We start from the raw sequence: 244,658 nt of genomic DNA, 5'->3' as shown, positions 1-244,658 counted from the left end.
ACAACCCCCTCCCAACCAATACACAAATCCATCCTCTTTAAACATGAACATAACACAGTGAGCATAACATATAATAATACAAACAACCAAATAAAAGACTTCCTTTATCCTGTATCTGGCCTCCTTATTTACTTATAAACTCTTTCCTTTATGAATAATTACTAAGATTTTTCTAATTATAAGCTAAATATCCACAAAGTCTCTTGCAGAAACAAGTCCAGGTATAGGGCACTGTTTTGTGAAGTATTCTCTGCATTTTCCCCATGCTTTTTAAAAACTCTTGTCTAGTGTGATCTCTGTCTCTGTTAATCTAGCCAGTTCAAAATACTCTTCTTTTTTTTTGAAAATTCTTTTTATTGCTTCATTCCGTACAAGAAACAGTTCAAAATACTCTTAACAGTTTATCTTGCCATTCCTTTTTTGTTGGCAGTTTCTTTTTTCCAGTTTTTAGCAATTAGGATCCTTGCCGCTCCTGTGGCATAGAGGAATATTTTCTGATCTTCTCTTGCTATACCTGTGTCCGTTATCCCTAGTAGAAAAGCTTCTGTATTTTTCATAAAGTTACACTTAAACATTTTCTTAAGCTCATCATACACTGTGTTCCAGAAGCTTTGGATTTTTTCACAGGTCCACCAAACATGTATAAGTGTCCCCTCTGTTTTACCACACCTCCAGCACAGATTTGTTTTTGTCTTAGCTATTTTGGTAGGTGTTAAGTACCATCTATAAAACATCTTGATTAGGTTTTCCCTCAATACTTCACAGGCTGTAAATTTCCAGTTCTTTCTCCATATTCCCATGCTGATAAGTTAATGGTTTTTCCAATATGTAAAGCCCACTTGATCATTACTTGCTTGACCTGTTCGTCTTTTGATAGTACCTTATTTGTTTTGTAATAACACTTTTTCTAATCATGAAGGTTCATTTGAGAAACCTTTTTTTAATATGTCCTGAACACTTCATGTAATTGATGGTACTGGATCCAACCCATAAGGTCACAGAATCATAGAATCATAGAGTTGGAAGAGACCACAAGGGCCCTCGAGTCCAACCCCCTGCCAAGCAGGAAACACCATCAGAGCACTCCTGACATATGGTTGTCAAGCCTCTGCTTAAAGACCTCCAAAGAAGGAGACTCCACCACACTCCTTGGCAGCAAATTCCACTGTCAAACAGCTCTTACTGTCAGGAAGTTCTTCCTAATGTTTAGGTGGAATCTTCTTTCTTGTAGTTTGGATCCATTGCTCCGTGTCCGCTTCTCTGGAGCAGCAGAAAACAACCCTTCTCCCTCCTCTATGTGACATCCTTTTATATATTTGAACATGGCTATCATATCACCCCTTAGCCTCCTCTTCTCCAGGCTAAACATGCCCAGCTCCCTTAGCCGTTCCTCATAAGGCATCGTTTCCAGGCCTTTGACCATTTTGGTTGCCCTCCTCTGGACACGTTCCAGTTTGTCAGTGTCCTTCTTGAACTGTGGTGCCCAGAACTGGACACAGTACTCCAGGTGAGGTCCGACCAGAGCAGAATACAGTGGCACTATTACTTCCCTTGATCTATATGCTATACTCCTATTGATGCAGCCCAGAATTGCATTGGCTTTTTTAGCTGCCCCGTCACACTGTTGGCTCATGTCAAGTTTGTGGTCAACCAGGACTCCTAGATCCTTTTCACATGTACTGCTCTCAAGCCAGGTGTCACCCATCTTGTATTTGTGCCTCTCATTTTTTCCCCCCCCCCAAGTGCAATACTTTACATTTCTCCCTGTTAAAATTCATCTTGTTTGTTTTGGCCCAGTTCTCTAATCTGTCAAGGCCATTTTGAAGTGTGATCCTGTCCTCTGGGGTGTTAGCCACCCCTCCCAGTTTGGTGTCATCTGCAAATTTGATCAGGATGCCCTTGAGTCCATCATCCAAGTCGTTGATAAAGATGTTGAATAAGACCGGGCCCAAGACAGAACCCTGTGGCACCCCACTAGTCACTCTTCTCCAGGATGAAGAGGAACCATTGGTGAGCACCCTTTGGGTTCGGTCAGTCAGCCAGTTACAAATCCACTGAGTGGTAGCATAGTCAAGACCGCATTTTACCAGCTTCTTTACAAGAATATCATGGGGCACCTTGTCAAATGCCTTGCTGAAATCAAGGTAGGCTACATCCACTGCGTTCCCTTCATCTACCAGGGTTGTAATTCTGTCAAAAAACGAGATCAGGTTAGTCTGACATGACGTATTTTTCAGAAATCCATGCTGACTATTGGTGATCACAGCATTCCTTTCTAGGTGCTCACAGACTGTTTGCTTAATGATCTGCTCCAGAATCCTCCCTGGTATTGATGTCAGACTGACTGGGCGGCAATTATTTGGGTCCTCTCTTTTCCCCTTTTTGAAAATAGGGACAACATTTGCCCTCCTCCAGTCTGCCGGGACTTCGCCTGTTCTCCAGGAATTCTCAAAGATGACTGCCAGTGGTTCTGAGATCACATCTGCCAGTTCTTTTAATACTCTTGGATGCAGTTCATCTGGCCCTGGAGACTTGAATACATCTAGACTAGCCAAGTATTCTTGTACTATCTCCTTAGTTATTCTGGGCTGTGTTTCCTCTGCTGAATCATTTGCTCCAAATTCTTCAGGTTGGGCATTGTTTTCTTTATCGGAGAAGACTGAGGCAAAGAAGGCATTGAGGAGTTCAGCCCTTTCTGTGTCCCCTGTTTGCATTTCACCATCTTCTCCTCTGAGTGACCCCACGGTTTCTTTGTTCTTCCTTTTGCTACGAAATACATACCCATAAAAGCCTTTTTTGTTGCTTTTATCTAGCAAGCCTGAGTTCATTCTGTGCTTTAGCTTTTCTGACTTTGTGTCTACACGTGCTGGCTATTTGTTTGAATTCCTCTTTGGTGGTTTCCCCCCTTTTCCATTTTTTGTACACATCCTTTTTTAATCTTAACTCAGTTAAAAGTTCTTTAGATAGCCACCCTGGCTTCTTTAGGCACCTTCCATGTTTCCATCTCATTGGTATTGCCTGAAGTTGTGCTTTTACTATCTCCCTCTTAACAAACTCCCAGCCATCATGAACTCCCTTTCCTTTTAGTATTACTGTCCATGGGATCTCACCCAGCACTTCCCTAAGTTTTATGAAGTCGGCTTTCTTAAAGTCAAGAAATTGAGTCCTAGTATGCTTGGCTGCTCCCTTCCGCTGTATAGTAAACTCCAGAAGAGCATGATCACTCGCACCTAATGATCCTTCCACTTCTACCCCACTAACCAGGTCATCAACATTGGTTAGGACCAGATCTAAGGTGTTGTTTAATTTCCTCATAATCTTTAATTGCCAATTTATTGTCTTTTCCCCTAATCAGATCTTTATATGTGGCTCATTCTAATTCCATATTTTTCTTTTTTATTGTAATTGCTTCTAGAGGTGATGCCCACCATGGTGTTTTCGGTTCTAGGAGATCCTTATGTTTTTTCCATGTTTTATATTACAATTTCCTTATGACATGATTCGTAAATTCCGTGTACTTTCCCTGGTTGTGGTTTTTTTAAGGAACCAAACGCGTTGCAAATATGGATTCCCCAAATAAATGGGAATAATAATAATAATAATAATAATAATAAATTTATTTATACCCTGGCTGAGACCGGGCTCAGGGCAGCTAACATCAAATATATAATCCATTGAAAACAGAAAATCAAACGATTAAGTTTAAAATATAATTCAAGCCACATTGAAAATCAAAATAAAATCAAGTAGGAAACTACAAACCGTAGTTTCGTAAGTGTAAGGAATCAAAAGTTCACCAGGTTTATGCTGTACATTTCCATGACTGCTTTGCTTTGAATGGCAGGACAACCGGCTGCAGAGAGCTGGCAGTTCCTGTGCCTCCCAGGATTATTAAAAGGATTATTCAAACCGTTTGCCTCTCTTGCCAGGCTCTGGGTTGCAAAAGAAAGATGGGTGTGAAGTCAGAATCCATCTGTAAATGCAACACCTGCCATGGAGGAGGCGGAAGCGGAAAGGGGGGGAGCACAAACGAAAACACCAACAAGACTGGGGAAAATACAGAGAATACATTCCAAAGCAGTGCCCTCTGTTCGATACTTGGGACTTATTTCACTGAGCTTCTGCCAAATTAATGAAGGCATGCATAGGCAAACTCAGCCCACCAGATGTTTTGGGACTACAACTCCTATCATCCCTAGTTTACGGGACCAGTAGCCAGGTATCATGGGAATTGTAGTCCCAAACATCTGGAGGGCTGAGTTTGCCTATGCCTGGTTTACCCAAAACGAAAAAAAGGAAGCCAACTGGAAAGAAGAAATGAAATATGGTATATATCAGGGGGCCCCAAAGAATTTAAAGGGGGGAAAAACTGGATGTACATTTCCCAAATATAAGATAAAAAACAAAATAAAACCAACATACAGCAACTGTGTTTTGTGATGTGTCGGCTCCTATTTGTGATGTGCAAGTGGCTTTAGATACCTATCAGATCCACCAGTTACCAAATATAGCATATATTCAACAAAAATCCAGTGACAATTTGTTGTTGACAAACGACAGCTGGACATATCAAGGGCCCCATTACCTTCAGGAGCTGAGGGCCTCATCAAACCTAAATCTGGCCCTCTATCTATCGTATGTATCTATCTATCTATCTATCTATCTATCTATCTATCTATCTCTATCGTATCTATCTATCAATCAATCAATCAATCTACCTATGTATCTAATCTATCATCTATATGTACCTAATGTATCATCTATCTATCTCATCTATCTATCATCTATCTATCAATTACCATCTATTTATTTAATCTATCAATCCTCTATCAATCAGATCTATCTAATTGTTAAATAGTGGGTAGACATAGCAGACGACACAGCGATTTCTCCAAAGCAGCTCTTGTTTATTCACAGGCCAGAACAGAACAGCAAACAGCTCAGCCGGCCTGCTTTTATAGGCATTGCATTGTACAAGTTATAACACTTCATTTCATATTAATAAAGCTATTCATAATTATTAGTACTTTGCATCCTATCTTGACATCTTTTATTATTTCATGTTATAGCAAGTTTCTAGAGACTAGATGATGAGTTTGTAAACGGGATTTCTAAAGGATCTTTTGTGATTGCCCAAATGAATAAAAATAATTATTAATAATGATTTCATTATGAATATACTTCTTCTGAATTGTATTTCAGTTCAACCATTGCTTTGATAAAATACATCTTTTGTGATGGGCAAATGGCTTGAGATACCTATGAGGTCCATCAATGACCATATAGCATATATTCAACAAAAAAACGGCGACAATTTGTTGTGAACGAAGGACATCTGGCCATATAAAGGGCCCCATTACCTTCAGTATCTTAGGTAAAGGTAAAGGGACCTTCTTTTTCTTTTATTGGTATGTTCTTTTCTATTCCTTTTATTTCCATTTCCCCCCTTAAATTCATTGTTTTATTTTTGGTATACATGGGTGTAAGGATTAATTCATTTTAACTTTTTTTAATTGTTTCTAAAGGTAAAGGGACCCCTGACCATTAGGTCCAGTCGTGACTGACTCTGGGGCTGCGGTGCTCATCTTGCTTTATTGGCCGTGGGAGCCGGCATACAGCTTCCGGGTCATGTGGCCAGCATGACTAAGCCGCTTCTGGCGAACCAGAGCAGCGCATGAAAACTCCGTTTACCTTCCCGCCGGAGCGGTACCTATTTATCTACTTGCACTTTGACGTGCTTTCGAACTGCTAGGTGGGCAGGAGCTGGGACCGAGCAACGGGAGCTCACCCCATTGCGGGGATTCAAACTGCCGACCTTCTGATTGGCAAGCTCTAGGCTCTGTGGTTTAACCCACAGCACCACCTGTGTCCTGTATCTTAGAGCCTCATCAAACCTAAATCCAGCCCTGAGTGCGGAAGAAATTATTATTATTATTATTATTATTATTATTATTATTATTATTATTATTAGCTGAGGGACGCATCAAACCCTAATCCGGCCCAGGGACCAGCAGCCAAAATAAGGGACCTGCAGCCTCACCTGTTCCAGGCACTCCAGTTTTCCTGTCCTCCTGCAGTCTGGTCAAACTCATGCTGGGTAGCTTCGAGAACACTGTCCAACCAACTTTGTAACCAGAGGTTCAACTGAATAGAATCTGAATCACATGCACCACAAGGCCTATGCAGCCTCAATGTAAGATGGCTCCCCGGCCTGGCTTTGCACTGCAAAGTTTGCAGCAGCACGTGCAACAAAATGGCGTCCAGCATTCAAAAAACCCCTCAGTTTGCATTAACTAGCCACACACAAGGCATGCAAGCTCCACCCTCTAGTCATTCTTAGACTTCTTATTGGGTGAGCAACACAGCCAAGCAACACAGTTGGAGCCTCCCTGGCCGGCAGGGAGGGGGGAGAGAAGCTGCTTCCTTTGAAATTTAAGGGACATCATTTAAGGGTCATCCATCAATAAGGGACAGCAGCGGGACATGGAGCTGGAATAAGGGACTGTCCCTTCAAATAAGGGACTCTTGACAGCTATGCCCTAAGAAGTCTCAAAGCAGCTAACATTCTCCTTTCCCTTCCTCCCCCACAACAAACACTCTGTGAGGTGAGTGGGGCTGAGAGACTTCAGAGAAGTGTGACTGGCCCAAGGTCACCCAGCAGCTGCAGGTGGAGGAGCGGAGACACGAACCCGGTTCCCCAGATTACGAGACTATCACTCTTAACCACTACACCACACTGGCTCTCAGTGGTATGAATATATTATTATTATTATTATTATTATTAGCTGAGGGCCTCATCAAACCTAAATCCAGCCCTGGGTGGGGTGTGTGTGTGCCGCACCGCCGAAAGCGCCTGGCTTTCCACGACCAATCCTGGGATGTGCAGTGGGCGCCAGGCGGCTGGGAACCGTAGCGCACCAAGGAGGAAACTACAGTTCCCGGGAGTCCCGGAGACAAAGCCACGGGCTTTCTACGTGAGGATGACCCGACACGTGTACACTCACGGGTCCTCCTCCAGGGGAAAAGAAGCGACGCGCAACGCCGCCTCCTAACGGGTCGCGCCTTTTTTTCGGTTTTCAGTTTCACGGATCTGAGGTAAATTTTGGTGGGAAAAGGGAGGATTCAAATCCGCCGCTCCAGAGGGGGTCAGGAGAGATAGAGAAAGCGCGCGCTGAGGGGGAACGCGCGCTCCCGCTCTCTCCCTCCATTGAGGAGCCGCTCGAAGGCGGCAAGTGGGAGCGCGTGCGCGCCGCTCCCTCCCTCCCTCCCCTCAGGCACCGCCTGGGACGGAATTAGGCGCGCGCCACCCTCCAGACGCACGGGGGACGATCAAGGGCGGGCGCGAGGCCCGGCCTCCCTCCCTACCCGGCGCATGCGCCTCCAGTCAGTCCTCCGAAGTCGGGTCTGAGACTTTTGGCGGGAAAGGGGGCCTAGCGCCGCTCCAAGGGGCGGGGGGGGGGGGCGAAGTGTGGGGCTCGAGCGTCCGCCGCTCCCTCCCTTGAGGTGCCGCCGGGGGCTGTGTCAGGCGCGCGATCGAGTGGTGGAGGGAGCGCGCGTGCGCGACCCGCCTGACGGACGGGGACGCTCAAGGCCGCATGCGCAGCGCCGTCGCGCCTCAAGTCAGCTTGACGAAGTCGGCCCGCCCGAGTGGGAGTCCGGGAGGAGCGGAGCGCGCGCCTGCGAGTGGGGCTCGCGCCCCCCACACCGCCTCAGTGGTCCGAAAATGGCGGAGGGCAACGGCGCCGCCACGGGCCCCGAGACCCTCGCCGCCTCGCCTCCGCCTCTGCCGCCCCTGAGGGGGCTCCGAGAGAAGATGGGTGAGGGGGCGCAGGGAGAGGGAGGGGAAGGGGTAGGGCAGGCTCCTCCTATTCTCACCCCCTCGCAAGACACCTCGTAACCCCCCCTTCCCGTGATATGCAACAAAATTCAGATACAGCTATATAATCCCTAGTGTAGTAAGATAAAACCTTTGGAGCAGGCATTTTCATTAAAAAGTTTTTAATGAACCGCCCTATTGCCCCTTAAGATCATCATCATCACTTGTATACCGTCTTTCTATCTTACATTACTCAAGGCGCTTTACAAGCTGAAGAAACAAAGATGACTTTTAAAGCCCTGTTTTCTGATACTTCTCCAACCTGGCTCCTCCGTTTTGTCTTGGTCCTCTCCCTCCTCAGTTGGGTCATTCTCTTCTAACCTTTTTCTGATTTCCCTCCATCCTAGACAGATGTTCACTGGTTCTGCCTCTTTTTAGCATGTGTGTGTGCTTGTGAAATTTATTGATTTAAATATCTCCTTTTTATTAGTTTTCAGCAGCTTCAGAGTCAGTTCACAAGAAGTTAGCTGAGCAAACTGCAAGCATGTTAGTATCTAAGGCGCTACAAGATCCTTAGTTGTCATTTTAATGTACATCATGTATTATTTTTGGTTTGTGGGTGATTCTGGTACCAGTCGCTGTCTACTCCTATTCCCCCCCCCCCCGCCGAATAGGCAGCACAATGAAACTGGCAGATCCACAGCTGAGACACTGAAATCTGCGAGCAACAATGAAATTGACAGTTTTCTCTGTCTTTAGCAGACCAACTGATCGGTTTGCTGGAAAGGAAAAAAAGGCTTTTGGAGTTTTCCAAACAAATTACCGTATTTTTCCATGTACAAGATGCCCCCATGTCTAAGATGACCCCTATCTTTTGAGCCCCAAATTCAGAAATAATTAATTGCAACATTCCGTGTATAAGACGACCGCCAATTTAAAACTTAATTGGTGGGGGGATATAGTCTTATGCATGGTAAAATACAGTATATCTGCTACTGAATCAAGGGTATCTTTTGTCTCAGTCTTAGCACAAAACTTACTATTGCAGCATTTTTTCCACAAACGCCCTCCCTTGTACCTATGATATATCGAGGCATACTGATACCCTGGAATTTAAAAAGAAGTGGATATTTAAAACAGCTTCCTGGCCTTATCTCCTGACAGCCAAGCCCCCCTCTTCATTGATCACACAGAAAGCAAATTGTTTAGTTGTGGAGGTGGGTGGGTGGCTAGCCTCTCACAACCCCAAAATAAGGATAGGTCTATATCTCATACAGGAGGTCACATTATGAATTGTGCCATTTTGGACAGGAAGACAGCCCTTTTGTGGGCTTCCCTGCATTAAAAATTATCTGAAAATGGAAGCCTTACGTCGTTGCCTTCTTCTTTGGCAATCCCTCATAGCTGAGTCAGACTGTCTTCCATCAACACGGATTTTAGCAGTGAGCCCATAAGTGACAGTGGAGGCCAATTCCGGATCCACACGTCCTTCCACAGTGGGGTTTCTGGGGGGAGTTGATCTCGGTGAAGGTTCTTCCTCTTCACCCGTCTCTCCCTCGCGTCCCAAGTTTGAGTGTCTTCAAAGCCCAGGACGCCTTTGGTCAAGGCTGTTCTCCAACTGGAGCTCTCGCAGGCCAGTGTTTCCCAGTTGTCGGTGTTTCTACTACATTTTTAAAATTTGCCTTGAGATCTTTCAACCTCTCCACCAGCGTTACACTTTCTATTTTTAAGTTTGAAAGAGAGTCGTTTCTTTGGAAGGCAACGTGACCGGTTCAAAGTTGATTGTCGCTTCGACACTGACAGTCTTTGCTTATTTCAGTACACTGGCATTAGTTATAGCAGGCATGTCCAAAGTCCTAAAAAAAGCTCAACAGCTTTGGTTGGCCCTTTGGTTGGCCCTCACAGTCCTTCACTTCATCAAATCCGGCCGTCTTTGAAAAAGGTTTGGACACCACTGAGTTATAGTGAGCATAGGAACTGCCTTATTCTGAGTCAGACCTATTGGTCAATCCAATGCAGTATTGCCGATGAAAATCTCCAGGGTTTCAGGTGTGGAGATATTGGATGTTTGAGCCTGGGACTTTCTGCAGCCTTTCCGTATTAGTGATGACATATTTGTTAACTATCTGAACCTTACAGACTTGGCAGTGCTGTAGAGTCGAGCGAAGTGGTACCACGAACATGAATGCATGGGCAGAGGAAGAATGCAAACTCTTATGAAGGAAGAAGCTCGGGGAGTCTAAATACAATAGCAATGCTTTTTTCCACTTGCATGATAGAGACATCATTGTGTCTTTCGGAGACGCAAGTTATTTCAAAGTTGGACTGGGAACCCGTTGTGATTTGCAGCGCTAGGATCTATTGTCTCGGGAAGTTTCGAACGGATGTTTTCATGCATTTTTAATCTTACTAAAATTAAAACCATTTGAGATGGGGGGAGGAATTAAGGGGGTGTCTTTCAACTGTAAGGGAAGGGAGTACACCAAGTTTCGTTCAAATCTGATATGGCAGGTGATGAAACCCTTGGGGTTTTTTGCGTCAATTTGATGTGGAATGATCCTACTTGGAATTACTGTTTAATTTAGTCAAAACAAAAAAAAAAATTCCTTCCAGTAGCACCTTAAAGACCAACTAAGTTAGTTCTTGGTATGAGCTTTCGTGTGCATTCACACTTCTTCAGATACGTCCTTCCACAGGTATCTGAAGAAGTATCTGAAGAAGTATCTGAAGAAGTATCTTCAGGTATCTGAAGAAGTGTGCATACACACGAAAGCTCATACCAAGAGCTAACTTAGTTGGTCTTTAAGGTGCTACTGGAAGGAATTTTTTTTGTTTTGACTATGGCAGACCAACACGGCTACCTATCTGTTTAATTTAGGTTGGCAAATCTGAAATTATAAAGATTTTCTCTACTCCACATGTTATACTAAAATGGAACAGTTCTACTGTCACATCTTCTGAATGAAACAGCCTCAGACTTCTTACATATGAACTGACATTTTACCAGTAATTTCAAATACAGACAGAACTGAGACCCAAAAACTAGACCTGAAACAGGACATCTGTTAATGGATCTCCCGGGGTCTTTTTCTTTTATTCCAAGAAGCTGGGGGAGTCTCCCATTTGGACTGCAGTCATGACACTAGGAGACAGTCCAAATGTTTAGGGAAGCTTTTAATATTTATTATTATTATTAATATTATTGTATTTTAATCTTTTGTTGGAAGCCGCCCAGAGCGGCTGGAGAACCCCAGCCAGATGGGTGGGGTATAAATAACAACTTCTTCTTCTTCCTCTTCTTCCTTTCTTCTTAATTGGGGTGTATTAATGGGGTGTATTGATAATGCCTGTGAACTTGACAAACAACACATACAGGGGGGAAAGTTCCCACTGAGAGGGAAGGCAATTTCCTCACATAAAGGGGCGGGGAAGAGGGGAAGAGGAAACTAGTCTACTTCCCTGCGTTGAGAGCAAGCAAGGAAAAACAAAGAAAAATGAAAAAAGAAGCATAATTTCTCAATGCAGTGAGGTGGGGGAGCATGAAAACAGGAAGAGATCAACATCTGTTTTAGTATACTAGTCTATATGCAGGGCACAGAGAATATTAGATCTATATTTGGCCTCTGTGTTCTTGAATTAATTTCCATTAATTTTAATGTCTGTCTTCTTACTCCAGGTCAGTGAGACAAATTGAGTGTCGAGAGGGTCTGATTTCTTATCAGTGATGTTTTAATGTATTTTTAATCTCTTGTTGGAAGCCGCCTAGAGCGCCTGGGGAAACCCAGCCAGATGGGCAGGGTAGAAATTATTATTATTATTATTATTATTATTATTATTATTATTATTAACTCCGTCCTCCTTGAAGCAAGTGTTGTGACAATGGCATTTGTTCAAGGGGAGAGGGATGCAGCCAGGATAATGCCATGCGCCACACTTAGATAATGATGAGTTAAGATCCTTATGCTGGGGGAGGAATTAGTTCAGAGGGGTCTTTTTTATCATTGTGTTGTCAATTTAAAGCCTGTTGCAGTTATTTGGTATCTTGCACAAGGAGATTGGCTGTTCGGCGCTTGTTATTCTATAAAGCATGATGTAAATATCCATAGCAGGGTGGATTTGATTTCAATCACAAGTCTGTAAGACTTGATTTAAATCATTTTTTATTAAAGTACTTGGAGGTGATTGTTTTTGGTGCAGCCTGGGGAGGATTATTGCCATGACAGAACAGTTGTCATGGAGAGGGGAAATGCTTTTCCTTCTTCCTCCTTCCCTCCCTTCCACAGTGCTGAGTTCGAGTGAGGACCGAAATCGGGGACAAGGAAGCCAGCCGCCTTGTTTTGCTTGCAGAATCCTTAGTGTCAATTGTAGAAATGTAATTTCTTTTGATCAGCTGCTAAGAAGTATCTTTCCCTATGAAATCAGGAGATGATGATGATGATGATGATGATGATGATGATTATCATCATGTATTATTTTTACCCTGCCCATCTGGCTGGGTTTCCCCTGCCACTTTGGGCAGCTTCCAGCAAAAGATTAAAAATGCATTAAAACACCAGTCATTAAAAACTTCCCGAAAGAGGGCTGTTTAAAGATGTTGCATTGTGCCTGAACTTTGACATTCCTGATTTGCTGTGTTGTGTATGTTTTGCATTCCCAGCATCTATTCCTTTGTGTCGATTGTAGAAACCAACTGCATTTTCCCATGCGTAAGACTCTTATTTCGCCCCCAATTTTTGAAGTTTAAAATTGGGGGTCATCTTAGACTCGGAATGTTGCCATTCTTGATTTCTTCAATTAGGGCTCAAAAAACAGGGGGCGTCTTAGACATGGGGGCGTCTTAGACACGGAAAAATACGGTAATTTCTTATGATCAGCTGCTGAAGAAACATTCAGGTAGGTAACTGTGTTGATCTGACGCAGTCGAAATAAATTTAAAAATTGTCCAGTAGCACCTTAGAGACCAACTCATCTTGTTTTTAGTAGAAGCTTTCCAAGTGGGTTTGAACCTCAATGCTTAAAAATCCTGTTGCTCCCATATTTGTATTGTTTATTGTTATATTTGATTGTTAATCCAAACTTAATTCTATTGTGCTTTATGCTCTTTTAGTATGGTATGTAAAACTGGTCTGGACCCTGATATACAGTGGTACCTCGGGTTAGGTACTTAATTTGTTCCGGAGGTCCGTTCTTAACCTGAAACTGTTCTTACCCTGAAGCACCACTTTAGCTAATGGGGCCTCCTACTGCTGCTGCGCCGCTGGAGCATGATTTCTGTTCTCATCCTGAAGCAAAGTTCTTAACCTGAAGCACTATTTCTGGGTTAGCAGAGTCTGTAACCTAAAGCGTATGTAACCTGAAGCGTATGTAACCCGAGATACCACTGTATAGTGGGAGGGTGGGTTGGGGATTTTCTCCAAAGGGTAGTAGGATTCAGTGGGTATGGTCAACCAGCTGGTGACTGTTAACAACTGAAAAAGCAAGGGATGGTATGCAGATGACCCAAAATAGCTTTAGCATGTATAAAGACACAGGAATCCAATATCTCTATTCAGACCAGGTCTCTCCATAGTTTTCAGTTGAGTAATAAGTTGCAATTCAGCAACTTCTCTTTCAAGTCTATTTCTGAAATTCTTTTGTCATAAGACAGCTGCTTGGAGATTCTGCGTTGAATGTCCTGGGAGATGGAAGTGTTCTCCTACTGCAGTGATTGGGCAAACTCGGCCCCCCAGCTGTTTTGGGACTACAATTCCCATCATCCCTAGCTCACGGGACCAGGGGTCAGGGATAATGGGAATTGTAGTCCCCAAACAGCTGGAGGGGCAAGTTGGGCCACCACTGCTCTAGATCAGGCATGGCCCAACTTGGCCCTCCAGCTGATTGGGCACTACAACTCCCATCATAACTAGCTCACAGGACTGGCGGTCAGGGAGGATGGGAGTTGTAGTCCCCAAACAGCTGGAGGGCCAACTGGCTTCTCTGCCATGTGATTCCTGATTTCAGATTGATGCCCATTTATCCTTTGGCATAGAGTCTGGCCTGTTTGCCCAACATAGGGAGCCGAAGGGCACTGCTGGCATTTGATGGCATACACAGTGTTAGAAGATGAGCAATGAAATAGGCCTGAGATGGGATCACATTCTGATACCCGTGTCCATGTTAAGTCTGCTTTCTGTATTATTGTGGGTGAGGAGTTTTAGAACTATGAGCTTTTTATTTTTAGAGACGTATCTGCACAAGAAGCAGGTTTGAATACTGTCGTACCAGCAAGTTTCTCCCCTCCTTTTTTTATTTAGCCAAAAAAACATTACATATATAATACAGTGGTGCCCCGCAAGACGAATGCCTCGCAAGACGGAAAACCCGCTAGATGAAAGGGTGGTGCTTCGCAAAACGAATTTCCTATGGGCTTGCTTCCCCAAGCCGCTTATCAGCTGATCCGCTAAGCCGCTTAACAGCTGATGCCCTAAGCCACTTAACAGCTGTTCCGCTAAGCCGCTTATCAGCTGATCCGCTAAGCCGCTTATCAGCTGATCCGCTAAGCCGCTAATAGTGTTAAGCCGCTAATGGGCTTGCTTCGCAAGTCGAAAAAACCGAAAGACGAAGAGACTCGCGGAACGGATTCTTTTCGTCTTGCGAGGCACCACTGTATGTATATATTACATATCCACAGTGGCGTAGCATGGGTTGTCAGCACCCGGGGCAAGGCAAGTAATTTGCACCCCCTAACCCGTGGATTTGCGCCCCCTAACCCCCAGATGTTGCACCCGGTGCGGCCGGGCCCCCCTGCACCCCCCAAGCTACGCCACTGCATATCCAACAAAAGAAGGAAAGATAGGAAAAAAGAAAAATGAAAGAAAAAGAAACTAGAAATGAAACAGTATCCAATAAACTTCTTTGTAAGGAATACAAGCCATCCTTTCTCCTATTAGTTATTTCTTACAGGTTTTTATAATTATAACATTTCCTCTTATGACTTCAGGCTTGACTCCCTACTTCGTATCTTGACTTCCTTCCCCACCCACCAGCGGTTCCTAATAAATCATATTTTGTTTGTCTGTTTTCTCTTAGTAAGTCTATGGATTGCCTGTGGTATTTTAGGCTACCCCAAGCCAAGAGAAGTACTGAGAACCACCTTTTTTCATGTAGTTTATAAAAACAACCCATTCTCTCTTTATTCTCACATTTGAGTGATTTCTTATTGATTCTGTAAGTTGAGATAGTTCTAGATACTCGCTAAGTTTTAAGAGCCATTCTTCTTTTGTCGGCAATATGTTGTTTTTCCAGGGTTTTGTAATCATGATCCTGGCGGCCCCAGTCGCATATAGAAAGACTCTTTTTATTGTCCTTTGGAATGTCCATTGTGAAAATTCCTCATAAAAATAATGCTGGTTTTTTTGACATGATATACGAAGAAATTTTAAAAAATGATGAGACAAACCAGCAAGTCTTGCATGAAGCCTGCCGCCAGAAATACATTGTGGATTTTCGCTGTAATAACTGTGATTGTGGTCTGTTTTACAGTCGCTGCAGCCCAGGTGTTAGCAGAAGAAAGAAGAAGCCAAAGTGGTGCTAGTCCTGTTCCACTCCAATCTCCAGCTGGTATGAAATCTTCAACCAGGCCAGGTAAAATTCTTGCTTTAATAATAATAAAAAAAACCATTCCTGTGGCTACCTTGGTTGTGGCTCTTCGCATCCTTCCGCTTTTTAGTTCACGAATCTGTGCTGCTACTTTTTAAGTTGCATATTCTCCTTCTCAGAAGAGTCCCATTTTGACATATTTCAAAAGCTCGGTAGGAATTGGTCTACTTGGGCCAGTGAAGATGCTGTTTTTGTTTTGCAAAGCAGGAAATGACCACATGGGTAAGCAACCTAAGGCCTGGGGGCCGGATCCAGCCCAGTGGCCTTCTCAATCCAGCCCGCAGATGGTCCAGGAATCAGCGTGTTTTTACATGAGTAGAATGTGTGCTTTTATTTAAAATGCACCTCTGGGTTATTGGTGGGGCCTGCCTGGTGTTTTTACATGAGTAGAATGTGTGCTTTGATTTAAAATGCATCTCTTTTTTTGTGGGGCATAGGAATTCGTTCAATTTTTTCCTCCAAAATCTAGTCCGGCCCCCACAAGGTCTGAGAGACAGTGGACCGGCCCCCTGCTGAAAAGGTTTGCTGACCCCTGCATTTACTTTTCTCTTAAAATAATCTTTATTATACATCAGTTTACATAGTGCTTAACAAATATGATACAATACATTACATACATTACATATAATACATACCCAACATACCTACAAATCCTATGTGAACACCACAAATATTCGACTTCCAACGCTTCTCTTTATACTTTGTTGCCAGTCTTACCTCTACCAGACATGGCCCAACTTGCCCCTCCAGCTGTTTGGGGACATCATCCCTAGCTAACAGGACCAGTGCTCAGGGATAATGGGAATTGTAGTCCCCAAACAGCTGGAGGGCCACATTTGGCCATGCCTGAGTTAATATCTTGACCCTGCTCCACAGAAAAGCATTGGGTGTTCAGTAGGATGGTTTATTAAAAAACTCTATTTTTAAAATGCCTGCTCCAAAGGTCTTATCTTACTACACTAGGAATTATATGGCTATATCTGACGCAGGTGGCGCTGTGGATAAAACCTCAGTGCCTAGGACTTGCTGATCGTAAGGTCGGCGGTGCAAATCCCCGCGGCGGGGTGAGCTCCTGTTGTTCGGTCCCAGCTCCTGCCCACCTAGCAGTTCAAAAGCATGTCAAAGTGCAAGTAGATAAATAGGTACTGCTCCGGCGGGAAGGTAAACGGCGTTTCCGTGTGCTGGTGCTGGCTCGCCAGAGGCAGCTTCGTCACGCTGGCCACGTGTCAGGACTGGTCGTTGTCCTCTTCAGATCACAACACAAACGCTTCTTGTTCTTTTATAACTTTTTATTGATTATTAACAAAACAATCTTATAAACGGTTCTTAAATATTATTCCTCAGAGTCACTTCTTTCAGATACCTTCTGAGCTCTGCTTCTCCGTGACCAGCCACTCTCAAAATGGCGAAGGCGCCCTTCCCTTTGCTTTTCTGCTCTTTTTCCTACCCTCCTGGCTAGAGCTGGCCTGTATCTCCCCTCCTCCCAATCTGAGCTAGAACTGAACCCTTTCCTTTCCTGGGAACAGCCGGTCCCTCCCTCTTGTTCCTCTTGCTCCCAGTGTGGTGTAGTGGTTAAGAGCGGTAGTCTCGTAATCTGGGGAACCGGGTTCGCGTCTCCGCTCCTCCACATGCAGCTGCTGGGTGACCTTGGGCCAGTCACACTTCCTTGAAGTCTCTCAGCCCCACTCACCTCACAGAGTGTTTGTTGTGGGGGAGGAAGGGAAAGGAGAATGTTAGCCGCTTTGAGACTCCTTAAAGGGAGTGAAAGGCGGGATATCAAATCCAACCTCTTCTTCTTCTTCTTCCTCTTCTATTAGCTTCACTGCTCTCCTTCCCCCCTTGGGGAATGCTTTCTCCCTCTGATAAACTGGAAACTTCTAACTCTTCCCTGACATCACCCCCTCCCCTAAGCCCCCCTTCCTCCTCCTCGCTCTCCTCTGTTTCTGAAGGACCGAACCCTATGAACTCTTGTTCCTCACTATCTGTCTCTTCAAAAATTTCTTGAAGATGCCAGTTATGGGGTTTTGGCTTGTGGGGATATTTTCTATGAAATTCTCTCTGCAATTCTGGAATGTTAATTTTTTCTGCTGGTTCCCATGAGTTTTCAGCTTTTTATGAACCACCCTAATTCTGATCAGGCTGGAGTTGCACTCCTGGGAAAAGAAAATTGCGCCCATTGGTCACTTGTTCCTCCAGAAATCTCAGCCCTGTAACCAGTTCAACTTTGCCGTCCTTTCCAGTGATCGATGGTTCCACTTTGAGAACAGAAGAGAGGCAAAGGCTGGCCAGGGAACGGAGAGAGGAGCGCGAGAAGCAGCAAGGTAGGCATATATTTAAAAGTATGGATAAAAAATGCAGCCTGTTGCATTTGTGTGGCAGACAGGGTGGATCTGATTTCAATCAAATCAATTTAAATCACTAGTCAGTCAGACCTGATTTAAATCACTAGTCAGTAAGACTTGATTCAAATCAATTTATTTTGCAGAAAGGTTCAGCCTTGCTGGCATCCTCTTAATCTGGACAAGCAGAGAAAGGTTTCATTTTTGGAAGAATAAATTTTCAGAGTGGTTTTGACAGTTCTATCAAACATGACTGATTTGGTTCTAATCTTAGAAATACATTGACAGATAATGATGAAATGATGGTGAAGTTTAATAAATTAACTGCTTCTATTTGGACAGCTTTTCTGCTATACTCGATTGGAAGGAGAAAAAGATGCATTCCCTTCATAACCATTTAAACAATTTATTTACCTAAAACAATAGTATCATGGCATCTATGTTTGTTAACTGATGTGTTTAAACCATTTTTTAAAAAAAGTCTTAGTTTTAGCACACATGAAAAACTTAAAAGAAATCCTTATTTCCTGATGAATAATTGCCTTTGGACTAGAATGTCACTTAAATAGAAAATCTTTAGAAAAAATTTTCCTCCAGAAGCATTTTATTTTAAAAATCTGATTTACATTTTTTAAAAAATCTGATTTACCGTATTTTTCGTCCCATAGGACGCTTCGTCCCATAGGACGCACCTAGTTTTTTGGGGGGGAAATAAAGGAAAATTTTTTTCCCTTTATTTCCCCCCCAAAAGCAGGTCGGGGAAACCAAACCAGGTCGAGGAAGGGCGCTGCACCTCCCTGAGCTTGTGGGGCTGGCCGATGTCTGCCTCAGGCGGCAGGCTGCTATCCGCAGCGTGGGGAGCCCTGCGGGGAACCCCTGCAGGGCTCCCCACACTGCGGATGTCTGTCCGGCGCGCGGGGCGCTCTGCTTCAGGGTGCCCCACCCGCCGGGAGGCAGGCTGCTATCTGCAGCGTGGGGAGCCCTGCGGGGAACCCCTGCAGGGCTCCCCACGCTGCGGATGTCTGTCCGGCGCGCGGGGCGCTCTGCTTCAGGGCGCTCCGCCCGCCCGGCGGCAGGCTGCTATCCGCAGCGTGGGGAGCCCTGCGGGGAACCCCTGCAGGGCTCCCCACGCTGCGGATGTCTGTCCGGCGCGCGGGACGCTCTGCTTCAGGGCGCCCCACCCGCCGGGAGGCAGGCTGCTATCTGCAGCGTGGGGAGCCCTGCGGGGAACCCCTGCAGGGCTCCCCACGCTGCGGATGTCTGTCCGGCGGGCGGGTGCTCTGCTTCAGGGCGCCCCGCCCGCCGGGTGGCAGTCTGCTATCCGCAGCCTAGACATCCCTGCCGGACCTCCTGCAGGGCTGCCCGGGCTGCGGATGTGCTCCCGAAGCGCCGGGCGCTCTGCTTTCAGGGCGCCCGACGCTCCAGGAAGCAGGCTGCTATCCGCAGCCTAGACATCCCTGCCGGACCTCCTGCAGGGCTGCCCGGGCTGCGGATGTGCTCCCAAAGCGCCGGGCGCTCTGCTTTCAGGGCGCCCGACGCTCCAGGAAGCAGGCTGCTATCCGCAGCCTAGACAGCCCTGCCGGACCTCCTGCAGGGCTGCCCAGGCTGCGGATGTGCTCCCGAAGCGCCGGGCGCTCTGCTTTCAGGGCGCCCGACGCTCCAGGAAGCAGGCTGCTATCCGCAGCCTAGACATCCCTGCCGGACCTCCTGCAGGGCTGCCCGGGCTGCGGATGTGCTCCCGAAGCGCCGGGCGCTCTGCTTTCAGGGCGCCCGACGCTCCAGGAAGCAGGCTGCTATCCGCAGCCTAGACAGCCCTGCCGGACCTCCTGCAGGGCTGCCCAGGCTGCGGATGCGCTCCCGAAGCGCCGGGCGCTCTGCTTTCAGGGCGCCCGACGCTCCAGGAAGCAGGCTGCTATCCGCAGCCTAGACAGCCCTGCTGGACCTCCTGCAGGGCTGCCCAGCTGCGGATGTGCTCCCGAAGCGCCGGGCGCTCTGCTTTCAGGGCGCCCGACGCTCCAGGAAGCAGGCTGCTATCCGCAGCCTAGACATCCCTGCCTGACCTCCTGCAGGGCTGCCCAGGCTGCAGAGGTCTTCCTGAAGCCTGGAGAGCGAGAGGGGTCGGTGCGCACCCACCCCTCTCGCTCTCCAAGCTTCAGCGAAAGCCTGCATTCGCCCATAGGACGCACCCAGATTTCCCCTTCATTTTTGGAGGGGAAAAAGTGTGTCTTATGGGGCGAAAAATACGGTACATTTTTAAAAAATCTGATTTAAACCAAAAAATCTGATTTAAATTTTAAAAAATTGATTTAAATCTTTTAAATCCGATTTTTAAAAAAAATATTTTTTTAAAATCATTGATTTTTATCCACCCTGGTTGAAATTTGCAGCTGCCAAAGAAACTCAGATATTGGAAAAGGAGAAGAAGGCCAAGCTCCAGTATGAGAAGCAAATGGAGGAGAGGCAGAGACGACTGAAGGAACAGAAGTTGAAGGAGCAACAAAGGAGAGTAGCAGTAGAGGAAAAGCGGAAACAGAAGCTGGAGGAGGACAAGGTATTGTAGAGCTGGCCAAACTTGGCCCTCCAGTTGTAGTCTCAAAACAGTTGGAGGGCCAAGTTGGGCTATGCCTGCATTAGAGAGACACTATGATAGTGGCACTAGTTATAGCTGTCTAAATCATCTTTTAGAGTATAAGTCAGGGGTGTCCAACTGGCTGCCCGCAATTTTTTGCAATTTCTCACACTTTCCGTTTTATTTTTGTTTTAATTTTTAAAAATCTTTATTAAACATTCAAACATTACATACATAAAAATAAACAATGTAACCTGTATACAAACTCCATGTACAAACTCCATATACAAACTTTGCTAAGAAAGGAAAAAAAGGAAAAGGAAAAAATAGAATAATAATAGTAATAATAATAATATATCATTTCTCCCCCACCCATCTGGCTGGGTTTTCCCAGCTACTCTGGGCGGCTCCCAACAGAATTATTATTATTATTATTATTATTATTATTATTATTATTATTATTTAAAATTTATACCCCGCCCATCTGGCTGGGTTCCCCCAACCACTCTGGGTGACTTCCAACAGAATATTAAAATACGGATCAAGGATGAAATCAGTAAAACAAACTTCTGCTTATTCTCATTATACCATATTTCAATTTGTAATTTTACACATAGTGTCTTTTTGCGATTTCTTAGTTCTTATCAAAAGGTCCTTTTATTTGTCACCTTTCAGTTACAAGAGTTAATCTATGTCTGTCAGAAGTTTTTTGTTATCCCCATCAGTATTCAAATAATCTTTCAATACTACCCATTCTTTATTCACCTTCTATGTCGAGTATCCTCGAAGTCTCCCTGTCATTTTTGCCAGTTGTATATATTCTACCATTTGGGCCTGCCAATTGGTTTTTGTGGGAATATTTTCACTTTTCCAATTCCTCACCACTCAAATTCTGGCTGCTGTCGGTGCATACATGAAGACTGGTCTAACCTTTTTCTTAATTTCTGTTGGCATGATTCCTAATAGGAGGGCCTCCGGTTTTTTTGTAAATGGGAATTTGAGTATCTTTTTCAGTTTATTATATATATATTGTGACTATTTCCTCCTTGCACTAAACTGGGATTCCCAGAAGCAACTGGCTGCCCAGTGCCCAGAACAAGATGACTAGATGGGCCATTGGTCTGATCGAGCAAGTCTGCTCTCCATTTTTTTTGTAAATGGGAACGTGAGTATTAAAAAAAAAATCATTATATATACCGTATTTTTTTTCGTCTATAAGACATCCCATGTATAAGATGCCCCTTATTTGGGGGGGGGCTCAGATTTAAGAAAATGGGGGGAGATGGCCCCGTATATAAGATGCCCCCTAATTTTTGACATTATTTTTTAGGGGAAAAACCTAGTCTTATACACGGGGAAATACGGTAATGTCCCAAAATTCTCTTATTTTCTTGCATTCCCATCACATACTTAAAAAGCTTTCTTTGACCTGCCCCCTTAAGAAAAGTTCAACAACCTTGACCTGCCCCCCTAAAAAAACTCAACAACTTTGGTCTGCCCCCCTAAATAAACGCTTGTCAACTCTGAACACCGCCCTAAAAAATGGGTAAATCACTGCCAGTCTCCCCACCCCCCACCCCCGGAAGTAGATCACAGTCTCCTGGGAGTCGAATGTCCCTGGCATAAGGGACAACTTGGAAGGGGTCACAATGCCCACAATCATCCCTTCATTGCATCTCGTGTGTGTGTGTGTGTGTGTGTGTGTGTGTGTGTGTATAAAATTAATCAAGAAAAAAAAAACAAGAAAGAAATACGAAAAACAAAATCCATATACTCAAAAATAAAAAACTATCATTTACACCCTTGTGGCTTCCCTCCACCGCAACCCGACATCCGGTATGTTATAAATGCTTTAACATTGTGTCTTGTAGAAATCAATGTAAAGCCATTACAGTGGTACCTCGGGTTAAGTACTTAATTCGTTCCGGAGGTCTGTTCTTCACCTGAAACTGTTCTTAACCTGAAGCACCACTTTAGCTAATAGGGCCTCCTGCTGCTGCCGCACCGCCAGAGCACGATTTCTGTTCTCATCCTGAAGCACTATTTCTGGGTTAGCGGAGTCTGTAACCTGAAGCGTATGTAACCTGAAGCGTATGTAACCCGAGGTACCACTGTATTAATTTTGCCTTAGTTTCGAACATCTTGACATTCTTATTCTATGCATATCAATATGTTATCCTTAGAACAGTGTTTTTTCATATTAACAGGTTGGTCATTGCATCCCTTAAAAATATCTAGAAGTGGTTGCAGTTACAACGCTCCGTTAATCATTCCATTCAGACTGATTCAGTTCACAACTAGTGAATTTGGAAGATGTTTTGCTTTTGTGTGTGTGTATTGGGTTTGACAATTCAATCAACATAACATAAGTCACGGAAAGAAACAAACATATTTCCCTTTCTGCCAGCCCAACTTCCCCTTCTGATTCTTTCTAATCTTTTATCCTTCTGCCTATTTTAAACAAGATTAGTTTAAAATATGCAGAAAGAGAAAATATTAGAAAGAATATTTCTAATTTCTAAGAATAATATCATTCCCCTTTACCCAAATCCTCTATTTTTTTCAAAAAAATTATACCAAGCCATTAAAATCCTATATTATGCTTGTTTCATTAAACATTCAACACGTATTTACACAACAATTTACCATATTACAATTTATGCATGTACACTACACAGAAAAAAAAGAAAATAAAGAATAAAGATAAGAAAGATAAAATAAACTTCCGATTGTTCTCAAAAAACTGAATCTCATTTGTTATTTTTTACACAGTATCATGTTCTTTTACTTTGTTTCCTTAATTTTCTTCAGAGAAAAATTATTTAGTTTATTATATATACATTACAAGAATCATTCAAGGTCTGCCAGGAGATTTTTGCTATCATAGTAGTTTTTCAAATATTCTTTATTTGAGCGTGGAAACAAACAAGCTTAAAGAATATTTAAGCTTGTCTGTTTAAGCTTAATATTTTAAATTTTAAAAAATGTGATTTAATTTTTTTAAAATTCAATTTTTTATTTTTTAAATCATTGATTTTTATCCACCCTGTTAAAACTCCTCTGGAGAGGGATTCTTACCCTGTTTAGGGAATTTTTAAACGTTTAATGTTGTATTGTGTTTTTGATATTCGATTGGGAGCCACCCAGAGTGGCTGGGGGAACCTGGCCATATGGGTGGAGTATAAATAAATTATTATTATTATTATTATTATTATTATTATTATTGCATATATTTTATATCTATAGCAATATCTTATCTATCATCTATATCTATCATCTATCTATCTATCTATCTATCTATCTATCATCTAATGACTTCATTAAATAAATTTTAACATAATCAAACATTCAAATTACATTTTACAATTTCAGTGAACCACCCCCTGCCATGACTTCCCCCAACTTCCCTTTCTGATTTATAACATCTCTGTTTCATCTGCTTAAATTTTTGTATTCCTTATCTGTTAAAATTAAGGTTGGAACTTTTGTCTCTTCTCATTTTTAACCTCATAATTGTATTTTCTGTTTATATTTGTCATATATTATATATGCATTCATCATAATAATTTTCCAGAGAGTGACGCGCTCACAGTTTCCGCTGCCTAACTCCAGAGATTTTTTGATCAATAGGAGCGCTATGAGGCGGTGCTGCATCGCACCCTGGAGCGGAGCCAGCGGCTGGAAACTCGACAGAAGAGATGGTCCTGGGGCGGCTCTGTGACTGATTCGGATGGCAAGCCAGGTAGGTGTCTGGGGCTACCTTTCTGTTGGCCTGGAGAGATGCTGCCAGCCAGAGGATTCTTCTTCTTCCTCTCCTCCTTCTTCTCTCCGCCTCCTCTTCTTCTTCCTCCTTTCCTCCTCCTTCGCCTCTCCTCCTCCTCTTCTTCCTCTTTTTCCTCCTTCTCTGCCTCCTCTTCTTCTCCTCCTCCTTCTCTTCTTCTCTCCGTCTCCTCCTCCTCCTCTTCTTCCTCCTCCTTCTCCTCCATCTCTCCTCCTCCTTTTCCCCTTCCTCTTTTCTCCTCCTCCTCCTCCTCTTTTCTTCTTCTTCTTCTTCTTCTTCTTCTTCTTCTTCTCCTAATCCTCCACCTCCTTCGTCTCTTCTCTTCTCTTCTTCTTTTCGCCTCCTCCTGCTCCTCCACCTGCTCCTCCTTTTTCCTTTTCTTCCCCCTCTTTTTCTTTGGCAATCCCTTTTGTGGGATTGCAGAGGTCAATTCTGGACTAACATGTCCTTCAGCAGCAGGGACATTGGATTCCAGGCAGGAGTTAATCCCAGTGTGGATTTGCCCAGCGTGCCTTCCTCTTCGCCTGTTTCTCCCTCGCATCCTGAGTTTGAGTGTCTCCAAAGCCCAGGGGACACATTTGGTCAAGGAGCACTCGCAGGCCGGTGTTTCACAGTTGTCGGTGTTTATACTACTTTTTTTTAGATTTGCCTTGAATCTTTCAACCTCTTTTGTTGACCACCAGCACTACGCTTTCCATTTTTAAATTTAAATTTGCTTTGAGACAGTCTTTTAAATGCTGCCAGCCAGAGTAGTCAGTGCTGGGCCAGTTTAGACCACAAGTCTGGCTCCCTGTAAGGCAGCTTTGGATGTATGAAAAACTGAGCATGGGAATGAAGTGTGGTTTGATTTAAAAGTAAAGGTGTCCAGTTCTGGGCACCACAGTTCAAGAAGGACAGTGACAAACGAACGTGTCCAGAGGAGGGCAACCAAAATGGTCAAAGGCCTGGAAACGATGCCTTATGAGGAACGGCTAAGGGAGCTGGGCATGTTTAGCCTGGAGAAGAGGAGGTTAAGGGGTGATATGATAGCCATGTTCAAATATATAAAAGGATGTCACATAGAGGAGGGAGAAAGGTTGTTTTCCTCTGCTCCAGAGAAGCAGACACGGAGCAATGGATCCAAACTACAAGAAAGAAGATTCCACCTAAACATTAGGAAGAACTTCCTGAAAGTAAGAGCTGTTTGACAGTGGAATTTGCTGCCAAGGAGTGTGGTGGAGTCTCCTTCTTTGGAGGTCTTTAAGCAGAGGCTTGACAACCATATGTCAGGAGTGCTCTGATGGTGGTTCCTGCTTGGCAGGGGGTTGGACTCGATGGCCCTTGTGGTCTCTTCCAACTCTATGATTCTATGAAGGGTTCAGTAAATGTGGCCTGTTTAAACTGGCTCTTTCCACAGAAAGCACGGTAGCTTTCCTATGTCAGTTATCTTGCAGATACTTGTTAGACCAGGAGTCAGCAAACTTTTCCAGCAGGGGGCCAGTCCACCATCCCTCCAGAGATGCATTTTAAATAAACAAAAGGGCACATTCTACTCATGTCAAAACGTGCTGATTCCCAGACCGTCCATGGGCCGGATTGAGATGGCGATTGGGCCGAAGGGCCACCAGGTGGCGCGTTGGAAGATGGCTGACAATAACATCTCTCTGACCCATACGAGGTAATTAAGGGGCTGCTATAGGAAGTATGCAGTCTTCCTACCCCCCCAGGAGACGGGAGGGTGCTGCCTTGCCAGCGGTGTTCACAATGCACCCCCTGATCCGAGAGATGGGGGTGCCGAACACTTGGCACGAGCCCTCGGTGAAGTCAGATCTTCCCGACGCCGATTCCAATCGGCGCGTGCTGGTTGCTTCAGCTCGGAATTATAATTGGAAACATATGATTGGAAATGTAGCTGAAGCACATACATCAAGTAATGTTCGAGAGATAAGACTGCTGATTAATGGATCTCTGTGACCGGAAGTGACGGATGGATAAGTAAATCTTCTGATGAATCACCACTAGGAGACTGTATGTTTGGAATGAAGGGAGGGTGAAGGAAAAAACTTTTTTTCCTTTGCATGATGTGGTATTAATAACCCTTCATCCCAGATAGAAATAAGATCGTTGCATTTTTATTAATCACAAGCAGGAATTCAAGAACTGTGTGGGATGGATTATAACAGGAGAGAGGATTGGTGAACGGTAAGAAAGAGGAAATTTTTTATGACGCAGTTAAAAAATGGCGTCTCGCCAGAGAAAGAAGGACAGGGGGAGGAGAATCAGGACCGTTCGAAAGAGAAGGAATGTTGGAACGCAAGCTTGACCTGACAGAGCCTCCTGATTCATTTGATTTATTTGGCAAGCCTGAGAAAAGTAAAGGACAGACCGAAGATTTTTTTTTTAATGAAAGCGTTGAACAGAGGCTGTCCCTGAGCGATATGATCTTTGAAGAGTACAAAACCCACACAGGGGATGCCTATTTTCAATCTGCTTGTGAAAATTATCAGAGATTGCAAAGAAAGGAATATACGATAACAACAAGAAGAGAAAGAAAGTAATAAAGGACTATCTGGATTGAACTGGATAGAACTGTCTAATTAAAGCAGTAATATAAGTGATGTTTGGACTCATTCAGAGTTTTGGACTCGTGCGGAGCTTGATGTATGGGTACCCCCAACAAAATTTAAAATTTGGCTGTATGTGATTTGGATAATGTGATTTGGATAATGTGATGTGATTGGCCTGTTAATATATATATATATTTTTTAAAAAGAGAAGGCGATTGGGCCGGATCCGGCCCCCGGCTTTAATCTGCCTACCCATGTGTTAGACATTTGGTTTTCGAAGTTGGCCTGCAGGAGAGAATGAGTACAGAGTCAGATCTAGTTATTTTGATTAGTGATAATGGTTCTTTGATTCTAAATACGGCTGATTCTCAGTCATAAGAATAGAAGAACAGACTTGCTGGATCAGACCAATGATGGTGGTGGTGATGATGATGATGATGATGATGATGATGATGATATATTATTTATACCCCACCCATCTTTATTAAAATACAATAAAATACAATAAATCTAGTCATCTTGTTTTTGGCATTGGCCTGCCAGTTGCTTCCAGGAATCCCAGTTTAGTGCATGGAGGAAATAGCCACCCATTGCTGTTTACCACCCCCACAACGGCTACTCGGAGGAACTTTCTGTTTGAGCCTGGACATTCACTTAGCTATCATGGCTAATTCCCTTTCCTGACAACAACAACAACAACAACAACAACAATTTATTATTTATACCCCGCCCATCTGGCTGGGTTTCCCCAGCCACTCTGAGCGGCTTCCAGCAGAATATTAAAGTACAATGATTCATCCAATATTCAAAGCTTCCCTAAACAGGGCTGCCTTCAGATGACTAAAAATGATTGAGCAGAGGGGGAACTTTTTAAATAGACAAGCTTTCCATTTCCCTTGTGGGTGCCTCCTCCTAGAGACATTTCTACCTTAAAAATTGTTAATCGGGTCGGGTGGCACACTGTTAAAACCTGTCCCGTTTGGAGCAAGGCGTTCCTGTCAGCTTCTGCTTGTCATAGGAGTGTAACAATGACGCGAAGTGTAGGCAAGTTTCTGTGAGGCTTCCCGGTGCTTGATAACACCTGAGTCTTTTGCATTCATATTGAATGTTAATATCAAAAGGGGCATAAACTCCCTTAATCTACATTTTGATGTCCTTCTGGGCTGAAACAGTATCTTTGTAAGGGTGGCAGGCCCTTGGGGTGACAGAGCACATGCTTTGCATTTGCACAGCCCGAGACCACATAACACCAGTCCTGAAAGACCCACATTGGCTCCCAGGACCTTTCCAGGCACAATTCAAAGTGTTGGTGCTGACCTTGATAGCCCTAAAAGGCCTCAGCCCAGTAGACATGAAGGAGCACCTCCACCCCGGACACTGGGGTCCCTCTCCCGAGGACCTTCTGGCAGTTCCCTCCCTGAGAAATCGAAGTTACAGGGAACCAGGCAGAGGGCCTTCTCGGTTGTGGCACCAGCCCTGTGGAACGCCTGCCCGTCAGATGTCAAGGAAATAAACAACCATCTGACTTTTAGAAGACATCTGAAGGCAGCCTGTTTAGGGAAGCTTTTGATATTGGATGAATTATTGCATTTTGATATTTTGTTGGAAGCCGCCCAGAGTGGCTGGGAAAACCCAGCCAGATGGGCAGGGTAGAAATGTTATTATTATTAGTTGTAGCAGTATTATTATTATTATTATTATTATTATTATTATTATTATTATTTGGAAGAGCCCAGGTTCAATACATCACATCTCAAGTAGAGCTGGGAATGTTCCCTGCCTGAATCCCTGAACATCTTCTGCCAGCCAGTGTTGGCAGTACTGAACTAGGTGAACCCAATGCTCTGACCCAGTATAAGACAGCTTCCTATATTGTTAGGTACTGGCAGATTGGGGATTTAACTAATGTTACATCTTGTAATGGGATTGTTTAATAAGAGTGCCAGTTATTTAAGATTAAGAACCTTAATCCTGCCTTGCCCCTTATTTCTGAATGTTTTCCTTGTGAATTCTCTCATGCTTGTTTCATCGTTGTGATTTTCGTTTACAAACTTTATTTCACAGAGTCGCCAATTCCAGATGAAGGTGGGTCTAGTATCTATTTGCCTGCTTGCTATTATTTGAACTAACCCCATTAGCCTTGGCATTCCCCTTCAATAGCTGGATTTAAGCAACGGTAACTTCCTGTCTAGAACGGTTTTGCTTAGAGGCCTTCCGTAACCCATGCAGAGCTGCGTTCCTCTTAACCAGGCAATTGCTTGCATGCAACTGACTTGCTACTTCCTCTTTGAGAGCGAAAGAATTCATATGACCTGCTTGCTCATAAGATTATTGTATACACTGCATGAAAACCTTAGGCATGGCCCCTTGGAATATTCTCTGGTGTCTGGTGTAATATAGCCTAGATGCTGCCTCCACCATAGGAACTCCTTACCTGCCTACCTGTTCACCCACCCAGTCTGCTACCTTGCTATTTCTATGAACTGAATCAGAGACCCCAGAGTTGCATGTCCCAGGGAGACATCCTTTTAGGAGTTGTGCCTGTGTCTCAAGAGTTGGAATGAATGAATGAATCTTTATTTGTGTCAGCCATCAGCCATAGCAACAAAACAGGAATGCAATATACAAAGAACAGAAATCAAAAGTCGATGGTATAAAAGACACCTTAGGGTCCTCAATCAGCAGCCAAATAGTGGATCTTCTGATGGCCCCAGCTCAAAACCTGGCAGCCTTTGCTGTCCTCTGCTCCTCTTGACCTGCCAAGAGGAAGGAGACTGGCAGTGGTTGGGTGACCCAGAATGGACAATAAAAGAGGGGTGAGAATCTCATTCCTCAAGTCTTTATAAAGAGTGCAGACCAGATAGCAAAATTCATGTGAAATGGCTGTTTTAGGGGTTGTTTTTCAAAGTCTCCAATGGAGTAATATATTTTGCATTCCTTTCTATGGGAAAGCACACCTTGGTTTTGGAATGCTTTGGTTTCTGGAACAGATTCAGTTTGAGAACTTAAATCTACCCTGTGCTAAAGTAATAATTCCTTTTTTCAGGCAGCAAGCGCTCTACCTCCTCAGCAAACCTTAAGCAAGCGGAAACTGTCATCAATAAGCGCCTTTCATCCTCAGCAGCACGTCTGAATTCTCCCAGCAAGGGTGAGTGTATGTTTGCAAAACAGCAACAACATAGTCTGCTTTTACACCTCTTCGTGATATTTTGGCCTTAAATTTCCCTTTTTGACTTAGTTTGTTAACCCAGCGGACAGTGCATATCTCCACCCATTGGTTGCTGGATGTGACAAGGTCCCTTAGAACAGAAGAGTCATGGTAGACACTTTGCAGACCCCCTCAGTTCTGGAATTCAGAAAGCCAAATTATTACCCCTGATTTCTCTGGTTTGCCAGAAGCGGCTTAGTCATGCTGGCCACATGACCTGGAAGCTGTACGCCGGCTCCCTCGGCCAATAAAGCGAGATGAGCACCGCAACCCCAGAGTCAGTCACGACTGGACCTAATGGTCAGGGGTCCCTTTACCTTTACCTTTATTTACAACATAGTCCACAACAACTCATACATACATACAAACCCACCACTACTGACAATTTAATTATCAAAATTAAACTCCTATCCTCTTACACAAATATAACATAAAAATAAAAGACTTCCTTTATCCTGTAAATGGCCTCCTTATTTACTTCTTGTATACTATTTCTTTTGTATGGGATTATTACAATTTTTCCTAATTATGACTTAAAAAACCACAAAGTCTCCTGTAGAAATTAATCGAAACAAGTCCAGGTGTATATTTTGGGGCACTTTTGGGGAAAGTATTCTCTGCATTTTCCCCATTCTTTTTGGAATTCTTATCTGGATTGTCCCCTAATCGTCTCTGTTAATCTGGCCAATTCAGCATAATCTAATAATTTATCCTGCCATTCCTTTTTTGTTGCCACCTACTCTTCCATACTAACCCATCAGGATTTGCATGCTGTCAATCACAAGTACTTCCATTTGACCCAAGACTTAAGTACTGTGTTTTTCCGTGTATAAGACTATATTTTCCCCCAAATTTTTGAAGTTTAAAATTGGGGGTAGTCTTGTACACAGAATGTTGCCATTCATTATTTCTTCATTTTGGGCTCAAAAAAGAGTGGTCATCTTATACATGGGGGTGTCTTCTACACGGAAAAGGACAGTAGTCAGGTGTCTGAAAATTGGTGGCGGTTTTCCCCCCCTTTCCTTTTTTTCCCTTTTCCTTTTTTAAAAAAAAATAATTTAAATAATACAGCAAAAATAGAACAACAGAAAAAAATGAAATGAAATTGAGAGAAGAAAAAACACAGTTCAAAAACATTGAAAACAAAATATTTTTCACTCCATAAGTCGCACCTAGTTTTTAGAGGAGGAAAACAAGAAAAAAATATTCTGAACGAAACAGTGGACGTATGATTTTTGTGGTGAATGCTGTGGCCACAGACATTTGATTTGACAGTGAGTTTGGGGTAGCCCAATGCAAAAATCCTGAGAATCCTTGTGGATCTGTTCTTTGTAATCATGTTTCTGTGCCATTGCGGCCCCAGGCAACAGTGGGTGCGTGATTTTTTTGGTTCAGGCTGTAGCCATGGATATGCTATGTGATCTGATGGTGAATTTGGGGTGGCCCAATACAAAAATCCTGAGGATTCATGTGGATCTGTGCTTTGTAACCACATTTTTGCACCATTGCGGCCCCACAAAACAGTGGGTGCGTGATTTTTTTGGTGTAGGCTGTAGCCATGGACATGTTAGGTGATCTGACGGTGAATTTGGGGTGGCCCAATACAAAAATCCTGAGGATTCATGTGGATCTGTGCTTTGTAACCACGTTTTTGCACCATTGCGGCCCCACAAAACAGTGGATGTGTGATTTTTTTGGTGCAGGCTATAGCCATGGACATGTTATGTGATCTGATGGTGAATTTGAGGCTATCCAATATAAAAATCCTGAGGATCCCCCCTCCCAGGCAGCCTCCTTTATCATGTCCCTTATCTCTTTCCCTTATCGCTTACCAATCAGCTGCTTCCTTTCAACACCCCCTTCTCTTTTGTTTGCCTTAGTGTCTTTTCCTCAGCTGGAGCAGTTTTTTGCTCCTCCTTTTCTTCTGATTTCTCTCTTCATTGCTTTAGTCTTCCTGTCTCCTCTCCTTGCAAGTTTGCTGTCTTTACCTCCCCCTCACAGTCAGCCTCCTTTATCGCTAGTGTCCCTTATCTCGCTTCCCGATCACTTGCCAATCAGCGGCTTTGTTTCAACACCCACTTCCCTCTTTCAAAAAAAAGAGCATGATCTGCTTTTTGACCCTGGGTAATTCAGCTCCAGGGACCACGCATTCGCTCCATAAGACGCTCAGACATTTCCCCTTACATTTTAGTAAGAAAAAAGTGTGTCCTATGGAGCAAAAAATACGGTACATGTTGTATAGTACTCCACCCACCCACCCGCAGCTTCCCTCCGCTACAATTCGACTTCTTTAAATCACTGTCTGCACATTTATCCTTGCAATCTCTGATCCTGCTGCTAGCATCCCCAGCCGGCCATTGCACAAAGTCTAAAGTAGCACGGCAAAGAGAGCAGCCATATCATGCATACGGTTTGCAACGTACTTCTGTCCGTACGCCCAATTATTCTCTGCTGTATTGTGTGAGGCTTTTCTCACATAGAGTCACATACCCTCAACCGTTTACTATTAAAAGTGATTTATGTACATCTCCTGTCCTGAGACTTTCTAGATTTCACAGACAGCAGGCAAGGTTGTGCATGGGCTGCACAAGTTCATACTTCATGACCACATATGGTCATGTTAACCTCCACCTGCAGAGGAGAATTACAGAGTCAGATCTAGTTATCTTGATTTGTGATAATGGTTCTTTGATTCTAAATATAGCTGATTCTCAGTCATAAGAATAGAAGAACAGACTTGCTGGATCAGACCAATGACCCATCTATTAACAACAACAACAACAACAACAACAACAACAACAGTATAACAACAACAATAGTATAATAATAATTTATTATTTATACCCTGGCCATCTGACTGGGTTTCCCCAGCCACTCTGGGCGGCTCCCAGTTGAATATTAAAAACACAATACAGCATGAAACATGAAAAACTTGCCTAAACAGGGCTGCCTTCAGAAGTCTTTTGAAAGTAAGATAGTTGCTTAACACCTTGACATCTGGTGGGAGGGTGTTCCACAGGGTGGGCACCACCACTGAGAAGGCCCCTGCCTGGTTGCCTGTAACCTCGCTTCTCGCAGGAGAGGGACCCCGGCATCCAGGGTGGAGACACTCCTTCACGTCTACCGGGCCAAGGCCATTGATGGCTTTCAAGGTCAGCACCAACACTTTGAATTGTGCTTGGAAATGTACTGGGAGCCAATGCAGGTCTCTCAGGACTGGTGTTTTATGGTCTCAGTAAGACTTTAATTTACAGAAAGGTTCAACCTCACTGGCATCCTCTTCAGATTGACCCACAGAGGAAAGTTTCCTTTTGGGAAGAATGAAATCCTTGTTTACAGAAAGGTTCAGTCTGCCTCGCCAGCATCCTCTTAATACACTTTGAATTGGGCTCGGAAACATACGGGGAGCCAGTGCAGGTCTCTCAAGACTGGTGTTATATGGTCTCAGCGGTCCCAGTTCCCAGTCTGGCTGCCGCATTCTGAATTAGTTGCAGTTTTTGGGTCACCTTCCAAGGCAGACCCATGTAGAGTGCATGACAGTAGTCCAAGCGGGAGATAACCAGAGCATCCGCCACTCTGGGCAGGTAGGGTCTCATCCTGCGTCCGAGATGGAGCTGCACTGGACACAGAATGGACCTGTGCCTCCTTGGGTCCAAGATCACCCCCAGGCTGCGCAGCTGGTCCTTCAGGGGCACAGTTGCCCCATTCAGGACCAGGGAGTCAAACAAACCCCAGTTTCCTGAGTTGGATTTAACAGCAGACTGGTTTCCTTAAAATTTGAAGTGAAATCTTCAGGTCTCGTGGCCATGACAGAGAGGAAGGGGTGTGTGCCTGTCAGCCTCGAATGGGAAGTCATTGACTTCTGAACTGTTTAGGGAAATTTTTAATTATTGATGTTTTAATGTATTTTTACTCTTTTGTTGGAAGCCGCCAGGAGTGGCTGGGGAAACCCAGCCAGACAGTTGGGATAGAAATAATAAATTATTATTATTATTAATGAACTGGGCCTGAGTCTGTGCTGGGGAAACCCAGCCAGATGGGCGGGGTATAAATAAAAACTGATGATGATGATGATGAACTTGCCCTAAGTCTGGGCAGATGGTTCATTCTCTACGTGCAGTAATTGCACTGAGCCCCCCTGTTACTGTTATTTTGTGGGATTAGGACCTAGGAAGTTGCCTTCCCCACAATCAGACCATTGGCCCGTCTAAGTCAATACTGTTCATACTAACTAGCGGTAGTTCCTTGCGATTTCAGATAGCGGTCTTTCCAGCCCTACCTGGAGACCCCCAGGGGTTGACCCTGGGGTGTTCTCTACATGCGAAGTATCGTATTTTTCTGTGTATAAGATGACCCCTCTTTTTTGAGACCAAAATGAAGAAATCATGGATGGTAACATTCCGTGTATAAGACGACCCCCAATTTTAAACCGTAAAAAAATTGGGGGAAATACAGTAGATTTTCAACCATTGGTATACTGACCTCTTCCGCACAAGACTGTATTTGTGAAATAGAGCATTTACAAAGCTAATTAGGATTGTAGCCAATTAGAAAAGGTAGTTCACAGGCCCTGTCAATTAAAAAAAAGTGGTTGAGAAATTTCCACCTAGCAATAATTGCTTTCTGAATTAATCGAGAATGTGCTTCCTCTTTCCATCTACGTGGAGTTTTATACACATTGCAATTCAGATTGAAGAGCGTAATCATCTTCTGTCAATCTTTGTAATTGGCTTGATTGATATACATGCTACTATATGCAAAGCTAATCGTGGCACGATTTTATCCTTGCAGGCTCAACTAAAAGAAGTTCTTCGTTAAACAGACTGAATAACAAAGTTCCTCCGAATTCTGAGCAGCCAGAATCCAAAGGTTTGCAAGCAGAGCAGAAAGGTGCAAAAAACAGATTTCTGCCCAGCCCGTAAAACAGGAGAAGTGGGAAAATTGGTTGCTAATGAAAGCCGTTTTTTAAATAAACTCTGGTCTTATTGCTAAGAATACAGTGGTACCTCTCGGGTTAAGAAGGTCTGTTCTTAACCTGAAACTGTTCTTAACCTGAAGCACCACTTTAGCTAATGAGGCCTCCCGCTGCCGCTGCGCAATTTCTGTTCTTATCCTGAAGCAAAGTTCTTAACTCGAGGTTAGCGGAGTCTGTAACCTGAAGTGTCTGTAACCTGAGGTACCACTGTGTTTAATATTCAAATATAATAGTAATCCACTGTTAATGTAAAGCGTGCCAATCCACCAGGATCTTTGCCTACATTAACTACATTAAGACAAAAAAGAAATGTGCAGGCATACTTAACATCAGTGGGGTTTCCCATTTGTGCACTAGCAGTGCAGGATGGCTGAAAAACAGATTTTAAAAACATGTATTTCTATCTGTTTCTTGCTTTGATATAAATTGGGCTTTAAAATTTTAAAATTATTGAGCTTCCCTTAAGAATAACGTGTTTTAAATCATATGTGAGTGTAGGCCATGGGTAGGCAAACTAAGGCCCGGGGGCCGGATCCAGCCCATTCGCCTTCTTAATCCGGTCCGTGGGCGGTCCAGGAATCAGCGTGTTTTTCCATGAGTAGAATGTGTCCTTTAATTTAAAATGCATCTCTGGGTGATTTGTGGGGCATAAGAATTTGTTCATTCTCCCCCCCCCCACCAAAAATAAATCTAATCCGGCCTCCCACAAGCTCTGAGGGACAGTGGACCGGCCCCCTTCTGAAAAAGTTTGCTGACCCCTGGTGTAGGCTCTCACTGTCTCTCCATGATGTTCTTTCTTTCTAAATGCACTTTGACTTGCGATAGTCTCCCATACTTTGCTTCATTAGGCTGCTTGCTTTGCTTTTGGGTTTTCTGTTGCAATCCTCTTTGGTTTCTTCCCGCCCTCCAGCTCGCCGTTCCCAGGTCAGTCCTCTGGAGAGCAACGTGCTCAGCCGCCTGCTTACCCCCACCCAGGCCTCCCTAGCTAGGAGTAAAAGTGCCGCCACTTTATCAGCTGATGGCCAAGATCCCTCAGGTAACAGGGCACCAGGGTGGATAAAAATCAATTATTTTTAACACATATGATGTGTTAGGAGTGGTGTATCTGGCCAATGCGCTTATTAAACCTCTCCTTCCAACTCAGTGAAAGATATAGCAAGGACAGACAAAAGGGGTTCACCATAGAAACATCAAAATGAGAGGAAAAGCTAATCCAGGCACCCCAAACTCTGCCCTCCAGCTGTTTTGGGACTACAACTCCCATCATTCCTAGCTCACAGGACCAGTGGTCAGGGATGATGGAAATTGTAGTCCCAAAACAGCTGGAAGGCCAAGTTTGGGGTGCCTGGTCTAAAAAAACCTCAAACGTTTGTCGGAGATGTTAAAAACAGGGAGGGTACTTTCAAGCCTATGTGGTAGGACTGTGTGAGGACATGAGAATTTGGGGGTATAATCTATAACGAGGAAGGACATGCTGTGGAAGTCCAGGTTTGACAGCTGTTCCTCTTCAGGGCAGAACGGAAGGGCAGACTTTCTCCGCTTACGCAGGATAGCACACTGGGAGTCTTAGCCTGGGTAGACAAAATTCATCCCTGTGTCTTTGGATGCACTCACATCCAGCCCACTTTGCAGAACATGGGACATACTGTGGTACCTTGGTTCTCAAACACCTTGTTCCCCAACGCTGAAAACCCATAAGGAAGTGTTCTGGTTTTCGAACATTTTTCGGAAGCTGAACATCAAATTCGACTGTCGGCTACTCTGGGGCGCCTGCGCCAATTGGAAGCCGCGCCTCAGTTTTTGAACATTTTGGAAAGTCAAACGGACTTTCGGAACGGATGAAGTTTGGCACTTTTTTTTTTTTTGCTCTTTATTTGGCTTTGATGCTTTTTCGGTTGATTTGTTTTTGTGACCGTGTGGAGCCCAGTTCAGCTACTGATGGATTGATTGTGTGACTGCGGAAATAGATAGAAGCCCCCCATCCAAACAGTGACTTTAGCTATGGATGGATGGATGGATGGATGGATTGTGTGACTGCAGAAATGGATCAAAGCCCCCCATCCAAACAATGACTATCATCAGTGCAGGTCAGAAAAAAATTACTTTATTTTTCTGTGTATAAGACACCCCCTATTTTGGGGGACTCCAAATTAAGAAAACGGGGGGAGATTGTATCCGTGTATAGGACAACCCCCCATTTTTGCATGAATTTTCAAATAAATAAACCCTAGTCTTACACACAGAAAAGTACAGTAATTTTATCACCTACCATGCTGTTTTATTTCTTTTATAGTACAGTACATTGCTTACTGCTTTCATTTGATGAGTCAGTGGTCCTGTTAGATAGCAAAATTCATGTGAAATGGCTGTTTTTAGGGGTTGTTTTTCAAAGCCTGGAACGTGTTAATTTGTTTTTCATTCCTCTCTATGGGAAAGAGCGCCTTGGTTTTCGAACACTTTTGTTTTGGAACAGATTTCCGGAACAGATTCAGTTTGAAAACCAAGGGACCACTGTATTAGCACAGCAACCCCTCCAGGCCCAGTGTGACACATGCTACTGCAATGGCGAGTGGGATTTGCCCATGCGCCTGGCATCATGGAACCGGGCTGTCACAAGCCACGTTGAGTACAGTGGTACCTATTTATTTATTTATTTATTTATTTATTTATTTATTTATTTATTTATACCCCGCCCATCTGGCTGGGTTTCCCCAGCCACCCTGGGTTCCTCCCAGCCAAGTATTAAAAACACATTAAACAGCATTAAACATTAAAAACTTCCCTAAATCTTGGTTCTCAAACTTAAAGCGTTCTGGAAGTCTGTTCCAAAACAATCCATCCATCCGTAGCTAAAGTCATTGTTTGGATGGGGGGCTTTTATCCATTTCTGCAGTCACACAATCAGTCCATCAGGAGCTGAACTGGGTTCACACAGTCACAAAAACAAATCAACTGAAAAAGCCTTTTAAAAAAACAAAAATGCCAAAAGAAGTGCAAAAACAATATGCTAAACTTCACCCAGTCCAGAAGTCCAAATGTTCAAAAACCAAGGCGTGGCTTCTCATTGGCGCAAGCGCCCCAGAAATAATTGCTGACAGCCATGTCGGACCTTCAGCTTCCGAAAAACGTCCGGAAACCAGAACGCTTCCTACCGGGTTTTGGCATTTGAGAACCGAGGCATTTGAGAATCAAAGGACCACTGTTCTGCAGCTAGACCTGCTGCTGGAAATTTGAAAATCTGTGTTCTTTCTGGGACACTGGTGAAAATCCCTTGTGGGAACCATATTGGACCTGTGTGCCAGGGAGGTACAAATTACATGCCTGCATGGCAGCAGATTTTGCCCGAATTCCTTTTGATTCCATAAGAAGCTGGAATGCCTTCCCTTATACCCCTTTCCCCCCACCACATTGCATTTCAAACACAGCTGCTATGTTGTTTTCTTAACCAGGGTGGATAAAAATCAATGATTTTTTAAAATAAATAAATAAATAAAATCATTTTTTTTATTTGAATCGGATTATTTTGATTTAAATCAGATTTTTTAAATGAAAGGCTTTTGGAGGATATAACCTTACTTAAAGATTTTCTATTTGAGTTACATTATAGTCCAAAGGCTGTTCATCAGGAAAGAAGGATTTGTTTTTAAGATTTTCATGTGTGCTAAAACTCAGTCTTTAAAACAACAAAACAAGTTTAGCCACATCAGTTAACAAACATGGATACCTATGCTATCATGTTATTGCTTTAGTGAAATAAATTGTTTAAATTGTTATGATGGAAATGATTATTTTTCTCCTTCCAATCAAGTACAGCAGAAAAGTTGTCCAAATAGAAAGCGTTAAACTTATTAACTCTCACCATCATTTCATCATTATCTGTCAATGTATTTCTAAGAGTAGAACCAAATCAGTCATTTTTCATATAACTGTAAATACTACTCTGAAAATTTATTCTTCCAAAAATGAAACCTTCATCTGGTTGTAAATATTAAGATTGTACCAGCAATAAGGTAAAAGGTAAAGGTACCCCTGCCCGTACGGGCCAGTCTTGACAGACCATCTCACTCAAGAGGCCAGGGGCCAGCGCTGTTCGGAGACACTTCCGGGTCACGTGGCCAGCGTGACATCGCTGCTCTGGCGAGCCAGAGCCGCACACGGAAACGCCATTTACCTTCCCGCTGGTAAGCGGTCCCTATTTATCTACTTGCACTCAGAGGTGCTTTCGAACTGCTAGGTTGGCAGGTGCTGGGACCGAGCAGCGGGAGCGCACCCCGCCGCAGGGATTCGAACTGCCGACCTTTCGATCGGCAAGTCCTAGGCGCTGAGGCTTTAACCCACAGCGCCACTTAGTCTTATACACGGAAAGGTACGGTAGCTTCTCATAAAAGATATATGAAAGAATCCTAATTTAACAGTCGTGATGAATTACGATGGCTGCCTTCCTCATGGACAAGTAACCTAGAACAAAAAACATTTTTCGCTGTTGCTTGTGTGGGGAAAGCATTTCATTTTAATGGCCTGTTCCTTCTGTTTTCTTTTCCCTCTTCTTTTCCCTCTTGCGGTTTGTGTGCTTCAAATGGTGGCGGTCTGTCTACCGGATCTCTTGAATGAATGAATGAATGAATGAATGAAATCTTTATTTGCGTCAGCCATAAGACGTAGCACCGAAGGAACATGACAATATACATAGAGCAAAATAAAGTCAATGATATAAAACACAGTTTAGAGCAGGCATAAGCAAACTCTGGCCCTCCAGATGTTTGGGACTACAATTCCCATCATCCCTGACCACTCATCCTGTTAGCAAGGGATGATGGGAATTGTAGTCCCAAGCATCTGGAGGGCCAAGTTTGGCCATGCCTGCTCTTAACTAAGTGGTGGCCAGACTTGGCCCCCTCCAGCTGTTTGGGGACTACAACTCACATCATCCCTAGCTAACAGGACCAGTGGTCAGGGATGATGGGCATTTTAGTTCCAAGCATCTGGAGGGCCGGAGTTGAGAGTCTCTCCTTCTCTCTCTGTCCTCTTTCCCCACCTGCTTTTCCCCTCAGCGATCTGTTTGCCCTGCCAAATTCCCAACTTTATAGAGTATCTCCTCTGTCCCCGTTCAGCTCCCGGCAGTGCTGTCAGTTCCCCGGCCCACGCACCCAAAGTGCCCATGCGCAGCCGCAGCACAGACCGACTGAAGGCGGCCGGCTCTCCGTCGGGAAACGTTTCACCAGAAATGGCGCAGGTGGGTCGGCGGCATTTGGGTCGATGACCGCAGGCGGGTCGTTGGTTCAATAAAAATACCAATGGCTTCCTCAAAGCTGATGGATCTCTTGATAGTTTTGATAGGGCAATAACAGTGCTTCTCTCACCGCAGTTTTAAGGATGATGTACTTTTAATAGTACAGTCCTGTTTCTGAATCTTCTTTTCTATCTTTGTAAAAAAAATAACAAAATTGTCCAGCAGCACCTTAGAGACCTACTCAGTTTGGTATGGGTTGAAGCTTTTGTGTGCAGGCAAATTTCTTCAGATACACGGAAACATAAGCCCCCAGACCCTTATATATACTGGGAGGGTGGGGCGGGGTTTTCTCTTGGAAGGGTAGTAGGAGATGGGTGATTTTATGGTTCCAAAATGGAAACCTTCCTCTGTTTGTCTATATTAAAAGAATGCCAGCAAGGTCGAACCTTTCTGGGGAAAAAAGGGATTTTATGGTTCCAAAACAGAAACCTTCCTCTGCTTATCCATATTGAGAGGATGCCAGAAAGGCTGAACCTTTCCATAAAAAAGGATTACAGACCTGCACCTCCATGATTAATACTTGTAGTCAATATGGACAAGCAGAGGAAGGTTTCCATTTTGGAACCATAAAATCACCCATCTCATACTATCCTTCTGAGAAATACCCTACCCCACCCTCCCACTACATATCATGGTCTGGTGACTTCTGTTTCAGTGTATCTGAAGAAGTGTGCATGCACACAAAAGCTTATACTATGCATTCCCAATCTGTGGCTTATACCCAGAACAAACTTCGTTGGTCTCTAAGGTCATACTGGACCATTTTTTTATTTATTTTCGGCTATTTTTGGTCATCTGCATACTCTCCCTTGCTTTTTCCTTTCGGACTAATTGCAGTCGTTCACAGTCGCCCACAGGTTGACCATACCCACTGAGTCCTACTACCCTTTGGAGAGAAACCTCGCCCCACCCTCCCACTATCTATCAGGGTCTGGTTAATAATAATAAAAAATAATAAACTTTTATTTGTATCCCGCCCTCCCTGTCCGAAACTGGGCTCAGGAAGGCTAACACCAAATAGATAACACTGGTATAAAATCAAGCAATAATGAAATTACCGTATTTTTTGCTCTATAAGACTCACTTTTTCCTTCCTAAGGGGAAATGTGTGTGCATCTTATGGAGCGAATGCAGGCTGTGTAGCTATCCCAGAAGCCAGAACAGCTTTCGCTGCGCAGCGATCCCTCTTAGAATCATAGAGTTGGAAGAGACCACAAGGGCCATCGAGTCCAACTCCCTGCCAAGCAGGAAACACCATCAGAGTACTCCTGACATATGGATGTCAAGCCTCTGCTTAAAGACCTCCAAAGAAGGAGACTCCACCACACTCCTTGGCAGCAAATTCCACTGTCAAACAGCTCTTACTGTCAGGAAGTTCTTCCTAATGTTTAGGAGGAATCTTCTTTCTTGTAGTTTGGATCCATTGCTCCATGTCCGCTTCTCTGGAGCAGCAGAAAACAACCTTTCTCCCTCCTCTATGTGACATCCTTTTATATATTTGAACATGGCTATCATATCACCCCTTAACCTCCTCTTCTCCAGGCTAAACATGCCCAGCTCCCTTAGCCGTTCCTCATAAGGCATCGTTTCCAGGCCTTTGACCATTTTGGTTGCCCTCCTCTGGACACGTTCCAGTTTGTCACTGTCCTTCTTGAACTGTGGTGCCCAGAACTGGACACAGTACTCCAGGTGAGGTCTGACCAGAGCAGAATACAGTGGCACTATTATTTCCCTTGATCTAGATGCTATACTCCTATTGATGCAGCCCTTTCACATGTACTGCTCTCAAGCCAGGAGTCACCCATCTTGTATTTGTGCCTCTCATTCCCCCCCCCCCCAGTGGAATACTTTACATTTCTCCCTGTTAAAATTCATCTTGTTTGTTTTGGCCCAGTTCTCTAATCTGTCAAGGTCGTTTTGAAGTGTGATCCTGTCCTCTGGGGTGTTAGCCACCCCTCCCAGTTTGGTGTCATCTGCAAATTTGATCAGGATGCCCTTGAGTCCATCATCCAAGTCGTTGATAAAGATGTTGAATAAGACCGGGCCCAAGACAGAACCCTGTGGCACCCCACTAGTCACTCTTCTCCAGGATGAAGAGGAACCATTGGTGAGCACCCTTTGGTCAGCCACCCAGTTACAAATCCACTGAGTGGTAGCATAGTCAAGACCGCATTTTACCAGCTTCTTTACAAGAATATCATGGGGCACCTTGTCAAATGCCTTGCTGAAATCAAGGTAGGCTACATCCACTGCGTTCCCTTCATCTACCAGGCTTGTAATTCTGTCAAAAAACGAGATCAGGTTAGTCTGACATGACTTATTTTTCAGAAATCCATGCTGACTATTGGTGATCACAGCATTCCTTTCTAGGTGCTCACAGACTGTTTGCTTAATGATCTGCTCCAGAATCTTCCCTGGTATTGATGTTAGACTGACTGGGCGGTAATTATTTGGGTCCTCTCTTTTCCCCTTTTTGAAAATAGGGACAACATTTGCCCTCCTCCAGTCTGCCGGGACTTCGCCTGTTCTTCAGGAATTCTCAAAGATGACTGCCAGTGGTTCTGAGATCACATCTGCCAGTTCTTTTAATACTCTTGGATGCAGTTCATCTGGCCCTGGAGACTTGAATACATCTAGACTAGCCAAGTATTCTTGTACTATCTCCTTAGTTATTCTGGGCTGTGTTTCCTCTGCTGAATCATTTGCTCCAAATTCTTCAGGTCGGGCATTGTTTTCTTTATCGGAGAAGACTGAGGCAAAGATGGCATCGAGGAGTTCATCCCTTTCTGTGTCCCCTGTTTGCATTTCACCATCTTCTCTGAGTGACCCCACTGTTTCTTTGTTCTTCCTTTTGCTACGAACATACCCATAAAAGCCTTTTTTGTTGCTTTTAACCTCTCTAGCAAGTCTGAGTTCATTCTGTGCTTTAGCTTTTCTGACTTTGTGTCTACACGTGCTGGCTATTTGTTTGAATTCCTCTTTGGTGGTTTCCCCCCTTTTCCATTTTTTGTATACATCCTTTTTTAATCTTAACTCAGTTAAAAGTTCTTTAGATAGCCACCCTGGCTTCTTTAGGCACCTTCCATGTTTCCATCTCATTGGTATTGCCTGAAGTTGTGCTTTTACTATCTCCCTCTTAACAAACTCCCAGCCATCATGAACTCCCTTTCCTTTTAGTATTACTGGCCATGGGATCTCACCCAGCACTTCCCTAAGTTTTATGAAGTCGGTTTCTTAAATTCAAGAAATTGAGTCCTAGTATGCTTGGCTGCTCCCTTCCGCTGTATAGTAAATTTCAGAAGAGCATGATCACTCGCACCTAATGATCCTTCCACTTCTACCCCACTAACCAGGTCATCAACATTGGTTAGGACCAGATCTAAAACGGCTGTTCCTCTTGTTGCTTCTCCCACTTTCTGGACAATGAAGTTGTCTGCAAGGCCAGTGAGGAATCTGTTTGACCTTATGCTCTTGGCTGAGTTTGACATCCAACAAATATCCGGGTGCTTGGCCATCTGTTCCAGGAAGGCATCATCTATGTCCTCCGTTTGGCTTGGGGATCTATAGTAAACTCCCACAATGAGGTCCCTGTTATTCTTCTCTCCCTTAATTTTGACCCAAATGCTCTCACTTTGGCTTTGAGGTTCTAAATCTTGGATCTCTTCACAGGTATACACATCCCTGACATATAACGCCACTCCTCCTCCTTTCTTGTCTGATCTGTTTCTCTGAAATAGATGGTATCCCTCCGTTATTACATTCCAATCGTGGGTCTTATCCCAGCAGGTTTCAGTGATGCCTATTATGTCATATTTAGTTTGCTGTACCAAGAGCTCAAGCTCATCTTGTTTATTTCCCATGCTTTGCGCATTAGTGTACAGACATTGAAGTCCATTAATCATTCCCCCGTGTCTCTTATTTAAGGATTTTTTCCTCCCACCACTAGGTCTGCGTGCTGTTTGCTCCATTTGGTCTATGACATTTGGATGATCATCTTCATCAATTGATAGACTCCTACCTTCAGGAGCACTGTCTCCCTCCCCCACATTAGTCAGTTTAAAGCCCTCCTGATGAGGTTTCTGAGATTTTTGGCAAAAACATTCCTCCCAACCGTTGTGAGGTGCAGCCCATCACTTGCCAGAAGTCCATCTTCAAGAAACTGCAGTCCGTGATCTAAGAATCCAAACCGTTCCTATTTACACCATTTGCGAAGCCAGCTGTTCACTTCCACTATTTTTCCCTCTCTCCCCGGGCCACGTCGTTCAACTGGGAGGACAGATGAGATGACAATTTGTGCATTTAATTGCTTCAATTTCCTGCCCAGAGCCTCATAATCTCTTTTGATCTTCTGGAGGCTATTGCTTGCAGTGTCATTGGTTCCCACATGAACCAAGAGGAAGGGGTATTTGTCAGTGGGTTTTATGATTCCTTGCAGTCGTTCAGTTACAAGTTGGATCTTAGCCCCGGGGAGACAGCACACTTCCCGAGACATCTTGTCAGGCCCACAGATCACTGCTTCTGTTCCCCTCAGTAGGGAATCCCCTATCACCACTACACGCCTCCTCTTAGGTCTGGTCGGGGTTCTTCCGTGAGCTGTCCGTTCCAGGGTCGCCTGCACATTCCCTGAGGACTGACTTTGCTGCTCGTCTTCATATACCTGATCGACTGTAATGAGGCAGAGATCCTCAAATTGAGTCTGCTTTTCGTCTTCCATGCTAGGGGAGAGGACCTCAAAGCGATTGTGTATTTCTAAATAATCAGAGCAAACCCTGGGCCTCCTACTTCTTTGAGTCACGTTTCTCCATATATCTGGCTCCTGTGTTGGTGAACTCTCCTTCTCAGGGGAGTCCCGTCTCCTCCTTGGTGGAGACGGTGTGCTCTGCTGCTTCCAAGAAGTGCTCCAGCTCTCTAATTCTTTGGAGCGTAGCTACACGTTCCTCCAGTTGCTGGACTTTGTCTTTTAAGAGGGAAATCAACATGCAATTGCTGCAGGTAAAGCTGCCTGCAACCTTTGGCAAGATGGCAAACATTGTGCAGGAACCGCAGGCGACTGCAGCTGTTCCCTCACCCTCCATTTTGAGAACGTGTCGTTGGGGGTGACTACAGCGGTCCTCCATCATAAAAAGCATGAAGACAGGACAAATAACTCCCCCCCCAAAAAAACCGAGGTCTCCCCCAACAAACGTTTGAGACTAGCTCCCCTAAATCTAAAAGATGGATCAAACTGTGCGTGCCGCTGCCCTGCAAGCTCTGATAAGCTCCCCCCACAGCTAATCACCTGCCTCAACAGAAACCCTACCCCCTCTGACCTTTGCACAGGGAGAGCAGCTAATCAGCCACAAAGAAACACACACACAAGAAAACCCTTTTTGCTCCTTCTTCAGCTGCTGCCCTGCAAGCTCTTGTTGTTCTGGCTTCTGAAATTCTGAATCTTTTTTTTCTTGTTTTCCTCCTCCAAAAACTAGGTGCGTCTTATGGTCTCGTGCATCTTATAGAGCGAAAAATACAGTACCTCCTGAAAACAAGTCAGGATCAAATTCAAATCCAATTAGATGGCTTTCCGCAGAATTAGGGTTGGGAACAGTAAACGCTCATCAAGCCCAACTGTTTGCGCTGCTCTTATATGGGCCTGTGAGAACGCTGGGAGGCCTCTTTCATGCTAGTTCTTATACAGACTTCGGTTTCTGTGTATCGGAAGAAGGGCACATGCCCACGTAAATCTTAGACCCAGAACAAACTGAGTTGGTCTCTAAGGTGCCACTGGACAATTTTTTTTTTTATTATTATTTTGACTGCGTCAGGCCAACACAGCTACCTACCTGAATCTTACATTTTTGTGTTGGTTTTTTCGGTCTTTTTCAGTTACTAATATCTGTTCAAACTGAAGACCTAATATACTTAACAAGAAAGTTCTTACAGGGCTGGAGGGAGAGCCTTATATTATAACACCACCACAGTGGTACCTCCGGTTGCGGATGGGATGTGTTCTGGAGCTCCAGTCGGATCCCGAGGTTTCCACAACCAGAGGTGCTTGTTCTGTGCAGGCGTGTGGCGTGGTAGAGCGCTTCTGGTAGGCATGCGCGGCGAAACGCAGAAAAATACTTCCGGGTTTGCTGCATCCATATCCCAAAGAATACGTAACCAGAGGTGCATGTAAGTAGAGGTATCACAATAATAATAATAATAATAATAATAATAATAATAATAATAATAATGTACCTGTGTTGGTCTGACACAGTAGAAATTAATAAAACAATTAAAAAATTGTCCTGTAGCACCTTGGAGACCAGAACAAACTAAGGTGCTACAGGACAATTTTTTAAAATAATGATGATGATGATGATGATTTATCCCCCCACCCACCTGTCTGGGTTTCCCCAGCCACTTTGGGAGGCTCCTAAGGGCAGTGTGTCTTTCAGGTAGCATATTTGAAGTCCAATACTGTCATCATCTATGAATTTAACATAGAAATCCTTCTGTGCCATGTCTTTGGGAGATCAGGTAAGTCCTTTGGCCGGAGCTCAGAACACCTAAAGCAGCTTCACATATCCTGTATTCAGCTGTATTCAGCTGCGGAATTGTCATTGTATTTTAATATTCTGCTGGAAGTGGCCCAGGATGGCTGGGGACGCCCAGCTAGATGGGCAGGGTATAAATAATATGTTGTTGTTGTTGTTGTTGTTGTTAATAATAATAAGATGAAAGATATTTTTATTTTTACTAAAAGATGATCCAAAAAGAACTCCCTTAAGAGAATTAAGTCTTTTGTCTTCAGACAGTCTTTAAAAGAATCTTTCCCCATTTTTTTAAAAAAATAATTCCAGTAGCACTTTAAAGACCAGCTAAGTATAAGCTTTCTAGGTTGTTTTTATTTTTATTATTATTATTATTATTGGATAATTTTACAATACAAATTGCTTGTTGCTTTTCTCATTTCCTTATGTCCTGATTGCCTTTTAGAAAGTGGCAGCTTACCAGTATGTGTCTGTTATTCCCGCAGAAATCGGAGCCCACAAAGCAGCCCTCGTCTACCGGTAGACGCGCTCCGTCGCCATCTTTGCCCGGTCTCAGGCGGTCTCCCTCTCCTGCCAACGTGGGTAGACGCGCTCCGTCTCCAGCCACAATCAGGTTTCTATTCATCTCCTCTTCATGAATCTTACTCTAGAGTAAAACCAGCTTGGTCCTCCCTGCCCCCCTTGGTTGTTCTCCTCTTCATCAACAAAGGGACAATTGCGTTGGTGCTGACCTTGAAAGCCCTCAACTGCCTCAGCCCAGTAGACCTGAAGGAGCGCCTCCATCCCGGACGCCAGGGTTCCTCTCCCAAGGGCCTTCTGGTGGTTTCCTCCCTGTAAGAAGCCAAGTTACAGGGAAGCAGCAGAGGGCCTTCTCAGTGGCGGTGCCCACCCTGCGAAATGCCCTCCCGTCAGATGTCAAGGAAATAAACAACTATATGACATTCAGAAGACATCTGAAGGCAGCCCTGTTTAGGGAAGCTTTTGATACTGGATGAATCATTGTATTTTAATATTTTGTTGGAAGCCACTGGCCACATGACCTGGGAAAAATGTCTGTAGACAAATGTTTGCTCCCTCGGCGAGTAAAGCGAGATGAGCTCTGCAACCCCAGAGTCATCTGCAACTGGACTTAACTGTCAGGGGTCCTTTACCTTTACCTTTACGTGAGCAGAAATGCTATATTGTTATGGACGGGAGCTGGCAGAACTGAGGAAGTGGGGGTGGGTTGACACCTTGGTTTGTAAGCCTTCCTGTCAAACTCAGTGGGGTCAGATTCAGCCCATAATCTTCCTTTAGCTTCTTGCATGTGCTAGTATGAAATCCAAATGAAAATTTAATAATAATAATAATAATGTATGTATGTATGTATGTATGTATGTATTTATTTATTTATTTATTTATACCCCGCCCATCTGACTGGGTTTCCCCAGCCACTCTGGGCAGCTTCCAGCAAAAGATTAAAATACATTAATTAATCAAATTTTAAAAGCTTCACTATACAGAGCTTCCTTCAGATGTCTTCTAAATGTCTGATAGTTGTTTAATTTTTTTTCATCTGATGGGAGGGCATTCCACAGGGCGGGTGCCACCGCTGAGAAGGCCCTCTGCCTGCATCCCTGTAACCTCGCTTCTCGCAGGAAGGAAACCGCCAGAAGGCTCTCGGAAGAGGGATCCCGGTGTCCGGGGTGGAGGCGTTCCTTCAGGTCTACTGGGCCGAGGCAGTTGAGGGGTTTCAAGGGGTTTCAGCACCAGTACTTTGAATTGTGCTCAGAAATGTACTGGGAGCCAATGCAGGTCTTTCAGGACCAGTGTTATGTGGTCTCAGCAGCCCCTCCCAGTTCCCAGTCTGGCTGCCGCATTCTGGATTAATTGCAGTTTCCGGGTCACCTTCAAAGGTAGCCCCACGTAAAACACATGGCAGGATTCCAAGCGAGAGATAACCAGAGCATGCTGCACTGTGGCAAGACAGTCTGCGGGCAAGTAGGGTCTTATCCTGCGTACCAGATGGAGCTGCCCTGGAAACAGAATGGACCTGCACCTCCATGGGTCCAAGATCACCCCCAGGCTGCGCAGCTGGTCCCCTTTCCCCCCAATACAGTACTTCTGTCTTGCCAGGATTCAACTTCAATCTGTTAGCCGCCATCCATCCTCCAACCGTCTCGGACACTCACACAGGACCTTCACTGCCTTCACTGGTTCTGATTTAAAAAAGAGGTAGAGCTGGGTATCATCTGCATACTGATGAACCCCCAGCCCAGCCCAACCCCCCTGATGATCTCTCCCAGAAGCTTCATATAGATGTTTAAAAGCATGGGGAAAGAGGCACCCCACAAGTGACAGCCCAGGGGTCCCCCCCCCCACTTTCTGGACACGGCCCAGGAGGAAGCAGCCGAACCACTGTATTACAGGGCCCCCAGCTCCCAGTTTAGGTATGATTTCCCTTGCTAAGTTGTTCTTAAGGCTATTGAAATATACAGTAATTTTCTAAGCTCTGTTGATTCTTATAATTTCGGTGAGTAAAGATTTCTGAGCAAATTTCCCTCTTCTATTTCACTGTTGTAAAAAAGTGCTGTAAGGGGTAGTAGACCTGGATCTATTTAAATGCAGCCTTAACGCCCGAGTCAGAACTTCCTATCTGGACTAAAGAATTAGGAGCTAAGGAGTTGCCTGCCCCAGAATACACTGTAGTTTTCCATGTATAAGACTGTATCCCCCCCCCCATTTTGTAAGTTTAAAATTGGGGTTCGCCTTATACATGGAATGTTGCCATTATTTATTTCTTCATTTTGGGCTCAAAAAATAGGGGTCGTCTTATGCACGGGAAAATACGATAGCTGTACATGTTTCTGTGCCGTGCAGTTCTCTGATCGATCCCTTTTTCTTATCAGACAAAAGTCTCATCCAAGTTCACCCAAAAGACAGTGGCCACCATCTCCTGTTTTGGTCTCCAAACCAGCACCAATTCAGCGCCCGTCCATCACCCCGAACGTCCTTAACGTTGCCAAAAAGCAAAGTGACCCAGTGTGCCGACCAAAGGAGAGGTTGGAGGATCCCGAGGGTCAGGATCCTGGCCCGGCGGCCATGCTGCACCCCTCCTCAGAGAGAGAACTGGCGGCAGCTGCTCCAAAGACCAAAGAAGGTAAGAGAACCTGCGCGAAAGGTGATCCGCTCGCCTGTTGATCCACCCTTCTCCCCTTCCTGGGTCTAGCTCAAGGGTTTTCCTCACTGGAAAGAGTAATAATAATAATAATAAACAACTTTTATTTGTATCCCTCCCTCCCCGGGCGAGACTGGGCTCAGGGCGGCTAACATCAAATATAAACTCTTGATATAAAAATCAAACAATATTTAAATCTCCTCTTAAAAACAAGTCAGTATAAAATGGAAATAATGGTTGCCAGAGCCTTTGGAGGATGATGCATTTATCTGCTGTTACAGATGAGCTTTCAGGAATGTCCCATGTCTAAATGTGGTCAAACATGTATAATGCCGTTGATTTATGCATTATGTTGACATTTATTTTCTCAGCAATTCTAGTCAGTGAACAAAATCAGCGCAGTTTCTTAATAGTTTTCACATAGGAAGCATAAGATGAAGGAACAGGACCCCTGTGCTGTTCAGTCCAGTCCAAAGTGACTAGGGTTGCGGTGCTCATAGGGGTTAGGGACAGGGACTAAAGATAGGGATAGGGGTTAGGAATAGGTAAAAATGTCAAGGACCCCTGGAGAGTTAACTCCAGTCCAAGGCAACTATGGGGTTGCGGCACTCATAGGACCCTCATACCTACGGGATCGTCTCTCCTGGTATGCCCTACGGAGAACCTTAAGGTCCATAAATAGCAATACTCTAGAGAACCTTAAGGTCCATAAATAGCAATACTCTAGAGGTCCCGGGCCCTAGGTGTCAGGACTGGTCGTTGTCCTCTTCAGATCACCACACAAACACTTCTTGTTCTTTTTTTAGCTTTTTATTGCGTATTAACAAACTTATAAATGGTTCTTATCTTTAACTACTATTCCTCAGAGTCACTTATTTCAGATACCTTCTGAGCTCTGCTTCTCTGTGACCAGGCACCCTCAAAATGGCGAAGGCGCCCTTCCCTTCCCTTTCCCGCTCTTTTTTCTAACCTCCTGGCTCGAGGTGGCTTGTATCTCCTCTCCTCCGAATCTGAACTAGAACTTAACCCTTGCCTTTTCTGGGAACAGCCAGTCCCTCCCTGTTGTTCCTGTTGCTCTCTTCTGTTAGATGCACTGCTCTCCTCCCCCCCTTGGGGAAAACATTCTCCCTCTGGGAAACTGGAAACTCCTAACTCTAACTCTTCCCTGACACTAAGGAAGTTAGATTAGCCTCAACCAGAGCCAGGGCCTTTTCAACTCTGGCTCCAGCCTGGTGGAACGCTCTGCCTCATGAGACCAGGGCCCTGCGGGATCTGATTTCTTTCCACTGGGCCTGTAAGACAGAGTTGTTCCACCTGGCCTTTGGCTTGGAATCAGCCTGATCCACTTCCCCTCTTTCCTTTTCCTTATGTGATGGAACCCCTATTTGGGACTTCCCTGGCTTTTTTCTGGCCCACGTAGGACCAGTCTGGATAGTTGGCCTTGATGAAGATTTGACGTTTTCTCTCCCCAAACAGTTTTTGATCTGGGCTTCCACTGAAATGAGGCTGCATTTTAAGTTGTATTTTAATCCTGTTTTTAAGTTGTATTTTAATGAATTGTTTTTATACTTGACGTTAGCCACCGGGGAAGGCGGGGTATAAATAAAATAAAAAATAAATAGGGATAGGGGCTAGAGATAGGACTTAGAGGTATGTAAAAAGGTCAACGACCCCTGGACAGTTAAGTCCAGTCCAAGGCAACTCTGGGGTTGCAGCGCTCCTCGCTTTCTGGCCGAAGGAGCCGGCGTTGGTCCACAGGCAGTTTTCTGGGTCATGTGGCCAGCAAGACTAAACTGCTTCCGGCGCATGGTGGAAACCAGAGTGCACGGAAACGCTGTTTACCCTCCCACCGCAGCGGTGCCTATTATCTACTTGCACTGGCGTACTTTCGAACTGCTAGATTGGCAGGACCTGGGGCAGAGCGACAGGAGCTCAGCCCGTTGCGGGGATTCGAACCGCCGACCTTCCAATCGGCAAGACCAAGAGGCTCAGGTGTTTAGACCACAGCGCCACTGTGGCAGCATAGCAGGTGATGTATGAATGGTTTTTGTTTCATCAGAATGAGTAATTAAACACAAAGACAGTTTGACTTCTTATTGACTTGTCTCTGCATATCTTTCTGCCGGCAGCCAATAGTCTCAGGGCTTTAGATACAATATTCTCAGCCTTTACTATATTCCATCCTTCAAGGGCTCTACTTTCCACTAATCATTTAAAATAGGAATCAGAGAGAAGACGATCCCTGCTTCTTAAATGCTCCTTGGTCTTGAACATTAAACTTGGTCATGCAAAAATAGCACACCTACCCCTTTGATTTTTTTTAAAATTAGTAATTGGTAATTTGGTGTTGTTTTTATCACATGGCATTCTGTAGGCTTGTCTTCGCATCAACACCCTAAAGCAACTTGCTGTATTTTTCCGTGTATAAGACTATATTTCCCCCCAAAATAGTTCAAAATTGGGGGTTGTCTTGTACACAGAATGTTGCCATTATTTATTTCTGAATTTGGGGCTCAAACAAATAGGGGTCATCTTATACATGGGGGCATCTTATACACGTGAAAATACGGTATTCTGTACTTTTACAGATTTATACTGATTTGCCCAATAGGCCCAGGTTCTGTTATGCCCTTGTTGACTTCCCAAGCATAAACACATCTTACCTCGTACTCATCCATACCAGTTTTTTCAGCACAGTAGTCTTTCTGTCCACATACTTTGTGCAGTACAAAATGTACTATTTATGTGAATGAAATTTAGCTCTTTGAATCAAGTAGTCTCTTGCCTCAAAAACAAACTGTATTGTGCCCTTGAAGGTTAATGTTGTTTACACTTTCATCAACTCAATAAGTTTATCAGATTTTCATCAGGTGCACCATCAGATTTTCAAAAGGACAATTTGTCAGTTTTAAACTTTGACATACCAATGTTGAAAACCAATGTTCTGACTCTATTGCAAAATTTTGGAACGAGGCTCAATTTGAAAATCAATTAACAAATATATATTAGTTAAGTCTTTATTTCCCATGTCTGATGCCTCTTTAACACTGCTAAGTTGGCACTTCTGAAGTTTGTGGTTCTACTAATATGAAGGGGGAAAATGGATTTCTCAGGTCTCAGGTGTTGTGACCTCTGACTTAGGAAGAGAGTGGTGTAAGTTCCCCTGAAAAGCTGGTTTCATTGTATGCGCAGTTGCTTAGGGGACGAAGAGTCACTTTTGGTCCCCCCTAGGGAAACTTAAAACAATGCGGAATGAATGCCTCAATCATCTCCCCTCCTTGCCCCGGTGCGCAAGAAGCACATCCTCTACCCTTCTGAGCAGGATGGACACACCCTCTGTCACCTCTCAAAAAAGAGACATTTCGGATGAGATGTCCTGGGCATTTGTCTCCCTGGAGAAGGACTTAGGGGCTACCTTAGCAGAAAAAGGAGTTTGACCCAGGCACCTGGTGGAGGCATCTCTCTCTACAAACAGCCACAGGTGAGTGGGTTGCTTGGCTGCTACATTCGATGTCAAATGCACGTGATTGGAAACATGATTCTCCTGGAGGGCTTCCCTCCAGGTTAATGCTGTAGGCTGATTGTCGTACGACTAATCCCTTTCGTGCAAATCTTAATCGTTTGTCTCCCCCGCCCCTTAGCTATTACGTAGAGCACACTCAGTGTTACGTCAGGCACGTCCAACAGGTAGATCATGATCTACTGGTAGATCGCAGGGTGTTCCTGGCTGGTATCTGGTCTCCTTGTCCCCAATTTTTTTAAAAAAAGCTGGACAACTGCTTCCTTCCTAATAAAAAGCTTGACCACTGTGAGTTCCTAAGAAAAGCTTCCAAAGAAAAGCCTAACAACATTGGCTTCCTAAAAAAAGCTCAATAATGTTGCTTTTCCCAAAAAGCTCGGCAACTTTTGCCTCCTAGCAACAAAAAGTGGACCATCCAATTAAGTTCTACTATCGGACTGCAGATTCAGGGCCCTAAGCTGTGTTTTATATAATCAACTTTTGATTATATTCTGTGCATATTGCAATGCTCCTTCAGTTTCATTCATTCATATATTCCGTTTCATTCATGTTTTATTCATTCATATATTCCATTCTATTCATTTATTTGCTTCTGAAACAACAGGTCGATCCCTGCCAGTTTTTTTACACTGAGAGTAGATCACAATCTACTGAGAGTTGGACGTCCCTGCTAGTCTAGTACAAGTCTGAATGGTTTGTCTTCCCCTCCCCATCGCTATTACGTAGAGCACACTAAATGTTACGTGTCGACTAGCTCTGTTTGACAATATTTCACCTTCTGCGCAAATACGCCCCTGGCTTCAGACACGCATGTTTTCCTTTGCAGAGCCTCCGGCCTCCTACACCTTCCTACCTGAGTTGCCACCCTCCATCTTCGGCCCCTCGTCTCCCGCTGCCTCGCCTTTCTGCCCTCAGGATTTCCAGCCCGCCTCCTCCGTCGCAAGGAAGATCCTTTTCGGATACGATCCGATGTCCCGGATTCGCGCTCCCTCTCGCTCCTCGGGCAACTCTCCTACTACCCCTTTCCACACCGATTTAATGGATGGCACCTGCTCCCCAAGCATGCTTCCTCCGCCTCGGGATCTCGGGGAAGACCAGGGAGCTAAGGGTAGTTTCCTGCGCAACTTTGCTCTGGAAGCTTCACGGCAGGGAGATGGGGCAGCTGTCAGCCCTCTCCGGTGCTTTAATTTCCCATCCCCTCAGAGGATCGGCCCAGGTTATATTTATACCTCCCGTTCCACTATCAGTCGGAGGTTGCCAAATAACCAGCCGGTGACTATGGCGACAGACCCCTATGTTCTGGAGAAATTGCTCCACACCTTCCAAACCATGCGGTGCAGTGTTGACAACATCAGCCAGGAGCTCAGGGTGCTGAACACCCACCTAGCCGATCTCTCACACCACTTTAGCACACTGCCTCTTCCTAGCCACTCTTCTCACAATGGCCCCGAATACTATGGCTGAAGAGACCGAGATCTCCCAACCTTTCTAGATCAGGCCTTGTGTGCTTGGACCCCTGTCAGGCTTTGACTGGGAGGCACAATTTCTTGATAGGGAACAGCTCTTCCCCTTCATGCACCCATAGCTTTGAACAGCCAGGGAAGAGACCATGGCGGCCTTGTGCATTTATAATCCCTAGGTACTAGGCTCCGTCACATGACTTGGGGGAATGCTTGGCACCATCACATTAATATGTCTACTTTCCTCAGTTTGATGCTTCTATTGCCATACCACTTTAAATCAAAAGCAATGCTAGAAATTGTCTCCAGTGGTGTACGTGTGTGACCTTTGGCAATTAAAAATGTCTCTTCAAATGCACAGAGCAGTCTTCTTTTATTTTAGCCGTGTCTCAGTAAGTGCCATGCATATTAAAACACTGGTGGTCCTTCCAAACAAGTAGCACTGTCCATGATAATAGTCCAACATTTACCATTTTTTTCCTTGTCTAAGACTAGGGTTTTGTTTTTTTTAAACCAAAAAAATAGGTTTTAAAATTGAGAGCTCGTCTTATACACAGGTATTTCTGAGGGGTATTTTCTTAATTTGGAGTCCCCAAAAATAGGGGGCGTCTTATACATGGGTTATAGTCTTATAGTCGGAAAAATACGCAATATTGTGTTACATTTTCTATAGGATAAGGGTCGGTGGGTTGATCTGCTTAGGTTCTGCATTATTCAGACTGGAGAGCAAGAAACTTTTGAACCCAGGAGCAACTAGAAGCTCTACAAGTCTCTTAGTTGCTTTACCGTCTTAAATTCAGAAAGAATGCAGGGAAAGTTAAACTAGGGATTGGGAACTAAATTTGTTCTTGGACACCAGAAGGAGTTGGGGTGGCATGGAGGACATAGGGAATAAAATAAAGATTTTGCTGCAGGGGGTGTGGGGTTCTGGAATGAGTTTTCCTTCTCACTTCCATTCCCTGCAGAAAATGGACCTTGACGGTCGGTCCAATGTAACAGTCTACATACCCTATAGTTATAATCGTTCTGAAGCCATGGAGACAAGCTCCTAAAAGCAAGGGGAGGCAAACTAAGGTCCGCGGACTGTCTGGGAATCAGCATGTTTTTACATGAGTAGAATGTGTCCTTTTTTAAAAAATGTACCTCTGGGTTATTTGTGGGGCCTGCCTGGTGTTTTGACATGAGTAGAATGTGTGCTTTGATTTAAAATGCATCTCTGGGTTATTTGGGGGGCATAGGAATTTGTTCTTTTTTCTTTTCTTTTCTTCAAAATATAGTCAGGCCCCCCACAAGCTCTGAGGGACAGTGGACTTAGCCCCCTGCTGAAAAAGTTTGCTGACCCCTGGTGTAGACACTTCTGAGCTAGATAGTTCCAATGGTCTGACTTGGTAGAAGGCAGCTTCCTAGGTCCCTAGATGAACTTGTGTTACACTGAGTTAGACAACTGGTCATGTTGGCTAGCATGGTTTGACTGATGGCGGTACGCCAAGGTCTCAGCAGGAAGCACCCGCTCACTACCCAATGTCTTTTAAAATGCTTCGGGAGGAAAAATCTTTCCAAAGATTTTCAATTCATTATTATTATTATTGGTTTTTATAAACAGGAATGATGGTCTACAAATAAGTTGGCCCAGTTTTCTCCTGTCCTTTATCTATTACAAAAATAGCATAGATTCAGGTAGGTAGCCATTTTGGTCTGACACAGTCGAAATATATATAAAAATTAAATAATTGTCCAGTAGCACCTTAGAGACCAACTAAGTTTGTTATAAATAGCATAATAAATGTGGATAGTTTTCTTTTTCAGTGACATTATAGTCCAAAGGTTATTCATGTGTGCTAAAACTCAGTCTTAAGTTTTTTCTTTTTTTAAAAAAAATTAACCACATCAGTTAACCAAAATGGATACATTTGCTATTATGTTATTGTTTTAGTGCAATGAATTGTTTAAATTGTTATGAAGGAAATGATTATTTTCCCCCTTCTAATCAAGTACAGCAGAAAAGTTGTCCAAATAGAAAATTAACTTATTAAAATTCACCATCATTTCATCATTATCTGTCTATGTATTTCTACGAGTAGAACCAAATCAGTCATTTTTTATATAACTGTAAAAACCACTCAGAAAATTTATTCTTCCAAAAAAGAAACCTTCCTCTGGTTGTCTATATGAAGATGATACCAGCAATAATGAGTCTTTCTGTAAAAAAGGGTGGGGGGGAGAAAAAAGATTTAAATCAAGTCATACTGACTAGTGATTGAAATCAAGACTTACGGACGAGTGATTGAAATTGTGATTTAAACATGATTTAAATTGATTTGATTTAAATCAGATCCACCCTGGTTTAGCCTTCTGTCTGTTTGTCTGCCTGAAGCTTAAGTAGCAATTTGAGAACCAAATGATTCATTTTTGATAGATCTGTAAAAATTTATTCTTCCCAAATGGAAACCTTCCTCTGGTTGTCAATGTGAAGAGGATGCAAGCATCCTTTCTGTAAAAAAGGAAAAAAGATTTAAACCTTTTCTCCTCTTCCTCCTCCTTTTTCTTCTTCTCTTTCTTTTTCTCCTCCTCCTTTTTCTCCTTCTCCTTTTTCTTTTTCTTTTTCTCCTCCTCCTCCTTTTTCTCTTTCTCCTCCTCTTCCTCTACCTTTTCCTCCTCTTCCATCTTCTTCCTTTTTCTCCTCCTCCTTTTCCTCCCTCCTCCTCCTCCTCCTCCTCCTTTTTCTCCTTCTCCTCCTCCTTTTTCTTTTTCTCCTTTTCCTCCTTTCTTTCACAATCCCTCGTAGCTGAGTAAGATTGTCTTCCATAAACATGGTTTTAACAGTAAGTTTGTAAGGGGCTGTGGGGACCAATTCTGGATCCACAAATCCTTCCACAGCATCCCGGTGATGCTTCCTTCCTCTTTGCCCGTTTCTCCCTTGTGTCCCGAGTTTGAGTGTCTTCAAAGCCCAGGACACCTTTGGTCAAGGCTGTTCTCAACTGGAGTGCTCACAAACCAGTGCTTCCCAGTTGTCGGTGTTTATGCTACATTTTTTAAAAAATTGCCTAGAGAACTTTAAATCTCTTTTGTGGACCACCAGCATGATGCTTTCCATTCTTAAATTTGGAATAGAGTAGTTGCTTTGGAAGATGAGAATCAGGCATCTGAACAACATGACCAGTCCAATGAAGTTGATGTTGAAGAAACATTGCTTCCACACTGGTGATCTTTGCTTCTTTCAGTACATTGGCATTAGTTCGCCTGTCTTCCCAAGTGATGTTTAAAAATTCCCAGAGACACCTTTGATCAGGGGTGCCCACCAAACTTTTTGGATGAACATGTGTGAGGACTGACCAAAGTTGTTGAACTTTTTTGGGGGGGATTGAAGTTGTTGAACTTTTTTTAGGATTTAACCCCTAAGGTTGTTGAGCTTTTTTAAGGACTGAAGTTCCTGAGCTTTTTTTAGGATTTTACCACAGGGCATAAACTGCCACACTAGCCGGATTAAATCGACCGGCGGGCCGGATTGGGCCCCCGAAACCTTGGACATGCCTGCCTCTGATGGAATCATTGGAGGAGTTGGAGAGGGCGTTGATAAGTGGTCCATGTTTCACAAGCGGAAAGTAAGGTTTGTAATACAATAGCTTGAAAACGAGCATCTTGGCTTCCCTGCGAATGTATTGACCCTAAATTACTGGCACGACGGGGGTCCGATCTCATGGGAGGCAGCCGTTTCCCACAGCAGGAAACAGGACATATACATGCACACACACATATACACATACCGTATTTTTCGCTGTATAACACGCACATAGTTTTTAAGGAGGAAAATCCGTAGGCATGCCACCCGTAGGCATTCCCTCCATAACACGCACAGACATTTCCCCTTATTTTCTAGGAGGAAAAAAGTGAGTGTTATGGTGCAAAAAATACGGTACGTGTGTGTGTGTGTGTGAGAGAGAGAGAGAGAAAAAATTGGTTTTTGCACATGGTTTCCAAACATAACATCCCATCTGATACATCATAACAAACCTTTGGCTATCACAGCCTAGACAGGAAGCAGGACTTAATACAGGGCACGCTTTTCAGCAGATAAGACGGTTGCGCCGACAACTGTTTCCATTCATTCGGACCCCTTCTTTTTCCAGATGCAAGTAGCAAAACCACTCTGGCAACCACAACGGCCGAAGAGGCGGCGAGGATCTTGGCCGAGAAGCGCCGTCTTGCAAGGGAGCAGAGGGAGCGCAAAGACCAGGAGAGAGCTCAAAGAGAAGAGGAAGAAAGGTACTGTATATATAAAAATAATTTTTATTAGTTTTTCCAAATATTTTCCATCCAAACATCAGTCTTGTATACAAAATGTAAAACCATTTGGCTGTTTCAGCCTAGGACTTCCCTCCTCCTCGACTAATGGTTTTCCAAATTAATCTCTAATTTATATTTTTTATAATAGTAATTTTTATTGGTATTTCAAATTTTTTCATCATAACAGCTTTCCTATAAATTACATATAGAAACATTTGGCTGATAATCCTGGAACTTCCCTCCTCCTCAACTAATGGTTTTCCAACTCAATCTCTGGTATGCATTTTGTTCTTATTAATATTACTATTAAATCATAATCTTAAAAAACAGTTTGTGAATTGCATTAAGTATAGAATCATAGAGTTGGAAGAGACCACAAGGGCCATCGAGTCCAACCCCCTGCCAAGCAGGAACCACCATCAGAGCACTCCTGACATATGGTTGTCAAGCCTCTGCTTAAAGACCTCCAAAGAAGGAGACTCCACCACACTCCTTGGCAGCAAATTCCACTGTCAAACAGCTCTTACTGTCAGGAAGTTCTTCCTAATGTTTAGGTGGAATCTTCTTTCTTGTAGTTTGGATCCATTGCTCCATGTCCGCTTCTTGTAATAAATGATAATCTAACCTACAAAGCTTCTTGTAACCCTACTAGCAATGTCATTTGTTTACAGTTGTCTTTTAAATACAACTTAGATTTATTCCAGTGTTTCAAGAAATTCTGGTCCTGCTGGTTCCAAATTTTCCAAGTTTCGCCAATTTGGCATAATCCATTACTTTCATTTGCCACTCTTCTTTCGTTGGGATCTCTTCTTGCTTCCATCATTGGGCTAGTAATATTCTTGCTACGGTTGTAGCATCTAAAAACAATGTTTTATCTTGTCTGGGTATGAAAGGTACTGTAATTTTCCGTGTATAAGACTATATTTCCCCCCAAGTTTAAAATGGGGGGTTGTCTTATACACAGAATGTTTCCTTCCTTCCTTCCTTCCTTCCTTCCTTCCTTCCTTCCTTTCTTTCTTTCTTTCTTTCTTTCTTTCTTTTTCTTTCTTTCTTCATTTTGAGCTCCAAAAAGAGCCCCAAGTCTTATACATTGGGGCGTCTTATACATGGGAAAATGCGGTAAATCAATAAGGGGCAGCCATTCACACCCTCCTTCATATTAATGATTCTGCTTTCATATTGCCATTCCGTTGCTGTTAAGTTGTGAATGGCGTGTCTGAAAATGTCAATGCCTCTGGTCACCTGTGCTTTAGGTGACTAAGGTGAGATGCCATGGTAAGTCAGAATGACACCCAGTGCCGGATTTACGTATAAGTTCAGCAAGCTCCAGCTTAGGGCCTCCCTCTCTTGGAGCCCCCCAAAAAATTAAAGGGAAAAAACCTGGATGTACCTTTGCAAAATATAAGATAAAAAACAAATAAAAGCAACATACAGCTACCATGTTTTGTGTTGTGTTGTGTTGTGTTGTGTCGGCTCCTATTTGTGACGTGCAAATGGCTTTAGAGATCTAAATTACCATATAGCAGGGGTCAGCAAACGTTTTCAGCAGGGGGGCGGTCCACTGTCCCTCAGAACTTGTGGGGGGGCGGACTATATTTTGGCGGAAAGAAAAAAAAATTCCTATGCCCCACAAATAACCCAGAGATGCATTTTAAATAAAAGCACACATTCTACTCATGTAAAAACATGCTGGTTCCCAGACCGTCCATGGGCCAGATTTAGAAGGCGATTGGGCCAGTTTCAGTCCCCAGGCCTTAGTTTGCCTACCCATGCCATATAGCATATATTCAACACAAAAGCAGCGACAATTGGTTGTTGTCTAGAATGTAACTTAAAGGGAAAATCTTTGTTGTTGTTTTTTATAAGAATTTATTAAAGATTTTATTAGTACAATAAAAAAGATAACAGAAAAAACAGAAAACAAAACGAGAAAAGAAAAAATAGAATTAACATCTTATAATAGCCATATTTTCTTCGCTTTTTGGACTTCCTCACATCTCTCGCTCCTGCGTTCCAAATTTATACAACTTTAACCAGCAATTTATCACCTTGTTTCAATTCTTGTTCTGTAAATTTCCAATATTGTGTCCCTAACTTTGAATACTTTTATCTAAGTCTTAAGTCCCTAATTTAGGCATGATATTTATTCAAAATTTATCTTTCTCTTAAAATTCACTCATTCTCATATTCTTTTCAACTAACTTAATGGTGTCGTGTTATTTTCAATCTCGCATCCTTCTTAGCACTCATACAGTTTGCAATGTTTTTGTAAATAGTCCTTAAATTTCTTCCAATCCTCTTCCACTGCTTCCTCTCCCAGGTCTTGGATTCTGCCAGTCATTTCTGCTAGTTCCATATAGTCCATCAGTTGCATCTGCCATTCTTCCAGCGTAGGCAAATCTTGGGTTTTCCAGTATTTGGCGACAAGTATCCTTGCTGCTGTTGTTGCATACATTAAAAATGTTCGGTCCTTCTTTAACACCCTCTGGCCAACAATGCCCAAAAGAAAGGCCTCTGGTTTCTTAGGGAAGGTATACTTAAATACCTTTTTCAGCTCATTGTATATCATTTCCCAGAAAGCCTTAACCCTAGGGCAGGGGTCTGCAACCTTTAAGACAAAAAGAGCCACTTGGACCCGTTTCCGGAAAAAAAAAACTGGGAGCCACAAAACAAGCCAAATGTAAATAACCACACATTCTTCCCCTTCCCCCATTCTCTCTCTTTTCCCTGAGTCTATTTCAGATAGCAAAGAGGGGTATTGTACCTCTCATATTCATTTTTTCGCAAAGCACCATGTGCATAGAGGGCATTATACAAATTAATACATAGAAAAGTGTCTGTCCCTCCCTGCAGTTCAACTCCCTCTCTTTTTACCAGCAGCACATATCCATTCCTTCTGCTGGTGCAACTTTCTCATCATTTCTACATAGCAGCATTTATAAACCAGTGCCAGAGAAACTGGGTGAAAGGAAGGTGAGAGGGAAGAGATATGAATATTTATGTGTGTATATGTATACACACACACACCTACACAATTACAGGTTTGAAGCCAACTTAAAATAAAAAGAGCTGGTAAGCAAAGGAATCTGTGGTGCTTTCCATGGGATCCGGGGACATGTCAGCTAATACTCTTCCCTTTCTTCTTCATTTGCTTGTCTCTGCAGCAAATCTCGAGGGGGAAGGGAGAAGGGCAGGAATTGCATAGGCACGAGAGAATGGGGGAAATCCCACAGGCAGGATTTTGGTGCCTAACAGCCCCCCCTCCCTCTGCAATTGCTCTCGTGCTCCCCCGCCTCTCCTGCTGGCTACCTCTGGACCCCCTCCTCGTCACTGAGTAATTCACCCCTTCCTCCCTGACAGGGAGGGCGGGCCCATTTTGTGGTTCACCTCAGGTGCTCTCCCTCAACTCGGCGGCCACTCAGAAGCAAGGCACGGAAAAGGATCCAGAAGCACCACCGCCACCCCCCCCACAAACACACACAAAAACCCCACCCCGCCATTTCCCTCAAGTGCACGCTCTCTCCCTCGCCTCAGGTGCCTCGCACGCGGGGCTGAGGAGAGCGTGGCCTGGGTGGGCGGCTCTCGATGTCACACGGCGCGCGGGGCCTAAGGGCGGGCGGGCTGCCGCGACGGCGAAAGCAAGCGCGCCTGCGTGTGGCAGGTGCCGGCGGTGGCAGTGGCAGCCGCGTCCACCTGAGGGGAGAACCGTCGCTGCGCCCTACCACACCTTCCTGCCACCGCCCTCCTCCTCTTCCTCCTCGCTCCCTGCACCATGAGGGAAGAGGCGCCGCCGTGAGCTGCTCAGCCGCTTCCTCACCGTCCTCCAGACGAGGCATCCCCCTCGCCGCCCGTCCTACCCCGGGGGAAGCTATGAGCTATGAAGCCGCCTGGCAGAACTTCCCTCCGGCGGCAGAAGCAGCAGCAGCCCTTCTCCGGCCGCCGCTGCCTTCTCCTCCATCCCAGCAGCCGCCACCTCTCGAGCTCCGCTGCCGCCACCGCCTTGCTTTGCCCGGCTCGGCTGCCCAGCTCCATCCCCCTCCTCTTTCTGGCGCTTCTGCTTTTCTGCTCAGGGTCCCCGAGGATCTGCGGAGCCGCGGCAAAGGTGTAAAAGAGCCGCATGCGGCTCCGGAGCCGCGGGTTGCCGACCCCTGCCCTAGGGCAAGTCCACCAGAGGTGAAAGAACGTTCCTTCAGTTTCCTTACATTTCCAACACTTATTATCAGGCAGGTGATATATTTTTGCAAGCTTGACTGGGGTCATGTACCACCTATATATCATTTTCATAATATTCTCTTTCAAGGCATTACATGCCGTGAACCTTTCCCATACATAACCTTTCCCAGTCAGCAAACATGATATTATACCCAATATCCTGTGCCCATTTTATCATAGCTGATTTAACCGTTTCATCCTGTGTATTCCATTTTAACAGCAAGTTGTACATTCTTGAAAGTACCTTAGTCTTAGGTTCTAACAGTTCTGTTTCCAACTTCGATTTTTCCACCTGGAATCCTATCTTTTTATCCAATTTAAAAACCTCTTTAATCTGAGCATAATGTAGCCAATCTCGCACTTTATCTTTTAGTTTCTCCAAACTCTACAGCCTCCAATTGTCTCCATCTTTTTCTAATATTTCCCAATACTTCGGCCATTTGGCCTCCATATTGGGTCTTTTCAGAGCCTTAGCTTCCATAGGTGATAACCACCTTGGGGTCTTGTTTTCTAATAAGTCTTTATATTTTGTCCAGACATTAAACACTGCTTTCCTAACAATATGGTTCTTGAAGGTCTTATGAATTTTAACCTTGTCATACCACAAATATGCATGCCATCCGAAGGCGTTGTTAAATCCTTCCAAATCTAAAACATCAGTTGTTTTCAAGAAGCAGCCAATCTTTCAACCAGCAGAAAGCTGCTGATTCATAATACAACCTTAAGTCTTGCAGGGCAAACCCCCCTCTTTCTTTGTTGTTGTTTAGTCGTTTAGTCGTGTCCGACTCTTCGTGACCCCATGGACCAGAGAACGCCAGGCACCTCTGTCCTCCACTGCCTCCCGCAGTTTGGTCAAACTCATGCTGGTAACCTCGAAAACACTATCCAACCATCTCGTCCTCTGCCGTCCCCTTCTCCTTGTGCCCTCCATCTTTCCCAACATCAGGGTCTTCTCCAGGGAGTCTTCTCTTCTCATGAGGTGGCCAAAGTACTGGAGCCTCAGCTTCACAATCTGTCTCCAGTGAGCACTCAGGGTTGATTTCCTTCAGTATGGAGAGGTTTGATCTTCTTGCAGTCCATGGGACTCTCAAGAGTCTCCTCCAGCACCATAATTCAAAAGCATCAATTCTTCGGCGATCAGTCTTCTTTATGGTCCAGCTCTCACTTCCATACATCACTACTGGGAAAACCATAGCTTTAACTATACGAACCTTTGTTGGCAAGGTGATGTCTCTACTTCTCAAGATGCTGTCTAGGCCTGTCATTGCCCTTCTCCCAAGAAGCAGGCGTCTTTTAATTTCGTGGCTGCTGTCACCATCTGCAGTTATCATGGAGCCCAAAAAAGTAAAATCTCTCACTGCCTCCATTTCTTCCCCTTCTATTTGCCAGGAGGTGATGGGACCAGTGGCCATTATCTTTGTTTTTTTGATGTTGAGCTTCAGACCATATTTTGCGCTCTCCTCTTTCACCCTCATTAAAAGATTCTTTAATTCCTCCTCACTTTCTGCCATCAAGGTTGTGTCATCTGCATATCTGAGGTTGTTGATATTTCTTCCGGCAGTCTTAATTCCGGCTAGGGATTCATCCAGCCCAGCCTTTCGCATGATGAATTCTGCATATAAGTTAAATAAGCAGGGAGACAAAATACAGCCTTGTCGTACTCCTTTCCCAATTTTGAACCAATCAGTTGTTCCATATCCAGTTCTAACTGTAGCTTCTTGTCCCACATAGAGATTTCTCAGGAGACAGATGAGGTGATCTGGCACTCCCATTTCTTTAAGAACTTGCCATAGTTTGCCGTGGTCGACACAGTCAAAGGCTTTTGCATAGTCAATGAAGCAGAAGTAGATGTCTTTCTGGAACTCTCTAGCTTTCTCCATAATCCAGCGCATGTTTGCAATTTGGTCTCTGGTTCCTCTGCCTCTTCTAAATCCAGCTTGCACTTCTGGGAGTTCTCGGTCCACATACTGCTTGAGCCTTCCTTGTAGAATTTGAAGCATAACCTTGCTAGCGTGTGAAATGAGTGCAATTGTGCGGTAGTTGGAGCATTCTTTGGCACTGCCCTTCTTTGGGATTGGGATGTAGACTGATCTTCTCCAATCTTCTGGCCACTGCTGAGTTTTCCAAACTTGCTGGCATATTGAGTGTAGCACCTTAACAGCATCATCTTTTAAAATTTTAAATAGTTCAGCTGGAATACCATCACTTCCACTGGCCTTGTTATTTGCAGTGCTTTCTAAGGCCCATTTGACTTCACTTTCCAGGATGTCTAGCTCAAGGTCAGCAACCACACTACCTGGGATGTACGAGACATCCATTTCTTTCTGGTATAATTCCTCTGTGTATTCTTGCCACCTCTTCTTGATGTCTTCTGCTTCTGTTAGGTCCTTTCCACTTTTGTCCTTTATTATGGAAATCTTTGTACGAAATGTTCCTTTCATATCTCCAATTTTCTTGAACAGATCTCTGGTTCTTCCCATTCTATTGCTTTCCTCTATTTCTTTGCATTGCTTGTTTAAGAAGGCCTTCTTGTCTCTCCTTGCTATTCTTTGGAAATCTGCATTCAATTTCCTGTATCTTTCACCATCTCCCTCGCATTTTGCTTGCCTTCTCTCCCCCACTATTTGTAAGGCCTCATTGGACAGCCACTTTGCTTTCTTGCATTTCCTTTTCATTGGGATGGTTTTCGTTGCTGCCTCCTGTATAATGTTACGAGCCTCCATCCATAGTTCTTCAGGCATTCTGTCCACCAAATCTAAATCCTTAAACCTGTTCCTCACTTCCACTGTGTATTCATAAGGGATTTGACTTAGATTGTATCTTACCGGCCCAGTGGTTTTTCCTACTTTCTTCAGTTTAAGCTTGAATTTTGCTATAAGAAGCTGATGATGTGAGCCACAGTCAGCTCCAGGTCTTGTTTTTGCTGACTGTATAGAGCTTCTCCATCTTTGGCTGCAGAGAATATAATCAATCTGATTTCGATGCTGCCCATCTGGTGATGTCCATGTGTAGAGTCGTCTCTTGTGTTGTTGGAAAAGCGTGTTTGTGATGACCAGCTTGTTCTCTTGACAGAACTCTATTAGCCTTTGCCCTGCTTCGTTTTGATCTCCAAGGCCAAACTTGCCAGTTGTCCCTTTTATCTCTTGACTCCCTACTTTAGCATTCCAATCCCCTATAATGAGAAGAACATCCTTCTTTGGTGTCACTTCTATAAGGTCTTGTAAGTCTTCATAGAATTGGTCAATTTCAGTTTCTTCAGCACAAGTAGTTGGTGCATAAACTTGGATTACTGTGATGTTAAAAGGTCTGCCTTGGATTCGTATCGAGATCATTCTATCATTTTTGAGATTGCATCCCAGTACAGCTTTCGCCACTCTTTTGTTGACTATGAGGGCCACTCCATTTCTTTTACGGGTTTCTTGCCCACAGTAGTAGATATGATGGTCATCCGAACTGAATTCACCCATTCCCGTCCATTTTAGTTCACTGATGCCCAGGATGTCAATATTTATTCTTGCCATCTCCTTTTTGACCACCTCCAACTTACCCAGGTTCATGGTTCTTACATTCCAGGTTCCTATGCAATATTTTTCTTTACAGCATTGGACTTTCCTTTCGCTTCCAGGCATATCCGCAACTGAGCGTCCTTTCGGCTTTGGCCCAGCCGCTTCATCAGCTCTGGATCTACTTGTACTTGCCCTCCGCTCTTCCCCAGTAGCATGTTGGACGCCTTCCGACCTGAGGGGCTCATCTTCCAGCGTCATATCTTTTATATGCCTGTTGTCTTTGTCCATGGAGTTTTCTTGGCAGGGATACTGGAGTGGCTTGCGGGTTCCTCCTCCAGGTGGATCACGTTTGGTCAAAACTCTCCACTATGACCTGTTCATCTTGGGTGCCCCGCTCGGCATAGTTCATAGCTTCTCTGAGTTCTTCAAGCCCCTTCGCCACGGCAAGGCAGTGATCCATGAAGGGGCCCTCTTTCTTTAGCATCAGTTAATATTTTAAACTTAATTCTGGGCTTTTTGCCCTGCCAGACAAATTTGGAGATATTTCTTTGCCACCTCCCGAAACACTCCATTTTATCCACAATCTGTAAAGTCTGAAACAAAAACAGCATCTTTGGCAATACATTCATCTTTATAACAGCAATTCGGCCCAACAAGGAAAGTTTCAATCTTGACCAACTTTCTAAATCCCTTTTAATTCCTGACCAACACTTTTCATAATTATCCTTAAATAAACTCAGATTCTTGGCTGTTAGGTTTACCCCTAGGTATTTTACTTTTTTAACCACATTTAACTCTGTCTCTTTCTGAAACCTTTCTGATTCTGAAGATGTCAAGTTTTTCCCCAATACCTTAGTTTTTTGTTAGTTTAGTTTAAATCCCGCCACCCGACCAAACTCATGAATCAATTGTAATGCCCTTTTCGTACTAGATTCTGGCTCTTGTAAGGTCAAAACTAGGTCATCTGCAAAAGCTTTAAGTTTATACTGTTTCGCTCCGACCTGAACTCCTTCAACCAACCGGTCCCCTCTAATCATATTCAAGAGCACCTCCAGGACTGAAATGAATTAAAGGGAAAATCTTTGGAAATATTTTTTTCCTCCAAAAGCATTGTATTTTAAAAATCCGATTTACATTTAAAAAAAAATTGATTCAAATTTTTTTAAAGTCTGATTTAAATTTTAAAAATCTGATTTTTTTTGTATTCTTTTTTTAAAAAGCATTGATTTTTATCCTACCTGTGCAAAAGCAAGGATCTGACATGTTGTCGATTTATTTGGAACAGGATCAGAAAGGAAGAAGTCGCCAAGCGAGCCCTTGAGAAGCAGGCCCAGCTGGAAGAGGCCCTCCAGGAACTGGAAGACGAGAGGAGGGCAGGGGAGGAGGAGCCGCAAAGGCAGGAGCAGGAGCAGCAGGAGACGATGGCCGAGCTCCAGCTTCAGGTTTGGACTCGAGGCAGAGTGGAAAGAGGCTAGATACTGGAAAATATTTTATGTTCTGGGATGCTCAGCAGTCTGCAAAAAGCACCCTTTGGGGGATTGAGGGCAGCAGTCCCGGGATCCAATAGATCTTAATTTTCATTTCAGGTTTCTTAAGTGCATGCCAAGCTCCATTTTTAAATCTACACCAGTCAAGTGTGTTGGGACCTCTTACTGCAATAATCCCCATTGGTGGGCGAAAACTTCCATGTCTTTTGTTGTTTTGGTGATTCCTGCCCCTACTTGATGATGATTATTATTTCTACCCCGCCCATCTGGCTGGGTTTCCCCAGCCACTCTGTGCAGTTTCTGACAGGAGATATTATTATTATTATTATTATTATTATTATTATTATTATTATTATATTTGTATCCCTCCCTCCCCTGCAGCGGGAAGGTAAACGGCGTTTCCGTGTGCGGCTCTGGCTCGCCAGAGCAGCGATGTCACGCTGGCCACGTGACCCGGAAGTGTCTCCGGACAGCGCTGGCCCCTGGCCTCTTGAGTGAGATGGGCGCACAACCCCAGAGTCTGGCAAGACTGGCCCTTACGGGCAGGGGTACCTTTACCTTTACCTTTTACCTCCCCTGCCAGAGTTGGGCTTACATCATATTAATAACACAATATACATAAAAACAAACAATCAATGGATTAAAATTCAAATAAATTAAAATTAAACTAAAGAAATGGCAATCCTCAGGTTAATACATCAGTCATAAAAAACTTCCCTAAACAGGGCTGCAAAGTAAGTGTTGAGTGGTTCCACCATCTCTTGGTCACCCAATAGCTTCTCTCTACTACTCAATGATTCCATAAACTGCTTAATCTAGTTGTGCTGAGTCTTCTTTTGACATTAGAGTTTCAATTTCAGAAAATGTTTAACAGATAAAGTATAAGCAATCTATTAATTTTTTAAAAACTGGGTAAAGATACAGTCTTATATATGGAAAAATACAGTATTCTGGCCACCTCCCTCTTGCAGTCTTTTGATACTTCAGCTGTCAGCTTTAATTATTATTATTATTATTATTATTATTATTATTATTATTATTATTATTATTATTTTATGTCTACCCCGCCCATCTAGCTGTGTTTCTCGAGCTACTTTGGGTGGCCTCCGACAGGAGATTAAAAATACATTAAAACATCAGTCGTTAAAAACTTCCCTAAACAGGGCTGCCTTCAGATGTCTTCTAAAAGTCAGGTGGTTTTTTATTTCCTTTACATCTGACGGGAGGGCGTTCCACAGGGCGGGTGTCACCACCAAGAAGGCCCTCTGTCTGGTTCTCTGTCACTTGGCTTCTCGCGGGGGGGGGGGGGACTGCCAAAAGGCCCTCGGGATAGGGATCCTGGCGTCCGGGGTGGAGATGCTGCATCAGGTCTACTGGGGCAAGGCCGTTGAGAGCTTTCAAGGTAAGCACTGAGACTGAATTGTGCCCGGAAATGTCCTGGGAGCCAACGCACGTCTTTCAGGACCAGTGTTGTGTGGTCTCAGTCAGACTTGATTTAAATCCTTTATTTTACAGAAAGGTTCAGCTTTGCTGGCTTCCTCTTAATATTGACAACCAGAGGAAAGTTTCCTCTACTGGGCTGTTTAGAGCTTTCAAGGTCTGCAACAACCCTTTGAATTAATAATAATAATAATAATAATAATAATAATAATAATAATAATAAATTTTTATATCCCGCCCTCCCCAGCCAAAGCTGGGCTCAGGGCGGCTAACAACAATAAAATAGTGCAACATTCTAAAAACATTTCATTATAAAAATTAATTAAAATCAAATTGATGGCAACCATAAGCTTAAGTTCTGTAAAGATTGCCAAAGGAGGGAGTCAGGCTGCGCCCTGACCAAAGGCCTGGTGGAACAGCTCTGTCTTGCAGGCCCTGCAGGGCCCTAGTCTCTTGTGACAGAGCGTTCCACCAGATTGGAGCCACAGCCGAAAAAGCCCTGGCTCTAGTTGAGGCCAGCCTAACCTCTCTGTGGCCTGGGACCTTCAGGATGTTTTTATTTGAAGACCGTAAGTTCCTCTGTGGGACATACCAGGAGAGGCGGTCCCATAGGTACGAGGGTCCTAAGCCGTATAGGGCTTTAAAGGTTAAAACCAGCACCTTAAACCTGATCCTGTACTCCACCGGGAGCCAGTGTGTCTGGTATAGCACCGGGTGAATGTGATCTTGCAGCAAAGACCCCGTAAGGAGTCTCGCCGTGGCATTCTGCACCCGCTGGAGTTTCTGGGTCTCAAGGGCAGCCCCACGTAGAGCGAGTTATAATAATCCAGTCTGGAGGTGACCGTCGCGTGGATCACAGTGGCTAGGTCAGGGCGAGAGAGGCAAGGAGCCAACTGCTTAGCTTGGCAGAGATGAAAAAATGCCGCCTTTGTTATAGCTGTAATCTGCGCCTCCATGGAGAGGGAGCTATCGAATATTACATCCAAACTCTTAACGGACGGTGCTGGCACTAATTGCAGCCCCGCAAGAGATGGGAGTTGCCCCCTCAATTCCATATCGTCCCGTCCCAGCCAGAGGACCTCTGTCTTCGAAGGATTTAACTTCAACCGGCTCCCACGTAACCTCATAGAATAGAATAGAATCATAGAGTTGGAAGAGACCACAAGGGCCATGGAGTCCAACTCCCTGCCAAGCAGGAAACACCATCAGAGCACTCCTGACATATGGTTGTCAAGCCTCTGCTTAAAGACCTCCAAAGAAGGAGACTCCACCACACTCCTTAGCAGCAAATTCCACTGTCAAACAGCTCTTACTGTCAGGAAGTTCTTCCTAATGTTTAAGGTGGAATCTTCTTTCTTGTAGTTTGGAACCATTGCTCCGTGTTCGCTTCTCTGGAGCAGCAGAAAACAACCTTACTACCTCCACTATGTGACATCCTTTTATATATTTGAACATGGCTATCATATCACCCCTTAGCCTCCTCTTCTCCAGGCTAAACATGCCCAGCTCCCTTAGCCATTCCTCATAAGGCATCGTTTCCAGGCCTTTGACCATTTTGGTTGCCCTCCTCTGGACACGTTCCAGTTTGTCAGTGTCCTTCTGGAACTGTGGTGCCCAGAACTGGACACAGTACTCCAGGTGAGGTCTGACCAGAGCAGAATACAGTGGCACTATTACTTCCCTTGATCTAGATGCTATACTCCTATTGATGCAGCCCAGAATTGCATTGGCTTTTTTAGCTGCCGCGTCACACTGTTGGCTCATGTCAAGTTTGTGGTCAACCAAGACTCCTAGATCCTTTTCACATGTACTGCTCTCAAGCCAGGTGTCACCCATCTTGTATTTGTGCCTCTCATTTTTTTTGCCCAAGTGCAATACTTTACATTTCTCCCTGTTAAAATTCATCTTGTTTGTTTTGGCCCAGTTCTCTAATCTGTCAAGGTCGTTTTGAAGTGTGATCCTGTCCTCTGGGGTGTTAGCCACCCCTCCCAGTTTGGTGTCATCTGCAAATTTGATCAGGATGCCCTTGAGTCCACCAAGACCACTCCAGTGATATCAGGATAGTATACGTGGATTAGGGTTATTCCCACTTCCCCAAGGAAACAGATTAGGCTGATAAATAGATTGGGTCAAGACCATGCTATTATTATTAATTATTATTATTATTATTATAACATAAAGTTGGGTCAAACACAGCCAGAATCCCAATATAGGGCCATAGGGAATTAGCCAGTCACGCCTCAAAGGAAGTGTACTCCCCACCTTTGAAGGCGACCCGGAAACTCCCAACTAATTCAGATTGCAGCAGCCAGACTGTGGACTGGGAGTGGCCGCCAAGACCACATAACCGTTCCTGATAGACCTGCATTGGCTCCCAGGACGTTTCCAGGCTAGAGCGAGTATGGCAGGGTGCCCGTGACGGAGCCTCAAGAACATCTTATAGGGTTTTTATGAAAACCTATGAGATGGCAGTGAAGGCCGCTAAGAGGTCTTACTTCTCGGCCTCCATTGCATCCGCTAGCTCTCACCCAGTGCAATTATTTAGTATCTTCGCAAGAAGAAAGCCCATAGGGAAATCCCTGGGGACCTCTTTTAAATGCTGGCGGTGGGGAGCAAAGCCTTTTCCCCCCCTCCGGCATTCAGAAGAGGTCCAGGAAGGCCTGCGGGGGCCGAAAGTCTTTGCTCCCCCCTGCCTGCCTTCCCGGGGGCTTTAAAATCGCCCCGGGACAGCCCGGGGCGATTTTAAAATGCTGGCGCTGCCGCCCGCCAGCATTTTAAGATCGCCCGGGATAGCGGAGAAGTCTCCGCTGTCCCGGGAAGGCAGGCGGGGTGGAAGCAAAGACTTTCGCACCCCCCTCCGGCCTTCAGAAGAGGTCGGGGGACAGACTGTCCCCGGACCTGGTCTGAAGGCGGTTTCCATAGGAACGCATTGATTGATTTTCAATGCATTCCTATGGGAAACCGTGCTTCGCAAGACGAAAAACTCACAAGACGAAAAGACTTGCGGAACGAATTAATTTCGTCTTGCGAGGCACCACTGTAATTAGGTCTTTAAAGTTCCTAGAGGGACAGCCAAATTTAAATAACAATTTGACACACAGCTGTGAGGCATTTGCGAGCTTTTTTGCGGAGAAGGTTCTGTTGCTCCGCCATGAGCTCCCTGCCAATTTGGATACAATAAAGGAACTGGAGGCCCCTCGACTGTCCTCGGGACCAGTATTGGACCACTTTGACCGGATATCCCCAGCCGATGTGGACAGACTCCTCCGAGCTGGAAAGCCCACCACCTGTCCTCTCGACCCGTGCCCGTCTTGGCTGATTAGAGCGTGTCCAGACGAGGTGCGGGCCCCCCTGGGGGATATCATCAATTTGTCCCTTGGCACCAGGACATTCCCAGGGGAACTGAAGGAGGCAGTGGTGCGCCCGCTCTTAAAGAAAACATCATTAGATTAAGGTCCACTATTTGACTGCAGATTCAGGACCCTTAACTGTGTTTTATATAATCAACTTTTTACTATGTTCTGTGTATATCACAGTGCTCATTCAGTTCCATTCATTCATAGATCAAGGGAAGTAATAGTGCCACTGTATTCTGCTCTGGTCAGACCTCACCTGGAGTACTGTGTCCAGTTCTGGGCACCACAGTTCAAGAAGGACACTGACAAACTGGAACGTGTCCAGAGGAGGGCATCCAAAATGGTCAAAGGCCTGGAAACGATGCCTTATGAGGAATGGCTAAGGGAGCTGGGCATGTTTAGCCTGGAGAAGAGGAGGCTAAGGGGTGATATGATAGCCATGTTCAAATATATAAAAGGATGTCACATAGAGGAGGTAGAAAGGTTGTTTTCTGCTGCTCCAGAGAAGCAGACACGGAGCAATGGATCCAAACTACAAGAAAGAAGATTCCACCTAAACATTAGGAAGAACTTCCTGACAGTAAGAGCTGTTTGACAGTGGAATTTGCTGCCCAGGAGTGTGGTGGAGTCTCCTTCTCTGGAGGTCTTTAAGCAGAGGCTTGACAACCATATGTCAGGAGTGCTCTGATGGTGTTTCCTGCTTGGCAGGGGGTTGGACTCGATGGCCCTTGTGGTCTCTTCCCACTCTATGATTCTATGGTGGTGGGCTTGTATACATATACAGTGGTGCCCCGCAAGACGAACGCCTTGCAAGACGGAAAACCCTCTAGATGAAAGGGTTTTCCGTTTTGGTGGCACTTCGCAAAACGAATTTCCCTATGGGGTTGCTTCGCAAGACAAAAAAATCTTGCGAGTCCCCGCGGGTTTTTTCCGTTTCCCCCCTTTTCCTAAGCTGCTAAGCCGCTTAACAGCTGATCCGCTGATAAGCTGCTTAACAGCTGATCCGCTGATAAGCCGCTTAACAGCTGATTGCTAGAAGCCGCTAGACCGCTGTAGCGCTAATCCGCTAAGCTGTCAATGGGCTTGCTTCGCAAGACGAAAAAACCGCTAGACGAAGAGAATCGCGGAACGGATTCTTTTCGTCTTGCGAGGCACCACTGTACCAGGCTTCCTCAACCTCCGCCCTCCAGATGTTTTAAGACTACAACTCCCAACATCCCTGACCATTGGTCGTGCTAGCTAGGGATCATGGGAGTTGTCGGCCAAAAACATCTGGAGGGCCGAGGTTGCGGAAGCCTGAAGTAAGGTAAAAGGGATGAATCCGTTCCAGACTTTTAAAAACAAGCTAAAATAGCCATCAAACTTGAATTTTCTCTCTGACAAGACCATGGATCTGTGAAACGAAAGCAATCAACAATGTACTACAGTCACACAATCTATCCATCAGTAACTGAAGTGGGTTGCGCACAATCACACAAAAAAGAGAGCCGCAAAAATGCAAAATAAATCACAAAAACAGACAGACCTCAGCAAAACACTCAAATCAGAAAGATTGCACTCAAAACAGAACACTTTTGGCTTCCGAAAAAACATTCCCCAACCAGAAAACTTCCTTCCAGGTTTTCAGTGTTTGGGTTCTGAGTTGTTTGAGTCCCAAGGCGTTTGAAGACCAAGGTACCACTATGCAACGTGGGAATAATAATTGTACAGGGGAACCCCAGAGTTTGCAGAGGTACACACACACACAAATTATACCAAACAGTATAATATATTTTGGGACACGGGTGGCGCTGTGGGTTAAACCACAGAGCCTAGGACTTGCTGATCAGAAGATCGGCAGTTCGAATCCCCACGATGGGGTGAGCTCCCGTTGCTTAGTCCTGCTCCTGCCAACCTAGCAGTTCAAAAGCACGTCAAAGTGCAAGTAGATAAATAGGGACCACTCCAGCGGGAAGGTAAATGGCGTTTCCATGCGCTGCTCTGGTTCGCCAGAAGCAGCTTAGTTATGCCGGCCTCATGACCCGGAAGCTGTACGCCGGCTCCCTCGGCCAGTAAAGCAAGATGAGCGCCGCAACCCCAGAGTCGGCCACGACTGGACCTAATGGTCAGGGGCCCCTTTACCTTTTATAATATATTTTATATTTTGATTTTGTTCTGCAGACCGCCCTGAGACCTCCAGTTATAGGGAAGTATATAAATTCAATAAATGATAATAAATAATGCCCCAAAGCCCCACTAAAGAGCCCAGAGGACTTTTCCAGTTGATTCTCAACGTAACCTGGTGACTGAATAGGCCAGGCATCGCCAAACCTGGCCCTCCAGATGTTTTGAGACTACATCTCCCATCATCCCTAGCTAACAGGACCAGTGGTCAGGGATGATGGGAATTGTGGTCCCAAAACAGCTGGAGGGCTGAGTTTGCCTATGCCTCCTCTAATACTGGGGGGGGGGGGGTTGAACCCCTGCAGCCCATGGGATATCTGCTTGCCAAGACCTACAATATCTGTCATGGGGTGTGGGTGGAGAACGCCACATCTGCTACATGATGCAGGATCAATGATGATGATGATGATAATTAATTTACTGTTTTTACCCTGTCCATCTGGCTGAGCCTCAGCCCCCAAAAGATTAGCCTCCCCCCTGGCTCTTAGCTGCTTAATAGCAGTTATGGGGTGCCTGTGGTGGCACTCCAGATTTTGTAGGGCTCCAGCTCCCTTCAGCCCCAGACGGCGTGGCCATTGGCTGGGAATGGCAAGTTGGCATTTTAGCAACTACGGAAGGGCCACAGTCCCCCGCCTCCCTTGCCATTGTTATTCCTATTGTCTTCTTCTTTTGCAATCCCTCGTAGCTGAATCATATTGTCTTCCATCAACATGGATTTTAGCAGTGAGCCCGTAAGTGAGGGTGGAGGCCAATTCCGGATCCGCACATTCTTCCACAGTGGGGTTTCTGGGCAGGGGTTGATCCTGGTTTCTTCTTCCTCGCCCATTTCTCCCTCGTGTCCCAAATTCGAGTGTCTTCAAAGCCCAGGAAGCCTTTGGTCGAGGCTGCAGATAGGTAGCCGTGTTGGTCTGCCATAGTCAAAACTATGACCAAAACTTTTTGTTTTGGTCGAGGCTCCAACTGGAGTGCTCACAGGCCAGTGTTTCCCTGTTGTCAGTGTTTATACTACATTTTTGTCTTGAGATCCTTCAACCTCTTTTGTGGTCCACCAGCGTTACACTTTCCAGTGTAAGGCAATACACAACATGACCGGTCCAAAGTTGATGTTGAAGGATCATCGCTTCGACACTGGCAATATTTGCTTCTTGCAGTACACTTGCAGTACACTGGCATTAGTTCACCTGTCTTCCTGAGCGACATGTCAGATTTTCTGGAGACTCCATTGACAGAATCTCTTGCAGTTTGGAGAGTTGTTCCCGGTTTCCATTCGGGTGGGGTTTTGGGAACAAAAGGGTTTTCCGGCGGTGATTCCTCTTCCCCCCAATTTTAGCGCGCAGAGGCCGAGGCAAAAGCTCTGGAGGAAGCCGAGAAGCAGCGTCAGGAACGGGAGCAGATTGTGCAGCGGAACAAGCAAGAGCGGCTGGAGAGGAAAAAGGTGAGACGCCTTCCTTTTCTGCTCTCAGTCCTCTGTTTCAAAAGAATGAATGAATTTATTTCCGTCAGCCATTGCAATAAAAGAGCATTGCAGTGTGCATATACCAGGCATGTCCAACATGTAGATCGCAACCTACAGGTAGATTGTGGGGTGTTCCTGGTCAATATCTAGTCTCTCAGGGATCTCCTCCCACCACCTCAAAAAAGAAAAAGTAAAAAAAAGAAGAATGAAATAGCTCAACAACTACTGTTTCTACTGTTTCCTAAAGTAAGCTCAACCACTCTAGCTTCCTAAGAAAAGAGCTGAGCAACTTTGCCTTTCCAAAAAAAGCTCAGCAACTTTTGTTTTCTAGCCAAAAAGTTGACCATCAGATTAAGGTCCACTATTTGCAGATTCATGAATCCTCAACTGTGTTCATTTCATTCATTCATATCTTCAGTTCCAGTCATTCATTTGCTTCCTTAGAAAAAGCTCAGAAACTTTACCTTTCCAAAAAAAGCTCTGCAACTTTTGACTCCTAGCCAAAAAGTTGACCATCAGATTAAGGTCCACTATTTGACTGCAGATTCAGGACCCTTAACTGTGTTTTATATAATCGACTTTTTACTATGTTCTGTGTATATCACAGTGCTCATTCAGTTCCATTCATTCATAGATCAAGGGAAGTAATAGTGCCACTGTATTCTGCTCTGGTCAGACCTCACCTGGAGTACTGTGTCCAGTTCTGGGCACCACAGTTCAAGAAGGACACTGACAAACTGGAACGTGTCCAGAGGAGGGCAACCAAAATGGTCAAAGGCCTGGAAACGATGCCTTATGAGGAATGGCTAAGGGAGCTGGGCATGTTTAGCCTGGAGAAGAGGAGGTTAAGGGGTGATATGATCGCCATGTTCAAATATATAAAAGGATGCCACATAGAGGAGGGAGAAAGGTTGTTTTCTGCTGCTCCAGAGAAGCGGACACGGAGCAATGGATCCAAACTACAAGAAAGAAGATTCCACCTAAACATTAGGAAGAACTTCCTGACAGTAAGAGCTGTTTGACAGTGGAATTTGCTGCCAAGGAGTGTGGTGGAGTCTCCTTCTTTGGAGGTCTTTAAGCAGAGGCTTGACAACCATATGTCAGGAGTGCTCTGATGGTGTTTCCTGCTTGGCAGGGGGTTGGACTCGATGGCCCTTGTGGTCTCTTCCAACTCTATGATTCTATGATATATTCAGTTTCATTCATTCATATATTCCATTTCCTTCATTCATTTGCCCCTAAAAAAAGCCGAACCACTTTGGTTTCCCAGAAAAAGCTCCACAACTTTGATCTGTCCAACAACAACAGGTAGATCACTCCCCGATTTTTTACACTGTGAATATTTCGCAGCCTCTTGGGAGTTGGACATCCCTGCCATATCCTTCAAAAGAGACATATAATGTTTCATGAAAAAGCAGCTGGATAAGCCCTTGGGTGGATGCAGACCATAGCAGTAAATACAAGTTGAAGGCCGGGACTTCCCTTGTACGCTGGCGGGGGTTTGTGGGTGGGACATTGTGTATGCTTTATAGCAGGGGTCAGCAAACTTTTTGAGCAGGGGGCCAGTCCACTGTCCCTCGGACCTTGTGGGGGGCCGGACTATATTTTGGAAATAAAAAAAGAAAAAAAATCCTATGCCCCAAAAAATAATCCTGAGATGCATTTTAAATAAAAGGACACATTCTACTTGTGTCAAAGCACGCTGATTCCCGGACCGTCCGCAGGCCGGATTTAGTAGGCGATGGGGCCGGAGCCAGCCCCAGGGCCTTAGTTTGCCTACTCTATGGCCTAACAGTGATATTTGGCATTTGGGGTCCCTTTCATTTAATTGTCTCATGCAGTGGTGGCCCAACCTGACCCCCTCCAGCTGTTTTGGGACTACAACTCCATCATCCCTTGCTAACAGGACCAACGGTCAGGGATGGTGGGAGTTGTTGTCCCCAAAATCAGCCCTGGGCTGCTTTTACAGTGGAGCTCAACAAAGTATGCTTGACTTCCTCCCCAGCCCCATTTATTTCTTTGAACCTCTCTGAGGGATTTTAGGAGGGAGATACCATGACAGGCCCATGATGCACCAATGTGTCTTTTATAGCTGAGAGAGGATTTTGAGCCAGGTCTCTCTCTAACCTAATGGTGGCCAAACGTGGACCTCTAGCTGTTTTGGGACTACAATGCCTACTATCCCTGACCACTGCTCCTGTTAGCTAGGAATGATGGGAGTTGTAGTCCCCAAAGAGCTGGATGGCCAAGTTTGACCACCACCGCAGTCAAAGTCTAATCATTACTCCCTGCTGGCATTCAAGGGTCTCCAAGCAGGAAAAGGAAAGGGCCAGATGGGCGGGATCAAAATAATACATTATTATTATTATTATTATTATTATTATTATTATTATTATTACTACTACTACTACTACTACTACTACTATTAACTGAGTCTTGGCATTAACTAAGTGGTGTGACTGTTCTTTGACAGAGAATAGAAGAAATAATGAGGAGGACCCGGAAGGCAGAGCAGAACGACGCCAAGGTAAATGTCTTCCAACTTTGGCTAAGGCCTCTGGTTACCTCTGATTTCTGTTGCTAGTATTCAAGGGGAACGTTGTTCATTTCATTAGAATTTTTACTGGTTTTTACACATATTTTCATACATAACATCACAGTATGCAAAAAGAAATGAAACATTTGGCTCCGTTTTTGGACAAATACTTGCCTTGTATTGCAGGCATAGGCAAATTCCACCACTCCAGATGTCAAAAGCACGTCAGAGTGCAAGGAGATAAGTAGGTCCTGCTCCGGCAGGAAGGTAAACGGCGTTTCCGTTCGCTGCTCTGGGTTCACCAGAAGCAGCTTAGTCATGCTGGCCACATAACCTGGAAAAACTGTCTGCGGACAAACGCTGGCTCCCTCGGCCAGCAAGGTGAGATGAGCGCTGCAACCCCAGAGTCGTCCGCAACTGGACTTAACGGTCCAGGGTCCCTTTACCTTGCTTATTACTATTAAATCGTTGTCTTATATATAAACTAAAATAATGAAGATAAGTAACGAGCAGTCATTTTAACAGGACAAAACTTCCTGTGACCCTACTAGCGATGTACGTTTTTTACAATTGTCTTTCAGATATAACATATATTTGTCCCCGCCTTTCAGAAAAGTCCGATCCTACTGGTTCTGGATTTTCCCCATCAGTTTGGCCAATTAGGCATAGTCCAATAATTTCATCTGCCAATCTTCTTTCGTTGGCAGCTTTTAAGGCAGAATACTCTTCCTAGAGGCAAATACGGATTGCCTGGGCCGTGAATGAAAATGATTGCATATTAGGGAAACGTATTTGGCAACCTCCCTCTTGCAGTCTTTTGAGACTACAACTGACAGCTTTCATCATCATCATCATCATCATCATATTTATTTCTACCCTGCCCATCTTGCTGATTTTCGCCAGACACTCTAAGCAGCTTCCAGTAACAACAACAACAACAACAACAACAACAACAACAACAACAACAACAACAACAATTTATTATTTGTACCCTGCCCATCTGGCTCGGTTTACCCAGCCACTCTGGGCGGCTTCTAGCAAAAGATTAGAAATACATTAAAACATCCATCATTCAAAACTTCCCTAAACAGGGCTGCCTTCAGATGTCTTCTAAAAGTCCAATAGTTGTTTATTTCCTTGACATCTGACGGGAGGGCGTTCCACAGGGCAGGCGCCACCACTGAGAAGGCCCTCTGCCTGATTTCCTGTAACTTGGCTTCTCGCAGGTAGGGAACCACCAGAAGGTCCTCGGGAGAGGGACCCTGGTGTCTACTGGGCCGAGGCCGTTTTGGGCTTTCAAGGTCAGCACTGACACTTTGAATTGTGCCCGGAAACGTCCTGGGAGCCAATGTAGGTCTTTCAGGACCAGTGCTATATGGCCTCGATCAGACTTGATTTAAATCCTTTATTTTACAGAAAGGTTTGACTTTGCAGGCATCCTTTCATTTTTTTTAAAAAAAATAATATTTATTACTTTTAAACCTTACGAAAAATAAAAAAAGAAAAGAAAAAGAAAGAGAAAAAACAAAAGAAAGAGAATACAATACAATATATAAACAATGCACAACACAACATTAACACATTAAACTAAACATAAGAAAACAAAAACAATTTAAAAACATACATCATACCGTTTCAATGCCCTATCTTTCATTCCCTCATTTCATCGACCTCCTCTCACCTCCCTTTTTGTATTCCACTTCTATTAATTATTTCAGCAATTCCTTTCCATCTTTCTCTATTTTCTGTCATATCTTATTTTAACCTTATCTTCCATTAATACCGTAATACTTATTTGTACTTAACTCCTTATAACATTTCTACTAAAGCCATGTAATTTCATTCCAACATTTTTCTAACATTCATTAATTTTACAATATTTCTATAAATAAACTTTTTCCAATCTTCTTCCACCGTTTCTTCTCCCTGGTCTCGGATTCTGCCAGTCCTTTCCGTCAATTCCATATGGTCCATCAACCTGGTGATCTTTTGTCTGAGGCTCTTAACTCTTTTCCAAGTCCCTTCTGCAGATCTTCTTCATATTTATACATGCACTTTACTTTGTCTTCTGCTGATCTTGTTCTTAATTTCCTTCCTTTGATGCTAAGGGGTAGATCTCGGGGAAGCTCCAACCTACCAATGTTTTTATTCCTTCTCGACAGGTCAGCCAAATCTCCGTAGTTAAAACTAAAGTCCAAAAGATATTTCAGGACGTGTTTCAAAATCCCTCCAAAACTAAAGGTCCCCACAACTCCAATCTCCTCCTGACCCAAGTCCAGGTCCCAAAGGTCAGTACATCCCTGCATGAGGGGATCTATCCAACTTTCCTTCTCCAGTCCAAGCAGGGCTCCAATCCTCAAAATCTGACTTTCTCTGAATTCAGTCATAGAAGGCAACAGCTTTTATTCATCAAATTGCCTCTGTAAGGCTGGGGCTCTCTCCACTTGTATTACTTGAGGTTCAACAACAACTTTCTCCCTCGCCTTCTCCACAATTTGCCATGTCAATGTAGATTCCTGAATCGATTCCTGAATAGTTTCTGTATAGATGTTCACTTTTTGTCCCAACTTATCAATTTTGATAGTCATCACATCCATCTTCTTATGAAGCTGTTCCAATGAATCACTTATCTTGCATAATGCAATCACTAAGGCTTCTTCTGTCGACATTCTTACCAGACCAAGGTCAATTCCTGGTTCTCACGGTTTTTTATCTCTGCAGCTGGAAATTCCCCCAGCTCCACTCTTGTAACAGTTTCAAAGGCTCACTCTAGGGGGAAACAATTTCTATTTGTATCAATCCTTTTAAACACAGATCAAGCAACAAAATTAGTTTCAATTTTCAGTTACTTTTACTCCTTTTTAAACTCAGAAGGAAACAATGGAAGCAATATATTTCTCTTATTTAACTATCTGCCAACATACGTTTTATTCACAGTCAATGAACTTTCCCAAAACGTCAGTCTTACTAGCAGCCCGTTTCCAGGTTCAAAGCGGTGGTAATTTATCTTTCTTCGCTCTCTCTCCTGCAGGCTTACGCGATCCAAAATTTCCCCCCTCTTCTCCTGCTTCCAAGGGGGGTTTAATGATTTTAGCCGGTGGAGGTTTAGTCCTTTACTGTAGGCTTTCCAAGACTTTAGCTTGCAGCCTCTTTGCTTCAGTCTATTTACAAAAGGGGAAAGCGGACTTCCTGTTTGAAACCTCCCCGTTTTGGTACCAAATTAAGACGTTTAAAAATCCAATTTTCCGTTCTACTCACGGGTAGTTGTTTTAAGATCAATTTGTCCACAGGAAAAAGTCAGCGCTCTCTGGCAACAGCAATGCGGCTTCACTCTGTGAAAGAAGCAGTCAATTTGAAGCACCGCGCCACTCACCCCATGTCGCTCCGGATCCCCGAAACCGGGTTTCCCCGCGAGTAGAGGAGGCGCAAAAGGTGCCAGCCGAATCCCACGTTCACAGGCTTCTCCCGCCTGATTTTTAGTGGGTCCCCGCCTTCACCGTGGTGGCCAGGCCCTGATTTCCACGAAGCAAGTCCCTCCTGATCAGAGGAATTCAGCCATTGCCGGAAGCGCCAACCCGGAAGTTGCAGGCATCCTTTCAATATTGACAACCAGAAGAAGGTTTCCTATGGCTTGTAATGTCCTTCAGATGCCAGCTGGGCACAGGGCCATCTTATAACCAGCAGCTCATCTTGCAACTGAATCTTTCTGCTTCCTCTAACACAGAACGACGACAAGTCCAATGAGGAGGATGAAGGCGTCGAAGAAGACGAAGAGCTGGGCCTCGAAAAGCAAGATCAGCCTGGTAAGGGGCAGCCCTGCGACTGTTTGTCTTCCTTGCCAGGTGGATTTGATTTAAATTAAATCAATTTAAATCCCGTTTTAAATCCCTAGTCAGGAAGACTTGATTTAAATTTTTTTTTTTTTACAGAAAGGTTAAACCCTGCTGGCATCCTCTTAATCTTGAGAAGCAGAGGAAGGTTTCCTTTTTGGAATGATAAATTTCCAGAGTAGTTTCTACTGTTATATCAAAAGTGACTGATTTGGTCACTTTTGTCTTAGAAAGACATAGACAGATAATGATGAAATGATGGTGAGGTTTAATAAGTTAACGGTTTCTATTTGGACAACTTTTCCACTGTACTTGATTGGAAGGAGACAAACAATCATTTCCTTCATCACAATTTAAACAATTTATTTAACTAAAGCAGTAACATGATAGCAGATGTATACATGTTTGTTAACTGATGGGGTTAAACTTTTTTTTTTTTAAACGACTTAGACTGAGTTTTAGCAGACATGAAAAACTTAAAACAAATCCTTCTTTCCAGATGAATAGCCTTTGGACTCTAATGTAATTTAAAGAGGAAATCTGTAGAAAGGTTCTTCCTCCAAAAGCATTTTGTTTTAAAAATCCAATTTAAATTTTAAAAAATCAATAATAATTTTTAAAAATCCAATTTAAATCAAGAAAATACGATTTTATTTATTTATTTATAAATCATTGGTTTTTATCTACCCTGCTTTCTTAGCTAGCTTGGAGGTATTCCCTGATTTTCTCGGAAGGGGCTTCTGGCGCAGAGGGCTTTCGTTCCCTCTTGTGGAAAGAATAGCATGGGGTTAGTTAAGCCTGCCATCTGCCTGCCTGCCTTGCATCTTCAGTGGCAGTTTGAAAATAGTTTCCTTTTACCACCATCCGCAGTCCAAATTTCAGGTGGTGACTCTTAATTATTAATGGCGGCACCCGCCCTGTGGAACGCCCTCCCATCAGATGTCAAAGAGATAAGCAACTATCTGATGTAAGACATCTGAAGGCAGCAGTGGCGTAGCGTGGGGGGTGCCAGGGGTGCCGGCCGCACCGGGCGCAACATGGGCGGGGGGCGCACTCGCACTAGCAGCTCTCTGCCCCTACTAAAATCCACGCGTTAGGGAGCCCGCGCTCGCTCGGCTTGGCAAGGAGGTCGCGGAAGGGGGAGAGCGAAGCCTTCTGTTGCGGGCAAAAAAAGGAGAGGAAGCCAGGCGGGCTGGTGGGGGTCTGGCTGCGCCTGCTGCTGCCGTTGCCGCTGCTGCCGGGCTTTGACAGCTTGGCGAAGCGGAGGGAGAGGAGCTTTATGGTAATTTGAGCCAAGCCGAGCAGGGAGTCTGGCGAGGGGGAGGGAAGAGACTTTTCCCCCTTTTTCCCACCTGGCCTGGTCAAAAAGGAGAGCGGAGTCTCCTCAGGGCGCCCTCAGGCAGGGCAGGGCAAGGCAAGCAGAGCGAGGAGGAGAGAGAGGGGAAGGGGGGGGGAAGCAGCCAGGAAACGCCGAGGTGTGGAGGGGGAATCAATTAAGGTGAGAAAGCGAAAAGCCTTGGAGAAAGGGAAAAAAGGAAAGAAAAAGGCAGCTCCGGCAGAGCGCGGGGGAAAGAGAAGCCTCGCTGCTGCTGCTTGGGAGAGTAAATTACTGTACTTGCCTTGCCCCGGGTTAGGGGGCGCAAATTACTTGCCTTGCCCCGGGTGCTGATAACCCACGCTACGCCGCTGGAAGGCAGCCCTCTTTAGGGAGGTTTTGAATGACTGATGTTTTAATGCATTTCTAATCTTTTGCTGGAAGCTGCCCAGAGTGGCTGGGGAAACCCAGCCAGATAATAATATTTATTTTTGTTGTTGTTGTTGTTGTTTTAGAAAAGGCAAAATATGACTCCTCCCTCGAAGACGGTCCAGAGGTTGTGTGCGATTTGGCCGCGTCAAAAGACAGATCAAAAATGGAACCGGACAGTGTCTTTGTAAATGGGGATGAGGAGGAGGAGGTTGACCCGAGGAATGACCATGGTGGTGGGAATTTGAAGTATTTGACTCAGGTGAAAGAAGCTAGGTAAGCTTGGTGCAGCTGTGGCCCACTCCTGCCCCTCCCCCAAACAGCCCCGTACAGTGGTCCCTTGGTTCCCAAACTTAATCTGTTCCAGAAGTCCGTTCCAAAGCCAAAGCATTCCAAAACCAAGGCACTTATTTCCCATAGAATATCCTGCTAAAGGGATTAATACGTTTCAGGTTTTAAAAGCAGCAATTTAACATGAATTTTATACTCTAACGAGACCATCAAGACATAAAATGAAAGCAATCATCAATATGCCGTACCATTAAAGAAATAAGATATTGTAGATGATAAAAATAGAAATTAATTTTTTATTTTCTGACCTGCACTGATGATAGTCATTGTTTGGATGGGGGGCTTTTATCCATTTCCGCAATCACACAATCAATCAATCAATCAATAAAATATCCCCCCTTTTTACAGAAAGGTTCGACCTTGCTGGCATCCTCTTAATATTGACAACCAGAGGAAGGTTTCATTTTTGGAATCATACATTTTCAGAGGAGTTTTTACAGTTATATCAAAAAATACTGATTTGGTTCTACTCTAAGAAATACATTGAAAGATAATGATGAAATGATGGTGAAGTTTCATAAGTGAACTGTTTCTATTTGGTCAACTTTTCTGCTGTACTTGATTAGAAGGAGACAAACAATCATTTCCTTCATCACAATTTAACAATTTATTTCACTAAAACAATAACATGATAGCATATGTATCCCTGTTTGTTAACTGATATGGTTAAACGTTGTTTTTTTAAAGACTGAGTTTTAGCACACATGAAAAACTTAAAACAAATCCTTTCCAGATGAATAGCCTTTGGACTGTCATAAAACTGAAATAAAAAAATCTTTAGAAAGATTTTCCCTCCAAAAGCATTTTATTTTAAAAATCCATTTTTATTTTTAAAATCATTGATTTTTATCCACCCTGTTCTCTTCCCAGTCCTCCAGCAAAGGAAATGGTTGTTGAGAACTCTGAAATCTCGTGCGTTAACGAAGAGGATCGCTCAACTGGATTTCTATCTAACCTGAATGGGAAATCTACGACGTGGAATTTTGAAGAAATCATTGAACTCGGCGTCCATCCCAAGACAACCATGGCTGCAGATAAAGCCACCCAGAGCTTGAAAGATGTCGCTGTTGTACCTGCGAGTCCCAGGCTGGCTTTTGAAGAAGAAAGTCCCGTGAATTCCTTGACCAAACCGATAGAGACCGCATCAGGTATAATAATAATAATAATAATAATAATAATAATAATAATAATAATTTATTTCTACCCTGCCCATCTGGCTGGATTTCCCCAGCCACTCTGGGCTGCTTTCAACAGGAGATTTAAAAAATATTAAATATACAGTCACAAGGGTCTGCCCAGTGCACCAAACCACCTCTTCATTGAAATGTGGCAAATTCACATTTGAGTTCGGCGTTCAAGGTTCTCAAAATGTTTGAAACCTGGGGGTGGGGTGGGGAGAGCTGGCTGACCTGAAGTGGAGGGAAATAAATGTAGTAGTAGTAGTAGTAGTAGTAGTAGTAGTAATAGATTATTCTGGCAACCTCCCTCTTGCAGTCTTTTGAGACTTCAACTGACAGCTTTAATTATTATTTATTCATTTATTCTACTCTGCCCACCTGGCTGGGTTTCCCCAGCCACTCTGGGTGGCTTCCAACGACAGATTAAAATACAACAATTCGTCAAATATCAAAAGCTTCCCTAAATAGAGCTGCTTTCAGATGTCTTCTAAAAGTCTGGTAGTTGTTTATTTCCTTGATATCTGACGGGAGGGCGTTCCACAGGGTGGGCACCACCACTGAGAAGGCCCTCTGCCTGCTTTCCTGTAACTTGGCTTCTCGCAGGGAGGGAACCGCCAGAAGGTCCTCGGGAGACAGACCCCGGCGTCCAGTGTGAAGGCACTCATTGAGGTCTACTGGGCCAAGGCCACTGGGGGCTTTCAAGGTCAGCAGCAACACTTTGAATTGTGCCTGGAAACGTCCTGCGAGGCAATGTAGGTCTTTCAAGACCAGTGTTATATGGTCTCAGTCAGACTTTGTTTTACAGAAAGGTTCAACCTCGCTGGCATCCTCTTCATATTGACCCGCAGAGGAAGGTTTCCTTTTGGGAAGAATGAAATCCTCTTCATATACTTTGAATTGGGTCCGGAAACGTCCGGGGATCCAATGCAGGTCTTTCAAGACCAGTGTTATATGGTCTGGGCGGTCCCAGTCCCCAGTCTTGTTGCTGCATTCTGCAATTTCCAGGTCACCTTCCAAGGCAGCCCCATGTAGAGCGCCTTGCAGTAGTCCAAGTGGGAGATAACCAGAGCATGTGCCACTCTGGCAAGGCAGTCTGCAGGCTAGTGGGGTCTCATCCTGCATCCCAGATGGAGCTGTCCAGGACACAGAATGGACCTGCGCCTCCATGGGTCCAAAATGACCCCCAGGCGGCACAGTTGCCCCATTCAGGACCACCTGCCCACCCATAACCAAGACTTCTGTCTTGTCCGGATTCAACCTCAACCCATTAGCCACTATCCGTCCTCCAACCACCTCCAGACACTGAGGTCTGCCCAGTGCACCAAACCACCTCTCCATTGAAAGGTGGCAAATTCGCATTTGAGTTCGGCATTCAGGGTTCTCAAAATACTTGAAATCTGGGCTGCAGGGCTGGAAAGAAGGATGCTAACTGACCTGAAGTTGGAGGGAAATAAAAGGAGAGGTTTTGGGTGGGTTAATGAAGCCGTTCCGCTTCCTCCTAAAATGGGTGTCCCCAGGGCCCCCTTTCTGCGAACTCTGGCACTTGTGAACCAGCTCCCTATACTAGATTCAGGGAGGGAGCCACGTTGGTCTGACGCAGTCAAAATATATCTTAAAAAATGAAAAAATGGTCCAGTAGGAACCTAGAGACCAACAATGTTTATTCTGGATCAAAGTTTTTGTGTGCAGGCGGACTTCTTCAAATACACTGAAGCAGAAGTCCCCACACCATGATATATAGTGGGAGGGGAGTCCCCAGACCCTGATATATAGAGGGAGGGGAGTCCCCAGACCCTGATATATAGAGGGAGAGGAGTCCCTTGACCCTGATATATAGAGGGAGGGGAGACCCCAGACCTTGATATATAGAGGGAGGGGAGTCCCCAGACCCTGATATATAGAGGGAGGGGAATCACCGGACCCTAATATAGAGAGGGAGGGGAGACCCCAGACCCTGATATATAGAGGGAGCGGAGTCCCCAGACCCTGATATATAGAGGGAGGGGAGTCCCCTGACCCTGATATATAGAGGGAGGGGAGTCCCTGGACCCTGATATATAGAGGGAGGGGAGACCCCAGACCTTGATATACAGAGGGAGAGGAGTCTCCTGACCCTGATATATAGAGGGAGGGGAGTCCCCTGACCCCAATATATAGAGGGAGGGGAGTCCCTTGACCCTGATATATAGAGGGAGGGGAGTCCCCGAACCCTGATATATAGAGGGAGGGGAGTCCCCGAACCCTGATATATAGAGGGAGGGGAGTGCCTGGACCCTGATATATAGAGGGAGGGGAGTCCCTGGACCCTGATATATAGAGGGAGGGGAGTCCCCGAACCCTGATATATAGAGGGAGGAGAAATGAAGGCTGATATGTCAATTCAGCAGAGCAGGGTCAAGATTTTAACTGATATGCATGAAATTTCAGAGATAACTATATAACCCCTAGTGAGTAAGATAAGACCTTTGGAACAGGCATTTTAAGAAAAAGGTTTTTTATGAACTGCCCATATTTCTAACAGATTCAAGTAGGTATGTTGGTCTGCCATTGTCAAAATATACCAAAACCATTCTTTAAAAAGATAGTTCAAAAGACTTTTCTTAAAAATCTAAAAACTTCCTTAAAAGAATCAAGTCTTCCAAAAAGTGATAGGATCTAAGAAAGTCTTTCAATGAATTCTTCCAAAAGAATAAAAAGCAGCACCTTAGAGACTACTGAGTAGTTTGAGGTATAAGCTTTTGCATGTATGCACACTTTTTCAGATACACACACAATGACAAGTTCAAAATGTATTAGAATCATAGAATCATAGAGTTGGAAGAGACCACAAGGGCCATCGAGTCCAACCCCCTGCCAAGCAGGAAACACCATCAGAGCACTCCTGACATATGGTTGTCAAGCCTCTGCTTAAAGACCTCCAAAGAAGGAGACTCCACCACACTCCTTGGCAGCAAATTCCACTGTCAAACAGCTCTTACTGTCAGGAAGTTCTTCCTAATGTTTAGGTGGAATCTTCTTTCTTGTAGTTTGGATCCATTGCTCCGTGTCCGCTTCTCTGGAGCAGCAGAAAACAACCTTTCTCCCTCCTCTATGTGACATCCTTTTATATATTTGAACATGGCTATCATATCACCCCTTAGCCTCCTCTTCTCCAGGCTAAACATGCCCAGCTCCCTTAGCCGCTCCTCATAAGGCATCGTTTCCAGGCCTTTGACCATTTTGGTTGCCCTCCTCTGGACACGTTCCAGTTTGTCAGTGTCCTTCTTGAACTGTGGTGCCCAGAACTGGACACAGTACTCCAGGTGAGGTCTGACCAGAGCAGAAGACAGTGGCACTATTACTTCCCTTGATCTAGATGCTATACTCCTATTGATGCAGCCCAGAATTGCATTGGCTTTTTTAGCTGCCGCATCACACTGTTGGCTCATGTCAAGTTTGTGGTCAACCAAGACTCCTCGATCCTTTTCACATGTACTGCTCTCAAGCCAGGTGTCACCCATTTTGTATTTGTGCCTCTCATTTTTTTTGCCCAAGTGCAATACTTTACATTTCTCCCTGTTAAAATTCATCTTGTTTGTTTTGGCCCAGTTCTCTAATCTGTCAAGGTCGTTTTGAAGTGTGATCCTGTCCTCTGGGGTGTTAGCCACCCCTCCCAGTTTGGTGTCATCTGCAAATTTGATCAGGATGCCCTTGAGTCCATCATCCAAGTCGTTGATAAAGATGTTGAATAAGACCGGGCACAAGACAGAACCCTGTGGCACCCCACTAGTCACTCTTCTCCAGGATGAAGAGGAACCATTGATGAGCACCCTTTGGGATGTTTTGTTGTCAGAGTATCAGACGGAGTGTGTATTACACACAAAACCTCATACCTTGAAAGCTTATATTTAGTTGATCTTTAAGGTGCCACTGGAATTATTAAAGATTTTTTCATCTTGTTATTTATTATGACACACACACACACACACAATGACAAGTTCAAAATGTATGAAAGGCTGCCATGTGGCAGGATGAATAGGAACCATTGATGAGCACCCTTTGGGTTCGGTCAGTCAGCCAGTTACAAATCCACTGAGTGGTAGCATAGTCAAGACCTCATTTTACCAGCAACATACCCATAAAAGCCTTTTTGTTGCTTTTAACCTCTCTAGCAAGCCTGAGTTCATTCTGTTGAGGGCATCATCTATGTCCTCATTCATTCTGATGAAGGCATCATCTACCGTATTTTTCGCACCATAGGGCGCACCGGACCATAGTTTTTAGGGGGGGGAATCAAGGGGAAAAAATTTTTTCCCCAGCCCCAAAGAGCAGCGTACAGGCTGCGCACAACCTCTCCCTGCCGGAGGGGTTGCGCGCAACTATGGAGCAAGCCAAAGCAGCGACCGGGATGGATAGATTGTATCCCTCCGTTATTACATTCCAATCGTGGGACTTATCCCACCAGGTTTCAGTGATGCCTATTATGTCATATTTAGTTTGCTGTACCAAGAGCTCAAGCTCATCTTGTTTATTTTGATTGTGTATTTCTAAACAATCAGAGCGAACCCTGGGCCTCCTACTTCTTTGAGTCACGTTTCTCCATATATCTGGCTCCTGTGTTGGTGAACTCTCCTTCTCGGGGGAGTCCCGTCTCCTCCTTGGTGGAGACGGTGTGCTCTGCTGCTTCCAAGAAGTGCTCCAGCTCTCTAATTCTTTGGAGCGTAGCTACATGTTCCTCCAGTTGCTGGACTTTGTCTTTTAAGAGGGAAATCAACATGCAATTGCTGCAGGAAAAGCTGCCTGCAACCTTTGGCAAGATGGCAAACATTGCGCAGGAACCGCAGGCGACTGCAGCTATTCCCTCACCCTCCATCTCGAGAACGGTCGTTGGGGGTGACTACAGCGGTCCTCCATCATAAAAAGCTTGAAGACAGGACAAATAACTTCCCCCCCAAAAAAACCGAGGTTTCCCCCAACGAACATTTGAGACTAGCTCCCCTAAATCTAAAAGATGGATCAAACTGCGCGCGCCGCTGCCCTGCAAGCTCTGATAAGCTCCTCCCACAGCTAATCACCTGCCTCAACAGAAACCCTGCCCTTCTGATCTTTGCACAGTGAGAGCAGCTAATCAGCCACAAAGAAACACACACACAAGAAAACCCTTTTTGCTCCTTCTTCAGCTGCTGCCCTGCAATCATTCATTTGCTTCCCAAGAGAAGCTCCACAACTTTGATCCGTCCAATAACAACAGGTAGATCACTGCCAGTTTTTTTGTACTGGGAGTAGATCACAGTCTCTTGAAAGTTGGACATCCCTGTCTTACAGGAAAAAGCAAGGGATAGTAGGCAGTGACGCAAAACAGCTTTGATACGTGTAACGAGACAAGAATCCAATATCTCTATTGCACAGCCAAATACTGTATTTTTGCATCTGTAAGATGCCCCCTATTTTGAGGGACTCCAATTTAAGAAAATGGGGAAGATGGCCCCCGTGTATAAGACGCCCCCAAATTTTGGACATTATTCTTTAGGGGGGAAACCTAGTCTTACACACGGGAAAAATGTGGTAACTAATTGCAATTAAAACTCCACCTGTCTTCCATTTCTTATTAGTTCTTTCTTTCTCTCTTGCTTTTGAACAGAATTGTGAACACTAGGACCCTGAAAAGACTCCAGACTCTCCGCTTCAGGAATTTGGGGTTCCCCCCAAGTCATATGAAGGCCTTGTTTTTGGAAAAGCTGCTTGTTGAACCCCCCGAGTTTGGCGCCGGAAAAGAAGTAAATTCTACCCTGCCTAACTTTGCACCTTGGAAACCTTTCAGGTAGACTGTTGCTTTAATGAGTTTTTGTTAGAGGGACTGTTTGAACGCAGGTTTCTCGAAGGGACGGGAAGAAAACGTTTTCCCTTCCATGAATTGTTCATTATTCTGTTAGTAGCTTGTATTGGAGATTTACCAAATATTGTTGCACAGAGCTCAGCCAGCCTAATAAAATGAAACCTAACCTTTATTAAACCACCTTGTCCTTGTCTTAACTGGCTTCACATGCATGCTCCATTATTGAAGGAGAGCTTCGTCGTTAAGAGCGAGCCATCTTCCTTGGCGACAGGTTGGACTGTTTCTGCCATAAAAAAATCTAGCTTAGGGCTAAGATCTCTTCCGGCGCTTGGCAACAAATGTCTTGCTCATGGCAAGTGGCAAGCTACGTATTTTTCCGTCTATAAGAGGCCCCTATTTTGGGGGACTTAGATTTAAGAAAATGGGGGGAGATGTATCCGTGTATAAGATGCCCCCTTCTTTTCGACATTATATTTTAGGGGGGGAACCTAGTCTTACACAGGGGAAAATACGGTATTTTGGTGAGCTTGCCAACAATGATCGAGTGCCATCATTGTAATGTAGCGCTGTCGGGGCTGCAAACTGCTGTTAGCCACTGGTGGACGGAGGTGGCCCATGCCTGGGGTGGGGGTTGACAAAATCCCCCCGGGCTGATTGGCGTCGTGGCGGGTGAATTTTCGTGACAGGCACAATTGCTGCTGCGGAAATCCGCCCGCTGATCGTGCAAATACGCCAGGCGGGCAGCACTCCCATCCCCAGCAGGCGGCACCACATGCTGGGCGTGTATGCGCAGGTGGCGGCACTCTCGGGAGGATCGGTGCGCCTCTGGATACGCGTCATATTTGCCGCCCGGGTGCCCCAGTGGCTTCCCCTGCAACTGGATCCCCACCGACAACGGTCAAGTGTCATTATGGCAACATGGTGTGCAGTGCTCTACGGGGCCTAGAAATTGCTGTCAGCCCCCACTTGTTGAAGGCGACGACTCGCCGTGAGACACTCGGCAAGGACCCGCAAAGTGCGTGGAAGGGAGGCCAGAATGGCCGAGACCAATGCCCAAATAACCTGCCAGGAGCCCCACCCCAACACCAAATGTTTGGAGGGGGCCCGGGAAGCCCACTGCATGGAGCGTCTTCCCTGATTTACCTTTAAAGCAGGCATAGGCAAACTCCGGCCCTCTAGATTTTGGGACTACAATTCCCATCCTCCCTCACCACTGGTCCTGTTAGATAGGGAATTGTAGTCCCAAACATCTGGAGGGCTGGAGTTTGCTTATGCCTGCTTTAAACCCATCTTTATTTACCTTATTTACATTGAAAACCATCTAAATGTCATGTACCACCCGGAATACGTTTCCACAGGGGAAGCCTCTTCACTGTTGTGAAGCCAGCGCACATCTGAGCATGTCGAGAAAGCGAGAGGCGCGGCATCAGCAACATGCCCAATCCGTCAAGCTGGGTCTCTGCGCATTTTGTTTTTTCCGGGCTTGCGCAGGTTTGGGGCCAAGCCCCATTGAAGTGAGCGCCAGCCCCACAGCAATGCCACCCCTGTCCAATGCTCCCCATTGTGTGCTTGCCATTGCTTGCGCTTTGAACAGGTTTAAAAACAACAGCAACATGTATTTAAGTCAGGCATTCTGAAACTCAGCCCTCTGGATGTTTGGGGACTACAATTCCCATCATCCCTGACCACTGGTCGTGTGAGCTAGGGATGATGGGAGTTGTAGTCCCCAAACATCCAGAGTGCCGAGTCTGGGGTGCCTGATTTAAGTTGATATTCACACGTCAGTTTTGTGCATATTGGTGTACATAAAAGCAGTATCGAACCCCTGAGGTTGTGTGTGTTGTGGTTTTGTTTGTTTGTTTGTTTGTTTGTTTTTGTCTTCATTAATTATTCTGTCCTTCTCTTCGTTTGACCTCGCTGCTTGCCTCTGCTGTTTGTGTCAAGCAGTGGTGGCCAAACTTGGCCCTCCAGCTGTTTGGGGGCTACAATTCCCCTGACCACTGGTCCTGTTAGCTAGGGATGATGGCAGTTGTAGTCCCCAAACAGCTGGAGTGCCACGTTTGGCCATGACTGGCATAAAGCAACCTATTTAGCCTCCAGCCCTTGGACAGTGTTCTGCATAAAGCAGTGATGGCCAATCTGGGCCTTTATGCCACCACTGGCATAAAGGGATGAAGTCTGTGGCTAAGAGAGAATGGCAGCTGTGTCCTTGTCCTCCAGTCCTGAATCGCTAGGTGTCCCTTGTCAAAAGATTAATAATAATAATTTATTCTATAAAGAGCAGCTTCCCAGATCAGTGACCCCTCGGCTTTCAGGGCAGATGTTCATACTGGCACGATGCCCCATTTCTTGGGATTGCAGTTGGGAACTAGAGATCCAGCCCCCTTTCCATCTCATCCTCTGCCCTCTCCCAAACCTTTTTGCCATTCCCAAATATTTTAGAGCGGTGCCTTAGGTTGAAACAAAATGTATTTTTGTATGATCACTCTTTTCATTCTGGCAGAGACAATCATTTGGACAAACATGATGACTCCAGTATTTTCCCCTGTGCAAACTGATGCCTGTTGAATGCTGTATGTAAACGCGTATTCACTGTTAAATAAATTTTCCCATTGTAAGCAGCCTGCAGTTGGTTATTAACAGATGATCCAAAACGGTTGCTGTCGGCACGGAGAAATGCAGAGCTTCTGAAACTGACTTTGTATTGACCTATCGTTGGTTTAATAATAATAATAATAATCAGAATAGATTCAGGTAGGTAGCCGTATTGGTCTGACACAGTCAAAATAAAAAAATTAAAAATTGTCGCACCTTAGAGACCAACTGTTTGTTCTTGGTATAAGCTTTCATGTGCATGCACAGTTCTTCAGATACACTGAAACAGAAGTCACCAGACCCTTACATATAAAGGGAGGGTGGGGCAGGGGTTTTCTTCATAATTACTTTTCTATGTATTTCTAATATAACTGTAAAAAACGTCTCTGAAAATGTATTAGTCCAAAAACGAAACCTTCCTCCCAGTTGTCAATATGAAGAGGATACCAGCAAGGTTGAACCTTTCTGTAAAATTTTTTAAAATTAAATCAAGTCTTTATTTAGATTCGTGATTTACCATATTTTTCGCTCCATAGGGCGCACCTAGTTTTTAGAGGGGGAAATCAAGAAAAAAAATATTATTCCCCCCCCCCCCCGGCCCCAAAGAGCAGCATACAGGCTGTGCGCGACCTCTCCCTGCCGGAGGGGTTGCGCGTGGCTAAAGAGGAAGCCAAATCTGCGAGCGGGATCCATCCAGAACTGTCCTTTTGCTGAGGAACCTGAAGCCTCCAGAGTGCAGTGGGAACTTGCGCTGAGCTCCAAAGACCTTCACGTGGCTATCCCTGAAGCCTGGAGAGCGAGAGGGGTCGTTGCGCACCAACGCCTCTCGCTCTCCAGACTTTAGCGAAAGCAACGCGAAGCCTCCGGAGCGCGGAGGGAGCGCTACCTCCGCACTTCGGAGGCTTAGCGTTGCTAATCACTGAAGCCAAGGAGCCTGCATTTGCTCCATAGGATGCACACACATTTCCCCTCAATTTTTGGAGGGGAAAAAGTGCATCCTATAGAGCGGAAAATACGGTAAATTGTGATTTATATCCTGATTAAAATTGATTTGATTTAAGTCAAATCCACCCTGGTTCTCAACAAGCCTGAATTTGAGAGAGAAGCCTCTTGAAATGGGGGGCAGATGTACAGCAATCCAACTCTAAAAGCTGAATAGTAGAGATACTCTCTTTAGGGAGCAGTCATTGTTCTACATCAGGGACGTCTCCAACTCCCAATAAATTGTGATCTACTCTCAATGTAAAAAAAAACTGGTTGTGATCTACCCATTGTCGTTGGACAGATCGAAGTTGTTTTTTTTTAGTGAATGGAACTGAATTTATGAATGAATGGAACTATGAGAATTGCGAGATAAACAAAACATAATTTAATCTGATGGTCCACATTTTTTGCTTCGAAGCAAAAGTTGCTGAGCTTTTTTTTGAAAGGCAAATTGTGGAGCTTTTCTTAGGGAACCAAAGTCGTTGTTGAGCTTTTTTTTTTTAGGAATCAATGAATAAATGAAACTGAAGAAATGAAATGAATGAAACCAAATGAAGCCAAAGTTGCTGCGTTTTTTTTGGAAAGGCAAAGCTGTCTGGCTTTTTTCCGGAAGCCAACATTGACAAGCTTTTTCTAAGGAAGCAAATGAAGGAAAGAAACGGAAGATATGAATGAATGGAACAGGAAATATGAATGAATGAAACCGAATGAGCCTTGCGATATACCATATTTTTCACCATATAGGACGCACTTTTCCCCCTCCAAAAATGAAGGGGAAATGTGTGTGCATCCTATGGGGTGAATGCAGGCTTTCGCTGAAGCCTGAAGAGTGAGAGGGGTCGGTGCGCACTGACCCCTCTTACTCTCCAGGCTTCAGGAATCTATCTGCAAGCCTTGCGAGCCCGGCAGGAGTGCCCGCTGGGCTCGCAAGGCTTGCGGGCAGAAGCCTGCAGCCCGAAGCACGGTGCGCCCTCCGGAGGGCGCCCCATGCTTCGCGCAGATGTCCGCAAGCATTGCGAGCCCGGTGGGAGTTGCCACCGGGCTCGCAAGGCTTGTGGATAGCAGCCTGTTCTGGGGGCGGGGGAAGCTCGGGCTTCCCCTGCCCTAGCCCCGCGGCTGGGGGGGGGGGGGAATAATTCTTTTTTATTCATTTCCTTCCAAAAAAACCTGAGGTGCATCCTATGGGCCAGTGCGCCCTATAGGGCGAAAAATACGGTACACAGAACATAACAGGAAGCAGTAGTTGTTGAGTTTTTTTAATTCCTTTTGTTCTTTTTTTATTCTGGGGGGGAAGGAGATCCCTGAGGGGCCAGAGATCGACCAGGAAAGCCCCACGATCTACCAGTAGATTGTGATCTACCTGTTGGACGTGCCTGTTCTATATGACTGTTCCATAGACATGGTACAGCCTCGTCTGCGGAACAGGAATGTTTGGAAATCAGGCACAAAATCAATTGGGCCTTTCTCTGAAAAGAAGTGGCTTTTGTCCCAAATTTCTCAGTGTCTTTCGGTGTTGTGAACATCCGCCTTTCCCCCTCAAAGAAGAATGAGGTGCCCTCTGGGAATTCCCACCTGTGTACTATCGGGTTTCCTTTTAGGGCTTCTACTAGAGGTTTAGATTTCTCTCTTTTCTCCTGTCGCCTGGTTGGGGTTATGGATAATGATCTCATTTTCTTTTTCTTTTAATAATATTTCTTTTTCTTTTTCCCTTTATAACAGGGGTGGCCAACTCCCAAGAGACTGCGATCTAAACTGGCAGTGATCTGCCCCCTTTTCTGGGATTCAGATCAAAGGGGGTGAGCTTTTTTTAGGAAGGATAGCCCTTTTTTTAAAAAAGGGATTCAGGTCTAAGTGGGTGACTTTTTTTTTAGGGAGGTTCAGGTCTAAGTTGTTGACCTTTTCTAGGGAGGAGGAAGGCAACATTTTAAATGTTGAGCTTTTTTAGGGGAGCCAAAGTTGTTGAGCTTCTCTACAGACATCCAGTCATAATCTACCTGTTGGACATGCCTGCTTTATAACAACCAAATAACATTTCTTCATCACATAAATCTTTGCTCAAATTGAACTTTGACTTCCTCCCATCCCCCTCCCTGACTTCCAGATGTAATCACTTTTATCTGAGCATTTCTGAATTGCCCTGTTTACCATATATCCATACTTATGATCTCATTTTCATCCATTCTGAGTTTTTTCTTGTCATACTTTGTCTCTGGTGTCCATCTATGGTTTGATGTTCCCACACGAGGCTTCCAGGAATGGTGAAAAATAAGGGACTCCTGTCATATGGGACCTGTGAAGGTTCCCGCGGCCGGCATGCAAAAACGGAATACAAACGCAGGCAAGTTGAAGCAAAGCAGCGAAGATGCTGGACCTTTATTTGAGATTTCTGTGGCAGCAGGGTCAAAGCCAGTCTCGCCAAGGAGGAAAGGAAAAGACTCCAAACGGGAGACGTTTCTTACTTCTTATGCAGTTTTGAACCAAGCACACGTAGATTTCTATAATCCCCCCTCCCCTTAATTCCCCATGAGACACTTCATTGGACGCAACCTTGGGTGTGATAACAGATAAAAGTATCAGCTAAGAATGGGTGGAGGAAATTGTGTGTTGCAAACGTTTGCGTTTTATTCCTTCGTGCGCATCAAGGGTTTCATTGTGTTAATCTGCAAAGGCCAGGTTTTCTGGAGACGTTTCTGGGCTGGACCATGTAATGCTGATCAGATCTGCATATTGACATACTATCACCCAGGGCACGGGTGTCAAACACAAGGCCCGTGGGCCGAATCTGGCCCGCCAGACCTCATCATGTGGGCCCGTGTAGCCACCGGCGGCCGCCACCCTTCACCTTTTATTCTCAGTTTTTTTGGGTTCTTTTGACACAAGAAAGCCGCCTCTTCAGCGCATGCACAGCAGCCTACAAGCCAGAGAACGTCTGCCCTCTAGCGGTGCCAGCCGTTCTACACAGGAAACCTCCACTTTACGTGCATTCAGGAAACCTCCACTTGTTTTTATATTGAGCGCATGAGGGTAACCAAACTGCTGATGCGGCCCCTGATGAATTTGAGTTTGACACCCTGACCTAGGGCAGGGATGTCCAGCTCCCAAGAGACTGTGATCTACTCACAGTGTAAAAAAAACCTGGCAGTGATCCTGGCAGTGTTGTTGGATGGATCAAAGTTGTGGAGCTTTTTTGGGGAAGCCAAGGTGGTTGAGCTTTTTTTTTAGGGAGCAAATGAATGAATGGAACTGAATATATATTGTGAATGAATGTTGTGAGATACACAGAACATAATCAAAAGTTGATTATATAAAACACAGTTAAGGGTCCTGAATCCCCAGTCCTATATAGTGGAACTTAATCTGATGGCCCACTTTTTGGCTAGGAAACAAAAGTGGCTGAGCTTTTTGGGAGAAGCCAAAGTGATCTACCTGTTCGACGTGCCTGACCTAGGGCATTGCTAGGCAAACTAAAGCCCGGGGGCCGGATCCGGCCCAATCGCCTTCTCAATCCGGCTGGCAGATGGTCTGGGAATCAGCATGTTTTGACATGAGTAGAATGTGTCCTTTTATTTAAAATGCATCTCTGGGTTAATTGTGGGGCATAGGAATTTGTTCATTTCCCCCCAAAAAATATGGTCCAGCCCCCACAAGATCCGAGGCACAGTGGACCGGTCCCCTGCTGAAAAAGGTTGCTGACCCCTGCTTTTCATTGTCAAACAAATATGAAGGCATCATTGCTTGTGGAAACTGACATTACAAAGGGCTCAGGCCGGCCATTTCCTGGCTTTCATGGGATTTTTGATATGGAAGAGCACACAAGCATTTTGCCTCCCACCCCACCCCAGGATTCAGTTTAATACAGGCAGAGGGCCTTCTTGGTGGTGGCACCCTCTCCCATCAGATCTCAAGGAAATCAGCAAGACGTCTGAAGGCAGTCCTGTTTAGACTTTTAAAGGGTGAGTGAGTGACCCTTTAAAACGGCCTCAAACTCTCTCCCGATCTTTTGCTCCCCAGGAAGGAAAAGCAAAAAAATTCCATTTCAAAAGCAGCCATGTGATTTCAGCCCTCATCTTACTGCTCACTTAGAAGTTAGTAACCTACCATACTTTTCCTTGTATAAGACTAGGATATTTTTTTTACTAAAAAATAATGCAAAAAAGGGAGGGCTAATCTTATACCTGGGGGCAATCTCCCTCCATTTTCTTAATTTTTGAGTCCCCCAAAATAAAGGTAAAGGACCCCTGACATTTAAGTCCAATCCAAAATAGGGGCATCTTATACAGTGGTACCTCTGGATGCAAACGGGATCCGTTCCGGAGCCCCGTTCACATACTGAAGCAAACGCAACCTGCGTCTGCGTGTGCGTGGGTCGCAATTAGCCACGTGCCCATGACATCATTTTGAGCGTCTGTGGAAGTGGCGAAACCCGAAAGTAACGCACTCCATTACTTCCGGGTCGCCACAGAGCGCAACCTGAAAATGTTTAACCTGAAGCTACTTCAACCTGAGGTATGAATACATGGGGGCATGTTATACAAGGAAAAAGACTAATTAGCTGTATGTGCTCAGTTATCAGCAAGTACCGTACTTTTCCGTGTAGAAGACGAGGTTCTATATAAGACTCAAAGCGCAGGCTGCAAAGACCCCTCGGTGACCACAGCGGGTAGGCAATTTGTGGCAACGCCCCCTAAGAAAAGCTCAACAATCCCCCCCCCCCAATTTTTTGAAATTTTTAGTCTCTCAAAATAGGGGGCATCTTACAGAAGGGGGAGTCTTCTAGACGGGAAAGTGCGGTATATTTGATTGTGTGAAGCTTGAGCCGAAACATCAGCTGGCACCCACGAAGCATGGCAAGAAGGCAAGAGGATCCCAGCGAGGTTGAACCTTTCTGTTTTTTAAAAAGTGATTTAAATCAAGTCTTCCTGACTAGTGATTGAAATCCAGTCTTACTGAATATATGATTTAAATCAAATCCACCCTGGTTATCAGTAAGTACATTTGGATGTGCAAAGCTTGAGCCTAAACTTCGGCCAGCACCTGCGAAGCATGGCAAGAAAATAAGAGGACCTTTCCTTTTAAAAGGGGGGATTTTAAGCAAGGTTAGCAGCAGGTAGGATGCTAAGGCAGAGCTTTTATTGAATGCCACCTGTCAGATGGGGAGGGGGGAGATGCCGGGCACCTCTTAAGGATGGGGATGGGGAAGCCTAAAATGTGGGCAGGAGAGTGGGCAGGTTTTCTCCAAGCACACGGATCAAGCCCCTCCAGGGAAGAGGCGAGGCCGTGCCCCCCCTTTGCCCCTGGCTCCGCCCCTTACAGCTTCTTGGCGCAGGTGGGGCAGTAGACTTGCTCGCTGTGGAAGACAAAGGGCTTGTTGGCCAGCGGGATGGAGCACTTCTTGCAGTTGAAGCAGTAGTCGTGCCAGGAGTGGCCTTCATGGCTGACCACGTTGGTTCCTTTCCCGAAACCTGCCGGTTCAGAGGAGGAGCAGGGAGGGAAGGGTTAGAAAGGAAGGAGAAGGAAGCACACAGGTCACTTATTCAGGCATAGGCAAACTTGGCCCTCCAGCTGTCTTGGGACTACAATTCCCATCATCCCTAGCTCACAGGACCAGTGGTCGGGGATGATGGGAATTATAGCCCCAACACAGCTGGAGGGCTGAGTTTGCCTATGCCTGGAAGAAGGAGTGGGGGAGTTCGGGGACAGGTAGGTGGGCTTCCCTCCAATGAGCCCTGCCCCCAGGTCTCCCAAGACTTGTGGGCTTCCTCAAACCTGGCCTACAACTCTAGCTAGCAGAACCAGCGGTCAGGGATGATGGGTGTTTTAGTCCTCAAGTAGCTGGAGGGTCAAGTTTGGCCACCACTACTCTAGATCAGGCATGGCCCAACGTGGCCCTCCAACTGTTTTCAGACTACAACCCCCATCATACCTAGCTCCCAGTACCAGTGGTCAGAGATGATGGGTATTGTAATCCCAAAAGAGCTGGAGGGCCGAGTTTGGGGATGCTTGACTTAATTGCTTATGAGCTAGGCCAGGGATGTCCAACTCTCAAGAGACTGCGATCTACTCCCAGTAGAAAAAAACTGGCAGTGATCTACCTGTTGTTATTGGACGGATCAAAGTTGTCGAGCTTCTTTTGGGAAGCAAATGAACGAATGGAACTGAATATATATCCTGTGTATCCTATAGCAGAATAATCTGATATATCCTATATCCCAGTGATAGCTGAACTTGGCCCTCCAGCTGTTTGGGCCCACCCACAACAGGACTGCTGCCTTGCCAGGATCCAACCTCAACCTGTTAGGCGCCACCCATCCTCCAACCACCTCCAGGCACCTGTCCCGGACCCATCACTGACCCACCTGTGATGGGGTTCTTGCAACCGCTGCATTTCTTGGCCACAAAGGACTTGTAGCAATCAACGCAGTAGAATTGATCCTCCACAGCTGTGAAGCGCTGCCCTCCCAGTTTCTTGGAGCAGGTGGCACACACAAAGCACTCAGAGTGGTACGGTTGCTCCTGGTAGGCGACCCCTCCGCAGGTGATGGCCTGGCGTGGGGAAGGAAGTCAGAGGTCAAGCACTGCTTCGACTCCTGGGGAACCATTCGTCCCAGCCTCCCCGAACCCTGTGTCACCTGTGGAAGCTTTCTCTCTTCTGTTCTCTCTTCTGTTTAAAGCAGGGTGGACAATGATTTTTTAAATGATTTTTAAATATATATATATATTTGGAGGGGGGTTTCATTTGAATTAATTTGACGACCATTTGTATTAAAAATTTTCATTTAATTTAAAATTTATTTACGGTGGTACCTTGGTTTGCAGACGTTCTGGATTACAAACATATCAAACCCGGAAGTACTTACCCTGGATTGCAACCTTTTTTTGGATTACAGCCCTTCCCCCCTTTTTGGGGGGGGATAACAAACAATTTTGGGGGGGAGGCACCATTGGCAAAAGCGTGCCTCAAGTTCCAACCTGTTTTGGTTTACAGACGGACCTCTGGAACGGATTATGGTTGTAAACCAAGGTACCACTGTACATTGTACAACATAAATCCACCACAACTCAACTCAACAAATCAACCACCATTAGACATGAACATAACATAAAATAAACATAACATAAAACGTCAGAATAAAAGACTTATTTTATCCTGTACATGGCCTTCTTGTTTACTTCTTATAAACTGTTTTCTTTATCAATTATTATTCTGATTTTTTCAATTATGACTTTAAAAAACCCACAAACTCTTTATTTTGATTTAAATTGGATTTTTATTATTATTCAAATCAGGATTTTTAAAATGAAATGCTTTGGGAAGAAAAATCTTTCTAAAGGTTTTCTATTGAAATTACATTATAGTCCAAAGGCTATTCGTCAGGAAATAAGGATTTGTTTTTAAGTGCTAAAAAAAGAAAAAAGAAAAAAGAAAAAAAGTTTAAGCACATCAGTTAACAAACGTGGATCCATATGCTATCACGTAACTGCTTTAGTGAAATAAATGGTTTAAATTGTTATGAAGGAAATGTTTTTTCTCCTTCCAATCAAATACAGCAGAAAAGTTGTCCAAATAGAAGCAGTTAACTTATGAAACTTCACTATAAATCTCATTATCATTATCTGTCAATGTATTTCTCATAGCAGAACCAAATCAGTCATATTTTATTTAACTGTAAAAACTCTGAGAATTTATGATTCCAAAAATGAAACCTTCCTCTGGTTGTCAATATTAGGATGTCAGCAAGGTTGAACCTTTCTGAAAAAAGGTTTTTAATCAAGCCTTAATGATGAGTGATTTAAATCAAAAGGGCCAGAGGCCCAACCAGAGTTGTTAAGCTTTTTTTAGGATTTTACCCCAGGACCTATACTGCCACGGGGGCCAGATTAAATCCACTGGTGAGCCAGATTAGGCCCCCAAAACGGACTTTGGACATCCCTAACCCCTATACCTAGGGTGGCCAACTCCCAAGAGGCTGCAACCCACTCACAGTTAAAAACTGGCAGTGATCTACCCCTTTTTAGGGGTGCAGGGCAAAGATGTTGACCTTGTTGAGCTTCTTTAGGGAGAGCCAGTGATCTACCACAGATGTCCAGTGATCTACTGGTAGATCATGATTTACCTGTTGGACATGCCTGCTATCCCTATCCCTATCTTTAACCCCTATGAGTGCTGCAACCCCATCGCCACCTTGGACTGGACTGAACCTTCCAGGAGTCCCTTGACCCTGCCCTTATCTCCACCATATGTCCTCCGTTAAGAACTGCACCAAGAGGCCGTGGTGAAAGAAGAGTGGGTGCATTGGTCGGCATGAGTGCCTTTTGGCGCACCTTCCGCACTGGCGGAGGAAACTCTGATAATGAGCGCAGCTCTGAGCCCTTTGGGGGAAAGCCGGGATCCAAATGGGATCCAGGTAAGCTGGGGGAGGGTGGGTCGGCACAACTTACCTGCTTGCACTTCACACAGGTCTTGGCAAATTTCTGCTCATGGCAGGAGGTGCAATAAATCTCGTCGTCCTTGGGGAAGAAGCTGGCGGTGCCAATCACCTGCTTGCACTGGCTGCAGGTGAAGCACTCCTTGTGCCAGACAGTCTTCTTGTATTCCACATTCTGGTCGCCTGCAAAGAGGGAGGGAAAGAGATGGTGCTCACTGCCAGATTGATGCAATTTGTGGCACTGAGAAAATTGTGATTCACGAATGGCAAGCTGAAAGCTATAATAATAATAATAATAATAATAATAATAATAATAATAATAATAATTTATTATTTATAGCCCACCCATCTGGATGGGTTTCCCCAGCCACTCTGGGTGGCTCCCAATCAATTATTAAAAATGCAAGATTAGGGATAGGGGTTAGGGATAGGAACAACTTTGAACTAAACCCCCCCCCCAAAAAGGGGGTAGATCACTGCCAGTTTTTTTATACTTGAGAGTTGGACGTCCCTGCAATACAGCATCAAACATTAAAAATTTTCCCTCAACAGGGCTGCCTTCAGATGTCTTTTAAAAGTAGGATAGTTGATTATTTCCTTGACATCTGAAGGGTGGGCGCCACCACCAAGAAGGCTCTCTGCCTGATTCCCTGTAACCTCACCTCTCCCAGTGATGAAAAACAGTGGTCTAAATCTCTTGGACTCTAAAATTGGAAAGGGGACAACATCCCCTCAGTAGAAGATTGGTTAAACAAATTGTGTGAACTCATGAAGTTGGCTAAACAAATTATGTGAATTCATAGAGTTGGCTAAAATGACTGTAACCATGAGATTTCCATTGGAACCGAAACTTCAGAAGGAACGGAACTAGTTTGGAAGAATGACCAAACATTGATCCAAAACAAATGGATTGATATGCGTGGGCTAACTTCGTAAAGAAGTGGGGAAATTATTGTCAGATTGTCCTGGGGGCCAAAGTAACTAATATATATTAGGGTGATTCATAAAAAAGTCTGGTCTTACTACACTAGGAATTATATAGATATATCTGAAATTTTATGCATATCAGTTAATATCTTGACCCTGCTCCACTGAAAAGCATTGGGTGTTCAGTAGGACGGTTTATAAAAAAACTCTATTTTGAAAATGCCTGCTCCCAAGTTCTTATCTTACTACACTAGGGATTATATAGCTATAGCTGAAATTTCATGCATATCAGTTAATATCTTGACCCTGCTCCAGGAAAATAGCTGTTTACTTGGCCATTTTCCTATGTTGTGAAGGCTGAAATGTCAATTCAGCAGAGCAGGGTCAAGATATTAACTGATATGCATGAAATTTCAGAGATAACTATATAACCCCTAGTGTAGTAAGATAAGACCTTTGGAACAGGCATTTTAAGAAAAAAGTTTTTTATGAACTGCCCATATTTCTAACAGATTCAAGTAGGTATGTTGGTCTGCCATTGTCAAAATATACCAAAACCATTCTTTAAAAAGATAGTTCAAAAGACTTTTCTTAAAAATCTAAAAACTTCCTTAAAAGAATCAAGTCTTCCAAAAAGTGATAGGATCTAAGAAAGTCTTTCAATGAATTCTTCCAAAAGAATAAAAAGCAGCACCTTAGAGACTACTGAGTAGTTTGAGGTATAAGCTTTTGCATGTATGCACACTTTTTCAGATACACACACAATGACAAGTTCAAAATGTATTAGAATCATAGAATCATAGAGTTGGAAGAGACCACAAGGGCCATCGAGTCCAACCCCCTGCCAAGCAGGAAACACCATCAGAGCACTCCTGACATATGGTTGTCAAGCCTCTGCTTAAAGACCTCCAAAGAAGGAGACTCCACCACACTCCTTGGCAGCAAATTCCACTGTCAAACAGCTCTTACTGTCAGGAAGTTCTTCCTAATGTTTAGGTGGAATCTTCTTTCTTGTAGTTTGGATCCATTGCTCCGTGTCTGCTTCTCTGGAGCAGCAGAAAACAACCTTTCTCCCTCCTCTATGTGACATCCTTTTATATATTTGAACATGGCTATCATATCACCCCTTAGCCTCCTCTTCTCCAGGCTAAACATGCCCAGCTCCCTTAGCCGCTCCTCATAAGGCATCGTTTCCAGGCCTTTGACCATTTTGGATGCCCTCCTCTGGACACGTTCCAGTTTGTCAGTGTCCTTCTTGAACTGTGGTGCCCAGAACTGGACACAGTACTCCAGGTGAGGTCTGACCAGAGCAGAATACAGTGGCACTATTACTTCCCTTGATCTAGATGCTATACTCCTATTGATGCAGCCCAGAATTGCATTGGCTTTTTTAGCTGCCGCATCACACTGTTGGCTCATGTCAAGTTTGTGGTCAACCAAGACTCCTCGATCCTTTTCACATGTACTGCTCTCAAGCCAGGTGTCACCCATCTTGTATTTGTGCCTCTCATTTTTTTTGCCCAAGTGCAATACTTTACATTTCTCCCTGTTAAAATTCATCTTGTTTGTTTTGGCCCAGTTCTCTAATCTGTCAAGGTCGTTTTGAAGTGTGATCCTGTCCTCTGGGGTGTTAGCCACCCCTCCCAGTTTGGTGTCATCTGCAAATTTGATCAGGATGCCCTTGAGTCCATCATCCAAGTCGTTGATAAAGATGTTGAATAAGACCGGGCCCAAGACAGAACCCTGTGGCACCCCACTAGTCACTCTTCTCCAGGATGAAGAGGAACCATTGATGAGCACCCTTTGGGATGTTTTGTTGTCAGAGTATCAGACGGAGTGTGTATTACACACAAAACCTCATACCTTGAAAGCTTATATTTAGTTGATCTTTAAGGTGCCACTGGAATTATTAAAGATTTTTTCATCTTGTTATTTATTATGACACACACACACACACACAATGACAAGTTCAAAATGTATGAAAGGCTGCCATGTGGCAGAGGGAAATCACAGAAACAGAATGAGAGAGGAAACGGGGATTCTTATCAATGTCATAATTGACACTAGATTCTGCAATACAATGAAATGAAATAAAGATGAAAATAAAAAATAAGAATAATGAATCTCTTGGACTATAGTACATGGATTATAGTGGAGTGGGGCTGGCAAAAAGCATGCGTGCTCTTCCAGGTCAAAAATCCCATGTCAACCAGAAAGCCGAGAAACAGTTTGCAACTCCACTTTCAACAAGCAATGATGCCTGAATGTTTGTTTGACAATGAAAAGGAAAGCGAACCATTATTGCAGAATATTCTGCTACCAGAGATTCAGTGGGAACCCTCTGTTTCCACTTTTAAATACTGGCTAAAAACTCCTCTATTCCAACAGACAATGAAGAATACCTATTTCCACAATAGCTACCTGATTTCTGGTTTTGATTATTTATATGGTTCTTGCAGTTTGTATTAAGAGCTGCCTCTACCTGTTATGAAAGAATAAGTACCATATTTCCCCATCTATAAGACGGCCCCATGCATAAGATGTCCCCTATTTGGGGGGGACTCAGATTGAAGAAAACGGGGTAGGGTGGGGTAGATGGATCCTAGTATAAGACCCCATCTCATTTTTGACATTATTTTTAAGGGGGGGACCTAGTCTTATACACGGGGAAATGTGGTAATTTTGAGATGGGAGTTGTACTCCCCAAACATCTGGTGGGCCGAGTTTGCCTATGAACAGAGCTAGGAAAAAATAGACATCTATACCTAGGTATTCTCAAAATGTAGACCCACTGTTTCACTCAAAGACTTTCAATTTTTTGCGCTCATTTCCCAAAGATGTGGTGCGCCCGCAGCGGTGCTTCTCATTCACAATATCGGCGCCTGTCCAACTCAACAGTGGCACTTGTCATTCTTTGTGGCGCCATGCATGCAAAATTAACTAAATTTGGGGGGCACTGGGCTGGTCTTTGCACCCGGGCGGCGCATATGTGAAGGGCTAAAGTATATTTTGTCCAGAACGTGGTGGTGGATGAGTGTTCAGACCTCTGGGCTCTCACTTGTGGGGTGCCTCAGGGTTCCGTCCTCTCCCCCATGCTTTTCAATATCTACATGCAGCCGCTGGGAGAGATCATCAGGGGATTTGGGCTGGGTGTTCATCAGTATGCAGAGATACAACCTTTCTTTCAAATATGAACCAGTGAAGGCAGTGAAGGTCCTGTGTGAGTGTCTTGAGGAGGTTGGAGGATGGATGGTGGCTAACAGATTGAGGTTGAATCCTGACAAGACAGAAGTATGTTTTGGGGGGACAGGGGGCGGGTGGGTGTGGAGGACTCCCTGGTCCTGAATGGGGTAACTGTGCCCCTGAAGGACCAGATGCACAGCCTGGGAGTCATTTTGGACTCACAGCTGTCCATGGAGGCGCAGGTCAATTCTGTGTCCAGGGCAGCTGTTTATCAGCTCCATCTGGTACGCAGGCTGAGACCCTCCCTGCCCACAGGCCGTTTTGCAAGAGTGGTGCATGCTCTAGTTATCTCCCTACTGCAATGCACTCTACATGGGGCTACCTTTGAAGGTGACTACAACTAATCCAAAATGTGGCAGCCAGACTGGGGACTGGGAGCGGCTGCCAAGACCACATAACTCCAGTCCTGAAAGACCTACATTCCTCCTGGGACATTTCCAGGCACAATTCAAAGGGTAGATGCTGACCTTGAAAGCCCTAAATGGCCTTGGCCCAGTATCCCTGAAGGAGCACCTCCACCCCGGACACTGGGGTCCCTCTCCCAAGATCCTTTTGGCGGTTCCCTCCCTGCGAGAAGTGAGGTTACAAGGATCCAGGCAGAGGGCCGCCTTGGTGGTGGTGCCCACCCTGTGGAACACCCTCCCAGCAGATGTCAAGGCAATAAGCAGCTATCTGACTTTTAGAAGACATCTGAAGGAAGCCCTGTTTAGAGAAGTTTTTAATATTTAATGCTGTATTGTTTTTAACACTCAATTGGGAGCCGCCCGGAGTGGCTGGGGAAACTCAGCCAGATGGGTGGGGTATAAATAAATTATTACTATTATTATTATTATTATTATTATTATTATTATTATTATTATGGCACTGGACGGGTTTTTGCACCCTGGCAACGTGTATGCGCAAGACAGCTCTGGTTTTGTGCGCAACATTAAAAATGAATTCGTGTTACGTAAGTATTTTGGTAAAAGAAATGTTCCATAAACCTGCTGGCCACCCCATGACAAGGCTCCATAGTCAAGTGGGGCAAGAAACAAAGGGGTGCAAGGCAGCTGAGGGGAGTCCTACCTGCCACAATGGGCTTCTGGCAGCCCTTGCAGTGGGGGGCCTGATCCATAGTGCACTTGTTGCACCACACTTTGTTGTGCTCCTTCAGCATGAAGGGCTCGTTGACCAGAGACGTGGAGCACTTGAAGCAGCGGAAGCAGTTCTCGTGCCAGTAGCGGTTCTTGAAATGCAGCTCCTGGAGGGAGGGAGGAGGGGAAGGCAGCAGAACTGAGGTTGATGCACCAAGTCTCTGTTACACAGACCAGGTCAAGTCCTCCATCCATGATCAAGTCATGGATGGCAGTGGTCTTATGGATCATTGACCTGGCATTGCACAGCAGCACCTTCAGGTCGTGTGGTTATCCCTTGCTGATTCCAGTATCTGTCCGAACAAGACCAGACCTGGAGGCAGGGATAATCCTCAAACAACGACTAAGCCTGCCTCCTCAGTAATGACATGGTCTAGTCTTAGCGTAACTCCTCCTCCTACCCGTGATCACCGAGATCGGTTGTCCCAGTGCATACCCACCCTGTGGAACCTGCCCCAGCCAATTTGTTGGCTGGGACCCACACTCCCCGGCAGCCCTTAAGTACAAAATAAAACCTTTAAAACAAAACACAATAAAACAATACAAACAAAAAACTGTAAAAATTACAAACACATCAAAATCAAAACAAATTCCCAAACCCAACCAAACATCCATCCCACCCCCACCCCCCACAAAAAAAAAAAATCAAAAGGGAAATAATAGAATTTTAAAACATTTTAAAAAGAACACTGCACTGCTCCGAGTCTTTCTGGCCAGCAGCAGCAGCAGCAGCAGCAGCAGCAGCAGCAGCAGCAACAACTGTCCTTATGAGGCCTGTCAGGCCCTGCCCTGGGCCAGGTGATGAGTGGCAGGACTGGGGCCCTCAGGCACTCACACAGGGGAGTCCTAGCTAAGGATCATGGGAGTTGTAGTCCCAAAACAGCTGGAGGGCCAAGTTTGCCTATGCCTCTATTAAACAATGGGTCCTCTCCTGCCTCCCTGAACATCCCCACATTTCTTGGGGCAGGGAGCGTGGGATGGAAATATCCATTCAGTAAACAAGCAAACTGTTAAAATAACCACCTTGGAATCGGCCCCGATGGGCTTCTTGCACTCAGCACAGGTGTTTGCGCAGAACTTCTCGAAGCACTTGATGCAGCAGTGGCGGCCTTCCTTCTGCACATACTTCTTCCCGTGCAAGTTGTCCCGGCAATAGTGGCAGTCAAAGCGCTCCGACATAGTGCCCACCGTGTAGCTGGTAGGCCCTGTAATAATAATAATAATAATAATAATAATAATAATAATAATAATATAATATTTAGGGCAAAGGCGGTGGGGAAGGAGACAGCGAAGCACATGGTTGGTGCATGGCAAACGGGAAAAGCATCTGCAGCTCAGAACATGGTATTGGACAGGCATCCCCACTCTGGGGGGCTTCCGACATAGATTAAAAATACATTAAAACAAGTCATTCAGCTTCCCTAAGCAGGGCTGCCTTCAGATGTCTTCTAAATGTCATACAGTTGTTTATTCCTTTAACATCTGACAGGATGGCGCCAATGCAGGTCTCTCAGGACTGGTGTTTTATGGGCTTGGTAAGACTTTATTTTACAGAAAGGTTCAACCTCACTGGCATCCTCTTCACATTGACCCGCAGAAGAAGGTTTCCTTTTGACAAGAATAAAATCCCTTTTTAAAAAACAGTAAGTTAATTTATTATTAAAGATTTTCTTGTTTTACAGAAATATGTGTAATGTCTCTCGTATTTTTTCCATGTAACATTTTTACAAATCAGTTTCATTTGTTGAGACATTAGTGGGGGGGGGAAGTGGGGGGGTGGCGATGTTTCTATTTTGCTTAATGGGTTTCGTGTCAGCGTTACTCGTGCCAGTTCTCTACTGTTCACTTGTGTCCCTTTGGTGGTGAGAGAGGTTGGGGTTGGCCTAGGGTGTGGTTGTTTGTTTGTGATTGGCTGTGGTGGTCTGTGTTTTCATGTGTGAGTAGGGTGGGTGGGTGTTTTGGATCAGGTTAGCCATATTGATTTGTATGCTGTTGGTGGATTTTTGTCATTGTCCTGTTGGGCTGTGTATGTGATAAAGGGGAGCCATACCGGGGTGAAGGTGTCTTCTTCTATTTGTCCCCGTGTCAGTTTCAGTTTTTGGGACGTAGGTGGCGCTGTGGGTAAAACCTCAGCGCCTAGGGCTTGCCGATCGAAAGGTCGGCGGTTCAAATCCCTGCGGCGGGGTGCGCTCCTGTCGTTCGGTCCCAGCGCCTGCCAACCTAGCAGTTCGAAAGCACCCCTGGGTGCAAGTAGATAAATAGGGACCGCTTACTAGCGGGAAGGTAAACGGCGTTTCCGTGTGCGGCTCTGGCTCGCCAGAGCAGCGATGTCACGCTGGCCACGTGACCCGGAAGTGTCTCCAGACAGCGCTGGCCCCTGGCCTCTTGAGTGAGATGGGCGCACCAACCCCAGAGTCTGGCAAGACTGGCCCGTACGGGCAGGGGTACCTTTACCTTTACCTTTACAGTTTCAGTTTATTGATTATTTTTTCTAATAAGGCTGTTTCCCATACTATTTGGTACCATTGGTCCATGCTTACTCCTGACAGGTCTCTCCAGTGTCTGGTTATGGTGTTTCTGGCTGCTGAAAGTAGGTGGGTTATGAGTTCTTTGTGGTGTAAATGGGCATTGTTGTCTTGGAAGATGTTTAGTAGGGCCAATTCTGGGGTGATGTCTAATACTTGTTTAGTTATTTTACATATTTCTCATGTGGCTGTTGTCCAGAATAGTTGGATTTTGGGGCACTCCCACCACATGTGGAGGTATGTGCCTGTGGAGGTGCACCCTCTCCAGCATTTTGGTGAGGTTCCTGGGTGTATTAGCGCTAGTTTCCTTGGTGTTAGGTACCACCTGTAGGTGAGTTTCAGAGTGAGTTCTTTTCTTTTCGTTGATATGGATTTAAAGGGGGGGGGTTAAACCACATTCTGGTCCATTGAGTGGGGTTAATCTCATAGCCTATGTCATTCTCCCATTTTTTTTTATTGTGTCTTGGGGGTTTGTGGGATTTTGGAGTAGTATTTTGTATATTGCGGATACCGTCCCTTTACCTTAAAACAGTAAGTTTCAGCCTTGCTGGAATCCTCTTAATACGCTTTGAATTGGGCCTGGAAACATCCCTAAGTCTTTCAAGACTGGTGTTATGTGGCCTTGGTGGCTGCTCCCAGTCGCCGCATTCTGGATTAGTTGCAGTTTCCAGGTCACCTTCAAAGGTAGCCCCACGTAGAGCGTGTGGCAGCAGTCCAAGTGGGAGATAACCAGAGCATGCACCGCTCTGGGCAGGGAGGGTCTCATCCTGCGTCCCAGATGGAGCTGCCCTGGACACAGAATGGACCTGCGCCTCCTTGGGTCCAAGATCACCCCCAGGCTGCACACCTCATCCTTTAGGGGCACAGTTGCCCCATTCAGGACCAGGGAGTCCCTCACTCACACCCACCCACCCCCTGTCCCCCCAAAATAATACTTTTGTCTTGTCAGGGTTCAAGAAGTTGATGTTGAAGAATTGTCACTTCAACACTGGCAATCTTTGCTTCTTCTAGTACTCTGGCATTAGTTCTCCTGTGTCTTCCCAAACTTCCCTGCGAATGTCCCAGTCCTCAAACACTCTGCCCTTCAATTGGGAGAAAGCTGCACTCGCAGAGCTCAGGCAATGTTCGATTTCAACATCAATGCTGGCCCTTGTGGAAAGAGAACTGCTCAGGTAGGAGATGAGATTGACATTTCCCAAAGTTACACAGATCAATAAATGCCTAACTGGGTGATTCTTGACAAGGAGACCATCACAACAGAGACCAGGAAACCAAAGTTTTAAAAAACCAGCCAGGAGGACCTCTCAGACACGGGAAAAGATCTTTGAAACCCCACATCCTGAAAGATGGCATTTGAGATCCAGCGCGGGGCCTGGGAGGCTGCCTGGAATTAAGTCAAGCCTTCTCTCCTCCAAAACATGGGAAAAGGCTTGAAAAATCCAAACTATGCTGCTCCTTGGCCATCTCTGTGCAGCCGCATAAAGCAAACAGTTTTGTTCGTCCGTGGACTTTTCCATCTCTTGCTAAGAACTCCTGGTTGTTCAGGATCCAAATAATCCATTGCCAAGGTACCGTACTTTTCTGCCTATAAGACTAGGTTTTTTACTTTTAAAAATGTTTAAAAAGGGGCCCCCATTTGAGTCCCCCAAGATATGACAGATGGTGACAGCAGTCACAAAATCAAAAGACGCCTGCTTCTCGGGAGAAAAGTGATGACAAAACTAGGCAGCATCTCAGAAAGCAGATATCACCTTACCGACAAAGATCCATATAGTTCAAGCTATGGTTTTCCCAGTAGTGATATAACCCTCCGAAAGGGGAGGGTTACACAAGATTAGCATAGACAGATATGTCAAGGCAACACCCAAGTATAAGATTAGCACAGGCAAACATGTCTCAAGTACCAACCACCCAAAAGTACAATAGAACTTGCTTTGCATGTCTGGAGCCTGAGACAAGTTTGGTGATGAGATTTGGCTTCCTTTGGCCAACAATCAGCTCAGCAATTGTCACCTCTGGCATTTCCTGGGGTAGGAGGTGTGTATACATGTCCCCAGGCTTGGGGAGGTAGCAGGGAAAAGAGTCCTTTTTCCAAGGGCAAAATAGCGTTGAAATGGACGAAACTGGCAAAGGAGTTGATGTTATATGATTTTTTAAAAGCTGGGCATCTTCCCTGAGCTGTCAAGTCAAAGTGATACATTCAGGCATAAAATTTGTAACATTTAACAACTTTAAAGATGTGGGGGGCACCTGTCATTTCCATAAGAGAAGTTAACACCCTTTCTCTTGCCCTCTGCCTCAATCTATCTGATCTGTAATATGGACCCAATAACATCACCCTAGGAAGCCGCTTGGTTCCAGGTCAGGATATTTGTCCACCAAGCGCCATACTCAGAAAGGCAGCAGGTCTCGGGGGTTTTTGATTCACCTGCGACCTCAGGTGTTTTAAAGTGGTGGTCCCAGGGGTCTAGCTTGGAGCTTTCCTGCATGCAAAGTTTCTAAGGCAATTTTTTTCTGTACCACCCTGTGTCCCAAAGGCATCATTGCGCCTAGAGGCCAATCTTCCTTCAGTAGAATTATGAATCTGGCACAGGACATTTAACTTCTGGCTTCACCTATACTCAAATCCCCCCAGTCTAATATCCCTAGTGCTGCAAGATTGTCCCAAGAGCGCCTGGACTCAAATGGTCTATCCAAAACTTCACTCTTCAGGTTTTAGTAAAGCAAATAGTCTAATTTGTCTACACCTAAATGATATAAATGATCACTGCAGATGGTGACAGCAGCCACAAAATTAAGAGACGCCTGCTTCTTGGGAGAAAACTGATGAGAAACCTAGACAGTATCTTAAAAACCAGAGACATCACCTTGCTGACAAAGGTCCATATAGTTAAAGCTCTGGTTTTCCCAGTAGTGATGTATGGAAGTGAGAGCTGGACCATAAAGAAGGCTGATCGCCGACTACAAGAAGATCAAACCGATCCATTCTGAAGGAAATCAGCCCTGAGTGCTCACTGGAAGGACAGATCCTGAAGCTGAGGCTCCAAGACTTTGGCCCCCTCATGAGAAGAGAAGACTCCCTGGAAAAGATCCTGATGTTGGGAAAGATGGAGGGCGCAAGGAGAAGGGGACGACAGAGGACGAGATGGTTGGATAGTGTTGTCGAAGCTACCAGCATGAGTTTGACCAAACTGTGGGAGGCAGTGGAAGACAGGAGTTCCTGGCATGCTCTGGTCTGTGGGGTCAACAGCACAACAACAATTTTTCTCCTACTGATAGGGAACCCACTTAAGGACTCTAGACGAGCTTTTGGGTACCCCATAAGGGGAAAAGAAGCAATGGCATTTTTTTAATAACATGACGTGACCCAGCTGCTCTTTGCAGAGCGGGATGGCCTGTTTTGCTTCCTAATCCACAAAGGAACACATTGCTTCAATGGCTGGGACGCTGTCTCCCCTCCGACTTGCCAAAACTTCCAGCTATGTTAACCTCGACCTGTCTCCCATTCATCAGGCCAGCTGCCACCTCATCCATCAAGAGACAGAACACAGGAGACAGACAAGCAACAGAGCACACCATCTCCACCAAGGAGGAGACAGCGGACTCCCCTGAGAAGGAGGCTAGTTCACCAACACAGGAGCCAGATATATGGAGAAACGTGACTCAAAGAAGTAGGAGGCCCAGGGTTCGCTCTGATTGTTTAGAAATTCAGAATCGCTTTGAGGTCCTCTCCCCTAGCATGGAAGACGAAGAGCAGACTCCATTTGAGGATCTCTGCCTCATTACAGTCGATCAGGTATATGAAGACGAGCAGCAAAGTCAGTCCTCAGGGAGTGTGCAGGCGACCTTGGAACGGACAGCTCACGGAAGAACCCCGACCAGACCTAAGAGGAGGCGTGTAGTGGTGATAGGGGATTCCCTACTGAGGGGAACAGAAGCAGTGATCTGTGGGCCTGACAAGATGTCTCGGGAAGTGTGCTGTCTCCCCGGGGCTAAGATCCAAGATGTAACTGAACGACTGCAAGGAATCATAAAACCCACTGACAAATACCCCTTCCTCTTGGTTCATGTGGGAACCAATGACACTGCAAGCAATAGCCTCCAGAAGATCAAAAGAGACTACGAGGCTCTGGGCAGGAAATTGAAGCAATTAAATGCACAAATTGTCATCTCATCTGTCCTCCCAGTTGAACGACGTGGCCCGGGGAGAGAGGGAAAAATAGTGGAAGTGAACAGCTGGCTTCGCAAATGGTGTAAACAGGAACGGTTTGGATTCTTAGATCACGGACTGCAGTTTCTTGAAGATGAACTTCTGGCAAGTGATGGGCTGCACCTCACAACGGTTGGGAGGAATGTTTTTGCCAAAAATCTCAGAAACCTCATCAGGAGGGCTTTAAACTGACTAATGTGGGGGAGGGAGACAGTGCTCCTGAAGGTAGGAGTCTATCAATTGATGAAGATGATCATCCAAATGTCATAGACCAAATGGAGCAAACAGCACGCAGACCTAGTGGTGGGAGGAAAAAATCCTTAAATAAGAGACACGGGGGAATGATTAATGGACTTCAATGTCTGTACACTAATGCGCAAAGAAGAAGAAGAAGAGTTTGGATTTGATATCCCGCCTTTCACTCCCTTTAAGGAGTCTCAAAGCGGCTCACATTCTCCTTTCCCTTCCTCCCCCACAACAAACACTCTGTGAGGTGAGTGGGGCTGAGAGACTTCAAAGAAGCGTGACTGGCCCAAGGTCACCCAGCAGCTGCATGTGGAGGAGCGGAGACGTGAACCCGGTTCCCCAGGATTACGAGACTACCGCTCTTAACCACTACACCACACTGGGAAATAAACAAGATGAGCTTGAGCTCTTGGTACAGCAAACTAAATATGACATAATAGGCATCACTGAAACCTGCTGGGATAAGTCCCACGATTGGAATGTAATAACGGAGGGATACCATCTATTTCAGAGAAACAGATCAGACAAGAAAGGAGGAGGAGTGGCGTTATATGTCAGGGATGTGTATACCTGTGAAGAGATCCAAGATTTAGAACCTCAAAGCCAAAGTGAGAGCATTTGGGTCAAAATTAAGGGAGAGAAGAATAACAGGGACCTCATTGTGGGAGTTTACTATAGATCCCCAAGCCAAACGGAGGACATAGATGATGCCTTCCTGGAACAGATGGCCAAGCACCCGGATATTTGTTGGATGTCAAACTCAGCCAAGAGCATAAGGTCAAACAGATTCCTCACTGGCCTTGCAGACAACTTCATTGTCCAGAAAGTGGGAGAAGCAACAAGAGGAACAGCCGTTTTAGATCTGGTCCTAACCAATGTTGATGACCTGGTTAGTGGGGTAGAAGTGGAAGGATCATTAGGTGCGAGTGATCATGCTCTTCTGGAGTTTACTATACAGCGGAAGGGAGCAGCCAAGCATACTAGGACTCAATTTCTTGAATTTAAGAAACCGACTTCATAAAACTTAGGGAAGTGCTGGGTGAGATCCCATGGCCAGTAATGCTAAAAGGAAAGGGAGTTCATGATGGCTGGGAGTTTGTTAAGAGGGAGATAGTAAAAGCACAACTTCAGGCAATACCAATGAGATGGAAACATGGAAGGTGCCTAAAGAAGCCAGGGTGGCTATCTAAAGAACTTTTAACTGAGTTAAGATTAAAAAAGGATGTATACAAAAAATGGAAAAGGGGGGAAACCACCAAAGAGGAATTCAAACAAATAGCCAGCACGTGTAGACACAAAGTCAGAAAAGCTAAAGCACAGAATGAACTCAGACTTGCTAGAGAGGTTAAAAGCAACAAAAAAGGCTTTTATGGGTATGTTCGTAGCAAAAGGAAGAACAAAGAAACAGTGGGGTCACTCAGAGAAGATGGTGAAATGCAAACAGGGGACACAGAAAGGGATGAACTCCTCGATGCCATCTTTGCCTCAGTCTTCTCCGATAAAGAAAACAATGCCCGACCTGAAGAATTTGGAACAAATGTTTCAGCAGAGGAAACACAGCCCAGAATAACTAAGGAGATAGTACAAGAATACTTGGCTAGTCTAGATGTATTCAAGTCTCCAGGGCCAGATGAACTGCATCCAAGAGTATTAAAAGAACTGGCAGATGTGATCTCAGAACCACTGGCAGTCATCTTTGAGAATTCCTGGAGAACAGGCAAAGTCCGGCAGACTGGAGGAGGGCAAATGTTGTCCCTATTTTCAAAAAGGGGAAAAGAGAGGACCCAAATAATTACCACCCAGTCAGTCTGACATCAATACCAGGGAAGATTCTGGAACAGACCATTAAGCAAACAGTCTGTGAGCACCTAGAAAGGAATGCTGTGATCACCAATAGTCAGCATGGATTTCTGAAAAATAAGTCATGTCAGACTAACCTGATTTCGTTTTTTGACAGAATTACAACCCTGGTAGATGAAGAAACGCAGTGGATGTAGCCTACCTTGATTTCAGCAAGGCATTTGACAAGGTGCCCCATGATATTCTTGTAAAGAAGCTGGTAAAATGCGGTCTTGACTATGCCACCACTCAGTGGATTTGTAACTGGCTGACTGACCGAACCCAAAGGGTGCTCATCAATGGTTCCTCTTCATCCTGGAGAAGAGTGACTAGTGGGGTGCCACAGGGTTCTGTCTTGGGCCCGGTCTTATTCAACATTTTTATCAACGACTTGGATGATGGACTCAAGGGCATCCTGATCAAATTTGCAGATGACACCAAACTGGGAGGGGTGGCTAACACCCCAGAGGACAGGATCACACTTCAAAACGACCTTGACAGATTAGAGAACTGGGCCAAAACAAACAAGATGAATTTTAACAGGGAGAAATGTAAAGTATTGCACTTGGGCAAAAAAAATGAGAGGCACAAATACAAGATGGGTGACTCCTGGCTTGAGAGCAGTACATGTGAAAAGGATCTAGGAGTCCTGGTTGACCACAAACTTGACATGAGCCAACAGTGTGATGCGGCAGCTAAAAAAGCCAATGCAATTCTGGGCTGCATCAATAGGAGTATAGCATCTAGATCAAGGGAAGTAATAGTGCCACTGTATTCTGCTCTGGTCAGACCTCAACTGGAGTACTGTGTCCAGTTCTGGGCACCACAGTTCAAGAAGGACACTGACAAACTGGAACGTGTCCAGAGGAGGGCAACCAAAATGGTCAAAGGCCTGGAAATGATGCCTTATGAGGAACGGCTAAGGGAGCTGGGCATGTTTAGCCTAGAGAAGAGGAGGTTAAGGGGTGATATGATAGCCATGTTCAAATATATAAAAGGATGCCACATAGAGGAGGTAGAAAGGTTGTTTTCTGCTGCTCCATGAAGTGGACACGGAGCAATGGATCCAAACTACAAGAAAGAAGATTCCACCTAAACATTAGGAAGAACTTCCTGACAGTAAGAGCTGTTTGACAGTGGAATTTGCTGCCAAGGAGTGTGGTGGAGTCTCCTTCTTTGGAGGTCTTTAAGCAGAGGCTTGACAACCATATGTCAGGAGTGCTCTGATGGTGTTTCCTGCTTGGCAGGGGGTTGGACTCGATGGCCCTTGTGGTTTCTTCTAACTCTATGATTCTATGATTCTATGACAAACTCCTAGGGTTTCCCCAGCAGTTCTCATTCTTGGCCAAAATTCCTTTGGATGTTGGTCTTCTTTCAAACAGCCTTAGATCCTAGATTCAGGTGTTTTGGAATTCAAAGTTCAACAACAGATCGACAAAGTGAGACAGATTGCCAGAGAGCGCTTGCTGCGATACAGACCCCAAAGATAAAAAATCAGAATGCCACTAGCGATCACACACAGCTCCCAAGTTAAAACAGTTCAACGCCTCAGAGATTTGCAACCTTCCTAGACGGCGACAACAACTCCTCACCCACAATCATACCCGGACACAGGTACCAGAGCCTGCAATAAACCCAGGTGCCAACTTTGCTGCCACTCACACCCAGAAAACACCAACGCTGGACCCAACAATGCCAAACATCCCATCTCAGGCCTATTGAATGGCTCATTTTCGAACGTTGTGTATGCCATCAAATGCCATCAAATGTCATCAAATGTAATCAAATGTCATCAAATGCCAGCAGGGCTCTCTATTGGACCAACAGGCTAAATAAATGGGCATCACTCCGACATCGGGAATTGCAAGGCAGAGAAGCCAAAAGGAGAACGCTTCCATCTTCTGGGACGTTCAATACCGGATCTCCAAGCAGCTGTATTACTGTATTACAAAAGAATTTCAGATAGAGACTTGAAAGAGAAGTGGCTGAATTGCAACTTATCACCCAGCTGAAAACTATGGAGAGACCTGGCTATTTTTGGCACCCCTGCTTTTTTCTTCAGGACTAATTGCAGTTGTTCACAGTCACCAACAGGTTAACAATACCCATTGAGTCCTACTACTCTTCAGAGAGAACCCCCGCCCCACCCTCCCTCTATATATCAGGGTCCAGGGACTCCCCTCCCTCTTTATATCAGGGTCCGGGGACTCCCCTCCCTCTATATATCAGGGTCAGGGGACTCCCCTCCCTCTATATATCAGGGTCAGGGGACTCCCCTCCCTCTATATATCAAGGTCAGGGGACTCCCCTCCCTCTATATATCAGTGTCCAGGGACTTCTCCTCCCTCTATATATCAGGGTCAGGGGACTCCCCTCCCTCTATATATCAGGGTCCGGGGACTCCCCTCCCTCTATATATCAGGGTCAGGGGACTCCCCTCCCTCTATATATCAGGGGCCGGGGACTCCCCTCCCTCTATATATCAGGGTCAGGGGACTCCCCTCCCTCTATATATCAGGGTCAGGGGACTCCCCTTCCTCTATATATCAGTGTCCGGAGACTTCTCCTCCTTCTATATATCAGGGTCCGGGGACTCCCCTCCCTCTATGTATCAGGGTCAGGGGACTCTCCTCCCTCTATATATCAGGGTCCGGGGACTCCCCTCCCTCTATATATCAGGGTCCGGGGACTCCCCTTCCTCTATATATCAATGTCCGGGGACTTCTCCTCTCTCTATATATCAGGGTCAGGGGACTCCCCTCCCTCTATATATAAGGGTCAGGGGACTCCCCTCTATATATCAGGGTCTGGGGACTCCCCTCCCTCTATATATCAGGGTCTGGGGACTCCCCTCCCTCTATATATCAGGGTCTGGGGGTCCCCTCCCTCTATATATCAGGGTCAGGGGACTCCCCTCCCTCTATATATCAGGGTCTGGGGACTCCCCTCCCTCTATATATCAGGGTCTGGGGGTCCCCTCCCTCTATATATCAGGGTCAGGGGGCTCCCCTCCCTCTATATATCAGGGTCTGGGGACTCCCTTCCCTCTATATATCAGGGTCTGGGGGTCCCCTCCCTCTATATATCAGGGTCAGGGGACTCCCCTCCCTCTATATATCAGGGTCCAGGCACTCCCCTCCCTCTATATATCAGGGTCTTGGGGTCTCCTCCCTCTATATATCAGGGTCCGGGGACTCCCCTCCCTCTGTATATCAAGGTCTGGGGGTCCCCTCCCTCTATATATCAGGGTCAAGGGACTCCCCTCCCTCTATATATCAGGGTCTTGGGGTCTCCTCCCTCTATATATATCAAGGTCCGGGGTCTCCCCTCCCTCTATATATCAGGGTCCGGGGTCTCCCCTCCCTCTATATATCAGGGTCAGGGGACTCCCCTCCCTCTATATATCAGGGTCAGGGGACTCCCCTCCCTCTATATATCAAGGTCCGGGGTCTCCCCTCCCTCTATATATCAGGGTCCGGGGACTCCCCTCCCTCTATATATCAAGGTCTGGGGTCTTCCCTCCCTCTATATATCAGGGTCAGGGGACTCCCCTCCCTCTATATATCAAGGTCCGGGGTCTCCCCTCCCTCTATATATCAGGGTCTGGGGTCTCCCCTCCCTCTATATATCAGGGTCCAGGGACTCCCCTCCCTCTATATATCAGGGTCTGGGGACTCCTCTCCCTCTATATATCAGGGTCAGGGGACTCCCCTCCCTCTATATATCAAGGTCTGGGGTCTCCCCTCCCTCTATATATCAGGGTCTGGGGGTCCCCTCCCTCTATATATCAGGGTTCGGGGACTCCCTCTATATACCAGGCTCCGGGGACTCCCCTCCCTCTATATATCAGGGTCTGGGGACTCCCTTCCCTCTATATATCAGGGTCTGGGGTCTCCCCTCCCTCTATATATCAGGGTCTGGGGACTCCCCTCCCTCTATATATCAGGGTCTGGGGACTCCCCTCCCTCTGTATACCAAGGTCTGGGGTCTCCCCTCCCTCTATTTATCAGGGTCAGGGGACTCCACTCCCTCTATATATCAGGGTCTGGGGACTCCTCTCCCTCTATATATCAGGGTCTGGGGGTCCCCTCCCTCTATATATCAGGGTCTGGGGACTCCTCCCCCTCTATATATCAGGGTCTGGGGGTTCCCTCCCTCTATATATCAGGGTCTGGGGACTCCCCTCCCTCTATATATCACCAGCTTACAAGTGGACGTGGACGCCATATGTAAGGAATTTCCGGGGGTTTTCGATGGGACAGTATACGGGCTCCTCCATTGCCCTACAGCTTGACCCCACAGTACGACCGGTCAGGCTCAACGCCCGCCGAGTCCCGTTCGCCCTGAAACCCCATATAGACGAGGAATTGGACCCGCTCGTGGAGCAAGGAGTGCTGGAGCCGGTGCCTAATGCCCCCTGGGAAACCCTAATCGTCACACCCGTCAAGCCTAATGGTTCGGTCCGCATCTGCGCAGACTACAACTGTACCATAAACAAGGCCTTCACGGCCCATGCATACCCAGTGCCAGTGGTCAGCCATGGCCTTGCCACCCTGGCTGGGTTGAAAATTTTTGGCAAGCTGGACTTGGCCCAAGCATATCAACAGCTGCCAGTAGATGAGGGCACAGCAGAGGCACAGACGATTGTGACGCACAGAGGAACGTTCAGGGTAAAGCGGCTGCAATTCGGTGTCAGTGTGGGCACCAGGCATATTCCAGAATCTAATGGACTCTCTCCTTAAAGGGATTCCTGGCGTCACCCCCTTCTTTGATGATGTGTTGATTGCCGGGCCCACACCAGAGGAGTTTGAGGACCGCCTCCACACCGTTCTGCACCGTTTCAAGACAGCGGGTCTCAAGGTGAAGCGGGAAAAATGTCTACTAGGAGTGCCTCAGGTGGACTTTCTGGGATTTATGGTGGACGCAGAAGGGGTCCACCTGACTGGGAACAAGGTACGGGCCATTTGTGATGCCCCAGCGCCCAAGAACAAGACTGAACTTCAGGCCTTCTTGGGACTATTGAACTTTTACCATTCCTTCCTTCCCCACAAGGCGGCGGTAGCGGAGCCCCTACACAGACTCCTGGACAAGCGGGCCCCTTGGGTGTGGGCAGGGGCGCCGACTTATAAAAAATATTGGGGGGGACCATACCGGGGTCCTGCCCCGGGAAGTTTTCTAAATTTTAGATGAAAATTAGTGAGTTTTAAAGTTTTTAAAAAGTATTTTAGAGTCATATGATCAACATTAGAACCCCGAAAACTCGAATCTCTTTAACTCCACACTCCGGGAAACTCAGCAAGCCTGAAACACTTTTTGGCTTTGAAAAAAGAAACAAAACAAAAACACGCACGGTATTTTCGTAAAAAGCTAATTTAATTTACAGTAACAATTATGCTTATAGACTATTACAGAGCAGTGAATATATAGCTCTGAAAAGTCTGAAATGATATTTAAATAAATCCTAAACTATCATTAAAAGAATAAAACAAAATATTGCTGTCGCACAGTAATAGCACTTTGATTAATAACTGAAATAGCTAATTTAAGCTTACTTTTAATAAGGCTGAGGGTTCATTAAATAAATATAATATCTTAAAGTTAATGCTTTAATACAGTTAATAAAGTTAATACAGTATGCCTAATACTGTATGTAAATACTGTTATACTGTATGTAAATAACGGGCTTTAATTGGGTCTTACACCCTAAAAATATTTAAGTATTTGAAAATAACTAATACAGTACTATAGTAATATAGAAATACAGTACTAAACTAGTACTAATATTTCAAACTGAAAATTTAACATTCTGTATGTATTTAATTCTCTATTTTATAAAGATTTTTAAGATCTGACAGTGAGTTTGGAGTAGCCCAATGCAAAAATCCTAAGGATCCATGTGGATCCATGCTTTGTAACCACGTTTTTGCACCACTGTGACCCTAGGCAACAGTGGGTGCGTGATTTTTTTGGTGCAAGATGTAGCCATGGACATGCTATGTGATCTGATGGTGAATTTGGGGTGACCCAATGCAAAGATCCTGAGGATCCATGTGGATCCGTGCTTTGTAACCACGTTTTTGCACCACTGTGACCCTAGGCAACAGTGGGTGCGTGATTTTTTTGGTGCAAGATGTAGCCATGGGCATGCTATGTGATCTGATGGTGAATTTGTGGTGACCCAATGCAAAAATCCTGAGGATCCATGTGGATCCGTGCTTTGTAACCACGTTTTTGCACCACTGTAAGGTCGGCAGTTCGAATCCCCGCAACGGGGTGCGCTCCCGCTGCTCGGTCCCAGCGCCTGCCAACCTAGCAGTTCGAAAGCACCCCCGGGTGCAAGTAGATAAATAGGGACCGCTTACCAGCGGGAAGGTAAACGGCGTTTCCGTGTGCTGCGCTGGCTCACCAGATGCAGCTTCGTCACACTGGCCACGTGACCTGGAAGTGTCTCCGGACAGCGCTGGCCCCCGGCCTCTTGAGTGAGATGGGCGCACCAACCCCAGTCTGTCAAGACTGGCCCGCACGGGCAGGGGTACCTTTACCTTTACCTTTTACTAACCCTAGGCAACAGTGGGTGCGTGATTTTTTTGGTGCAAGATGTAGCCATGGACATGCTATGTGATCTGATGGTGAATTTGGGGTGACCCAATGCAAAAATCCTGAGGATCCATGTGGATCCGTGCTTTGTAACCATGTTTTTGCACCACTGTGACCCTAGGCAACAGTGGGTGCGTGGTTTTTTTGGTGCAAGATGTAGCCATGAACATGCTATGTGATCTGATGGTGAATTTGGGGTGACCCAATGCAAAAATCCTGAGGATCCATGTGGATCCATGCTTTGTCACCACGTTTTAAATGGGGAGGGAAGGAGAAACACAGAAGGGACAAGAAGCACAAGAGGGGTTTGCGGAGAAGCAGCTGGCTAAGAATGCAGGGGAGGAGTTTAACGGGGTGGGGGGAGGAAAGGAAGGCAAAAGTCCCCCCCCAAGCCAGCCCTCTCTCTCTCTCTCTCTCTCTCCCACCTGCGAGTCCCTAGAGCACGGAGAGGAGGAGGTGGTGGGCTGGAGCCTGCACGCAGTGTGACTAGGAAAGAATTAGAAGGAAGGACTCGATCCTTTCCTTAACCCTCTGCTTGCCAGGAGGGCAGGGGATTCCCTGCTCTTTGTTGAGTTTGAGCAAACGCAGCAACAGAAGTGGGTGGGCAGTAAGACCCTGAGGCAGAATGCAGGAAAGCAGCAGCTTCCGCCTTCCCTCCGCCCGCCCGCCCGATCTTATTTTTGCCTGTGTGTTATAGAGCGAAATTTACGGTAATAATTTTCTTAAATTATTGGGGGGGGCAGAGCCCCCCAAACGAATTTTTGAGGGGGCTCGGGCCCCCTCAGGCCCCATGGAGTCGGCACCTATGGGTGTGGGGCCAGCGCCAGGAGGCCGCATTCCAGGCAGTCAAGGACTTGCTTGTCTCAAACTCGGTCTTGGCACACTTCGATGAGAGGCTGCCGGTGGTGCTAGCATGCGACGCCTCGCCCTATGGCATCGGCGCTGTCCTGGGACACCAACTCCCGGATGGAAGAGAGGTACCGGTGGCATACTTTTCCCAGACACTCAACGAAACCGAGCGGAACTACTCGCAAATCAACAAGGAGGGTCTGGCAATCGTGAAGGGAGTAAAAAAATTCAATGATTTCTTGTACGGGCGGCCCTTCACCGTGGTGACTGACCACAAGCTGTTGCTTGGCTTGTTTGCCGCCAAAAAGCAGACCCCCCAAGTGCTGTCTCCTCGCGTCCTCAGGTGGTCAATTTTCCTTGCCAGCTACCAGTATGCACTGATTCACCGCCCTGGAAAGGCGATGGGCCTTGCGGACGCCCTCAGCAGGCTACCACTACCGGAAACAGGCCCCGACCCAGTACCTGCACAAGAGGTTATGAGCCTGGAGCTGCTTCCTGACCGCCCCATTCAGGCACAAGAAGTTGCACACCATTCCAAGAAAGATAGGGTCATCTCCCGGGTCCTGGACTGGGTGTGGAGGGGATGGCCCAACAGCAGCCCCGGGCCAGAATTCGCCGGCTACACAACCCGCAAACATGAACTGTCGGCCCACAAGGGGTGCCTGTTATGGGGAAGCAGGGTCGTTGTTCCCCAGCCCCTCCGCAAAAGGGTCCTCACAGCCCTACACGAGACACACCCAGGGGTAGTGAGAATGAAGGCCCTTGCCAGGAGTTATGTGTGGTGGCCGGGGATCGACGGAGAGATAGAGGCCTGGATCAAACACTGCCAAGCCTGCCAAGAATCCCGCCCAGATCCCCCAAGTGCCCCAGTCCGGTCCTGGGAGTCTGCCCGAGCACCATGGTCACGCCTGCATGTGGACTTCGCTGGCCCCTTTGAGGGGAAAACATTCTTCATAGTGGTGGACTCCTACACCAAATGGCTGGAAGTCGCACTGGTACCGTCCACTTCTACGTCCGCAGCCATCCGGGTACTACGCAGGCTGTTAGCAACCCATGGGCTCCCTGACACTCTCGTCTCACATCTGCCACATCCGTTCGGCGCCATTCCACCCTGCCACCAATGGCCAAGCAGAACGCATGGTGCGGACCACCAAGGACACCCTTCGCCGCATGACGCAAGGGGATTGGGAGTACCGCCTTGCCACATTCCTTCTAGCACAGCACAGCACCCCCAGCTCAACGACTGGCCGGAGCCCCACTGAACTACTAATGGGTCGGCGCCTTGCAATCAGATTGGACCGCCTTCACCCCAATAGAGCTTAGGATGAGGTAGCGGTGGGGGAAGGCAGGAACCCCCGGACCTTCAAGGCCCAGGTCCCAGTGTACGCAAAGAATTTGGGGGCAGGCCCTGCATGGGTACCCGCCACAGTCACCAGGGTCACTGGCCCCGTGTCGTACGAGGTGCTAACAGATGGGGGGCAATGCTGGCGCCGCCACTGCAATCAGATACGGCGACGATTCCCGGGAGAAAACCAGGAGGAGGAGGACAGGTCAGAGGAGTCCCAAGGGAACAGTGGGGCAGTGAGGCCCATAGAGCTGCAGGGGCAAGCAGGAGAGGCAGAATCAGTAAATACAGAGAGGACCCGTGAGGCCGAAAGGACACCGGAACCAGAACCACGACTGAGCGAGCCGGTTGCACCAGACCAAACAGCCCCATCACAGCCAGCATCCTTGGAATACGAGCCAGAACCTGAACCCCGGACCAGGGAACACCCCAGGCCACAACGCACACGTAGGCCGCCGGCGTACCTCGAGGACTATGAATGCGACCTCCCGGGCAGAACTGGAACTTAGAGGGGAGGGGTGTTATGTACTGAATTGAATAGGATCTAAACTGCAGCAGTCTGATTGGTCCTAGAACAATAGGATCCAAAAGGCAGCAGTCTGATTGGTCCTAGAACAATAGGATTCAGAATGCAGCAGTCTGATTGGTCCTAGAACAATGCAGCAGTATGATTGGTTGGCAGGAAACACCCAATCATGCTCCAGATAGAAGTGAATCCACAACCTGATTGGCTTACAGTAGAATTCCGGAATTAGCCAATCATGTGCAGTCCATTGTGTAAATAATGTATATAAAGCAGATACTTTGAGGGGACTTTCATTCATTCCTCCTCACCACTATGAGCTGAATAAAGAGCATGAAATCACTTTGCGACTCTGAATATATTTCACAGTGTTAGATCGGGACAGAGACCCAGATCTGACGCATTCCTCTCTGAAGCTCTCACAGCTACAGGTTCAGGTGCACAAGCTCAGAACAAGAGAAGTAAGCAGTGGGGCCGCACAGAGACCTCCTCCTAAGGACAGCCAAGGAAAACCAATGTGTTCATGGCTAACTTGTTTCTGCAATGTTCTCTCTGGCACGTACCCCACCCGCCCGCCCTCCAATCTAAATATAGGCCCATGACCCCATTGTTTCATGAGTCGCTTGCCCTTTCACTCAATTACCTGGATTTGGTCCAGCTCTATACCAAGTATTTTGTGTCGTGGCAACAGTTTGTGGAGCACATTCAACAAACAGGAGGGAGTGGAAACTGATAAGCAAAGAGCTTTTGGGAGGGGGATTCACTAATGTCTCTGGATAGACGCGAAACGATTTCTGCAGCCTCCGTCCGTCCGTCAGCAGGCAAAGTGGGATTGAAGCATGAACAGCAGATGCCAGTCCTACAGTGCAGGAGCACAGCTAGGGCGAATGAGCACCAAAGTGCTTATGGAAGACAGAGACAAGGGGCTAAGCTGTGAGCCCACCCAAGCAAGTGTTAAAGAAAATTATGGGATGAGACTCTACTCAACAGCCCAGCTTGTTGGGGAACAAGTCCCCCATGGGTCCATGCGGTCAGTAAAAGAAGGAAATTCCAGGCAAGTAATCTGGAGCAAAAAAGCAGCCAGTAGACTTTGATCCCTTGTTGTTGTGTGACAGGTTCAAACAGCAGTAAGAACCCTGAGCATTGGGGCGACATTGACTTTTTAAACAGTTCACACAGCATCATCGATACTTCATTGCTACACCACTAAAACCGTCCTAAAGGGGAGGGTTACACAAGATTAGCATAGACAGATATGTCAAGGCAACACCCAAGTATAAGATTAGCACAGGCAAACATGTCTCAAGTACCAACCACCCAAAAGTACAATAGAACTTGCTTTGCATGTCTGGAGCCTGAGACAAGTTTGGTGATGAGATTTGGCTTCCTTTGGCCAACAATCAGCTCAGCAATTGTCACCTCTGGCATTTCCTGGGGTAGGAGGTGTGTATACATGTCCCCAGGCTTGGGGAGGTAGCAGGGAAAAGAGTTCTTTTTCCAAGGGCAAAATAGCGTTGAAATGGACGAAACTGGCAAAGGAGTTGTTGTTATATGATTTTTTAAAGCTGGGCATCTTCCCTGAGCTGTCAAGTCAAAGTGATACATTCAGGCATAAAATTTGTAACATTTAACAACTTTAAAGATGTGGGCGGCACCTGTCATTTCCGTAAGAGAAGTTAACACCCTTTCTCTTGCCCTCTGCCTCAATCTATCTGATCTGTAATATGGACCCAATAACATCACCCTAGGAAGCCGCTTGGTTCCAGGTCAGGATATTTGTCCACCAAGCGCCATACTCAGAAAGGCAGCAGGTCTCGGGGGTTTTTGATTCACCTGCGACCTCAGGTGTTTTAAAGTGGTGGTCCCAGGGGTCTAGCTTGGAGCTTTCCTGCATGCAAAGTTTCTAAGGCAATTTTTTTCTGTACCACCCTGTGTCCCAAAGGCATCATTGCGCCTAGAGGCCAATCTTCCTTCAGTAGAATTATGAATCTGGCACAGGACATTTAACTTCTGGCTTCACCTATACTCAAATCCCCCCAGTCTAATATCCCTAGTGCTGCAAGATTGTCCCAAGAGCGCCTGGACTCAAATGGTCTATCCAAAACTTCACTCTTCAGGTTTTAGTAAAGCAAATAGTCTAATTTGTCTACACCTAAATGATATAAATGATCACTGCAGATGGTGACAGCAGCCACAAAATTAAGAGACGCCTGCTTCTTGGGAGAAAACTGATGAGAAACCTAGACAGTATCTTAAAAACCAGAGACATCACCTTGCTGACAAAGGTCCATATAGTTAAAGCTCTGGTTTTCCCAGTAGTGATGTATGGAAGTGAGAGCTGGACCATAAAGAAGGCTGATCTCCGAAGAATTGATGCTTTTACATTATGGTGCTCTTGGACTACAAGAAGATCAAACCGATCCATTCTGAAGGAAATCAGCCCTGAGTGCTCACTGGAAGGACAGATCCTGAAGCTGAGGCTCCAAGACTTTGGCCCCCTCATGAGAAGAGAAGACTCCCTGGAAAAGATCCTGATGTTGGGAAAGATGGAGGGCGCAAGGAGAAGGGGACGACAGAGGACGAGATGGTTGGACAGTGTTCTCGAAGCTACCAGCATGAGTTTGACAAACTGCGGGAGGCAGTGGAAGACAGAAGTGCCTGGCGTGCTCTGGTCCAGGGGGTCACGAAGAGGCGGACACGACTAAACAACAACAAAATTTAAAAGAATGGCAGCCAAGGAGTTTAATGGAGAGTCTAAGCAGGGACAATGCTGTCCCTGAAGCTTATCTGTGTCCTGTCTCCTGCTAAAAGGATCTGGCAGTTGTTTAGGGTCCAATCCATGAGCTATATTATAAAAATAAAAATAAAAATTTATTATTTATACCCCACCCATCTGGCTGGGTTTCCCCAGCCACTCTGGGCGGCTTCCAACAGAATATTAAAGTGAAGTTAGTGATATTCTGCTTAATTGCCCTTTACCAGCTCTTATACTTGCTTATCCACACCATCTCCAGCTTCTCAAAAGATTCTGTCAACAGGGTCTCCAGAAATTTTTACATATCACTTGGGAAGACAGGCGAACTAATGCCAGCGTACTGGAAGAAGCAAAGATCGCCAGTGTTGAAGCAATGATCCTTCAACATCAACTTTGGACCAGTCATGTTGTGTATCTCCTTCCAAAGCAATGACTCTCTTCCAAACTTAAAAATGGAAAGCGTAACGCCAGTGGTCCACAAAAGAGGTTGAAAGATCTCAAGGCAAATTTTTAAAAATGTAGTATAAACACTGACAACTGGGAAGCACTGGGCTGCGAGAGCTCCAGTTGAAGAACAGCCTTGACCAAAGGCGTCCTGGGCTTGGAAGACACTCGAACTCAGGATGCGAGGGAGAAACGTGTGAAGAGGAAGAAATGCTTGTGATCAACTCCCACTCAGAAACCAATGTCCCCACTGTGGATCCAGAATTGACCTCCACAGTCACTTATGGACTCACTGTTAAAACTTTGTTTATGGAAGATCTGACTCAGCTACGAGGGATTGCCAAAGATGAAGGAGAAGAAGACCCCTCCCCACGAGCATCTCTACCAGGCTCTTGCAATACTGAAGGGTTTGGAAAGTTTCAGGGAAAAACAGGACAGAAACACTAACAGACACCCACAGCATGAAAGTAAAGCAAAGGAAATGTTTGTGCAAGGATCCTTCTTGCAGCAGTTAGCAGAACCTCTACCCACTAGGGCGGTTCATAAAAAACTTTTTTTTTAAATGCCTTCTCCAAAGGTTTTATCTTACTACACTAGGGATTATATAGCTGTATCTGAAATTTCAAGCATATCAGTTAATATCTTGACCCTGCTCCACTGAATTGACATTTCAGCCTTCACGATATAGGGAAATGGGCAAGTAAACAGCTATTTTTGTGGAGGAGGGTCAAGATATTAACTGATATGCACGAAATTTCAGAGATCCCTAGTGTGGTTAAGATAAGACCTTTGGAGAAGGCATTTTCAAAAAAATGTTTTTTATGAACCACCCTACTGCCCACCCTGGAAGGAATATCATCGCACAGAGGGTCTCCTTATTTGTTAGAAAGCAGACACACACACCCCAAGGCTTAAAGGAAGAATTTCCAGCACAGCAAAATCCTGTTGAAAGAGCAAGGCAGCCAGCCAGATCTCTTGCCCGAAGCACAAAAGACAATGAAATGCCATATATATATTTGGGGCGCAGAGGAGGGTTACCTGCGTGCCTGTGATAAGCCATCCTTCAGCGAAGACCAATTCCCAACTAGCCCTACTTTAGGAGCTCGGCTGGTAAGAGCTCTCCTAGTTTGAGAGTTCAGGGAGGCTATTAATATTGGGGGGGGGGCACCAAGAGATGTCCACACCCCTTTGCCCAGGACTGGTGGCCCTCATCCCACGGAAAACATTTACCATTTTAGGTGATCTCAGGGGAGAAGAATAGGGCACCGTCAACAGGATATAAATACCTGCCCAGCTACTTCAGTCTCTGAAAACGTCCAAAATGCTGAGTAGCCCCTGTAGGAATCTGAGCCCTCTCGGGGGGGGTGTGCATAATTTCAGGAAATTTTAAACGGCTGTCTTTTTAATCTTTTGTTGGAAGCAGCTCAGAGCGGCTGGGGAGAGCCAGCCAGATGGGCGGGGCAGAAATGATTAATAATAATAATAATAATAATAATAATAATAATAATAATAATGGTTCAGGCTGAGCATCATCAGGCGACTTCACTTCTGAGCTTCTGTGAGTCCTCTGTGAGTATCTGGAAGTGGTTGTGTTATATTGTGAAATTAAACATTTGTTGTTTGATTTCTTATGTAGAGCAGACTTCCTCAACCTCAGCCCTCCAGATGTTTTGAGACTACAATTCCCATCATCCCTGACCACTGGTCCTGCTAGTGGGATCTTGGGAGTTGTAGGCCATAAAAATCTGGAGGGCTGAGGCTGAGGAAGCCTGATGTCAAGCATTTTGAATGCTGTTTAAATACTGTTTTATTCACAGGATGGGACTCTTTCTGAGAGTCCTGCTTCCAACAAATGTAACCTGTATAAACTAACTGTATAAACTAAGGGGTCAGCAAACTTTTTCAGCCATGAGCTGGCCCCCTGTTCCTCAGACCTTGTGGGGGGGGGGGCGAACTAGATTTTGGAACTAGATTCCTATATCCCACAAGTAACCCAGAGATGCATTTTAAATCAAAGCACACATTCTACTCATGTAAAAACACGCTGATTCCCGGACCATCCACAGGCTGAATTGAGAAGGCGATGGGGCCACATCCGGCCCCCAGGCCTTAGGTTACCTACCCATGGGCTAACAGTATAAACTATATAAACTAACTATATGAACTAAACCTCTTTGCAACCTTAATACCTGAAACTGTGTGTGTCCCAAGGCATTCAGCTTGCTTGCCTGCTTCTCAATATCAGAGGCGTCTGCAAATTTTAGGTACTGCAAATTATCATTACAGCTGGTATCCTAAATGTGCCCTGCTCCCTTTCAAGGAAGCTTATACACAGGCCCAGGCACAGCAGCAAAATCAGGAGAGAAGAGAAGACAAGAGATTAGGCAAAGATGGGAAATTGCTGATAAAAGTAGAAGGAGGAAAAAAGGATATGATGTTACCCATAGGATCTGAAGTTACGTATATGAGATTGAGGACTAAGGTCCACGTATTATGGCCTCTATGGAAAGGATCATTTGTGACAGTTGGAGGCTGGTTGGTGGCTAACAGGTTGAGGTTGGATCCTGACCACTCTGGCCAGGCAGGCGGCGGGCAGGGGGGTGGTCTCCGCCTGCGTCCCAGATGGAGCTGCCCTAGACACAGAATGGACCTGCACAGCTGGCCCTTCAGGGGCAGAGTTGTCCCATCCAGGACTAGGGAGTCCCCCACACCAACCCGCCCCCTGTCCCCCCAAAACAGTACTTCTGTCTTGCCAGGATTCAACCTCAATCTGTTAGCTGCTCCTTCAGGTCTACTGGGCTGAGCCCATTGAGGGCTTTCAAGGTCAGCACCAACACTTTGAATTGTGCTTGGAAATGTACTGGGAGCCAATGCAGGTCTCTCAGGACTGGTGTTTTATGGTCTCAGTAAGACTTTAATTTACAGAAAGGTTCAACCTCACTGGCATCCTCTTCAGATTGACCCACAGAGGAAAGTTTCCTTTTGGGAAGAATGAAATCCTTGTTTACAGAAAGGTTCAGTCTGCCTCGCCAGCATCCTCTTAATACACTTTGAATTGGGCTCGGAAACGTACGGGGAGCCAGTGCAGGTCTCTCAAGACTGGTGTTATATGGTCTCAGCGGTCCCAGTTCCCAGTCTGGCTGCCGCATTCTGAATTAGTTGCAGTTTTTGGGTCACCTTCCAAGGCAGACCCATGTAGAGTGCATGACAGTAGTCCAAGCGGGAGATAACCAGAGCATGCGCCACTCTGGGCAGGTAGGGTCTCATCCTGCGTCCCAGATGGAGCTGCACTGGACACAGAATGGACCTGTGCCTCCTTGGGTCCAAGATCACCCCCAGGCTGCACAGCTGGTCCTTCAGGGACAGTTACCCTGTTCATGACCAGGGAGTCCTCCACACCAGCCTCTCCCCTGTTCCCCAATAACAGTACTTCTGTCTTGTCAGGATTCAACCTCAATCTGTTAGCCGCCATCCATCCTCCAACCGTCTTGGACACTCACACAGGACCTTCACCGCCTTCACTGGTTCTGATTTAAAAGAGAGGTAGAGCTGGGTATCATCTGCATACTGATGAACCCCCAGCCCAGCCCAACCCCCCTGATGATCTCTCCCAGAAGCTTCATATAGATGTTTAAAAGCATGGGGAAAGAGGCACCCCACAAGTGACAGCCCAGGGGTCCCCCCCCCCACTTTCTGGACACGGCCCAGGAGGAAGCAGCCGAACCACTGTATTACAGGGCCCCCAGCTCCCAGTTTAGGTATGATTTCCCTTGCTAAGTTGTTCTTAAGGCTATTGAAATATACAGTAATTTTCTAAGCTCTGTTGATCCTTATAATTTCAAAGAGTAAAGATTTCACTGTTGTAAAAAAGTGCTGTAAGGAGGAAGGAGTGGGACCACTGCAGAACAAGGCCCCCGGATTAATCGCCTTCCATACATAGCTGCTTCTTATTCTTATTACTTACTGATTCATCACCTCCAGGCGAAATTGGACAGAGCATTTGTTCTCTTGGGAAAGATACAAGGCCAACTTGATGTTTTGGCTACAAATGTTACAACTCTGGACTTAACAGTAAACGACATCATTGAGTTTGATAAGGATTTGAATCAGGAAGCCTATTCAACTGGGCAAACAGAGAAACTTGAGAGCTTTGAGAATTTGGAGAAGGAGATAGATGTTGTTTTTGAAGAAAAAGAAGGAGGAGCTGTAATTCTGCAGGTGTTAAAGGAGAGCTTGAGGCCTGACATGATGGCAACAAAGGAAGATAAAAATTTGGTGGAAAGTCTGGCCTGAATTGGAGATTGAAAAATGGAAAGATCTCCTTGTGTGGAGATCTGAAGACCTAAGGATTACAAATTTGATGGTGGAAGTTGGAGCTTTGGGGACATTTGGTTTTGAAAGGAGTAAGAAACAAGACTTAGAGTACCCCATAGGCCCCACTTTTAAGTATGGAGGTCTGGCTGGAAGAAACATGGATCCTGTTGGGCCTGGGCCTCTCTGAGATTTGGTGTTCAATATTAAGGACTATCAAAAAGACCGGCAGAGAGGAACTGAGAGAGAACTAAGAGCCTCGGATGTGAAATCTCCAGGCTGATAGTAGATTGAGACTGATGGACACTTGTTGGGAACTGAAGCCGGGAAAGGGGGGGGTGGAGTTTGGGAATCCAAAGGGGACATAATTATAATTTGTTCTGTTTTTATTCTGTTTGTTATTGGTATGAAAATTGGGAAATTCGTGGAAGGGAATATTGGTCGATCTTAGGAAAATGTTTTAAGAATGAGTATTGATGTATAAGTATTGATGTTTAAGTTTGGATAAGGCAAAACTGGTTTTTAAAATGAACTAAATTAAATGAAAATAAGGTTAGCAAAAATAAATTGAGGAAATGGATTAAAGAGAAAAAGTAAAATAATAATATGTTAAAATAAATTATTAAGTTAAGGTTGAGAAATAAGTAATAAGGATTTGCTGAGCTAACAATTTAAATTGGAATACAAGAAGGGGAGGTGTGAGGAGGTCCGAGAAATAAGGTAAAAGAAAATAAGTAATTGAAATTTTATGTGTTTTTATTTTTGTATGTTGGTTACTTTTTGTTTATTTTTGTTTTTGTTTTATTATTGAAAATGCTAATAAACATTTAATAAAAAAAGGAAACGGAAAAAAACAAAAACAAAGCCCAGGACGCCTTTGGTCAAGGCTGTTCTCCAACTGGAGCTCTCGCAGGCCAGTGTTTCCCAGTTGTCGGTGTTTATATAGTGGGACCTCGGATTAAGTACTTAATTTGTTCCAGAGGTACATTTTTAACCTGAAACTGTTCTTAACCTGAAGCACCACTTTAGCTAATGTGGCTGCCTGCTGCCGCCATGCCACTGGAGCACAATTTCTCATCCTGAAGCAAAGTTCTTAAGCCGAGGTACTATTTCTGGGCTAGTGAAGTGTATGTAACCCAAGGTACCACTGTACTACATTTTTGAAATTTGCCTTGAGATCTTTCAACCTCTTTTGTGGACCACCAGCATTAAGCTTTCCATTTTTAAGTTTGGAATAGAGTTGTTGCTTTGGAAGGCCACATGACCGGTCCAAAGTTGATGTTGAAGGGTCGTTGCTTCAACACTGACAGTCTTTGCTTCTTCCAGTACACTGATATTAGTTCGCCTGTCTTCCCACGTGATGTGTAAAACTTTTCGGAGACCCTGTTGATGGAAACTTTTGAGGAGTTGGAGATGGCGTTGATAAGTGGTCCATGTTTCACAAGCATATAGTAAAGTTGGTAGTACCATAACTTTGTAAAGAAGCATTTTGGTTTCCTTCAAATATGCCGGATTAATAAATAACCGGGTATAGAATGCACTTCTGTATTGAAGAGAAATATATCAGGTAATGTCTGAATGTAAGATTATGGAGAGTAGTGATTAATGGATATTCATGAGTTTATACAGTAATGCACTACATATATATATATAACGTTCTTAAATCAAATGAAGAGGTTATAATACCTCAATAATAGTTGTCTGGTATATAATGTTATGTACAGTCAGCTCTTAGGTATTATGTAAAAAATACAGGTATTAGGATATATTAGGATATTCATGGGGTAAATGTATAATGCAAAATGAAACATATGTATTATGTCTTATACATTGGATAATGTATGTATAATATTTAATGGGGTAAATCAGTTAATGTACTATATACATAATAGTATTTAGATCATCTGCTGGTGACAGTTTGCCCCTAAAACTACCTAGGCACTCCAGCTGCAGCCTCCAAGCCCACCTCAAGGAGCACACTGCAGTAATCCAGCTTTGAGGTTTCCAATGCATGGCGAGTAACTGTGGCCAAGCTTCACGGCTCTGCAGGAAGAAATGAAAATCCCCTTCCACCAAGAAGGTTGGCAGGAGAGGAATGGAGCGGAAGGGGCAGAGTTCTCTCCCACCGTGGCCAAGCCAAGAGATGCAGGTGCAGAAGGGGTGGGGAGGCCGCTCACTCTCTTTCTGGCCTGCGTCAAATTATTTCGCCGCCTTTGTCTTCCAAGTGAATTGTTAAACAGGAAAAAAAATTAGAATGGTTCAGTAGCACCTTAATAGACCAACTCAGTCTGTTCTTGGGTGAAGATTCGTGTGCAGGTGCCCTTCTTTAGATACAGGGAAACAGAAGTCCCCAGACCTGATATGTAGTGGGAGGGTGGGGTGGGGTATTTCTCAGAAGGGTAGTAGGAGATGGGTGATTTTATGGTTCCCAAAAGTAAACCTTCCTCTGCTTGTCCATATTGAGAGGATGCCAGCAAAGCTGAACCTTTTCCTAAAAAAGGATTGCAGACCTGTGCCTCCATGATTGACATCTTCTTAATGCTTGTAGTCAATAATAATAACAACACTTGGCTGTTGTGTGCAGGCAGACTTCTTCAGATACACTGAAGCGGAAGTCCCCAGACCCTGATATATAGTGGGAGGAGAAGTCCCCAGACCCTGATATATAGAGGGAGGGGAGTCCCCGGACCCTGATATATAGAGGGAGGGGAGTCCCCGGACCCTGATATATAGAAGGAGGGGAGTCCCCGGACCCTGATATATAGAGGGAGGGGAGTCCCCGGACCCTGATATATAGAGGGAGGGGAGTCCCCGACCCTGATATATAGAAGGGGGAGAAGTCCCCGGACACTGATATATAGAGGAAGGGGAGTCCCCGGACCCTGATATATAGTGGGGGTGGGTGGGGTTTTCTCCAAATGGTCGTAGGACTCAGTGGGTATGGTCAGCCTGCTAGTGACTATGAATGACTGAAAAAGCAAGGGATGGTATGCAGATGACCCAAAATAGCTTTAGCGTGTGTAAAGAGACAGGAATTCAATACCTCTATTCAGACCAGGTCTCTCCATAGTTTTCAGCTGAGTGATAAGTTGCAATTCAGCCACTTCTCTTTCAAGTCTATTTCCGAAATTATTTTTTCAGAAGACAGCTGCTTGGAGATCCTGTATTGAAACTGTTAAACAGAAGGCTGTGTTCACCTACAGCTGGCATCCCCAAACTGCAGCCCTACAACTTGGCCTACAACTCCCATGATCCCTAGCTAACAGGACCAGTTGTCAGGAATGATGGGAACTGTAGTCCAAAACATCTGAGGCTGGGAATGCCTGACCTACAGCCTAAACCAATTCTGGGCTTCGGCCTTGGAACGTTTCCTTCAGAGTGCTTCATTGAACTCGCACAAGTTGCTCTCCATCAAGGTTGAAGCTCTGTTTTCCCAATCCGTGGCTTTGCACGGTGAGTATGTGTTGTGTTTTCCAAAGCTTTTCCTCAGCCTTAACGCTCCTGCCATAAATGGGAAGGGGGTGGGAGAACGGATGAATGGTGGCATTCTCATGTTTCCTCCTGTCACTCAACGCTGCTTAAAAGGGCCCCCGGATGGATGAACTATTAGTCACGATCACCAAACAGATAATTTCTGTGGCAATCAACAGCAAGCAAAGAAGGGCATCAGAACCTCACTTCGGGGTAATGTTTCATATGAAATTGGCATATAAATTCCTTACTGGGGAGGCAGCCCAACGAAAGGGCCAAGAGGATGCAGAAATAATAAAATGCAGGGCTGGAGGCAGTAATGTTTCTGAGCACCAGACGCTAGAAATTGCAGGAGGGGACAGGATTCTTGTTCTGAACTAGTTGTTGCTGTTGTTGTTGTTGATGATGATGATTTATGGTTTCTATCCCGACCATCTGGCTGGGTTTCCCCAGCCACTCTGGGTGGCTTCCAATGGAAGGTTAGAAATACATGAAAACATCTGTCATTCATCCTAAACAGGACTGCCTTCAGATGTCTTCTAATCGTTCTTTATTCCTTTGACATCTGACGGAAGGATGTTCCACAGGGCAGGCACCACTACTGAGAAGGCCCTCTGCCTGGTTCCCTGTAACTTGGCTTCTAGCAGGGAGGAAACCGCCAGAAGGGAGAGGGACCAGGGTGGAGACGCTCCTTCAGACCTACTGGGCCGAGGCCATTTAGGGCTTTCAAGGTCAACACCGACACTTTGAATTGGGCCCAGAAACGTTCTGAGAGCCAATGTAGGTCTTTCAGGACCGGTGTTATACGTTCTTGGTCAGACTTTATTTTACAGAAAGGTTCGACCTTGTTGGCATCTTCTTCGTATTGACATGCAGAGGAAGGTTTCCTTTTGGAAAGCATTGAATCCTTTTTACAGAAAGGTTCAGCCTCGCTGGCATCCTCTTAACACACTTTGAATTGGGCTTCCTGGGAGTCAATGCAGGTCTTTCAAGACCAGTGTTATGTGGTCTCGGTAGTCCCAGTCCCCAGTCTGGCTGCCGCATTCTGGATTAGTTGTAGTTTCCGGTCACCTTCCAAGGCAGCCCCACGTAGAGCGCATTGCAGTAGTCCAATTGGGAGATAGAAACTAGAGCATTCACTACTATGGCGAGACAGCAGGCAGGAAGGGTCTCATCCTGCATCCCAGATGGAGCCGCCCTGGACACAGAATGGACCTGTACCTCCTTAGGTCAAAAATGACTTCCAGGCTCCACACCTGGTCCTTCAAGGGCACAGTTGCCCCATTCAGGACCAGGGAGTCACCCCCCCCCCACCTACAACAGGACTTCTGTCTTGTCCGGATCCAACCTCAACCTGATAGTCATAACCCGTCCTCCAACCACATCCAGGCACTTGCACTCGACCTTCACCACCTTCCCTGGTTCCGATTTGAACGAGAGTCAGAGGTCTCCCCCCAAAACCCCTCCCCAAAACAACAACTTTGGGCACTTTGTGTTAATACTTTGCGATAAATAAAGGGGTTGGAGCTGCGGTTTGGGCACTCGGTCTCGAAAAGATTTGCCACCACTGGTCTAGGCATGCATAGGCCACCTTTGGCCCGCCAGATGTTTTGGCCTACAACTCCCATGATCCCTATCTAGAAGGACCAGTGGTCAGGGATGATGGGAACTGTAGTCCAAAACATCTGGAGGGCTGAAGGTTGCTTATGCCTGGTCTAGGGTGAAAGTTGCCGCTTTTTTCCAAACATGCTTTGCCGCGAAGCGGCCAAAACCTTCCCATTTTGTGTCACTACATCTCCGACATTTCCAAATAAAGCTTTCTCCCTGTGGCTTCTTCTCTAATGACTAATACACTGGAAACCTCTTCCAAGGCCCCATGCTTATACTTCATTCTCGTTTGGAAAAGCGAGCCAAGTCTCCATTTGTCTCCGTTTTATTACACTTGCCAGGAACTGATATACAACACCAGGCTTCCTCAACTTCAGCCCTCCTGCTGTTTTGAAATTATAATTCCCAGCATCCCTGACCACTGGTCCTGCTAACTAGGAATGATGGGAGTTGCAGCCCAAAAACATCTGGAGGCCCAAGGTTGAGGAAGCCTGAACAACATTATCAAACCTATAGTTATGTAAATTCAACTAGCATGCCCAAAAGATTCTTCTGCAGAAGGAAACTAGATTGATTTTCCTGCTTGATTCATAGAATCATAGAATCATACGTCCCAGAAGATGGAAGCGTTCTCCTTTTGGCTTCTCTGCCTTGCAATTCCCGGTGTCAGAGTGATGCCCATTTATCCTCTGGCACAGGGTTTGGCCTGTTGGTCCAATAGAGAGCCCTGCTGGCATTTGATGACATTTGATTACATTTGATGACATTTGATGGCATTTGATGGCATTTGATGGCATACACAACGTTCGAAGATGAGCCATTCAATAGGCCTGAGATGGGATGTTTGGCATTGTTGGGTCCAGCGATGGTGTTGTCTGGGTGTGAGTGGCAGCAAAGTTGGCACCTGGGTTTATTGCAGCCTCTGGTACCTGTGTCGGGGTATGATTCTGGGTGAGGAGTTGTTATCGCCATCTAGGAAGGTTGCAAATCTCTGAGGCGTTGAACTGTTTTAACTTGGGAGCTGTATGTGATCGCTAGTGGCATTCTGTTATTTTCTCTTTGGGGTCTGTATCGCAGCAAGCGCTCTCTGACAATCTGTCTCACTTTGTCGATCTGTTGTTGAACTTTGAATTCCAAAACACCTGAATCTAGGATCTAAGGCTGTTTGAAAGAAGACCAACATCCAAAGGAATTTTGGCCAAGAATGTGAACTGCTGGGGAAACCCTAGGAGTTTGTCATAGAATCATAGAATCATAGAGTTAGAAGAAACCACAAGGGCCATCGAGTCCAACCCCCTGCCAAGCAGGAAACACCATCAGAGCACTCCTGACATATGGTTGTCAAGCCTCTGCTTAAAGACCTCCAAAGAAGGAGACTCCACCACACTCCTTGGCAGCAAATTCCACTGTCAAACAGCTCTTACTGTCAGGAAGTTCTTCCTAATGTTTAGGTGGAATCTTCTTTCTTGTAGTTTGGATCCATTGCTCCGTGTCCGCTTCTCTGGAGCAGCAGAAAACAACCTTTCTCCCTCCTCTATGTGACATCCTTTTATATATTTGAACATGGCTATCATATCACCCCTTAACCTCCTCTTCTCCAGGCTAAACATGCCCAGCTCCCTTAGCCGTTCCTCATAAGGCATCGTTTCCAGGCCTTTGACCATTTTGGATGCCCTCCTCTGGACACGTTCCAGTTTGTCACTGTCCTTCTTGAACTGTGGTGCCCAGAACTGGACACAGTACTCCAGGTGAGGTCTGACCAGAGCAGAATACAGTGGCACTATTATTTCCCTTGATCTAGATGCTATACTCCTATTGATGCAGCCCTTTCACATGTACTGCTCTCAAGCCAGGAGTCACCCATCTTGTATTTGTGCCTCTCATTCCCCCCCCCCCCCAGTGGAATACTTTACATTTCTCCCTGTTAAAATTCATCTTGTTTGTTTTGGCCCAGTTCTCTAATCTGTCAAGGTCGTTTTGAAGTGTGATCCTGTCCTCTGGGGTGTTAGCCACCCCTCCCAGTTTGGTGTCATCTGCAAATTTGATCAGGATGCCCTTGAGTCCATCATCCAAGTCGTTGATAAAGATGTTGAATAAGACCGGGCCCAAGACAGAACCCTGTGGCACCCCACTAGTCACTCTTCTCCAGGATGAAGAGGAACCATTGGTGAGCACCCTTTGGGTTCAGTCAGTCAGCCAGTTACAAATCCACTGAGTGGTAGCATAGTCAAGACAGCATTTTACCAGCTTCTTTACAAGAATATCATGGGGGACCTTGTCAAATGCTGAAATCAAGGTAGGCTACATCCACTGCGTTCCCTTCATCTACCAGGCTTGTAATTCTGTCAAAAAATGAGATCAGGTTAGTCTGACATGACTTATTTTTCAGAAATCCATGCTGACTATTGGTGATCACAGCATTCCTTTCTAGGTGCTCACAGACTGTTTGCTTAATGATTTGCTCCAGAATCTTCCCTGGTATTGATGTCAGACTGACTGGGCGGTAATTATTTGGGTCCCCTCTTTTCCCCTTTTTGAAAATAGGGACAACATTTGCCCTCCTCCAGTCTGCCGGGACTTCGCCTGTTCTTCAGGAGTTCTCAAAGATGACTGCCAGTGGTTCTGAGATCACATCTGCCAGTTCTTTTAATACTCTTGGATGCAGTTCATCTGGCCCTGGAGACTTGAATACATCTAGACTAGCCAAGTATTCTTGTACTATCTCCTTAGTTATTCTGGGCTGTGTTTCCTCTGCTGAATCATTTGCTCCAAATTCTTCAGGTTGGGCATTGTTTTCTTTATCGGAGAAGACTGAGGCAAAGAAGGCATTGAGGAGTTCAGCCCTTTCTGTGTCCCCTGTTTGCATTTCACCATCTTCTCCTCTGATTCTTTGCATCCCTCAGGTTTAAATACAGAAATAGATTATAGTTTTTTATGAGTCATCATTAATATCTTGACATACAATGGATAACCTTAAAAATCTATGTTGAATCTGGTGGTTTCAAAGGGGTCACTTTAAGACAGGCACCCCCAACCTTTGGCCCTCTTGATGTTTTGGACTACAATTCTCATCATCCCTGACCACTGGTCCTGTTAGCTAGGGATCATGGGAGTTGTAGGCCAAAACATCTGGAGGGCCGCAGGTTGGGGATGCCTGTTTTAAGAGATTAAAAAACTTTGCTGTAGATTGCTGCCACCTGTAACAAGAACTAACACTGTGTCTCTCTAGAAAAGTAAACATAGGATTGCTGTTTGTTTACTGTGGGATCCGCCATGTCACTTGTCCCATGTCTCTGATACACAAAATATGGCATGGAGATCCATGCATGTTATGTTTTATTTCTTAATTTGTTAAAAAAAAACCTACAGGCAGCCCTGTTTAGGGAAGCTTTTAATGTCTGGTGCACTATTGTATTTTAATATTTTGTTTGTTTTATTAATATGTATTATTTAAAGTATGCATGGCTGATGAAGCCTGGCAAGGCGAAACAAGGTGTTATTCCGGGAATCCTTGTCTTAAGTTCTTTTGTGTGATACCTGCATACAGCAACTATATTTTGCAAAGGCATATGTTAAGATCTTTTGTATCTTTTCTCTTATACCTGCATACAATAACTATACTTTGCAAAGGTGTACGTGGAACCTTACAAATAAAAAGTTCATTTTCTGCGAGTACCGCTTCTTAAAGTTGTCACGTCTGACACTTGCATTCGTAAAGACGTACTGTATGTGGAACACAAAAAAAGCTTCTATTTGGACATTACGTATGTAAGAAAGGATCTATTTGTATTTCCTGTTCAGAATGGTGGTTTTTAATTGCTTCTACTTAATTTGATAATGTGAATAGAGGTATGTTTATATGATGTATAAATAATTCATGTAGTTAAACACAGTCAGGAACTGATACACACCTATCAAAATTAGTTTTATTTCCCATTGGGCAGCGGCCGCAGACACATTGCTGGCTCAGGATTCTCTCCCAGCCGAGGTGAAGCAATGTGGCCTTTTCTAAAGTGAGCCTCCATGGTTTTACTAGCGCTCCTTGCCTCAATTTTCCTTGGTGCCTTGTCTCCTTGCCTTAGTCCCCCGCCTGGTTCCTGATACACTTTCCAGCATAGCCCCAAAGCAGTTGCTTTTGCAATACCACCAACTGCCCCAAACAGAGGGTCGTGATGAGGGTCAAGCTGAAGGGTGCAAGGAATCTCCCACCTTTAAGCCTGAAAGGTGGGAGTGAGGGGGTTAAATTGGTAACGATGAAATGGGCACAAGATATAGGACATCATGTACAAATGGAGGGTTGGGAAAAGTTACGGAGAATGAATTTAATATTCACTGATTGCATACTAGGTTCATAATTTATTTATTTATTAAATGACTGCTCCAAAGGTCTTCTCTTTCTACACTAGGGATTATATAGCTATATCTGAAATTTCATGCATCTCAGTTAATATCTTGACCCTGCTCCACTGAATTGACATTTCAGCCTTCACGACAATATAGGAAAACGGCTATTTTCATGAAGGAGGGTCCCTAGTGTAGTACCTTTGGAGAAGGCATTTTCAAAAAAAGGTTTTTCATGAACCACCCTATTGTACGCTGCTAAAAGATAATTATATGAAAATGTTGTATAGAGGGTACATTACAGGATTAAAAAATCACAGAGTTTAAAACTGGCAGTGATCTACCCCCTTTTGGGGGGGTTCAGGTCAAACCTGTTGAGCTTCTTTGGGGTGAGCTTGTGATCTATGACAGACGTCCAGTGATCTACCGGTAGATCACGATCTGCCTATTGGGCCTGCCTGTAATATAGGAAGAAATGATTTGATCCTAAACTTATCTCTTGAAGAAAGTGCATCTAAGGCCCTAAGCTTCAGCCGACTTAGCCCCCTAGACATAAATCTGGCACTGGTGGAGACCGTAATACAGGGGTGAGCAAGCTTTTTCGGCAGGGTCTGGTCCCTCAGACCTTGTGGGGGGCCGGACTAGATTTTGGGGGGGAAATATGAATGAATTCCTATGCCCCACAAATCACCCAGAGATGCATTTTAAATTAAAGGACACATTATACTTATGTCAAAACATGCCCATTCCTGAACCGTCCGCTGGCCAGATTGAGAAGCCGATTGGGCCGGATCTGGTCCCCGGGTCTTAGTCTGCCTATCCATGGCATAATAGAAGGGAGAGAAGAGGGAAGAGGGAAAGCACAAGGCTTGGAGGAGGAGTCAAAGCTGCTGCTGAATTATGGCCCCCAGCCAAACTGTCTTTAGCAAACACCTCTCAGCGAATGGTCAGGAATGTTCCTTCTCAGCAACAGGTGGGATTGGCCAAAGCTAAAGAGAATTTCAGACCTGAAGGTTCACAGAGAGGAGAAGCACATGGCAAACATCTAAAAGGAACTGAAAAATCTCTCCCTCTCCCTCTCTCTCCTTCCTTCCTTCTTTCCTTCCTTCCTTTCTCTCTCTCTCCCTCCCTCCCTCCCTCTCCCTCTTCTGTCATGGGAAGAGCCCCTGGTTATCAAACCTTCAGAGGTACAGAAGGGGCACTGGGGGAAAAACTACGCAGCTTTCTCTCCTGATCCACCACAGCTCAGCTGTGAAAAGAGCAGAATCGCATTGAATGAGTTGCTCATGACTCCTCGACCTAACCTACCTATCATCTATCTATCACCTATCTATTTATCATCTATCTATCTTATATCTATCTATCATCTAATCTATCATCTTATATTTTCTATCTACAGTGGTACCTGAAACTGTTCTCATCCTGAAGCAAAGTTCTTAACCCGAGGTACTATTTCTGGGTTAGCGGAGTCTGTAACCTGAAGCGTCTGTAACCTGAAGCATATGTAACCCGAGGTACCACTCTATCTATCTATCTATCTATCTATCTATCTATCTATCCATCTATGCCAGTGCAGGATTTAAGTATGAGCTCAACAAGCTGTAGCTTAGGGCCCCACTCTCTCTCAGGACTGGTGTTATATGGTCTCTGCAGCCGCTCCCAGTCCCCAGTCTGGCTGCCGCATTCTGAATTAGTTGTAGTTTCTGGGTCACCTTCCAAGGCAGCCCCACATAGAGTGCATTGCAGTAGTCCAAGCGGGAGATAACCAGAGCATGTGCCACTCTGGCAAGACAGTCAGTGGGCAGAGAGGGTCTCATCCTGCATCCCAGATGGACCTGCCCTGGACACAGAATGGACCTGTACCTCCATGGATCCAAAATGACCCCCAGGCAGCACACCCGGTCCTTCAGGGATACAGTTGCCCCATTCAGGACCAAGGAGTCCCCCACACCCAGCAGCCCCCTGCCCCCCCCCAAGAAGAGTACTTCTGTCTTGTCAGGATTTAACCTCAATCTGCTCTATCATATAAGGAAGGAAAGTGGGTACAAACAGCTCTTTGAGGGGGAGGGAATTCCCATCCTTCACGCAGGTATCAAAGCAGAAGTTTGGAACAATGTCCGCCTGCTGCAGCATCATCCATCTCTGTCCAATACATCATTTTCACTGGTACCCCAAAGGGATGAACCAGCAGGAATATTTTGGGGGCAACTGGGATGGCAATGGTCACATCGTGTCTGTCGTTTGTTACAAAGGCAGACAAAGTTTTTTGAGAGCCCTAAACATCAAGATCCTATGGGAAGGATTAAGCGGAAAGGTTACCCTGCAAATAGTCGGCGTGGCAGCCAAAGCGAGCCAAATGGTGTTCTAAAATGAGCTGCTGGGCTGCGAGCCACTAAACAGCCCCACAAGAACATGCAAATATTTTGTTCCAACTTGAATAATCGCGTTAATCCCTTTGTCACGCAGCCAACCTTAGAGCTTAGTTTCCATGGTGTTTGGAAGACAACTTGGCACACACAGAAGGAGGCAGCAAGATGAAATGTTTGGCCTCCCATAGTTGCTGCTACTCAAAATAGAGCATGAAGGACCAGGTGTGCAGCCTGGACACCATTTTGGACTCAGAGGTGTTTATGAAGGCGCTGGTCCATTCTGTGTCCAGGGCAGCCCCATTTGGGACACAGGATGAGACCCGACCTGGCCAGAGTGGCGCATGCTCTGGTTATCTCCCGCTTGGAGTACTGCAATGCACTCTTCGTGGGGCTACCTTTGAAGGTGGCCCAGAAACTACAACTAATCCAGAATGCGGCAGCTAGACTGGTGAATGGGAGTGGCCCCTGAGACCACATAACACCAGTCCTGAGAGACATGTATTGGCTCCCAGGACGTTTCCAGGCACAACTCAAAGTGTTGGTGCTGAGCTTGAAAGCTCTAAATGGCCTGGTAGAGGAAACTTTCCTCTGGTTGTCACTATTAAGAGGATGCCAGCAAGGTTGAACCTTTCTGTAAAATAAAAGTTTTAAATCAAGTCTCACCAAGGCCATATAATACCAGTCCTGAAAGACCTGCATTGGCTCCCGAGACTTTTCTGGGCACAATTCAAAGTCTCAGTGCTTACCTTGAAAGCCTTTAATGGCCTCAGCCCAAGAGACCTGAAGGAGCATCTCCACCCCGGACACCGGGGTCCCTCTTCCGAGGGCCTTCTGGTTGTTCCCTCCCTGTGAGAAGTGAGGTTACAGGGATCCAGGCAGAGGGCCTTCTCGGTAGTGGCCCTGTGGAACGCCCTCCCATCAGATGTCAAAGAAATAACTATCTCACTTTTAAAGGACATCTGAAGGCAGCCCTGTTTCGAGAAGTTTTTAATGACTGGTGTTTCAATGTATTTTTAACCTTCTGTTGGAAGCTGCCCAGAGTGGCTGGAAAAACCCAGCCAGATGGGTGGGGTAGAAATAATAAATTGTTACTACTACTACTACTACTATTATTATTATTATTATTATTATTATTATTATTATTATTAGACTGAGCTAGGGAGGCCATGTTCTGACCCCCACGTCTCTGGGGCTGCAGACCAAACTGCATCATTTTCAATCCGGAGATTGATCAACAACAAAAGTGTGGATTCTTCTCCCTGTCCTCCTCTTTGCAGTTATTTTAACTGCATGCCAGGAACTGTGTCTGCTTGGCTGGGACCCCAACATAAGCTTCTGTGATATAAATCACATTTTATTTTTATGCAGCTTGTCTGGCCGGCTTGCTAGGCAGGCAGGTCAAAGGCTGGGCAGGGCGCCAGGGGCAGAGGTTTCCCAAAAGGTCTCCATTGCATTGCAGTGAACATGCAGCTCTCACTCTGCGTGTGCCAACTGGGGGCCTGGCACAGCCCTGCCCTTTTATGGACCTTGGTTGTCTCGTCTGGGACCCCTAAACGTATTTTTATTGCATTTCTCCATCGTTCAGGGCGAAGGGTTTTCTGTCCACAGCAGGAATCTTAAGAGCCATGGAGTTTTTTGGGGGGCGGCAGGTCAGGGCCGTCTTGACCCAGGGGCGCAAGGGGCGTGGGGCACCTGGGCGCCAAATTCTGGGGTGCATGGAAGCTGCCTAATCTCTTAACTATCTACCTGTTATGAAAGAATCAATCATTTTGATCAAGCTAGAAAAACAAAAAATATATAGTAGGGCGGTTCATAAAAAACCTTATTTTTTAAGACCTGCTCCCAAGGTTTTATCTTACTACACTAGGGATTATATAGCTATTTCTGAAATTTCAAGCATATCAGTTAATATCTTGACCCTGCTCCACTGAATTGACATTTCAGCCTTCACGACATAGGAAAATGGCCAAGTAAACAGCTATTTTCATGGAGGAAAACTGGACATTATTATTATTATTATTATTATTATTATTATTATTATTATTATTATTATTATTTTATTCTCTCTCTCTCTCTCTCTCTCTCTCTCTCTCTCTCGACTGCATCAGACAAACATGGCTACCTACCTGAATCTGATGTTTGTAGTTGTTTTAACTGCACATCTGGAACCGTGGCTGCTTGGCTGGGACCATAGTACTCTTTCCTAAGCTTCTGTGATGATATAAATCCCATTTTATTTTTATGCAGCTCGTCTGGCTGGCTAGGCAGAGGTTTTCCAAAAGGTCTCCATTATGTTGCAGTGAACATGAAGCCCTCGCTCTGCATGTGCCAACCTGGGCCCTGGCACAGCCCTGCCCTTTTATGGACCTTGGTTGTCTCATCCGGGACCCCTAAACATACTTTTATTGCAGGGGATTTCCCTTTCTCCCTCTTTTAAAATTATCTTTTATTTGCTTCTCACATTACTACTTTGATCCATTCAAAAGAAAACACCTTTTAACATTTTTTGCCGTACGTTGTATATATATGTATCCAAACATCCTTCTGCAATTTCACCCTTAGTGTCCCTATGACCTTCCCTCCACCCATGCTTGGCCCCATTAGATTGATTTCTACAGTATATCCTTTATTTGTGTTCAAACAGTATACTGTATTTTTCCGTGCCTTCTGGCAGTTCCCTCATTGCAAGAAGCAAAGCTACAGGGAACCAGGCAGAGGGTCTTCTCGGTAGTGGCGCCCACCCTGTGGAACGCCCTCCCATCAGATGTCAAAGCGATAAACAACTACCTGACAGTCAGAAGACATCTTAAGGCTGTTCAGGGAAGTTTTCAATGTGTGACATCTTAGTGTATTTTTGGTCTCTGTGGAAGCCGCCCAGAGTGGCTGGGGAAACCCAGCCAGATAGGCGGGGTACAAATAATAAATATTATTATTATTATTATTATTATTATTATTATTATTATTATTCTTAGACTAGGTTTCCCCCCTAAAAAATAATGTCAAAAATTAGGGGGGCGTCTTGTACATGGATCTCTCCCCCCCCCCCATTTTCTTAAATCTGAGTCCCGAAAAATAGGGGGCATCTTATACATGGGGGCATCTTATAGACAGAAAAAAAATGTACTTTAGATATTAGCCCATATAATCTTGTAGCTCTTTCTATTGTAACTTTGTGGATTTCAGTCTAAACAATTTCATTCGGAACACTGTTTTCCCATAGATTCATCTACACATTCCCACTCTTTCTTTAAGTTTTGGTTAGAATGTAATCTGATTGCTGTCATCATTTTGGCCAATTCAATGAATTCACAAAATTCAATTTGCCCTTCTGCCACTGAAAGGACTTTATCTCCCTTCCAGTTTTTTGCCACCCAAATCCTGGAGGCGTATAAGAATTTTTTTTCTTGTTGTTGGGGATGTCCCTATTCCTAGAAGAAAGGCTTCTCGGCCAGACAATCCATTTAGAGAGATGGGAAAGGTTATGGAAAACCGATATAAACTTTACAGCCTGCTATCTGATTAAAGAGAATATAATGAAGATGTTCTATCGTTGGTACCTCACCCCAGTAAAATTATCAAAGATGTACAAAAAGCACTCAAATCTCTGCTGGAGGGAGGTGGGGACAATGTGCCACATGTGGTGTAAGGTGGTTAAACAGTTTTGGATTGTGATACATGAAGAGCTCAAAAAGATACTTAGGAGTTCAATTTCTAAAAAGCCAGAATGTTTTCTGCTGGGCTTAATATCTAGTGACATCCCCAAGGATAAAAGAATGTATTCCTTTATGCAACAGCAGCGGCCAGAATATTAGTGGCAAAAAACCGGAAAACAGACAAAATTCCAGAATTACTAGAATGGCAAGCTAAACTTTGTGAATTTGCAGAGATGGCAAAGTTAACAGCAACAATTAGAGGCTGTGCTAATAAATTTTTTTATAAAGAGTGAGAATGTGTAAAGGATCACATGAAAAGAGTTGGCTTCGGAGTCTAAAATTGATATGCAATAGTTTAAAGGGCTCAAGATTATAGGATGATATTAAAACAAATATGGAACAACAAATATAAACAGCTGTTAACTCAACAACAAAAACAGCAACAACAGTATGTAAAGAAGATCGTACATGGGTGAAGGGAAGCAACAAGTTTAGGGGGAAGGAGGTGAGGGCATTAATTGAAAAATTGTTAAAGATATATATGGGACCTAAGAGATTAAGGATAAGGAACCAAAAGGAGACAGAAATTAAGGAATAGTAAAATAAGGGAATCTGAGAAGAATCAGTACAAATGAAAATACGAGACTCAAGATTTTGTTATATACTGTTTTGTCTTGGATGTGAAGTCTTTTGTTGTAAAGATTGCACATAAAATGAATAAAGAAGTGTTACCCGGGGTGGGGGGAGAGAGAAGAAAGGCTTCTGGTCTTTTTTCAAATGTCATTTTGAACACCCATTAAAATTCTTCGTAAATATTACCCAAGAACTTTTTGATTTAATCGCATTGGGGCGGGGAATTTTCAGTCTGCAGGAGGACTCTTAACAACCATGGAGGGGTTTTTTGTTGGGGGGGGGTGGCATGTACTACTAGCTGAGACCCTCCACCCATTTCCTCCCAAGCCACAAAACTAATAGCATCCCCCAGAAATTGCCTTCGTCGTTGACATCCGTTTCCGCGTTTCCGCTTCCTTCACCATCATTTTTCTCGCACATGTGGGTGACCTCGGTGAAGCCTCTGGGCTCTGTGTTCTCCTTTGGGTGTTCTCAGTGACAGTGAGGAGAGAAGATGTCACAGTTAACAGGAGATGGAGGACCAGGGAGGCATCCGTGGTTGCTTAGCAACCACCTATCGGATGCCACCAAGGCCTCCGAGAGGAGGCTGGTGGTGCAAATGGGTATTCCCTGGTCTCCCACTACTTTGGGTGAGGTGGACTTTCTTTCCTTCTCTTTTTATAGTAATATTGATTAAATTTCCATTTTAACAATCTAATAAATACCACATTAAAAACATTCCAAATGATAAAATCACCAAATGATCCAAATATTAAGCCAAATAGTAAGTCTTTAGTTGACTTCCCATGCTCTGAGGTTTGGGGGGGGGGGGCATGATGGTGATTTCACATTTGTGCGGCTTATCATAATTAGTCCAGGTCATTCCAATAAAACATTCCGATCTTGATCCTTCGTTTATTTTTAACAGACTCTGAGTTCGTCTGGCAAGTGGGTTGGACCAATGTCATATGTTTCTGTGTGGATATTTATTTTCTTTATTTCTCTCTTTATATTCTTTGTAGTCCAACAGTTTGTCCGTGGCATGTCTCTTTCTCTTTCTTGTGCCTGTGACTTTCCACTGCGACGCGTCCCAAGGTGGAGGAAATCTGGCTTTCTGCCATTTGTATCAGGCATATGTCCAAACTTCTTTGTTTTATCTCCTTCCATGACAAATCAGCCTGCACTTTGGCTAGAAACCATCATTTCCATCATCTATTCTTATAAATCCGTTGAAGGTAATTGCAAAATTCACAAATCATTTCCATGCAGGTAATTTGATAGCTAGACTATAATCATAACAATGATGAAATACTCTTTCTTTCTTTCCCCTCCCACATACGCACATAAACAATCAGGCACGCAGTCCTTACAGGGAGGTTGGCCAAATAAGATAGCAAATATGAAGTATATAAAAAAGAAATAATGGAGGCACATGCCCCCCTTCCATTCCGACATAGGGTGAGGTGGACTTTCAGTACAGAATCAGGTAGATAGCTGTGTTGATCTGACGCATTCGAAATATATTAAAAAATAAAAACATTGTCCAGTAGCAGCTTAGAGACCAACTAAGTTTGTTCTTGGTATAAGCTTTTGGGTGCATGTTTCAGTGTATCTGAAGAAGTGTGCTTGCACATGAAAGCTTAGACCCAGAACAAACTTAGTTGGTCTCTAAGGTGCTACTGGACAATTTTTTCAGTACAGAAGTTAGAAAGCCAAGAATATAGGACTGCACTTGAGAGAGCCTGGCCAGCAAGGCAGTGTAGCCCTGCCCTTTTCCTGAGGATTCCAGATTTCCTTTCTGGTTAGTTAAAAGCATGGGTAGGCAACTTAAGGCCCGGGGGCCGGATCTGACCCAATCACCTTCTAAATCCGGCCCGCAGACGGCCTGGGAATCAGCGTGTTTTTACATGAGTAGAATGTGTCCTTTTATTTAAAATGCATCTCTGGCTTATTTGTGGGGCATAGGAATTCGTTTATTTCCCCCCCTCCCTTAAAATATAGACTGGCCCCCACAAGGTGAAGTAAACAGCTATTTTTGTGGAGGAGGGTTGAGATATTAACTGATATGCATGAAAATTCAGATATAGCTATATAATCCCTAGTGTGGTAAAATAAGACCTTTGGAGTAGGCATTTTCAAAAAAAAGTTTTTTATGAACCGCCCTACCGTACAAGCGGTGGGTTGGCGCTTTAAATTGGCCATTGGCAGCTGCCCCGGCCGCCCAAAATAAAACTGAGATTAAAGTGACTCATCCGTTTACAATGGATTCATTCCTTGACACCGCGGAGGTCAAGAGAAGATACAGAGAGGAACGTTTCACCACAAGCCAGTGAGGGCTGAAGAAACCAGAGAGGGAGGGAGGGGGCAGCCACCCAAATATTTTGGCAGCAATGGAGGCGAGAGGAGAAAGAGAGAGAGAGAAAGAGAGAGAGAGAGAGAGAGAGAGAGAGAGAGAGAGAATGTGCAGTCGCTATGCATGAATATCCCAGAGCAGTGGGGAAAGCTATGGAGGCGAGATATTAGATTGACTGCCTGTTACACAATTAAGGAGAACCGAATGAAAATGATGCACAGGTTGGACAGGACCCCAACCGGAGTTGCTAAAACGTACAAATTAAAATCCAACTGAAGTTGGAGATTCAACAGAGCAGAAGGAACGATGTTTCCCATATGGTGGGGATGCGAAAAAGGGGGGGGCGGTGGTCTGGAATACAATTTATGAAGAACTAAAAAAGATGTTTGAAACATCCTTTGAGAAAAGGCCAGAAGCATTCCTAACAGGTATTGTTACAAAAGACATCCTGAATGATAAGAAAAGTGTGTTTCTAAATGCCGCTGGCAGGTTGTTGATAGCTAAAAATTGGAATAGAGGATTGGTTAAACAAATTACCGCACCTAGTTTTTGGAGGAGGAAAACAAGAAAAAAAAATATTCTGAATCTCAGAATCCAGAACAGCAAGAGGGATCTCTGCGCAGTGAAAGCAGCAATCCCTCCTGCTGTTCTGGCTTCTGTTCTGGCTGCACAGCCTGCATTTGCTCCATAAGACGCACACACATTTCTTACTTCTTAGGAGGAAAAAAGTGAGTCTTATAGAGCAAAAAATACGGTATGTGAATTTAAAGAACCGGATAAAATGACAGCGGCCATTGGACTTCAGTCGAATCAAAAACTCAATATGGAACTGATTAGAACAAGCATGTCCAACAGGCAGATCGTGACCTGAACCCCAAAAAACGGGGCTTTCCCTCCTAATAAAAGCTCAACAACTCTGACCTAGATCCCTATCAGTTTTTCACTGTGAGTAGATCACAGTCTCTTGGGAGTTGGCCACCCCTGGCTTAGAAGAATATATGACAAAACATTGTTCCAATTTCTTGATATGTATGGACTGAGTTTGTAAAGTTTGGGGAAGTTATTGTAAGACTGTAAGATCATTCTGGGGGTTCAAGTAACCACTATACAGTATATATAAAAAACACAACAACTAGTTTAAAATATACCAAGAAGGTCTAGCTGTAGTGGAGGGAAGCCATGATAACAGAACAAGATAGACACAGAATGGAAAACGGGAACTTTATCAATATCACATCTTACATTGTATATTCTATATATCTTAGAGCATAGATTCCATGTTATAATAATCAAATGAAATAAAGACTTGCAATATGAATATGAATATATATATAATTAATGGTGGTTCATAATTTTTTTTTTTTTAAATGCGTGCTCCCAAGGTCTTATCTTACCACACTAGGGATTATATAGCTATATCTGAAATTTCATGCATATCAGTTAATAACTCCATGAAAATAGCTGTTTACTTGGCCATTTTCCTATGTCGTGAAGGCTGAAATGTCAATTCAGCAGAGCAGGGTCAAGATATTAACTGATATGAATGAAATTTCAGATATAGCTATATAATCCCTAGTGTAGTAAGATAAGACCTTGGGAGCAGGCATTTTTTTTATCTAAAAAAAAGTTTTTTATGAACCGCCCTAAATATATATATCCCAGAGCAGCTGCCGGCCACTAATGGGAGAGACCGTCCAAAACCTCTGGAGGGCACCAAATTGGGAAAGGCTGCCCAAGAGTTAGAGCACACACAGGCACAGCCCAGGTGACTTAAAACACTCTGGCTGCTGGTCCCTTGTAAATAGCTGCTTTCCATATGTCCTTTTCCTGCATGGGGTGGAGTAGTCTTGATGCCTTACTAAAAAAAGGTTGTGTCAAGGCCTACATCGACGTGGCACAGTTTGTGCAATTCACAATTTGTGCCAATGGGGTTTTCAAACTAAACTGCCACAGCAGGGCCCCCCAATCTGGACTGGCACCTTGGCACAGGCTGGTGTGTGTGTGTGTGTTCCTGCCCAGGAACCTATGTCCCCACTATGGAAGGATGTGGGGATCCAGAATTGGCCTCCAAAGTCATGGTTAAAACCGTATTTATGGAAGACAATCTTACTTGGCTAAAAAAAAATAAGATCTTCCAAAAAAACCTACAAACGCCTGTGTTTCCTTCTAACAGACACGACACAAAAGGAAAAGGGAGGATGAGGGAGGAAGAAAAGAGCAAACTCTAGGTCCTGGAGGTGCTCTTGAACATGATTAGAGGAGACCGGTTGGTGGAAGGAATTCAGGTCGGAGCGAAACAGTATAAACTTAAAGCATTTGCAGATGACCTAGTATTGACCCTACAGGAGCCAGAGTCTAGTACGAAAAGGGTATTACAATTGATTCAGGAGTTTGGTCGGGTGGCGGGATTTAAACTTAACAAGCAGAAAACCAAGGTTTGGGGGGAAAAAATTGACACCTTTAGAATCAGAAAGGTTTCAGAAAGAGACAGAGTTAAATGTGGTTAAAAAAGTAAGATACCTAGGGGTAAACATAACAGCGAAGAATATGAGTCTATTTAAGGATAACTATGAAAAGTGTTGGTCTGAAATTAAAAGGGATTTAGAAGTTTGGTCAAGATTGAAACTTTCCTTGTCAGGACGAATTGCTGCTATAAAGATGAATGTATTGCCAAAGATGTTGTTTTTATTTCAGACTTTACAGATTGTGGATAAAATGGAGTGTTTTGGGAGGTGGCAAAGAGATATCTCCAAATTTGTCTGGCAGGGCAAAAAGCCCAGAATTAAGTTTAAGATACTAACTGATGCTAAAGAAAGAGGGGGCTTTGCCCTGCCAGACTTAAAGCTGTACTATGAATCAGCAGCTTTCTGCTGATTGAAAGATTGGCTGCTTCTTGAAAACACTGATGTTTTAGATTTGGAAGGATTCAACAACGTTTTTGGATGGCATGCAAATTTGTGGTATGACAAGGTTAAAATTCATAAGGCTTTCAAGAACCATATTGTCAGGAAAGCAGTGTTCAATGTCTGGATAAAATATAAAGACTTATTGGAAAATAAGACCCCAAGGTGGTTATCACCAATGGAAGCTAAGGCCCGGAAAAGACTCAATATGGAGGTCAAATGGCCGAAATATTGGGAAATAATAGAAAAAGATGGAGATAATTGGAGGTTGCAGAGTTTGGAGAAATTAAAAGATAAAGTGCGAGATTGGTTACATTATGCTCAGATCAAAGAAGTTTTTAAGTTGGATAAAAAGATAGGATTCCAGGTGGAAAAATCAAAGTTAGAAACGGAATTGTTAGAACCTAAGACTAAGGTACTTTCAAGAATGTATAATTTGCTGCTAAAATGGAATACACAAGATGAAACGGTCAAATCGGCTATGATAAAATGGGCACAGGACATAGGGTATAATATTATGTTTGCTGCCTGGGAAAGGTTATGGACCACCGGTTTGAAATTCATGGCATGTAATGCCTTGAAAGAAAATATTATGAAAATGATATATAGGTGGTACATGACCCCAGTCAAGCTTGCAAAAATATACCATTTGTCTGATAATAAATGTTGGAAATGTAAAGAAACTGAAGGAACGTTCTTTCACCTCTGGTGGACCTGCCCTAGAGTTAAGGCTTTCTGGGAAATGATATATAATGAGTTGAAAAAGGTATTTAAGTATACCTTCCCTAAGAAACCAGAGGCCTTTCTTTTGGGCATCGTCAGCCAGAGGGTGTTAAAGAAGGACCGAACATTTTTTATGTATGCAACAACAGCAGCAAGGATACTTCTCGCTAAATACTGGAAAACCCAAGATTTGCCCACACTGGAAGAATGGCAGATGCAACTGATAGACTATATGGAGCTTGCAGAAATGACTGGCAGAATCCGAGACCTGGGAGAGGAAGCAGTGGAAGAGGATTGGAAGAAATTCAAGGACTATTTACAAAAATATTGTAAATTGTATGAATGTTAAGAAAGATGTAAGATTATCAACAATATGGCACCAATAAGTTAGTTAAAAGGAATATGAAGATAAATGAAAATATAAGAAAATATAAATTTTGGATAAATATTATGTTAAAACTAAGCTTTTAAGGTTTGGGTTAAATTATCTAAAATTAGGGATACAATATCAGAAAATTATAATATACGAATTGAAACAAGGTGATAAATTGATGGATAAAGTTCGAAAATTTGGAACGCAGGAACGAGAGATGCGAGGAAGTCCAAAGAAGTGATGAAAATGGCTTCCTGGATATTGGAAAAAATTATATGTTATTTTGTTTGTTCTTTCTATTGTTCTAAGAAAATCTTTAATAAATATTTATATATAAAAAAAGAGCAAACTCTAGCACTAGATTTGGGTTACGAAGTTTTTGCAAAGGCCAGCAGGAGTGGACAAATTGGGAGTGGCATAATCCTGGCATAATTAGCAGCTGAATCCCATCATCTGATTCCTATGCATATTTACTCACTGCAGCCTAAGCCTTTAAGTTGACATCGGAACTTGGACACATTTAGGAATGTGAAAGGAGCTGTTCGTCTTTGTTACTGCTGCCGCCACTGTAACCCTAAACACATCTACAGTGGTACCTCTAGATACGAACGGGATCCGTTCCGGAGCCCCATTCGCATCTAGAGGTAAACATATCTAGTGATGGCACGTCTGCACACATGCGGGTCACTTTTCGCCACTTCTATGCATGCACATGATGTCATTTTGAGCGTCTGCACATGCGGCAAAACCCGGAAGTAACGCGCTCCGTTACTTCTGGGTTGCCGCAGAGCACAACTCGAACGCACTCAACTTGAAGTGTATTTAACCCGAGGTATGACTGTATTTCTCTTCCAGGCACAACCCTAAAACGATTCAAGCCATATTTGGTTCCAAAATTTGGAACTCGGCTCTTTGCTTTCCAAACCACTCTAAATATCTTCACAGAAGCTTACGAAAAGCTTGGCCTGTCGCTTCACATGCAAAAAACCAAAGAGCTGCACCAACAAGCACAAAATAATACCTCTGCAGCACCACAAATCCAGCTCAATGGTGTAATGTTGGAAAGTGTTGATCACTTCTCCTACCTAGGGAGTTATCTTTCCATAAGGGCCGACATTGATGCCGAAATCCACCACTGCCTGAGCTCTGCGAGTGCGGCTTTCTCCCGAATGAAGAGCAGAGTGTTTGAGGACTGGGACATTTGCAGGGAAACCCAAATTTGCTATGGTACTACCAACCTGTCTGCTTGTGAAACATGGACCGCTTATCAACGCCATCTCCAACTCCTCGAAAGATTCCATCAACAGGGTCTCCAAAAAGTTTGGGAAGACACAGGAGAACTAATGCCAGCGTACTGGAAGAAGCAAAGATCGCCAGTGTTGAAGCAATGATTCTTCAACATCAACTTTGGACTGGTCATGTTGTATGGATGCCTGATGATCGTTTTCCAAAGCAACTACTCTATTCCAAACTTAAAAATGGAAAGCATAATGCTGGTGGTTCACAAAAGCGGTTGAAAGATCTAAAGGCAGATCTTTAAAAATGTAGTATAAACACTGACAACTGGGAAACACTGGCCTGCGAGAGCTCCAATGGGAGAACAGCCTTGACCAAAGGTGTCAGTGGGGTTTGAAGACACTCAAACTCTGGATGCAAGGGAGAAACACACTAAGAGGAAGGCACACTTGTGGGATCAACTCCCGCCCGGAAACCAATGTCCCCACTGTGGAAGGACATGTGGATACAGAATTGGCCTCCACGGTCACTTACGCACTCATTGCTAAAACCGTGTTAATGGAAAACAATCTGACTCGGCTACAAGAGATCGCCAAAGAAAGAAGGAAGCCATGTCTAAGCCATTGTAAGGGTCCCTTCCAACTTTGCAATTCTGTGATCTCCACCACTTCCTTCTCTACAGAGAAAACATTTGGTTTTTGTGCTGTGCTCTCCATGTTACAAAACCACCATGCCCCACTGCGTCCCTCCAAGTGGGAAGGGAAATAAACAGGCCCTGCAACATCTGGCTGAGCATCTGACTGCTGTGTCCTAGGCTCAGTGGTTTAGACCACAGCGCCACCCGCGTCCCTTCTCATGAGGGTAGTAGGACTCAATGGGTATGGTCAACCTGTGGACGACTATGAATGACTGCAATTAGTCCTACAAGAAAAAGCAAGGGAAAGTATGCAGATGACCAAAATTAGCTTTAGCATGTGTAATGAGACCAGACTCCAATATCTCTATTCAGACCAGACAGATAAGCCAGGAGGAGAACACTTCCATCTCCTGGGACATTAAACGCAGGATCTCCAAGGAAATAGACTTGAGAGAGAAGTGGCTGAATTGTAACTTATCACTCAGCTGAAAACTATGGAGAGACCTGGTCTGAATAGAGATATTGGATTCCTGTCTCATTGCATATGCTAAAGCTATTTTTGCTCATCTGCATACCATCCCTTGCTTTTTCCTGTAGGACTAATTGCAGTCATTCACAGTCGCCAACAGGTTGACCATACCCATACTACTACCCTTCGGAGAAAAACCCCGCCCCACCCTCCCTCTATATATCAGGGTCTGGGGACTTCCGCTTCAATATATCTGAAGAAGTCATCCCCTCAATGTGGACAAGCAGAGGAAGGTTTCCATTTTGGGAACTGTAAAATCACCCATCTCCTACTACCCTTCTGAGAAATACCCCACCCCACCCTCCCACTACATATCAGGTCTGGGGACTTCTGTTTCCCTGTATCTAAAGAAGGGCACCTGCACACGAAAGCTTCGACCAAGAACAAACTGAGTTGGTCTCTAAGGTGCTACTGGACAATTTTTTTATTTTTATTTATTTATTTTCGGCTATTTTGGGTCATCTGCATACCATCCCTTGCTTTTTCCTGCAGGACTAATTGCAGTCATTCACAGTCGCCAACAAATTGACCATACCCATTGAGTTCTACTACCCTTCGGAGAAAAACCCTGCCCCACCCTCCCTCTATATGACACTCAGCTCTATCTGCTGATGGATGGCCACACTGACTCGGCCCCGAACACACTGACCAGATGCTTGGAAGCTGTGGCTGGATGGTTTCGTGGGAGCCGATTGAAACTAAATCCTTCAAAGACAGAGGTCCTATGGCTAGTTCGGGATGGCATGGGGATGAGGGACCAACTCCCTTCTCTTGCGGGGGCCCAATTAGTGCCATTGCCTTCCGTTAAGAGTTTGGGTGTAATCCTTGACGCCTCCCTTTCCATGGAGGCGCAAGTTACAGCAACAGCCAAGGTGACATTTTTCCACCTTCGCCGCATCAAGCAGTTAGTCCCTTACCTTTCCCGCCCCGACCTGGCCACAGTGATCCATGCGACGGTCACCTCCAGGCTTGACTACTGTAATTCGCTCTACGCGGGGCTGCCCTTGAAGCTGTCCCAGAAACTCCAGCGGGTGCAGAATGCTGCAGCGAGGCTCCTCACGGGGTCTCTGCCATGGGAGCATATTCACCCAGTGCTTTTCAAGCTGCACTGGCTCCCGGTGGAGTACAGGGTCAGATTTAAGGTGCTGCTTTTGACCTTTAAAGCCCTTCACGGCCTAGGACCCTCGAACCTACGGGACCGCCTCTCCTGGTATGCCCCACGGAGAGCCTCAAGGTCCATAAATAACAACACCCTAGTGGTCCCGGGCCCTAAGGAAGTTAGATTGGCTTCGACCAGAGCCAGGGCCTTTTCAACTCTGGCTCCGGCCTGGTGGAACGCTCTGCCTCATGAGACCAGGGCCCTGCAGGATCTGATTTCTCCATGCAGGGCCTGTAAGACAGAGTTGTTCCGCCTGGCCTTTGGCTTGGAGCCAATTTGATTCCCTCCCCCTTTCCTTTTCCTTTTTCCTTTCTCCTCCTGTGATGAGGCTGCATTTTAATATTTTAATGTTTCAATATTTTAATGTTGTATTTTAATGTTGTATTTTATTTTTGTTTTTAAGTTGTAATCATTCATCTTGTTTTTATTATTGCTTGTAAGCCGCTCTGAGCCCGGCCTTGGCTGGGGAGGGCGGGGTATAAATAAAAAATTATTATTATTATTATTAATTATTAATCAGGGTCTGGGGACTTCTGTTTCCATGTATCTGGAGAAGGGCACCTGCACATGAAAGCTTCTACTGAGAACAAACTTAGATGGCCTCTAAGGTGCTACTGGTCAATTTTTTAATTTTTTTATTTATTTTGACTGTCAGACCAACAAGGCTACCCACCTATATTTCGTTATGTGCAAATGGCTTTAGATACCTATTAGCTTCATCAGTGACCATATAGCACACATTCAACACACACAAAAAGTGACAAAATGTTGTTGACAAATGACAGCTGGACAGATCAAGGGCCCCATGACTTTCAGTAGCTGAGGGCCTCATCAAACCTAAATCCGGCCCTGGCTCTGCCCGATTGTGAGATTGCCAATGAGTACAGAGAAAACGGGGCAATTCTGAGATCCTGAGAGAGGCAGCCCCTTCCATTGCACAGCTGAGGGAAAGAGCCAAGCATTTCAGATCACAGAAAGCGAAAGAAAAGTTGACATTAACTTTTTGGCAACTGACAATGCACAGGAACGCTGCCAGCAACAACATTGCACCCTTTGCCACCTTCTAGTTCTGCTAGGAATTTTTTTGGATAAAAAGAAGCACAAACTTTCCCTCCAGAATAAGTTGGGGAAGGGTATTACCCAAGCTAGCAAGAAACGTACTAACAGTTAGAGACAGTCGCCTGCAGCAGCCAGAGGCTTGGACAGCCGTCTTCTAACCCTCAGGCTGGAAGATGTCCTTGGAGAGGTGTTAGAGGAGAGAGACAGACAGACTCACACTGAGACAGACTCACCTCTGACCTGCTGCCTGGATGATGCCCAGGAGGAGAGACTGGGGAGCAGCTGCTTTGCTCAGGAGGAAGGAAGGGGAACTAAGATCTGGAAGCAGCTGAGCCAGAGGGTTGGTGCTGGCTGGGTGGAGCATTGGAGCGTGAGGTGGGAGGGCGAGGAGGAGGGGGGGGATGCAGGCGAGCCTGGACGGTCCTGAGGCGCAGACCCGGATCCTGCTGCCCCAAAGCTGGTCCCATGGGATGGAGCCAAAGGGAAGCGACATGCATATAAAACATTTGGAGGTTTCATCTGAAGAAGGCAATGGAAGAGTATCCAGGGTTCTGAATCTGAGCCAGGGTGCCCTGCCCGATGGTGAGATTGCCAACAACGGGCTCAGAAAGTGGGTGATTTTGAGAATCTGAGAGAAGGAGCCTCTTCAATTGCACAGCCAATGGAAAGAGCCAAGCATTTCAGATCACAGAAAGCAAAAGAAAAGTGGCACATTAATTCGCAACCCACAGGAACCCTGCCGGAAACAACACTGCCCTCTTTGCCACCTTCTAGTACTGCTAGGATTTTTTTTGGATAAAAAGAAGCATAAACTTTCCCTCCGGAATACATTGGGGAAGGGGAATTCCCCAAGTTAACAAGAAACTTACTAATAGAGATGGTCGCCTGCAGCAGCCAGAGGCTTGGACAGCTGTCTTCTAACCCTCAGGCTGGAAGATGTCCTTGGAGAGGTGTTAGAGGAGAGAGACAGACAGACAGACTCACACTGAAGGATCCTCTGACCGGCTGCCTGGATGATGCCCAGGAGGAGAGACTGGGGAGTGGCTGCTTTGCTCAGGAGGCAGGGAAGGGGAACTAAGATCTGGAAGCAGCTGAGCCAGAGGGTTGGTGCTGGCTGGGTGGAGCCAGTGCCTGCTTTACATATAAGCTCAACAAGCTCTAGTTTAGGGCCCCCTCTCTTGGCCCCCCCCAAAAAAAATTAACGTGAAAAAACCTGGATGTACATTTCCAAAAGAGAAGATAAAAAACAAACAAAACCGACATACAGCAACTGTGGTTTGTGTTGTGTAGGCTCCTATGATGTAAGCCTGCTCCTCAAACTATCACTGCTTTGCTCATTTCTATATATAGGGTGCCGACATTCTGCATGGACTGGTTGTCTGGCAACATGTGCTAATGGCTTGAGATACCTATGAGTTCCATCAATTACCAAATAGCATTTATTCAACACAAAAAAGTGGCAATTTGTTGTGCACAAAGGACAGCTGGACATATAAAGGGCCCAATTACCTTCAGGTAGCTTAGGGCCTCATCAAACCTAAATCCAGCCCTCAATCAATCAATCATCTGTCCATCTGTCTATCATCTATCTATCTATCTATCATCTATCTATCTATCTATCTATCTATCTATCTATCTATCTATCTATCTATCATCTATCTATCTATCATCTATATCTATCATCTATCTATCATCTATCTATCATCTATCTATCTATCTATCTATCTATCATCTATCTATCTATCTATCTATATCTATCTATCTATCTCTAGCTAGCTAGCTATCTAGCTATCTATCTGTGCCAGTGCCAGATTTATGTATAAGCTCAACAAGCTACAGCTTAGGACCCCACTCTTTTGGGGGACCCAAAAAAATTTAAAGCAGGAAAAAAACTGGATGTACATTTCCAAAGGAGAAGATAAAAAACAAATAAAATAAAGCTGACATACAGCGACATTGTTTTTTGTTGTGTAGGCTCCTATAATGTAAGTCATGGGCGCCGCCTGCTAGCCTGCTCCCCAAACTATCACTGCTTTGCTCCTTTCTATATATAGGGTGCCTACATTCTGAATGGATTGGTGCATGGCAACATGTGCAAATGGCTTGAGATACGTATTATTTGTTGTGGACAAATCACAGCTGGACATATAAAGGGCCCCATTAACTTCAGTAACTTAGGGCCTCATCAACCCTAAATCCAGCCCTCTATCTATCACCTAATAATAATCTATCTATCTATCTATCTATCTATCTATCTATCTCTATCTATCTATCTATCTATCTATCTATCTATCTATCTATCATCTATCTATGCCAGTGCTGGATTTATGTATAAGCTCAACAAGCTGTAGCTCAACAAGCTGTAGACCAAAAAACCTAAAGGGGGGGAACTGGATGTACATTTCCAAAATAGAAGATAAAAAACAGCTGAGCAAGAGGGTTGGTGCTGGCTAGGTGGAGCACAGGCACAGGGGGTGGGAGGGCAAGGAGGGGGGGTGCACACTTAATAATAATAATATTACAGTATTACATTCCAAAAAAAGAGAACATCTTCTAACATTTCTTCCTTGACATTCTGTAAATATATCTCCATATATAATTGTACATTCCCCACCCCGTAACTTCCCTCCCCCTAAATAGTGCTCGGCATAATTTAGTTAATTTAATATTCTTTTAATATTGTGTTAAAGCAAAATACCGTATTTTTCTGTCTATAAGATGCCCCATGTATAAGGGGGAACTTGGGTTTAATAAAATGGGGGGGGGGGAGAGATGTATCCATGTATAAGACACTCCCAAATTTTGGACATTGTTTTTAGGGGGGGAAACCTACTGTTTTAAATGGAAAAATATGGTACTTTACATTGTTGTTTAGTCGCCTTAGTCATGTCCGACTCTCCGTGACCCCATGAACCAGAGCATGCCTTAGAAACTCTCACTTTTCTTCTCAAAGCTTCTCCTTTTTTATGTCCATTGAGTTTTCTTGGCAAAATACTGGAGTGATTTGCTAGTTCCTTCTCCAGGTGGATCACATTTAGTCTAAACTCTTGGCTATGACCTGTCCATCTTGGGTGGCCCTGACGGCATGGCTCACAGCTTCTTGGGGTTATTCAAGCCCCTTCGCCACAAGGCAGTGATCCATGAAGGGGCCACTTTACTTTTTGTTGTTGCTGTTTAGTCGTTTAGTCGTGTCCGCCTCTTTGTGACCTCCTGGACCAGAGCACGCCAGGCACTTCTGTCTTCCACTGCCTCCCGCAGTTTAGTCAGACTCATGTTCATAGCTTCGAGAACACTGTCCAACCATCTCGTCCTCCATCGTCCCCTTCTCCTTGTGCCCTCCATCTTTCCCAACATCAGGGTCTTTTCCAGGGAGTCTTCTCTTCTCATGAGGTGGCCAAAGTCTTGGAGCATCAGCTTCACGATCTGTCCTTCCAGTGAGCACTCAGGGCTGATTTCCTTAAGAATGGATAGGTTTGATCTTCTTGCAGTCCATGGGACTCTCAAGAGTCTCCTCCAGCACCATAATGCAAAAGCATCAATTCTTCGGCAATCAGCCTTCTTTATGGTCCAGCTCTCATTTCCACACATCACTACTGGGAAAACCATAGCTTTTACTATACGGACCTTTGTCAGCAAGGTGATGTCTCTGCTTTTTGAGATGCTGCCTAGTTTTATCACCACTTTTCTCCTGAGAGAAGCAGGCATATTTTGATTTTGTGACTGCTGTCACCATCTGCAGTGATCATGGAGCCCAAGAAAGTAAAATCTCTCACTGCCTCCATTTCTTCCCCTTCTATTTGATAGGTGATGGGACCAATGGCCATGATTTTAGTTTTTTTGATGTTGCGCTTCAGACCATATTTTGCGCTCTCTTTCACCCTCATTAAAAGGTTCTTTTATTCCTCCTCACTTTCTGCCATCAAAGTTGTGTCATCTGCATATCTGAGGTTGTTGATATTTCTTCCAACAATCTTAATTCTGGTTTGGGATTCATCCAGTCCAGCCTTTTGCAGGATCTATCGGGCATATAAGTTGAATGGGAGAAGGAAGGAATATACAGCCTTGTCGTACTCCTTTCCCAATTTTGAACCAAGCAGTTGTTCCATATCCAGTTCTAACTGTAGTTTATTGTCCAACATAGAAACCCATAAAATCAGTTAGGATTCCAGGTGGAGAAATCGAAGTTGGAAACAGAATTGTTAGAACCTAAGACTAAAGTACTCTCAAGAATGTATAACTTGCTGTTGAAATGGAACACACAAGATGAAATGGTTAAGTCGGCCATGATAAAGTGGGCACAGGATATTGGGCATAATATTATGTTTGAGGATTGGGAAAGGTTGTGGACCACGGGGATGAACTTCACGGCATGTAATGCTCTGAAGGAAAATGTAATGAAAATGATATATAGGTGGTACATGACCCCAGTTAAACTTGCCAAAATATGCCATGTGCCAGACAATAAATGTTGGAAATGTAAGGAAAATGAAGGAACATTCTTTCACCTCTGGTGGACTTGTCCCAGGGTGAAGGTCTTCTGGGAAATGATATATAATGAGCTGAAAAAGGTATTTAAGTATACCTTCCTTAAGAAACCAGAGGCCTTCCTCCTGGGCATTGTCGGCCAGATGGTGCCAAAGAAGGATCGAACACTCTTTTTGTACGCAACAGCAGCAGCAAGGATACTTATCGCCAAGAAGTGGAAAACTCAAGATCTACCCACTCTGGAAGAATGGCAGATGCAGCTGATGGACTATATGCAACTGGCTGAGATGACTGGCAGAATTCGAGACCTGGGAGAAGAGAGGGCTGAAGAAGATTGGAGGAAATTTAAGATTTATTTACAAAAATATTGTGATTTGGTGGAAGTTAAGTAGGATGTTTGATCATAAATAATTGGCCACCACAAAATCGGATCGGAATGGGATGTAAAGTGAGATTAAGAGAAATTAATTTGCAGAGGATTATATTTAAATAAGTGGTTATAAAATTTGCAAATTAGATGATAAATTGCATGAAAAAAAAAATCTATGATGATGAAAATGGTAGCGGGAGATGTGAGGAAGTCCAAAGAAGTTATGAAACTCTGTTAAAAGCAAGGTTGTTTATTGTTTTTGTACTTTATTCTGTAAAAACCCCTAATAAAAATTATATTAAAAAAAAAAAAAGAAACCCATAAAATCTTCTCCAACTTTCATCCTGACTTTGCGAACATCAGCCTATCAGTCAGTTTCTTTGGGAACAATGTTTTGCCATAGACTCCTCTACATATTCCCATTATTTCCTGAGTTTTTGATTCGGTTGTCATCCAATTGCTGCTGTCGTTTGGGCCAATTCAATCAATTCACAAAATTTTACTTGCCAGTCCACTACTGATGGGACTATATCTCCTTTCCAGTTTTTGGCCACTAAAATCATAGTGGCAGAATATTTTTTTCTTATCTTTGCGGATTTCTTTTTTAACTATACCCAGAAGGAATGCTTCTGGACTTTTCTCAAACATTATTTTGAACCTCTTTTTTAGTTCTTCATAGATATTACTCTAGAACTTTTGGATTTTATCACATCCCCCCATACACAATACCTTGTCCCTTCCGTTGTCTTACATCTCCAACATGCATTTGATTTTAATTTACAGTGGTACCTCGGGTTAAAGACGCTTCAGGTTACAGACTCCGCTAACCCAGAAATAGTTAAGAACTTAACTCGGTTAAGAATTTTGCTTCAGGATGAGAACAGAAATCGCACAGTGGTGGCAGCGGGAGGCCCCATTAGCTAAAGTAGTGCTTCAGGTTAAGAACAGTTTCACGTTAAGAGTGGACCTCCAGAACTAATTAAGTTCTTAACCCGAGGTACCACTGTATATGTTTTAGCTCACCTGGCCGGAGTCACGAACCACCTGTACCACATCTTCATTAGATTTTCCTTGATTGTGTAACAGGCAGTAAAATTGACATCTTGTCTCCACAGCCTTTCCCACTGATCCATCCTGATTGCATACTCAAAATCCTGGCTCCACTTAATCATAACCTCCTTTACCTCTTTGTCTTTCAATTCCCATTGTGGGGAGGGGGGGCACACTTGCCTGGATGATCCGGAGGCCTCTTGCACCAAAGGTGGTTCAGTGAGATGGAGCGAAAGGGAAGAAACATGCATATAAAACCTTTGGAGGTTTCATCTGAAGAAGGCAATGGAAGAGTATCCAGGGTTTAATGTGAACCAGGGCTCAGCCAAAATTATCATTTCTTCTCTGACAACCATCCTGGGAAAAATCTGTTCAAAGGAAGGCAGATGAATAAATGAGTGAACCGTGTTTTGGTGAATGGCTCAGAGCTGGAACTTGTGAAGTCCTGAAAACTGGGATCAGCCCTCTTTTCCTTTCTTTTCTTTAAATAATTTTTATTGCATTTTACATTGTTATCTTTTCCACAAATATATCTTAACAAATAATAACAGGTTAACCCCCCCTCAAACTTCCCCTTTTGTTTTTTTACATGAAAAAATGGTCCTGCTTACAATACTATACTTCAGTACTATATTCTTAAATAAAATGTTGTTCTATCCTGACATTCTATCATTTCAATGTTTCTGTTGTTAATTGTCAGTGTCTACTCAAACCCTGTGAGCGAGTCCATTTCTTTACATTGATTCTGTATATACAACATAAATGGTTTCCAATCTTGTCTCAAAGTCTTTCAGTTCATTTCGCCATTTCAGCAAATTCCACCAGTTTTTTTATCACTTTTCCATCTTTGGGTGAATAATACCCTCACAGCAGTTGTAGCTGACGTGTTATGTGCAGAATGCAACCTTCCGCCACCCCCCGCAATATCTTGTTCAGTTCATTGAAATGCCTTCGCTGCATTTTGGCTAGTTGCAATATCCAGTTCAAAATGCTGGCAATACTTTTCAATGGCTAGTTTGTTTTTTTAAAAAAAACTTTCTAAACCACCCTTCCTAACATAAAAAGATATACAGCTGGCTGTGACACAAGGGGGGTCTTCTCTGTGAGATTGCCAATGGGCACAGAAAGAATGGCACTATTCTGAGGATCCGAGAGAGGTGGCCAATTCCATCACAGAGCCAAGGAACACATCACACACTGAGAGCCAGTGTGGTGTAGTGGTTAAGAGCAGTGGACTCATAATGTGGTGAACCGGGTTTGCGTCTCCGCTCCTCCGCATGCAGCTGCTGGGTGACCTTGGGCCAGTCACACTTCTCTGAAGTCTCTTAGCCTCACTCACCTCAAAGGGAAAGGAGATTGTTAGCTGCTTGGAACACCCCATGATCTGCCAGTAGGTTGCAATCTACTTGTTGGACATGCCTGGTATATTTGATGTGTGTGTGTGTGTGTGTGTGTGTGTGTGTGTGTGTGTGTAATATTAAAATAACAACAACAATAAAAAAACAACTTTCTTGGGCTCCATGATCACTGCAGAGGGTGACAGCAGACATGAAATTAAAAGACGCCTGCTTCTTGGGAGAAAAGTGACGGCAAAGCTAGACAGCATCTTAAAAAGCAGAGAGTTCCTCCTCAGGAACTGTCCTAGAAACAATACTCTTCACCCTAAAGCTGTCCTGTTAATGCATGGTCTGCTCCAGGTCCCTAGCAACGCAAGTAAAAACAAGGAAAGGTCATGAAGGTTTAGCGAAATCCAGCAGAAGAAGGTGTGGTGGCCCTTCATATAAAGTCAGCCAACACCCTGTGAAAACTAATCTGGATCCCATATACGGCTCACGATTCCAGCCCTGGGTGGCTTTCTAGTTTTTTTCCATTGCTGTAATTCAAAATTATCTCCCCGCCGTGTATGTACACAGTTTAGATAGCTGCACAAAGGAGAAATGACTGAAGCGTTGAGGAATTTTTAGTGTCGAGAGGGAGAGTGTGGGGTGGGGGAAGGACAGAGAGACAAAAGCTCCTTCAGAAGGCAAGGAGCAAGGAAAGCAATGCTACTATACGGTGCAACGTTGGTTTTCAAATGCTGCAAACCCGGAGGGAAGTGTTCCGGTTGGTGGACTTTTCCCAGAAGCCGAACGTTCTCCGTTTTGAGCATGCTCAGGCCTGTCTCGACCTGGGGGTGCAAGGGGGTGTAGGGAACCAGGGCGCCGGATTCTGGGGGGGTGCCCAATGTATACCTATTGTATACAGTGGTACCTCTACTTACGTGCCCCTCTTGTCACATATCCTTTGAGATACGTGCGCAGCAAGCCTGGAAGGATTGCGGAAACCTTGGGATCCGGCCAGATCTCCCGAACGGATTCCACCTGCAACTGTACCAGCCCCTCTCTATTGGCAGCAGTGAAAAGCACGGGACTGAAAGTCCCTGCCCCCACCCTCTGCCACTCTGTTACTCCATGGCGGGTGTTATGTACTGAGCTGAATAGGATCCTAACCGCAGCAGTCTGATTGGTCCTAGAACAATAGGATCCAAAAGGCAGCAGTCTTGATTGGTCCTAGAACAATAGGATTCAGAATGCAGCAGTCTGATTGGTCCTAGAACAATGCAGCAGTATGATTGGTTGGCAGGAACCAACCAATCATGCTCCAGATAGAAGTGAATCCACAACCTGATTGGCTTACAGTAGAATTCCAGAATTAGCCAATCATGTGCAGCCCATTGTGTAAATAATGTATATAAAGCAGATACTTTGAGGGGAATTCATTCATTCCTCCTCACCACTATGAGCTGAATAAAGAGCATGAAATCACTTTGCGACTCTGAGTATATTTCAGCGGCAAATATTCCTGATGAGTAAGGAAACTAAAAGCTTTGAGTTTGCCCCCCCCCAAAAAAATTGGGGGTGGCTAAACTAAATGACAAAACTAGGCAGCATTTTAAAAATCCGAGACATCACCTTGCCAACCAAGGTCCTTATAGTTCAAGCTATGGTTTTCCCAGTAGTGATGTATGGAAGTGAGAGCTGGACCATAAGGAAGGCTGATTGCTCAAGAATGGATGCTTTTGAATTCTGGTGCTGGAGGAGACTCTTGAGAGTCCCATGGACTGCAAGAAGATCAAACCTCTCCATTCTGAAGGAAATCAACCCTGAGTGCTCACTGGAAGGACAGATCCTAAAGCTGAGGCTCCAATACTTTGGCCACCTTGTGAGAAGAGAAGGGTCCCTGGAAATGACCCTGATGTTGGGGAAAATGGAGGGTGCAAGGAGAAGGGGACGACAGTGTTCTCGAAGCTACAAACATGAGTTTGACCAAACTGCGGGAGCCAGTGGAAGACCGGAGTGCCTGGCGTGCTCAAGACAGCCCTGGTTCTGCTTCTGATTTGAGTGCCACACTTCCGCTTTGAGTGTTACGCTGAGGTCTGTTTTGTGGTCTCCAAAAGAGGTTGAAAGATCTCAAAGCAAATCTTTAAAAAATGCAGTACGAACATCGGCAACTGGGAAGCACTGGCCTGCGAGCGCTCCAATGGGAGAACAGCCTTGACCAAAGGTGTCGTGGGCTTTGAAGACACTCAAACTCGGGACGCAAGGAAGAAACAGGCGAAGAGGAAGGAAGCCTCGCTGGGATCAACTCCCGTCCAGAAACCAATGTCCCCACTGTGGAAGGATGTGTGACTCCAGAATTGGCCTTCACAGTCACTTACAGACTCACTGTTAAAATCCATATTTATGGAAGAAAATCTTACTCGGCTACGAGGGATCGCTGGAGGAGGAGGAGGACAATGACGACAACAACAACAACAACAACTTGTCCTATTGCAGGCAGGAAAGCAAAGTGACTCTGATTTTTTATTCTGGAAAAGTACAGCTTTGCTACCAGAAAGAGAACTGGCTTTTTCATGCTTGCTGGAAGAAGAAAAAAAGCAATTTTCCTGCTTACAAATGTGCAAAGCAGGATTTAAAACAAAATGGTGAAGTAAATTCTAGACTGCAATATGCCCTTTTGTTATGTTGTAAGCCTAAAGTGGCTTATCTCCTGCCAATGAAAACCCAGGAGCTTGAGGAGTTAAAAGTCCAACGCTGATTGCAAAGCAATAGCTTACAGCCAGATTGTTCTGCAAAAGTGCAACCCCGCCCAGTGGTTCTGGTAGTGGTGTTGATAAAGTTTCAAACAAAGGATTCCAGTTTCCACTGGTTGTATGAAGCATATCCTACTGCATTGTGGGCAATATGAGGAAGGGATCAACGGATCAAACCCTTCCTGGCAAATTTGCTGGGAAAATCCGAAGTCCCCCATATTAAATATCTTTCGGAAGACAGGTCAAATGATATTACACTGGTCATGGCAAAGTTTCTCTCGGAGCTTATAAGAAACAAATATCATTATGCCCTAGATCAGGCATGGCCAAACTTGGCCCCCTCCAGATGTTTTAAGACTGCAGTTCCCATCATCCCTGACCACTGGTCCTGTTAGCTAGGGATGATGGGAGTTGTAGTCCCAAAACAGCTGGAGGGCCAAGTTTGCCTATGCCTGGTGCACACCATCACTTCATTTTATGTTTGATACACATGTGTAATAAGGAGTGGCCATTTGTGCCGATTCAGGTTTGATTCTCACCCATTTCTGTCAACTAAGCTTGGATTCCCACCATGTGCTGTTACATCAGGCATCTTCAACCTGCAGCCCTCCAGATGTTTTGGCTTACAATTCCCATGATCCCTAACTCACAGGACCAGTGGTCAGGGATGATGGGAATTGGTCCAAAATATCTGGAGGGCCGAAGGTTGGGTATGCCTGTGTTACATTGTGTTAGTGTGCATGCCGTTTGCACCATGTAGCGGTTCTAGCTTTGAGCTGTATCTTTGTGATCCACAATTAGCTGTACAGTGGTACCTCTGGTTGCAAACGGGATCTGTTCTGGAGGTCTGGCTGCATCCCGAGGAATTTGCAACTGGAGGACTGCTTCTGCACATGTGTGCGTGGCAACAACCAGAAAAATACTTCCGGTATTTTGGGATGCGTTTGCATCCCAAAAATTACGTATCCAGAGTAAGCAGAGGTACGACTGTATTCCTGCCCCAATTGGGGGGGCTGCAACTTGCAAAATCCTCAGTTTCATAAAGCAACAGGTTACCATAACTTTCCTGTTAGAAGTACACTGAAGGATTTCTAGGGATACACATTATGACATTTATTTTGGCCCTTTGGGCCACCACCACCACCACCCCTTTCAAGCTTAAAGGTGTGAGATTAACTCATCACGACCCTCTGTTTGGGGCAGTTGGTGGTATTGCAAAAGCAACTGCTTTGGGGCTATGCTGGAAAGTGTATCAGGAACCAGGCGGGGGACTAAGGCAAGGAGACAAGGCACCAAGGAAAATTGAGGCAAGGAGCGCTAGTAAAACCATGGAGGCTCACTTTAGAAAAGGCCACATTGCTTCACATCGGCTGGGAGAGAATCCTGAGCCTGCAATGTGTCTGCGGCCGCTGCCCAATGGGAAATAAAACTAATTTCATTTGGTATACAGTGGTACTTCTGGTTAAGTACTTAATTCGTTCTGGAGGTCCATTCTTAACCTGAAACTGTTCTTAACCTGAAGCACCACTTTAGCTAATGGGGCCTCCCGCTGCCGCCGCGCTGCCAGAGCACTATTTCTGTTCTCATCCTGAAGCAAAGTTCTTAACCCAAGGTACTATTTCTGGGTTAGCAGAGTCTGTAACCTGAAGCGTCTGTAACCTGAGGTACAACTGTATATCAATTCTTGGCAAACGTAATAAAACGGAGACAAATGGAGACTTGGCTTGCTTTTCCAAACAGGAACGAAGTATAAGCACGGGGCCTCGGAAGAGGTTTCCAGTGTATTAGTCACTGCAGAAGAAGCTGCGGGGAGAAAGAGCTTTATTTGGAAATGTTGGAAATGGAGGGACACAAAATGGGAGGGTTTTGGCCGCTTCGCTGCAAAGCATGTTTGGAAGAAGGCGACAACTTTCACCCTAAACGCTTGCTTAGGAGGCTCCTCCTCAACACCAGACATGGAATCGTCTACTTCCTTCAGAGTGCTGTAAGAACTGAAGGTCTCCAAGATATAAATTCAATGTTCAATAATGTACAAGACAAACATGTACATAAAGATGTAAACCACGTGTCTGAAACAGCACAAGAAGACCATCCTGAAACCATTTGGACTCTACCCAATTGACCTCACATGTTCCTCTGCAGGGAGGGAAGCAATGGGGTCACTGGCAGGTCACTGGCTCCCCCCAAAGAAGCTAAACACCTTTGACTCGCCTAAAAAAGCTCAACATTTTTGCCCTGCACTCCCCCAAAATGGGACTTTTCTCCTCCCTAAGAAAAGCTCAACAACTTTGACCTGAACCCCCACAAAGTGAGTAGATCACTGCCAGTTTTTAACTCTGTAGGCAGATTGCAGTCTCTTGGGAGTTGGCCACCCCTGCGAATAATTAATCAAATATTAAAACCTTCCCAAAACAGGGCTGTCTTCAGATGTCTTCTAAAGGCCAGAGAGTTGCTTATTTCTTTGAGATCTGATGGGAGGGTGTTCCACAGGGTGGGTGCCACCACCGAGAAGGCCCTCTGCCTGCTTCCCTGTAACTTCGCTTCTTGCCGGAGAGGGACCCTGGCGTCCGGGGTGGAGGCACTCCTTCGGGTCTACTGGGCTGAGGCCATTGAGGGCTTTCAAGGTCAGCACTGACTCTTTGAATTGTGCCTGGAAACGTCCCGGGAGCCAATGCAGGTCTTTCAGGACCGGGGTTATGTAGTCTCTGCAGTCCCAGTCCCCAGTCTGGCTGCCGCATTCTGGATTAGTTGTTGTTTCCAGGGCATCTTCAAAGGCAGCCCCACATAGAGCGCATAGCAATAGTCCAAGCGAGAGGTAACCAGAGCATGTGCCGCTCTGAGCAGGTAGGGTCTCATCCTGCGTCCCACAAGGAGCTGCCCTGGACACAGAATGGACCTGCACCTCCATGGGTCCAAAATGACCCCCAGGCTGCGCAGCTGGTCCTTCAGGGGCACAGTTGCCCCGTTCAGGACCAGAGAGTCCTCCACACCTGCCCACCCACAACAGACTTCTGTCTTGCAGAATTCAACCTTAACCTGTTAGCAGCCACCCATCCTCCAACTGCCTCCAGACACAGGACCTTCACTGCCTTTACCGGTTCCGATCTGAAAAAAGAGGGTACCATCGGCATACTGATGAACGCCCATCCCCAAACCCACTGGTGATCTCTCCCAGCGACTGTGAGAACAAGCCAAGACGGCAAGCAAAGCTTGAAGGTTTTGAACTTTTACGTTTGCTATCTTTTGCTTTCTGCATTCGCAGGGCCAAAAACCTTCACACATCACCTTCAAAGTGAAGGAACTCACACACTCCAGACCAAGTTGGGAGACTGTAACCAAATATGGCAGCTTCTGACGGCGACAGCTCCCTGTTTTGCAAAAGGGTTTGGCACCACCGAGGATGGGAAAGGAGAAACTGGGTTGGAATTTAGGGGGGGAAACCTCGGCAGAAATACCAAAATGGGGGACTTCCGGAGGCGGCGCGAACGACAATGGCGGTCTCCTTCCCTCTGTGAAGGGGAAGCTCCGCAGAAACGGGTCGTCTGCTATGGCGAAGCGGAGACCCTCGTTGAAAAACCGCAGGCAGCGGAAGCCTATGGCCATGGGACTCAGCAGGCACCACTAGCGCCCCCCGAAATCGTAAAGGGACCTCGTAAGGGGTTCCGGAGCGTGACGGGGTTGGCGCGGTGCTGAGAGTTGATCGCTCTTTCTGTGGGGTGAAGCCGCGAAGCTGTTGTCGGTGAGCGCTGACCTTTTTCCTGGGACTATTCGGCTAAGAAACGACTACCCGTGAGTCGGCAAAGTTTAACGAACCTGTGATTACTTGAAAAATAGACTTTGAATTTGGCACCGAAGCGGGAGGCGCAACCAGGAAGTCCGTCTCCCAGCTCTGTTTAAAGTTATAAAGCAATGACGTTTAAATCTAATGCTCTGGAAACTGTGATTTCAAAGATTTAAATTCCAACATCAAAACAGAAGATCCCCTCTCAGATAAATTGTGGGGGGAAAGGGACAAATTTGATCTTTGCCTCTCCATTTTGTGGATTTACAAAAACATTTGAACTCCAGGTAATCAGACTGCCAAGTTGTTAGAGTGGTCAGGCTGTTTTGAACTGTCATATTGTAACTCGCACTTTTTGGAGACACTGTAACTTTACTAGGACTAACTCTGCAAAAGTAAAAGGCTTTGGAAGGTTCTCCGGTGATTTGCTACTGTGTAAATTTTTAAGGGACACTTTAAAAATTGAGAAAGACTTTATAAATTGCGACGTTAAAGATTCCCTCTAGTGGAGTATTGAAACTGTGCAGCCACTGGGGATTTTTTCCATCTCAGGATTTTGGGATTTTCCATGGGAAGAGCTGACCGTGGGACTGACCTTGACAGAAGTGGGATGAGCAGGACAACAAGATCAACTAAAACCAAAACACAGCAGCCTAGCATAATTTCTCAACTACACAGATCATCTGTTCCCAGTCTTCCTGTGGCACAAGGGGAAGATTTAGATCAAACTAGGCTTGAGGGAATGGCCTCAGGAGGGGACTTTACTTCTGTATTAAATAAAATTTATGAAAAATTGGATGGCCTAAGTAAGCAAGTGACTGAACAATCAACTAAAATTGATCAAAATACAGCTAGCATTAATAATTTAACCCAGCAAGTGAGTTCAAATGCACAAACCATTGGGAAACTTTTGGAAGAAACTGTGTTGAATCGGAAAATAGCTGAGGAGGCGAAAGAGAAAGTAGAGGCTGTGCAACAGGAAATAAAGCCGATGCGCAAACAAGTTGGGGAACATCAGGATTTTCTGTCTATGATAGAATTGAGAAATAAGGAGAATAATCTGAGGATCAGGTCAGTCCCAGAACTTGAAAAAGAGAACTTAAGTGAGTATCTTACACAGGAATTTATAAAATTCTGGCCTTTGGAAGAGGATAAGGACTTTAAGATAGTAAGTGCGTTCAGACTTGGCAAGGGAGGGAGGAAAATCAGGTCGAGAGACTGCTTGATCTCCCTCAGATCGAAGGGAGAGAGAGATAAGATATTGAGTGCGCACTTCCAGAAAACTTTAGAGATCCAAGATTCAAGAGTGGAAATTTATAAGGACATCCCCAAACATTTGCTTGACCTTAGAGCTAACTACGGAGACTTAGTGGCATTATTGAGAAGTAATAAAGTTGTTTTTAGATGGGAATTCCCCCAGGGAGTAGCTTTCTCATATAAAGGGGGAAAAGTTAAAATAAGATCGGTCGAAGACAAGGAAAAATTCTTGAGTGACCACGGAGGAGACCTTCAAAAAGAGGTTGAGGAAGAATTGAGAGCTTTAAGATCTGGAGTACTAGGCTCAATACTACCACCTTTGGGATCTGGTCAGCTAGGGAAAGTGATACCACCGTCAAAGGAGGAAGAACATTTGGGAGCAGTAGGAGGGAAATAGAAGTACAGCATCATGTCTCTGCAACTATTAAGTTGGAATATTTGCGGTCTAAATTCCCCGGAGAAGAGGAAGGTTTTTCATTTATTAAAAAAGGAACAATTGGACTTAATCTGCCTACAGGAAACACATGTGATTAGGCTTCACAGGAAAGTTTTGATCAATAAAAGATTGGGCCAGGAGTTTATAGCATCGGACAAGGTTAAAAAGAGAGGAGTGGTCATTTATGCAAAAGAAAGCCTATCACCTAAATTCATTTTTAAAGATGAACAAGGAAGGATTTTGGCAATTGAAATTCAAATTCAAGGAGATTTTTTTTTTTATTTTAGGCATTTACGCACCAAATGAGGGGAAATCGGAGTTTTATAAGAAGTTGCATGAGACAATGCTGGACTACATGGACTATAATAACATCATTATGATGGGAGATATGAATGGAGTGGTATCCACGAATATGGATACGGCACAGAAACAGACTGTAACAAAAGAGGGCAGACTACCTAACCCTAACCCTAACCCTAACCCTAACCCTACCAAAAACAGACTACCAAAACCTTTCTTTGAACTGACTGACAATATGGTCTTAATTGACATATGGAGAACCAAAAACCCCCTGGAAAGAGAAGGAACATTATTCTCTGAAGCCAAACTGACATGGACTAGAATTGACCAGATATGGATAACTAGAGCACTGGCACCTAAGATAAAGAAGGTGGAAATCTGCCCAAGAACTTGCTCCAACCATAATATTGTAAAGATGGAAATGAAATTAACACTGACTGGTTCCTTCAGATGGAAGATGAATGACACCTTACTACGAGACCAAGAGATTATTAAGAAGGCCCAAAAGACATTGAGATATTATTTTGAAACTAATTTGAGAACCATGGTGGAAAAAAGAGTAATCTGGGACACAAGTAAAGCGGTCATGAGAGGGTTTCTAATTCAACAGAACGCTATAAAAAAGAGGACTCAAAATGAAAAAAAGGATAAAATTTTGAAAAAAATAAAAGAAGGGGAGAGGAAATTAAGGTTGAAACCCAACTCTAAGGAGATTCTGAGAGAAATTAAACTTTACCAAGTACAATATATGAAATTGATAAATCAAGAAGTAGAATGGAAAATAAAACAGATGAGGCAAAAGACATTTGAATCGGCTAATAAATGTGCTAGCTTGGCAGTTGAAAAAAAGACAAAAGTTAAACACCATCACAAACCTCGAGATAGAAGGGAAAAATATTCAGAATCCTGTGGAGATTAGAAGGTGCTTCCAGAGATACTTTAAACAACTTTATACACATGGGCCTCAGGAATAGACTGATATAGACCAATTTTTAAGATCTAAGGGATTACAAAAAATATCTCAATAAAAAAAGACAATGTTGAACTACGCAATCACAGAACAGGAGATTGAAGGTGCCATTCAGAATATGCAGTTGGGCAAATCTCCAGGGCCAGACGGACTAACCTCCAAGTATTATAAAACTTTGAAAGACAACTTAATTCAACCATTAAAGGAGGTTTGCAACGAAATCATGAAAGGGAAGAAGGCACCGGAGTCGTGGAAAGAAGCTTTTATTACGCTTATACCTAAACTAGAGTCTGAAAAGACACAACTCAAGAACTACCGTCCCATCTCCCTGTTAAATGTGGATTACAAAATTTTTGCTGACAGTTTAGCTAACAGATTAAAAAAAGTATTAGTAGAGGAGATTCATAAGGACCAGGCAGGCTTTCTCCCAGGTAGACACTTGTCTGATAATACAAGGAACATAATTGACATTTTGGAGATGTTACAAGTGAATATCAATACAAAAGCTGTTTTAATTTTTATTGATGCGGAGAAGGCCTTTGACAATATTTCCTGGAATTTTATGAAGAAAAACCTCAAGGGAATGGGGGCTTAACAAGGGTTTGAAAATGGTATATGTGCAATTTATTCAGAACAAAAAGCTAAACTGATAGTTAACAATGTGGTGACTGAAGAATTTAAGATAGAAAAAGGAACACGACAGGGTTGCCCTATCTCTCCATTGTTATTTATTTCAGTCCTGGAGGTGCTGTTGAATATGATTAGAAGGGACCGTCAGATTAAAGGAATTCAGGTTGGAGCCAAACAATATAAATTGAAGGCTTTTGCAGATGACCTAGTTTTGACATTACAGGAGCCAGAATCTAGTACGAAAAGGGTATTAGAACTGATTCAAGAATTTGGTCATGTGGCAGGTTTTAAATTGAACAAGTCAAAAACTAAGGTTTTAGAGAAAAACTTAACACAGATTGAAAAAGAAAGGTTTCGGAATGAGACTGGTTTGACCCTAGTTAAGAAAGTGAAATATCTGGGGATTAATATGACAGCTAAAAATCTGAATCTATTTAAGGACAACTATGAGAAATGTTGGTCAGAAGTTAAAAAAGATTTAGAAATATGGTCTAAATTGAAGCTTTCCTTGTTGGGTCGAATTGCAGTTATAAAAATGAATGTATTGCCAAAAATGTTATTTTTGTTCCAAACTTTACAGATTGTGGACAAGATGGATTGTTTCAAAAAGTGGCAGAAAGATTTGTCTGGCAGGGCAAAAAGCCCAGAATAAAATTTAAAATATTAACTGATGCGAAGGAAAGAGGGGGATTTGCCCCGCTGGACTTTAAACTTTATTATGAATCAGCAGCATTTTGCTGGTTGAAAGATTGGCTGCTTCTTGAGAACACTGACATTTTGGATTTGGAAGGTTTTAACAATGCTTTTGGATGGCATGCATATTTGTGGTACGACAAGGTTAAAGCGCACAAAACTTTTAAACACCATATTGTCAGGAAAGCATTATTTAATGTCTGGATAAGGTACAAAGATTTATTGGAAAATAAGACCCCAAGGTGGTTGTCACCCATGGAAGCAAAGGCTCTGAAAAGACTCAATATGGAGGCCAAATGGCCGAAATATTGGGAGATACTAGAACTAGAAGGAGACAAATTGAAATTGCAGAGTTTTGAGAAATTAAAGGATAAAGTGCGAGATTGGCTTCATTATTATCAAGTGAGGCCTATAATTTGGATAAAAAATTGGGTTTCCAGGTGGAAAAATCAAAATTGGAAACAGAACTGTTAGAACCTAAAACTAAGATTCTTTCAAGAATGTATAACTTGCTGTTAAAATGGAATACACAGGATGAAACAGTCAAATCAGCTATGATTAAATGGGCACAGGACATAGGTCATAACATTATGTTTGCAGACTGGGAAAAGTTGTGGACCACCGGTATGAAATTTACAGCATGTAATGCCCTAAGAGAGAATATTATGAAAATGATTTATAGGTGGTACATGACCCCAGTCAAGCTGGCAAAGATTTATCGTCTGCCTGATAATAAGTGTTGGAAATGTAAAGAGTCTGAGGGTACATTCTTTCACCTCTGGTGGACGTGCCCAAAGATTAAGGTTTTCTGGGAGATGATATATAATGAACTGAAAAAGGTATTTAAATATACCTTTCTTAAGAAACCAGAGGCCTTTCTCTTGGGCATAGTTGGCCAATTGGTGTTAAAGAAAGATAGAACGTTTTTTATGTATGCGACAAGAGCAGCAAGAATACTCATCGCAAAGTATTGGAAGACACAAGATTTGCCCACCTTGGAAGAATGGCAGATGCAAGTGATAGACTATATGGAGTTGGCAGAAATGGCTGGCAGAATCCGAGACCTGGGAGAAGAATTAATGGAAGAGGACTGGAAGAAGTTTAAAGACTATCTGCAGAAACACTGCAAAGTTTATGAATGTTAAAACAATGTTGGATATGGAAACAATATGGCATTAGTGATATAGTTTTAAAAAGTATGCAAAAATGTAACAGAAAAGGGTAGAAGACTAAAGTTATATTATGTCGAAAGTAAATAACATTTTAAAGGTGTTCAAGTATAAGGAGGAAAGATTGGAGACATAATAGAATGAACTTAATAATTAGAAACGAGATCTGAAAGAGGGTAAGGATTTGCTGTATTTGACTGGGTAAAGAGGAACACAAAAAAGGGAGGCGTGCGGAAGTCAAGAAAGGAAGCTAATTAAGTATGATTTTAAAAGTTGGAGTTTTTATGTTTTGTATTTTGTTGGGTAGAACTTTATTTTTCTGTACTCTATTGTTCTGATTTGTTTTTTTTATTGTATCTTTGATTATGTTTTATCTCTTTTCATTTTTGTGGTGGTTATGTGTTTCTCCTTTTGTAAAAACCTAATAAATATATATATTTTTTTAAAAGAAATACCAAAATGGGGGGGAGAGGGATAATTCTGTTTACAAAGGCCTCTGTCTAAATATTTGATACAGAATTAAAAATTCTGCTCTTTATACTCCGTGACTTTGGCTTCTGTTAGTGTGAGCTGTGGGTTCTTTCTAAGCCATAGGATAAGAGCAGCACTCTGACCCTTCAGTGATCTACTCCCCCCCCACACAAAAAAAGCTCAATAACTTTGCCTTTCCTAAAAAAAACCTCAAGAACTTTGGCTTTCCAAAGAAAAGCTCAGCAACTTTGGCTTTCCTAAAAAAGCTCAGCAACTTTGGCTTCCTAGCAAAAAAGTGGGCCATCAGATTAAGTTCCACTATCGGACTGGGGATTCAAGACCCTCCACTGTGTTTTATATATTCAAATTATGATTGTGTTTTGTGTATATCGCAATGCTCATTCAGTTTCATTCATTCATTCATTCAGTTCCAATCATTCAGTTCCATTCACTCATTTGCTCCCTAAAAAAAAGCTCAACCACCTTGGCTTCCCCAAAAAACTGTTTTTTCACAGTGAGTAGATCACAGTCTATTGGGAGTTGGATGTCCCTATCCTAAAATAACGGGACCAAGTTCATTTCCAAAGGATTGATATTTGCCGTTCTGCTCAAACTCTGCTGTACGGGCTCTCGTGCTTAATTTACTAGTGTTATTAGAAAATATACCACCAAAGAGGGGACGATTGTTATGAGCTGAATAAACTGCAATAAATTGCCAGTCCTCAATACCTTCCCTCACTTCCTTCGTTGTAGCCTTGTGCGTTACACTGACATTTGCTGCCATTTTATTGTATTGTAGTTTATTGTACCACTGGTCCCATGATGATGGAAGTTGTAGTCCCAAAAGAGCTGGAGGGCCAAGTTGGGCAATGCCTGATCCAGAGCAGTGGTGGCCAAACATGGCCCTCCAGCGGTTTGTGGACTACAGTTCCCATCATCCCTGACCACTGGTCCTGTGAGCTAGGGATGATGGGAGTTGTAGTCCCAAAAATAGTTGGAGGGCCAAGTTGGGCAATGCCTGCAAGGGTTTGACTTTACTCCCAAAGGCAGCGCACTCTTCCTTCGTCTTACAAGACAGGCGGATGACTTTTTTATTCACATTGCAATCTGCTTTCCCATATATATATATATATATATATATATATATATATATACCACGTTTTTCTGTCTTTAAGACGCCCCCATGTATAAGACACCCCTTATTTGGGGGGGACTCTGATTTAAGAAAATGGGGGGTGTATAAGACGCCTCCAATTTTGGACATTATTTTTTAGGGGGGAAACCTAGTCTTATATACGGAAAAATACGTACTCAAAGTGAATGAATTTATTATTACAGTCACAGACCAGTTCTGGCTCACTTACAATCTCAGGAAAATCATAAAAACACAAGAGGGATACATTGAATGGCAATTGGGTCTAACAGGGACAATACAGATATAAAGGTAAAGGTAAAGGTACCCCTGCCCGTACGGGCCAGTCTTGACAGACTCTGGGGTTGTGCGCCCATCTCACTTAAGAGGCCAGGGGCCAGCGCTGTCCGGAGACACTTCCGGGTCACGTGGCCAGTGTGACATCGCTGCTCTGGCCAGAGCCAGAGCCAGAGCCGCACACGGAAACGCCGTTTACCTTCCCGCTGGTAAGCGGTCCCTATTTATCTACTTGCACCCGGAGGTGCTTTCGAACTGCTAGGTTGGCAGGCGCTGGGACCGAGCAACGGGAGCGCACCCCGCCGCAGGGATTCGAACCGCCGACCTTTCGATCGGCAAGTCCTAGGCGCTGAGGCTTTAACCCACAGCGCCACCTGCGTCCAGTAGTTAAAAACATATAAGTTAAATATTAACTTGGAAGAAGCGGACAATTTGGATCCCTTCCAGTTGTGATCCAGGCCTCACCATGGGACTGAAACTGCCTTGGTCGCACCTGCCAAGGGAACAGGGGACAGGGGGCAGTTGGGTGTGGAGGGTACTGTTTTGGGGGGACAGGCGGCAGGTAGGTGTGGGGGACTCCCTGGTCCTGAATGGGGTAACTGTGCCCCTGAAGGACCAGGTGCACAGCCTGGGAGTCATTCTGGACTCGCAGCTATCCAAGGAGGCGCAGGTCCATTCTGTGTCCAGGGCAGCTCCATCTGGTACACAGAATGAGACCCTCCCTGCCCGCAGACTGTCTCACCAGAGTGGTGCATGCTCTAGTTATCTCCCGCTTGGACTACTGCAATGCGCTCTATGTGGGGCTGCCTTTGAAGGGGACTTGGAAACTACAATTAATCCAGAATGTGGCAGCTAGACTGGTGACGGGGAGTGGCTGCTGAGATCACATAACACCGGTCTTGAAAGACCTACATTGGCTCCCAGTACGTTTCCAAGCACAATTCAAAGTGTTGGTGCCTAGCCTGAAAGCCCTAAATGGCCCCATCCTGTATACCTGAAGGAGCATCTCCAAACCCATCGTTCAGCTCAGACACTGAGGTCCAGCTCCTAGGGCCTTCTGGCGGTTCCCTCTGTGAGAAATGAGGTTTCAGGGAACCAGGCACAGGGCCTTCTCGGTGGTGGAGCCCCCACTGTGGAACACTCTCCCTCAGATGTCAAAGAAAGAACCAACTCTCTGGCTTTTAGAAGACATCTGAAGGCAGCCTGTTTAGAGAAGCTTTTAATGTTTGACACACTATTGTATTTTAATATTTTGCTGGAAGCCACCCATGGTGGCTTGGGAAAGCTAGCCAGATGGGTGGGGTAGAAATAATTAATAATAATAATAATAATAATAATAATAATAATAATAATAATATTTCACTAAAATATAACCTAAAATTGTCATTTAAGAGCTTAATCATTTTGGTAGCACAGCTTGTTCCCTAAGTTTTATGGCAGTCGCACGGAATTTGGCCTCCCTGAGCGTGATCTCTGGATCCTTGTCCTCTACCAGGAGTTTTAGACATTGAAGTTCGGACCCATTTGGAGATTTTTGTATAGCAGGGGTGATAAATGCCGAGCGTAACAAGACATGAGAGACAGTTTCTACCTCCATCAAGCCGCAGGGGCAGACTCCTTCTGTGTATTATGGATTACCCACGAATCTGCCCTGCAATAAGGCAGATGGCAGCATGTTGAACCTGGCGAGGCCCTCCAGCTGTTTTGGGACTACAACTCCCATCATCCCTAGCTCACAGCAGTCGGGGTGATGGGCGTTGTAGTTTACAAACGGCAACACCAGCAATTCGTTCCGATAAGGGATTAGGGTGGAATGGTGGCAGTCCTGAGGGAAGCGGGTCCTCCAGCTGTTCGGGGACTACAATGCCCATCGTCCCTGATCACTGGTCCCGTGAGCAGCAAGCGACGAGGGGCGGGCCCGAGCGAGCCCTCCTCTCTGCGCACGCGTAGGAGAAGCTCCCACCACCCCCCTCCCCCTGCCTCCCAAGGACGTCGAGAAGAGGTCCTCTCGCGCCTCTGTCGCCCTTTTCCCGCTCTCCACTTCACGTTCCCGGCAGCCCTAGCGCCTGGTGACGCGAGAGGGGCGGGGAAATGGGCGGGCCCGTCCGCTGAGGCGAGGGAGAGAGGCGAAGAGGCGGTGCTTCCTCGGCGGCGGCGGCGGCTGGTGACCGAAAGAACCCGGAGGCGGAGGCGGGTCCGAGGGGTGAGTGAGGGCAGGGAGCGAGGGTCCGTCGTCGCACAGGAGGGTCCTCAGGGATCTCATTCCCGGCGAGGGGCCTGTTTGGGGACTACAACTCCCATAATCTCTCACCGCTGGCTACTGGTAGCTGGGGATGATGGGAGTTGTAGTCCCCAAACAGCTGCGAGGCGACCCGAGCCCGAAACAAAAGCGGGCCTCTTCGGGCTTGAGGGGAAGGGGCTGCGCTGCGCTCCTCTGCGGCTCCGGTGGGGCGGCGGCTCGCCTCAGCCTGAGCGTTCGCGCGCCCCCCGCCCCTCGGCGGGGAGGGAGCGATCGGGGGTCTCTGGCCTGGGTGGGGGCTTCCTGGGGGAAATGGCTCTCGAAAAAGTAGAGGACCATCGCTGAGGGCGAGGAGGGCCTGGCTGTTTCGAGGGGGGGTCGTCGTCGTGCCTTTGGCAGAGTTGCGTCAGAGATGACCACCGTAGCTGTTTGGGGACTACAGTGCCCATCATCCCCGGCCACTGGTGCTAGGGATGATGGGATTTGGAATCCAAAAAACAGCTGGAGGGCCAAGTTGGTCCATGCCTGGGCCAGAAAGGGATGAAGTCTGTTGCGAGAGAGAACAGCAGCGGTGTCCTTGTTCTACTGTCCTGGACTACAATTTCCATCATCCCTGACCACTGGTCCTGTTGGCTAGGGATGATGGGAGTTGTAGTCCCCAAAAGAGTTGTAGGGCCAAATTTAAGGCATGGCCCAACTCGGCCCTCCAGCTGCTTGGGGACTGCAACTCCCATTATCCTTGGCCACTGGCTAAGTTTGGCCATGCCTGCTGGCAGTGCAAGGGGTCTGGTAGCTCTGTTAAAAAGAATGCCAGGGTTGGCTGCGGCAGCCCCTCACCTAGAGGGGGCTTCAGCAGCAGCAGGGGCCGTATCCTCAGAGAGAGCACGTATGGATCCGAAGGTTGGACTCTGCTTGTGTGTTCCCGTCTCCCCTGCTCATTTTTTGTCTGCTGTTACGGCCAATCGGGATAAGATACCCCTGCCGCTGTAAACACTAATGTGACTTGGTAGCGTTTTGTCAAGGGTGCAAGCTAGATTGGAGAGGGCCGGAATCATGTCTCCTCGTCTACAATATGCCGTTCGGTTTGTCTCCCATTCATTTCTTTGGATTTCTCTTTGCTGCTTGTTGTGCCTGAAACACATCTGGAGGAACGTGCTTCGTTAAGCTCCTTGGCCAGGCTTCCTCAACCTCGGCCCTCCAGATGTTTTGAGACTACAATTCCCATCCCACTAATTCTTGTTTTGATTGCATTCTAATTGACGCTGTCGTCTGGGCTAGTTCAAGTTTTGCCAGTTTTGAATTGTGTGAGTAGATTGCAGTCTCTCTGGAGTTGGCCACCCCTGCTTTTTCCAATAACAATGACGTGATTCGCAAATGTGGCAGGCTTGCAATTTTCAGGATTAATTGGCATGGGTGTTGTGAATAGCTGCTGTGGGATCTCATAGATGCATAAAAGCTTTTGGCCTACAATTCCCATGACCCCTAGCTAACGGGACCAGTGGTCAGGGATGGTGGGAATTTTAGTCCCAAAACAGCTGAAGGGCGCAGTTTGGCCACCACTGCTCTAGCTCAGGCATGGCCCAAGTTGGCCCTCCAGCTGTTTGGGCTGGGCGTCCATCAATATGTGGATGATACCCAGCTCTACCTCTCTTTTAAATCAGAACTAGTGAAGGTCCTGTGTGAGTTCCTGGAGGTGGTTGGAGGATGTATGGCAGCTAAGGGATTTTGGTTGAATCCTGAAAAGACAGAAGTACTGTTCTTGGGGGACGGGGGTCGGGTCGGTGTGGGGGACTCCCTGGTCATGAATGGGGTAACTGTGCCCCTGAAGGACCAGCTGCGTAGCCTGCGTAGCCCCATGGAGGTGCAGGTCCGTTCTGTGTCCAGGGCAGCTTCATCTGGTATGCAGGATGAGACCCTCCCTGCCCAGAGCAGAACATGCTCTGGTTATCTCCCGCTTGGACTATTGCCATGCGCTCTACGTGGGGCTGCCTTTGAAGATGGAAACTACAACTAAGACGGAAACTACAACTAATCCAGAATGCGGCAGCCAGACTGGAGACAGGGACTGCAGAGACTGCATAACCCTGAAAGACCTGCATATCTCCCGGGACATTTCCGGGCACAATTCAAAGTGACCTTGTGGACCTTGAAAGCCCGAGGGCCTTAAATCCGGCACTGGCATAGATAGATAGGTAGATAGATAGATGATTGACAGTTAGATATAAGATGGATAAATAGATGATAGATAGATGATAGATAGATAGATAGATAGATAGATAGATGATAGATAGATGATAGATAGATGATAGATATAGATGATAGATAGATAGATGATAGATAGATAGATAGATGATAGATAGATAGATAGATAGATAGATAGATAGATAGATAGATGTTTGATGCTGTCTTGTGTTTTTATAGGTTTGCCTATAGGTTTGCCAAGATGGATAAATAGATGATAGATAGATAGATAGATAGATAGATAGATAGATAGATAGATAGATAGATGATAGATAGATGTTTGATGCTGTCTTGTGTTTTTATAGGTTTGCCTATAGGTTTGCCAAGATGGATAAATAGATGATAGATAGATAGATAGATAGATAGATAGATAGATAGATAGATAGATAGATAGATGTTTGATGCTGTCTTGTGTTTTTATAGGTTTGCCTATAGGTTTGCCAAGATGGATAAATAGATGATAGATAGATAGATAGATAGATAGATAGATAGATAGATAGATAGATAGATAGATAGATGTTTGATGCTGTCTTGTGTTTTTATAGGTTTGGCTATAGGTTTGCCATAATGCTTTCGGATTCCTAAATTGCTGTGACGAGACGTGTGGGGAGACAAAGCCATCGGGCGAGCAGAAGGCGCAGTGGCGAGGACGACTCGGGGCCAATGCAGCAGCAAAAAAGGCAGCCAGAGTTAGTGGAAGGAAACCTTCCTGTCTTCCTATTCCCCACGGAGCTTATATTTTATGCGGACGACCAGTCGACCCATAAACAGGTGTTGACTCTCTATAACCCCTATGAATTTGCCTTAAAATTCAAAGGTGCGTCTCAGGTACAATTCTATTTAAGGGTTTGCTTGGGGAGGAGGGATTGTCTCAACTTCCTTTTATTTGCTTTCTGACCTGCCTTTTGCCTGAAGGTCCGTGGGTGGGTTACAATAACTTGGGAGTCCGGATAAGACATGGCCCAACTTGGCCTTCCAGCTGTTTTGGGACAACAACTCCCATCACCCATAGCTAACAGGACCAGCGGTCAGGGATGGTGGGAATTATAATCCCAAAACAGCTGGAGGGCTGGAGTTCGGTAGTTCCTGATGTTGAGCTTCGCTTCTGTGCCAGTTTTCCTTGCGATTGGCTGACATCGGATGACGGCCCCTTTTCTTTTCTTTCAGTTCTTTGCACAACCCCAAATAAATATGTCGTGGTCGATGCAGCGGGCGCGGTGAAGCCTCAGTGCTGTGTTGACATGTGAGTAAAAAGCTGTTTTTTGGTTTGTTGCTTTGTAATGAATAGCAACCACTAAGCTACCTTCCAGAGGTCATTCGTTAATTTATTAGATGTATAGTCCACCCTCATCAAGACATCTCAGGGTGGGGAAATAAAAAAATTTAAAAATGGTCCAGTGGCACCTTAGGGACCAACTCAGTTTGTTCTGGGTCTAAGCTTTACGTGGGCATGTGCCCTTCTTCAGATACACAGAAACCGAAGTCTAGTATGAAAGAGGCCTCCCAGCATTCTCACTGCCCATATAAGAGCAGCGCAAACAGTTGGGCCTGACGAGCGTTTACTGTTCCCAACCCTAATCCTGCGGAAAGCCATCTAATTGGATTTGAATTTGATCCTGACTTGTTTTCAGGAGGTAATTTCGTTATTGCTTGATTTTATACCAGTGTTACATATTTGGTGTTAGCCTCCCTGAGCCCAGGTTCGGACGGGGAGGGCGGGATACAAATAAAAGTTTATTATTTATTATTATTAACCAGACCCTGATAGATAGTGGGAGGGTGGGGCGGGGTTTTCCCCAAAGGGTAGTAGGACTCAATGGGTATGGTCAACCTGTGGGCGACTGTGAACGACTGCAATTAGTCCGACAGGACCTGATCCTGTGCTCCGGGGACTAGTGTGGCTGGCATAGCACTGGGTGGACGTGGTCAGCAGAGGACCGATCCACTGTCCCTCAGACCTTGTGGGGGGCCGGACTAGATGTGGGGGAATGAATGAATTCCTATTCCCCACAAACAACCCAGAGATGCATTTTAAATAAAAGGGCATATTCTACTCATGTAAAAACACGCTGATTCCTGGACAGTCCGTGGGCCAGATTGAGAAGGCGTTTGGGCCGGATCCAGCCCCTGGGCCTTAGTTTGCCTACCCATGGTATAAAGGAATACAAGATTGATCTAGGAAAGAAAGTTTTTATAAAACATCACAGAAATAAAATGATACAACACGCTTATGAGAAAGGGAAAAAACATGGAGAGGATGGGTAGTCATAGGTTTGTGAAGAAACCCCATAATTGAAACTGTATGTATCTTTTGTGATCACCAATAGCTTTACAGTGGTACCTTAGTTTACGACAGGCATAGGCAACCTTGGCACTCCAGCTGCTTTGGGACTACAATTCCCATCATCCCTGGCCACTCATCCTGTGAGTTAGGCATCATGGGAGTTGTAGTCCCAAAACAGCTGGAGGGCCTAGGTTGCCTATGCCTGGTTTATGACCATCATCCATTCCGGAGGTCCCTTCGTAAACTGAAACAGGTCGTAACCCAAGGCACGCTTTTGCCAATGGAGCCTCCAAAAACGGATCATTGTCCAAAAAAATGTGTTCGCCAACCAAAAAAATTGTTTGTAATAAAAAACCACGGGTTGTGACCCGAAAAAGGTTTGCAAACTGGGACGTGCACGTCTGGGTTTGAATCGATCATCATTCAAAACTTTCGTAAGCTAGGTTGTTCACAAACCAAGGTACTAATAGAAATGATTATGACGACTTGTTGTACATATATAAATAATGAGCTGTTTATAATATTAGAAGTAAGTCCATTTAGTATGGAGATGACAGGCTTCCTCAGCCTTGGCTCTCCATATGTTTTTGGCCTACAACTCCCATGATCCCTAGCTAGCAGGACCAGTGGTCAGGGATGATGGGAATTGTAGTCTCAAAACATCTGGAGGGCGGAGGCTGAGTAAGCCTGAGATAAGGTAAATAGGGTGATTTAGAAATGCGGAGATAAAAGTGATTGCATATGGTAGTCAGGGAGGAGAACGGGAGAAAGTCAAAGCTCAATTTGAGCAAAGATATATGTGATGAAGAAATTTTATTTGGTTGTTTGTTATAAAGCAGGCATCCCTTAATAATTGCAGAGACGTGGTGCGAGACTGGCTTCATTATTATCAAATAAGAGAGGCCTACAATTTGGACAAAAAAATTGGCTTCCAGGTGGAAAAATCAAAAATGGAAACAGAACTGTTAGATCCCAAAACCAAGATACTTTCAAGAATGTATAACCTGCTGTTAAAATGGAATGCGCAGGATGAAACGGTTAAATCTGCTATGATTAAATGGGCACAAGACATTGGTCATAATATTATGTTTGCTGACTGGAAACAGTTGTGGACCACCGGTATGAAATTTACGGTATGTAATGCCTTGAGAGAGAATATTATGAAAATGATATACAGGTGGTACATGACACCAGTCAAGCTTGCAAAAATATATCATCTGCCCGATAACAAATGTTGGAAATGTAAAGAGAATGAAGGTACATTCTTTCACCTTTGGTGGATGTGCCCAAAGATTAAGGCTTTCTGGGAGATGATCTATAATGAAATGAAAAAGGTATTTAAATATACCTTTCTGAAGAAACCAGAGGCCTTTCTCCTGGGCATAGTTGGCCAATTGGTGCCAAAGAAGGATAGAACTTTATTTATGTATGCAACAACAGCAGCAAGAATACTTATTGCAAAGTATTGGAAGACACAGGATCTACCCACCCTGGAAGAGTGGCAGATGAAGGTGATGGACTATATGGAATTAGCGGAAATGACTGGCAGAATCTGAGACCTGGGAGAAGAATTGGTGGAAGAAGATTGGAAGAAATTTAAAGACTATCTGCAGAAACACTGTAAAATTAATGAATGCTAAAATGATGTTGGATTGAAAATAAGTGGCATTAGCAACAAAGTTAATAAGAATATGCAAAAATGAATTGATAATGGATGAAAATATAGAGTTATAAAATGTTAAGATATAGAGTTAAGATAAATGAAAGAGGGTAAGGATTTGCTGATTTGATTATGTAAATGGGAATACAAGAAGGGGAGGTGTGAGGAGGTCAAAGAAACAAGCTAATGAGAGTAAAGATATAAAAAAATGGATTTGTTTTTAATTTTTTCTTATTTTCTTTTTGTCCTTTGTATGTTGTATTTTTTTTTTCATGTATTTTTGTACTCATGTTTTTGTAAAACTTTAATAAATATTTCTTTTTTAAAAAAAGTAGGCATCCCCAACCTTTGGCCCTCCAGATTGAGCCAGTGTGGTGTAGTGGTTAAGAGCGGTGGACTTGTAATCTGGTGAACCGGGTTCGCTTCCCCGCTCCTCCACCTGCAGCTGCTGGTTGACCTTGGGCCAGTCACACTTCTTTGAAGTCTCTCAGCCCCACGCACCTCACAGAGTGTTTCTTGTGGGGGAGGAAGGGAAAGGAGAATGTTAGCCGCTTTGAGACTCCTTCGGGTAGTGATAAAGCGGGATATCAAATCCAAACTCTTCTTCTTCTTCTTCCTGATGTTTTGCACTGCAATTCCCATCATCCCTGGCCACTGGTCCTGTTAGCTAGGGATCATGTGAGCTGTAGGCTAAAACATCTGGGGAGCCGCAGGTTGGGGATGCTTGTTATAAAATAAAAAAGAAAATTTAATAAACATTATATTAAAACAAAAAAAGAGCAATAATGCGTTAAAAAAGGAAATGTGGCCATTCATGTCCTCCTCCCATTACAGTGTGATCCGTCACAGAGATGTCCGACCTTGCCACTATGGTGTGATCGACAAGTTTCGGCTCCAGGTCTCCGAGCAGAGCCAGAGGAAAGCGCTGGGGAGGAAAGAGGTCATCGCCACTCTGCTTCCAGCAGCTAAAGACCCGAAGGAAGAGGAGGAGAAGAGGATCACGGCACACCTGGCAGAGAGCGTCTTTTTCGAGCAGGCTTTGTGCCAGCCAGGTAGTTGGATGGTTGGAACACCATTGCTTTTTGGAGCTATTGACCTGCCTCTTTCTCTATTTTTTATTTTATTTTATTATTATTATTATTACTACTACTACTACAGTGGTACCTTGGGTTACATACGCTTCAGGTTACAGACTCCGCCAACCCAGAAATAGTACCTTGGATTAAGAACTTTGCTTCAGGAAAAGAGAAACCATGCAGCGGCAGCAGGAGGCTCCATTAGCTAAAGTGGTACCTCAGGTTAAGAACAGTTTCAGGTTAAGAATGAACCTCCAGAACGAATTAAGTTCTTAACCAGAGGTACCACTGTATTATATACCAGGGGTCAGCAAACTTTCAGCAGGGGGCCAGAGATGCATTTTAAATAAAAGGGCACATTCTACTCATGTAAAAACACACTGGTTCCCAGACCACCAGAAGGCAATTGGGCCAGATCCGGCCCCTGGGCTGTAGTTTGCCTACCCATGGCAGGGGCTGGCAAGTTTTTTTCATGGCGGGCTGGTCCACTGTCCCTCAGACCTTGTGGGGGGCTGGACTAGATTTTTTGAGGGGGTGTGTGTGAATGAATTCCTATGCCCCACAAATAATCCAGAGATGCATTTTAAATAAAAGCACACATTCTACTCATGTAAAAACATGCCAATTCCTAGTCCCAGTCCACCGGACTGAGGCCACTGGGCTGCATCTGGCCCCCGGGCCTTAGGTTGCCTACCCTTGTTATATGCATTTGTGAATGTTTACTCAAACCCTGCCAATGAGTCCAACTCTCCTTGTTGTCTCTTCATATATATCATAAATGGTTCCCATTCTCTTTTAAAGTCTGTGTTGTCCCTCTCATGTAATTTATCTGTTCATTTTGCTAATTCTGCATATTCCATGACTTTCTCTTGCCGTTGTTCTTTCTTGGCTTTCTTCCGTCTTCCGAGCTGGGGCTAATAGAATCCTTGCTGCTGTTGTTTCACGCATAAATAATTTCCAGTTGTCCTTTCTTATTTCTTATTTATATTTACAAGCAGACAATATGGAGGCATTTCCCCACATCTGCCGTATTAAGCAGCTGGTCCCTTACCTCCCTTATCCTGACCTCGCCACAGTGACCCATGCAACGGTCACCTCCAGGCTTGATTATTGTAACTCGCTCTACGCAGGGTCGCCCTCAAAGCTCACCCAGAAACCCCAGCGGGCAGAGAACGCCTCGGCGAGGTTCCACGCAGTGTCCCCGCTGCGGGACCACGTCCACCCAGCGCTGTGCCAGCCGCACTGGCTCCCAGTGGAGCACAGGGTCAGGTTTCAGGGGCTGGTTTTCACTTTTAAACTAGGCTTCCTCCACCTCAGCCCTCCAGATGCTTTTGGCCTACAACTCTAGCTAGCAGGACCAGTGATCAGCCATGATGGGATTGTAGGGCCAAGGCTGAGGAAGCCTGCACTTAACCCCAAAAACCAAAAAGAGTAAAGGGAAAGGATCAGAAAGAAAGAAAGGACTACACCCATTTGACTTTTTAATGTTTTATTTGAGAATATTTACAAACAAACAGGTACACACACTTCACCCCCAAAACCAAAGACAGTAAAGGGAAAAGGTGAGAAAGAAAGAAAAGATGGAGGAGCACACCCACTTGACTCCCCTCCACCAGCACTTGTCACCTTGAGAGTCCTTTTAAGTTCTCATTCCCATTACATATTATTTATCACTGCAATTACTTCTTTGATAGTATGATTATGGTGTAACATCAAGTCACCTTACAAGCTTAACCTTCCTCTGCTTGTCAATATGAAGAGGATGCCAGCAAGGTCGAACCTTTCTGTAAGGAAAAAAGGATTTTATGATTCAAAAAAAAAAAGGAAACCTTCCTCTGCTTGTCAATATGAAGAGGATGAACTTTTCTGTAGTGTGTGTGTGTGTGTGTGTGTGTGTGTTTTAAATCAAGTCTTACCTCCTGGCTTCTCCCTGCCCTGCCTAGGTGAGGAAGGGAGCTGGCTGAGCACCATTTTCAGCAATCCCTCTCTGGAGCCAGCCCTTTTGCACCGCTCATCTTTCCCCCGCCGCCCTGCCTACCCATGAGAAGCGGCGGCAGCCCCTGGGAGGGTAAGCGTGGGGGGTGGGGAGGAGGACTACTTGCCTACCCCGCCTCTTCTTCCAACTCCCACCCTCCCTGGTGCTGGTTCTCCAGCCCGCCCCGAAGTCTGAGGGACAGTGGACAAGCCTGCAGCAAAAAAAAATTTGCTGGCCCCTGCACCTAATGGGAAGCTCAAAAGCTGAATCTGAGCATCCCTCTCCCCGCTGGTGGTTTTTGGCAATTGGTATTCAGAGGAACACTGTTTTCCCCCATTGGAGGTTGAACCTAGCCCATGGGTAGGCAAACTAAGGTCCAGGAGCCGGATCCAGCCCAATCGCTTTCTCAATCCAGTCGGCAGACCATCCAGGAATCGTGTTTTGACATGAGTAGAATGTGTCCTTTTATTGAAAATGCATCTCTGGGCGATTTGTGGGGCATAGAAATTCATTCATTCCCCCCCCCAACTAGTCCAGCTCCCCACAAGGTCTGAGGGACAGTGAACTGGCCCCCTGCTGAAAAAGGTTGCCAATCTCTGAAGTCCTAGCCATTCTGGCTGGGTGGATTTGACGGGAAGCCCAATGTCAATAAAAGCAAGAATGTTTGGTGAAATGAAATGTTTAGGAATGAAGTGGATCTCATTTGAACTTTTTGTTAGGGTTGCCAAGACTGTGATCTACTCACAAAGTTAAAAACTAGCAGTGATCTACACCGGTTCAGGTCTAAGTTGTTGGGCTTTTTTTAGGGAAGCCAAAGTTCTTGAGCTTCTTTGGGGGGAGCCAGTGATGATGATGATGATGATGATGATGATTAATTTATACCCCACCCATCTGGCTAAGTTTCCCCAGTCTATCAAGTGTTAAAAACAATACAGCATTAAATATTAAAAACTTCCCTAAACAGGGCTGCCTTCAGATGCTTTCAGATTTACCTGTTGGACATGCCTATGTTATACCATTCAAAAAACTGTGGGCAAAAAATATAAATTTTACAGCATGTTATTTAATAAGAGAAAATTACCTGAAAATGCACCACAGGTGGTATTTAGCACTGGAGAGATTGGCTAAAATGAACAGATTGCTTAGTAATAAGTGTTGGAGATGCACAAAGCAGATTGGAACCTTCTACCATATGTGGTGGACATGTCCAGAGATCAGAAAGTTCTGGGACATGATCCATGAATAAATAAAAAAGTTACTAAGAACTTCACATAGTAAAAGACCAGAAACATATCTTTTGGGAATATTGAACAGTGATATTCTAAAAGAAAAAACTCAATTTTTTCTGTATGCAACATCAGCGGCAAGAATTCTCGTGGCGAAGTACTGGAAGGGTAACCAGGTACTGACCAAAGAGGAGTGGCTATATAAATTATGTGAATATTTGGAACTGGAGAAATGGACGGATATAATAAGACTAAAGCCAATGAATACAGTCCAGGAGGAATGGAATTGCTTGAATGACTACTTAGAAAGACAAGGTTCAAATGTAAAAATTTGGCTGTGTCTAGAACGACCTGGTGAATGGAAAAGGGGAAATATACATATATACACATTTATATATTCAGATGAAAATAATACTGAAATACAGATAAAATATGAAAGGTGAAAGGAAGTGCTGTGAGAGTGATGGAAGTCTATTATTATTATTTTGTAAATCAGTGTTTATTGTAATGAAATATGATACTTTATTCTTCTTTTCTGTCTACTTTCCTTTGCATTTTTTCCCTTTATTTTCTTTCTGTTTTATTGGATATTACTCTTTATGTATGGTTTTGTTTTGATGTATTTACTTTGCAATATAATAAAGATTTTTTTAAAATGTTTTGTTATTTACTAAATTCAATAAAGGGGGGGGGGGAGAAAGGAAAGGAAAGAAATTGCCCCTTTCCATAGTGTCAAATGCCTTTTCCTTTTTCCAGAAAACAGAATTGCCTCATCGGGGCCAAGTTTGCTCACCGTGTTCCTCGGAATCGTGTGCATTGCGGCTCTCATGCTTCCCACGCTGGGAGAAGGGGGTTCCCTTGTGCCTCTCTACCTCCACTTAAGTGTGAATCAAAAGTTAGTAGCGGCTTACGTATTAGGTACGCATCTTTTTGTTGTCATTTCAAAATAGGATTTGTGGCTGAGTGTAAAAATGAAAATGTGTAAAGAAACGTAAAAAACAACCCTGTAATCGAGTCACTGCATGAGGGCCATGTCAGCAAATTGCAACCAGGGTGGATCAATGTTTTTTAAAAGCAAGTTTTTTAAAATAGGATTTTTTTATTTAAATCGGATTTTGGAAATAAAATGCTTTTGGAGGAAGAATCTTTCTATAGTTTTCTGTTTAGGTTACGTTATAGTCCAAAGCAGGCTTCCTCAACCTCGGCCCTCCAAATGTTTTGAGGCTACAATTCTTTTTCTCTTTCCAATCAAGTAGAGCAGAAAAGCTGTCCAAATGGAAACAGTCAATTTATTAAACCTCACTTCAAATCATTTCATCCTTATCTGTCAATGTATTTCTTATAGTAGAACCAAATCAGTCATTTTTGATAGAACTGTAAAAACTACTCTTCCTCTGCTTGTCAATATTAGGAGGATGCCAGCAAGGCCGAACCTTTCTGTAAGGGGGAAAAAGAGATTTAAATCTAGTCTTACTGACTAGTGATTTAACTGATTGCAACTGAAAGTAAATTTGAGCTCTCTGACATTTCAGCATTTGTTAAAGAGATGAGTTGTGTATGTAAGATGTGTATGTAAACCACGTTTCACAAATATTGACAAACGTGCTCCCAGTGAACAAGCTTTCTTGGTGTGGGTTATTTCTCAAGTTAAGCCGAAATAACTGGCTTTTTTCTTCTGATTCTTGCAGGTCTCATCACTATGGTCATCCTGAGAACATGAGCGATAACACAATTGGATGTCCATCTTTTTTCTCCTATTTTTTTACTGCCTTTTAAATTCGCATCCTGAACGTGGCCTCTGAACTCCATTTGGGTGCAAAAATCATCTGGCGATTTGCATCGCTCTCTCTTTTTTTTCTTTTTTCTTTTTTGAAAGCAAAGTTTTAACTCCGTTTTCACCGGAAAGACTCACGTGCTAGGAGGTGCTTTTTGACTGATGAAATGGTTGAAGGAAAAGGAATTGAAAGAAGCTTTTCTACCTATGTCTACCGTGCAAAAATCTCATTTGTGCTTTCTTTTTAAATTGCATGTTTTTAAATTCATGTCAACTTCAGTGTTTGACCGCCATAGGAGCCGGCAGTTCTATCTGCAGTGTTCATTTGCCTGTAAGTATTGCAAATTTAAATACAGATAAAAACGCCTGGATGGCGGAATTGAAAGCCGCTTGCCCGATGGTGGAAGCTGCCGTATTTTTCCGTTTATTTTTGGAGACTCCAGTTTAGGAAAACAGGGGGGGGGGGGTTTGCCCAGAGCATGGGTAGGCAAACTAAGGCTCTGCCCAGTTGCCTCAGGATCCAGGCTGTGGACAGTCCGGGAATCGGCGTGTTTTGACATGAGTAGAATGTGTGCTTTTATTGAAAATGCACCTCTGGGTGATTTGTGGGGCATATGAATTCATTCATTCCCCCCCTCAATAGTCCAGCCCCCCACAAGGTCTGAGGGACAGTGGATCAGCTCACGGCTGGAAAAAGTTGCTGACCCCTTACACCCTTTTTAGAAAAGGAGAAAAGAGGACAAGCTTTTGCAACCATACAACTACACCAGATGAATTGTTGACTGCCAAATTGGCGACACAGATTTTTTTTATTTTTTAAAACTAATACATTATAGTGGCCAGATCCCGAGGTTTTTGCAACAGGAGGTGCCTGTTCTGCGCATGCGTGTGGCGCAGTAGAGTGCTTCTGTGCGTGCGGCAAAACCCGGTAAAATACTTCCAGGCTTGTCGCTAACGTATCCCGAAGTTTACGCAACCAGAGGGTTAGGTAAGCTGAGGTACTGCTGTATCTGCACTTCAGGGCAGGCCATGCATAGCAGGCGCAGGCGTGGCCCTCCAACTCTTTTGGGACTACGACGCCCATCATTCCTAGTTAACAGGACCAGTGATCAGGGTTGAAGAGAACTGTAACAGCTGGAGGGCCAAGTTGGGCCATGCCTGTAGTAGGGGATAGCTCCTTCCGTTTCCCATGACAACTACATCTTGTAACTTGGTCTACCAATTGAGAAGAGGGTTTGTCAATGGAAACCTATTCATTGATTCTATCACTACTGTATTCTCAAGCGTGGGTGCCAGTGGGGAGAGTTACAAAGTGTGGGGAAACATGCTAAAAACATCCTTAAAAAAAGCTCAGCAACTTTGGGGTAAAATTGTAAAAAGTAGCTCTAAAAATTAATAATCATTTTTTTTAAAAAAATATATTGATTTTTATCCACTCTGATCCATGGACATTATTGTGAAGCCTTTGGCAATGCTGGACACAGCTGCCCTTAGACTAGATTGTCACTTAAATTGGAAACCGTCTTTAGAAAGATTTTCTCTCCGGAAGCATTTTATTTTAAAAATCTGATTTAAATCCAAAAAAATCTGATTTGGGGGTTGTTGTTTTTTAAAAAATCACTGATTTTTATCCACCCTGTCATGTGGTCATGCAGTGCTTTCAAATGCTCTGAGCTTACCTGAGATTGCCCACATAAGCCTCAAGTGTTCCCATTTTAAAGAACAAGGAACCGAGGCTAAGCAAAAATGATCTATCCCAGGCATAGGCAAACTCCAGCCCTCCAGATGTTTGGGACTACAATTCCCCTCATCCCTGACCACTGGTACTGTTAGCTAGGGATGATGGGAATTGTGGTCCCAAACATCTGGAGGGCTGGAGTTTGCCTATGTCTGATCTATCCAAAGGTATCGAGCCTTTCCTGAATTGAGGTTTGAAAACTTCACTGCTACGGTTCTGAAGTTCCAGTACCAGGTCAAACAGCAGCCAGTAAGTGCACGGATTGACAACTTGTATTTTAAAATTATTAAAAATAAAATAATTATAAAATTGTTGTTATATAATATAAATTTTCTAAGCTGTAGATAACATCCTGTGTAATAGGTCTTGTATTGCTGGGACTATAGGAAACCCTCTTGATATGAGTCAGCCCTTCGTTTAGCTTGGTGTTGTCAACACTGACTGGCAGCTGTTCTCATGGGCTTCACGTGTGTCTTTCCCCCTGGAGATGTCAGGGAAAGCTTAATAATTCTAAAATAAAATTATTATAAATTATATTAATAACATTAATATTAAATTAATAATATATTACTAATTTTATAATTATAATTATTATAAAATAAAATTGTTATTTTTAAAAAATAATGATGATGATAATAAAAGATCGAATTTGTTGGATTTAAATCAGATTTCTTTATTATTTAGCAGCAGCTGGGAGGCCAGCCAAAACAGCACAGTTTATCTACACAAATACAATTCGCACGTGGATAAAATTGAAATATATATATAAAAATCGGTCCAGTAGCCCCTTAAAGACCAACTAAGTTTGTTCTGGGTCGAGGTTTTTGTGTGCATGTGGATAAAATAGTCATTTTAAAAAATAAAGATACCCCTGGGTGACATTTTACAATATGCACATTTATTGGAGGCGAGGAAACTCTCTCTCTCCCAGGCAAATACCGGAATACAGGTAACAAGAGGCCCAACTCCGATTCCAAACCAACGCTTTCCAAAGGAAAATTCCAGGAAGGGGAAAGCCAAATGTCCTTTTTTTCGCCCTTTTTCCGAGCCAGACAAGCACAATCACGCTTCAAATTCCGCACTATTTCTTGGAAGGAAGGAAATCAGAGTTTTCCAAATCCGGAAGACAAGAAACATTTGGAACCGGAATCGCACAAATCCGGAGGACAAAGTTGCCTATCAATACAGACCAGCCAGTGCTCACAGGACATGGGGAAAGGGCTTCAATCATAAAAAAATACTCTAATAAACCACCAGACTTTTGTTATTATTTTACAGAATTATAAATAATAAATAGCGTGACACAGTAGATTACAAATGGGTTGCATCTTTTTTTCCCCTTTTTGGAAATTAAGCCCAATTGGATCTTGTGAGGAATAAATCAGACTTCCTCAACCTCAGCCCTCCAGATGTTTTTGGCCTACAACTCCCATGATCCCTAGCTAGCAGGACCAGTGGTCAGGGAAGATGGGATTTGTAGTCTCAAAACATCTAGAGGGCTGAGGTTGAGGAAGCCTGGAATAGATCATTTCTTGCGCCCCAAACCGAATGACATTTCCCATACTTAAGTGTACTTCTCAGTTTCCACCAGCATTCATCTCAAGAAACAGGCAAACTCTGGCCCTCCAGATGTTTTGGCCTACAACACCCATCATCCCTAGCTAACAGGACCAGTGGTCAGGGTGATGGGAATTGTGGTCCCAAAATAGCAGATGGGGCCAAGTTGGGCCATCAACCTGGCCCTCCAGCTGTTTGGGGAATACAATACTCATCATCCCTAGGTAATAGGACCAGTGGTCAGCGATGATGGTAATTGTAGTCCCCAAACAGCTGGAAGGCCGAGTTTGACTAGGCCTGACCTAGAATAAACTCATTTATTTCAGCTCCATTCTTACCTTCGGAACAAGGGATCGCGACGGCGACTGGTTTCCCACCGACATTTTTAATGTGAATATAAATTGGATGCTTTTCCGGGAATTTGGAGGAAATGTGGGTGTCATTTCTTTGAAAGGAAAGTCCCAATCCAAGGATACGTTCGCAAAATAATTTGTAGTTAAAAGGAAAACCGAGCAGACGTTGGCAAAAGAATTAAAAGGGAAACCGGCAAGCCAGGCAGCGCCAGGGCCTGACGCGTCCATTAAAAGGAGGATTAAAATCGCCTGGAGACGTTGCCGAGGAGGGTTGGCGTGGGTGTTTCGCACTTGGCACTCCTAATCCGGATGCCCTGGGGGATTTTATGCCGCCGGTTTCTCCGTAGGCGGGTATAGCAAAAGGATGGCACAGGCGGACATCCAGGCAGGCAGCAGGGTGAGTCACTTGGGGGAAAGGTCTTCCATCAAGATGAATGGGGAAGCAGGTTCGGATCGCGCGGCAGGCGATTCCGCTGCGGCGCCAGAGGCGGCGCCTTTGGCCAGTGAGTCAGTGGAGGGGCTGGCGCCGCTGGAGCAACCGTCGAGGGCATCTGAGGGCAGGCTGCGGACACGAGGGGAAACCGCAAGCTTCAGTCAGGGCACATAAAATAAAAAATGGTCCAGTAGCATCTTAGAGCAGGTATAGGCAAACTCCTATGTTTGGGACTACAATTCCCATCATCCCTCACCAGTACTCCTGTGAAGTGGGGATGATGTGGGTTGTAGTCCCAAAACAGCTGGAGGGCCAAGTTGGGCCATGCAGCGGTGACCAAACTTGGCCCTCCAGCTGGTTTGGGACAATTCCCATCATCCCTGACCACTGGTCCTGTGATCTGGGGATTATTATGGGTGTTGTAGTCCCAAAACAGCTGGAGGGCCAAGTTACCGTATTTTTCACTCCATAAGATGCACCTGACCATAAGACACTGAACGAAAAAAATCTGAACGAAACAGTAGATGTATGAGTTTTGTGGTTCATGGTCACAGATGTGATTTGACGGCGAGTTTGGAGTAGCCCATTGCAAAAATCCTGAGAATTCATGTGGATCTGTGCTTTGTAACCACGTTTTTGCACCATTGCGGCCCCACAGAACAGTGGGTGCGTGATTTTTTTGGTGCAGGCTGTAGCCATGGACGTGTTAGGTGAACTGACGGTGAATTTGGGGTGACCCAATGCAATACTCCTGAGGATCCATGTGGATCCATGCTTTGTAATCAGGTTTTTGCACCATTGCGGCTCCACAAAAAAGTGGATGCATGATTTTTTTGGTGCAGATTGTAGCCATGGACATGTTACGTGATCTGATGGTGAATTTGAGGTGACCCAATGTAAAAATCCTGAGGATCCCCCCTCCCAGGCAGCCTCCTTTATCGTGTCCCTTATCTCTTTCCCCGATCGCTTACCAATCAGCTGCTTCCTTTCAACACCCCCTTCCCTCTTTCAAAAAAAGGAGCATGATCTGCTTTTTGACCCTGGGCAATTCAGCTCCAGGGACCACGTATTCGCTCCATAAGGCGCACAGACATTTCCCCTTACTTTTTAGGAGGAAAAAAGTGACTTATTGAGCAAAAAATACGGTATGTATCTGCACACTTCTTCAGGTCAGTACCCACCCAGGTGGATTGGGTACTATTATTTATTGCTATCAAGTCGGTTGAAATCACAATTCAAATCACTCATCAGTAAGGCTTGATTTAAAATCCTTTTTATTTACAGAAAGGTTAAGTCATGCTGCCATTCTCTTAATATGGACCATTGGAGGGAGGTTTCCTTTTTGGAATAATCAATTTACAGAGAAGCTTTTACAGTTTACGGGCTGGGGGAGTGTTTGTGGCAGGGTGGATTTGATACAAATCAAATAGATATAAATCCCTCATCAATCAGACTTTATTTCAATCACTCATCAGTAAGGCTTGATTCAAGTCAATTTTTTTAATAGAAAGGTTCAACCTTGCTGCCATCCTCTTAATACTGACAACCAGAGGAAGGTTTCCTTTCTGAAATTATAAATTTTCAGAATAGTTTTTACAGTTATATAAAAAATGAGTGATTTTTTAGCACACATGAAAAACTTTAACCACATCCGTATTTCCTGATGAATAGCCTTTGGACTAGAACAGGCATAGGCAAACTCGGCCCTCCAGTTGTTTTGGGACTACAACTCCCATCATCCCTAGCTAACAGGACTAGTGGTCAGGGATGATGGGAGTTGTAAGCCCAAAACATCCTGAAGGCCAGAGTTTGCCTATGCGTGGACTAGAAAGCCACTTAAATAAAAAATCTTTAGAAAGATTTTTCCTCCAAGAGCATTTTATTTTAAAAATCTGATTTAAATAAAAAAAATCTAATTGAAGAAAAAAAATCTGATTAATTTTTTTCAAGAATATGATTTTTTTATTTTAAAAAAAATCCTTGATTTTTAGCCACCCTGATCCATGGACATATGTCACTTCAACATAAAACTATATTTAGAAAGATTCCCATCCCCCAAAGCATTTTATTTTAAAATTCCAAATTAAATTTTAAAAATTTGATTTAAATTTTTTAAAAAATCAAATTAAAAAAAACTTTTTAATAAAAAAATAATTGGTTTTTATCCACCCTGGGTAGGAACTATTTTGGAATGCTAGAGCATCAAAAGATACAGCGAACCATTTCTGGGCATTGATGAGTAGTATATGTATTATTAAGATTAATTTTACCATGAGCTGAGGTCAGAAAGGTGCGTCGCGTCAGGTGAAAGCATGTTGGTGGTTCCTTGGAAAAGTCTCTTGGGCTGGCTTTCGGTTTCCATTTCACCTATTGAAATCAAGCATATTTGTTTCAGATGGTTTATTAGCCAAGAGGTGGAAACTGCCAGAGTTACCAATGATTGAGGAGTGGCAGAATGAAGATGGTGGACCAAGCCAGAGGGGGCCAAACTCAACCCTCCAGCTGCTTGGGGACTGCAACTCCCATCATCCCTGACCACAAGTCCTGAGAGCTAGGGATGGTGGGAGTTGTAGTCCAGGCATAGGCAAACTCTGCCCTCCAGATGTTTTGGGACTACAATTCCCATAATCCCTGACCACTGGGCCTGTTAGCTAGGGACAATGGGAGTTGTAGTCCCCAAAACAGCTGGAGGGCTGAGTTTGGCCATGCCTGGACTATGCAGAATTGGCCACGCTGACTGGTAGAATCCGGAACCAAGACAACCAAAAATTTCGAAGAGACTGGAGTAAATTTATTTGGTATATGAACAATTATTCTAAAAATGTACTGCAAAAAATCTGGCCAAAGAGATAAGAGTTGGCTACAAGGATATTAAGGTCAGAAAATGCTAATTTAAAGGGCGATACAAAGATCTGAAAAGAAAAAAAACAGGTGAAGGGATGGAGGGAAGTCACAAGCTTGGCAGAGAAAAGAGCAGGCCTAGGCCAACTTGGCCCTCCAGCTGTCTTGGGACTGACCACTGGTCCTGTGAGCTAGGGATGATGGGATTTGCAGTCCCAAAACAGCTGGAGGGCCAAGTTGGGCCATGCCTGATCTAGAGCAGGAGAGATGTGCAGCTCGGGCGGGCCACAGGTACCACAACAAGGGCCGCCCAGCAATTTGTCACCACCCCGTCAGTGGTGACACCCGGGGCGCCCTGCCTCCACTGCCCCCCCTTCCTCCACCTCTGCACTTACCTTTCCTTTTGATGGGACCAAGAGCGCTGGGCCGGATGCAGTTGATTGGACTCTGGCTCCTCCTGCTAAAATCAAAGCCGGATTATGGTCTTTCCAGGAACGGGGAAATTTCCGAGGTGACAAGTTGAATGACTTTAAAGCTACTATACTGTGTTTTCAATATTATAATCAGGGTGGATAAAAATCAATGATTTTTAATTATTTAAATCAGATTTTTAAAATAAAATGCTTTTGAAGGAAAAATCTTTCTGAAGATAGTTTTCTATTTCGGTTACATTATAGCCCAAAGGCTATTCATCCAGGAAACAAGGATTTTTTTAAAGTGCTAAAACTCAGTCTAAGGCAGGCATGGCCAAATTTGGCCCTCCAGCTGTTTTGGGAACTACAACTCCCATCATCCCTAGCTCACAGGACCAGCGGTCAGGGATGATGGGAATTGTAGTCCCAAGGCAGCTGGAGGGCCAAGTTGAGCCACCACTTTTCTAGATCAGGCGTGGCCCAACTTTGCCCTCGCTGGTCTAAGGTGTGTTTTAAAAAAATTAATTAACCACATCAGTTAACAAACATGGATACATGTGCTATAATGTTGTTCCTTTAGTGAAATAAATGGTTTAAATTGTTATGAAGGAAATGATTATTTTTCTCCTTCCAATCAAGTACAGCAGAAAAGTTGTCCAAATAGAAAGAGTTAACTTATTAAACCTCACCATAATTTCATGTTTCTAATGGTGTAACTAAATCAGTCATTTTTTATATAACTGTAAAAACCCCTCTGAAGATTTATGATTCCAAAAAGGAAACCTTCCTCTGTTTGTCAATATGAAGAGGATGCCAGCAAGGTTAACCCTTTCTGTAAAAAAAGGGATTTTATTATTCCCAAAAGGAAACCTTCCTCTGCTTGTCCATATTTAGAGGTTGCCTGCAAGGTTGAACCTTTCTGTAAAAAAAGAAAGAAAAAAAGATTTAAATCAAGCCTTCCTGACTAGTGGTTCAAATCAAGGAATTTAAATCGTGAGTTAAATCGGTTTGATTTAAATCAAATCCACCCTGATTATAATGCTGTATAGGAAACCCTCCCCCCCCCAATCCTTACAAAGAGTAGCCTTTCACAAGATTTCATCCCGAAAAGAAAACACCATAATATTTTTCACCCCTGGAGGAATTTCACTGAAGATGGACTCTGTGCCCAAGCAGGTTATCAAATGAACCTCTGTTAAATGAGTCTGCTCTTTAATAAGCAGATCTACACGGTGCAGTATTTTCCGGGCAACACTAATAACATCAATATAAAGTTGAAAATAAATGCTATCATCTGCAGAAAATAAAACACAAATAATGACAAGTTATGTAACATCCGAAATGCCAATTTATATCTGTATAGATGAGGAATGCAACACACGTGTTTAAATGATAACTGAGAAATTTCCACAAGAAAGAAATTTATTTAAAAAATAGGCTTTAAGTAACCAGCCTGTGACTTTATAGTTTCAAATTGCGTTGTGCTGCCAGATTTGATATATAGATATATTGGTCCATCACCAAAGAGTAGTCAACATAATGAGTTGACATTTTAAACAGTGCTGAAGCAACCTGCATAAAAGGTAAAGGTACCCCTGCCCGTATGGGCCAGTCGTGTCTGACTCTAGGGTTGTGCGCCCATCTCACTCAAGAGGCTGGGGGCCAGCGCTGTCCGGAGACACTTCTGGGTCACGTGGCCAGCGTGACAAGCTGCATCTGGTGAGTCAGCGCAGCACACGGAACGCCGTTTACCTTCCCGCTAGTAAGCGGTCCTATTTATCTACTTGCACCCGGGGGTGCTTTTGAACTGCTAGGTTGGCAGGCTCTGGGACCGAGCAGCGGGAGCGCACCCCGCTGTGGGGATTCAAACCCCCGACCTGACGATCGGCAAGTCCTAGGCGCTGAGGTTTTACCCACAGCGCCACCCGCATCCCCTGCATATTAAATAACAAATAAACAATAAGGAATACGTACCAAGTAATCTTTTTTAGGATATCCATACATGTAAATATAATACTTGTAGATCAGAGCTCACTAACCAGTGTAGTTAGCTGATGCTGATAAAACTGATGTATAGAACTGATAATTATTTATTTGACACACCTGTCAATAACCTCAAGAACAGTGTAAGAAAATTGAAAGGTACAGTACATTATTTGGAAATTGTAAATTTTGGTGACATTCTACTATTAATAATAATTAGCCACGTGCTGCGGCTGAATTTGAGTAGACAAGTAAGGCAACACACAACATGTTTAAATTGTACAACTGATAATCTGGTTTTCGTGTTGGTTTTATGCACGTGGTTTTTAATGTGAAGCGCCCCGAGAGATATGGGGCGGTGTAGAAATACAAGAAATAATAAATAATAATAACAAACACGACACCAGACACTGTCCACCAGCATACATCTAGATTCAGGTGGGTAGCTGCATTGGTGGGACGCAGTCAAAATAAATAAATGGTTCAGCAGTGCCTTAAGAGACCAACTCAGTTTGTTCTGGGTCAAAGCTTTCATGGGCAGGCCCCCTTCTTCTGATACACGGAAGCAGAAGTTCCCTGACACTTATATATAGAGGGAGGGAGGGATGGGTGGGGTATTTCTCAGAAGGGTAGTAGGAGATGGGTGATTTTACAGTTCCCAAAATGGAAACCTTCCTCTGCTTGTCCACATTGAGGGGATTACTTCTTCAGATATATTGAAGCGGAAGTCCCCAGACCCTGATATATAGAGGGAGGAGAAGTCCCCAGACCCTGATATATAGAGGGAGGGTGGGGCGGGGTTTTTCTCCGAAGGGTAGTAGTATGGGTATGGTCAACCTGTTGGCGACTGTGAATGACTGCAATTAGTCCTACAGGAAAAAGCAAGGGATGGTATGCAGATGAGCAAAAATAGCTTTAGCATATGCAATGAGACAGGAATCCAATATCTCTATTCAGATGAGGTCTCTCCATAGTTTTCAGTTTAGTAATAAGTTGCAATTCAGCCACTTTCTGAAATTCTTTTGCAGCAAGACAGCTGCTTTCTCTGTAATAAACTGACAACTTTTCTATTTTTTTTTTACTTTTTTGAAATGTTTATTGATTTTGAATTTAGCTGCGAAGAGTCAGTAGGATATACAGATCAATGAAAAGGAAATAAAAACCTTAATAATAATAATAATTTATTCTTTGTATCCCGCCCATCTGACTTGGCTGCCCCAGCCATTCTATTTTTTTTTTTAATGATATTTTATTAAGTTTTAAGAATAACAACAAACAGAAAAAGGAAAAAACACATACACAAAAATATAAAGTTATAAAATACAAAAAATACAGAAATTTAACTTAGAAAAAAAGAAAAAAAAGAGAAGAAAAAGCACATTAAAAAACACAAAAATCCCTCTTTTTAATTTCTCATCTTTGATTCACTTATTTTCCTGACTTCCTCACATCTCCCTTTTTTGTATCCCTTTTGAAAATTAGTTCAGCAAATTCATATCCAATTAATTTATCTATTATCAATCCAATCTTATTTTTTACCTTGTTGCTAGAACCCCTTCAGTTCATTTCAATGTCATTAACATTCAAAAATTTCACAATGTTTCTGTAGATAAATTTTAAATTTCCTCCAATCTTCTTCCGCCAACTCTTCTCCCTGGTCTCGGATTCTGCCAGTCATTTCCGCCATTTCCATGTAGTCCATTCCTTGCATCTGCCAAAACTGACAACTTTTCTAAATGACTATAAAACATACTATCTGAAGCTCAGGCAGCTTTCTGCAAGAACCACTCAACATCAGACCACTGTCTAATGCTGTCCCTCCTAGCCGAGAAGTACACCAGACCTCGACAGGGAAAACACTTTGTGGCCTTTATGGACCTGAAATCTGCCTTTTGACTCCATCCCCAGATTCCAACTATGGGCCAAGTTACATCTAGCACTGAAGGATAAACGTCTCCTATATCTTACTAAAGCCCTGCACTGTGGAAGCAATTTGCAGGTTAGGTGTGGGTTGCAGGGCCAGCTCTCAGACTGTATTGAGATGGCCAGGGGAGTGAGACAGGGATGTATTTTGGCCCCTACTTTGTTCAGTTCGTTTCTGAATGACTTAGAGGCAAGCTTATGGACCCCGTTGGCCACGTTCCAAAAATAGGGACGAGAAAGACCCCTCTCTTGTTGTATGCGGATGACGCGGTCATCCTCTCCCGAACCAGACCTGGCCTGAACTATCAACTAAGGAAAGTCTGAGACTACTGCTCTGGTAATGGGTTATCCATCAGTTATGAAAAATCTAAAGTCCTGGTGCTTGAGAAGAGATTCTCCCTGAGTAAATGGGTACTGGACGGTCACAAACTAGAGCAGACCAAATTCTTCCGGTACCTAGGGCTTCTGTTCCATTATTCCAAGTCCTGGAAACATCATTGACAGACCGCCTATCAAAAGGCGGAGGTAAGCAAACTGGCTATACTTCAATTATTTTATACAAGGGGAGGCCATTATATTCCATCAGCCATTAAGGTATTTAATGCAAAATCTGTCTCTCAACTCCTCTACGCCTCCAGGCAAAGTTTCTCCGGTCCAAATTGTGTTCCAAATGCAATACTATTTTTCAAAACAGGTGAATGTCCTCTATCAACTAAAGCATGGTGGGCTGGCCTGAGATACTAGCTCAAGATCTGTGTCTTTGGCCTAGGGAAGGGCTTCCATACCTTCCATACCTAAACAACGAGGAGTTTGCCAGCTCATAGATGAAAATGATGGTTAGAAAAGCCACTTGGCTTGGCATGCTACCTTCTCTCCTGTACCATCTGGGCTATGATACTGCCTTTGAATCTCTGAGGCAAAGCCTCTGGAACATATCACATAGTGATCTCCGATCTCAATCTCATGTTATCTGTGGCCCATTAGAAGTAGGAATTCACTATGGGTTCGAGTTTCAGACACCTGCATGTCTTAGAAATTTGTCTGTACCAACATACCGGCGTCTTTTCACCCAAGCCAGATTAAATGTATTCCCATCAGAAGTGTTAAGCGCCAGACTGAGAGGTGTTGTTGTTGTTGTTGTTTAGTCATGTCCGACTCTTCGTGACCCGCTGGACCAGAGCACGCCAGGCACTTCTGTCTTCCACTGCCTCCCGCAGTTTGGTCAAACTCATGCTGGTAGCTTCGAGAACACTATCCAACCATCTCGTCCTCTGTCGTCCCCTTCTCCTTGTGCCCTCCATCTTTCCCAACATCAGGGTCTTTTCCAGGGAGTCTTCTCTTCTCATGAGGGGGCCAAAGTCTTGGAGCCTCAGCTTCAGGATCTGTCCTTCCAGTGAGCACTCAGGGCTGATTTCCTTCAGAATGGATAGGTTTGATCTTCTTGCAGTCCATGGGACTCTCAACACTCTCCTCCAGCACCATAATTCAAAAGCATCCATTCTTTGGCGATCAGCCTTCTTTATGGTTCAGCTCTCACTTCCACATTGCTACTTGGAAAACCATAGCTTTTACTATACGAACCTTTGTTGGCAAGGTGATGTCTCTACTTTTTAAGATGCTGTCTAGGTTTGTCATTGCTTTTCTCCCAAGAAGCAGGCGTCTTTTAATTTCGTGGCTGCTGTCACCATCTGCAGTGATCATGGAGCCCAAGAAAGTAAAATCTCTCACTGCCTCCAGATTGAGAGGTATCCCTTATCAAAATAGGATCTGTGTGCGCTCTCAGGACGTCAACTGCATGAGGCATATTTTATTGCATTGCGGACAATATGATCAAGCTAGGGAACTATAGATTAAACCACTATTGGCAAATCGGCTGGGTCAATCTGAAGCCTACTATATCAAATATCTTCTGGACGACAAGTCCAATGATATCACAGTGGCCGTGGCAAAGTTTCTTTCAGTAGTCATACAAATCAAAGATCAACATACCCATGACTAAACAAATAACGCTTCGGTCTCCCTTCTCTGGGGGGTTGTCTGTATTAATCTATTTTATTTTGAATCCATTTTATGGGTCGTTGGACCACATAACATAATAAAGATTATTATTATTATAGAAACAGTTAACTTATTAAACCTCACAATAATTTCATAATTATCTGTCAATCAATGTATTTTTAATAGTAGAACCAAATCAGTCATTTTCGATAAAACTGTAAAAACTGGGAATTTATTATTTTCCAAAAATGAAAACTTAAAATAAATTGTCATAATTTGTTTATGAAACAAATTTCATAATTATCTGTCAATCAATGTATTTCTAAGAGTAGGACCAAATCAGTAATTTTTGATAAAACTGTAAAAACTACTCTGAAAATTTATTATTTTCCAAAAAGGAAAACTTTAAACAAATCCTGATTTCCAGATGAATAGCCTTTGGACTCGAATGTCACTTAAATAGAAAACTATCTTTAGAAAGATTTTTCCTCCAAAAGCATTATATTTTAAAAATCTGATTAAATAAAAAAAGAATCCCAATTTTAAATATATATATATTTTTTAAAAATCAATGGTTTTTATGCACCCTGATATATTCCATTCACAGGCATAGTTCATGTACAGTATAAATTAACAGTACAGACATCAAACTGATTATTAAGAAACACTTCCACAGATACAGTGACTTACTTTGAAAATCTCCTTGTGGGGCTGGGAATTGGGCTTGGAGGCAGTCCATTACTACTCACAAACATTTGCAGGGAGGGAGAAAAACATTGCTAGGAAAGACAAGCACAGCATTGAAAAGCACCTGAAACGATGTTTTAAAGAAGTCTTATCAACATATAAACACCAGTGAAATTAGCTAAAAATGTATAAAACAATGAATCGTCGTCGGAAACGTAAAGAAAAGGTAGCTACTTTTTAACCGTATGTGGTTTAAAAAAAATGTTGAAACATACATTTATTTTTAAAAAACAAAACAAAACCCAGAAGCCTTCTTACTAGGAATTGTGGGTAATAAAATACATAAGCAATATAAAAGACTGTTTTTATCTGCAAAAACTGCAGCAAGAATATTATTAGCCCAGAGATGGAAGCACATGAGATGCCCATGAAAGAAGAGGGGCTGACGAAATTAATGGACTATGGTGAGCTGGCAAAACTTGCAGGGAAAACTCGGAACCAGCAAGACCAGACTTTCCTGAAAGATTGGAATAAACTAACTTCGCTAGTAGGGTTGCAAGAAGTTTTACAAGGTGGACTTTATCCATTATTTCAAAGTATAATTTAAAAATGGTTGATTTACGATTAGGATTTCTTAGTACAGTCATACCTCAGGTTAAAGATGCTTCGGGTTAAATCTTTTCAGGCTGCGTTCCGCAGCAACCCGGAAGTAACAGAACAGGTTACTTCTGGGTTTCGCCGCTCACACATATGCTCAGAATGACGTCACACGCATGCGCTAATGTGGCAAATCGCAACCCGCACACTTGCAGATGCGGGTTGCGTTCTGCTCACGATGCAAAGGGGGCTCTGGAACGGATCCCGTTCGCATCCAGAGGTACCACTGTATTTTTTTGTCTATAAGACTAGGGTCTCCCCCTGAAAAATAATGTCCAAAACTGAGGGGCATCTTATACACATGGGCCATCTCCCCCCCCCCCACTTTCATAAATCAGGGTTCCTAAAAATAGGGGGCATCTTACAGACAGAAAAATACGGTAATTTAAAAATGGTTGATTTACGATTAAGATTTAATAGTACCATATTTTTCTGCCTATAAGACACCCCCATGAATAGGACACCCCCTATTTTTGAGGACTCCGATTTAAGAAAATGGCGGCGAGATGTATACGTGTATAAAAAGGTAAAAGGTAAAGGTACCCCTGCCCGTACGGGCCAGTCTTGACAGACTCTGGGGTTGTGCGCCCATCTCACTTAAGAGGCCAGGGGCCAGCGCTGTCCGGAGACACTTCCGGGTCACGTGGCCAGCGTGACATCGCTGCTCTGGCGAGCCAGAGCCTCACACGGAAACGCCGTTTACCTTCCCGCTGGTAAGCGGTCCCTATTTATCTACTTGCACCCGGAGGTGCTTTCGAACTGCTAGGTTGGCAGGCGCTGGGACCGAGCAGCGGGAGCGCACCCCGCCGCAGGGATTCGAACCGCCGACCTTTCGATCGGCAAGTCCTAGGCGCTGAGGCTTTAACCCACAGCGCCACCTGCGCCCCAAATTTTCGACATTATTTTTTTAGGGGGAAAACCTAGTCTTATACACAGAAAAACACAGTAATAATTACAATTCCAAAATGCAGTATTAGATAATAAGTGGGGAACCAATGAGTCAAGGAAGAGTGAAGTCTCAGGCTGTTGTAGCCAAATGCTTTCTATATTATATATAAATTGCATGTTATGTTTAAAACATTTACAAAAAAATAATAAAAATTATGATATTAAAAGTTTTATAAACATATTGCAAACATCGGATGCTTTTTTCTCACTTAAAAAGTGCTGTCATCAGAAACCACTGTGATACTCTAGCAGGTTCTCAAAATTGGTGCTCAGGATTTCACTATTCCACCCCTGCTAGTGAAGGAAGCTGAAATGACGCTACATGGTACTCCTTCCGGCACAAATTACTTTGACATTAAATCCAGCTCCAAACCACCGGAAATCTTAATTCAGCTGCCCATGTAGCTTCTGAGCATTCAGCATTCGGTTGCATGCTTTGGATCAAAGGTTTTGTGGTGTTAGTGAGCAGGGAATCTACGGTTTTTACCAAGGCAAGCTTTAATGCGACGGTGTTTTTGTTTTTAACTTGACTACATGGGAAAGTAAAGGATATTTATCTCTCCATTTCTGGACAGAGGCAACAAGAAGGCTTGGTGCCCACAGCCCTCTCTGAAGATTATTAATGAGCTTATCGGTCCAAAAGATTTGAGGCCCCGCTATAAAGTGGTACCTCTGGTTAAGAACTTAATTCGTTCTGGAGGTCCGTTCTTAACCTGAAACACCACTTTAGCTAATGGGACCTCTCGCTGGCGCCGCGCGATTTCTGTTCTCATCCTGAAGCAAAGTTCTTAACCCGAGGTACTATTTCTGGGTTAGCGGAGTCTGTAACGCGAAGTGTTTGTAACCCAAGGTACCACTGTGTATCATTTAGTTCCTGTAGTCTTCCCACACTGCCGCTTCCCTTGCAACTCCCAAACTGAGGAAGTTTTCTGACGTACCTTTCCAATCCCCCTCGTTGGTGAAGGTGCCGGAGAGACGGGAATGAAGTCTATCCTCTTTGGAGACGAGGATTTTTCCGATTTGTCCAAGTCATTGTCACTCTGAGAACACAAAAGGGTCATGTTGACAGCCTCACGGGATGCAGCGGCCCTAGAGGCTGCGCCATAAAGATCCCGATGAAAAAGAGAACGCCAATCACTCCATCCCCCACTCTGAGCTCACTGGTTAAGTCAGAGAGTAGAATTAAAATATTAAACATCTGTAAAAGGATTACCAGGCTCAAGCTTTCTTCCCATGATTGGCTTATCTGCATTGCTGTTTGGACTTCCCTAAAACACAAAAAGGCTCATCAGTGGCGACAAGAGAACACAGTATCTGCTTTTTTTAAAAAACAGCAGCTCAGTTGCGCTTACCTTTCATGCGCCGCTTCTCTGTTCATCAAATCCACTCCTTCCTCCTGGAGTACAAGAATTCACAGCTTAGTTCTCAATGACTTCCTGCTCCGCAAAATTATCGTTTCCTATATCAACCACATATCCTATATCAGGCACCGGCCAACTCAGCCCTCAAGCTGTTTTGGGACTACAATTACCATCATCCCTAGCTAACAGGACCAGTGGTCAGGGAGGATGGGCGTTGTAGTCTGAAGGGCCGAGTTGGCCTAGGCCTGTCCTATATCAGCAGAATCTAATATATCCTATATCATGGGTAGGCAAACTAAGGCCCGCTGGCCAAATCCGGGCCATTGGCCTTCTCAATCCAGCCCGGAGACGGTCCTGGAATCAGCATATTTTGACATGAGTAGAATGTGTCCATTTATTTAAAGTGCATCTCTGGGTTATTTGTTGGGCCTGCCTGGTGTTTTGACATGAGTAGAATGTGTCCATTTATTTAAAATGCATCTCTGGGTTATTTGTGGGGCATAGGAATTCGTTCATTTTTATTTCTTCAAAATATAGTCTGGCCCCCCCACAAGGTGAGTGATAGTGGACCAGCCCCGTGCTGAAAAAGTTTGCTGACCCCTGATCTACAGGGACTGTTCAAAACTAGTAGACTCCATGCCAAACTGTGTTCAAATGCTGCTTAAAAAGAGCAGAGGTCACCTCTGTCACTAATGTACATATGTGTGGGTTTTGTACGTGTAATGGTGTCTGTTCCACCTGTCTGTTTATAAAGTCCAAACCATCCACATGAAAGGTTGTTACAGTTCCATAAAATCCTTTCACATAGTCTAAGACAAGGATTTCCGGAATATTGGCCTTGTTTCGCCGTCCTGGGCTTCATCAGTAGTTAAAACTCTAAGTAATGCAAATATATACAATATCATTACACAAATGGACCTTATGCATGAACTGACTATGGAATGATCTGATCCACTGGGTCTTCTGCTTCGTTCGTTTGTTGAATTTTATGAGTTACTTCTGTTGAAATTTACAATTTGATTCTATGAATAGTATACCTTATTTATCTAAGAACACAGCCGGTTACATCTCATGTGCTTATTGAGTTTCCAAAGTTAAAGTCATGCTCAAGGCTTACAACATACTATAAAAAATACGAAACTACAAAGAAAAGTAGTCACATACAATAAAGAAAACATCCAATAGTACACAAACAAATAGAACAATTTCCATGTAAAATGGAATTCCATGTAAAATGTAAGATTCTTTATACAGTACAAAATATTAACAGCAACAACACCCCCAACAAAAGCTCCAGTCCAAGATTATATAGAGACCATTATACAGGGTTCTAAACAAAAGTATGATGATGATGATATAGCTCAGCTTCTAGAATGCAAGTAGGAGGATTCCAATTAGCAATGGCCAAAGGTTAAATCAGGCACATCCAAACTCAGCCCTCCAGCTGTTTGGGGACTACAACTCCCACCATCCCTAGCTAGCAGGACCAGCGGTCAGGGATGATGGGAATTGTAGTCCCAAAACATCCGGAGGGCAGAGTTTGCCTATGCCTGGGTTAAATGCACACTGTGGGACCCCAGACCTGCAAACAAGAACTTGCCCTTAAGTTGCATTTAACTGCCGTATTTTTCCGTCTATAAGACGCCCCCCAAATTCTGAACATTATCTTTTCAGGGGAAACCCTAGTCTTATACACGGGAAAATCTGCTCTTCTGAAAATTAGGGAGAGGTGGAATAGGGTCATGGAGACCCCAATTCTAACAACCATATGTGGAAGCTAGAAAAATTTAGCTAAGAAACCCAGAGGTTTTTTCCTTTTAGGAAGGCAAAAAAATAGAGCTTGGTTTTGGGAGTGGAGCACACAAGACAACTGTTTTCTTCAAAGAACTGAGATATTATTGAGAGACCAATTCCAAAGAACTTTTATATATGTTTGTACTTTAATGACAGTGCCCATAAAAGTGAAATGTTGCTTACCCTTCTGATCTGATGGAGTCGGCTGCTGGGGATACGAATTGTAGAGGAAGAGATCAGCTGCAGGAGAGAAGGAAGAAGGCACAGACCTTTCAGATGTTACCTTTCTTTGGTTGGGCTGAAAACCGACACTCAATCAAGAACCTGGCACGCCACTTTGTAAAGACGGAAAGATGAGCCGTTAATAAAAACCGCCCACAGAACTTGTATAGTAATAACACCAGGGTGGATAAAAATCATATATATATATATATATATATATATATATAAACAAAAAACAGATTTTTAAATTTTAAATTGGATTTTTTAAAAAAATACCGTATTTTTCCGTGTCTTTTGGGGGGTTTTTACCCCAAAAATAGGTTTAAAATTGGGGCTCATCTTATACATGGGTAGTGCTGAGGGGTGTTTTCTTAATTTGGAGTCCCCCATGGGGGGGACTTATACATGGGGGCATCTTATACACAGAAAATTTCGGTAATTTGAAAATAAAATGCTTTTGGAGGAAAAGTCTTTCTAAAGATAGTTTTCTATTTAAGTGACATTCTAGTCCAAAGGCTGTTCATCAGGAAAGAAGGATTCATTTAAAGCAGAGGTTGTCAAACTAAGGCCCGGAGGCTGGATATGGCCCACTGGGCTCATTAATCCGGTCCATGAACCTTGCAGGACCCTCCCGCCCACTTGGTCAGTCCCCGCGCTAAACAGGCACAGTGCAGAGGCCTCACCACGCGGAAACTAACTTCCGCAACACCCCTTGAGCAGGAGGAAGCGGCCGAGTGGGAAGGAAGCAGCAGCGGCGTGGAGGCTGCCTCCGCCACCAGGCCATCGGCATGGCCTCTGTACTCCGCCAAGACAGGGGATGCCAACGCTGCCGAAGATGGGGCAGCACCAGTGGCTGCGGCGTGAATGGCATAAGGGGGGGGGCATTTTGGAGGGGAGTGCTTTTGGGAGGCGGTGGGTCCGGCCCCCAACAAGGTCTGAGGGAGAGTGGACTGGCCCCCTCCTGAAAAAGTCTGCTGACCCCTGATTTAAAGTTTTTCATGTGTGCTAAAACTCAAAGTTTTTTTAATATTAAAAAAATTAATTTAACCACAAGCATGGTTTACAAGCATGGGTCCATATGCTATCATGTTCTTGTTTTAGTGAAATATGAAGGGAATGATTATTTTTCTCCTTCTAATTAAGTACAGCAAAAATGTTGTCCAAATATAAACAGTTAACTTATTAAACCTCACCATAATTTCATAATTATCTTTCAATGTATTTCTAATAGTTTAACCACATCAGTTAACAAACATGGATCCATGTACTATGTTATTGTTTTAGTAAAATAAATGGTTTAAATTGTTATGAAGGAAATGATTATTTTTCTCCTTCCAATCAAGTACAGCAGAAAAGCTGTCCAAACAGAAACAATGATCTGTTTATTTCTGATAGTAGAACCAATCAGTCATTTCTGATGTGATTGTAAAAATGACTGAAAATTTAAGATTCCAAAAAGGAAACCTTCCTCTGGTTCTCGATATGAAGAGGATGCCAGCAAGATTAAACATTTCTGTAAAAAAAATGATTTAAATCAAGTCTTACTTACTAGTGGTTTAAATCGTGATTTAAATCAAGTCCACCCTGAAGAACACTAATATTTCCACAGCTGTAACCTCCCAAGGACTATGGATTATGGTAGATATGCATTCCACCCATTTTAATGTAGGAGAAATATACTACCACTCAGCCTCTACTCCAAGGCAGGTGGCCCTGAAAACTCCTTATTTTTATAGCATTGAAAGAATATACATTCTTCTTAAAAGGAAAGAGGAATGACAGTTTCTCTCATGCAGACACAGTCAAACTCCATCATATAAATCTGTTGCAAAGGAAGGTAATATTACTCTGAATATTTTAACAACAATAGAACCCGAAAACACCTTCATTGGTGGCTAAGAAGAGTTGAAGCATTATTTATATGTGAAATTTCAGGTGCAAAACTTCTTTTTCTCATCTTTGCTGTTCATCTGGTGGGGATGATTGACACTTTAGCCTACCATGCAGAGACTGATACTAAAGCTAATTCAATCTCGGGGCAAAATTAGCTGAATTAATCCCTGCCATTGAAATTGTTATCAGCTTGCCTCTTTGCAAGACAGAAAATTGTAGTTATGGAAAGAGGAAATAAAGTTTACTGCATGCTCAACAATTCCAACCCTAAAAAAAGCTCAACAACTTGAATCCTAAAAGAAGCTCAACAGCTTTGGGGCAAAACCGTAAAAAAATCTCAACAACTTAAATCCTGAGATATGTCATGAATAGCTACGCTCCAGAGCAGAGTTTCTCAGTGGGCTGGCAGAGCATATTTCTATTTGCAGTTTCTATTTGTGTGATTACGTTGGGTGCGATGGGAAGCCTGGACTCGAGTTGGAGTTCTGCCCTGGTGGGAAACTGAGACGTGCAAATGGCAGCGATTGTAAAAAAACGATGTCTGGATCAGAAAAGAAGCCTGCATACCCAAGAATAAAGAGGAGAGTCAACCCAGAGGAATTTAATTAATTTCCATGTAATATAGTCAGGAAGCATGCCCCACAACACTGTATTATATACAGCCATATACAGCTCATTAAGAGACACCAGAGAGAACTTGCGCGCGCGCACATATATATATGTTTATGTTTGTGTGTGTGTGTGTGTGTATGCATGCTCCAGAGCACAATCTGGACACGAGAGCGTTAACTCCTTGGTAGGAGAGTCATATTGGAGCAAGCATCCCCAAACTCGGCCCTCCAACTGTTTGGGGACTACAATTCCCATCATCCCTGACCACTGGTCCTGTTAGCTAGGGCTGATGGGCGTTGTAGTCCCAAAACATCTGGAGGGCCAGGTTTAAATGGTTTGGATTGGATAGTACAGCACACACGTCAACTGTGACATGGAAATCTGGTTTATTCTGGTTTATTATCTGGAGTTGGGACGCGGGTGGCGCTGTGGGTAAAACCTCAGCGCCTAGCACTTGCCGATCGTATGATCGGCGGTTCGAATCCCCGCGGCGGGGTGAGCTCCCGTCGTTCAGTCCCAGCTCCTGCTCACCTAGCAGTTCGAAAGCACCCTTAAGTGTGAGTAGATAAATAGGTACCGCTTTATAGCGGGAAGGTAAACGGCGTTTCCATGTGCTGCGCTGGTGCAGGCTCGCCAGAGCAGCTTCGTCACGCTGGCCACATGACCCGGAGGTGTCCTCAGACAGCGCTGGCCCCCGGCCTCTTAAGCGAGATGGGCACGCAACCCTAGAGTTGGTCACGACTGGCCCGTACAGGCAGGGGTACCTTTACCTTTATTATCTGGAGTTAACAGTAGCATTAAAGCAGGCATAGGCAAACCAGTCTCCCGCACAGCCTCCATCTTCCACAAACCGCTGGGGTTCGAAAGCTCTTTGGATCTCCCCAGTGCTTACCATGCTGTGCCGGTTCACGACCGTTGTGCTGTTCCGGCGGGTGCGCAAGACGTGCGGCTGGAAGACCTGGGAATTATCACTGAAAGAAGCGAAAGCGTCTATTATGTTATGCAGGTGACTATCCTTCCCTTCCCACACTTTTCTCTCCCATCTCAATATAGACTATCAACTTTGGAAGAGGCTGCTTGGTTTGTTCGGAAATGTGCCACGTATATTGCTGGCTCTATATAAATATGTAGCTCCCATGAACAGCTAGCACAATATCACCTGTGGCACTCTGAATCCTGACCACACTGCTGCCCTGCATCATCATCATCATCATCATCAACCTTTATTGCGGTCCAAAGACCCATTGAACAATTTCAGGACAACATACAGTTATGACAGCCAACCACAAAAGAGAGAGAAACCGAAGCGGTCATTTTGTTATGTCTCAAGCATGAAGATCTTTGTTTCTTTTAACTTCCGAAAGAAACTTTGCCACAGCCAGTGCAATATCATTGGACCTGTCCTCCAAAAGATGTTTAATATGGGACGCTTCAGATTTTCCCGGCAGATTTGCCAGAAGGGGTTTGATCAGTTGGTCCCTTGCTTGCTTCTACTGCCCACATCGCAGTAAAATATGCTTCATGCAATCGATGTCCTGAGAACATAAACAAAGCCAGTTCTGATAAGGGATGCCTCTCAGTCTACCATTCAGCACTTCCGATGGAAATACATTTAGTCTGGCTTGGTAAACAAACACTAATATGTTGGTACGGACAGGTTCCTAAGATATGAGGATATCTGAAAGTCGTACCTGTATTGGATTCCAGCTGCGACCGGGCTACAAATTACATAAGATCGGGATTGCAGGTCGCTATGTGAAATGTCCCAAAATCTTTGCCTCGGAGATTCAAGGGTGGTATCATAGCTTTTCTGGATTTTCTGGCCATAGTTTTCAGCCATGGGCTGATAAACTCCTTGTTGGTTAAATGTAGAAGTAATCCCTCCCCCAGGCCAAGTACTGAGATCTTGTGCCTGTATCTCAGGGCAACCTACCATACTTTAGTGGAGAGTGGGCATTCACCTGTTTCCAAGAATTGAATTTGAGACACAGTTTAGGACCTGTAATAGGGACTGAAGAAACTTTGTGTGGAACCCATCTAACTTAGGAAATGAACTACTGCCATGCGCTCTACGTGGGGCTGCCTTTGAAGGTGACTTGGAAACTGCAATTAATCCAGAATGCAGCAGCCAGACTGGGCACTGGGAGTAGCCACCAAGATCACATAACACTGGTCCTGAGAGACCTGCATTGGCTCCCAGTACATTTCTGAGGACAATTCAAAGGGTTGGATCAGGCCTGCCTGGGAGTGGGGCCCCAGCCAACACGATGGCTAGGACAAGTTCCACCGGGGGGGGGGGGGAGCACTGGGACATCCGATCTCAGTGATCATGGGCAGGAGGCGGAGTTACGCTAAGACCAGACCATGTCATTACCGAGGAGGCAGGTTTAGTAGTTGTTTGAAGACTATGCCTGCCTCCGGGTCTGGCCTTGACTGGATGGATACTGGAATCAACAGGGGAAACCTGAAGGTGTTGCTGTGTAATGCCAGGTCAATGATGAATAAAAACGCTGCCATCCACGACCTGATTGTGGATGGAGGACTTGACCTGGCATGTGTGACAGAGACCTGGTTGGATGAAGCAGATGGGCCTGTCCTTGCCGCTGCTTGCCCACCAGGTTTCTCTTACGCACAGCAACCCAGGTCATGTGGGCGGGGAGGGGGGGTTGCAGTGATTTTTAGGAAGTCACTAGCTTGCACCAGGCGTCCTGCTGGGAAGATCCAGTTTTCTGAGTGCATGTTCTGGAAGTTGGGTAATAGGAGCAGTACAGGATTCCTTTTGGTGTACTGACCTCCCCGCTGCACCAAGGATTCCCTGTCTGAGCTGCTTCAGGTCATGGCGGATGTTCTCCTGGAGACACCTAGTTTGGTTGTCCTAGGGGATTTTAACATCCATGCCGACACAACCTTACAAGGGGCTGCTCGGGACTTCGTGGAAAGCATGGCCTCCATGGGGCTGTCCCTGAATAAGTTTGGCCCAACTCATAGTCATGGACATGCCTTGGACCTGGTGTTCACCTCTAGTGAAGTGGGTGATCTGACACTAAGTAAAAGTGAAACAAAAGAAGTGCCATGGTCAGATCACTTCCTGGTGCAACTGGACTTCTCCGCGACCTTCCCCTCTGCAGGGAGGTGAAACCGATTTGCATGGTCCACCCCCCGCTACTTAATGGATCCAAATGGTTTCCAGAGAGTGGTAGGGGATGCTTTATCCCATGTTGATGGCCTTTCAGCTGATTCCCTGATGGCCCGCTGGAATGCGGAGTTAACCAGGGCTATCGACTGTCTGGCTCCGAAGCGCCCTCTCTGACCGCATGGAGCCCGGACAGCCCCATAGTTTTCTTCGGAGCTGAGGGCAATGAAACAATAGCTGAGACGGCTAGAGCGTTGATGGCAAAAAACTCACTCCGAATCTGACCAGACACAAGTTAGAGCTCAACGTCGAGCCTACCAAGTGGCGATAGCGACGGCGAAGAAGACTTTCTTCGCCGCCTCTATTGCATCTGCAGAAAATAGTAGCAGGAAACTCTTTCAGGTGGTTCGCAATTTAACGGAACCACCTTTACCACCGGGGCCTTGTAAAGACCCCAAGATCTCCTGCAACGATTTTGCAAAGTTTTTTGCAGATAAAATCACTCATATTCGGAAGGAGCTAGACACCACCGTGGGAGCAGGGCTGGGGCGGGAGAGTGCTAGAGCTCTGTTTGGTCAAGTTGCATGGAATCAATTTCAATCCGTTACCCCCGGGGATGTGGACAGGCTGCTTGGACGCGTGAAACCAACCACCTGTCTCCTGGATCCTTGCCCATCCTGGCTAATAAAAGCAAGCCGGGAAGGGCTGGGCGATGGGCTCTGCGGGGTGGTGAATGCTTCCCTCTGTGAGGGAACATTCCCAGATCCGCTGAAAGAGGCGGTCATTAAACCGCTTCTTAAAAAACATCTTTAGACCCGGCCAGTATGGCCAACTATCGCCCAGTCTCAAATCTTCCATTCTTGGGCAAGGTGATTGAGCGCGTGGTTGCTGAACAACTCCAGGCATGCCTGGAGGATGTGGACCATTTGGATCCCTTCCAATCGGGATTCAGGCCTCATCATGGGACTGAAACTGCCTTGGTTGTGCTGGTTTATGATCTCCGGCGAGCTAGGGACAAAGGTGTGAGTTGTTTCCTAGTTCTGCTGGATCTCTCAGCGGCCTTTGATACAATCGACCATAACATCCTTCTGGACTGTCTAGAGGGGCTGGGAGCTGGGGGCACTGTTATACAGTGGTTTCGCTCCTTCCTCCTGGGCCGTTTTCAGAAAGTGGTGGTGGGGCATGAGTGTTCAGACCCCTGGGCCCTCATTTGTGGGGTGCCTCAGGGTTCCGTCCTCTCCCCCATGCTTTTTAACATCTATATGAAGCCGCTGGGAGAGATCATCAGGGGGTTTGGACTGGGTGTCCATTAATATGCAGATGATACCAGCTCTACCTCTCTTTCAAATCAGAACCAGTGAAGGCGGTGAAAGTCCTGTGTGAGTGCCTGGAGGCAGTTGGAGGATGGATGGCGGCTAACAGATTGAGGTTGAATCCTGACAAGACAGAAGTACTGTTTTTGGAGGACAGGGGGCAGGCTGGTGTGGAGGACTCCCTGGTCTTGAATAGGGTAACTGTGCCCCTGAAGGACCAGATGCACAGCCTGGGAGTCATTTTGGACTCACAGCTGTCCATGGAGGCACAGGTCAATTCTGTATCCAGGGCAGCTGTCTACCAACTCCACCTGGTATGCAGGCTGAGACCCTACCTGCCCGCGGACTGTCTCGACTGGTGGCAGCTAGACTGGTGACTGGGGGCAGCCGCCTAGACCACATAACACCGGTCTTGAAAGACCTACATTGTCTCCCAGTACGTTTCCAAGCACAATTCAAAGTGCTGGTGTTGACCTTTAAAGCCCTAAACGGCTTTGGCCCAGTATACCTGAAGGAGCGTCTCCACCCCCATCGTTCTGCCCGGACGCAGAGGTCCAGCGCTGAGGGCCTTCTGGCAGTTCTCTCATTGCGAGAAGCAAAGCTACAGGGAACCAGGCAGAGGGCCTTCTCGGTAGCGGCGCCTGCCCTGTGGAACGCCCTCCCATCAGATGTCAAAGCGATAAATAACTACCTGACATTCAGAAGACATCTTAAGGCAGCCCTGTTCAGGGAAGTTTTTAATCTGTGATATTTTAGGTTTCTATGGAAGCTGCCCAGAGTGGCTGGGGAAACCCAGCCAGATGGGCGGGGTACAAATAATAAATTATTATTATTATTATTGCCTACCTTGAAAGCCCTAAACAGCCCCATCCTGTACACCTGAAGGAGCGTCTCCAGCCCCACCATTCGGCCCGGACACAGGTCCAGCGCCAAGGGCCTTCTGGTGGTTCCCTCCCTGCGAGAAGCGAGGTTACAGAGAACCAGGCAAAGGGCCTTCTGGGTGGTGGTGTCTGCCTTGTGGAACGCCCTCCCAGCTGATATCAAGGCAATAAGCAACTATCTGACTTTTAAAAGATATCTGAAGGCAGCCCTGTTTAGGGAAGTTTCTTAATGTTTGATGTTGTCTTGTGTATTTAATATTCGATTGGAAGCCACCCAGAGAGGCTGGGGAAACCCAGCCAGATTGGGGGGCATGGGGTGTATAAATAATAAATTGTTAGTATTATTAATTACTAATGGAATAGCAGTACGTTGGCTAAGAGTATGAGCTGTGAGACAAGAAGCCGTCCGTCTGAAACTACTATGAAGGCCATTCCACAGGTGCAATCCTCCATTCTCTCCCAAGACAGACGGATGCCAACAAAACAACAGAAGCCCCACTGATATACAGGTTAATTGCCCTTTGTAACAGACGTCTATAGCTGTGGTAGCCAAACTCGGCACTCCAGCTGTTTTGGGACTACAATGCCCATCATCCCTGACCACTGGTCATGTTAGCTAGGGATGATGGGAGTTGTAGTCCCAAAACAGCTGGAGGGCCAAGTTTGGCCATCACTGGTCTATAGGATACCAGTTCCTTGTGACCTTAGGTAGCGTAAACAACATTCCAATGTCCTCTCCAGATCCTTTACAGTGGTACCTTGGGTTACAGATGCTTCTGGTTACAGACGCTTCAGGTTACAGACTCTGCTAACCCAGAAATAGTACCTCGGGTTAAGAACTATGCTTCAGGATGAGAACAGAAATCATGCGGCGGCAGCAGGAGTCCCCATTAGCTAAAGTGGTATCTCAGGTTAAGAACGGTTTCAGGTTAAGAACAGACCTCTGGAACTAATTGTAAACAGAGGTACCACTGTATTTGTGCTTTAACTGTATGCTTTAAAGCAGGCATGGCCAAACTTGGCCCTAAAGCTGTTTTGGGACTACAAATCCCATCATCCCTAACTAACAGGACAAGAGGTCATGGATGATGGGAATTGTAGTCTCAAAACTGCTGGAGAGCAAAGTTTGGCCATGCCTGCTTTAAACCATGGGTAGGCAAACTAAGGCCCAGGGGCTGGATCCGGCCCAATCGCCTTCTCAATCCAGCCCGCAGACGGTCCAGGAATCAGCGTGTTTTTACATTAGTAGAATGTGCCCTTTTATTTAAAATGCATCTCTGGGTAATCTGTGGGGCATAGAAGGGTCAGGTCTGAGGGACAGTGGACCAGTCTCCTGCTGAAAAAGTTTGCTGACCCCTGCTTTAAACATTGATGCAAGTAGTCCGGAGGATAAAAACATTGTCAAGCAAATTTACATTCCTCAAACCTCTCTCTCTTTCGACATACACAGGGCTCCCCCCCCCCCCAAATTTCATTGTGTGAAACTTGCATACCCCATGGCTAGAAGGTGAGAGAGGACCCTCGTACCACCAGATCCTGTGTGCTGAGCAGACCTTCCCTAGCGAGTCAGGCCAACGGCTTAAAAACTCTCTTTTCTCCAGGGGAACCCTCAGTAGACCTGGCACATAAATCCGCTTTTAAGCATTCCATTGCACATACTGTATTTTTCGCTCCATAAGACGCCCTTTTTCCCCCTAAAAAGGGGAAATGTCTGTGCGTCTTATGAAGCGAATGCTGCGCGGAGGCGGAACGGATGGGAGGCATGGCTCCTGTCCGTCCCTCCTCCGCAGCTTGCTTTTAAGCTGCAAAGCAGGAAAGGAGCCACTTACACGGGTGCAAAGCAAACACAGCGGGAGCCGTGTAATATGTCTGCCCCAGTGCTTGGCCGCCCCATTGGGATGGGCACGCGTGCACACATGCCACCCCCTTGGGACGACGATCACATGGGCGACATCCCATGTCCCCGCAGGCGACGTGCCGCCACACAAGACCCTCCCCCCGCCACTGGTCTTGCTGGGACAATAGTACTTTCCTTTGCAGAAGTGTGAAATTTGAAGGGCAGCTGTGGTTTGGACCTTGCGTTGTGTACGAAGGTGTGACTTTAAATGGGAATTGAATCAGATTCCTCCCTCATATGAAAGCCCCCAGAGCTCTCTGCAATGAACAAGAAGTCCCACTTCTTTTGGCTTTATTAAAATAATTGTGTAGGGCCAAACCATACAGTCCTTAGATCTAAGGGACTCAATGTGGAAAGCTCATATACAGTGGTACCTTGGGTTACAGATGCTTCAGGTTACAGACGCTTCAGATTACATACTCCATGAACCCAGAAATAGTAACTCCGGTTAAGAATTTTGCTTCAGGATGAGAAGACAAATTGTGCTCCGGTGGCGCAGCAGCAGCGGGAGGCCTAAAGTGGTACCTCAGGTTAAGAACAGTTTTAGGTTAAGAACGGACCTCTGGAACAAATTAAGTTCTTAACCAGAGGTACCATTGTAGTTTAGTACAACATTTGATTCAGAATATATTTTTTCTGGTTTTCCTCTTCTAAAAACTAGGCGTGTGTTATATATCAGGGTAGATTAAAATCAATGATTTAAAGCAGTGATGGGCAAACCTGGCACTCCAACTGTTTTGGGACTACAATTTCCATCATCCCTGACCACTGGTCCTGTTAGCTAGGGATGATGGGAATTGTAGCCCCAAAAAGCTGAAGGGCCAAGTTCGGTTCTCACTGATGTAAAGGAATAAAAATAAAAAAAATAGATTTTTTTAAATTTAAATCACTTTTAAAAAAATAATCGGATTGTTAAAATAAAATGCTTCTGGAGAGAAAATCTTTCTAAAGATAGTTTTATATTTATGTGACATTCTAGTCCAAAGGCTATTCATCAGGAAATAAGGATTTGTTTAAAGTTTCTCATGTGTGCTAAAACTCTGACTAAAAAAAATTGTTTAACCACGTCGGTTCACAAACATGGATCCATATGCTATCATGTTATTGTTATAGTGGAATACATGGTTTAAATGGTTGTGAAGGAAATGATTTTTCTCCTTCCAATCAAGTACAGTGTCCAAATAAAAATAATTTCATCATTATCTGTCTATGTATTTCTAATAATATAACCAAATCGGTCATTTCTGATGTCACTGTAAAAACAACTCTGAAAATTTATTCTTCCAAAAATGCAATCTTCCTCTGGTTGTCAATACAAAGAGGATGCCAGCAAGGTTAAACCTTTCTGTAAAAATGGATTTAAATCAAGCCTTAAGGTAAAGGTAAAGGTACCCCTGCCCATACGGGCCAGTCTTGCCAGACTCTGGGGTTGTGCGCCCATCTCACTTAAGAGGCCAGGGGCCAGCGCTGTCCGGAGACACTTCCGGGTCACGTGGCCAGCGTGACATCGCTGCTCTGGCGAGCCAGAGCCGCACACGGAAACGCCGTTTACCTTCCCGCTGGTAAGCGGTCCCTATTTATCTACTTGCACCCGGAGGTGCTTTCGAACTGCTAGGTTGGCAGGCGCTGGGACCGAGCAGCAGGAGCGCACCCCGCCGCAGGGATTCGAACCGCCGACCTTTCGATCGGCAAGTCCTAGGCGCTGAGGCTTTAACCCACAGCGCCACCTGCGTCCCTAAATCAAGCCTTACTGACTAGTGATTTAAATCAAATCCACGCTGCTTTTCCTCCAGGGGAACCCCCAGCTCACCTGGCACAATAACTGCTTTTAAGCCTTCCATTGCATATATATATATACAGACAAGGTGCCTATAAACAATATTCGCATTTCTGCTCTGGGACTGTAAGCGTGGTAGTTCGGCATCCTATACGTCTCATAATTCCCACGTCAACCCTAAGTTCAGCTTCTTTGCGTATGATGGATCTTGGTCTCTTCGAGTCTCGAGTACACCCATTCATTTCAAGCAGGCATGGCACAACCTGGCCCTCCAGCTGTTTTGGGACTACAACTCCCATCACTCCTAGCTAACAGGACTGGTGGTCAGGGATGATGGGAACTGTAGTCCCAAAGCAGCTGGCGGGGCAAGTTGGGCCACCACTACTCTAGATCAGGCATGGCCCAACTTGGCCCTCCAGCTGTTTGGGCACTACAACTCCCATTATCCCTAGGGATCATGGACATTGTAGTCCCAAAGCAGCTGGACCAAGGGGCCAAGGAGCGGTGCTATCTCCAGGGGTGATGCCCCCTTTCTGCCCTTCCTGACCCCAATGCCCTTTTTAAAATAATAACCATTATTTTAAATAGTGGAAACAGTTGGTCCTAGCAAGTGTTAACCTCTCTTAATTCCAACCTGATAATTGCTACCTGCCCAGGTTATAACTTGTCTGAATTAATTTTAAGATCAATTTTAATTAACTGATGTCTGTTTTTATGCATACTGTGTTGTTTTTACTATGTTAGCCGCCCCGAGCCTGGCCTCCGCCAGGGAGGACGAGATACAAATAAAAATTATTTATTATTATTATTATTCCTCCTGTGGTCAAGGCCAGGCCCAAGAGGAGGAGGTGCCCCTGCCCTCCCCTCACCCAGCCATGGCGCATCCCTCCATCCCCGACCACCGGTCCCGCGCGCGACGGAGGGCCCGTGCCTCACCTGAGCCCGTGGATGAGCGGGGCGCTGTTGGAGCGCCTCAGGCCGCCCCCCTCGCTCCCGGCCGGCGGCAGCTCCAGGTCCAGCTCCATCTTCTCGGCCTGGGCCATGGAGGCGGCGGCGGGGGGCCTGCTCGCCGAGGACGGCTCGGCTGCGGCTCCTCAGGCCCGGCCTCCCAGCTGCGGCGGAAGGACCATGGCAGCGCCCGCGGAGGGCTTGCCCGGGGGAGGCGGCTCCTCCTGCCCGTCGTCGCCTCAGCTTCGCCTCCGGAGCGGCGTCGGAGCGCCTCCTCAGGCGGAGGCCGGCCAGCCGGTAGGCGTTGCGCATGCGCTCGCACGCGTACTGGATCGCCCGGCTGATGGGCGAGAGGAAAGGAAAGGGCTGCTCCTGCGCATGCGTGCGTCCTTCTCGCCGGAGCACAGCGTCGATTGGCCTCCTCCGGCGGAGGCAGGCCAGCCGGGAGGCGGTGCGCATGCGGGTGTGTGCGCGCGCTGGCTGCTGGGAGAGGAGGGAAACGGTGGGCCGGCCCTTCACGCATGCACCCCGCTGCTCCTGCGCATGTCGGCCTCCGCGCGTGCGTACGTCTGGCCGGAGCACCGCCCAAGGAGGAGGAGTAGAGGGCGAGGGGAAAAGGGAAAAAACCCGGGCGAGGGAAGGCGAGCCTTTTGATTTCGTCGCGGCGGCTCTCCCTTGCCGCTCCGCCCACTGAGGGCGGGGCAAGCGCGGTAACGCGGATTGGCTGCTTTACTTTGACGTCCCCCATGACAACGGGCCAATCCAGAAAGTGGCTTTTGCGGTGGAAGGGAGAGGCTGGTGGAGGAAGCGTCATGATTCCTTTTCAGGACTTCGAGTTCGAGTCTCCGTTCGCTCTTTTGCCGATGACTTTTATTTTTCGGGTATTATTATTATTATTAGTCGCTTGTCACCTGAAGGTCTCTAAGTGACTTGCAGCAAATAAAAATGTATTATCAGGGTGGATAAAAATCAATGCTTTCTTTTGATTTTTAAAAAAATCGGATTTATTTATTTATTTTCATAAAAATCGGATTTTTTTAAATCGGATTCTTTAAATTTAAATCGGATTTTTAAAATAAAATGCTTTGGGAGGTAAAAATCTTTCTAAGATTTATATTCTTTTTTCTTTTTTTAATTTTATATGCTCAATTGAAATAAATAAAAGAAAGCTTCCTTATCATCCATTAATACAAAATTATAAAGCAAATCAACTAAAAGGGGGGGGGGAATCTAATATAATAAAATAAATAATATCTTCTTTACATATAACTTTACATATAACTTCCCATCCACTCCATATTTCACATATTCATTATTATCTGATTAAAATAATCTGAGATTGAGGTCAATATTAGAACTTGAACAAGGGAACTTAATTGAGTTCCTGACAAAAGAATTTTCCAAGTTTTGGCCTTTGAGGAAGAAAAGGACTTTAAAATTGTGACTGCTTTTAGACTTGGAAAATTAACAAGGAAAGACAGGCCCAGAGATTGCTTGAATACTTTGAGATCTAAGGAGGAAAGGGATAAAATACTAGGCCTACATTACGGAAAGTCACTTGAAATTTTGGATAGAAGAGCAGAGATCTACAAAGATATCCCAAAACAACTTCTGGACCTTAGATCCACCTACACTGAGTTAGCAAGACTGCTGAGGAGCAATTCAATCGTTTTTAGGTGGGAATTTCCCCAAGGATTATCTTTTACATTCAGAGGAAAGAAAGTGAAAATTAAAATAGCCGAGGATAAAGAAAAAATTTTTAGTACCTACGGAGAGGACCTTCAGAAAGGGATCGAAAGACCTTCAGGGTCTGGACCATCGCCTGCACCTACACCTACACCTTCGGGGTCTGAAGATCAGGAGAAAAAGATACCACCACTAGAGGAATAACAGATTTGTCCAGGATGTCTCTGCAACTTCTGAGTTGGAACATCAATGGCGCCAACTCCCCGGAAAAAAGGAGAAGAATATTTCACATATTGAAAAAAGAACAATTGGACATTATTTGCTTGCAAGAAATACATGTGACCAGGCTCCACAGAAAAGTGTTAATAAACAATAGATTAGGCCAAGAATTTATCTCTTCGGACCGAGTCAAGAAAAGAGGAGTGATGATATATGCAAAGGAGAGCCTGTCACCAAAATTTTTATTTAAAGATGAGCAAGGAAGAATTTTGGCAATTGAGATACAAAACCAAGGAGAAAAGTTTTTGATATTAGGAATTTATGCACCAAATGAGGGGAAATCGGAATTTTATAAGAAGCTGCATGAGATAATGCTGGACTATCTGAACTATGACAACATCATTATGATGGGAGACATGAATGGGGTGGCATCAACCAACATGGATAAGTCACATAGCCAAAATGTGACAAAAGATGGCAGACTACCTAAAACATTTTTTGAACTGACTGACAATATGGACTTGATTGACATTTGGAGAACAAAGAACCCCCTGGGAAGAGAAGGAACATTCTTTTCTGAAGCCCAACTGACATGGACAAGAATCGGCCAAATATGGATAACTAGAGGTCTGGCACCTAAGACTAGAAAAGTGGAAATCTGCCCAAAGACCTGCTCCGACCATAATGCTGTAAAGATGGATATGAGACTAACTCCAACCGGCTCCTTCAGATGGAAGATGAATGACAATTTGTTCAGAGATCAGGAGATTACTAAAAAGGCCCAAAAAGCTTTGAAGGACTACTTTGAGATAAATTTGAACACTACGGTGGAAAAAAGAATAATCTGGGACGCAAGTAAAGCGGTTATGAGGGGGTTCCTGATACAACAGAACACTATAAAGAAAAGAACGCAGAATGAGAAAAAGGACAAGATCTTGGAGAAAATTAAAGAATGTGAGAAGAAGTTAAGATCGAGACCGAAGTCAAAGGAGATTTTGAGAGAAATTAAACTATCAAGCACAATATTCTAAATTGATAAATCAGGAAGTGGAGTGGAAAGTTAAGCTAATGAAACAAAGATCATTTGAATCGGCAAATAAATGTGGAAAACTGTTAGCATGGCAGTTGAAAAAGAGACAAAAATTGAATACGGTCACAAATCTAGAGATCGAAGGAAGAAATATTCAGAATCCAATGGAGATCAGAAAGTGTTTCCAGAGATATTTTAAACAACTTTATACTCAAGAGCCGCAAAATGAGGTTGAGATAGAACAATTTTTGACAAGGAATGGTCTACCAAAGCTGTCACAAGAAAATAGAACAATCCTGAACCATAAAATAACACAACAAGAGATTGAAGAAGCCATTCAGAATATGCAATTGGGCAAATCTCCAGGGCCAGATGGGCTTACCTCCAAATATTATAAGACATTGAAAGACTATCTGATACATCCATTAATGGAGGTTTGCAATTAAATTATGGAGGGGAAGAAGGCACTGGAGTTGTGGAAAGAAGCTTTCATCACATTGATACCCAAACTAGAAACTGAAAAGACACAACTTAAGAATTACTGCCCCATCTCCCTCCTAAATGTGGATTACAAAATATTTGCAGACATTTTGGCAAGTAGATTTAAAAAAGTTTTAAATGAAGTAATTCACAAGGCTTTCTCCCAGGTAGACATTTGTTTGCTAACACAAGGAACATTATTGACATTTTGGAACTTTTGCAAACAAATATCAATACAAAAGCAGTGTTAATATTTATAGATGCGGAGAAGGCCTTTGATAATATTTCATGGAAGTTTATGAAGAAAAACTTGGAAGGGATGGGAGTGGGATGGGGATTTGAGAATGGGATAGATGCAATTTATTCAGAACAAAAGGCTAAATTGATAGTGAACAATGTGGTGACAGAAGAGTTTAAAATTGAAAAAGGAACACGACAAGGCTGTCCTATCTCTCCTTTGTTATTTATTTCGGTCCTGGAGGTGCTCTTGAATATGATTAGAAGAGACCGGTTGGTGGAAAGAATTCAGGTCGGAGTGAAACAGTATAAACTTAAAGCATTTGCAGATGACATAGTTTTGACCCTACAGGAGCCAGAATCTAGTACGAAAAGGGTATTACAATTGATTCAGGAGTTTGGTCGGGTGGAGGGATTTAAACTCAACAAGCAGAAAACCAAGGTATTGGAAAAAAATTTGACACCTTTAGAATCAGAAAGGTTTCAGAAAGAGACAGAGTTAAACGTGGTTAAAAAAGTAAGATACCTAGGGGTAAACATAACAGCGAAGAATATGAGTCTATTTAAGGATAACTATGAAAAGTGTCCCCTTCATGGATCACTGCCTTGCCGTGGCGAAGGGGCTTGAAGAACTCAGAGAAGCTATGAACTATGCCGAGCAGGGCACCCAAGATGAACAGGTCATAGTGGAGAGTTTTGACCAAACGTGATCCACCTGGAGGAGGAACCGGCAAGCCACTCCAGTATCCCTGCCAAGAAAACTCCATGGACAAAGACAACAGGCATATAAAAGTTATGACGCTGGAAGATGAGCCCCTCAGGTCGGAAGGCGTCCAACATGCTACTGGGGAAGAGCGGAGGACAAGTACAAGTAGATTCAGAGCTGATGAAGCGGCTGGGCCAAAGCCGAAAGGACGTTCAGTTGCGGATATGCCTGGAAGCGAAAGGAAAGTCCAATGCTGTAAAGAGAAATATTGCATAGGAACCTAGAATGTAAGAACCATGAACCTGGGTAAGTTGGATGTGGTAAAAAATGAGATGGCAAGAATAAATATTGACATCCTGGGCATCAGTGAGCTAAAATGGACGGGAATGGGCGAATTCAGTTCGGATGACCATCATATCTACTACTGTGGGCAAGAAACCCGCAAAAGAAATGGAGTGGCCCTCATAGTCAACAAAAGAGTTGCGAAAGCAGTACTGGGATGCAATCTCAAAAATGATAGAATGATCTCGATACGAATCCAAGGCAGACCTTTTAACATAACAGTAATCCAAGTTTATGCACCAACTACTGGTGCGGAAGAAACTGAAATTGACCAATTCTATGAAGACTTACAACACCTTATAGAAGTGACACCAAAGAAGGATGTTCTTCTCATTATAGGAGATTGGAATGCTAAAGTAGGGAACCAAGAGATAAAAGGAACAACTGGCAAGTTTGGCCTTGGAGAGCAAAATGAAGCAGGGCAAAGGCTAATAGAGTTCTGTCAAGAGAACAAGCTGGTCATCACAAACACACTTTTCCAACAACACAAGAGACGACTCTACACGTGGACATCACCAGATGGGCAGCATCGAAATCAGATTGATTATATTCTCTGCAGCCAAAGATGGAGAAGCTCGATACAGTCAGCAAAAACAAGACCTGGAGCTGACTGTGGCTCAGATCATCAGCTTCTTATAGCAAAATTCAAGCTTAAACTGAAGAAAGTAGGAAAAACCACTGGGCCGGTAAGATACAATCTAAATCAAATCCCTTATCAATACACAGTGGAAGTGAGGAACAGGTTTAAGGATTTAGATTTGCTGGACAGAGTGCCTGAAGAACTATGGATGGAGGCTCGCAACATTATACAGGAGGCAGCAACGAAAACCATCCCAATGAAAAGGAAATGCAAGAAAGCAAAGTGGCTGTCCAACAAGGCCTTACAAATAGCGGGGGAGAGAAGGCAAGCAAAATGCGAGGGAGATAGAGAAAGATACAGGAAATTGAATGCAGATTTCCAAAAAATAGCAAGGAGAGATAAGAAGGCCTTCTTAAATAAGCAATGCAAAGAAATAGAGGAAAACAACAGAATGGGAAGAACCAGAGATCTGTTCAAGAAAATTGGAGATATGAAAGGAACATTTCGTTCAAAGATTACCATAATAAAGGACAAAAGTGGTAAGGACCTAACAGAAGCAGAAGACATCAAGAAGAGGTGGCAAGGATACACAGAGGAATTATACCAGAAAGATATGGATGTCTCGTACACCCCAGGTAGTGTGGTTGCTGACCTTGAGCCAGACATCCTGGAGAGTGAAGTCAAATGGGCCTTAGAAAGCACTGCAAATAACAAGGCCAGTGGAAGTGATGGTATTCCAGCTGAACTATTTAAAATTTTAAAAGATGATGCTGTTAAGGTGCTACACTCAATATGCCAGCAAGTTTGGAAAACTCAGCAGTGGCCAGAGGATTGGAGAAGATCAGTCTACATCCCAATCCCAAAGAAGGGCAGTGCCAAAGAATGCTCCAGCTACCGCACAATTGCACTCATTTCACACGCTAGCAAGGTTATGCTTAAAATTCTACAAGGCAGGCTTAAGCAGTATGTGGACCGAGAACTCCCAGAAGTGCAAGCTGGATTTAGAAGAGGCAGAGGAACCAGAGACCAAATTGCAAACATGCGCTGGATTATGGAGAAAGCTAGAGAGTTCCAGAAAGACATCTACTTCTGCTTCATTGACTATGCAAAAGCCTTTGACTGTGTCGACCACAACAAACTATGGCAAGTTCTTAAAGAAATGGGAGTGCCTGATCACCTCATCTGTCTCCTGAGAAATCTCTATGTGGGACAAGAAGCTACAGTTAGAACTAGATATGGAACAACTGATTGGTTCAAAATTGGGAAAGGAGTACGACAAGGCTGTATATTGTCTCCCTGCTTATTTAACTTATATGCAGAATTCATCATGCGAAAGGCTGGGCTGGATGAATCCGAAGCCGGAATTAAGATTGCCGGAAGAAATATCAACAACCTCAGATATGCAGATGACACAACATTGATGGCAGAAAGTGAGGAGGAATTAAAGAACCTTTTATTGAGGGTGAAAGAGGAGAGCGCAAAATATGGTCTGAAGCTCAACATCAAAAAAACGAAGATCATGGCCACTGGTCCCATCACCTCCTGGCAAATAGAAGGAGAAGAAATGGAGGCAGTGAGAGATTTTACTTTCTTGGGCTCCGTGATCACTGCAGATGGTGACAGCAGTTACGAAATTAAGAGACGCCTGCTTCTTGGGAGGAAAGCAATGACAAACCTAGACAGCATCTTAAAAAGTAGAGACATCACCTTGCCAACAAAGGTCCGTATAGTAAAAGCTATGGTTTTCCCAGTAGTGATGTATGGAAGTGAGAGCTGGACCATAAAGAAGGCAGATCGCCGAAGAATTGATGCTTTTGAATTATGGTGCTGGAGGAGACTCTTGAGAGTCCCATGGACTGCAAGAAGAACAAACCGATCCATTCTTAGGGAAATCAGCCCTGAGTGCTCACTGGAAGGACAGATCGTGAAGCTGAGGCTCCAATACTTTGGCCACCTCATGAGAAGAGAAGACTCCCTGGAAAAGACCCTGATGTTGGGGAAGAGGGAGGGCACAAGGAGAAGGGGACGACAGAGGATGAGATGGTTGGATAGTGTCTTCGAAGCTACCAACATGAGTCTGACCAAACTGCGGGAGGCAGTGGAAGACAGAAGTGCCTGGCGTGCTCTGGTCCATGGGGTCACGAAGAGTCGGACACGACTAAACGACTAAACAACAACAATGAAAAGTGTTGGTCTGAAATTAAAAGGGATTTAGAAGTTTGGTCAAGATTGAAACTTTCCTTGTCAGGACGAATTGCTGCTATAAAGATGAATGTATTGCCAAAAATGCTGTTTTTGTTCCAGACTCTACAGATTGTGGATAAAATGGAGTGTTTTGGGAGGTGGCAAAGAGATATTTCCAAATTTGTCTGGCAGGGCAAAAAGCCCAGAATTAAATTTAAGATACTAACTGATGCTAAAGAAAGAGGGGGCTTTGCCCTGCCAGACTTAAAGTTGTACTATGAATCAGCAGCTTTCTGCTGGTTGAAAGATTGGCTGCTTCTTGAAAACACTGAGGTTTTGGATCTGGAAGGTTTTAACAATGCTTATGGATGGCATGCATATTTGTGGTATGACAAGGTCAAAAGTCATAAGGCTTTCAAGAACCATATTGTCAGGAAAGCAGTGTTCAATGTCTGGATAAAATATAAAGACTTATTGGAAAATAGGACCCCAAGGTGGCTATCACCAATGGAAGCTAAGGCCCGGAAAAGACTCAATATGGAGGCCAAATGGCCGAAATATTGGGAAATAATAGAAAAAGATGGAGATAATTGGAGGTTGCAGAGTTTGGAGAAATTAAAAGATAAAGTGCGAGATTGGTTACATTATGCTCAGATCAAAGAAGTTTTCAAGTTGGATAAAAAGAAAGGATTCCAAGTGGAAAAATCAAAGTTAGAAACGGAATTGTTAGAACCTAAGACTAAGGTACTTTCAAGAATGTATAATTTGCTGCTAAAATGGAATACACAAGATGAAACGGTCAAATCGGCTATGATAAAATGGGCACAGGACTTTGGGTACAATATCATGTTTGCTGACTGGGAAAGGTTATGGACCACCGGTTTGAAATTCACGGCATGTAATGCCTTGAAAGAAAATATTATGAAAATGATATATAGGTGGTACATGACTCCAGTCAAGCTTGCAAAAATATACAATTTGTCTGATAATAAATGTTGGAAATGTAAAGAAACTGAAGGAACGTTCTTTCACCTCTGGTGGACCTGCCGTAGAGTTAAGGCTTTCTGGGAAATGATATATAACGAGTTGAAAAAGGTATTTAAGTATACCTTCCCTAAGAAACCAGAGGCCTTTCTTTTCGGCATTGTCGGCCAGAGGGTGTTAAAGAAGGACCGAAAATTTTTTATGTATGCAACAACAGCAGCAAGGATACTTGTCGCAAAGCACTGGAAAACCCAATATTTGCCCACACTGGAAGAATCGCAGATGCAACTGATAGACTATATGGAGCTAGCAGAAATGACTGGCAGAATCCGAGACCTGGGAGAAGAGGCTGTGGAGGAGGACTGGAAGAAATTTAAGGACTATTTACAAAAATATTGTAAATTGTATGAATGTTAAGAAAGATGTAAGATTATTAACAATATGGCACCATTAAGCTAGTTAAAAGGAATATGAAGATAAATGAAAATATAAGAAAAGATAAATTTTGGATAAATATTATGCTAAAATTAAGCTTTTAAGGTTTGGGTAAAATTGACTTCCGGAGGCGGCGCGAACGGCAATGGCTGCCCTCTGCTAACAGTGGAGAGGGAGCTCCGGTGAGAACGGGTCGTCCGCTACGGCGAAGCGGAGACCCACATCGAAAACCCACAGGCAGCGAAAGCCTGTGGCCTCGGGACCCGGCGGGTGCCAGGAGCAACCCCCGAAACGTGCAAGGAACCCCGTAAGGGGCTCCGGAACGGGGAGGGGGTAGCGGCGCTGTGGGTCGTTTCGCAACCATCGGAGCGAAGCCGCGCTGCTGCTGCCGGTGAGCGCTGACCTTTCTTCCTGAGAAAATTTTGGATTCGGAAAGTAACAACCCGTGAGTAATAAATAGACTCTATATAATTTCGGGACTTTTAAGCATTGAAATTGGCTGAAAGCGGAGTGACGAAAAACAGGAAGTCCGTCTTCCGCTCTCATTGAACATCAAAGCAAAGAGCTGGAGGAGTGGAGGCAAAGAGAGAACTTTTAACCTAACTGATCTGAGCACCCATTGAATCTTATAGTAAGCGGAATAAGGACTTTAAGTGCTGGACTTTATGCTTTTTAGCTGCATGGTGATACCTTTCTTCTATTGGAATTACAACTTAAGTAAGAAACCCAGGTGCTGGAGCTGCCTGAGTAACTGAGCTGTCAGTTTGCAGACTTGGATACTTTGAATTTGAACTTTGAAACAATCTGAGGGAGTTTGAACTTGTTATTTTGAAGCATTTGGATTACCAGTATGCACCATCTGAAACATTGTGGCTGTTAAATACTAAATACTAACTCTGCTAAAACTTTTTACTGAAAGTTCCTGGACTCTGAATTTGACTTTATTAATTTTATTGGAATTGATCTCTTCCCTAAAAATATTCTAAACTACCCCTAGAGGATTTGGGACTTACAGCAGTGACTTTTATTTTACTTTCCTTCTCCCGGCCTCCTGTCTGACTGTTACCATCTGGGCCGTTGCTTTCTTATGGGAACAACTCAGCTTGACCTTGACTTTGAGATAACTTTGGAATGAGTGGCGCAAGAAAGAGGGGAAGAGCTAGACAAACAACTTTAACAACTTTAACCGCAGCCTCACAGACACGTAGATCATCTGTGCCTACCCTGCCTTCTGAGGAAGAAGCTGCTTCTCTGCCACGGGCAGGGGAGGGTGAAACTGAGGAATTACAACTGGAAGATATGGCCTCAGGAGCAAGTACTTCTATTTTAGAGAAAATCTTTGAAAAATTGGAATCTTTGGACAAGAGAGTGGAATCTTTGGATAAAAAGGCTGATGAGCAAACATATAAAATTGACCAAAATACAGAATGTTTAAATAGACTAACTGGACAAGAAGCACAGAATGTACAAGCAATTGGAGAATTGAAGGGGGCTACAGGTGAAAATCGGAAATTGGCTGAGGATACCAGCCAAAAACTTGGAAAATTAGAACAAGAGGTAAGGCCACTCTGCAAACAAGTAGGGGAACACCAGACCTATCTCTCTATGTTAGAATTGCGGAATAGGGAGAATAACTTAAGGATAAGGTCAGTACCAGAAGTAGAAGAAGGCAACTTGGCTGAGTTTTTGACTAAGGAATTTTCCAAGTATTGGAAACTAGAGGAAAAGGACTTTAAAATTGTATCAGCTTTTAGGCTTGGAAGACTTATAAAGAAAGAGAAGCCCAGAGACTGCTTGATAATATTGAGGTCAAAGGAGGAAAGGGACAAGATTCTGGGCCTACACTACGGAAAGTCACTGGACATTTCGGACAAAAGAATTGAAATTTACAAGGATATTCCTAAACAACTGTTGGACCTTAGATCTGACTATTTGGAGCTGGCAAGACTGTTAAGGAGCAACTCAATCATCTTCAGGTGGGAATTTCCCCAAGGATTATCTTTCACTTTTAGAGGGAAGAAGGTTAAAATCAGAACATTGGAAGATAGAGATAAATTTCTGATTGCATACGGAGAGGACCTTCAAAAAGGACTTGAACTACCCTCGGGGCCTGGAGCACCAGAGGTACCTGCACCCTTGGACCCTGAAGATCCAGCGAATAAGGTACCACCCCTAGATAAATAACCAGATTTATTCAGGATGTCTCTGCAACTTTTGAGTTGGAACATAAATGGCTGTAACATCCCGGAAAAAAGGAGGAAATTTTTTCACATATTAAAAAAAGAACAATTGGACATTATCTGCTTACAAGAAACACATGTGACTAGGCTCCACAGAAAAGTGTTAATAAATAAAAGACTTGGTCAAGAATTTATATCTTCGGACAGAGTAAAGAAGAGAGGGGTGGTGATATATGCAAAAGAGAGCCTGTCACCTAAATTTTTATTTAAAGATGAACATGGAAGAATCTTAGCAATTGAGATACAACATCAAGGAGAGAAGATTTTGATATTAGGAATTTATGCACCAAACAACGGGAAATCGGAATTTTACAAGAAGTTGCATGAGATTATGCTGGATTATCTGGACTATAACAACATCATCATGATGGGAGATATGAATGGGGTCGTATCAACTAACATGGATAAGTCACAAAGCCAAAATGCTACAAAAGACGGCAGACTACCAAAGACTTTTTTTGAAATGACAGACAATATGGACTGGATTGACATTTGGAGAACCAAGAACCCCCTGGGAAGAGAAGGAACATTCTTCTCTGAAGCCCAGCTGACTTGGACAAGAATCGACCAAATATGGATATCTAGAGGTTTGGCACCCAAGGTCAGAAAGGTGGAAATCTGCCCAAAGACCTGCTCCGACCATAACGCACTGAAGATGGACATGACACTACTACCAACCGGTTCCTTTAGATGGAAGATGAATGACAATTTGTTTAGAGATCAGGAGATTATTAAGAAGGCCCAAAAAGCTTTGAAGGATTATTTTGAGATAAACATGAACACTACGGTGGAAAAAAGAACTATCTGGGACGCAAGCAAAGCTGTGATGAGGGGGTTCTTGATACAACAGAATGCTGTAAAGAAAAGAACACAAAATGAGAGGAAAGATAAGATCTTGGAGAAAATTAAAGAACTAGAGAAGAAATTAAGATCAAATCCGAAGTCACAGCCGATTCTGAGAGAAATCAAACTTCACCAAGCACAATATTCTAAACTGATAAATCAGGAAATAGAGTGGAAGATTAAATTAATGAAACAAAAAACTTTTGAATCGGCAAACAAATGTGGGAAACTGCTAGCTTGGCAGTTGAAGAGACAAAAATTAAACACAGTTACAAATTTAGAAATTGAAGGAAGAAATATTCAGAACCCCGCGGAGATCAGAAAGTGCTTCCAGAGATATTTTAAAAAACTATATACCCAAGGGCCGCAAGATGAGGTTGAGATTAAACAATTTCTAGAAAAAAATGGACTAACAAAATTGTCACAAGAAAACAGATCAATCCTGAATAACAAAATAACACGACAAGAGATTGAACAAGCCATTCAGAACATGCAACTGGGCAAATCTCCAGGGCCAGACGGCCTGACCGCCAAATATTATAAGACATTAAAAGACTATTTGATTCAACCAATGATGGAGGTCAGCAACAAAATCATGGAGGGGAAGAGGGCGCCGGAATCGTGGAAGGAAGCTTTCATCACATTGATACCAAAATCGGAAACAGAAAAGACACCTCAAGAACTACCGTCCCATCTCCCTTTTAAATGTGGATTACAAAATATTTGCAGATGTCTTGGCAAGCAGACTTAAAAGAGTTTTAAATGAAGTAATCCATAAAGACAAGGCAGGCTTTCTCCCAGGTAGACACATGTTTGCTAACACAAGGAACATTATTGACATCTTGGAACTTTTGCAAACAGACATAAATACAAAAGCAGTGTTAATTTTTATAGATGCGGAGAAGGCCTTTGATAATATCTCTTGGAAATTTATGAAGGGAAATCTAAAAGAAATGGGAGTGGGACGGGATTTTGAGAATGGGATTGATGCAATATATTCAGAACAAAAGGCTAAATTGATAGTTAACAATGTGATTACAGAAGAGTTTAAAATTGAAAAAGGAACACGACAAGGCTGCCCGATTTTCCCTCTGCTATTTATATCGGTTCTGGAGGTGCTCTTGAATATGATCAGAGGGGACCGGTTGGTGGAAGGGATCCAGGTCGGAGCGAAACAATATAAACTTAAAGCTTTTGCAGATGACCTAGTTTTGACTTTGCAGGAGCCAGAATCTAGTACAAAAAGAGTATTGCAACTGATACAAGACTTTGGTCGGGTGGCGGGATTTAAATTAAATAAACAGAAAACCAAGGTGTTGGGGAAAAATTTGACAGATACAGAGTCAGAACGGTTTCAGAGAGAAACAGAACTAACTGTGGTTAAAAAAGTAAAGTACCTAGGGGTAAACATTACAGCAAAAAATCTGAGTCTATTTAAGGATAACTATGAAAAATGTTGGTCTGAAATTAAGAGAGATTTGGACAGTTGGACAAAATTGAAGCTTTCTTTGTTAGGCCGAATTGCTGCTATTAAGATGAATGTATTGCCAAAAATGTTGTTTTTGTTTCAAACACTACAGATTGTGGACAAGACGGAGTGCTTCCGGAAGTGGCAGAGAGATATCTCTAAATTTGTCTGGCAGGGCAAAAAGCCCAGAATTAAGTTTAAGATATTAACTGATGCAAAAGAAAGAGGGGGCTTTGCCCTGCCAGACTTAAAGTTGTACTATGAAGCCGCAGCTTTCTGCTGGCTAAAAGACTGGCTACTTCTCGAAGACACTGATGTACTGGACTTGGAAGGTTTTAATAATGCTTTTGGTTGGCATGCATACTTATGGTATGATAAGGTTAAGAGCAATAAGGCCTTTAAGAACCATATTGTCAGGAAAGCAGTGTTTAATGTCTGGACAAAATACAAAGACTTATTGGAAAACAAAACTCCAAGGTGGCTTTCACCTCTGGAAGCTAAGGCCCGAAAAAGACCCAATATGGAGGCCGAATGGCCAAAATATTGGGAAATATTAGAAAAAGATGGAGACAATTGGAAATTGCAGAGTTTGGAGAAAATGAAGGATAAAGTGCGAGACTGGTTACATTATGCTCAGATTAAAGAAGTCTTTAAAAACGACAAAAAGCTAGGGTTCCAGGTGGAGAAATCGAAGTTGGAAACAGAATTGTTAGAACCAAAGACTAAGGTACTCTCAAGAATGTATAACTTGCTGTTAAAATGGAACACACAAGATGAAATGGTTAAATCATTGATAAAGTGGGCACAGGACATTGGGTATAATATCATGTTCGAGGACTGGGAAAGGTTGTGGACCACTGGGTTGAACTTCACTGCATGTAATGCTTTGAAGGAAAATGTAATGAAAATGATATATAGATGGTACATGACCCCAGTTAGAGGCCTTCCTTTTGGGCATTGTCGGTCAGAAGGTGTTAAAGAAGGACCGAACATTTTTCATGTACGCAACAACGGCAGCAAGGATACTCATCGCTAAGAATTGGAAAACTCAAGATCTACCCACGCTGGAAGAGTGGCAGATGCAACTGATGGACTATATGGAACTAGCTGAGATGACTGGCAGAATCCGAGACCTGGGAGAGGAGAGGGTCGAAGAAGATTGGAAGAAATTCAAGACTTATTTAAAAAAACATTGTAATTTGGTTGAATGTTAAGAAAGGATGCTAGATCATAAATAATTGTGCACCACTAAATTAGATGGAATTAAGATGATAAGTAAGTTTGAGGAAAAATCATAAACCTATTGGAGAACTAACAGATTATATTTAAATGAACCTGACACAAGAGTGTAAACAAGATGATAAATTGCGGGCAAGAATTGACAACGATGCAAATGGGAGCGGGAGGTGTGAGGGAGTCCAAAGATGTTAAGAAAGTATGTTATGATATATGTTATTCTGTTTCTTTATCTTTGCATTTTTATTCAAAAATCTTAATAAAATATTCATTAAAAAAAAAGGGTTTGGGTAAAATTATCTAAAATTAGGGACACAATATTGGAAAATTATAATATAAGAATTGAAACAAGGTGATAAATTGCTGGGTAAAGCTCGAAAAATTTGGAACGCAGGAACGAGAGATGCGAGGAAGTCCAAAGAAGTGAAGAAAATATGGTTATTGTAAAATTATATGTTATTTTGTTTGTTTTTTCTATTGTATTAAGAAAATATTTAATAAATATTCTTAAAAAAAAATGTTTGCCAAAACTTGTCAGGTTGTTATCAAAGCCAAAAGTATACATAAATATTTAATTATCTGTGTTCCTGATTCTTACTACCACCTATTACAGATAATAAATCACAAGATGAAAGATGAAAAAATATTTTGTAATAATTCCGGTGGCACCTTAAAGATCAATTAAATATAAGCTTTCAAGGTATGAGCTTTCATGTGCAATACTCACTTTGTCGCTGGGGATCATTTGTCAGATACTCTGAAGCAGAGGTTGCTATCATTATCATAGTTATTATAATATTTATATTATTATTATTTTAGTATTATTTTTATCTGTAATAACTATTACAGATATTATTCAAATGCTACAACAGTGTTTAGACTGCAACA

General features: G+C 44.5%; 4 protein-coding genes and 2 long non-coding RNA genes across 30 annotated transcripts; 2 read left to right on the top strand and 4 right to left on the bottom strand.

The window, feature by feature from the left end:
- Positions 1-7,211: 7,211 nt before the first annotated feature.
- LOC310836916 (uncharacterized protein) lies at positions 7,212-92,349 on the top strand. 11 transcript variants are annotated; one of them, XM_083722849.1, is made up of 20 exons: positions 7,402-7,817; positions 15,338-15,439; positions 17,695-17,775; positions 20,181-20,344; positions 23,993-24,104; positions 28,754-28,774; positions 29,736-29,837; positions 34,689-34,787; positions 35,783-35,908; positions 39,984-40,105; positions 47,163-47,290; positions 49,566-49,816; positions 58,942-59,077; positions 68,102-68,258; positions 76,593-76,697; positions 79,192-79,245; positions 82,979-83,057; positions 84,915-85,104; positions 86,050-86,327; positions 91,978-92,349. In XM_083722849.1, exons 1-20 carry the CDS (start codon positions 7,724-7,726, stop codon positions 91,983-91,985), a joined length of 2,409 nt encoding a protein of 802 aa, XP_083578975.1. In that variant the 5' UTR covers positions 7,402-7,723; the 3' UTR covers positions 91,986-92,349. The 11 variants fall into 11 exon arrangements, with proteins under 11 accessions (XP_083578979.1, XP_083578976.1, XP_083578977.1 ...); XM_083722852.1 differs by having other exon boundaries at positions 7,486-7,817; positions 34,689-34,766; XM_083722855.1 differs by lacking the exon at positions 7,402-7,817 and adding an exon at positions 14,637-14,712.
- On the bottom strand, positions 81,134-81,921 carry LOC310837088. The gene is made up of 2 exons (XR_014560423.1): positions 81,623-81,921; positions 81,134-81,481 (listed from the first exon to the last, which is right to left on the bottom strand). It is a non-coding gene; the product is annotated as an uncharacterized lncRNA (long non-coding RNA).
- Positions 92,350-98,094: 5,745 nt separating the features above from the next.
- FHL1 (four and a half LIM domains 1) lies at positions 98,095-163,122 on the bottom strand. 4 transcript variants are annotated; one of them, XM_083723069.1, is made up of 6 exons: positions 163,020-163,122; positions 110,504-110,685; positions 109,413-109,587; positions 104,191-104,360; positions 102,108-102,294; positions 98,095-101,213 (listed from the first exon to the last, which is right to left on the bottom strand). In XM_083723069.1, exons 2-6 carry the CDS (start codon positions 110,657-110,659, stop codon positions 101,059-101,061), a joined length of 843 nt encoding a protein of 280 aa, XP_083579195.1. In that variant the 5' UTR covers positions 110,660-110,685; positions 163,020-163,122; the 3' UTR covers positions 98,095-101,058. The 4 variants fall into 4 exon arrangements, with proteins under 4 accessions (XP_083579195.1, XP_083579196.1, XP_083579193.1 ...); XM_083723070.1 differs by lacking the exon at positions 163,020-163,122 and adding an exon at positions 162,384-162,867; XM_083723067.1 differs by lacking the exon at positions 163,020-163,122 and adding an exon at positions 151,559-151,693.
- Positions 147,517-229,644, bottom strand: LOC310836995 (P2R1A-PPP2R2A-interacting phosphatase regulator 1-like). 10 transcript variants are annotated; one of them, XR_014560320.1, is made up of 12 exons: positions 229,089-229,636; positions 220,044-220,122; positions 216,608-216,664; positions 214,622-214,665; positions 214,483-214,537; positions 214,208-214,309; positions 211,668-211,756; positions 205,056-205,120; positions 204,090-204,186; positions 201,372-201,948; positions 194,593-197,401; positions 194,236-194,498 (listed from the first exon to the last, which is right to left on the bottom strand). XR_014560320.1 is itself a non-coding variant. In XM_083723102.1 (10 exons), coding segments are annotated over exons 1-10 (696 nt in total). In that variant the 5' UTR covers positions 229,196-229,636; the 3' UTR covers positions 147,517-147,543. The 10 variants fall into 10 exon arrangements, 6 of the variants coding, with proteins under 6 accessions (XP_083579228.1, XP_083579226.1, XP_083579224.1 ...); XR_014560322.1 differs by having other exon boundaries at positions 205,056-205,117; XR_014560321.1 differs by lacking the exon at positions 194,593-197,401 and having other exon boundaries at positions 194,236-194,547.
- MOSPD1 (motile sperm domain containing 1) lies at positions 185,326-198,148 on the top strand. Of its 3 annotated transcripts, none has more exons than XM_083723126.1 (6): positions 185,326-185,466; positions 188,289-188,560; positions 188,911-188,986; positions 192,522-192,739; positions 196,721-196,882; positions 197,653-198,148. In XM_083723126.1, the coding sequence occupies exons 2-6, from the start codon at positions 188,407-188,409 to the stop codon at positions 197,682-197,684; spliced, it is 642 nt and encodes a 213-aa protein (XP_083579252.1). In that variant the 5' UTR covers positions 185,326-185,466; positions 188,289-188,406; the 3' UTR covers positions 197,685-198,148. The 3 variants fall into 3 exon arrangements, 2 of the variants coding, with proteins under 2 accessions (XP_083579252.1, XP_083579253.1); XM_083723127.1 differs by lacking the exon at positions 185,326-185,466 and adding an exon at positions 188,167-188,178 and having other exon boundaries at positions 188,301-188,560; XR_014560324.1 differs by lacking the exons at positions 185,326-185,466; positions 196,721-196,882; positions 197,653-198,148 and adding exons at positions 188,167-188,178; positions 195,300-196,620 and having other exon boundaries at positions 188,301-188,560; positions 192,522-193,238.
- Positions 207,716-209,608, bottom strand: LOC310837058. The gene is made up of 2 exons (XR_014560389.1): positions 208,782-209,608; positions 207,716-208,111 (listed from the first exon to the last, which is right to left on the bottom strand). It is a non-coding gene; the product is annotated as an uncharacterized lncRNA (long non-coding RNA).
- Positions 229,645-244,658: the final 15,014 nt, after the last annotated feature.

The sequence above is a fragment of the Podarcis gaigeae genome (assembly GCF_964106915.1).
Source record: "Podarcis gaigeae genome assembly, chromosome: Z".
Lineage (NCBI taxonomy): Eukaryota > Metazoa > Chordata > Lepidosauria > Squamata > Lacertidae > Podarcis > Podarcis gaigeae.
Note: the sequence above shows the minus strand (reverse complement) of the source record. Positions and strands in the feature narration are given on the sequence as shown.

Bases quoted from the DNA above. Each gene is read 5' to 3' on its own strand.
- LOC310836916 (XM_083722849.1), top strand. From the start codon at position 7,724: ATGGCGGAGGGCAACGGCGCCGCCACGGGCCCCGAGACCCTCGCCGCC. The intron at 49,817-58,941 runs GTAAGAGAACCT...TTCTTTTTCCAG, and splicing joins TGCTCCAAAGACCAAAGAAG to ATGCAAGTAGCAAAACCACT. The intron at 83,058-84,914 runs GTAAGGGGCAGC...TTGTTGTTTTAG, and splicing joins CGAAAAGCAAGATCAGCCTG to AAAAGGCAAAATATGACTCC.
- FHL1 (XM_083723067.1), bottom strand. From the start codon at position 151,619: ATGTGCGAGAAAAATGATGGTGAAGGAAGCGGAAACGCGGAAACGGAT. The intron at 109,588-110,503 runs GTGGTTATTTTA...CCCTCCCTCCAG, and splicing joins CCATCGGGGCCGATTCCAAG to GAGCTGCATTTCAAGAACCG. The intron at 101,214-102,107 runs GTGGGTCAGTGA...CTGAACCGGCAG, and splicing joins TTGCAAGAACCCCATCACAG to GTTTCGGGAAAGGAACCAAC.
- MOSPD1 (XM_083723126.1), top strand. From the start codon at position 188,407: ATGCAGCAGCAAAAAAGGCAGCCAGAGTTAGTGGAAGGAAACCTTCCT. The intron at 188,561-188,910 runs GTGCGTCTCAGG...CTTTTCTTTCAG, and splicing joins ATTTGCCTTAAAATTCAAAG to TTCTTTGCACAACCCCAAAT. The intron at 196,883-197,652 runs GTACGCATCTTT...TGATTCTTGCAG, and splicing joins AGTAGCGGCTTACGTATTAG to GTCTCATCACTATGGTCATC.
- LOC310836995 (XM_083723097.1), bottom strand. From the start codon at position 229,195: ATGGCCCAGGCCGAGAAGATGGAGCTGGACCTGGAGCTGCCGCCGGCC. The intron at 211,757-214,207 runs GTACGTCAGAAA...TGTCTTTCCTAG, and splicing joins CAACGAGGGGGATTGGAAAG to CAATGTTTTTCTCCCTCCCT. The intron at 201,949-204,089 runs GTAAAATTAATC...TCGTGTCCGCAG, and splicing joins CTTTCTGACCTCAGCTCATG to CCTGCCCTCAGATGCCCTCG.